Source organism: Polyodon spathula, chromosome 10 (assembly GCF_017654505.1).
Source record: "Polyodon spathula isolate WHYD16114869_AA chromosome 10, ASM1765450v1, whole genome shotgun sequence".
NCBI lineage: Eukaryota > Metazoa > Chordata > Actinopteri > Acipenseriformes > Polyodontidae > Polyodon > Polyodon spathula.
In genome coordinates this window covers 30099254-30387611 of record NC_054543.1, presented here as the reverse complement: position 1 = coordinate 30387611, position 288358 = coordinate 30099254, and the positions used below count along the sequence as shown (strand labels likewise).

The 288358-nt window shown below is 38.4% G+C and overlaps 5 protein-coding genes, 2 long non-coding RNA genes and 1 other non-coding gene across 12 annotated transcripts; 5 read left to right on the top strand and 3 right to left on the bottom strand.

Moving 5' to 3' along the window:
* Positions 1-12639: 12639 nt before the first annotated feature.
* LOC121321592 lies at positions 12640-17574 on the bottom strand. The gene is made up of 4 exons (XR_005950956.1): positions 17473-17574; positions 13906-14011; positions 13006-13110; positions 12640-12764 (listed from the first exon to the last, which is right to left on the bottom strand). It is a non-coding gene; the product is annotated as an uncharacterized LOC121321592 (long non-coding RNA).
* LOC121322523 lies at positions 17316-17430 on the bottom strand. The gene has a single exon (XR_005951041.1). It is a non-coding gene; the product is annotated as a U5 spliceosomal RNA (small nuclear RNA).
* A 955-nt stretch (positions 17575-18529) lies between the features above and the next one.
* On the bottom strand, positions 18530-21084 carry LOC121322078. Of its 3 annotated transcripts, none has more exons than XR_005951002.1 (4): positions 20344-21084; positions 19424-19569; positions 19162-19307; positions 18530-19062 (listed from the first exon to the last, which is right to left on the bottom strand). It is a non-coding gene; the product is annotated as an uncharacterized LOC121322078 (long non-coding RNA). The 3 variants fall into 3 exon arrangements; XR_005951001.1 differs by having other exon boundaries at positions 18555-19062; positions 19474-19569; positions 20290-20791; XR_005951000.1 differs by having other exon boundaries at positions 18557-19062; positions 19474-19569; positions 20344-20779.
* Positions 21085-21229: 145 nt separating this feature from the next.
* Positions 21230-40761, top strand: LOC121322077 (autophagy-related protein 9A-like). Of its 3 annotated transcripts, none has more exons than XM_041261580.1 (17): positions 21230-21382; positions 21856-21922; positions 22916-23037; positions 23243-23393; positions 23581-23624; positions 26467-26531; positions 27186-27347; positions 27533-27674; positions 28281-29029; positions 31832-31985; positions 32854-33033; positions 33721-33960; positions 34462-34697; positions 36844-36961; positions 37124-37337; positions 37904-38049; positions 38325-38475. In XM_041261580.1, the coding sequence occupies exons 4-17, from the start codon at positions 23291-23293 to the stop codon at positions 38394-38396; spliced, it is 2625 nt and encodes an 874-aa protein (XP_041117514.1). In that variant the 5' UTR covers positions 21230-21382; positions 21856-21922; positions 22916-23037; positions 23243-23290; the 3' UTR covers positions 38397-38475. The 3 variants fall into 3 exon arrangements, with proteins under 3 accessions (XP_041117514.1, XP_041117515.1, XP_041117516.1); XM_041261582.1 differs by lacking the exon at positions 38325-38475 and adding an exon at positions 38490-40761 and having other exon boundaries at positions 21231-21382; XM_041261581.1 differs by lacking the exon at positions 22916-23037.
* A 51172-nt stretch (positions 40762-91933) lies between these two features.
* Positions 91934-208963, top strand: LOC121322076 (unconventional myosin-X-like). Its single transcript, XM_041261579.1, has 41 exons — positions 91934-92346; positions 130334-130432; positions 152247-152405; positions 155427-155614; positions 156710-156844; positions 157062-157186; positions 159318-159331; positions 159571-159655; positions 160532-160635; positions 161048-161177; positions 161670-161788; positions 164808-164954; positions 165320-165420; positions 166291-166357; positions 166755-166847; positions 167409-167477; positions 168876-168958; positions 169634-169742; positions 170634-170714; positions 178697-178821; positions 179776-179890; positions 184982-185088; positions 187239-187676; positions 188417-188456; positions 189073-189846; positions 190235-190358; positions 191575-191818; positions 192405-192500; positions 194158-194251; positions 198473-198528; positions 198961-199103; positions 199287-199481; positions 200074-200231; positions 201865-201988; positions 202813-203110; positions 203299-203506; positions 204103-204239; positions 204728-204851; positions 205316-205774; positions 206127-206318; positions 206958-208963. The coding sequence occupies exons 1-41, from the start codon at positions 92326-92328 to the stop codon at positions 207060-207062; spliced, it is 6285 nt and encodes a 2094-aa protein (XP_041117513.1). The 5' UTR covers positions 91934-92325; the 3' UTR covers positions 207063-208963.
* A 4815-nt stretch (positions 208964-213778) lies between these two features.
* LOC121322182 (pituitary tumor-transforming gene 1 protein-interacting protein-like) lies at positions 213779-224034 on the top strand. Its single transcript, XM_041261769.1, has 7 exons — positions 213779-214134; positions 215518-215570; positions 216682-216790; positions 218063-218168; positions 218889-218954; positions 219381-219427; positions 222029-224034. The coding sequence occupies exons 1-7, from the start codon at positions 214050-214052 to the stop codon at positions 222070-222072; spliced, it is 510 nt and encodes a 169-aa protein (XP_041117703.1). The 5' UTR covers positions 213779-214049; the 3' UTR covers positions 222073-224034.
* Positions 224035-228182: 4148 nt separating this feature from the next.
* On the top strand, positions 228183-232577 carry LOC121322075 (small ubiquitin-related modifier 3). Its single transcript, XM_041261578.1, has 4 exons — positions 228183-228315; positions 230071-230199; positions 230785-230856; positions 231436-232577. Exons 1-4 carry the CDS (start codon positions 228295-228297, stop codon positions 231496-231498), a joined length of 285 nt encoding a protein of 94 aa, XP_041117512.1. The 5' UTR covers positions 228183-228294; the 3' UTR covers positions 231499-232577.
* Positions 232578-236107: 3530 nt separating this feature from the next.
* LOC121322074 (ubiquitin-conjugating enzyme E2 G2-like) lies at positions 236108-258263 on the top strand. The gene is made up of 6 exons (XM_041261577.1): positions 236108-236285; positions 240317-240352; positions 240825-240870; positions 252530-252648; positions 255979-256119; positions 256508-258263. The coding sequence occupies exons 1-6, from the start codon at positions 236243-236245 to the stop codon at positions 256618-256620; spliced, it is 498 nt and encodes a 165-aa protein (XP_041117511.1). The 5' UTR covers positions 236108-236242; the 3' UTR covers positions 256621-258263.
* Positions 258264-288358: the final 30095 nt, after the last annotated feature.

Below are 288358 nucleotides of genomic sequence, written 5' to 3'. Positions count from 1 at the left end.
TTTTCTCGCTGCTTAGCACCCTCACAGGTCGGGAGGGAGATTTACAACCAAGATTCATTGTATTTCTGTCACATACTGTAGGTAAGGAAAGCCCTGCACATAAAAAGGGGGCAGGGCAAGGCCCTGCGGTTTAAATGTATTGTTTATTTATTTTTAGAAGGGGGTCTCCCCCTCCGCCCCTGTGCTGTGTTATTTTGTATTTGTGTTTTGTGATTTATTAGGTGTAAATATGACGGTGTAGCTGTATTGTTTTTGTATTGTTTTGCAGCGTGGATGGGAAGCCCCATCCACATTAAAAACCCGTGCAGAAGGTGGCCATCTGCCGAATAAATTAAGTGATTAATTTATTGCTAATCAGGAGATGGTCACCTGTATAAAAACCCTGCAGTTTTCCTTGCTCAAGGTGAGTGTGTACAGAGGAGAGTATGGGAGAGTGAGAGCGAGAAACAAACAAACAAAAAAACAAAAAAACAAGGTACAGTGAAGGCACTTGCCCAGCCTGACCTTAGGTTTTGTTATTGTTTGTGTTCGTGATTATTGTGTTTAAATCTTTTATTTCGCTCTGTGAGCAAGTGTTTTGTTTAAATGTTTTATTTATTTTTGTTATTGAAAATAAATGCTGCACCCCGCGTCTTTTTGAACTGCAGTACTTGCCTGTGTGTTTTCAGTTCCTGCTTCTGGCCTGACGTCACTGCAACGCCAACCTGTCACACATACGCATATAGCTATCTCTCAATTTTAAAACTTCTCTATGATTAACAACATAACACAGTGCATTGATCCCAGTACTAGCAGTAATTGTAGTACAGTATTGCAATGTGTGAAATCTTTAACAATAAAGCTGAAATTAAAATGCTTAATTTTTTTTTCAAAATCATTTCAAACTGGTTAATAGACTAGCAAGCACTGGCAAAGTCGGCTCAGTTTTATACAGTGCTGAACCAATTTATTTTAATGTTTTGTTTTGTTTCTGGATTTTGCAATGCCTGCATGATGCCTACAGTAATACAGTCAGCACTCGTATATCCAAAACTTTGACTTTAGTGCCGGTTGAACAAGGGTGTGACATTTTTATTGCTGGCTTGACAGCAACAGCTCCCGGGTGTTTAGCCATCTAATAATTACAAAAAAACAGTTATAAACACAAACAAAATACAGCACTCACAGTTATCCTATCGCTGTACTCCTTTTACAAGGTCCATCCGTAACCATAACAAAGGAACAGACCGCTTGGCCACTCCCCTTGAAATACCCTTAGTCGCACCTCCTTCGGTGGCGAGTCCAATCACGTATCCTCCAAATGGTTACTGACACATCATCTACTGAGTTATGCCGATGACTTCTGGTATTGTAGCTCCGCCCCCTTTCTGGATGGCTGACTTCTAACTGACCCTGGAATGAACTGTCAAACCATCCAGGCCAGGGTGGGGAGGCAGATTGTTGACAAGGATTCATTCGCTCTTCGTTATATATGACTGCTGACTCTAGACATATCTACAACCTATCAACAATAACAATCAAACATTTTGTTACACAAACAATTTTGGCTGTTACTTAAGTAAACCATTAATTAATTAAAAGATAAAAAGATAAACAGTCCTACTACAGAGGAAAGCACTTTACAGTGCCTCTGGGTTTCTGATTGCATCAACAATTGCAGATTTGTTAAATCCATTGATTGAAATGTCTGGTCTACTTTTAATGTTTTCAAGTAAATTGGCTTCATCACTGCCATTCTCGTATCCATTTTGACATGTGACACATTATATCCCTTGTCTAGGACTTCTTTATCCTGTTCTGCATTGGGCGTGATCGCTACAAGCAATCTATGCAACCGTCTGATTGGTGCAAGTATTATTGGCGATCCAATCAAAACCGCCAATAAAGCCAAAATAAATTACCCACCCATTATACAGTATATCGTAGGTTAAGATATGAGAATACTGGGGTTAGGGGAGACCATACTTCTAGTGCCGTACTATGCTTTTCTGCTTTGCTCTATCTTTACCACAGTTGACAGCAGTGTCACCATACTTACCGGTACACTCAGAGCTGGGCTATTATTCTCTTCCCTTTGAGAGCTGTATCCTTTTACCTTCTTTTACTGCCTACTTTTCCAAGTTATGTCTCTGTCAACTTTCCTTAGTGTTATTATATTGAGCAGTGGCCTTCTCTGAAATGAACTTGTGCACTGAGGTAACAGTCATGCTCCTGGAGTCCTCAGGCACAGTAAAAACAGGTTGTTTAAAATGACATTTGTATTTTTGTACAAATCATTTATCAGGTTTTAAGGGTGATTGTGCCATACTGCCCAACGTTTAAGTACAGAGTTTCACCACGGAAATGCTTATGTCTGTATTTGAGTACATTTCCATAAAGTTTCTGATGGGATACAAGTTATACTTGTAAACAAATTTGGCCCATTTCCATAGTTCCTTATGCAAGCCTAAGGTCTCAGTGATTTATTGTCACATCTCTCCAATGCAGAACAGGTCTCAGGATGCTGCTTGCTGTACTTTACGGTATGTGTTGGCTGTGTTACTTTTGTTCAGGGATGAGTTTAAATGTTTAAGTGGCTAATGGTTCTGTTTTTAGGAACAATCATAATGCAAAATGAATGTGCTGCTGCACTGAGACCAGGAAAAAAATAGCATTTTGGATACAGACAAACTTAGTAGTTGACCATCTAAAAGCAGTCTTTAATTCAGGGCAGATTGTATTGGTATATTTTCAATTCTGGCACTTGGACATCATTGTTGGCTTTGGTAGAACAGCAAGTTACTATTCCAAGTGTTTTCCTCCATGGCTACAGAAATTGAATGCGATGAAGAAATAGGTGCTCTGCCTCTAGGTTAGTCTTCCTGCCACCTGTGGAAATCCAACCTCCACATCCACCAAATGCTATTTTATAGACAAAACTGCAGAGCAATACACTTCACACGTCACGCTTTAAGAGCCAGTTTTTTCAAAACTTAGTAAATTACTTTTCTCTATAATTGCTTTACTTGTATTTTTGCCATATACCATCATATGTTGCCCCCATAATAAAAAAAATAAGATAAATAACCAAAAACATTAAAAAAAAAAAAAAATCTGCATCTTTCTGCAAGACTTATCAAACAAAGATCCAGATCCAGGATATAGGTGGATTTAGTCTATATTTGAGCCATGTCCTCCAACAGAATCTGAAGCCTTTGTGTAAACCCAGGTTAAGATAGCTGAACAATATCAATAGCTGATCCTGTATACTGTGGCAGGGCAGAGGCATAAGGTATAGTTGCTGGTGGTTTATATTATAATTATGGTTTGCTGGTTTAAAAGTAAAATAATGTGTATTTTTTTATTTTAAAATACTGTTTGCTAGATATGGCAGTGCAAGGAGAATAAACATCCCTCTCTGCCTAATTGAAAAAAAAATGTGCAGCAGGTGACCAGGTGTCAATTGTTAATTGTTGATCGATTAGCAATGGTCACCTGCCTTTAAAAAGGATCTGGAAAGCCAAACCCTTTGTTCCGTGGTGTTCTTGTATTCTGGTGCTTTGGATGCACAGGCTAGAGGTGAAGCCGGAGACCCCTCATGACTGTGTGTGGAACCAGGGTGGGCTACAGCACGATCACTGAGTGTTTAACTGGGACCATGGACTTTATGGTAGGGATTATTTTAGGGGATTTTTAATACTACCAAAGTTTATGTAGGGAGAAGGTTCTGAAGTGGCACCTCCCTTTTAGTGGGAGTAACACCATTTGGCCACCTTTTTGTTTACTGGCTTTGTTTTTGTGTAATTGTGTTTGTGTGTGTGTGTTTGTTCTCCTTAACTAGGGATACCATTGCTGGTAGCCCAGTGGTGGCCATTAACAACTGCAACTGCCTATAATATTGGTGATGGTTAATGAAACCTGGACGCCTGTGTGGCGGTTGTCGTAAACTCTGTCTCTCTAATTGAATACCCGCACCATGATAGTACACCCTGTTACACTTGGTGTCAGAGTGGGAACCCGCGGAGTCTTGCCAAGGCAAGACCGCTCACCCGAGAGTACTGCATGTTAAAAAAAAATAAAAAATTATTGTTAACCCACCAAACCATATTTACATTATAAACCACCGCCAACTATACCTTATTTACAGGGGCAGGCCTCAGCCCTGTCACAAACACATCTTACTGTTAACTGAGAATGCAAATGTAGGACCCTTCGGATACAATTCTTTGCAGTGTTAAACTTGTAACTAAAATGATAACAAAACAGTTAATAATATTGATACATCTATTGAAGTTAGTTTCGTTGTGATGGGGACTATCACACGCCCTGAGACACAGGCTTCGCCACAGGCCTACAACTTTTGTTTAAAATCGGACCTGATAAAGGAGTTTCAGGAAACCGCCGACTTACCTGTATTCTAGTAACACATCTATCACTGTCCTCATCACTACTAGCTAGGGCTAGAGGGAAGTATACTACAATCTTCATACATTTTTTAGTTTGAAAGTTAGTTATTTTTCTCAATTTATATTTAGTTTTATTTATTTGTTCACTTCAAATATATTTGCAAAGTGGTTTGCTACATTGGAACATGGACATTGTTTCCTTTTTATAAATAAACTGCACTCTTGTTATTTAAAAAAAAAAAGTTTGACTTCGGATGGTTATTTAATCCCAGGGACTTGGATTACCGCTCGGCTGAAAGGGACTCTGTGACATTGATATTACAGTTCAAGCTTTAAATTGTGTGCCTGTACCATTAAATCTGCTAGTTAACTTTTCACCAGCGCAGTGTTGTGGAGGAGTGTTTTCCTATCTGGTCATATCTGTTATGATTTGTTCATTTTATAGCATATTGTATTTCCCATAAATGACACAGTAACTCGTACCATGGTATTCTCACAACACAAATTTCATAGTCTGTTCATCAGTTGCAGTCTTTTATGACTAAGTGTTCTGTCTTTTCAGTTTTCAGTTTGCTCCCTCTCGGCTCTGGGATGCAGAAGTACTATATGGTGGATACAGTGACAAACTGGGCTGGAGCGAGGCTGTACTGTCAACAGCACTACACAGACCTGGTCAACATTCAAAACAGTCAGGAGCTGAAGGATTTATTAGATTTTGTTGGTGATGATTTTTGGACAGGGCTGTATGTAGAGTCAGGTGTGTGGAACAGTTCGGATGGGAAACCAGTGAACTATGAAGGGGTACTGCCTTCAGGAAGTGGTTCCTGTGTCATGGCGTGAAATAACCACAAAGCTCTTCATGTGTATTCCTGCAGTAATCAATACAAACCATTGTGCTACCTTGGTAAGAATGTGTTCACTTTAATGTTAGGTATAAAACTGACTAAAACATGCTTTTAATAGATGCTTTGAGTTTATAACAGTGTGGCCATAGTCTTATTTCCTTAATCCAAATAAGTAATAATTACTGTATAGTTCAAAGAAGCTTTGCCCCAATTAAAAAAAAATTAAAAAATGCTTCTACGACAGGTTCCAACCACGTTCTTCATTTTTAGTTGAACCAGTTAAATCTCCAGCCAGGTCCTAAGCAGTTAATTATCTCATTTTGGGCCTCATTTATAAAAGGGCACTAAATGTAGCTGTAACGTGCACATTAAGTAGTGAACCTAACGTACACCATAAAACAACTAAATTTACTGTCCCAATTACTAGTTTACATGCACACTACATGTATTGAGTGATAATTTAACAAATTATCAATGCCAGTGCTCCTTTCACCTGTGACCTTTTTACACCACCTCAACAAGCTGCCAGTCCTTATACAAGCACAGTAAGGACGGTACAGGACTGCGGGAGAATGTAGTCTCAGTGTACAATGTGTTCCTTGTATCATCTGTAGCTAGACTGATGGATAGACATGCACACAAACATATGTGTGTGTGTATGTATGTGTGTGTACGTATATATATATATATATATATATATATATATATATATATATATATATATATAATAATATATATATATTAAAGTGGTAATATACGAAGTGTAATAAAGTAAAAAAATTTGGTTGTTTGAATGCATTTTAAAACAAACGAATACATTTAAAACACACACACACACTATATAAATTTGATGCAAAGCATTTTTAACTATTTGATTTCTGTGACAATTGATCTCATTTTACGCTATGGCATTGTTTTTATCAGAGCCAAGAACCACAATAACTGGAATCACATCAACTCCAGAACAGTCCACTGGAAACCCAGATACCCCGGGCATGTTATTATGTGGCTATTTTAATAGCAGTAAGAACAGTATTGAAAAATGTTTCATACTATAAATTACTGTACATGTTGGATGTTCCCATTTTCTCATCTTGAATTTAAAGTGACAGGAAATTTTTGTTTTCAATTTAACTTGCTGTTTGCGAATTTTATTGACTAGGCAATTTGACATATGAGACAGCTAGGATTCTGTTTAATTTAACAGTGTCTACTGTTTATCTTCACAGAGAAAAAGACACATTGTAAGAATTAGTATAGCAGCAGCAGCCTCGGTGGATGTGAATGACCCCCGTATGCATCAAGCCATTCTAGATAAAGTAGGCGGCATTACTCTATCTGCAACTTCAAACACCAAATCAAGATATTTATAGGTAGTGTGAGCAGGATATCTGACGGTGATGTCACACCAGGAAATGCAAGATACAGTATTGTGACTACATGCGCTAGTGTGCAGGTTTATTAAATAAACATAAAGGTTGAACAATAAAACACTCAAAATAAACGGCACCATGGCCAAGCGAAACAGGCAAACAAAACTCACGTACCAAACACCAAAACAAGTATCGTGCTGGTCCTCTAGCATGAGTAGCAATTGTTTTATATTTTATATTTGTTTCTCACGACTCTCTCCTGTTCTCCGCTATGAACTTACTAACCCTGAGTGAGAAATTTATGCTGCTTGTAAGCAGCTGTGCCAGGACTTGATTGCTAATCATTCAATCTGGCCACAGCACAGTCTGCACGTCAAGTAATTGCGACTTCCTTGTGCCCATGTACCAACATACATTTTATATCACCCGTGCTGCACAACCCACACTGTACAAATAAACTAAATACATCAGGGGCGGGGGTGATTGACAAAAAGTCTTGGCATATTCTGTTTTGCATATGATATCATATCCAGACAGACATTAATTTAAAAATAAAAAACTAATAATAATAATAATAATTGGAACATCTGTTGCAACTGAATAGCTACTGCTGCACACTTGTCAATTCTTAAAATCCTGTTCCATTTTTTCATTTGGTCCTTGATCAGCATTTCCAATGCAGCATATTCTGAACAAGTATGGACATGTTAATACTTAGGCAGCACTGCCCGGCATGGGGACTGATGATCGATCAATACAGAACCACAGTGGGTGGGGCCAACTGAAGGAACATGCTGTAGCACATATAATTAGATCACATGACTTCCTTGTTGTTTCAGGTCCAGGAGCTGTTCTCCAAGCAGATTCCAATGAGCGACTCCACACTTCGCTGGCTGGAAAAGGACGGGGTGATTTTCCACCCGCAGGAGGAAGAGCAGAACACGGGGAACACTTGTGAATAGTGACAAGCAGGGGGATGTTACAGTTTCATTTTACCATGGACGTACAAGCTCTTATTATATTGAATAATCACAGACACAGTTAGGTGATGACTCGATCATTCATACACTTTAACCAATTCAAACAAAACAGCAATATTTTAACCCCAGGTTACATTAGTATTTATAACATTAGCACATATTTTGTGACTTTCTCGTTTTGTTTTTAGCAATTGCAGTTAAATAAAGCAGCGGTTTTTTATGCTTGTTGTTGTTTTTAGTTGCTTGCAATGTAATTTACTTTTCAATTTAACCCTCATCAACACCCCCGGGGCCATAAAGAAGGTTTTGGTAACAGACTGAGAGGAGGAACGAAAAACAATGTTTTTCATGCAGAAAGATCCTCCATGAGACCAGCTCTTTATGAAAAGCAGCTCAGAGGCAGCTATAAATGACCTGCAAGGGTTTGGGTTTTGGGATTTTTTTTATTTTATGATTTTATCTGAATATAGTCTGTTGTTCCATCTTATACTGGAATTGTTCTCTGCTTTTATCTGTTTAAATATTCCTTTCTTGTCCACATTATATATTTTCTGAATGATATATAAACAGTACAGTTCTAAGTTATTAGATTTTATAGCAGTGGAAGACATTTTCAGAACTGACAGTGTTGTATAAACTGCTCAGTTCAACAGTGGAACTGGGAAGATTTCCAGTCACATGTTGGTATATCAAGTTTTATATTTGTTCACAAAATAATAAATAATATAAAATATATTCATATTTATATGTATTTCTATTCTATTTTGGAGGAGTGTAAAACAATTTAATATTGATAGGCTTTTTGTTGATCTGCAAAACTTAATAAAACTTCATTATGTCAATAAAAAGTTTTTTTTTTTTTTTTAATTCAATTCCTTTGTATGAAATCATTGATGTATATGTTTCTCCATGCTTCTCAGTACTTATAAAGCTGCTCTATTATTCTACCCTAGTCTCTTTTTGCGTTATCGTTTTACCTTGCTTTACTGCTTGCCTTTAATAGTCAGCCCTCCTGAAGAATAGTGCAGACTTCTATAGAACATTGGAAAAGCCAGCCTTGAATTGACCCTCCTGAGGAATAGTGCAGACTTCTAAAGAACATTGGAAAAGCCAGCCTTAAATTGACCCTTTTTGAAATAGTCAGTGCAAAGGGAGCATATTCAAATATATGGAAAGGACACACACATGTTTAATGTAAATGACATACTGTAGCTCGCATGAAGGAGAACAAACATATTCAATACAAATCAAATTGCTTTATTTGCCTAGTACTTTGTCATCAAACAGTATCCATGAAATGTGATGTCTCAGGATTTGCTGAGGTTTTGCTATTTCTATTCTGTTCAATAATTAGTAAAGATAACTACATGCAAATCAATTATTTCAGTACCACTTTACAATATTGTTTCATAATACTGGTGCTTGTAGTGTATATGTACAGTAAACAATGTACAGTGTATGTCACAGTATACATAAGAGCTTACACGCAGTGTTAGTGTCCATTAAAAAAGGGCTTTTTCAATTTAACCTGCTGCATCCCGTCACTACGGGGACAAGCTCCTGATAACATAACTTATCATACACTGCTTAATATCAATCAAATGTAAAACTGGTCTTCACCCAACTCAACGGAACTTTGGGAAACATCTGATTAGAAAGTTACAGTGCAGACTATAGAATACATTGCATGAATATTGTAAACAGTACAGGTTTAGACACCTTACATATGTCAGCGAGTTCACTGTCTTTCCCTGCAAGACAGAAGCACTGGGTTTTAACCTTGCTTGACATTTTTTGCAATCTTCAGATACATTCTCTACATGGGTCATGTGTTATGCAGTTGCTTTTTTGCATACACACAACACCTATCCTGGAACCTTTTTGTCCAACGGGTGTAGTTTACGTATCAGCCTCCCGTACATCTTAGTCTCAGTTCAGCTCCTCCTACATGGCACAAGGCAACCCCTGCTCAACGGAGGAAGCTGGTAGTCAACTAGGTGCAAAAGCAGAAGGAGAGGATGAGGTGTGTAAAGGCCGTGGGAGAGTGTGGAACAACGCAAGATCGGCTGGCAAGACCTATGGACAATGGAACAGAGCAGGATCAGTTTCCTGATCAGATCAACATATGATGTTCTCCCATCACCACAGAACCTAAATATCTGGGTGGGTGAGGATTCCTCATGTCCTTTGTGTTCACCACCAGCACATTAAGGCACATTTTGACAGGATGTAACGTGGGTCTTAGCCAAGGGCAGTTTACTTGGCACAATGACCAGGTGCTGTGATGTTTGGCCTTAGCATTGGATGACAAGTGTAACCTGACCAATACGTTGCCATCAGTTCCATTAAAAGCATTACACACAAAAGACAATATTCCTCTTTCCAGGAGAGCAACCACCAAGAAAAGGTGTTAAAAACAAAGCTCGTCCAAGACAACTGGAAGCTGCTAGAGACTGGAAAATGCTGGCAGATGTTGGTCAATGGCTTGTTTTTCCACCTGAGATTGCCACCACTAACCTTCGACCAGACATTGTGTTGTGGTCTGGATCAGCACACCTTGCTCATATGGTAGAGTTAACAGTGCCATGGGAGGATGCTGTGAATGAGGCGTATGACAGGAAGAAACTTCAGTATGCTCAACTAGCTGCTGAAGCAGAACAACAAGGATGGAGAGTCTGGTTTTACCCAGTGGAGGTGGGTTGTCGAGGATTTGTGGCACGCTCTACAATCCAGTTTCTCAGAGATGTTGGATTCAGTGGCCAAGAGTTACATCACTCAGTGAAGGACTTATCTGAAGCAGTAGAAAGTGGCAGCAACTGGCTGTGGTTGAGATGGAAAGATTCTGGCTGGGGATTCAAGCCCAATAGAAAGAAAGCAATGCTGATGTACGGGTAAGTAAGCGGGGCTGAGTTGAGTGGGGGACGGAGGAGGGTGATGCTGGGATGCCAGAATCACAGTCAAGCCCTCTTGAGGTGTTGTGGGCTAGTCGACGAAACACCGAGGATAAAAGATGCCCAGAGATGTACCCTACTTAGCTCCATCCAGACAGCTGTCATGCTGATGCGCTGGGGAGACCGCACTGTGGTTGATCCCTGGAGCCATCATCGCAGCCGTTGTGTGTGCTGATGCGCTGGGGAGGCAAAATAAGCTGATCCCTGGAGCCAGCATTACACTTCAGCCATCAACATCAGACAGAAGGATATCTACATCATCAGATGGAAAGCAACACAAATGGATGGAGATGCAGATGGATCACATTAGTTTACTGTAAAGTTTTGTCTTAGTTGGTGCTTATCTTGGTGAAAGCCGAGTTCAAATTAGCATGACGTTTTAACATCTACTCTCATGTAATGGAAATCATCTAGACAATGTGGGGAAGCTATAAAAAAGGCCAACAAAATGCTCGGCTATATAGTGAAAAGTGTTGAATTTAAATCAAGGGAAGTAATGTTAAAACTTTACAATACATTAGTAAGACCTCATCCAGGATATTGTGTTCAGTTCTGGTCACCTTGCTATAAAAAGGATATCGCTGCTTTAGAAAGAGTGCAAAGAAGAGTGACCAGAATTATTCCTGGTTTAAAAGGCATACCACGTGCATACAGGTAAAATAATTTAATCCATTCAGTCTTGAACAAAGAAGACTACAAGGCGATCTGATTCAAGCATTCAGAATTCTAAAAGGTATTGACAATTTCGACCCAGAGGACTTTTCCAACCTGAAAAAAAGAAATAAGCATCAGGAGTCACAAATGGAGATTTAGATAAAGGGGCATTCAGAACAGAAAATTTTTTCACAGAGAATTGTGGGAGTCTGGAACCAACTCCCCAGTAATGTTGTTGAAGCTGACACCCTGGGATCCTTCCTGCTTGATGAGATTCTGGAATCAATAAGCTACTAACAACCAAATGAGGAAGATGGGCCAAATGGCCTCCTCTCATTTGTAACCTTTCTTATGTTCGTATGTACACAGTATAATGTTACATTTATATTATAGCACCTTTTATTTCTGGAATGTCAAAGCACTCCAGGTAAGCTATTTATTATATTGTTGTATATGTTGTACACTGTGTGGTGAGGACCTTGGAAGGTGGCACGACAGGTGGGGAATGGCAGAGTGCGCAGGAACGGGTCACTCCTGTCCAGTAGAGCAGCCTTACCCCGATGAACATGGCATGGTTATAGCTGGCGACCTGCATGAAGATGGCGCTGGCTCCCTTCAGGTGCTCCGACCAGCTCTCCAGCAGGTCCTGAATACCCTGCGACACACATAGGGAGGAGTGCAGGACTGAATACCATGTCATAACAAACCCACCACTGTTTTAACACAAGGTCCACACTAGGGATGATCATTTCCATTTCATAAACTTTTAAACATTCAGCTTAAACGCTTTTATCAGGTTAATCTTTAACCTATTACAAATCTTTGTAACTAACTTGAGAAACTCTCTGTGAGAGTGCCGTTCCTTTATTTTACTGTGTGCTACAATATTAATGTGTGTTACTTTTCCCTGCTACTGTAGACTCGATAACTTGCCATCTATATTTAATTAACATATTTTTGATTGTGGTTAAACATTTAGGAAAAATTTTAAACGTTTAGCACTTAAACTTTTTTTTAAGATAAATTCAGGATTTATAAATATTGAAAATACAACACATTAGATAAACTGATGTATCCTGGTACCTTTGCTGTAGGTCAACTAGGTCTCAGCTTCTACAAAAGTACCAGGAAGAAACAGCAACTTTGAATCTACATTGACTACATGCAGTTACAATTTACTGCATTCACTTAACACACATGTCTATTAGTGCAATTAAAGCATCTGTATTTTAAAGTGTGTTTGCAACTTTTCATCTGTAAGATCATATTTGAAATACCTGCATAATCCAAACTGAAGTATAAAAGACAACCAAAGGAACAAAGAGTGACCAGTGAAAATATTTTTAATAAGAGGTAAGAAAATTGATTTTAAAACCTTGGTTAACACTCCTATAGGAAAGCTAAAACAAACAGTATGAAAGAGTTCCCACCTTAACCAGAGTAGCCTCGTACCTGCGCAGGGCAGCGGTGGTGGAATTGGGCACGTGGCTGCGGTTCTGCCCATCCAGGAGCCCCTGTGCTGTCACGCTTCGCTTGCACGATGTACCAGAAAGTCTTGTGCTGCAGAACTTCCCTCCTGCAAAAACAGAAAGGGAGCCATCAAGACCTCTTACACTGCAGAATTCAGCCTCCACATTAGTGTAGAGCTCCTTCGCTGGAATGCACCCCTTTAAAGCAAAGAAACATTTTAAAAGTGTCATGGCTGCAGTTTCATTCACCCTATAAAGCTAAAAAATGCTCCTCTTTTGAGACATTAAAAAGACAGTGATAATTCATTTTTTAAGGGGTCCTAGAAGACAAAACCCCCATCATCTTACCCTTGGAAAACTGCGCCAGCAAAGTGCCCTCCTCAGGTCATCAGGATGACCCACACAGCCTTGTTACTGAGATTCTGGAGAGAGGCTGCAAGTCTCGTTTTCCATCTGCAAGAGAGGGTAAAGTGTCTGAGTTCCTTCCTTCTGACTGACACTGACACACACACTGAAAGCTGACTGAGCACACCAAGTTCAACAGAAGAAAAGACTGGACAGAGATTGAAAATGCTTCAGAATGGTCTACCTTCCTATACAAGTCAAGTAAATACTGTAGCCAACTCAGTTCCCGCAGGCAGGCGCATCACACTTGTTACAATACTAACTACTCTTAATAAATAGATAGCCCCTATTTCTTTAAAAAATAACCTGTTAGTTTTATTAAAACAAAAAACATAAGCAATGCCAGGTGAGCAACAAGATTCCAATGTTATTGTCAGTGTTAACATGAAATATTGAAGGAATAAGGCATCTGTTGTGGGCCTCTGGAGGACTGTCTGTCCCAGCGGAGGTGCTATCACCATCACCGCGGTAACCCCAGTCACTGTCGCAAATATCGTCACCAGAGTCCGAACCAGAGATGCTGGATAGTTCACCTGGAAAGCTAAAACATGCATTTACTGTCATTATAGAGAAAAACCCATTTGTGGTGCTATTACAGCATATGGGGGACACATAATATTGAACCTGGAATACTGGCGAAGTAAGTTAGAATCATATTTTTGCATAAAAATAACCCCTTTTTTTTTTTAGTCAGGGTTAGCACTGGTACTAGTTGAAGGCTTCATAAGTTATCCACAGACATTAACAAAACTCTTGGCGCTTAACCAACTCTATCTGCCAGATATCACCACTAATAGAACTGTGTTGTGTCTGGTCCCAGTTTCTAGTTCTTACAGCTTATACCTGCGCCTGTCCTCGTCTCAAACTCCTCTGTGTCGTCAGCTGCCATCCACCCCAGAAGCCCCTGTCTCAGGATAAACTGGTGCCAATCCAGCTTGTAGTGTCCGATCTGAAGACACAAGAAAACCCTTTTCACTCTCAAAAGAGGAGACACCATCCAAACAGTTACTGCAAAATGAATTATTGCTATTAACCTGTGCTGCAGCTGGTTTACAACCTTGTTGATCATCTCATTTGTTTATATCCCTTAAACTTAAATCCCCCGAAGCCGCCGTGCTTTTATACCAGACAGACAAGCTCCAGTACTACCTGCAGCAGGGATGCATATTGAGTAAAAACAAACTGGAAGTCATTAAATCAAGTGGACAAAACATGACCTTGATGAAGAAAACAGCCATTTCTAGTTTCTAATAGTATTAAAGTTTGGATGATGGAAATAATCTATTTTATATGTGTGTGTGTCTGTGTATATATATATATATATATATATATATATATATATATATATATATATATATATATATATATATATATATATATATATATATATATATATATATATATATATATATATATATATATATATATATATATATATATATATATATATATATATATATATAAATGTGTTTTGGAAACTACACATTTAAACTGAATCTAAAAGTAAATGTGTTTTTGTATGATTGGACTGGCATTGAGTAAGAAATACTAAAGTTGAATATTGATTTTTTCCCCAGCCTCCTCACCTGTTCCTCTTGGCTATCGAAGGGACACTGTCAGGCTGAACAAAACATCCTGTCTTGTACCTCGGCTGTCAAAGCATCCCTCTTACCGCTATCAACCTCTGGGCCTTTGTCTGGTAAGACATACAGCTATACAGACTAACAACAAGAAGACACTTGAAGAGCAGGGTATTGTACCTTACATTGGTTTTCTTCCTGGAGACTCTAATCAGGAACTCAATGCCTCAGAAACATCCGTATCTCCCATCGTGAGAAACAAGCCACCATGATCTTAATTTAGAACAACATCTAATCTCAAATACCTATGCACAGGTTTCAGTAAAAACAGACAATTGGTTCCCAAGACAATTCTCTATCCAGTACCACAGGAAAGCAAGTCAGAGTGACAGTCTGAGTGACATCAGAGTGACATTTCCTCTTATAGCCCATCCAGTAAAGCTGGGTCTTGGGTGCCATCAAACACTGACTGGCAGTCAAGTACCAGCGACATCACTGGCAGTGCGTTTCACCTGCTTGAGACAGAGATACAACGATTACACTACAACATCTGACAAATAAATACATACTAGGCTACCATCCAAAATCACTATATTTTTCTACAGTATTTTGCAGGACCTAGTATAGTGTAATAAAATAAATGTGCTGTTTTGGACTGTATGGCAGTACTTTTTATATGGTACAAAGCATCCACATAACATTGAACTACAGTATTCAACTGCAAGTAATAAGTGGTATAGAAACAAGAGACTTATAAACAAGGTACGGTTATGACTTCTCCTTAACCAATGATATGTATTGCACATGTAATTACAGAAGCAGGTTGCCATGACCGCCAGTATATATTGCTCTACCAATCAGAGGCCAGAACCGATGCAAAAGTAGGTAACCATAATATTGCTGGTCATTCTGTACGCAAACAGATGTTGTGACTGTAGTTCAGACGGGGATTTTAGATCAAATTTGCAGAACCTCACAATTACGAACACCTTGGGCATTGAGCTTTCAGTGGCTTACAGTAGTGCCTATCTGGTTGCATGGCACGTAGTAATGGGACAGTAGTTGAGGTCTCACGGGTTCAAATTAATCAACCCATCCCGACCACGAACCGACAATTATTTACCCAACCCAATGTAAGATTCTTGTTACCCAGATCCGACCCGCCCAAAAAAAACAGGAACGCTTTTCCTTTCGCTAGCTTAGTATAGGCTATGCAATGACTATACACAGTATTAAAGCAGTGGGGTTTTTTCCAGTCAACCTGGAAATCTGGCATAACTACAATGTTTATTCTATCATGAATCTACACAGTGGACTTGAAAATTAAGTATATAATGTTTGTGTAAATAATACAAAGATAAATACATGATCTGAAAATCAAATGAACTGAAGTATGATCTCGTAATGAGTGATTTTATTACAAACTTAACACAAGTGACAACAAATGATTCCCACACTGCAGACTTGCATTTTTCTGTGAGCTTTTCATGGAATTGTTTTTTTCTCAAGTCCTTCATAAACAAATCCATCCTACTTTTAAGAATGCTCTAAAACACCTTTGATATGGGTCACGTAGCTTGCAGAGCACAGCAGCAGACATGTCATGTGCTATTGGGGGAAGCCAATCCACGCAACAGGAATTATAAACAATGATTTTCAGTACCAAAGAGGGTTGGTGTAAACCTGGCTTTATCCTTCACACCAGGACGAAACCAAAGCTTTTGAGCTGCTTCCAACTTGTGAATAACATGTACACAGAGAACTGCAATGTCAGTGTCTGAGACCACACCACTGCATAAGAGTATTCTTCTGAAGCATGTGCTACATGAAGTAAAGTAGATTATTTTCTTCTTCATGTGAGGAGAATAGGCCTTCTCGGACTGCAACCAGAGGAAACTGGTATTTTAAAAGAGGTGGCACAGTTGTGACCTGTGCAAGGGGAATGGAATCCTGAAGAGGCGGGACGCCAGTGTGGACGCGCCAATTTAACCCTTGACTAGAACTCCCTCTGAAGTGACCATGCAAGCAAAGAGGCTGTCCTTGAATCCACCTTCAATAACAATGTTCTGAACAGGGCCAAGTAAAGTTTCTGTCATATCACACTATGATTCTAACAATGTATAATTATACACATGTTAAAGGAGAGTCGTTATTTTGACTTTTTCAAGAAATTTGTGATGGCAATTTTACATGATTTAGAAAAGCATCCATATTTCTCAAAGTTATCACTGCATAATATCACATCCACCCTAAAATTACTCCTGGGGGTTCATCCCTTCATACAAATGTTAGACTTTTTCTGTGGGGGGGCTACAGCTACACTACATGTGCCACTGAGTGCGAGCATGAAACAAAATATCCTGCTTATCACACCATTTACTGAGTTGTGCAGATCTACCAAGAGATGGCAGTAAAGAGCATGAAGCGTTTCATCTGCTTTGGCTCAGTGAATTTTCTGAACAAAATGATTCAGAAGCTTTTCTTCCCTCCCACCATCACTAATTGCATGAATGGTGAAGCGATTTCTTAAAAACTGGGTACATGCACGGGTGTAACGTTGAGTTTCTTCTTGAGAAAGGTTACTGGACCCTATAATAAAAAAAAAATAATAATTAGCATGTCTATAACATATTAATACTACACAAGGAACTTTACTATTTCACAACTCAGGAAAACCCCGCTGAAACAGGGCATCAAAAAATTAGTTCAAACTCAAAAAAGTTCCCTTCCACGGAAATCTTTAGTAAAAGGCGAAAGATTTATACGATCTGCAAAGAAACTAGAGTATACCAAAGTTTTCCCGAAGTCAGAAACCAGACAATAATCTTACCTTACCAGGTGATGGTGTGTTACATTCACGTAGTAAAGCAAACGAGGCTGCAATTCAAAATGATTTCTATATGGATTTGGGATTGACTTTTACAACGGAATGCGAGTTTAAAAAGAAACAATAAAATATTATAAAGCTAATAACAGCAGTGCATCATGGGTATGCAAAATATCGATCCTGCCAGAATGCAACACAGAAACACCAGCTACCTCCATAGCCTTACTGTTCAAAAGCTTTAAGATCTTTGTGCATGCAGTTCAGATTTTACTGCTAAACCGTTTACTGATAACTTATAAGAATGTATACAAAAACAAAACAAAACAAAAAAATACAAGTGAAACATATTCACGTTGTATTTTCCTTAATTATTTACTTTTACAATGTCCTCAAACATATAGACCACAATCTGAAGTAAAAAAGATATGCATATAACATGAGTTTTGTAGCAGTGGTCTGGGGTCTAAATTTTCTATACATTTTTGGATACTCAATATTATGCCAGAGCTTGTGTCAAAAGTTCTACTTCAGATTCGTGCCCGTTTTTTTACGAGGTCAAAGTATGTATGGTAGGGTGAAAAAGTGCCTTTTTGGTGACTCCTGCTATGTTTGGTCTCACTAACTCACAAAGTTTTTGGTTCCCAGGGCTGAAATTTGGTGGAATGATAGACATGTGTACTGACTACAAATCCTGTAAGTATCAAGTCAATAGACCCACTAGACACTAATCTATAGAAACATGAAAAACGCAATTTTGCTAAAAACAATTATTTTTGTCATATTTTATAGTTACATAACTCCGCTAGTATTTAAGTTATTTGGCTAAAACTTGGTACATGGAAACTACATCAAATACTCTTATGTAGATGCAATTACTGTACCCATCAATTTCTTGCAGACTGAAGAGGTGGCCACTGAAACTGCCCCAGGAGCCAGTCAGGTCAAATTTTATTATCTTTCAGGGATGGCACCTCAGCCAGTAATTAGGAGTGTGTGAGTACATAATATGAATAAATCAAATACCTGATGTGGAATGGTGCAAGAAGTGGTCGACACGGAAGCTCATGTCGGTGCACAAAAATGTAAACTTTTATTTTTAACACTTAGTGCAAAGCAACAAAACATAAAAAAAAACCAAACAAAACAGGATGATAAACAAAATGAACATATACATATTTACACTGAACCTGAAAGGAAATTATCATCAGACTGATTTACAGACATCTGTACAAGACAAGCCACAAGACTGACACAAACACCTTCCTGTCTCATCTGCAACTGATGACCAGGATAACACTCTCTGGGCGGGTCCACTGTCAGCCAAACCACCCACAGGTCATTGTTGTCCATTTTCCAACCCTGACCAACAGGTGATGTTGCTTCAGTTTTTCGATGCAGAGGCAGGTGCATCTTCTTCAATGATCTCAGTTGTTACTTCCTCAGTCAATTAAGTAGAATACTCTAAATCTGCTGACTACTGTCCCTGTTGATAATGTCTCAGGAAATACAAGCTGGCTTATGTTTTTTTGTGGTGGTAGATGAAAACTTAGCCGTGGAAAATCTCTCTGCAGCCAATGCTTCAATAAAAAACTCCTGTAAAACATAAGAATGGGCAGCGTGTTAGCTCTAGGACCAAAACAGAGAAAGCTTATTTAGTTCACAAATGTGTTCATAATGTGAGGCTTCACTAACTTGTAATTTAAAAGTTCCACTCCTTCGTGTTTCTTCACAAACAGCTTAAAAAAGTGAATGAGTTTTGTAAGCCGGAATACCTCATGATCAGTCTCTTCCTTCTTATGTCCTCATACAATACCTTATGTGCCTTGGGGTAGGTATCTCTGAAATAATTAAAAAAAAAAAAAAAAAAGATGAATGAGTTTGTGTTGTATATACAACAAAAGCATATGTTTATAAATATAATGTGACCCCCAGGGGAATCAACAACATGCTGTACTTCTGAGGACTGGGGATGCCTTGGGCCCTTGTGAGGGGATTCACACATACTTCTTGTAGCATATTGCATGGCAACACAGTCCTTCTCCTTGAGATACACCAAGATGCTCTCATTGTTTTTCAGTTCAGCAGCCTGCACTAACTTCCCTGCAACAAAAGCAAAAACATAATCCCATGGTGTTCAAAATAAGCAGGCAGCCAGCGCATTTCATTGGTTACTTTGATGTTTTTTTTTTTTTACTCTCATTAAAATTTGTTATAATGTATTACTATTATTATTTAGATAAGTGGTGAAGATTTAATATAAAAAGCTGACATTTATAGAATAATATATAATATTGTATTCCACTAGTGCTTGTGTTTTTTATTCCAGTAATAAAAAGACATACAGCTCTTGTCTGTTAACTCAGCAACTCATTCATAAATAGGTTATTTTAAAAGCTGGTTGACATTAATTCAAATTTATAATGCTATATAATAATAATCCAAAATGAATATACCACAGAAAAATGAACACTGTAAAATTAACAAAATTAACAGATAGGTCATAAACTACAAGGCTAATTTTAAGCTTTAATTTAAAATTTAATATATATATATATATCTATATATTATATATATATATATATATATATATATATATATATATATATATTTTCGTGTATATAAAGAAAGGAATATAAAAGAAATACTTTCTTTTTTAAGTAATAATATAACAATACTTATTTTTATATAGCATTTTTCATAGTGGACCACCATCACAAAGCGCTGTTAACAAGATAACAATTATTGGTATTATGTGCACAAATGCAATACCGCAATACAATAATTTCCAAAAGAAATAGATTTTTTTTTTTTTTTTTTTACCGTTCACCGATTCATTTAGTTTTTCTTTTTTTTTTTTTTTACAATTATACACACTGCTGGAAGCGCTGGAGATAGGGGCCGACTCCGAAGGGTAGACCTCTGCACCGCAGTTTTTTCTTGGAGATCGTGATGTTGATGCATGTTTTTTTTCATCCTCAAGTAAACTCTGTGCTCGCCTGGCACACTTTTTTTGCTTAATTCTAACTGTCTCTCCTCAGTAAACCGACCTACATGGATATCACTCGTGTAGGATGCGGGAATGTCAGTGAAGTCCACGGACCAGAACTGTATATTAAACTTGACAATGTTGTGACATTCACCATCTAATCTAAGCCATTTTTAAAAAATAGTTTTTATAAGTTTCCACCCTGATGGCTGTAAAATACTGTTATCCTTCTTTTGAAACAGATCTGTTATGCATACAGCACTGCACCAGCACTGGTCAATGACAACAGACAGGACACTTTATTATTTACAGAATACTGCTCACGGATTGGTCTACACTACAGGCCTACGCAATCAGACCTAATTTGCACACATAAATCCCATCCGCATTGCGCGAGTCGAGTACAGAAGTTTTATCACGATAAAAAAAAAAATACTGGCAGATTATACGAGTAGAACTTTTAGTATAAGTATGAAAATACGTTTATCAATAGACTCCCATCGTTATTTTTAGACCCTCGACCGTTGCAAAGAGACTGAACGATACAGGGCTTGAGATTATGGCCTTGCACAGGACTCATCATAACATCTGTCTGGAAATAAACACGGCATGTGCTCTATTGCTCAAGTCCTTCGCTGCGCTCTGCTGTCTGCACTCGCTGTGCCTTTATACAAATCCAACCCTCTGTGAAATCTGATTGGCAACCTTTGTCAAGACTCGCACTCTGATTGGTATTTCGGGTTGCCTATCACAGCAGTGGCTGTCAAGGTCCTGAGGTATTATGAAATGGAACCAAAACTGACTGTCTGATTTTAAGAATAAAACAAAACAAAACAAAACAAAAAAATCAAAAGGATATTTAGCCTCGGTGGGATTACCACACACAACAGTTCTCGTAAATACTCATGAAGTAACGGGTTTGAAAACGTGAGTATTATCAAAAGGGCTTTTTAAAATCGCAATGTAATTTCATTGTTGTTTTATGCGTATTTTTGTTGAAAACAGTGCAGCCAGTATACAAGTACATACTCCTCGATGGACTCTTGTATTGTGTTGTTTTTTTAAGAAAGATAGACAATAATGGGGTATGCATAATATATTATTATAAGAACTGCGTTTAAAACCGATAATTGAGTATAAAGCAACCAATAATAGTACACTTTTTGTAGAAAGTTATAATAATATATATTATATATACATATATATATATTGATATATATATATATATATATATATATATATATATATATATATATATATATATATATATTATATCTGTAAACTAGACAGATACTAACATAATACTATAAGGTTGTTATGTTATTTATATGCGTGATTAACGTGCACTGAAAATTTGTACAATCATGTATTCTGGATACATGCTTGTTTTCCTTTTCCAGAAGCGTTTGGGAAAGAGAAAGAACACGGGCTGGGCGACATACTGTGTGCAAAGTGACAGGAATGGAGGTAAGGCGAGTCAAGCCAAGCCTGCCAAATTATCTATCGTTACATTACTGTAAGACTCGTCAGTGTGTTTAAATGGAAACACACTTCCATACAGAAACTGCAAATGCTTCGTAGTTATGCTCTATAAATACGAGGGCCTTGATGAGACCTTATGTCGATTTTGGCAGTCTGTATTGTTTTTCCTTGTCCTTAGTAACAGGTGTTGTTTCAATCCACAGATAAAAACAGACAACGAAATGTGCGTTGCATTTTATTCCACAACGTATGTTTTTTTTTTTTTTTTTTCAAACGCCTGTTCTTTACTACAGTATTACTGTGGGCGGTTTACAAATTGAGCCAATCGGAAGTTTAAGGGACTGAGTAACCGGGGCTTTGCAATGTTTACCATATTGTGTTATTAGTATTGCACTACTAGTGTTTGGGCAGTGAGAAGTAGTATACGTTGATATTGTTTGTGTACCACCGGGTCGGGTCCTGCGCGGTTGCATAGTGGTTTAAGATGTATAATTGATTCAGTACGTCAATAACTGGTTAATTCAAGCTTCTAATCCCGAACAGGAAGTGTTAATCTGTTATTATTATTCTTTATGACAGAGTTAGATACTAAACTAGAAAGTATTTATATCCTGTACAGTTTCAGTATTTTGCCACAGCGTAGCACTAGGTTGTGCTCAGCTGTTGTCAAATCAAATCAAGCTTTCCAAAGTTGTCGTAACGCAATTTGTGCCGTTGTCAACATTCGTAGCAGTCGAGATCTACAAAATAGTTATTTTGCTCTCATCTTCAGTTTTTTAAGATCGAGTTAGCAGTGATATTTTTCTTAGCCGTAGCTGTCATTTTTGCTTTACAGTCAAATAATTGACATGTAAACTGCAAGTACAAATTTAGTTATATTCCTGTTTATTGGAAAAACATGCTGGGCACAGTTCTCATGATAATTCACATTTTTGTTTGTTTGTTTTTCTGGGGATTGTTCACCTAATTACACTTTAGCGCCCCTGCTGGTCAGGTGCGGGACAAGACCATTCAGGGACTAGCTAAGGTGGACTTCACTTGTCCTACAAGGTTCAAACCGAGGGTGAAAGGACGCAAATGTCTTGACAGTAGGAGTCAAGGTGAGCTGATTGGAAAGTGGGTTGCATCAGTCAACATTTGAATTGGACATTTCATATTGAGTAGAAAAAAGGTGGGGGAAATAATTAATAAAATAGATCAAAACTTGGTTAGGAATTTTTTTTTTTTGGATAAACATTTTCTACTACCTGCTGCAGAATATGTACATTGCCCCCTTATGCCTGATTTATGTCTTTCCTATCACAGGTACCTGACGAGTGTTTTCTGACACCTGATGCAGAAGGATAGAGTAAAATGGCCCACTTTGACACTGAGTACCAGCGGCTGGAGGTGTCCTACAATGACTCTCCACCAGGGGGAGATGACATGCTGGTCCATGTCCCAGAAGGTGTCAAGTGTAAGAAGTGTCTTCTTTTAGTGTTAGTGCAGGGCCATGCTATGAAACAGAATGTTAACCTGGACTAGTCCTCAGTATCCCAATTGTTTTTGATGTTCAAACCCATCACAAAACTTTTCAAAGAGATATTGTATTGCTGTGGAAGGTTCTTGCTAATACTCTGTTTAAATTGTTTCTTTCCGTACAGCTCAATGGCATCACATAGAAAACCTGGACCTCTTCTTCCAAAGAATATCCTTTTGGTCTTCCTGTTGCAATGAGAAATGGATGATGTGGTGATTGAAAAAATGTTCTAACCCACTACTATGATCACAACCACCAAAATATAATATATATATATATATATATATATATATATATATATATATATATATATATATATATATATATATATATATATAATATAGATATATATATATATATATATATATATATCTATATATATATATATATATATATATATATATATATATATATATATATATATATATATATATATATATATATATATATATATATATACACACACACACACACACACACACACAGTACCAGTCAAAAGTTTGAGTACACTTGCTGGAAACTAGTTTTTTTTCATAATTGTCAATGTTAACGTTGTATACGTTTCTGTAAATACTTGAAAATGAAAACACGTTACAATATACAAAACAAAACATAAGGAGTATGAAAGCAATGTTCAAGAAAATTGAAAATTGTCTCTAAATCTTGGATTCCTCAAAATAGCCACCCTTTGCCTTAATAACAGCTTCACAAACACAAGGCATTCGGTTAACAAGTTTCAGCAGGAAATCACCCGACATGTCTTCCCAGCTCTTCTGCCGCAATTCCCAGAGATGTAGAGCACTTGTGGCTTTGCTTTGACTCTTCTGTCCAGTTCGTCCCAGACAAGTTCTATGGGATTGAGGTCTGGAGACTGGGCAGGCCAGGTCATTAGATTGAGTTGTCCTTCACTTTCCTTCTTCGCCAGATAGTTCTTGCAGAACTTTGAGGTGTGTTTCGGGTCATTATCTCGCTGAAGAATGAAGGACTACCCAACTAGCTGTAATCCTGATGGAATGGCATGCCTCTGAAGTATGCTATGATAGCCATGCTGGTTGAGGTTGCCATGGTCTTGGTAAAGATCACCAACTCTGTCACCAGCAAAGCAACCCCAGACCATGACACTGCCTCCTCCATGCTTGACAGTGGGAACCACACATGTAGAACTAATGCGCTCATTCTCTGCGTCTTACAAATACTCAGAGGTTGGACAAATATTTCAAATTTTGACTCATCGGTCCATAAGACCGACTTCCACTCCTCAAACGTCCAGTTTCTGTGTTTTTTGGTTCAAGCAAGTCTCTTCCTCTTATTCTGCACTCTTAACAATGGTTTCTTTGCAGCAATTCTTCCAGTTAGGCCAGCTTCACACAATCTCCTCTGAACAGTTGATGTTGAAACATCTGTACTTCTAGTAGCATTTAGCTGAGCTTGTATTTCAGGGGCAGTTAATCGTCGGTTTTGCAGACTTGTGATTTGAATAAACTTGTTCTCTGATTCTGAGGTCACCCTTGGCCTGCCTGACCTTGTTCGGTCCTCATGAGTGCCAGTTTCTTCAAATCTTTTGATGGTCTTTGCCACAGCAGTTACAGACACTTGCAAAGTTCTTGCGATTTGTCTTAAAGATTGCTCTTCATTAGTTAAAGTAATTACAGACTGTCTTTTTTCTTTGCTTAACTGAGCATATTTTGCCATTTTCTGCTCCCTTACATTCAGGAATGACAAACTTGTGCCTATGCTACCTATATTTATAGTAATCATGGACCCTCATCTGTTAACAATAATTGGTGACAAAAGGTTAATTAGGTAACATGCTAGTTAACTCAGAGACCATCTAACAAAGACACTTTTATACTTAGGCCAGTGTTCTAACACTGTGTTATACACATTTCAGACTTTTAACTGACTTGGGCTTCAGACTGAAGTCCCCTTGCTTTGGGTGACCATTTCATTGAAATTGATATATATATATATATATATATATATATATATATATATATATATATATATATATATATATATATATATATATATATATATGTGTGTGTATATATATATATATATATATATATATATATATATATATATATATAAATTTTTGTGTTGTGATCTTAATGAGGGGGATCAGGAAAACACAAAGGGTGAAATATCAAAGGGATTATTGTAGCGTTCAAGAGTGGCTGTATATATGTATGTTTGAATTGAGGAGGCTATTTTAAAAGCTAATTTGCTAAAAAGGGGGAAAAAAGACATTCACAGTTACAAAATTAGCAAGAAATAACTTGGGAATATAATTTAAGTTAGCTTTCAGTTTAAAGGTGCAGATGTAATTGAATTTGGATGTGCACCTTTGCTGTAGATTACCATTTTGTGAGATAAAATATTTTCTGAAAAGTAATGCATGTTTGTCTTAGGATCTTAGCAAGGATTAGTGCTGAAGGGACATAAATAGGGAGCACTTTCAATATGACGCTCACTGAATGTCAGCCTATGAGGGAAACTCTGGAGTGGTTTATTTTCTTTTTTACTGATATGTGTATAGAGAGTCAATCTCATGTTCAGTAGGTTCATTCATACAGTAATACTGATTTACATATTTTCGAAACCACTCTTGAGGAATGACCCAGTAACTCACATTTGGTGAATCACTGAAGGTACTTTTTAACTGGAAAACAGGCATATGTGAGGCATATGTAGGGAAATTCAGTCAGGGATTGGTCATTGCCCTTTTATATCTTGGCTGCTGAATATTGAGCATTATTTGTTGAGAGGCGACAGGATTTTAGGGTAGAATAGATGTCTTTAAGTACAGTTTGTGTGATAAAGCAGCCGATTGCCCACCAGAGGTTTTGCCCTTCTGGAATGTAGACATGGGAGTGGTGCTTCAATCCATCCTGTAAAACTGCCAAAAAACTAAAATTGCATTTGGGAAAAGAACATGGCACATAACTGGTAGCTACTGTGAATTTGCAGAATGTTTTGTTCTTATTTTTCGTTAACTGTTATTGCCTACGTTTATAACCTGCACCAGAAAAATGGCTTCACCTGCATGCTTCTGGGGGAGATCTTTGAGCTTGTGTGAGTATCATTTTATTGAATTGAGTCAAGTATTTTAGTAACACTTTTTTTTTCTCTGCAAGCTAAAATCATGCATTGAAATAGTCTTTGAAGTAAACTGTTTCTCTGAAGGCTGACCTAAGATTGGTTTAGAGAACGTACAGGAAATGAAAACAGTCCGAGGGAATATGATATGTGATTGTTAACCACCACTATGCAATAACTAAAAGCCTTTTTGCCAAGGCAGATCACACCAATGTACGCTAACAGACCTATTAAATAAGAGATTTGTTAATAGCCAGTGGCTGGTCTTTTGGGGTGTTTTGGAAAATGATTTGTATAAAAATCTGTAACTGTGCTTGTTTAGTACCCGGCCATTATGAAGCTAATAGCTGGTTTCACAGACCATGATCAGCACTAATCTTAAGACTACTTAATGTTACCTTGGGTAAGGTTGTCCAAAATTAGTGCTAATGGTGGGGGGTGTAAGTCTAGCTGAAAAAAACTCAAACTAATGTGGTTCACTGGGATTTATATTCTAAATACATAAAAAAAAAAGGTAAAATACTTGTGGAAATACATATATCATGTAACCAAATGTACCCCTTTTATTTGTATGCTTTGTTTAAAACTTAATTTTATTTACAAAAGCACATTTTCTTTCCATCTTTGTAGGCAATTGATATTTGTGGTAGCCTTTACTGTGTTCCTGACCAACTGCGTTGACTATGACATTCTTTTTGCCAACAAGTTCGTGAACCACACCCACAATGAACACGAAACAGTAAAAGTGACTCTTCCAGATGCATTCCTTCCAGCTAACGTCTGCAGTGCCAGGTAGCTTTCAACTGTGATGTTTAATCTGCGCTTGTTTAAGGAATGCATGAGATGTGTGATGTTTGAAATTAGACAATCCATTACAATTGTCTAAATGAAACTGTAGTGCTTTAGTGTTTCAAGACAATACAAACAATGTATTGAGAGCTTTATTTGACTTCAGCATGTTTTCATGTTTGTTCCAGAATCCGTGACAATGCCTTTGTCATTTTCATCATGATAATAGCTGGAGTGTTCTGGTTGCATCGCCTCATCAAATTCATCTATAACATTTGCTGCTATTGGGAGATCCGCTCCTTTTACATTAATGCACTGAGGATACCCATGGTAAGTGATGCGCACAAGTTTGTTCTAGTTTGCACTTTGACTGGATCTGAAATTATTCATATTTAATGCTAATGCATTGGTTAAAATATGGAGATCCACAACTAAGAGTAACAATTTAATAAACAGGAGTGCTCAAAACAGAAATTCCCTAGCTCCTCATGCCTTTTGTTTTTGGGGGTTTAGAATTTACAGCATTGACATGTATTTCATAGAAGCCCAGGACTGGATTTCAAGGGGTGTTCAGGTGGAGGTGTGAGCACAGAGCTGTGAGGGGAAGCTGTAGTGGTGCTTGCTCGAGTCACACCGACTTTTCCCAAAAGCTAAATAACAATAATTTAAAATCATGTTATTCAAATAAATCATATTTAAGCTGTTACATGTGACTGACTTTTTTGTAACAGAGATTTCACTCTTAATTTGCGGAGAGAAAAAAACAAATTTTAGTGTTCCGTACAGCATTTTCTCTTTACATCTTTGTTGAACGGGGGCCATCAAACTTTAGAACAACCTTGTAAAATTTAAAAAAAAAAAAAAAAAAGAAAAAGTATATATTTTTTTAAATGAAACATTGTAATGAAAGGCTGTTCTGTATGGTTCATGGTGCAGGCTGACCTGCCCTACTACACATGGCAAGAGGTGCAGACGAGGATCATCGAGATACAGAAGGAGCACCAGATGTGTATCCACAAGAAGGAGCTGAGCGAGCTGGACATCTACCACCGCATCTTGCGCTTCAAGAACTACATGGTGGCCATGGTCAACAAGTCCCTGCTGCCTATCCGTTACCACCACCCCCTGCTGGGCAATGTGGTCTTTTACACCCGGGGGCTGAAGTACAACTTTGAGCTGATCTTCTTCTGGGGGCCAGGCTCCCTCTTTGAGAACGAGTGGAGCTTGAAGCCTGAGTACAAGCGGGGCGGCAACCGGCTGGAGCTGGCGGGCAAGCTCAGCACTCGCATCCTGTGGATCGGGGTGGCCAACCTGCTGCTGTGCCCTATCATCCTGATCTGGCAGATCCTCTATGCCTTCTTCAGCTACACCGAGGTGATCAAGCGGGAGCCCGGTAGCCTGGGCGCGCGCTGTTGGTCCCTGTACGGACGCTGCTACCTGCGCCACTTCAACGAGCTGGACCACGAGCTCATGTCACGCCTCAGCAAGGGCTACAAGGCCTCCTCCAAGTACATGAATTGCTTCATGTCCCCACTGCTGACCGTGGTGGCCAAGAACGTGGCCTTCTTTGCGGGATCCATCCTGGCGGTGCTCATCTCCCTGACCATATACGACGAGGACGTGCTGGCTGTGGAGCACGTGCTGACCACCATCACCCTGCTGGGGGTCTGCGTCACCATCTGCAGGTGAGGCAGGGGGCACTGTCGAACAGGGTGCAATTTATTACAGAGGGAAATAGCCATAAGGCTTGGGAGGGGCTTAAGCCATTCCACTTCTTCCAATGCGCGGATTGTGTAGGTAACTGATGCGATCCAGGTGATACTCATATAATCAACTTGTTTTTGCCTAATCTGCATTGTCACTGCACACACCTTATTGTTTAGTTATAATTACAGGTTATTACAAGTATTTTTTTCTCTCTCTGGTAATTTGTAGCAATTGTAAATGTTCTAACGTCATCCAACGAGTAACCAACGAGAGAGCACTCCGAATTACACAACAGATGTCACTAATGCTCAGCCCTGGATAACCTAGGCTAATTCTCACCCCCTGTGAATTTTAGTGTAGGCTCACCCCATCATGGGAATTAGCCTAGGGGTGAGAATGAACCTGGGCTAAAATTCATCATACTGCCCCTTCCTATCTCCAATCCCTTGTGTATCCTTGTATTCCCTTGCGCCCTCTCTGTTCATCCTCTACTGGCCGACTTGTTCTCTTCCCTTGTCCTCCTGTGGTGGAACCAGCTACCGGTTAACCTCAGGACTGTTCAATCTTACTGCTTTCCGCCATCTTCTCAAAACCCACTTAATCACTCTATTTTTTAATTCCTATGTATTTTCCTTTATTTAAATTTGTTTTGTATATATATATGTTTGTTTTTGCATTTTTACTGCCTGTAATTTATATACTTTTATATTTTGTTTAATTTTCTGTAAGACGCTTTGGATAAAAGTGTCTGTTAAATAATAATAATTTTTTTTTTTTTTTTAAACTCAGCGCGCAGGCGTCCAGAGAGTGACGTCTTCGGAATGTAGATAAATAAATGAACCAGACACAACGGTCAGAATTCATATATATCAGTTTACTTTCATGAGTTTGCTTTTTATCTGATTCGTGTTCTGGTGCTTTTTACATATTAATTTACATTTTGTTTACATAAGTAGCTAATCAGATTTGTAACAAATATGTGTGTAATGCATTTCACCACTAGATAGCTGTTTAACAATATAGGCAGATCATGTAAAGCTGTTTCATGTTTTAACTATTTCAACACTGCAGACCTGTATATAGGTCTAGGAAAATAACATAGCAGTAAACTGATCTCATACACTAGGTGTATATCTGTGTCTGTTTTCATTTTTTCCAGTATAGATACTGTTTATTTAATTATCCTAGGGTAGTGTAACTCCTTAGTCCTGAAAGACTTACTGAAATTGTACGTAAGTTTTTGGCAATATTAGTGAACATTTACAGCAGAAGTGTTCTGAAAACTGATTAAGAATGGATGTGATGTGTAACAGTTTTACCAGAAGCTTATAAGTATGTTTTATTGTTCTACATAGCCTACACCCAATTGTTTTTTTTTTAATTAATCTTTATCACTTAACACTAAAATCAGGCATAAGGGAGTTTTTTTTGTTTGTTTGTTAACTGGAAAGTTGAACAAAAGTTCATATGCAATTTTGCACAGTGAAAAATCTTATACAAATTTTAAACACAACAGATGAACAGATATGTGGTAATATCATGCATTTACTTGTACAACAAATGCTGTCTTTTTATTTCTCGTTTTGTACCTTGTGTGTCATAACTTAGCATGTGTTGATTTAAAGTTATTTCTCATATAAAACACTCACAATGACACAGCACAATATGCAGGATCAGCTACATTAGCAATGTATGTATTTATATTTTTGGTCAGTCATGATAATGACTTCAGAGATCCCAACTGCTACAGAAGCAAAAATGAGGCTGCTCTGGGTTGTCGAGCTTATTAACCCCAAAATGTTCTCCTTGGCTCCACTCCCCAGAGGCTAAGCTCCTCCTAGGAATTATTTCTGGAGCCGACCCTGGAAATAGCACATCAAGAAATGATTCAGTAATTATGTTTTATTTGCGTAATTTTAATCAAATTGTTATCGTATTGTAAGATTTTTTTAACTAATTAATACAACTGAAAATAAATAATTTTAAATGTAGTGGTCGCCAATTATTTGTTATTGTTTTCTCCCCAATTTAGTAATGTCCAATTATTTTTAGGCTCAGCCCGCCATTACCACCCCTGCGCTGACTCAGGAGAGGCGAAGACAAACACACGCTATCCTCTGAAGTGTGTGCCATCAGCGTGCTCTCTCTTTACACACTGCAGACTCACCATGCAGCCACCCAGAGCTACAGTGTCGAAGGACAACGCAGCCCTGGGCAGCTTACAGGCAAGCCTGCAGGCGCCCGGCCAGCCCACAGGGGTCGCTGGTGCGCAGTGAGCCGAGGACACCCTGGCTGACCAAGCTTGCCCTTCCCCTGGGTGGCGCTCGGCCAATTGAAAGCCGCCCCCTGGGAGCTCCTAAAATAAGTTTTTTAAAGGTTTATAAGGTTTTGAATCCATGAAACACTTTTCATTTTCAGCCATTACTTTTAAAACACTTGAGTCATAAATTATTGTTAAAACTTGTATGAAACTAAATCAAGTAGACAAATGTCAGCACTCAAGTTAAATAATCTTGTTTTAAATAATTGTTAGAATAACTTTGTTATATTCAGTTATTAAAATGAGCAGTGGTTATTGGTAAATACATCAGTGTGGATTTTCCTCATTTCAAAAAAATAGAAGTTAATTAGACATGGAGTAAACACTTGGACAATATGGGTTTTCTTTTCCATTTCTGGACTAGCACTGGAACATTTGGTAGTAGACGTGTATGTTTTAAATAGGCATTTGGACAAGCCTTTTGCTGCTGAAGCCTATTCAATATGTTTGTCCATTGCAGGTCTTTTATCCCAGACAAGCATATGGTGTTTTGCCCAGAGCAGCTGCTGAAGGTGATCCTGGCCCATATCCACTACATGCCAGACCACTGGCAGGGGAACGCTCATCGCTACGAGACTCGGGATGAGTTCTCGCAGCTCTTCCAGTACAAAGCAGTGAGTGGAGCCCTAAAACCGTACATGCTTACTAAAGCTTTCCCTTTAGATGTACGTGGCGTCAAAAACTGTGCCTCATTTTATTTACAATATATAAAAAAATTTAATAGTCCCTTGTATTGAATAGTATTATCTGTGCAGAGAATTGGGTATTTAGCTTTGCATTAAACAAAAAAATCTGAATACTTTTTGGTGCCAATGACATTTGTGACCTTAGAAAACAATCAGTAGATTTGTGAATGTTCAAATCTTGTTGGGCTGGCCTATGAATCCCAGTTGTTTGTTGTTTTACCAGATTTAAACTTTGAGATGTCAACATTTATTTAAACACTTTTAATTACTTATTGATGTTAAAGGTATAGACTACCAAACAAATTTCACATGTGACCTGAGCCAGTTTTGAACCCAGGCTTCCTGGGATTAAAGATATAGAAAAAAACTAGAGAATTAGCCTGCCACACCACCTGCCCCAGAGAAAAGGTTTCTGTCAGAAGTTTCTGTCACAGTGGAAGCTGTTACCTGTGTCTTAAAGTAATAGCAATGTTAGATTTCTTTAATTTCCTAAACATTTAAACTTAAGTATGAAACCCATATAAATGTTTAAACTAAGACATTGGGATTTTTTGTAACCATTCAAAAAAGTCAACATGAGAAGTCCTGCATTAGATCACTTCTTTTTTATGATATTCTACCACGTACTGTGTGCAAGATTACATGTGTGCAACATTTATGTATTTCTGGAAATGATTATTGAAAAGTTATTGAATAAATAAACTTGCATCGTACACCTCCTACTTTATAAACTTAGCATCCCTACCATGTTCAGCCTGTAAACTGGTGTTGTCTGTGTCTGTTTGTTTGCTGGCAGGTGTTCATCCTGGAGGAGCTGCTGAGCCCAGTGATCACTCCCTTTATCCTCATCTTCTGTCTGCGCCACAAAGCCCTGGAGATCATCGACTTCTTCCGCAACTTCACTGTGGAGGTGGTGGGCGCTGGGGACACCTGCTCTTTCGCACAGATGGATGTCCGGCAGCATGGCCATCCCGCGGTGAGGGGGCAGCACGTGAACTACACACGGGTGCATTGTGTGCATTCACCTGATCGGCTATACTCCTTTTAAAGTGTTTCGCTATTCATTCAAAGACACAATATGAACAGTGAACAGTGCCGGACAGTGCCGATATGAACAGTGCCGAATAACACAGTCATTGAAATGAGCTTAAGGGACTCCCAGACATGATTTTCATAAACCTTTATGGACAATGTATTACTTTATATTAGATATCTGAAATGTGGCGGTATAAAGATACGCTGTTAAGTGACTACACCCCAAAATGAGATTAATCTGTCATTTATAACTATAATTTACAAACACACAGCAAACAGTGGCCTGTCTGATTGTGGTCCTATGTAAAATTGAGAAATTTCCACCTGGCCTGTCTTCAATTACCAGCTTCTAGCTTCAAAAGTCTCAAAACACCTTATAGGGAATAAGTAGCAAACTTAATAAGCTCAGTGACAGTTAGTTCTAGTTGAAACATCTGTAATTTAACTTATTAGGTTTATTTTAGTATTTAGTTTAACGTTTAATACCAGTAGTTATGGATAAATAAGTAATAAATCTCTTTTTTTTTTTTTTTTTTTAAACTGTGCTAAGGGTTAAAGCAGAAACTAAGTGGTGAACCATTACTGTGATTCCAGCGGATTCCCCTAATGTTGCTGCGTTTATTGACAGTGGATGTCGGCTGGGAAAACAGAGGCCTCGATTTACCAGCAGGCGGAGGATGGGAAGACAGAGCTGTCTCTGATGCACTTCGCTATCACCAACCCGCGCTGGCAGCCCCCCCGCGAGAGCACACACTTTATCAGCCAGCTCAAAGGAAAGGTGCAGCGCGAGGCCACCAGCGGACAGCAGGGGGCGCTGCTAGAGAACCACCTCTTCACATCCATCCAGTCTATCCAGTCGGAATCAGAGGTAACCAGGCTTACTGTGTGTCTGTCTGTCTGTCACCTGTCTCATTTCTTTCCAATTTGAGTTAATCAGACTCCTTGTCTGTCTAAAGGACAGCCACCAAAAAAGGAGAAAACCATCCTACCTGCCTGTCTCTCCTCCTGCTTTGCCAGTAGTTTAGTTTGTTGTAAGTATTATATTTGGCTTTACTTAAAGTAAACAAAGGATTTATTGACCTTGTAAACATCACTAAATACCAACAAAAAAATAGAAAGTTGTTTCTGAGATAGGATAGCTGTATTAATATCCACCATTGTTGTGATTAATAAGATAGACCCAACTATGGGTAAAAATGTAGTTTTATGTCTGACTGTGTCACTCAACTATTGAGTTTTAAACTCGCCTAATAAAGTGAAAATATAAAAAATGAAATCTAATAATTTAGTTGACTTGTATTTACAGTTTCTTAATAGACATTTGGATGAGATGTTTGACAAGAGAGGTGTCCTGTCCTGTGTTTTTCAGCCCCACAGTCTGATTGCTAACCTCCTGGTGGGGCCACCCTCGATAGGCTCGTTCCAGTTCGGTCGGGAGGGCCACACAGCTCCTCACATCTCCAGCGCCAGTGACGTGGCCTCAGCCCTGTGCTCCCTCTCCCCACTCAGCACCAGCCAGCACCTCCGCGGGAGCTACACCTCCACTCACCCGCCCCGCAGCGACGGTAGAGGGCTGACAGCGGCCAGGGGCATTGCGGGCTCGGGGTAAGAGAGCTATTGTATGTGTGTGTCTGTGTAGGGGAGCAGCCTGCTTAGACCAAGGGCATGTGGGAACTGTGTCGGCTAGGGGATGATGAATCCAGTAATAAGAAAACTAAACTCTGTCCGACATAAACAGACCTGCATTAACCTGAGTGAGTGGTTCGTGCATGGCCATGCTTTGTATTGATTTGTAATTACTGTTCAGTGAACAAAAAGAAAAAAGAACACTTGTATGTAACTCTATTAACACTTAAGAAACTGGCAAAAAGACAAGCATACTATAATTAAATACATTAGACCAGGACTGTTGTGTCAAGTGAAGTTATTTTTCCTAGACTGCCGTTTTGAGTAGAGTAGTTTTTTCTAGACCATTTCTAGGTCTGCAGTGTTGAAAGAGTTATTTAAATTAGGTAGGCTACATTACTGCAAATTGTTTCCAGCAAAGAACTCTCTGTGATACGCATCTGGACGATCATTTTTTGAAAGTATGGACGGCAGACCTTGTCAGCGTTTTCCCCTTTGGTGTTCTCAGAGTTTCAGTTTCGGTTGTGTTTTTGTCAGCACTTTCCTTCTCAATTACAGAAACCCCAACTTTTTTGAAGCAACGTTGCATTGTTTGCTGACCGAAAGAGTTCCAAGCATGCTTGAGCAAGCGCACAGCATCTAACAGAGAATTATATTTACATTGAGTTTTCATGCTGATGCTCATCGCTTTTCTCTTTCCTGCCCTGCTTGCTGTTGCAGTCAGTGCTTTTTTTTCAAACTGTAAACTCTACTCTGCATACAGGGATTAAATAGCCAAGGTACAGTACAGGTGTAATCACTCAGTAACGAGGTGCAAACAGCTGATTGATCGCTCTGTCAAGCTTTTACTACAGTAAAGTGCTGCATTTGTATTGAAATATATGTGAATGGCAAGGTAACAAGGTGAAAACAGCTGATTGGAGGACTGGTAAAAGCGATTACTACAGTAATAAGCAGTGCATTTGTTTTTTAAATCTATGTGAATGGCACATAACGAGATCCAAACAGCTGAGTTTGCCCAAAATATACGGCATGCTTAACATGGTATAAACAATGCCTTTGTTGTTGAAATCAATGGGAATGGCAAACGGCAAAAACTATTTGTCCGATATAAACAGCTGCCCGAAATAAGCCTGTGGATACTGTAATTAAAATAAATTCATATATGGTTGTAAGTTTGAACAAACTGGCCCAATGTATATTGATCTGGCTGTACTATGTGAATGGTTGGAGTGTTGGGGGTCTGTCTGTCTCTGGGGAGCTCCTGATAAGTCAAACAATATATTTGTCTCCATTATGTAGTCAAGTGCTTGGGCTTTGGATAAAGCTGGTATGTAGACTTGGGCAAAGTGGTAATTAGTTAAGCAGGTGTATAGCAGGTGCGGTGCTGGTGCAGTAATCCAAACAAACAGACAACAAAGTACAGGTGAAATGGTTTGTTTTTAATGGTTTTATAACTGATGACCAGTCAGTAAACAATAATGAGCTTGCAATACACAACATGTATTGCACAGTAGTGAAAAGGGTTGCAGTCCTGCAGATAATAAGCACAGTACTAACACACACAATTAGACACACACACACAATCACAGGTCCAAAGTAAGTGCGCTCAGTGCTTGTGGTGAAGTGCAATATCAATACGTGCTACAGTGGTGAACAAGTGGTGAAGTGTTGTCCTGGTTTATTGCTGACCTTTAGCGACAGCTCTGGAACGTGTTAGCCATCTATAAACACACAAGTAACAATTATAGACAAGGCAAACAAAACAAACACTTACGATTATTTATTTTGCGCACTGAATGGGTCCTTTCAGGTTAGGTTTTGTAACCAAAGTGAAGGAAAAGATTTATGATTCTCTGGCCCCTTTATGCTATCACACATGACCCCTTGGTAAGCGTTTGCTGCGGTCTCTATTGCTTACAGCTGCTACCTCGTTTACCTTCCGGGTAAATACATTCCTGCAACTGAGTCTCACCTTCTTCCAGGCTGACTGACTTCCCGACCCAGGAAATGAAATGTCAGGCCAGCTCGTCCAAAGACTTCCCCTTTCGCTAACTACTCAGTCTGCATTAGAAATCCAATCTGTTTTTGCCTTGCTTTTACATGTCCTTCTTTGTCGTTGCAGCACTGATGCTCGAACAGCCAGCTCTGGCAGCAGTGCATGGGAAGGGCAGCTGTCCAGCATGGTGCTATCGGAGTACGCCTCCACTGAGATGAGCATCCATGCACTCTACATGCACGAGGTACTGAGGCACCTGGGCTACCTAACACACATTATACACTGGAAAATAATAGCACACATTCTGATTGAACTACAGTTCATGATTCTTTTTCACAATGCTAACACCAGTCGCTAAAACAATCACCATGAGTTACCACATATGGCTGTATCTCTTTCTCTGCAGCTCCACAAGCAGCATTCCCAGACAGAGCCAGCCAGGCACACGTGGCACCGGCAGGAGAGCGACGATAGCAGCGAAAGTGTCCCCGAGGAAAGCGAGGTCCTTATTGGCCTGCCCCGCTCCTCCACCTTCCCCTCTGCCTCCGCAAGACAGCACCCCTACCAGGACCAGGCTTCACTACACAGCTCCGGGCACCGGCGACACGGGGGCACCACAGGTATAGGGATGGCAAGGGCTTCATACTTACATTTATGAACCATCTCACAGAACACCTTTAATGTGTCTGATTTAAATATTTAAACATATATTAATATTAAAACCTAACAGATAATATAAAAAGGAAGTAGTTTTAAATTAATGGGTTTGTATTTTGCATGTATTTATTTAGAATGCATTTTATACATGTCCTCGCGATCCACTTTGAATGAAAAACTAAAATGAAAGTACTACTGCATTTTGACAGTACTTCAGTGGCAATTAAAAGCATTGGGGTTTGGTTTTCTTTTAAAGACAATGATGTAGTAATACTGTAGGAGCAGTGTGGTTAGCAATCTCTTATCTGAACTCTTAAATGAAGAGTCTAGTAGTTTTGGACTACGGTGCTGGTTACAAAACCATAATGTAACTGACATCATAAACTAGAACTGCAGTTTTGATAATTGCATATTAGAAGTATTACAGTTTGCCTGCTACATTAATTGTTCCTTAGACTGCCCTTTCAGATGAGATGCTGTGTGAAAAGCCCCATGTAAACATGTCTGTTGTGTTCCTCCTTTTCTCCAGACGCAGTGAGCGGCGGTCCGCGGGCCGCTCACAGGTTCTCACGCCTACCCATGGGCGGCTGGGCAGAGGAGGTGCGGGCGGGGCGACACCACGAAACTGTGCCCGAGGAAGGCACTGAAGAGGAACTCCCCCCTCAGATCCACAAGGTACAGTGAGTACGGCACAGACACACACGTTTCTATTATTGTAATGCTCTTTACTATCATTTTTAATAGATTGAACTGGTACAAAGTGCACAAACCATAAAAAGCTGGTTTTGGCTTGGTTGTGTTGGTTGCTGATTAGATTTCACATTAGCCTATAACGTCCCTTTGCTAAATTATAAAGTTTTCCAAGGTCAAGGCCCAAGCTCCTTATGAGTGGATAGCCAGGAGGAGGAGTCTTGTTTCTATGTCTATTTATATTTGTATTTCTTTCTTAGGAACCACAGATCATGATGAAACTTGGTGTGGATATTCCTAAAAACATTTTAGTCTGCTTAAGTTGTGGCTGATTGGTAAATGGTGAAACTACAAATGAGATACGGATCGTGGCTACCAGCTTTTAACTGGCACCTAAATCTTTAATGATGTTTGTTTTTCTGCAGTTGATGTAATGGACATGGACAGCCTTTCTCCAAGGAAGCTGCTATTAGATATCAACACTCTTGATCTCCTGAATCATATAAAACATTTGCCCATCTTACAACTCACATAACCAAGGAACTGTATAGAGATTGGGGTAAATGCTCAGAAGCTCCAACTTGTGTCTTTTTTTTTTTTTTTTTTTTTTAATTAATTATTTGCTAAAAGGTGGATGAAAACTTATCCTTTTCCCCAAAACAAATCTCCTTAATATGTAATGAGATTAATCAAAAAGAATCGGTTTATTAAACTGATTTCCTGACACAATCTTTAAGAAAGATAGAAACTCTTCAAAAAGACTAGTAAAATATGTTACTTTTCTTTGTAAAATGTTTTTACAGTGAGTTTAAACTGACACAGATGAAATTGTGTCAGTGGTTAACATTAACTGAGGTTATTTTGGGAGGCATGTGAGTTTCTTCCGTTATGCAATTATTGTTGACTACATAATATATTGTTGATTTGAGATTAAGTTTTACATTTATTTATTTTCACAGACTATCTTACCTAAGGTAGCATAAGTAGTCCAAGATTAGTGCTAACCTAGTAAATATAACTGTAAAAAAACTTAAGCATACCTTACTGTGCCCAGTATCTTCACATGAGCACTGGCATAGTTTATTTTTCCTGTGGTTACTCCCAATTACGCTTTGGCTGGCTAGTTGTCATGTCCAGTGTGTGTACTAGGCATGTGAAACTATGACTAATGCTGTGGGCTCTTGTGAGCTCATCTCATCTGACTTAGAGATGCACTGGTGTAAACCATGTGTTTTGACTCTTTCTTTGTGTGTATGAAAGTTGTTAAACATGTACTGTATATTTCTGTATGCAAGAATTTGCATCATGTAGCATAAGCTTACAAATAAATGGCTGTATCTAGCAACCATATAACATATGTAAAGTGTGTATTATACATGTATAGCAATTGTTAATAAAAATGTTTAGCTTCCACAATTTAACAACAGATTGTGCTATGAAAATGTCAAAGAACAAAACTAGCTTTGTTGAGTGCAACTGGGCCCTCATTGATGATATATATATATATATATATATATATATATATATATATATATATATATATATATATATAAGCAAATGGCATCTTGTTTTTATAACAACAGCAACAAACTGATTCTGTTGGTAAACAGTGTAGAGCAGCTAATCTTATAGTGTGGACATGTTAGGCAACAATGTCAGCCAACAACCATTGTCTTACTAATGCACGTGGGGATGGAAATTAGTTCATAACATGGCAAATCATTTTAATAATAAGAGGATCAATTATTTTTTGAGTGAGATTTGTATTTTTGTATTCATTATAATTTTTTTTTATTTTTTTTTAATATTTTCCTAACCAAATCCATGTGATCATCTGGTCACACAAGGTTTGCAGCAGTTCAGTTTATTCTCAAAACTAAAGCTAGATTGCAAGGTGTTGGGCAAGCAGTTCACAACAGTTTAGCTATACCACCTTCACAAGAGTCAACCATGGTTTGGTTTTTGAAACAATCTGACAGCTGTGTCTATTGAGATAAACCTTAGCAGCTACTTTATGTCTGCTTCAACAGAAATCAGACAGATCTGATGAAATCGTGATAGCAGGCTGACTTGAGAGAAGAGGGGTTAGCCAGACTGCAAGGTCAGTGCACTGAAGTTGGTTACAATAAAGTTCTGTTAATAGGACATTCTTAGATCACATTCTTCTCCCTGTTTGCAATAGGAATTTGTGGTTTAATGTGGCTCACTTGTCAGTATAAAACACAACAAAATCCACAAAATAACCACCACCATGCTTTTTACATGTATTAGCTTTTCAGGGATGCAGTGTAGTCCAATGCTGAACTTATAGAAGGTCTTGTCATGTATAGTATGGTTCTGAATTATGTAGGGACATGACCTTCGTGATGCATGTTTCAACAGTAATCATTTCCAGAATTGAGTTCAAGCAGTGGAAACGTAGCTGAAGGGACAAGTGCTCCTAGAGGTCTGTGAGTCCTGAGCACCTTCGAAGCACCAGGAGGGAGAAGCCTTTTGCCCACAGAACTGCATGCCATCGCCGACTTCATAATTCTAGTGCATGAATATCAAATGTCCATGAACATGTTTTGTTCTTTGTAAAGATTCAAGTTCTGTAAATTGCACATTTTGTACAAAAACATATTTCATTATACTACTTACTGTATGTATGCAATGATTGTTATTCGTATAAAAAAATAAAAAGCGTGATTTGTTTTATTTATGTTAATGAGTTATTTCATTACAAAAGACATTTTAAAACCTATGTACAAATCCTATGTACTTACGTCAAGGTATTGTACGGTAAGAGAAAGATTGGCTGGGGTATATTTTCTTAATTACCTGACCAAACTTTGAAACTGCATGGACACACAGTGCCTATAGAAAGTCTACACCCCCCTTTCAACATTTTCATCTTTTGTTGCCTTATAGCCTGGAATTAAAATGCATTAAAATAGGTTCTTTTTTTCATTTATCTACACATCCTACCCCACAACTTCCAATGAAAAAAGCAGGAGACTGATCAGAGAAGCTACTATGAGGTCAATGGCAACTTTGCAAGAGCTACAGTCTTTTATGGCCAAGACTGGTCAAAGTGTGCTTGAGACAACAATATCCCAAGCACTCCACAAATCTGGCCTGTATGTTAGGGTGGCAAGAAGGAAGCCATTACTCAAGAAAGCTCACCTTAAATCCTGTTTGAAGTATGCAGAAAAACACAGGAGATTCTGTAGCCATGTGGCAAAAAGTTTTGTGGTCTGACAAAACTAAAATGGAACTTTTTGGCCTAAATGGAAAACGTTATGTTTGGCGCAAACCCAACACCGCGCATCACCCAAAGAACACCATCCCTACGTGAAGCATGGTGGTGGCAGGATCATATTATGGAGATGTTTCTCATCAGCAGGGACTGGGGCACTTGTCATGATAGAAGGGAAAATGAATGGAGCAAATTACAGAGAAATCATTGAGGAAAACCTGCTGCCCTCTGCAAGAAAGCTGAAACTGGGTCAGATGTTCACCTTTCAGCATGACAATGACCCAAAGCTACACTAGAGTGGCTAAGGAACAAAAAGGTAAATGTCCTTGAGTGGCCCAGTCAGAGCCCTGACCTAAATCCAATCGAAAATTTGTGGCATAACTTGAAGATTGCTGTCCTTCAGCGCTCCCCAAAGAGCTTGACAGAGCTTGAACAGTTTTGTAAAAGAAGAATGGTCAAATATTGCCAAATCTAGGTATGCAAAGTTGGTAGAGACATACCCCAATAGACTCACAGCTGTAATTGCTGCCAAAGGTGCTTCCACCAAGTATTAACTCGGGCGTGGAGACTTAACCAATTATGATCTTTCAGTTTTGTATTTTTAATATATAATCTTTTTCTCAATAAAAACTTTTTTCCCTTAACAGTGTGGAGTAAGGTGTGTAGATAAGTGGATTAAAATCCTCATTTAAATGAATGAAACTGAGGCACTGACAACAAAATGTGAAAAAAGGTCGAGGGAATGTATAGACACTGCTTATTGCAAAACGCATACTGTACATGTAGGTTATGGCGACAGCGGTTATGTTTTATTTTCTGTATACAAGTTCATAAAAAAATGTTTTTGCAACTTTTTCTGGCAATTAGTAAAGCAAGTTGGTTTTAAGAAGCAAGTCAAAACAGTTTTGACATTGTTGCTTTACCTTGTTTAAATAGTAGGAAAATGTTGGAGTTGAATGGAAGCTTCAAGAGACAGTGAAGTTCACAGCACAGAACCCAGGTACTGCAGAAAAGGTTTTTTCACTCCCAACCCTTATGGCTGCGCTTGTGACTTGTTAGATCCGACACCCAGTGGTTTGCTTGCCGCTTGCCTCAGCTCCTGCAGGATCCCCCGACGAACCACAGACTCATCCAGCAGCTGATCCTCCTTCTCCTGCAGTGACTGGCAGGAACTGGTCTTAGAGGTGGCCCTTTAACTGCAGCAGCTCCATCTCCACTGGAAACAAACTGAGGGGGAAAAAAAAGTTTGAAGTTTGTGTGTTTTCATTATTTCTTGACCTCACAACTTGAATAAATGAAAAATTAGGGTATTAAATGTTCTCTACTCCTGGTCATATGGCAAAACTGGAGAAACAATCCGTAAAATATCTGTACCAGTGAAAGCTTCATTGTTATAGGAATGCTCACTTAGGCAGCCAAATAAGGTCAGAGGTCAATGTCATGGTCTCCAACACATTTAGCATACAGTTTATTTAAAGCTGCAAATATGAAGTAAGTATCTCAAATGCTTTGAGGTTTTGGCAGTAATCTTTCTATGGAAGCTTTGTTAAACTACTGCCAGAAAACTTTTTCTAGCACAATACCGATTGAACTTGCAAGAGAAACAAACAATACAGTCATGTACCAAGTAAGTTCTTTCATTATCTGGACACATTCGTAAGACCATAATAATGCAGGTAGCAGGTGAAGTAAAGGGTACTCAATTTTTTTAAGGCTATTCCATGCATTTATAGCTGTGCAAAAAAGTGCTTTCTACCTTCCTTTCTAAAATTACTTTTGCTCTGCTTGCATTTATACTGCCCTTATTCTATTCTGTGCTAAATTTGAAGCAGTGTCTTGGATTAACTTTATGTATACCATCTATGACTTTATACCGTTCAATCAAGTCCCCTCTTTCAATTATTTTTTCTAGGCTGAAGAGATGTATTTATTTTAACCTTTACTTATAGTTCATGTCATTAAGTTCTGGGATTAGCTTAGTTGCTTGTCTCTAACTTTTTGAAGTCATTCTTCCCATAATAAAAGCATAGAAAGACTAGTTTAACAGACTGTTATAGTGATCTGTTATTGCAGTGTCAGTGTAGTTACAGTATATATGTCGTAAAAACTTTGCTATGGTTAGTAATTGTGCTATCACTGTATATGAATTTCTCTCCACAACCTGTACTATTACAGTGCATTCTGACTACAGTATGACAAACTGCATGAAATATAAAAACAAATATTCTAGAGTCCGTGTCCCGTGACAGACGAAGAGCTGGTCAGATTGACGCAGAGCTCTTGTCCTGTGCACGTAGGAGCTCAGTGCCCGCAGTGGGCAGAGGAAATTCAATCTCTCATCCTCCGTTGAAGCAAACGGAGGTGGGTGAAAAGACTTCAGTTCCACAGACTGGTTAATGTGGAAGGCTGTAATCACCTTGGGGAGGAAAGCGGGGTTGGTGCGCAACGACACCCTGCTGCCATCTTCCCAAATACGCATGCAGGAGCTGTGCTCAGACAGCTCCTACAGCTCACTGATCCGCTTAGCGGAGGTGATAGCCAAGAGGAAGGCTGTCTTCATAGACAGGTACTTCAGCTCTATGGAGTGTAAGGGCTCAAACGGGGCCTTGGTGAGAGCCAATATTAAGGCTCCATTCGGGGAGAACAGTCCTCCTAGGAGGGCATAATCGCCGTGCACCTTTAAGGAAATGGTTAGCCAAAAATTGCACACCCAGAGACATAGAATCTACGGGGCATGGGAAGCAGAGATAGCTTCTAAACACACCTTCAAGGTGGAAGATGACCTTCCAGCATTAAGCAGTTCTTGCAGAAACTACAAAATGACTGGCAAAGGGCAAGTAATGGGGTCATGGTTCCCAGCCAGACACCAAGCTTGAAAATACTTCCACTTACAGGTATACAATGACCTAGTGGAGTCTGCCCTAGTGCTCTGCATCATTCCCACAACCGCGTCTGGCAGCCCTAGGGCTAGCCAGCAGTCCCTTTCAGCAGCCAGACCCATAACTAGAACCTGCCCGGTTCCGGGTGCCAAAGAGAGCCTTTTGCCTGACTGAGGAGATCCAAATGAAGCTGGCACAGGGTCAAGAACCATATTCTCCTGGACCACTTGGGAGCCACTAGGAGAACTGATGCTTTCTCTAAAAGGACTTTCTCGAGAAAAGCCGTGAGCAGCGTTATAGGCAGGAAAGCATACAAAAGCATACATTCATGCTCTAGGGCATCTACGCCGAGTGTACTGCCTAAGCGGTGGAGGGAGTTCCACAGGGGGCAATGTGTCATCTCTGCAGAAGCGAAGAGATCGACCTGGATCTTCCCGAACCATTCCCAAATGCGCTCCACCATCTGAGAGTGGAGTCGCCTCTCAGACGGATACGAGTCTGAGGAGTCTGAGGTCTGATTTTGTCTTGTCACGGCTGCTTTGTGTGCTATTAATCATGAAAGTCAAGGGTTGGCTTTATGAGATAGCATGGATTTCTTGTATGGAAGTTAGTGACAACATTTAGCAGTATTTAATAATGAAATACATACAAAGCAGCCTTGACGTGAGGAAACATGTGCATGCAAACTGGAGCTCCTCAAATGGCCTCAATTTTTGTTTACCTTCTGGTTTGCCTTGCTGCTAATACTTGCTCAGTATCATTGCACAGTAAAGGTAGCTTGTATTTAATAATAGCTGCATTGGTATTTGCAAAATATGTTAATTTTTATTAAAGATTAAGAAAAGGTGTTTGCATTCTCAATTAATAGTAATATGTGTTCCTTTCACAGTTTACAGTATACAGGTGTAGTGCAATACACTGTACTGCTTTCTTTAACAGCATGCACATGGTCTTAATTGAAAATGTTAAGCTACAGTATGTATTTATATTTTGAAACATATTTTATTATTTAATACATAATATTTATATATATATACATATATATATATATATATATATATATATATATATATATATATATATATATATATATATATATATATATAGATTCCAATATATAAAAGCACAATATATTGTGTTTTTTTTCAGTTCTCATAATGCTCTGAACATTTGCATGTTTTATCTGATTTTTGTTTGTTTAAACACTGCATATTTCATAATTCCAGCATGGTACTTTTTTTCAAGTTGCTGTTGTGCAGTCAGCATTCTAATATACAAATTTAGAAATTCCATCTCGACTAACTAAAGGCATGCACACAATCAATCAAACTTGAAATAGTATTTTAGGTTGTTTGCAAATTAGTTATGTAAAATTAAATACACGCAACATATTTTTTGAATTTTTTTCTTAAGCAGAAAAATCCCTGCAACAGCCCTTGTAAAACTTGTACTTCTGACTGACAGAGTCTACTTGGAACACTGTACAGAATTCGATGCTGAATGAGCCGCTCCTGGGAAACGGGAAGGGAAATGGAAAGGGTTTCTGGAATGGAATTGTTTAAGAATGTCATAGTCCTTGGGCGGAACCTGGGGAATAATAATGCCCTGACCTGTTACAGAAAGGAGAGAAACACTCATCTGTACAGTATAATGTGTGTTACCTGTTTCAGACATAATTTATGCATGTTTCCTATTTTTAATATAGTCATCTTTAAATTCTGTTCAATGAACAAATATTATAATAGAATATTTTTCCAGTGATGACATAACAAGGCAAATAGGGTTTTGTCACAACTTATCTATAATGGAACGAGCCACAGAACAGTGCCACAGTGACATGCGACAGGTAACACAATGGTATGTTCCAGTTCGCACTGGTAATCTATTTAAGTACCATTTTGCGCACCACCACATCAGAACAGCTGGAAACTATGTTGTCTGCTCTTGACTCTTGCAAGGATTAAATGGCAGAATTTAATGGAATATTATAGACACATTCTGGCACTTGTAAATACATATAGTATTAGCCAACATCGATTACAGATGACAATTGATGTTACAACAAGTGCATAATAGGAATAGTGTCAGAAAAGCTGACTTTTATGTAGTGTTGCTAGAAAAAATAACTCACTGTAACCCCTGTACAACAAGAGGTCACACTATTTTAAGGGCTGTTTTTTTTGTTTATTAACTATTAACAAACAGCTAATAAACATGTTAATGTACATTATTTATTTTCTATTAACTGTTAGTCAATAATATATAATAGGCCGGCTAAAACTGCAAACACCAGAGCCCTATGGATGATCAAACACCAGAACCGTATGGCTGATCAATCAAACACCATAGCCCTATAGATGATCAATCAAACACCACTGCCCTATAGATGATCAATCAAACACCACTGCCCTATGGATGATCAATCAAACACCACTGCCCTATGGATGATCAATACCCAGTCAATCATTTGCTTGAAATCAGTTCAAATTGTTACTGTGGTAATGTTTAGCAAATTAAATCAGGTTTTTATTACCCATAACCCTAACCCTACTCCTAACCCTAAGCGTGACCCAACAAGAATACAACTTAACACAGAAATGTAATGAAGTTTAAGCACCATGGAACTTTGAACTTCTCTTGCGCCCAGGCAGCTTTGAGCTCATGAAAGCGAATGGGAGTCATCAAGAAATGTTATTGTGGATACCGGAACGTGTGGCGTGCTTGAAAATGAAGCAGAAGGGAAAAAAATGACTGTAATACAAACACGTTTGTAGCAAGCACAGATGCAGTACAAATGCAAACATACAGATAAGAAAGTATAGTTGTACAAGTCAAGTTGTATGAGTCATGCGTGTCTTATATTGCACAATTTAAAAATTTATTAAAATTGATGGAGTTATTATAATAATTTATTACAAGAAATATCCAATTTCCAAAAAAGCTACTCACTAGTATAAGGATAACATACAGACAGACAGACCAGGGTAGGAAACCATTATAGTGGGTAATACATTTAAAACAATTTAGTCAAAACACATGCACTTATATGTGTTATCCAGCAGAGGGCAACGGAATGTTATGAAGTAGTGTGCATTGCAGGGCTGTATGTGCACATTTTCCCCAAGATTGCAATGCCAGTTTTTTTTTGTTTCATGAGAACTAGCAGCATTCATTTTCACCAAAGAATGGCTGGTGCACTAGCTATGCAATGCAAGGTGTGGTATAATCTAAATAATCTATACAGTGCTTTCCTTATCTCAAATTCAGTAGACCAGCTCCAGATATTCCAAACCAGTAATTAAGTATCTTGTATTTTGCATTCTTAGCCTGTTTTAAAAATAACATTTTGGTTGCAATACCAGACAAGCCATTGAGAGGAAGGATAGTCTGTTTCTGAGAATACAATTTTTGCTGTGTCCTGAAGACCCAATTCCCTTTTCTGTATATAGGCATCAATGACTGGGGGTGGCTAATGTTTTAAGAGTTATATCAAAGTGTTACAGACTAGTTACCTTTGCTGTGTCCCAAGTTGTAAACATATTGCTTGAGAATTTATCATTTACCTGCAATAGGTCGCTCATTTCAATCAGAGCACCAGCTTTGTTGCAGGGGGAGCATGCTCTGAATACAAAGCAAGATTTAGAAGAAGAATATTTTTTCTCCTGGCAAACATTCCCAATAAAAGTTGCAAGAAATAAATCCCAGTGGATTCACTGTGTGAATAACAATATCAAAATTGGTTTGATGAAAAGTATATTGCTGCAATACAGACAACAGGTAAAGTAATGGGATTTCTGTAAACAATAAGTAGGTTTCATTTTCATTTTCATTGCATTGTTATGATGTTTATAATCATATATTGTGTTTTCTTAGGTGCCTTCACCTAAGTCTAGGAGCTACTCTTGAGTTCTGGTTACCTGCTATAGATATACAGTAAGTAACCTCGGCTAGATCAGCCAAACCTGTCTTTAAAGAAAGAAAAAAACACACAGCTCATCTTTATCTTATTTTTTTTTTTTCAAGTTGGTATCATTTAAGGAACTGTGATGCAAATCCCCTTAAAAATAGACAGTTCAGAACTGAGCAACAACTTCTTTCAAAGAAAGATAAGTTTTTTTTTTTTCTTGGGGGAGGGGGGGGGGGGGGGGGGGGGGGCTTCCTGGAAACAGTTGAACAAAACAGAGCTTTGTTTTATCAGCAGCTTATTGCATGCAATCTCATTTACTTGAATAGACGCTATATTGAACACTTTCTCTACGACTGTTGTAAAAGTTTCATACTAAAAATATAGAATGATTTTGATCCATTTCAAAAGGGCAAAGTATTTTTTAAAAAGAAGACATCCCTTTTGAATTTCTTTTCAATTTTAAAAAAGATGTATATATTTTTTTTCCTAAAAGCAATTTCCAAATAGGGTTTAAATGTATTTAAAAGACCTGCTGCATTGCTCTATAGTAATTAGTAGGTTTGGTTGTGATGTGGTCTTTCACGATCCCCTGAAAGCTTTCAACAACATCTCGAAAACATTTTCAACATCTGCCACAACATTTTGAAAAGAGCTTTGAAACAGACTTTAAAGTTGTAGTGTCAAAAGTTGTCAGGATATTCACAATGAAAAGAAAAATGACAGGTACATCATTTAAACAGTTATAGTAACACATGGGGATGTATAACGCTATATTTTTCAGACCTCGCTACTTTCTCTTTAAGGTGTGCTTTTTCATGGTGGTCAAAGAAATTTAGATTGATTTACTTATTCATTTATTTTTAAAGGGAGAGATGGTGTGGGTTACACATGGGTTAGCAAGTGTAGCACGTTTCTTATCACATCACGTTACACACATTCTGCAGGCTGGATACATCACTAGCCCTGTGAAGAGCTCAACTACATCTGCCTTTCCATGCTATTGAACTGAATAGCTACACAGTCAAGCAGATCACATGACAGGTCACGTGACCACATACATTTGCTTACATTCCAGACTAGAGGAATCTGGATGGAAGTTAAATATTTAGACAGAGATTTCAAACTTTTTAATATTTCCTCTGGGCGACCATTTTTTTCTTCCTGAGGTCAATCGCATCACCATTGTGAACTGTTCACTGTAATCTGGGGGTGGGGGGGGGGGGGGGTGGTGGGATTTTTTTTTTTTTTTTTATTTTTTTGGTAAAATAGTTTGAAAAACACTGTTAATAATTCTTTACTTCCACTGGGGTGATGCTCATTTATCCTGCCTCAACATTAGGAGGATGTGCCTGTTTCACTTTCTGTGCAGCAGATACAGTACTGTATTAGGACCCCACATGATACATTTCAGAAAACCAATTCAGAAACAACACTTGCATTCGTGGCGACTAATAATTAGGTGTGTCTATACGTGTCCCATAGAGACCTATGTGCAGCTGCCAGCATAGAAAGCGAGGGTAACACACAGGTGGGGTCCTAATACCTGCTGCACAGGAAGTGAACGGACAGGAAACAGACCTCTTCATACAACAGCAAAATAGGTTTCACTCTGAGTCAGTGTGAAAGTAATGTATAAGATTGACAGCAACATTAAAACAGATATTTTTTGTGGTAATGTGAAGTTAGAAACTGAACGAATATCCAGAAAAAAAATACATCCCTATAGATTTTATTTATCTTCACTGGCCACCATTCTCTCACACAACCATGGCATCCACGGTGAAGAAAACATGATTAAACATTCAGTTAAGCATTAAGTAACCTAAAATGACATGTTCCTTGTTGTTTTTTGACGGTCCCCTAGTGATTTTATGACATTAGTAGTTCTTACTGTAATTACCCCTACTGTATATTATGTTTTTAATTTTAAAATAATAAGTCGTTGAGATACTTTGACTATGAGTTTGTGAACCGCTTTTCAGTTCTAGTTGCTTGCAAAACAAAAGGAAACTTCATCCAAAGTGGCAGCTCACAAGGTAGCTTTGCCTTTCCCTCTATAAAGACACATACAGAGGCTGGTCTAGCTCATGTTATATACATCTATGCCAGAACTAGAATAGCAGAGCTGGTGAAAGCACCTCAACACAGACCTATTCAAGAATAAAAAAAAAACACACTGTACTTGAGCAACTGCAATAAAAACCTCTCATAAAAAGGAAAGGGGCAGTGAAATTTGAAGCTATGTTCTCTTTTATTATTCATTAACACTACCACAAAGAGTTGAATGTAGTTATTCCCCATTGTGACAGAATTCAGGGTCACAATGGAGTGCAGAACTGAAACATGACAAGCTGTTTTCATTCCGTCTTCTACAGTATACTAGACTCTGAGCTCTATGTGAATCTCTCACTTAGCTTGTTACGCATTTATTTTTAAATACAAGAACAAAGATGTCATTTGAACATTTGCTAAATATATAGCAGAACTATATATATATATATATATATATATTTTTTTTTACCCAGCAACACATTATTATTGTGAACATTTTTAAAAATACATTTAGAAATAAGAGTCAGGCTTTATGAAATGTATAAAAAGGCAGGTTTTGTAAGATAATTCATTAATAATACATTGTTTCCAGACTCAGACATGTCAAGTCTCATTCAAATCTCACTGCTCATTTTTTCAAATCTCACTTATTTGGATGTTCTGACCTTGGCATCTCTGCCGGCCGCTTCTATTAAACGCAGTTATCATATTTTAAATCAGCAATATTTGTTTCTAAAGAAAGTGAAAAGCTAGCAGCCAGTACAGACTGCTGCCGATTTATATGAATTTTAGAGGGACAGCAAGCAGTGTAGATTAAAATTGTAAAGGAAATGTTGGATGTAATCTTCAACTTCAAGCCCAGTATATATGACTGGTGTACTATTGTATTAGGTAATAGTCATTGACTAAGCCTGGTCTGAATACAGGATATTGCAACTGAACCCTTATTGGAAGGTTTTGGAAGCTACAACCATGAGTAAGGCCAGAGGAAACAGCTTCCTGTATCTTAATGAGCTGTGTTAATTCTTGAGTAAATATACACGAAACATAAATCATATTGGAAGATATTCTTATTATTAATATCCCATTCAGTCACTGTGTGCATAAGTATGTCATGTATCTATGTATCTATTTTATAATGCTTATATGTTTTTTCAAAGTTTTGGCAGGGCAACTTCTCAAACTTCACACAAACTGTTTTAAAAGTTCTAAAAATGAAAATACAAAACTGTGACTGAAGGGGATATAAACCAAGTAGGTGAGACTGGCAGAGCTAAAAGAACACATTGTCACATTGAAATATTTGTTTGGAGTTGATTCTCACTACTTTTGAAACAATGTTCAGAACTAGTAAGTCAAACCTTTTCGAAGAACACAGGTGAGATAATGACAGCTTTGGTTATGGCTGATGCAATACAGTTCACAAGGCAATACAAATAATCTATAATAGCCCTGCATGTCTAAATTAGCTCTCCCAGCATGACGGACACAGAGCAGCCCAAGCCAGGGGGTGCAGTGAAAGGTCACTGTGCTGTACACTGCCTGCCATTACCCCAGACACATAGCCTGGTTTGTCTGTGGGGCTATGCCACCGACCTGATGGCCATCAATTGAATGGGACATTATCAAGGAATAGCATAGTATGGGACAGTAGGGATCCCCTACTAACTATCAGGTTTCTATCATCCTTAGAGTGATTATAATCTTCTCAGCTCATTTTTAAAGCATCATTTTTAAAACATTGTTTCATTTACAAATGGCCTCTCTTTGTACTTAATAGTAAGGGAAGATGGAAGTGAGTTAGAGAGACATGAAGGTGTGAAGGCCCTTCTGTATCTCATGCTTGTATTTTTTACAATAATCCAGAGAACCGCTTTTCCAAATGCAATGCCACTTAGTTAGAACATTTTTTGTGGTTGGCATATAAACTGCCTGGCCAAAAGAAAGAGAACTGAGTTAATAAAATATAGAACCACGTTGGCAATGAAGCTACTGCGTAGAGGGACAAAAGGGTAGCACCCTCTCTCAAGCCTCTTTTGATGTCACTTAGATCCTTCTGCTTTCCCATATTCCTCAGTACAGGAGATGAGCACAACTCCCGCACAGCTTTTATAGGTCATGTGACCACATACATTTCCATACATTGCAGACTAGAGGTTTTTGTCTTGCTGGGACCCCCTTATACAGTACAAGAAGACATGGGGGTTCTATAAAACTGAAAAGCACAAATTCATGCAAAGCACTCCCCGTAGATGGGCTGTTTCTTCAGATGTCTTGATGGTTTCATGATGCCATCTCTATCTCCTTAATGAATCCCTCAGGTCTGACACACTGGAACCTTGTCAAATCCCTGAGCGGTGCAGAGAGCGCATCTTTCATTTCCTATAACACAGGCCAGAACTATCAGCACATTGCAGAGTGAGATTACCAGCTACTATTTCATAACGCTAAACCCATTAACTGAGCTTGAGCTCTTCTGCAAAAATGATTAGATTATTGTTTTGTAATCTTGCGTATGCGTGTCTTCAAAAATAGAGCTTTTTGCTCACGTGCATTAAAATGAGACTTTTATTATACCAAGCTAGGATGGGGCCTTATCATGATGGGCTACCGTTAGTCCTGATCACAGCATTGATATGATGTGGCAAAGACTCCACAAGGTTCCCGATGCTGTCTTGATGGTTGTTAATCTATTCATTCATTAATATTTCATGCAATTGGTACAGAGAAGTAGGTAGAGACTGTCTCTCTTGGCGACCACTGTCCCTTCATTTGCTCATACACCGCGATGACCTGAGCAGCCTGTGAGCATGACTGGTATACTGCTTCCAATTGTGCTGCTTCCACAGCTTTATAGTTGCTGAACATCATATGATCAACCTAATTTAGACCTCTAATTTACATCTCATGACATTGCCCTTGTACTACTTGCACAACCCCTTAGTACAGAACCATAACACAAGTGCCACTGCGATATACTGTACAGTACAGCAATGGCCAAATGTTTTGCATCAGCTAGAACTTTAGGACTGAGACATAATTTGAAAAGAAAAAAACTATATGAACATAATTTAGATCTTTTATTTAACATCATGTAATCAAAGTACATCATGTAAACTACAAAATTATGTCGCAAAAGTCTACCGGAAGCAATACTAGTAGGACGATATTTCATGTTAAATTTCAAAATGTCATATGTTAAGTATATGGATAACTACAAAGAGGTATGTAATTCAATATGTTAACATAACGTTATTCAGCAGGTTTCATTCGACTTTATGAAGCAAAATGAGTTAATTGTATAGGATGATGCAAAACTTTTGGAGTACAATCTTAGTAACATGAAGTTCAACTTCATCTTAAGTTTAAAAAGAAGGTCTTGATGACATGCTGTATTTTAAACAAATATTGTTGCCAAGGGACCCTCTGGCAGGTGTTCTTTTCTATAAACAGTCCCAGCTGCCTTTCACTTTGATGACAGATCTGCCTCATAGTAAATATTTAATGCTGCAGACAGATGACCAAAAAAAACAAAAAAAAAAAAAAAAAAAAAAACAACCATCTGATCTTTGTGGTGTGGACTTTGCCACACTGGCCATCTTTGCTGTTCCATCTGTCAGCAAAGTAGTGTGAGGTGCAGCCCAAGGACTCATTCTTACCAGAATGCTTTTACCCAACTCACTCACCAGCATTATGTATTCCGCTATATATATTATAAAAGCAAATAAAGAAACACAGATGAAACCTTCCTTAATGGCATGGTTTTCAAAAATATTAAGAAATTCTTTTTTTTTTTTTTGGGGTGGGGTGTAAGTGTACATGTGCTTTCTGTTAAACAAGAAAACAAAAACATCCATGGTTGCAGGTTTGTGCCTCTACCCTGTTAGACAGACATGTAGTAGAACTGAAGGATCGGAACTCAGTATTCATGATAACTAGTTTACCCAAACAACGTCACCTCACAAATGCGTGGTTATAAGATTCCACTGTTACATTTCTGTGCAAAATAATTGATCAATAAAACTGAAAAATGCCCATATAGATTCTGTCTCTTAGAATTCAAATAAAAAGTAGAAACCCATTCACAGATACAGATTTTCCTTTAATTAAACTAGCCTTTACTGAACACACTAGAGTCTGGTACTGTCACTTTCTGATATAATCATTATGCTTCCCTCAGCTGACTTACAAGCACTGGAGTATCACAAAAAGGGCTAACTACTGAAGATTTATGACCCGACTGCCATATCCGTGTATTAAATATAATTCAATTTGTCTGTCATCTGCTGCAGTCATTTTGAAAAGAAGGGGTTGATTACATTCAAATCTATCAAAGCACTCAAGGATGGAACTTGATTCTCGACACTCTGCTCTATTACATCACTAGCCCCATCTCTCATCTGGCTGTTAAGTCCTCTTAAACTATAGCGCTTTTGTTAATGATACGTAACTGGACACTCAAATAAATAAACGTATAAGATGTACAGTGCTCCTTTTTATTTAGGTACATGACTTACACATATGAATGTATTATTATAATCACTTTTTTGTTATATAATGAACTTATTAGTTTTCTTTAATTAAAACATATAAAAAAAAAACATATATATATATATATATATATATATATATATATATATATATATATATATATATATATATATATATAGTAAGGGATTGGTTGATTAAAAAATGGAAAAGACAATGTAAACTAACTGGAGGGCAAACCAAGTAATTACATCTTGTTTGGATGAGAATACTGGGGGGGGGGGGGGCATTATGACCCAATAGAGGTTACTGGAGTCATGACAAACTCCAGGTTTAGTCAATAGAGTAATTAGTGGATTCATTTTTTAGGTTTAAAAGGGTGTGAGTGTGTGTGCGTGTTTCGTGTGGGTGATGGTAGGAGGTTTTGTTTTGTTTATTTTGTTTTTATTAATTAATAATAAACACACGCTATGGTATTTCCTGGCATCCTGTGTCTAAAAGTGTTTATTTGAAGAAGAAAAACGTGTGACCAGAGGGCAATCCATCACATTGTGATACCAGAAGTGGGGCGTTGTGTGACAACAAATTCAGACTCGGACCTTGTGTTGTGCTGTTTGGAATGGAAGCAGCAATACAGGCACTGTTAAAGGTTAATGCTGCACAGCAGGAGGCCAACCGCCTACAATGAGAGTACCTGCGTGTACAGCAAGAGAGATGGGCACCGCTGTGTGGTGCAGACCCAGAGCTGTCCGCACCAAAACCTGAGTTGTCTGTGCCTGAACTGGAGTGGCCTGCGTTGGAAATGTTACCGCCTCCACCAGCAGAGGAAGAGTACCTGCTGGTTCTGCCTCCATGGGAGGACTGTTTGCTGCTCCCGCCTCCACCAGCAGAGGGAGAATGCTTGCTGGTTTCCCCACTAGAGCCAGAAGGGGAGGAGCCCCTGCTGCCTGTGCCTGAGTGGGAGAAGCCCCGCTGTCTCCAGAGCCTGAGGGAGAAGCCTCGCTGTCTCCAGTGCTTGAGGGAGAAGCAACAAAAAGAGGAGAGAAAAGGAAAAGCTTAAAGGATGGAAAAGATAAGGAGTCTGAAAGAAAGAAAAGTAAGAATGAGGAGGTGAAGAAGATACCTCCACCACAGCCCCAACCACTACCCCTGGCAATCAGTTCGGCGCCAGATGGTGCGGTCCCTTGCCCCAACGTTGTGGTTCCCCTACCGGAATGCCCAGACCTCCCTTCGCTGGTCCTAACTCCTAGGTCGCAGCATTGCCAGGCACAGTTGCTTGCCTGGTCCCCTACTCCGCTTCGCCTGGACTTGCAGATGTCACAATGTGTTCCCCCTGAAACTCCAGATGTCACTGCGCGGTTCTCCAGTCGCACACCTCTGCCTGTCACTGTTTGCTCCCGGTCGATGGTCTGTGCTCCAGTCGCCCTGGTCAAGCCATCCGGGTTCCCCCTTGTTGGTTTGTGGTCCCTTCCAGAGGACACCAGAGGGACCCACCCATTCCCAAGCCTGCCCGCAGGAAGGGGAGAAGGCTGGAATTTGTGGACTTGAGGGTGGGTGATTGGGTTTTAGAGGAGGGACAGGGTGGCCCTGTAATGGCCGTCTATGTAGCACACAAGCAGCAAGACATGAGAAAAGGTCAGGAAATGAGAAGATGTGTATTGTTGTATGTTTGACTTACCTTCTTGCTTTTTGTATACCCGAACCCATGGGATCGTGCAAAAGGGGGGGTAGTGTAAGGGATTGGTTGATTTAAAAATGGAAAAGACAATGTAAACTAACTGGATGGCAAACCAAGTAATTACATCTTGTTTGGATGAGACCATGGGGGGGGGGGGGGTGTTATTAGGATCCAGTAGAGGTTACTGGAGTCAGGACCAACTCCAGGTTTAGTCAATATATATATATATATATATATATATATATATATATATATATATATATATATATATATATATATAATGTCAGAGACGGCCGAAGTGGGTGGGTGAGATGATGATGGCGCTTGCTTGCGCCGGTTTATTGTAAATAAAAGGTTTAAACACGAAAACAGAAACATGGCACTCTATGCCAAAATAAAACAGACAAACAAAAACGTACTAGACTTAACAAAACGGTGCACGGACAGACGCACTGACAAACACGGTGAGTTTCTAAATAAACAAGTATAGTGCTGGTCCCACCAGCACGCAATAGCAATTGTTGTAAATAGTTTATCCTCCTCTCTCTCCCGTTCTCCACTCACCGAATACCCAACACTCAACACCGAGAATGAGTAAAACGTGCATCTATATACTGTTGTGAAGGGAATCAATTACTAATTAATTATTCACTTGAATCCCCACACGTGAATTAATCATTTGCAACCTCGAGCTCACATATTAACTACTTTAAATGTACCTGAAGTCATGTACAATCCCGTGCCTAAATACAAATACACATTCTAAACAGTCGTGTTACACAGACCCGTTTATATCCCGTGTACCAGTGACTATACACTAGCATTAAACACACAAGACGCAACACATAACAGATAATACACACAGGGGCGGGCACTTTGTCACAATATATAATACTTTTTTTGTTTTAAATAAAAAGCATTTACAGGGGCAGCTATAATATACATAATGTATGGGGTCTTCACACTTTATTCACTGTAACAATAATTGCTTATAAATGCACATAATATACAAATTAGGATTTTTATGAATTAGAGGCTAAACTGAACTCTGACTGACAGCTGAAATTCAAATTCACCAAAATTCCAGAACCTTCAATATTGGTAGCTAGACCATTTACTAGGTCAATTACATAAGAATATTACACCACAGCTTGAGTCTGTCTGACATTTACAGTCACTGGGATTCAAACCCTGTTGACCAACACAACATGGAACAGTTTGGATAAACAAACTTAAAAGAAACACATAAAGAAACCACTGGTCTATTTACACTTATGAGGCACTTAACTAACAGTAGACGTTACGAACACCAGACTTACAAACTGTTTGGTCAACCGAACACCCCACTTTTAGCCAGAAGTATGGAATACCTCAACCATGAGTACAATGCAACGAGATAGGCATTCCTATAAGCAGCATCCTGGTCATGAATAAGGCAACATTATTGTACAAGCAGATGTGTGCAGACAAAGGCGAGGCAGTATGGGCTATTTTGGTAGGTTTTTTTTTTTTTCTTTTTTATAAATTTAGTTGTCTCCAATTTTTTACCCCGGTTTTCTCCCCAATTTAGTGTGCCCATTTATTATCTGTATCCTTGGTTCACCGCTCGCAACCCCCCCTGCCGACTCGGGGAATGGAGGCTGGAGCACGCGTCCTCAGAAAATCCATCATTTTTCCACACTGTGGATCCACAGAGAGGCCACCAGACCTATAGTGCGGGAGGACAACATAGATCTGGCGGCTCCACTGCAGAACCACAGGTGCCCTATCGGCTACAGGGTCGCTGATGCACGGTGAGCCATAGATTCTCCTGCTGACCTAATCCCTCCCTTCCCGGGCTGTGCTCGGCCAATTGCGCGCCACTCCCTAGGAACTCCCAGTCACGGTTGGCTGTGACATAGCCTGGACTCGAACCTGCGCTTTTACTGGATGCGCCACGAGGGAGCCCTGAAGTGTTTTTTTCTAAGACAAAGGAGGACGTATGACTGAGCAAGCTTTGTGCATTCATTTTTTTTTAAATAAAATAAAAACAGGCACTACATTAACACCTGTTTACCTGGACGTTTAAATCTGTGTTTTTGCTATAGTTACAATTTCAATGGTAAGTTAAATGTAGCTATTTTCATGTATTTTATAGCCTTTCAAACCATAACAATGAGTATTGCATTACTGTGCTATATCCTTGTATTAGTCACCAATCTGAGGGTGCAGATAGCAGGTGTACACATTTATTAAAACCATTGAAATCTCATTTTCAGAGTTACAGGCATTTCAGACTTATGAACAACCTGCATTCCCAAGTTGTTCGTAATTCTGAGGTTCTACTGTAATAGATATTACTACAGTGCGAATCAGTACTCAGAAGAGATTTTGTCCTAACACACTTGATGCACCCTGTAGTTTAAGTATCAATAAAATATCTGTAACACATTATAGTTCAATCATTTTTTAGTATGATGAATTTAAAACAAGTTCACTTCAATACTGTAGTTTTAGGCGGGCATGTTTTCTTCTTATAAGTTTGTTTCCTGCCTGGTGGGAAATGTTGTCTTTCATTAAAATCTGTATGACGCAGATCACATCAGTGACATTCTTCTGCTACTTGCATCTGTAGGAGAATACAGTAAAAAAACTTAATAAAGATACAATTGAAAAGAAAAACACATTTATAATTCACAACCTTCTAATTATTTTTTAAATCCATACCTTTAAAAAGAAAGTTAATTAAATATTTCTTTATTGTCTATTGGGAAACTAATCTGGCTGGAAACTATAGAAACAGGGTCTAATTGAGTATTTAGTATCATTTAGATGGAATGTCCAACCGGAAAACTAAACCAAATTATGAAGGACTGTATATCCCTGTAGGGGTTCTTGATAATACAGGCCCTAGGGCATTCAGCAACATAAGGAGAATGATTTTACATTTCCATAATAAACCTGACATATAGCAGAAGGTAATACAATACAACAGGCCAATTACGCTCACAATTATGTGGTTTTAAAGACAATATTTGCAGATAATACATCTAAATCTAATAATGGTACATTACCATTGGCTACCATTGACCTCTGTCGTCTGGTTAGCAAGTGTAACAATGCCCAGCTGGTTGGGTGCTGGTCTGAGCTGGTTGTGTGGGGGTTCAGCTGGCTATGTTGGCTGAATATATGGCAATGCTAGCTGGCTCAGCAGTACACTGAAAGGCCCTTCACTATAAAATTCTTCTTGAAATAGATTAATCAATAATAATGCACAGGAAAATGAAAAAAGGAACCCAGTGCAATGACCACACGTCATCGTGATAAGAGAAGGCATAGTTTAGAAAAGTAAAAGATGACATACACACATAAAAGTCTAAATTATATAAAATCTGGCAGCTTGCTGGTTTTAAGATGGCCATTGCCGTTCAAGGGCTGGTCATGCTGGTCAAGGAAAAATTGTGTATTTGAAGTTTTCTGTAAAATTATAACATTATTATTTTTCTTTATCTTTACATTAATCTAATTGCTGTGCATATTTGCTATGGTTTTATGTACCAGCTGGATATTCAGAAAGAAACCAGTACACTTACAATTTCCAATTCTTTCTCTACCACCAGCAGTTAGCAGGAACAAACACCTTGGGAGGTTTCTTTCTAGTTCTGTAACAGCAGAAGTTTGTTTTTCCTTTTATAAACAACTGGTGCAAGCTTTGCACCTGAGTCAATTTGTTATGAACTGGGCCCATTGTAAAATATGTTCTTGCATTGAGTTTCTGACATGGTCGTTTATCTGTGTAGTCCTTTGAGATTACATGTTCATTTCCAGAGGATCTTGGTGTGGTTTCTTAGGTTACTTTGACTAGTGGCAACCAGAGATAAGAATTGTAGCGTGTTCCAGAAGCCTGTGCCATGGGGCGCTTGATGTCAGGCCAATGACTCATGCAAAGGAAGGAAGGTCTGAGCTGCCTAGTGGCTGTGCACAGTGCCAGGATGCTGGTGGATTGAGCTTGTTCTGTTATCTCTACAACGATGAATCTCTGACCTTGTAACCTTGAGGTTAAAACACTATCCATCCATCAATACGCTTTCAGGGAAGTGTAGAGAACAACTCTAAGTTAATATGTTGTGTGTAGTGTCTCTTATTGTAGCAGAGATGTCATGATGTAGATGGATGTTATAAGGCATCCTACTACACACAACATATTAACTTATTATAAATCACACAAACATAGGTCGTACTCAGCAAAAGTTAGTAAACATGAAAAAGTGTTGTGGAATTGTAGACTCCTGATGCATATTATTTTCAGCTTTTACCCATAACACTTTGCATGCAGTGGGCTTTGGTGTAAATTGAGTTCTCAGTATTACTGCTCTGAAAAAACTGGTGAGGGATGGTCAGGAAATATTGTTATGCCCTTGTAGCAGGGCAGGAGCCCTGCACATGAAGAGTGGGTTTTGTGCATATATTGTAAATAAGTGTGTAAACTGTTGTAATTAATTTAATGAGTACCTGATGCTCCTGGGATAGCCTGCCTGCTGTGTGCGATTGCCAGCTGTGGATAATCAGCAGGCTGGTGTGTTCCAGCACGACGTCAGGTGTAAAGAGGTCCTGTTTGTTCACCTCAGGGCTGCTGCAAAGCCACGGACAATGGACTAAAGATCATCCACGCTACTTGGACATGGAGACCTGGCTGCGTGATCCTGATCACTGTGAGAGTGACCCGGGATCAGAAGCGAAACCGCCGACGGCCCTGCTAGTAGTCGGAGTCAGGGTTTGGTTGTAATTGAACAGAGGGGATTAGTTCAGGGATTGTAAATCCCACCAATGTATGGTGAGCAAGGTGTATAGAGCGGGACCTCCACGTCTTAAGGAGTAGTGCACACCGTTCTTACGGCACCTTTATTTTGATAGTTTTTTGTTCTGTGTTTTGATTTTGCATTTTTGTACAGCTTGATGTATTAGTCCTCTGTGCGTTACCATCGTTGGTAACATCACATGTCCACCTTTATTTACTTTCTTTCTGTTTGTTGTGAATAAATCCTGCGTGTCTAATGGGCGTGTCAACTTCAACCCCTGTCTCAATCTTCTGCCTGTCACTCAGCAGCAAATGCACACGCCCACAAGCAAGACCCTGTTACAGCCATAAAATGGCCATTAATTCAACAACAAATTTTTAGATGACACTGGGGTAAGATTTAAAACTGGCAATACAACACAATAGATGACAGGATTCGATCACTGCTCCGCTGAAAAGGACCTGAAGCAATTAGATATATTTGAAAAAGGACTGGACATTTGATTTTGATTTCTGGTCTCTCAAACTGGGTGACTTCTGTAATTCCTCCAAGGAGTTATGAGCAACTGTGGAAAGGTCTATGAGCAGAATGACATCTGTACATGGGATAGGATGCATGGGAATTTGATTTGATTTCTTATCTGTGATTTTATAATTAAAAATATATTTTTAATAGACAGTACATAATACGCAGAAATTCTACGATTGAGAAATATAATTGGTATACCACAGCAGTACCCTAAAGCAATTGCAAAACAAAGGATTTGGAACACATATTGAAGTTTAATAACACATTTGATGCTGATATGGGTCTGTGGTACTGCAATGGATGGCAGGTGGGCTTTTCTAATGCCATTGTGATACCATTGATGTGTCATAATCAAAAGGCTTTACCATTGTGGTATCTTCTTATCAGCAACCCTTGTGCTACCTTTGCTCCTCAGTACAAACCCATTAAACTGAAGCACCACTGCATTGATAAGGTTAAGAACATTGAAAGCTTTATTGTGAAACTAGTTGCATTACTTATTAATAGACTAGCTCTCATCCCAGACTAAGGTATTCACTGTTTTGGGTGTTCTTCATTTTTGAAATCATTATCTCGACCTTCGTGGGAGTTAGAGGCTGAACATCATTAGGTTTTTAACCACATAGGATTTGGGAATCCCTTACATTTTTATGGAGTGTGGTCAAGTTGACTGTGATCCAGATTCCCACTGTCAAACTGCCATCCTGTATTTTTAATAAGGCTTTTAGTCACTGTTCCTGCTACACTTGAGGATTACCCTTTCCTCTCTGACAGCGCCATATAGTTGATCTCTGGGATTAGATTTGCAAGTGAAATCAGTTCTCCAGCTAGGGATACACTTATGCTGGGGAACTTAGGGTTTTATTTTTTTTACTAATGACTACTGGCAAAAGACACTGGAAAAGAATGTATAGTCAGAATGTTCATTTAATTTATTGTTATTATTTTAGTATTTTTAAATTTAGCACAATTGAGTATTTAATAATTACTGTATGGATGATAACGGCTAAAGGCATTAATAAAAGCAATGTTTGAAAAACGATACACCATTCTGCTTATTCAGAACACATACAAAAATGTTGATGGAGTAATGTAGAGTAGCTATTCCATGAAAGACATTGGCACTACACATTACTGAAATAACAGTCCATGAATGTTCAAAGAATATTCTGTTTATTTAACATGTTCCCCTTTCTTCCTTTTCCATACATTTATTAACCTTGGAGAGAGAATATAAAAAATAACAAAGGCACTGACCGATCATAAACCAAATAACAAAAGCACATACAGGGTCCGTGTCCTAGAGAAAGGAAAAGGGAATCATTTTAAAATCACGAATCTCTATCATAGTCTAGTTTCTGTACACAAGCTTGGGTTGGCTGCCGACAGAGCTAAAACCTAAATTGCTCTTGTTCGTTATTTTAACAGGCTTCTGTTTGGCTTTGTTGAGCTAAAATAAACCTAGCACATGGCGTTTATAGACTCTCCACTCCAGCAGTAGTAGCAGGAGGATGCCAGGATGTTTAGTTCTGAGATTAACCAGCAAGCCTCAAGGCGCTGAAACTAACTTACTGTAAACTGGTAATGGAGTGCAAAGAAGTCTAAACTATATTTAAATATGGTTACAGAAGGGAGGAAGTGAAGTTGTAGATTTTTTTTTTGTGGCTTAAGGGATCAATGGGTTATGAGAAAGAGCACTATGACTTATGTGAGAAGTATTCTGGTATGAGAAAGGTTGTGCCTCAGTAATAAAAATATGTGATTAGTGAGTATAATTGTGTGTGTGTGTAGGAGTAGGGCAGTAAGAATGAGTAACTTAATCAAAATGAGTGTGACCAGCATTGTGGGGCATTAGTATTAATTATCTGGTTGGACGAGTCAGAAAAGAAGTTTGTATGAAGCGATCAAGCCACGCTTACACCAAGGGAAGCTTGAGCTTGCATTTTCTATAACTACTAAGCTACAAACTTAAACCTACTACCCTGCACACCGAAGCCTAGTACTCTAACCACTGAGACCATATCAGATGAGACCACATAGTTATGGTTCATTTTTGATTTAGACTAATACACACACATTGGCCAGCAGTTAGCCTTAACTCCGTGACAGCTTCATGAATGGTCAATACAACCAGCCCTCAATAATATGAATGAACATAAAACAAGATGTCAGATTAGGTGGCTATCCAATTGGATATCATATCGGTACCAGACAGTCTCCTACCTCGTCACAACCACTGTGTGAACTTTGTTCCAAATCCGTTGTTTTGCTACTTGGTAATGCTGTGGTTTAATAAGGGTTCTGCAGCGTAGTACTCTAGCATTACAATGGAGGATCAAAATGGTATTCTTCAAACCCTTTCTGTAAGAAAACCTTTTACACTGTAGCCCATTAAAATGATCCCTACCCCCATTTGACTGCAGTTTCTGTGAGGCAGTTGCATTTAATATGTATTCCTGAGGTCTCACTGCAGAAGACAAATTCATGCAGTCAGGATATAAACTGAAACATCTTCAGCAAACACTTTGCCTTTGTTCAATTATTCATCATGTATGAAGGAGCGTTCATCATATTAATGCATCCATTGCATTATTACATTCATATGTTTTTTAAGCAGTCGCTGACTCCAGTTTTTTTTTTCATTTCTTCTCCCATCAAACCTCAGAAGAATCCAATCTGCTTTACATACCATATCTGATCCTCAGGAGACTCGTATAGGGGTAGACAAGTTAGCAGAATTGTGGCTTGTTAAATCCTAGCTATTCAAACTCATTTACTTGGGGGCAGTAAATAATTTTTCAGGGTTGCATGTGTATCAGTGATTTATTTAAGCTTTTAAAATGATTACCACTAGTTTATGATGAGATTTTGTCAAATCCAGATTCACTTACATATGGAATAAACAAGTAGCAGCGCCTGGTTACCAAGAATATGCACACGTGGCCAGAATCAGTAAACATGAACCAAGGATGTTTGTACAGTATTCAGGGTAGGGAGCAGTTTAAATGACCTACGCAGTGTGTAACAAGACAGCAGGATAAAGTTTGGAAGGATGTAGCAAATAGACACCAGTGAATGATGCTTAAGTGTAAAACTGAACAAGATTGAAGGACAATGGTACATTAAGACTCTATAAAGCACTTTATCCTTTTGTCTTCTAAAAATGTCAACCATTTCAACAGTGGCCATAAGACACATATTCACCAACCAGAGAGTAAGAAAAAAATCTGAATGAATACCTACAAAATCGGTAGGGTTGGGCATTCAGGTTCGTGCACACACTTCCAATTCCCATTGCTTTTATAGAAATATTTTGCAGTAGAACATCACTAGTAACAGTAGCATTGCTTTCCCTAATTGCAGGGAAACATTCTTGGACCTCAATTATAAACACATGCCAAAACTCCAGCTGTTGACACTTCCTGTACTGAGTGCTGATATCTGCATTCTATTTAATTCCTGCAGCATGCTGAGAGTGTCATTGCACGCAATTTCGAATCATTGTGTCAACCACAGAAAGCTGCAGTCTTAGGTTCACAGAGAAGGTAGCGCTATAAATTACCCACAACATAGACAGGATATGGGTCTGTTTTCAGGCTGCATCTGGGTGTAATGATGAAAGCTTCTGGTCTTGCCAAAAAAATATTGTGCTGATGTTAAGAATGTGGGTAAAGGTTTCAGAAGGGAATCAAAACATCTTGGCTGTAAAATGAAGTGTGAGTGGGAGAGTATTTGTTTTGAGCAGTCATGCTGCAGTGCAGATATATTTTTCAGATTAGGGAATAAACCTGACACTGCAACAATATCTCTTGTTTTGATAGCTTTTATAGTTAAATGGGCACAATTCATTTTAATCGTCTTCTAGCCATAAAATACCTAAAGAGTAATGTTCCAGAACCTCTAAATATACAAAATCAGTCTACATATCTAAGTTATTGCACTTTATGTACTTGAACTTTCTCTTGTCGTCTTATTCCTTCATCAGTATGAATTATTGCCGGGGGCAGTGTTGCATGGGACTGTTTAAACGTTACACCGCTGTACATGCTGAATTTAAAGAGAGCCCTTTATTTCATACCAATACCAAGTTGCTCTTGAACTTTCTTGTCCCATCCATTACAAGTAGTGGGGTGCTGGGTAACTGGAGCTGGGATTCAAAAAATAGAGAATCGGATAAAAAAAAAAAAAACACACGTTGATCCTTTTCACTGAGTGAGTTGTCGACTGTCACTTCGCCTGGCTGCCAGTTCTTTTTTACCCCGACTTAGCAGTGACTCTTAATCTGTGTTTCTATTTGAGCATCGACTCCCCCGTGACTGGAAGTCTAGGTTTGCATGGTGAGGTTTTGTCTGCGGTTGTTTACTCACCAGAGCTTCATATCACTGAGCCTGCGGAGCTGTGCACACTTGCACAATTCCCTTGGGATTCTGCTTTATGAAATATACTGGAAATATATTTGATTACATGAATCAAATACAGTTTGTAGGTAGAATAAATGTGTGTTTATAATACATTGCACGCAGCACATCCTGTGTAAATAAACTGTTGCGGCAACTACTGTACAGAGCCCAAAAAGCTGCAGTAAAATAAGGACTTGGACTTGAAAAACGTTACATGTATAAAATCACTGATATCTCAGTATATTAATCTGAAAAAAACAGGGAGGGGGGATATTGCTATGACATGAATTGGGCCTCAATTCAATAACAAAGGCTCTTGTATTTTCAGATGACACAAGGTTTAAAACTGGAGAACCACACATAGGAAAACAATAATAATAATCATTTCCACTTGATTTTGATTTCCAACTTCTTAAACTGACTAGTGTATACGTCATGGCCACTGCAAAGCATGTTGGGTAACTGTGAAAAAGATCCACATTTTGTGGGTAATAAGAGTCAGATAAAATTCCACTTTTTATTATTTTGTTCATTTTTAATCCCTTGCAAGACTCACAATCGAGTTGACAGATGTGTATGTAAGTGCATAACTTCATCATGTACTTCATATTGAAAAAAACTGTTCTATATTTATTTTCCATTATACACTGTAGATGACCTGCTAACTGCACAGAAAAGACACACGATGGGCAATCATACCTTTTCCTGGAGTGAGGGAAACAGTATTATTACTCCTGAATTTTATAGAAAACGATCATTAACTGATTTGTTGTTCTGATAGGATGTGGCACCTTTTCATAAAAACTAAAACTCTTACTGCAAAGGATGCTTGCACAATACCAAGTAATTTCACCAGACCAGAAAGTGCACTGAATCTGAAATTTCAGCCTATGTCTATTTTATTACATACCTGTTGTAAAAGTACCCAGAACCATCCTATGTTTAACTGTGTCATTGCTACTTTATTACTTTACATTATACAAATATGTGGTCTTGGATCTTTTAAATTAGAAATCACATTTTACATATTTGTCCCAATTCCAATATACTTTATCCTGGGTACAGCTGTCATCCCGTGCATTACAAAAAGCACCCTTTTATGTAGTTCCTGAGTAGAATCTTTGTTTCTTTGATTGATACTACATTAGTTATTACCTTGTGTGTTTAATGTCTCACGGTTTGGGTGAGAGGACCGTGTAGCAAAGCTCAGTCTTTTTTTTACGTTAATGATACAAAACTATTAAGAAACAGGTGGAGCTAGAAGCAAAAACATGAATATTAACAGTAATTACACAGTACAGTACATTGACCCCCTTCAACTTCATAGCCTTCCATCTTAGTATGTCTACAGTAAAGGTTATATTAAGAAACTATAGAAGCTATTTTAGTTTTGGGGTGGTGATTGAGAGGTTCAGCCTTTGAAAAAGGCCTTTTGTTTTCCAGGCATTTTAAAGAAGGAATAGATGCAAATGACAGGCCAGCCATGGGGTAAAAAATAACACAGCAAATAAAAATTCTCTGGAGGTTCCTCCCTCGTTAATCTTTGTAGATGACTCACTGGTTCTCAGGACAAATTCACTGTGGCATCGCTGTGCTGCATTGATCGATGGCCCCTGCATCTCAGCAGTTAATTAGGCTGCACAGTAACGCCATGCTACCCTGCTAATGATACTGGGTATTGTTATGGAATAACATTATGTGCCCTGACATCCTTAGGCGATCTGGCATCTTCTGAACTATGCATCTTCTGAAGCAGTAAAGAAGGCATGTGATTCACAAACAGAAACGTCCTTTCGGTCTCCTTACAGGAAATATAAAGCAAGTTCAATACTGTACATCCCCCGCCATGGTTCACACATTCTAACTCAGTGATTCACACATTCTAAAGCAGTCCTTTCAGTGGTCCATTGATCTAACATGGATTTCAGTCAGGACAATCTTGCGTTAAGTAACCACCTTTATTATAATACAAAATCTTAAAGATTTCCAAAAACATTGAACCCAAACAATGGGTGATTACAAATAAAAATAAAAATAGTTGGAGCACAGCCTCATCCCTTGGAGCATTCTGATGCCACCTACTAAAAAGCAAACAATAAAATAATAAATTTATGAGACGTGTTCATCCCTGTGAACAAAAATGATTAGGCAGAGGAGCATCGTATATTCCACCCGTCAGGACAAGGCTGGGAGTGAGGTGGTGGTGGTTGGGGAGGAGGTAGTAATTCGAAAGCAGGCAAGACTGTGTTTGTGAATATATAGAATATGACTTTTAAAACGCTGTGACTGTAGAAGCCGTTAGGCAACTTTCACGCGATTTGATTGGCTCTTGTAATGCTTTATTTGCATATCTCTCTAAAACCCCTATATATATATATATATATATATATATATATATATATATATATATATATATATATATATATATATATATATATACACACCTTATAGGTTAAGTGGAACTTGCTGGTAATAGGCTTGTAGATTAACCAATGAATTTGCTCTTGTACTATAGATTTCCTGCCTGAAACTTTGCAAGCTTTATATTACTAGATACCATTTCCTCCTAACAAATTTTTCACTTTCTCCTTTTCTTGGGAGAAACTTCTGGAAGCTACATCAGCATTCTTAAAGTACATATAATAATGCTAGCACAATGATAGCAGTACATCCTCCCCAATACAGTATATATTGACATCACTTCAGAGGTCCCGCTTGATTTTTTTAATTGTATTTTTTCCACAGTAATGTGATTAAAAAATCAAATACACCTTTATCATGATGCGCTCGTCTTTTGTGTAGGAAGATGTGAGACCTACGAAGGAACGACAATCTGTATTAGGCAAGAAGTTTAACTGAAATATTGTATTAGCTCTATGCCTTTAACATTATGCGGAAAAAACTGACTGAATGTATTGGGATGTCAAAATATGAAAAACTACCGCAACTATTATGGTAGCATTCTACCAAAGGCTTATATCTAGCTTGCTTCTATTATGCGTTTATTTTTCAGGGGATCACAAAATACCCAAATAAATCACTCCCCTTTGACTGGGGATCTTCATTGGCACACCACGAAACCTGTTAATTATATCTGTTTTGCCACATTCTGTTTAGCTGAGCTGACAACACGCAGTGATTGAGTGGAACGAAGATACTGTGGTTTCCAAAGCCAACAATAGGAAAGCTTCAGGCATGATTGACACACATTAAAAACAATATAGCATGGGGGCTCCCAAGGTGTGTATCCGGTAAACGCACTCCAAGTGGAGTGCAGGATGTGCCCTTTAGCCTGGACTGGCGCCTGCGGTCTTGCCTGTAAGCTGCCCGGAGCTATGTTGTCCTCTGTAGCTCTGAGGTGGTTACATGGTGAGTCTGCAGTGTGAAAAGAAGCGGTCAGCTGACTGTACACGTTTCAAAGGACAGTTATACCATCATGCCTGTTTTTAATGGCGGTGTCTCTGTAGCCCCTCCTTCCCAAGAAAAACCCCACACAGGGCTACAACCTTCCGCACTTAAACACTGGAATGTCCCCATCAGGCAATAACTATATACATTTATTGTTTCTTACAGAGGTGTTAGTCGCCAACCCTAAAGCTAATTATTACAATGTTGGCATTTGGCAAATTGGTTGCACAACACTGTTTTACAAGTAACTTCAGCTTTTGAGAATATCAAGCTAGAGCTGGTTTCTACTGTTATGCCCTTGTGTGAGATAGTAAAAGGCAGGTCCGAAGAGACAACGTAAGCCTGATTGTTGTGGAGTTCCTGGCAGGCTGTCTAAGGCATCATCTATGCAGGGTAATGTATACTGATCAGGGATGGTCTGTTTGTTAAGAGTCTGATAGTCAATACACATTCTTATGGAACTGTTTTTCTTCTGTGCAACTACTGTGGGAGAGGCATAAGGACTTTGTGACCCTGTGATAATTCCAGCAGACAGCAGCTCCTTCAGGTGTCTCTCGACATCATCAATATCTCCTGGTGCAAGGCGTCTGGACCTCTCGTGAAATGAATAGGGAGCGAATTCATGCACTGATAACACATTGGCACGCTCAGACATTTGCTGCCTCAAATGATTCTTCCATTCTTCAGGAATCGGCGACTTGGTGTCTATTTGTGGTGTTTTTCTCTCTGGCTAATTAGCAATGGAACAGTGTTAGTCTTACAGATATGAGCCAACACTCTCCCTGCAGGCAGGGTGACTTTTTGTTCAGACTCATTCTCCACCAACACAACAATGAGTTTTGCAGAAATGGATGAGGAAGGTAGGACACCTCTCTGTATCTGTAATTCACCTAATAAGGAAACTTCAGACAGGGTCTCCACCAATAGAAGATGACTTCCCAAATGGTCAGGGACATCTACGTCATAAGCAATGGCACGTTTGGTACCAGGAGGGAACATCAGAGGGCCACGGCCTTTTGGTCAGATGTCGCCCAGGAAGTCCTGTACTTCTCTTTCTCCGGTCTACTGCTTTCATTAAGCACACAGGGTGAAGGGGCAAAACGTCCACATATTTAGGTCCTGAAATTTCTTCACCTCTCCACGCCAGACGTCCAGACGTACTGGCATTTGTTCCAATAATGACAGCGGTATTATTATGTCTCTGGACAAATTAGTGCCATGACACTAGTACCAATCTTCAAAAATAATAGTGACCTGTGATCAACTATCTACTAATGCTTCATATAAGTATCCATCTATCTTCACCATGATCACTGAAGAGGCCCAATCAGTCCCTCTGAGATCTGCTAGATGGTATGAAGTCATCCTTTTCAGGTGCCTCTTCAAAACTAGAGGGAGCTGTGCTAGCAAACAGTAGCTTCCATGGACTAGCTCCCTCTTCTGGCAGCATTTTTTTTTCAAAGGGGAGAAGTAATCTTCTGGTCCCATCTTGCTTGTAATAGGGTATTGCTTTAAATGTAAAGTGTGCGATGCCGCTACCTAACAGTTGTGGGGTAACTGAATACAAATAAGGAAAACGTATATTTATATGTCAGTGACCTGTCTTCAGCAGCAAAATAATGCACTCAAATGCAGTGTTAAAGGAAAATATTTTTTTTACTGAGCTGTTTGTGTTTTTTTTTTTTATTTAAACAGAAAAAATAACACACACACATACACACAAACTATAACAACACAGAACAATCTACTTTAAATGCTAATAAAAATACACTTAGACTCAATATCAATACTAAGAATGAGGTACCGGTACTGCAAGTTAACAATATAATTTATGCACTGGTCAGTGATATTTATATAGTGCACAGGAAAAACACAATAAATATTGAAAATAAAGAACAAACAAAAAAAAAAAAAACATTACAGGCCTGAGGGAGGCATAGTGCATAGGCGAGTGCATAGTTGCAGCAAAAGCCCCTTCAGTATTTAATACAATTTAATATACACACACCATTATAAGCAAATTTTATTTCAGTGTGCACTCCTGACATAAAATCCAATATGATTACTTACAGCACCTGCAGTCGTAGTATTTTCCTTCGTTTTTGTTTTTACAGAGGTCCAGGTGTAGTGACACAGCAGGGGATAAAGGGCTCTCTGTAGCCTGTTTATCCTTCCTTTCAATGTTTTTTTTTTCATTAGTAATTATGAAAGAAACTTAGGGCTTGCCGGTCACTCTAAGTGCTATTTGACAATGTCAACAGCGCTAATGCTGTTATTGTTATTAACTTCTAATTTTATTTAGTTCCTTTCCTATTATGAGGAAACAATCTGTGAGAAAAGTTTTGGTTTCTCTTTCATAGCAGTTACAAATGGCGGGAAAGTTACAGTGAAGAAAGTAAAAATAACCGAGCTGGATATAGTTTAATTTGACAGAAATCAAGCCGAGGTAATACTTTTTTGTGAGGAAAAAAAAAAAAGCGTCGCCTCAACTATCTTGCACCCGCCATCTTCCCCAAATACAGCTCCTGATTCGCTGGTACAGTATTTCACCTCCCAACTACATATAATTGTACTTCTACCCTACTGGCTTCATTAATGTCCTATTTTAGCAACAACTGACCTAAAAAAACATAGAAAGTCAAAGCATAATATAGCTGAATACGTAATAATAGAATCTGCCTAAAAGAAGACTTATTACCCATTGTAAAAGTTTCCTCTAGTAAAAGCATAGTGTAATAAAGCACAAAGTAGCATGGTAAAACATAGGCAAACATTGTAAAGTGCAAAAATACCATTAAAAAATACAGTGGTACACTTTTATAAGACCCTCTGCTATTTGTACAAATTTATTTCCTCCTGTGAAGCTGCAAATATCTAATAAAATCATGTTTTCAAGAGGAAAGAAAAAACCGGTACACACTTTAATTGTCTTTGCATATAACCCATGTGAGATGAATCAGTAATAAATTATGAAAAAAAAAACAAATCGAGATTCAAAATGTACTATGCACATTCGGAGGATATACAATCTTTAAGCCAGTTATCTTCATTGCATTCTGTTTGCTGGTAAATTCCCTGTTGTGATCCACCAACATGAATTGGCCACTACTGCTCAATACAGACAGCCTTGATCGTTCGTTCTTACATTCCATTTCTCCCCAGGGAAGACCTCTTAATGAAAATCCTTTCAAACCAAACAAGCAGAGGGTCCTGTGCAAACAAACATGGTTAATTTAATATGCTTAGTCATTGTTATATTAACTTTTTTTCTAGAATGCACGCAGTACATAAGAACATAAGAACATAAGAAAGTTTACAAACGAGAGGAAGCCATTCGGCCCATCTTGCTCGTTTGGTTGTTAGTAGCTTATTGGTCCCAGAATCTCATCAAGCAGCTTCTTGAAGGATCCCAGGGTGTCAGCTTCAACAACATTACTGGGGAGTTGATTCCAGACCCTCACAATTCTCTGTGTAAAAAAGTGCCTCCTATTTTCTGTTCTGAATGCCCCTTTGTCTAATCTCCATTTGTGACCCCTGGTCCTTGTTTCTTTTTTCAGGTCAAAAAAGTCCCTTGGGTCGACATTGTCAATACCTTTTAGAATTTTGAATGCTTGAATTAGGTCGCCGCGTAGTCTTCTTTGTTCAAGACTGAACAGATTCAATTCTTTTAGCCTGTCTGCATATGACATGCCTTTTAAGCCCGGAATAATTCTGGTTGCTCTTCTTTGTACTCTTTCTAGAGCAGCAATATCTTTTTTATAGCGAGGTGACCAGAACTGAACACAATATTCAAGATGAGGTCTTACTAGTGCATTGTACAGTTTTAACATTACTTCCCTTGATTTAAATTCAACACTTTTCACAATGTATCCGAGCATCTTGTTAGCCTTTTTTATAGCTTCCCCACATTGTCTAGTTTGACATGCAGTACGTGAGTCAGAGATTGCTCTTGAAATCATGTATGTCAATAACATACAACCCCTGCCATGACTTTCAGATGATAAAGTTGATGCTCATGACCATTCTAGTGTGTACAGCTTTTGTAGTTTATTGGACTTTGAATGACCCTCGTTATATTGCCCCATACTTACTGGTACAATTAAGAAGGACTTATTATATATAGATATTTTTAAAATAAATACTAGCTTATAGCTGCTGCATTATTTATTGCTATCTTGGTATTCAAGCCAGCAAAATTGGGCCGTCAAACTTTGGGAGCACCATAAACATACAGTACATAGGATTACGTTTTCAAAGCATTTCCTCAGTCTTCAATAAACTTCTAATTTAATTATAAAAAAAGAGTACAAATAAAGAAATTAGATCTCAAGAGATCTTGAATTTTATTATTTTGCTGTTTTTTGTATCAAAAAGTAGCTTTGAAAATATGTCCCTATGTTAAGCAGACAACACTGCTGGTTAATGCTATCGTCAGGGTGCTGTAAAGCTACGTAAGTATGGATAACAATGCATAAGCAAGGTAAAAAATCTATTTTAAATCCATTAAGTTGTATATCACAAAATATAAATATAGTATAGAAATAAAAAATCACAGACAAGGCTGAAATTCCAGTTTTCTATGAACTACAATAATACAATACATATTGAAAAGTGTATACCAAAACAAGTATTTATTTTTGTTTGTATGCTTTTTTCTTTATTTTCCACTTTTCTTAGACTTTCATGCATTTCATAAGCACAGCAAAAGTGTCTGTGGGGGTGGGGGGATACAAAATCACTGTGCAGATGTACCACTTTTAAACAAGGCATTTTGTTAAAAAATAATGAAATATTCACTTTACTTTCTCAGTTGTATTACTTCCCCAGTTCAGGCCAGTGTGTCCTTTTAAAACTCTTGTTCTCATGGCAAGCCCTTTGAAAGGGCCTCCAATGAAGCCTCTACAAACAAACACTCTCCTCTTTGATTTCATGCATTCTCATGTCCCATAAAAGACCAGAGCTCAGCAGAGCAAACTCAGAGCAACACACAAACACACACGCTCATATGAAAATAATTATATTGAGGATATATGAATTATACAGTCAACACTGGCATATCCGACAATATAAAATTTTGAGTTCAGTGACGGTTAAACGCGTGTGACGCATATCTGATTATTTCATTTTGGTCCGTTCCAACCCTTGTCCGTTTTTCAGGAAACACAAAAAAATACAATACAAAAAGGACTGTGTTTTAAAATAAGTAGGCTTCCATTTAGATGTACTGTATTGGTTTTGTTGGTACAGTACTATATTTTCAACAGAATAAGTTTCAGTATTTTAATTCAGAACAATATTATTCTGAAAATATCACTTGCCTAAACTGAAGAGATGACACATTAACTGCAATACAGTGCATACTTTTATACTTTTAAGTATTGTAGCAGTATGAAAAATTTCCCATTAACGACCTAACAGCAAAATGAAATCTAAATGTTATCCATGCACAGAACTGCGTAAAACGTAAAAGGCAAAACCAAAAGATGAAAAAAACACAATACAACGTAACTATTATTCTGAAAATAGTAACTTGCCTAAATTTTTGTTGTTGTTCTAATGAAGAGATGACAAATTAACAAACAGTAAATTGACAACTATGTCATACTAAATCTAGTTCGAATGATGTCAAGGGGAACGTTTACTTCTCCTGTTTTTGCATTCTCAATACATCACAGTATCTAGAACTGTTTAATGATTAATTGTTCCATTACCATAGCTTGTCTCGTTCGCTTTGTTTTGGCTGCATTTTTGTCAGGTGAAACTGGAGCAAGCTTTGTGTAACTGCACAATATAAGACAGACTGATTTGTTTCAAATGTGGGCTGTGATGGATATTCAGATAAATTGTAACATTGACGAGATGGGCTTTGTGTCAGGAAATTAGTGACGGAATTGGAAATCGCGTGTGACAGGTAAGTGCATATATATATATATATATATAATATATATATATATATATATATATATATATATATATATATATATATATATATTATATATATATAATTTAATTACACTCTCTGATTTAAAATGTGATTGACTCACAACTGACATATAGTTTTACTGATTTATAATTATATACCAAAATGGTATTCTTATTAATATATGGTTGAATAATGAATAATTATGACTAAATAAAACCCATACCGGGTATTTTGTAACCATAAGGCCCATACATTGTAGGTTATGTCAGCAGTTTTGTTTGTGAGTCTTTTAAACAAATACAACAAAATGATACCATGTCCCTATAAATGCACACACACACACACACACACACACACACACACACACACACACACACACACACACACACACACACACACACACACACACAAATACAGAAGCGAGGCAGGTTAACCAACTCCATGTCACATTAACCTCAGGTCACAGTGTGGCACATTTTGTCATTTATTTTAGTTAGTCGCACTCAGTAAGACAGTCCTGTACTCTGTGGTTATAGATGGGGTGGGGTGATCAGGCCTGGCCTTCAAAGAGCTACGGCCTGGGGATATACTCTGGATCATCTTGACTATTTTACCTGCTGTGAGGGCAGTTAACTCAGTCGATGTAATGGATTGCAGTTACACTCAATTACAGACACAGCTTTCATAGACCTACAAGAGCCAACCAGCAGATCCCGCAAACGAGTGACATGATGGAGAAACTGCATGTTAAACTGTGATCATGTAACCGGCAGTGCAATGTGATGCACTGATGTTATGGATCCTGTCCCCTGTCGGTAAGATGAGATGAGTTTAAAAGCCTTAAAACCACAATTGCCTATGAGTGGTGTATGGGGTCCCCGGTTTGAGCCCAGTCTCCACCTTGTTACAATCACAATGATGAGGAAACTTTAAAACTACTGTTCTAACTTTGCTTTCAAATATGTATTAACAGTTTGCAAGAATGGCGCAGTACATAAGAAATGTCAATGTAATATACTATTGGTAATTGGTAAAATTTAAAGAATAATTAGCTTTCTGATCAATTAACTGTTACCTGTACAGTAAGATTAAGTTATTACCAGGAAAACATTGAGTGTTTCTGTATGATTCTGTATTTGTGTGTATATGCAGTATGTATACACAGAAGATCACAATCAAGCAGGACAGTCACTGCTGTGATTTACCCAGGCTAATTTACAGTTTGGTATCAAAGATTCGTTTTTTTTTTTATGAGAATGCATGTTTGCTATAACATGTGCATCATTTTAAACTGCACAAGGCTAAAATTAACACCACTTTGCCTTTTACCTGAAAAGTGTTTAATATAGGTAGTTACTAAATAAGAGTGTTTCACCTCCATTGTGTGTAAAACCAAACAGACGGTATAGAAATGCTGCTGGAAATAGAGAATGATATCTGAATGAGTATTTCTATTTTTTTTTCTTTTTTTAGTGACCAATTATTATTTTTATGTATTTTTTTCAACCCGATTTGGAGTGTCCAATTATGTTTTTCCTCCTCACTGCAGCAAGTCCCCAAGCAGGACAGATGCTCTGAGGGCATGTGAGTGTCCTCCGAAATTATCAGCCTAAAGCCAGAATTACTTTTACAGCAAGCAGAGGTGAGCAGCCTACCGATCCCAGAGAACAGAGATCAGCCCTGCTTTTTATCCACTCTGAATGTGCTCGGCGTCTGGCCAGTAGTGTTTGCTGTTGCGAGATGAGGAGAAGGAATCCCTGCCGGTCTCCCATCGCCAACTCCGGGAATGTCAGAGCCAATGAGACACCTCCTTCAGAGTCCCCAGCAAAGTTCAGCCTCTTTGCGCAGTCTGGACGCAAACTGGTGCAGTCCAAGCTATGTAATTCATCCTGTGTCCCCAGCGGCAGTGCTTTAACTGGATGAGCCAGTCGAAGATCCCATGTATTTCTAGATCTGAAACACCATGTGTATCATGTGTATGATGAAGACAGAGAGCAGGTTGACAGATTCAGAGAAAGATAGATATGTAGACATGCTACAATACCCTTTTAAAAGATAACCTGGGTGAATTTGCACAATGGTTTTGCAGTTTCTTATGATTTGTCTATTCTGTAATATGGGTTTGCTGCAAAATGGTTAACCTTGTCTTATATCAACCTGAGCAGTGATTTACCATGCCAGTGCTTTACCATGCTTTCACTATCATTTCAATGCTTTGCTACACTTTGCAAAGCTTTTCTCTTCTGGGCAATAAGTCAGACAGGACAGATGTGCCAAACAGATAGACTGTCCACACAGACAGACACAGTAAAAGCTGGCAGTAGGTTATAACTGATTACTCATTGAGCCTGGTAAAACCAGAATGAATGAAAAGTCCTTTACACTTAATTAACCTAATATCAGCAATGAGTTACCCTTAACCTTGAGTGTCTGTGTCCAATCAAACAGGAGGGGCCCTGGGGACTTATGTTCATGACCAATCAGCTGTAGGCAGAGCAGGTCAATGGGACGTGTCTCTAAAGACAGCTCCCAACCATCCCTGGGGTTGTAATCCCCCTCACCATCCCAAGACTGGAGCAGGTGCATGCTAATGGAACACTCAACCTGTCCCTCTAAAAGCCCTCCTCCCTCTCTCCCTCCCCCTTTTTCAGCTCTCCATATTGGAATTGGACTCATTTGATTAGTGCCGCTGCAAAGCTCTTACAGCACACAGGCCAAGACATTTGAACCCCTTTCATTATCAACTTTTATTTGCAATTATTGGTTACAGTGCCCAACAGGCAGATGGGGACAGCGGTGGTTTGACAATAAAAATAATTTGCAAATGAGAATGGTGTCTCCATGATTCTGTATATGTCATTTTCTTTAATGGTCTGGTGCCCCATAAAAACAGTTTTTAATATTTCAGTTACCTCATGCTTACACTGTCTACCATTCCCTATACAGGTCCCACATTCTGGGCCCTGAAACAACCCAAATCATGGAAAACATTTATTTTATTTTAAAACAAAATATAATTCTCTTAATATGATGGTATGTATGTTTCAATTACTTCCTGTTCGTGTTTTCTGGGGTCATTCAACTGCATCATCAATGTGCTCTGAGTTCAAACAAAATAGGGCACTCTAAATGGTGAGGGCCTGATTGCCATCCTGCCCTCTAACACCCTATCTCCTACCTACTAACCAACCAGCTGCTTCCTACAATGAGCAACGTCATCAGAAGCCTGTAGAGGTTCTGCTCACTGAGCTCAAGAAGCTTGTGTGAGCCAGTGCTATTGTCCCATACCCACAGCATTTCAATTAAACTCAACAGAAATACACAACTCCCTCACTATTTCTCTGTCTAATTTACATATAAAGCCAAGTTGATAAATATTTACTTCCGTGAATTAGTGAAGGTAAAAAAAAAAAAACTCATTAGTTTCCTGTACTTTCACCAGGTCATTAGTCAGGGTGTTTCAGTCTAAATAATGCATAGCTGGAGCACTCTGTCCCCATTAGGCTGTATAACCTTACATCTGTCAGCCCCATTAAGGAAGACGGACCCTGCTTCTGCTGGGGGCAGCCCTAGGGTCTTCCTCCAGGGTTGGCAGACTTCCCCAGGCTGCATCCTGCTTGTGCAGGAGGGTGCCTGTGACCGGAAACAGCTCTCGCTTGAATTCATTCTTTTAAAAGAGTGATAGAACCTAGGTTTCAAAATCTATGTTCTTCTAGTACCTTAGCACCATTAACACTCCTTGTGCTGAATATCTTTCTGTTATTCAATAGTTTTTTTTTAACTAGGTATGTGCAGATTTCAGGTACCTTTATATGCTGCTGGTCAAAATCACTTTGATGAAAAGGGTACCAGAAAGCAACTTTCTAAATCTATAGTGTACTCCTTGAAAATTCTGCTTATGCCAAATTAAAGGACACAAATGGTATTTCAATCATTTCCTAACCTCTGTTTTTTTAATCATTTTTCTCCATGGCTCAATTACCCATCTTGCTTCTATGGTAAGAAAATTATTCTTAATTAAAGTGATACACCCTACAATGGATACATTTTTATCACTGGGAAGATAAGGGGGGAAATGTGACACTTTGGCTCTAGTCCAGACAACCTTCTGATCACGTGATCCATTTTAATTCGCTCAATGAACACTTGGGTTTCTGTAGATATTTCTAGGGTACATGGCGAGCCCGCCAGGCAGTCTCTGCATTTCTGCCCTATATCATCGTAGATTTTAAACATGGAATAACTCCACGTTGTTCATTGCTAAGGCAGGTCTCTACATTGATTCGATGATGAATACTTTTTGCTGACACACAAACATGGGCATGAATGTTATAGTATTATAAGACTAGGTTTTTATAAAGCTAATAGGTAGTACATGTTCCTCTTCCATGCCACAGTGGTCAAGTTAAAAAATAAGCAGCATCTGGTCAACTATGCCAAAGGTCAGGACAGTGAACATTCCAGCCAGTATATTGTGTAAGTTTAATGGATCTAAATAGTTTCCTCTGTTCACTTTATTGGTGCCAGTTAATACCCCCCGAACCGCACATAGTTAGTTAATGACAGCAGGATAAATAATAGGCCTTACCTGAGTCAAAGTGAATATAAAAGCAAAAAAGTCTTAGAGATTTGTTGTTGGTATGTGAACGAGAGGTTGAGAAATTCTTTCAAGCCTTTGGTTATTATTTCTAAAACAGTTATTATTCTAGGGTGCAATTGGTAATTGCAGTGCGGAAACACTAAGCAAGCATGTATTGGTAGGAATAGTAAAGCCCAGATGCACATTCTGTAAATCATAAAAAGGGAATCTGGAAATGAACATGACTTGGCCCCTAAAATAGCCTAGAGGATTACCTGCACAATTTGGAGTGGCTGCAGGAGAGCTCATGAAGGAGAGGCTTTGAATACAATACCATAGAAAGCATTCAGGAGATTAATTAAGACATGAGCTCTTTATCTGGCATTGCCACCTCTTTGTTGGAGTCCAATGGGAAGAGAATGGAGCGTATCAGCTGAGTGAGCCGACAGACAAAGGAATTCTATTCATCTCAGCTGCAACAACCATCCAGGCAGCTACTGAGAGGAGTCCTTGGCTTCTCCAAGGGGAGAGAGGGGAAGTTCAGTGGGAAGGTTCCAGTCACAAAAGAAACTGTTGGCTTGGTGTCAGCAATTCAATGGAGCCTGAATGTGTCTAGAAGTAAAGAATCAAACACTTAGTGAGCATATGTTGAAATTCCCAATATGCACACTCCATAGCCAATAATCAGTCAGTCTATGTTTAACACCCCTATGTCTTTAACCCCATCCACACTACCTAAATAAAGATCAGCACACATTGAAACTTTAAAAAAAAAGTCTTATACCATGTTTCCATCTGCCATTGTGAGTGACTTGAAAGCATTTTTAAATCAGCCTTATGAATGTAACTTTATGAATGTTATACTTCAGTTATTAATAATAGGCTGCAAGAGTATCTCATGTTATGTTATTTTTATGGTTTTCTTGTTCTGTGTAGTTAACCAGAGTGAGATGCAAAAGCGACAGTAGTAAATGTGTAAGATTTGCAATGTAAAATGAGTGAGATGTAGGTCGGATTGTTAAACTGTGTCACATTTTTAACTTGGTATCTGTTGGGCATGATGAGATTGGGGTTTCATTAGCCTGTAATGTAACATACAACCTCTGTGGGTATGAATGAGGTGGAACACATTTGTTTTTTACAAGCCTTAATAAGAAAAGGGGAACAGGAACTGAAACATGTGGGGTGACGTCAGACCAGGAAGAAGTACAACAACAAAAAGATATTTATTCAAAAATAAAAGTAGGAAATAATAAACAAACACTTCAAATACAAAATAAACGGCACAAGGGCCAAAACAAAAAGTTTAAACAAAATACACAAATGCACACAAAAACTGCTGTCACGTTGGGCATTCGCCTTCACTGGACAGACCTTCAAACAAACAAACAAACAAACAAACAAACAAACAAACAAACAAACATCTACCCCCTTCTCCCAAAAAATGGCCTTTTCCTTCCTTACTGTATATGCCACATTCTCACATGTATTTTGGCAGGGAGGAATTTAGCCCCCCCACCCAAAACACAGGATAGCAAAATTAAAATAATAAAAGAAACAAATATATATTATATATATAAATTGAAATAAATCATAATAACAACAAAATGATACATACATTAATAAAAGGTTAGCACCCCATCACAAGCAACTAATGAACAAAGTTATTTGTAAACTGGCGGCCAGGCCAAAACCCAATAATAGACATAACTGACATTTACCCCCCTCCCTCAAATAACCAACAATACCTCAACACAACAGGTCCCCTCCCCCAAAGCATCTCCTCCTCATACTCTCCTCTTGTTACATTAGTAAACATGCTCGCTCTGTGCACAAAATCTTATAGGCTACAGTGTAATTACTGGAAACTACAAAATGTGTTGATCATTGCCATTTCAATCATTTTAAATCAAAAGATACAATGGCCTGGAACAAAGTGTCTTTACCAAATATGCAGTATTTACTAAAGTATAAGTTATATAATTTCCAATAGATACTTTTTACAAATGTATATTTACTGAACAAAACACTGACACAGTAATGTAAACGCACGTCTTAAAAGAATGTTTCTATATATGTTTTTAACTGGTTTGCTATTATACAAGTTAAAAAAAACAGAATACCTTAAAAAAGACACATACCCAATTCAGAAAGTTTCAAACTGACAGCTGTTGCAGTGAATGGTGAGGTTTTCAGTCTACTCCAGAAACATGCTTATTTTGATTGTCTAAAAATTGAATCCACTCTGGCTAACTTCACCAAACAAGAACATTATTATTATTATTATTATTATTATTATTATTATTATTATTATTATTATTATTATTATTAATAATAATAATAATAATAACCTGAGTTGCTCTCACCGTCTAGTATCCCCCCACTGCTCCAGATGAATCATTAAAAAACAGTCTCATCAATAATCCTATCTTGTTGAAGTGAAAGATCAGCAATTTGTATGTGGTTACACAGTCAACATCTTAAAAGTACATATACTTTTCTTATATTATGACTCTTAAAATATGTACATGATCTAGTAATACTAAGGACGAGTGGTCGAGGGGACGGACTGTTGGGGGGACGAAATGTCATGGGGACTAATGATCATGGGGACGATTTGTTGCAGAGGCGAATTGTCACGGGATGAATTGTCATGAACCCACCTGCGGCTTGCATTTTTGTGTCAGATTCACTGGTTAGTCTGGCTTGGCTTGTAGGGTGTCAATCAGACCATTAGAAGATTACTCACACATTCTATGAATGTATACATTTTAAACCTTAGGCTTAAAGTTATACTAATTCACAAATGTAGAATTTCTGTCATGCTTCTTGGTCATTAAATACTTGAAGATGCAGAGCATGGCCAACTGTCTTACAAAGCTTCCGTGGAATTTCGCTTTGCTATAATTATTGATTTTTTATACACAAACCATTTATGAAAACCACAACTCCACATTCAAACTTAAATATGCCATGTTAGCTACTGATAAGATATATCTGCTAAATTAAACCAAACAATTAATCAAGTAATTTTTTTTTAAAAGAACCACTTTACTGTAATACATTATTAACAAAAAAGTTCACTTTAAATACACATATACAAAACATTACAAGTGTGTTATTCTCTTTATGCCCAGGTGCATTAAATAAGTGAAAACCACTTTAAGCTTCATTTTCTTAGATTGCAGTATTATCATTGGTCCTGGCTGTTGTTTTTCTTTCTAAACCCTGACTTCTCCACTGTTGATACCACATTTCCATCTGCCATTGGGCCTGACTTGAAAGCAATCTGAAATCCAACTCGTTCAGCCCCAGCTAGGATTACAAGCTGTCAGAACTCGATCTTTCCAGTTCGCAATGATGGTGGAAGTTACCTAATGAGCATCCTTAGCAGAAGAGCTGTGAATATACTGTCAGGGAAATATTGGAAGCTGGTGAATTAATTTATAAATTATAAAAATTATACAAAAATGTGATACATCCAGGTGATCACTAATTATATGTAATATCACGTTGTAGTTGAAGACTGTATTGGAATCCTATTATATAGTTTTGGAAACAAAATATTCCTGTCAATATTATTAAAACAAAAAGTGTTTGTGTGTTGATTGAATTTATAAAATCACGGGTGTGTCTTTCTCTGTTTTTTAAAAAATCACAATTTTGTTCATGTCCCTGACATAGTCTCAGCTCAAGTTTAGGACTGGAGCACTGAGTTTTAGCTCATGTTCCTTTTATCTTGCTTTTTGTATACAGACATAAAACCATATAATGCACACCACATTTAAAATATAGAATTCAAACCACTAAAAAAATATAATCATTACCAACCACAAAATGAAAACTAATATAAATGCAAGATATCTGTTTTTCATTTGCTTACATTACACAGACATATAATTCTAGGGCTGTAAACACTTTGCATTCTGGAGTGAAAAAATATATATGCTGGTGCTACACAAAGCCTCAGACTTCCAAAGATACTTGCTCATATGACTTAATACATTGCTAAATATTGTAAAATACATGTATTTGGTTTGAGGTAATGCCATTTTTGTTTTTGTGAGGTATACACACTCCTCTATTTCAATGTTTAAATGCAGTTACATGTACTTAAGAAGAACATTTACCTCATCATAACATAAAAACCCATACAGTTATTAACAACAGAAATCAACAAGAAACACCATACAGGCTATAACAAGAATAACATGAAAACACACACACACTTCATCTAGAACTAATACATTGACAAAATATGTGATATGGTAAACTCCAGCACCCCATATAATATCTGTTCTTCTTTTCTGTACTTCACTCACTCAGAAATAAACAGTTCAAATCTCATACTCTCTCAGTGACGGATTTATTAATTCCAGTCGACAATACTGAAAGCCTACGAGAAGAAAATAGTCAAGGGAGGTAATTTAGTAGCGACCAGATCAGCATCATTTTTAATGCTGCAATTCTTCAGGATAAAAATGCAGAGCAAGGTGGACTTTTAAGGTACCAGTAATGACTTTAATATGTAAATCAGACTTGTAGTTGAGTCGTCTAACCCTGAGTCCGACTCCGAGTCTTGAGTCCAAGTCATCAGGGTCTGAGTCACTATTATCTGAGTCCGAGTGTGAGTCACAAGTCCTTAACATCGACTCCGAGTCCGAGTTCTTGAAACAAACGCAAATCAATTTTCATTCAACTAGTGGTAGTAGTGGGGGAACAGTTTAGCTAATGAACATTGTCCAATATCCCTCAGGAAAAATGCACAAATAATAAAAAATAAAAGGACAAAAAAATGATTTTCGATTTCTTTTTTTCTAGCTAGATTATTCTATTTGCATGCCTTTTTCAACTCGTTTGTCACTATCATCTTTTCTTTTGGAATTGGAATTGGAATACTGTTTGAATTTACCTGAAGTTTATAGATAAGCTTTAAGTTCAAGTTTGTGGACGTTGTTTTTCACTTTGATAGAAGTTGTGATCTGGACTATAGAGCCGATGTAGTGTTAAAAAGTGGTACATTGTAAGAATGTGGTATGCGTAACACAACTTGACTCATGTAATGACAGAAAGTGGTGCGACATCTGATTGCAAGTCATATTTTGGTACATGTGTAATCAATTGCGATCTGATGGGTGTTTTCATATTGTCTAAAGAGGTACATTTACCATTAATTATACATGTTTTTTTTTGCAAACTTAAACTGGCAACAGACAATTAATTTCTCTAAAAAGAAAAAAGAAAAAACAATTCATGAGAAGTCCACTGCAAAGTTGCAGAAGTAAAAAAAAAAAAAATGTACAAGACCAAGTGTATTGCATATGATAAATATTTGCATACTATTTTCTTAATGGTGGAAAAATACATTAAAACAACATAAAAGTCTGGAATATGTGATAAATTCAATTTAAAAAGATGTAAAAGATGTATGTATATATATATATATATATATATATATATATATATATATATATATATATATATATATATATATATATATATATATATATATATATATATATATATATATATATATATATATATATATATATATATATATATATATATATATATATGTTCTTAAATAGTGCATTTAGTATTATTTTGATTATTTGTTTTGCAAAACAGAAACGTTATTTCACTTTCATTGCATTTGCACTTTTATTAAGTCTGTAATACAATGATGCATTTACGAGATTGTGCTTCACTTCATTTGACTTCAGATCATGTATTTTTTTTTATCTTTTCTATTTTACACAAAAACATGATGTTTATGTATTTGATGGCAGCTGATGGCCAACATTTTTGGGTGTTACACCTCAGATGCAGGTGAGAGGGTGGGGTCCAGGGCGCCAACCTCAGTGACAGAAGCACTGTCCAGCCTGACTCAACTACACTGTGTAACACAATTTTTGTTCCTGGGTAGTAAGTGTTATTTCCTAATTGCTTATGCCTCAAAAGTATAGAAAATGGCTATTATTCCCCACAAACTTTGCTTTTGTGACCAGGACAGTGATATTTCAAAATATCACTATTTCCAATGGGAAAACGGGCAAACGTGTGTCTTTCCGTTCACATAAAGTCCGAAAAAACAACAAATGTATTTACAGTATAATCGTAAATCTCGAAAAACTACTCACATCTAAATCTTTTGTAGTCATTTTTGTATTACTTTAGTATAAATACATGTTAATTTGTATTCATATGTTGTTTTTTTCTGACTTTATGTGAACGAAAAGACACACATTTGCTCGTTCTCCCATTGGAAATGGTGATATTTTGAAATATCACTGTCCGGGTCACAAAAGCAAAGTTTGTGGGGAATAACAGCCATTTTCTATACTTTTGAGGCATAAGCAATTAGGAAATAACACTTACTACCCAGGAACAAAAATTGTGTTACATAGTGTAATTATTCACGAGCTTTCAAGACCTCAATAACTACTTTCACCTGAAGAAGAGACATTTGAGGTCTTGAAAGCTTGTGAATAATTATTATGTAGTTAGTCCAATAAAAGGTATCACATCTCCTTCTCTTTGTCTATCAATTCCAACAGTAATTCATAAACTTATTTGTTAATTCAACTAATAATTCATTAATTAATTTGTAAATTCATTAATATGAACTTCCCTGCAAACTTCCCAACAAACAAACTTTCAACTGCCCGTCTCGCCCTGTGCCGAAAACACTAAAATCTTTCTAGCCAATGGGAGCACACAATGAAAATCCAGCTTCACTCAAAATGCTTCAGCCAATAATACTGCATTTTATTAGAAAGGGCGTTTCAAAAGATATTCTGTTAACAGCTGTTCTTACAAAGGTAACACGAAAACCAGCACAAACCAGCAAAATTTCTTAATGAATTGACAAATTAATTAATGAATTATTAGATGAATTAACAAATAAGTTTATGAATTACTGTATGAATTGAGAAACAAACCACAGAATATTTAATCACGCCACAACTTTCTGATATAAATTAAGAAGCTCTAAAAGTATGATTATAACATATGATTATTATTTTTCATTTGTTTTAGTTTTCAGTAAACTCAAAATTAAATTACATTTTTCAAGAATGGAGTTTTAGAAATGTATTTCTACAGTGCTTAAAAAACTTAGAACATGGTTTAAAGTAGTAAAGAGAAATAAGTACTTGTTTACTATCCTGACAGCATTTATTCTTTATATAGAACTTAATGCAAAATGCCAGTGGGGGTGTGTGTAACCTACCTTGCTTCCAATTTCTTATTCTACTATGATTGGCTGCAAAGGCAACAAGGCTAACCAGTAATTGGATAATATTCTGTTGGTGGGTTTTTATTGTGCACAGGTTTCCTAGTTTTTACATATTATTTATGTAATAGAAAATAAAAAAAAAATACTTGTCATTAATATCTCAGAGTCACATAGTCCAAATGTTCGAGTCCAAGCACACAAGGTCGCTTCCGAGTCTTTTGTGGCCGTGACTCGAGTCTGAGTCACAAAAAATACCACTAGTCCGAGTCCCGGACTCGAGTCCCACATGTAAATGTAGTGCACCTAAATTCTGTTGATCCAAAGGGATTCATTTGATCAACCGATACCCTGCAGGGATAAATCAAAGCTGGATTTTTACAGTCCTGGAGAATCGTGTTAAATTGCATCAACCATCAATCCGTGGTTACCCTAGTATTACCCCTAAACATAAGTAGGTGGATTCACACATGCTAAACAATGTTATAAAGACGTGTGACATCCCAGTGGGGTCATCAAATCAGTCTCTACGTTCCACTACAGTCAATTTTGCTGATGAGTGTTCTCAGTGTTTCTGGTTTTACACACTCATGTGATCTGTGATGCCCAATGAAGAACAATGTTATGTTTTTATCCATTTTGATGGGAAAGAAGCTTATCCAGTAAGCTTACTAGAAGATAAAACAGCTGTGGTTATCCAAGCCTGGAGAAATATGACTGTTGATGATAGCAACCTGGAACACATATATCTCTTAATGCCATACTGGACAACTGCAGTAATATAAAACAAAAACCTGACAGGCAGCCTACAGCTTAAAGTGTCACTAGTCACACAATCCACAGTAAATTATCTTGCACTAAAACTTGATGGTTAAATATTGGGCCATAAGTCAGTTATCATGTACACCATACTGCAAAAAAATGCTTTTTCAGCAGGAATATGATTTAACAGGGGAGAGAAAACACCTGCAGGATGTTATGGAAATAAGCTGTTATAGTCTGTAATATCCAGGATAACTGTTGAATCTACCTGTTACAAGTCCGTTTCAGTCACAATGGGCAAGACAGAAAATCTGACAGATTTAGAAGACTCAGTGCAGTAGGTGCTTGGTTGGCAGATGTTTCTGTGTGCAAAACTGTTCTTATTACTGAGGATCCACAAGGAACAGTCTGTCTGTCGCACTCTATGTTTGAGCATGATAACTGCACCAGTTTTGCACCAGTGTTCAACAAACTTTTATTGTACACTCCTGGTTTCCTACTAGATATTTATAATCTGATGAACTCTGGGTCTTATACAACATTTTTTAATCTTTAAAAACTGTGCAATGATTGGGTGATTATAGGAGCCTCTGTACATGCATCCACTGGTTAGGGAATTGCAAAACAATCTAGTTGTACCTTATCCTGTGGGATATAGGTTGATCAAATAAATCTTCAGTTTATTATAGTTGGCTTCAGTGTTTCATGCATTTATTTGTAATACTGTTTGTATTCATTTTGGGATACCACAGAATGGACCCAGAAATTATATTTCTGAAGTCTGTAATGCAGCTGGCATAACATCAGAAAGAATGACCTCATAGAATCACATTGCAAGCAATCCAAGGTAAAATACCCATGGGTCTTGCTGTTTCAATCGATCACTGCTGTATCCTAGTGCACCAGTCTGCTTGATCTACATGCAGATTGTCAAGGTTTGCACTGTCTTTGTCCAAAACTGTGTTGAATTTTGTTTCTTTTATTTTTTAATGGGGTATTACATTTCAATTGCCTTTAAACCACTGTGCAGGTCGCAAGCACATTGGGAGTCTCATTCCAGGAATGGCATTGTTTTTTATTGCCCATCTAGGCAAGGTGACATCACTGCCGTCAAAGCTAGAAACAGGAGACACAGAAAGAGAGGGATGGGAGAGAGAAAAAGTCCAGGGGGGCTGCAGACTGCTTGGAATTAAAGAGGAGCAGTCACTGTTTTATTGGTTTGTCGTCTGACCTTGCTGAGGAAAACAAGAGAAAGTTCCCATTTATATCAGCATTTCTTGTGTCACAACTCTACAATGGTAATGCAGTGGTTATGTACTGCTGCCATTGTTAGAATAGTACCACAGTGGTAATAATTTCTTATTTTGACACAATGGTATGGACCAATTACACCCTTGTAAAATGGTACCATACTAGACAATGTGCTACCATGTTAGGGCCCCATATGCAATATTTGTTCCAGATCCAGTGCTGGTAATGATGCGGTGTGTTAACAGTTCTGCTAGGGGTTCTTCAGCATGATTCCCTTTATATAATGGTATCCCAATGGCCTGTTTCAATATTTTTTTACCTGGACGGAAGAAGCATTCAGCAGTGATCAACTTCACATAACAGCTGAGTAAATTACAAGTCATAATGCAATCAATGAGGTTTTCAGAAGGCGCTGCTGCCCAGGAGAGAAGAGCTAATGCAGGGTAGCAAGTCATTTGAAACCATGAGAACTTGCATTACATTTTACAGCTGTTTTTTTTATTTTTATTTATGCAATGTGACATCTTCCTTCACATGTGATAATCTTTTGTTTTTTAAGTTATAATATAAGCTGCATGTTATGCTACTGTAGAAGCCCTTTACATTGCATGGCATGAAGATGTATCTCTCTTGTATGTATTAAATGTTACATTTCATGACCAGTGAAGCAGTATGCATAGCTTACCAGCAGTTCTGGGATGCAGCACTCAAAACAGGTCCCTTCTTTTTTATTTTTAACCTTTTGCATGAGGTAGTTGGGGATAGGGAACAGAAATTAAATAAAATTTGAAATTAAGTAAATAAGCCCCTTTTGACTGCTGCACCCTGTCACTGTCAAGCTCTCCATATTAATCAGTAGTTTATTAGGTGGAAATTAAGGTTTAAAATATTTTTGAAGGAAACAAACATGGAGATATTGATTTCTATTAATAATTTCTAATTACTTCTGCAAAGGAATAGCCAGTAACTCGTGTGGGACCAATTCTTGGTGCTGCCACCTAGTGAGGGCCAAGGGAAGCACATTTTGGGACGTTGAAGTATTACATCAATTTTTGATGGCAACATTTTATATTTTAATCAGGTCAACAGAGCCTTGGCCCCCCTGCCACTCTCATCATCATGGTAACAACCCCTTTTCCCCCCTTAGTGATTACATAATACTTGAACATCACCTTCCTGACACCCTGATGCACAGGCACCAAAGGGGGGAAAAAATACAAAATGTAAACAATGTTCAGAGCCATTTTTTTTAAACTGTGTTAAAAATTTGCCAAATGTACTGTAACAAAAGTGATTTTAATGAGTGGTAGAAAAGATACTACAAAGGTAAGAACCTGTTAACTATTCACAAGGGATTGTGCCTTCCTTTACATGTAAAAAATGCATACAACTCACAGTTAATGTCTCTATTGTTAAAACCCTTTCTCGAATTCAGTCAACGGTCGGTCCTGGTTTGGTGTACAGATTGTATTACGGACAAATTTAGAGGTGAACTCTGGATCGCACTGCAACTTAAGTGTCTTGTAGGATTTTTAGGAAGTAAGAAAAACTGACTCTTCCTCACGGCAGCGAGCAAGACTGATTAGGGGCTGTACATGTTACGCAACCTGAAAATGTGTGGGGTGTACAGAGATAACCAGGGTAACTGATTTCAGGTAAGGTAAATATAATTTGAAGGAGACCTCCTCTTTAAATCTTTATAAAACTCTGCTGGTGACAATACTACATTCGAGATTGCTGACTGCGTGTTTCTAAACAGTTCACGACCACTTCAGGATAAGTTCCTCTGGGATGACTCTTTGTCAGTCACACTGACAGTAGTTAGAAAAATAACCTGCACACCTTTGAATGAATTAGAAAGGCTGAAGCGGTATTGGAATGTGCCTGTTACATGTAAAAATGTACTCAAACACACTTGGCTGAGTCTGTTAGTTGGATGAGGAGGCCGGCAGATTTATTTAAGAGACAACTACAGGCTGGGTGTACTCTTCTAAGTGTCTAAAATCCCCCAGTGCTAGTTTTCTATAGGTGTAACTGAAGCATTGCTTTTGTTTTTTGCTGATTGTGTGAATGATAAGTAGGTCAAAGCCCCTTCAGCACAAGCTGATCTGTGCAGCCCAGGATGTGTAATGCCCAGTCTGGTGCTTGCAGTCCCAGGCTCCTTCTGAACAGCAATTCCCCTGTCGCAGGGATTCAGAGTCTGGCTTCTACCGAGCTGGGACTGTCAGTATGGAGTGCAGCATTTCCCAGTTAAATATTTATTTATTTATTGTTAAATATTTATTTATTTATCTATTTAATGTAATGTTTTCTGTAAGGCTCAAAGTAACCTTCCTCTAAAGAAGTGATAACTACAGATTTAAAATCCATTTCTTGCTCACTAGCACCATCAACATTATCTATTTGTTTTGTAATTATTAATTTACATCAAGGTATATATATATATATATATATATATATATATATATATATACACACACTTTTTTTTTTTTTTTAAACACAACAGATAATTTTTTTTTTAAAATTATTCTGTTACCTAGACAGCATTAAGAAGTCTTTTCATAAAGTAATAATTATTTTAGTCCCACATTTTTAATTATAATAATAATATTTCTATAATATAATAATAATAATAATAACCAAGAAATTGAGGTTGTCCATTTTCCATAAAAGGGAAGAGGGCGTGACATTGGTATACATGCCCCGCCCTCCCAAATTAAATCCTACAGTCAGCTGGATTCATTCATTGCTGGCAGTTTACAGTGTTGCACTCTAGACAAGGGATACAGAGCCAGGAGGTTGCGACCGGCGTTTCACAGCATTAAATTGGTCAACTACCTCTGGAGGACCACAGAGGACTAAATAGTATCACATCTACAAACGCTGAACATTAGCAACGATACGAAGCGTCACAGACGGGTTGGCGGCCTGTGGAGGCGACACAAATTGTTGTTTTGCTTTGTTTCTTGAATCTCTTAATCGGGAAGAGACTGTGGATGGGACCTCATCTTCGCTTACAGAGGCTGTGAATGGGAAGCTCGCATGAACGGGGAAAGGCTCCCACTCCTGTTTGTATTGCATTTGTATTGAAAATTACTAATAACGAGCCTGCAAGACAGTTTTTTTGTTTTGTTTTTTTACCTCGGAGTTTGGGAAATGGATAACTTCTTTGCTGAGGTACGTGAGCACAAAATAATATGTGTTTGTGTCTAGTCCCGGTGGCGGGTTCTAAGTTTTTGAGGGTTAAACTGGACATAACGTTTTGGGTAATAGGTGGTCATGTCTCATCAGTTCAGGAGTGCGTTTAAGACTACGTGCATAGGCACATATCTTAAAATGCAGCTCACGACAAGACAACTACAGTTCAATGATATCATTAGAGTCTGACGCCTATTCAGAGAATTCCTAGTTTTAGAGGTTTTTTTTTTTATTATTATTTTACTGGTGACCTAAATTGTATTTGTTGTCAAGATTCTTTAGACATTGACCTATTTTTCCTGTTGACAATGTTAATAAAAAATATAATGTACTGTTCTTGAGTGTCATATTCAAAATGTGGTATTGGATCATTGAATACATGACGTGGGAATTTAAATCAAGTTACCACATTATCCAAACAGGAGATTTGCTTAATTAGACCTTTTTACTTGTTTTCAGCTCTTAAACAGTTGCAGTTCAAGTAACTTATCAAATGTTATAGCTAACCTGAAATATGCAACTTTGTTCAAGAGCTGAAAACAAGTAAAAAGGTCTAATTAAGCACATTATCAGTTCAATCAAGGGTATAGTTCAGTAATTGAGAGCTCTGTTGGAATGAAAACCAGCAGACACAGGGGGTCCCCAGGAACAAAGCTTGAGAAGCCCTGCTCTAGAGCAAGGGTGTCAAACTCCAGTCCTCGAGGGTCCGCAGGGTCTTCTGGTTTTCATTCCAACTTAAGCTCTAAATTAACATAATTGATCTAATTATTTGTTGAATTTGACATAGTTACTATTTTTCAAGGTCTTTTACAGTTGATGGTTTTAAAAATGCACTTGATTCAAGGTACACCTACCTGTGAAACACGTTGAGGCCTGAAGAGAAGTATTAAATGTGTCCAGCTAATCAAATAATTAGACCAATTGAGTAATTGAGAGCTCGGGTGGAACGAAAGCCAGAAGACACTGCAGCCCTCCAGGAACTGAGCTTTGCACCCCTGCTCTAGAGCAGGTCATTAAGTTGGGATGCAGACCCAAGGACTGTGAGACACACCTGCGGTGGTACTACACGCACAGAAAAAACGTGCATCCAGAAAAAAAACGTACAGTGACATGGTCCAGCAGCTCAGATACAGGATACAGCGGGCAGCCCGAATCGTGACCAGACCAATCCTATGGGAAGGGTGAAATAAGCCAGCGTTTTCTTCTTGGCACCTCTGTGATTGTGGTGTCCAAATTACTTAATTGTAGATCAAACAAATATACTGTAGTGGAGGCCCACAGAGAACTAATTCTTTCGTTAACTGGTTCACATGCCATTTATTTTTTAAAATTTTCTTTTATTAATAATGGCTGCAGATTAAAGCGTGTCAAAGACCAAACAATACCTGTAGAAACCCAGACCAAATATTGTAGTGTTATTATGAATTGCCATATTCAATGCTAAAATAAACCCTGCCTGATGACCCTTAGTTGTGGAACACTGGATAGTGAGCTGCGTTGCTTCAGATTATTGTCGTTCCAGCACAAAACTAGCTAGTGGGAAAGCTGGAGAAGGCATTTGGTGGCTTCAGACATGGTAGGTTAATTTTCAGATATGCTGTTGATAATATGTTTTTTAATCTAAAGTTTGTTTGTTTAGTTTCCGTGCAGTGTATTGACAGTGTATTGTGAACCATTTGGTGTGCTTTGAGTTGATTTCCTAAAACCTTGATTTGAAGTGATAATGTTAGGCAACAAATTAGAAATAATCTCTAAATGCAACTGGTCTGTTTGTTTGTAGTTTGTCAGAATTATAAAACATGAATAAATTGAAAATCAATACCTTGCCATTCTCAAGCCAGTATGACACTGTGCTAGCTATATTGAGAGTGGGCAATGCATTTTCTGTCCACCACTGTAGTAAGTAAGCAGACTGTATTTTGAAGGTGATGTTTATTGTAATTTTGCAATAGTCTTAAAGTTTGTATTGTTGGGTGAGTTGCGTCGAACTGGAGTTTAAGCATGTTTGTATCACTTTTTTTTTTTAAACTTTTTTATACACTCGCATTTATTGCCTTTTTTTGATTTGATCTTTTTGTACAATACATCACCAACCAAACAAGGTGCAAAACAATTGCTAATAATAATAATAATAATAATACATTTGATAGGTGTTTATTAAACAAGATATAGAACTGTACTGTACTTTGTTATTTTTATGAATTTGTAAACCATTTCACTATCACTCCTTTCATCTTTATCTACACTATAGGTTTTTCTCAAAACACCTGTTCTCTCTCTCTCCTTTATGAGAACAAGGGAAGGTAAACTGCTATTGTGGTTTGACAACATCTCAACTCCACCATAAAATGTAGCCTTTAGTCCCGTGTGCAGTAGTGTGTCATCTGTCAGATGAAAGCATGAAACTGTTCCCAGGGTTGCCTTCAAGGGGTACGTTTAAAGTTACTGGATGAGCTGCTAGCAGTGTTACTAGTCATTCATCTTTTCATGGCACAGAAATGTATCTTTCTCCTTTAACATCTTGTGTGCCTATGAAAGATAAGGGAATAAATAAATGCACTGCCTACAGATAGAAAATATACCAGGCTGGCCATGCAAGTGTTTACCAAAAGCGTTTTCACCGTCACTATCCGACCTAACCTAGGGAAGTTATTGCACCACATTGTGCTTTTGAAAAGTAGGCTGCTATTGACTAAACTTGAACATGAAAAAAAAAAAACATTTCTAACCTCTGATAACTCCCAAGTCCCTTTTCCTTCTTTTCTTTTAAAAAAAAAACAAACAAAAAACATCAAAAAACCAACAAAAAAAAAAACTTTATTTTCACTTTGGTAAACACTCCTGTCCCAGTGCACTTCCAGTGTAACACTTATTAGGGCCCCACCTGTGCCTGACACTCACTTCTTGTACTGCCTACAGAACAAAGTACTGAGACCCCTTGAAGAGAACTGAGACAAGAACTGTTTATCCTCAAACTGATATAACTGGTGTTTTAAAGATAAATGGGCTTCAGCTGAGTCAATGTGAGAATGGAACTGTGTAAAATAAAGCCTTCTAATGGTAGTGATAAATATTTTTACCCCCTTAGTATTCTTGCTTATTACCTCTAGTAACAATATCACTGTTCCCCCTTTGCCCAACTACAATTGGACAATGTGACTTGCAACACAGGAAATTGATCCATCTTATGCACTTGTAAAAATCAGACAGACAGACAGACAGTCAGCCTGGCTCCACTTACCTCCAGGTTGTGTTACTGTCAATAATGTGTGCTAAAGAACATTTGGCAGGTTTCTTCACTATTGAAAAAGTTATCTAGCTATATGCAAAACTCTAAAGTGTGACAGACATACATACTGACATCCACTTCCACTGTATCTCTGGGGAGAATAGGTGGTATGAAAAAGTCCTTTAAGATAAATTTGAACCCAAGCCTCCAGAGTAAGGGTATTTTTTTTTCTCTAAGCCACGTTGTGCCTGCTGAAATGTCTGAATTTAGATATATGTGCTGGATGACTGGTTGATTCCTTTTTCCCAGTTATATATATGCTTGGGGATAATTCCATCGGTAGATGTTTAAATAACTAGAAAGCAACAGAATCATCTCCTGCACTTGCATGTCAAGGGGAGGGGAAGGGGTGGGGAGGAATGGGTGTGTGTGCTCATATCCTGTGCTTCTGTGATTTTGTTTTTATCAGCGATGGGTGTTTGTTTTCTAATTCTGCTTAAGAATGTGATTACTGTGAAATCAATTGGGTCTAGAAATAAAATAAATCAACCTAAACTAGACAAGGTTTTAAAAACCTTTTTGAACTCCCACCCCTTGGTTTCTTTACTAGTGCGTAGAAAACCCTTTTGAATAAACTGGGTCTCAAGTCTAGTCTAGCAGCCTCAAATTATGGTGCCCTGGTATGAGAAGATGAAGAAACTAACAGGCACAGAGATGATCCGTAACTAGTGATCCTTGTTGCAGTGGAGAAACCAAGCAAATTCATTTCAATATCTGAAGCCAGATAGCATTTAAAAAGTCGTGTGAATTCAGCAGTACTGACACTGTAGCCAATACCTTGGGACAGCGCCTCAAATCAGAACGACAGGACCATGATTTAAATGTGATGTCCAGTATCAATGCTAGAGATAATCCTTCCTATAGGTCTGCAAGTCAAAGCCTTGGTGATGGTGCTTTGTAACTATGAAATAAAGGCACACTGCGAAAAAAAAATCATGGGAGTTAGCAGGTCATTCTGAATCATCCATCTGGAACTATTAGTCTATAGTCCTTAAATCAACCAATGGCAACTTGTTACAATAAGCAGCTGAGCCAAGATTTAACGTAGATAGCGCAAACCATCTCTCTTCCCGTAGTGTACGAAGTTAGCCCAAAAAATAGATACCCATGCCTTCCCTAGCACGCACTTTTTTAAAAATGCAAATATCATGTGTTCTGGAATACATAAATGCTGTATCTCCCTGTTGCAAGTTGTTTTCGTTCACGGTGAGCAGCTGATCCCATAGGTATTATAGTAGGTGCTTGATTGGCAGGTGGTTTCCAAGAACACACAAATTGCTGCTGTTTCACAAGAAACATTCTCCAAAGCAGTGAAAGCTCTGGGCTATTCTAAAGAACAGACTTCACTGCAGATTATGGCCCTCCCCTCCAATCTCTCAGAAGTAATTCAGGGTGGTAATTAAGGAACTGCCCTGTATCCTTCCAAAACAATTGAATATGCCTTGCAGACTCGTCACGTTTATACAGTGATGCCTGCACCCCGTTGACAGTATTATGGCAGGTGTCTTCTTTCTCAGTCCTCAGCTGCTTAAACTTTTGGAGTATGTTTACATCCACAGCTTAGATTTCAGATAAATCATAGAAATTGCACAATAACTCTTTGTTGACCTTTACAATTAGTATCTGGAATACAGTAATAGACAATGTGAACAGGCTGACTGGTGGTGATGTAAGGCCAGGAAATACAGGACAAAGAGTGGGGAGGGAAATTGCGCTGTTGTCCTTATTTAATAATAAATGAACAAATAAACAGGTTGAACCAAATAAACAGAACAGAACAGACAAACAAACCCCAAACAAGTATGTTTCACTCTCTCGTTCTCCACTGCGAACACACCAAATCTGAGTGAGTGAAACAGTGCTTCTTTTTATGCACGTGAACTAATTGTGCTCCCTGTGCTTCCATCCTAATACCCACTTCAATCTGCACGTGGAGAGACTGTGCATTTCCCTGTGCCTAAATTCCAAACGCTTCCAAGCAATCTCTGAGGTTACAATTCATGGGATATGTTCTATAAACTGCAGCATTTAACGGTTTTATTATCATGCTTACCTCAGACTGTAGCGAGGGTAGTCCATTCTCAGATGTCTGCTTTTCATTACGATTTCTGTCACATTGTATTTAGGCATGGGAAAATGAACAATCCATGCACCACTACAATAATGCATAACTACAATAATGCACAATCCATGCACCACTACAGTAATGCATAACAGACAACATAAATACGCTGCATACAACATAAAACACAAATACACACAGGGGCGGGGCAACCCGCCACAATACATACTACTAAATATATAGCGGATCACAAGCCATAATGTGCGCTCAAATATATTAAAGCTCAAACTTCCATAGTGGTGCTCTGATGACCCTTTGTAACAGAAATCGTAATGAAAAGCAGACATCTGAGAATGGACTGCCCTCGCTACAGTCTGAGGTAGGCATGATAATAAAACTGTTAAACGCTGCAGTTTATAGAACATATCCCATGAATTGTAACCTCAGAAGGCAGTTTGTTACTACTGGCATCCTACTCATTTTAACCAACCTTCTGCTCTTTGGTCTAGTACCAGTATGTGTCCTATTAAAAAAAGTAATTTTTAAACAAATTCCAGCTTTGGAATGTTGTATAACTTGGTAGCGTGCTTCAACTAGGGGGTGTATTTGTGTGTCATGCCATACCGGAAACTACAGCAGACTGACTTCTAACATCCACAGAGGTCACTGGGTGTAAAGACACTGGAGATTATTTGTAAAACCAGCAGACTGCCTCTCACTGCATTCCCTGTCCTCATCCTGTCTCCCCAGCTGACCTCTCCGAGTCAAAGCAGCAGACACACTCTGAATGGTTTAATGGGCAGAGACTCCCAGTGATTCAGTCGGCATTCCTTGAGGTTCTGGTGACTGCCTTGACTTACTAGAATACCAACACTTCACCAGGTTTAAATAACACTCCAATATCAGATGTCTAGGGCTTTATTTTCAAAGCATTTAGTCTTTTTTAAATTTTAAACTTTTTGAAAACGCGGAGGATCCTATTGTAATCATATCAAACTGACAGTGTTTAGATTCCAGAGAGATGCAATGTTTTAAATTAATTATTAATTTAACCAGTTTAGCAGTTTTCAACAGTTTAGAGAGGTTGATTCCTGTTTTTTTATTGTTAGCACACCAGAAAAAGAGTCCTTCAAAAAACATTCCTTAAAGCAGTCCCTAAAGTTTTGTGAATAGTCCTCAGTTTTTTTTGTAAGTTACTTGATTCAGAAACCCCTTTGATTTATATTGGTAGCACATTATATTGGAGCTGGATTGTTTGATCAAGTGCAAGCGGTTATTTTTTTTGTATCTTTTTTTTTTTTCCCTATTGTTGACAGACTATGGAACATTCGATGACTGATCATATAGGGCTTTGGGACAAAAAGGGAGATGTCTAGGGGGGTATTTATGGGATGATGGAGGTACAAAGTCACAGACTTTATTGTGAATTTGAAATGGTAAAATTGTTGATCAAGGATCGGTAGACTGGCGGACACTTGACCGAAGGGTATGGAAGATGGAAACCGAAGAATAAAATGCCAAAAAGAAAGCAAACAGGGGGAAATAGATCAAGTAGACAAGGGGTGCAAATATATAAAAATAGAGTCCAGTTGATATTTGATCGTGTGTGCAGTTCCTCCCCCAGTTAAGTTGTTTACTGTCAAAGCAGGTGTTTTTCTGAGAGAACTCTAATGGCCTGTAAGCAGGGGCTGATTCTTGATGGAATTACAGCATTTCATTTATCACACACTCGTGCCGTCAAATACACCTGCTATATACGGTAAGAACTACATTTGGAGCTGAAGGTTGTTCAAAGAAATATGAGACAGGATCTATTTTTATTCTTATTCCGTTTTTGACACACACCCCCCCCCCCCCCCCCCCCCCCCGCCCCCCTCAATGCTTCATGGTTCCAAACAGGTACTTTTGTTAAAAATAAATGTAATAGAATCATGATCTTTCTTATGTACGGCATTTGAAAAGCATCGGACCAAGTTCATAGCTATATATTGAGTTTGGAAAAAGATGATATACATTCTGTAAGACTGACAGCACAGCTCTGATGCCCAGAGTTCCCCATGCCGCATAAAATTGCCTCTTAGTGTCCCCCCCCCATATAAACACACTCACACCTACACAGAGATATGTGTAGTAGTGTACATGTTATCTTGTATATCTTGTATCATAAAGGATGATTATACTGCTCAAACCATATGCTAACCTTCACCCCTAGCTGAGTCACAGTTCAACTTGGGATCCTAACGTATGCAACTGTAATAATTCTGAGGTGTTACTTCAATTTTCAGATTTATTTATTGCCCCTATGGATGTCCCTTAACTTAACTTTCTAGATGTGGACTGCTCTACGATTACCCTGCCTTTAGTTATCTAATTCCAAAATGTCATGCATTTCAGTGCTATTTTAGACATGCTGTGTACAGGCAGGTAATGTTCATTCTTCTGAAATTTATTTACTGTTAGAATCAAAAGACACTAAACTGAAGTTGACTGCATATTGCTACATTCCTTCCTATGCATAAGTTTTGATATATAGTGATTGCTAGCTTCCCTTGTTATTGCTTTTTATAATAAGTGAAGATGTTTACACTTACTAGGGTTATAATAATTAAAGTAGACTCAACACTATAATATTTAAATTCACATTTGAAAGCAAATCTAGCTAAAGCTTATCGTAGAAAGTCCAACCAATCTGGAACATACAGTATGTGGATAAACAGTGTTTATCCATTCCAATAATCAAGAGGATGTTGCTGTTTAGAATAGAGATTTTTACTACCTTTTTAATAATCTGCGTTCACTTGTTTGTTTGTTTGCTTGTTTGTTTTTTCTCGGTGTTGCGTGATTAGAAAGAGATACAAAGTTATCTTTATACACTCAGTATTTTTTTCTGGAGCAGCTGACCTGTTTAGCTTGATTGACAGAACAGTCGCTGAATCCAGGACGCATTTTTTACATTTTGCAGAAGAGTATGGGCCCCACTCACTTGAGATTCCCATCTGTGTTCCTTCTGGAATTCTACAAAGAGCAGCACACTCTGAACTGTGAAATTCCTCTTCAATACCTATGTATAGGCATGCTACTATTTGCTAAAAAATTTTTTGCCAAATCGACGATTACCGTATTCCTTCAAATTTTATGATGCTCTTTTTTTTTTTTTAACCATTTTCTGCTTCTCAAAATTAGTCTTAAATTAGAGTACAATATAGTGATGCATATATTAAACGAAACAAAAGATGCAACTCCCAGAGTACACAAACAGCAACGTTACTGACTGCCAAGAAGACAGCAAAGGCGTCTGCCCGAATACACTACTGAATAAAAAATAAACCAGGCTTCCTGAGGAATACCAAGAGAAATGTTTACAATTTCAGCATTTCTAACAAACAGTACCAGCTTGGACAGATCAAAAATGCTGATCAGACCCCTGTACTTTTCGACATGCCAAGTAATGTTTAATGCTGCTATGGTTGCTGGGTTACATGTTGCCTGATGCCATGGAGTGTTGAGTCGTGCTTGCTGTTGCCAGGAGGCGTGATGGTGTAGTGTTTCATGTCAGTTTTGAAAAATACAACAGTATAATTGAGGTTGCATCTTGGTAAAAGCATATTTATTTGATGTTTAATTTTTTCTAAAAATTGAGGGTGGTAAATTTGAGCAGCGTCTTGCATTCAAAGCAATACGGTAATATCAATGTTTATTTTAGAAAATTTACCTTTTATGTTTTTTTCAATCTTAATTTTTCCATTTAAGCAGAGAATGGGTGAAATAAACCTTTGCTTTTAAAAAAAAAAAAAAAAAAAAAAAAAACACACTTTTTATGCCATTGAGAAACCCCTATCATATTCAACAAAACCTTGTTTACTCTATTGAAATAATGTTTGTAAAATGTAAAAACTGTCTCGAATAAACCATAGAAAACGCAGCATATAAGTGTGTTTCACAAACATTTCTAGCATATGAGTAAAAACAATATGTACAGAACAAAACATTAGATAGTTGAACAGAACTAACTTGTATTTATTATTCACACTGCGCTCCCCCGTCTCCTGCTTCAGCATAGCTGGAGTCAGTCAGTGGAAGGTAAGGCAGACATGTTCGCTTCGTCCTGCTGTGGAGACTTCAGCTGTCAGTCAGGGTATTGTGCACAGTATTCATTTAGTGTTTTCCTCTTGCAATCCGTTTTCAAGTCAAACTAGTAACTGTCACTGTATACCTATAGCAAAAGCTTAAGTACACCTTAACCTGCTAATTTCAAAGTAGGTGCTTTGAATGACAGGCGCTGTAGCTGGCAAATGAAAGTGAACAGTTGATGCAGGTCTTGATGATTGACACTCCTTTAAACAAATGAGAGCATTGAACAGTCAACAAGAAACAAATGAGAGCATTCTAGTAAACAGTGAAACTACAACTAAGAGACCATTGATTGACAGTGCTAGCTTCAGAGCAAACGAGATCTGACAAACAGCAAGTATAAAAACTACACAAACTAGGATTATTTATGGCAAGAAAATAAGAGTGGTTTTACCAACGTTTATCCTATATAAATTTATTTTGGTTGAACTCAAAGTAGCAAGCCTACCTATATACTTTTCCCATGCAGCACTCGCAAGATTCATATCCTTGACACTTCTCCCAGAGCTTCAGATTTTATCCAAAACCCTTTCCATATCCAGCAGAATTCCCAAACATTTGATCCATAGAAATAAGTCCTAATCCTCCAAATGCAACGAATCCTAGGTGCTGTCGTCAGCAATACACTGTAAAACAAAAGTAGGATTTATATTGCAAATCAATGGTAGACTACATTAGGTCTACCAAAATACTGCCCACTCCCCAGGTGCAACCAGCAAGCTTTGTACACCATTATTTTTAATTAAATCAAGTTTCGAGGTTTTTTTTTCTCTTTTAAAAATAAATCTTTAAATTCCTTTTAAAATAGTCCTTTTGTGAATGGAGCACTATGATCTATAAATCTGTCTTATGGGCATGGCATACATGTGTGTTTGTGTGTTTGTATGTGCATGACCTTTGACAGTCGTCTTAATGCATTTCCCCTCCTCTTCATAGGGTTCATTGCACAGTACATTGTAACAGCAATGTGTGAAAGAATACAAGGCAGCTTCCCACCAGCTTCCTCTGTTTATTATATGCTTTTCTTAATGTGATGATCATTGCTCTTCCATTGCGCTTCCTGTTAACATAGTCTTATAGAAACGGAAAACAATAACGTTAGAAGTGTTGTTCCTGTGACGCTTTCCACCTTCACCTAAAATAGACAATTGGGTAGAACATGAAATTGGCTCATGTGTTGAATTGAAGCATAATGCTTTGGCGTTTACCTGTGGCTGTTGTACTTTGTATTGTGAGAGAGAGAGAGAGAATTTTAAAGGATACGTGAGAGAGAGAGAGAGAGAGAGAGAGAGAGAGAGAGAGAGAGAATTTTAAAGGATACACTTATAGGGTTAATATTTTAATGTAACAACCTTTTTAAAACCATGTTGGCCATTAAACCCTTAAGTGTTTGGATTTTGTTAGAGAATGAAGCTGTTAAGTGGTAAGGGTGCATGCTGATTGTTACACTGTTTACATATTGTGCTCTTCAGACCAAATTAACTGGTAAAGCCAATCTTTGTTTGGTTATGCCAGCTGCTCAGTCATCTGTAATTGGAGAACAGAGTGAAATTCAATTGGGGAGTAGGGACAAACCTCATACTTACTAATTATGTGAATGGAGTTAATTAGGTTGAATATATACTCTTAGATATACGTAATGGATCTGGATAACCACAGTTTTGGTGCATTTAAGGAATAAATGACTGCATAATGTAAAAAGTAGTGGTCTGTAAAATTCCATTTAATGAATGAAAGCAGCTTCTACAGTTTCTGCTGGATACATTGAAGCTATTCTGTTATATAGAAACAGACCAGCCTTGCAACACAAACTTTTTGTAGCGCTAACTAAGAAGGGGTTATCTGTGACACACATGTGTTTTGCTAACATGTTATTTAGGATTTTAGACAACCTGTAACGGCCAAATGGTTTGAGTTACCATATATAACTACTGGCTGAAATGAGTGGTCACTCAAGTGTTTTAAAATTTAAATCTGTTAAATGTTAGCACTGCACTAGAAATTAGATCAGTTTGAAGACAAGCAGTTATATTGTACATCTTTGTGATTCAATTCAACCAGTCCGATTTGAATGGCTGAATGGCACTGTCAGTCAAAAACCTTAAATAGACTAGGCTAACTTAGAATTTCCATAGACTTTCCTAAAAGGGGAAAATGACTTTATTTCCAGAATGCAAACAGTTTTACATACTGGTGAGTTGTCATCGTTTGGGAGGATGGCAAAAAATTACTGAACTATACCATATTCAACTTGGTCCAGGCAGGTGTGTAAATATAAACATACAGCGGTTTGGGGGGGGGCTGTGTGTAGTGAAACAGGTAATGTCCAACATCATTTGTCGGAGCATGTCGGTTTGGGTGGGGGTGTAGGGCGTTTCTGGGTGGCTTTGTCTATCGGATGATCATGACAAAGTGGGCGACTCTAGTGACTTCACGTGACCGGACCGAAAGAAAGACACAAGGAAGGTGTCCTGATTTTGTTTGCTGCTTGCATTTCCACAGACTTTTGTTTTGCGTAAGGGTAAGACAAAACGAATGACTTTTTTTGTGATGTTAGAAATCTGGTGACTAATGACTGAATGCTACCCATGTTACGAATAAACGTAAGGTTGAAGGTCAAAACGACTGCCACTTAACTGTTAAATAACATCTCTCATTTTACGAAAAAAGTCTCCCATTTTTTAAAAACTTTTTCGGAAACTTCAGTACTCATTAGAAATCTGGATTTAATGACATGTTATAAATTTACCATTACCAGTCCGTAATTTTTCTGGAAGGTAACATTGACACCCATGAAACTGGATGTACATGTTTTTTGTGCTACACAACCGTGGCAATGTTACTTTGACCTACTGTACAACCACACATGTGTTCTACAAGGTTCTTTATTGGCTCCGCATGTTTGAGGTATCACGCAGTGGCTGTGTTTGTCCTATGGTGTCCCCATACAAAGCTCGATTCTTGGGCCCCTCTTCCATATTCTTGCCAGTACTGTGGTATTCCATGACTTATAAACAGTGCAACAATGACAATATGTTAGAAATTAACCTTTTGTGCTTTCTCAGTGGTAAAGTCTGCAAGTTATACCTCAGTAATCCAGTTTACAGCAAATGTGGTGCACATTGTTCTACGACATTGTAGAAAGTAAACAGTTTTTGATTAATTTCATGCTCGGGTATGAAAAGCTTCTTTTCCCTGACGTGACAGGCATTCAAAGGAGACGCAAGGCAATACTATGGTTAGGAGACAGGTCCAACAAATTTCTCTTGGATGTAGTTGAGTATAGCAAGAGGAAATGCATTTAAATGTGTTTCCAGGTTCAAACATGCAACTCTATGCCTGTGGGATGCCTATACATGTATTCCCCTCATGTTTGCAGCACTGATGGCACGTGCAGTTCGCACCCGTCCTCTGCCCTCCCCTGTGTGGTGCACCTGCCTGTGTTAACCAAGATCGCTACAATATATTGTAGTTTTCTGATCCAAAATAGTTTTTATTTAGTGACAGTTTGTTAGGGTTCTGTGATGCTAATTCTATAGATATTGAATTAAAACCTAAAAAGTCGATTGAAATGCATGTAATATTTAACATATCTTGAGCTATAAGTGCCATCGCTTGCAAAGATAGTCAATTACTTTTGTAAATGGTATTCCTTATGTGTTCAGACTTTAACATAAGTAAAGAAGGTGCAAAGTTGTCATTCCCAAGACTGCACACAGTCATGTCACTGGGAACAGTCTCAAACATGATGACTGTGTGGGTCCTACTGGAGAACAGACTTTGCAGCAAATTTGTACCCATTACTTCCAGGTACTCACCAGAGCAGTTTAAACACCTTGCAGGCTGGTCACATTGAAGCCAGAAGAGACTCGAACAGCAGAATGTGGTGTTTTGACCTAGTTTTAACCCCAGCCCCCAACCACCACCCCCCCCCCACCTGCATATCAAAAATTGGAGATGATGCAATTTTTGCATCTGTATTAAGTCTGCTCTAGCTATTGAGCTAGAGATTCAAGCCAATGGAAATGTGGGGACTGGGAAGCTGAGATTGGAGCTTTCATAATGAACACTAAATGAAAGGATCTTAGAAACTCCTCAACATATTTATTGTTTATTCTGTATATCATCTACATTTTACAATTATGACATTTCTTTCCTGTTTAATGTCCTTGTATGTATGCTTGGCATGATGGTCTATTGTTTCTGCTTTAGATCATTATTTTCCATGCTACCTATCTGTTCCATGTATAATGACTACAGAAAAGACTCCTTGAGGCTGATTTATATGGAAGTGAAGTGGGGAAGTTTTATCAGTGTTGCACAAGCTTTCTCTTATATGATCGTATTGGAGAAAGCTTGTGAAACACTTTATAATGATCTAAGCAGAAAGAACGACAGAGAACGATGCAGGACACATTGTGTAACAGGACATTAAAAAGCAACTTTCCTTAACTAATATGTTCTTCTGATTTAGATAACATGTCTGCTATAGCTGGTATACCAGAGTGTAACAAGTAACCTCTCCCACTACCACAGTTAGTGAGCAACTCAAAACAAATACCGCAGAGAATGCTTTATCAATGCATCGTGCTTTGTAAGTGGGTAAAATTACAAGAGGATGCATTCTGCCGCATCACTACACCACGAATCAAAGTTGGGCTGTAAGCCTCAGCCTTCCTTGATGAAAGGCATCACTTCAGCTCATGATTGTTATCTCTTGTACCTTCTAGGTGTGTTTTGGTCGACAGGAAGCATTAAGATTGGTCTCACAAACTCGCATTTTACCTCTACTGTAGGTGCGCTTTAATCTCCTATCTTATACTCTTGTCTGTAATCTTTTGGTCAGGAGAAAAAAGTGCTTTCAGCATAGTAGGTTACATTTCCAATCAACACTGGACGCCCCTTCTCTGTAAGGGGTTGCTAATTCCATTGAGGATGCAGTATTTACCATTGGTTTTACTGTACCACATCACTGCCAGGGGTCCAGTCTCTGTATGCAATAGCTAATCCCACTGATGTTTCAGTATTGCTAAAACTGTTCCAAAACACTAGGGGCCCTGTCTCTTATGGGGTTGGCTAATCTCATTGCCATGTGCTACCTTTCCATCTGCAAAGTGAATCTGAGCTGTTGTAATCTTCTCTTATTCCAATAACAGGGCTGCCATAGGTTTCATATCAAGTCTGAAACCTAATTCTTACAAAGGTCAAAGGTTATCTGTATGTGACACATAGTGCGGGTATCGGCGCATTACTGTGTTTTTAATGGTACATGTCTGATTGCTTTTTCAGATGGTTGTGGTGGTTTTTTTTTTTTTTTAATGGACTCTGGATTTTATATGCCTCCCTCTGAGTTGACATTTAGGTAGGGCTGGGTGGGGTGGTTCTGGTTCTCCCCTCAGGGTAGTACCAAGGATGAACAACTGACCGCTGCTGGCACTGGATTTTCTGTCATCGTCCTCCTGCTAAATCAGACTATAACTTTTAAAAACTATATTGGTCAGTGGCAATTAAATTTACTCTGAATTTGTGAATTAATGCTTCACAGATCGTATCTCAAAGTTTTTATTATCAATGTTGGTGTCTGGTTTTGATTCCTAATGTATTATTAGATTATCTCTGGTTCACTTGTGCCAACAGATATTTCTGTCAGCTGTAACTTGCTATTTAAATGTGTGTTTTTTGTTTATTTAGAAAATAGTTTGATATGAATGAGTATATTGTAGACTGTTTATGGCTTCGTTAATAACAGTGCAGTGTTATTTAGTAGTTTTTGTATTGCAATTTAGTGGTTTGATCAGTATGTACCTAGAATTTTTTAATTATTAAAAAAAAAAAAAAAAAAATCTTGAAATGCATTTCTCAGAAAAGGTTGCATATTTCAAGAACTTATATTGGGAAACAAGAAAATATTTGCCAAACCGGGATGCTGCAGAGGGGATATCCAAGAGCTGGATGGAGGCTGCTTTCATAATTTCCAGTTTCCCCCCAGCCTTGTCTGTGAAGTCTTGGAGCCCTTGTTGTGTTGCTGGTTTATCCCTCAGTTCTGTGCGACGCCTAGTCCAGCTGTGAGGAGAGCTGGGGTTCTCAGCCTCTGTGTCCTTAACTCTTAAAGCTTGTCAGAGTGGCTTCCTCAGGAATCATGCTTGGCAGAGCCGCCCCTACCATCCAGCTGCTCTCAGGATAGCAGTGCTCTGCTGGGGGAGTGAGTAGCTGACTTTGTAACTGGTGTAGTCAGCAGAGCTACGCAAGACATGCAGTATTGGTTCAGAGCTGTTTGACAGGAGAGAGGGAAATGGGCAACTTCCTACACTGACCTGAGGAACAAGGATAGGGTGTGTTGGATAGGATACAATAGTTTTTATATATTAAACAAAAAAACAACAAAAACTCTACCATTAGCATAACTACATTCTTTACTCCCCTGTCATTTTGCTGTGGATTTTTATAGTTTTTTACAGCATCAGTTGTAACACTTGGTATTATTTAGCATAAGTTATTAAGAGTAACAGATCGTGTAGGTATATGGTATCTGTCCATCTGCATGTCTCTCTTAAATTTGTATTCTATCTTGAACACAGTTATTCCACATGCTGCAAATAAGCCATTTACCATGTACACAATGTTAATATGTTAGTCATATAGTCTTATTGCTGAGAGGCTCTGATTTTGAATTTAGTCATGACTGGTGGGTGTGTGTAACTGACATGTTTTCTTTCTGAATAGAGATTTCTAACAGAAGTCTCATTTCAATAAGCAGTCCCACATCACAGCCAGGGTCCCAGTCCTGGTCCAATAGCTAGCTAATCTAAGTGTAACCCTATTGCTTTTACAGAATTTATATTGCCACATCAATGCTAAGGAGATCTGTCTGTCACCCCCCTGTGATTAGGCAGTGTCTGCTTTTTCCAGAGACCCTGCTCCTTGGGTTGTAGGGGTGCAGAGAGCAGAATGCTCCTAGACTGGGTATTTGGTTAGAATCCTTTATCAATGCTAATCTCTTTATGTGGAGAACAGGCTGGTCGCTTGCAATTGATTAGCAAGCTTTTGAGCCCTCAGAGCTTCTGTCTGCTTATGCTCTGGGGGCATGCTGGGAGAGGGAAGCAAAAGGGGAAATGTTGGCTCTGTCCTAGGCAAGGCCTAAGGATTGATACTGTAGCTCTTTAAAGGAGTGCTTAAAATGGGGTATAAAATCAACTTTCTTACATCACACATTCCTTATGTCAGATTGCTTTACTCTTAGTAGCTCTTTTTACACTATTACTGGTCTCCCTTGTATTGTGGTGAGAATCTTGATTATTCACTAGTTTTTTTTGTGGTTTATTTTGCATTAAAGATATTAAGATATTTCAAGTATAGCTGCATGCATACGCCTTAGCTATAAGTCACATGGTCTGATTGCAGCTAGACCGTTGGGGTGAGTTTTGACAACAATTATGTACCGTGACACAGCAGCAAATCTACAGCACATACATAAAATACAAGCAAAGAACTAAAAGATTTTCAACAGAAGAAAGGGGATGAGGGCAGTAATTTATATATATAGATATATAGATATAGAAAAATATATATATATATATATATATATATATATATATATATATATATATATATAATATATATATATATATATATATGAGTGAAAGATTGCGCCACTTTCAGAGTTCGTTGCCCCTTTAAGACCAGACCCAGGACACACACACAATGGATTTTTAATTTATATATATATATATATATATATATATATATATACACACACACACACACACACACACACACACACACACACACACACATATATATATATATATATATATATATATATATATATATATATATATATATATATATATATGTGTGTGTATTTTTATGAAATACAGTGAAAAACAATGCATAATACATTAAATACAAGACTAGGATATAAAAATAATTCTAAAACATTGTGGATGCAAGTCAAAGAAAGAAAGAAAAAGAAAAAAAAAAAAAGGTAGCAACAACACAACGGCTAATAGCAGATATCTTGAGAGTTGAGTTAAAGTGAGCAGCAGTGGAAGCATCATGCACCAAAGCTGGGAGAGAGTTCCAAAGAGTCGGAGCCATGAAGCTAAACGAGCATTTTCCAAGTGTGGTGCACTTTTGCTTGGGGATAACAAGCAGGCCAGAGTTGGAGGGTCTCTGCTTGCGGGCAGGGATATAGCGGGTCAGCAGGTTGAAGAGGTACTCTGGACCTGTGTGATGAAGGGCATTGAGAGTTTTGAAAGTAATCCTGAACTTTACAGGTAGCCAGTGCAGCTGGGCAAGACGGGGGTGATGTGTTCACGTTTTTTACATCTGGCAGCGATCCTAGCAGCAGCATTTTGAACCAGCTGCAATCGGGTTATGTCGCGTGACGGAAGACCACCATATAGAGAGTTGCAGTAGTCGAGAGGAGCCAAGTGCATCTCCAGATCTAGGAGGGAAAGGTAGAGATGAACTTTGGAGATGTTTCGAAGATGGTAGAAGGAAGATTTGACCACAGAGGCTTTGTACTGTGGAGGAAGGCAGCAACAGACAGTTTCCGAGGTTTAGTGCAGCTATATTGACATTCTTAAGTTGAGTTTTAAATCCTTCTTGAATTTTCATATTTGCTAGTGTTGAGCTGAAGAAAATTGGCAGACATTGATATCTTGAATGCAAGCTGAAAGCCGGACCATGGCAGAGGGGCTTCCCGGGTCGAGTTTTAAGTAGAGCTTATGGGCTGAGGCGGCACGCATATGGGAGTGGCTCCAACTGGATCCGAAGTACAGGGAATATAACTGATTCATCACTAGTCATTTACAATTTACATAAAGGAGACTCCTAGTCTTGCCGACTGTTCAAAATATACAAAAAAAAGCAGCAGTGACCGGAGGAAATGAATCTGGCTCTGATCTGGATATACTGCAGTGATTTTATAAGAGAAAATCCCTTTCTACTTACAAACATTCCTGAGTAAAATGTGAGAAATGTATTCCCCATGGTTATGTTTAAAAATATTTTGCCGGGATATGGATAGAGCAAAAGTTTCTTGTTAAAGCTGCAGGATGTTCTGTAACTCTTTTTTAAGGTACTGGCACTTCTAGTATTGTACTCTATTTAGCTCAATGTGTTCTCCACCCTAGTGAAGTGTTTTCCTGGCAACCAATCGCAACACGTGCACCGTGGCAATATATATAATATATATATATATATATATATATATATATATATATATATATATATATATATATATATATATATTTAGCTCAAAGAGCCAGCTGCCCAACGTTTCGATATGTTGTACATATCTTTCTCAAGGGAGCATGTCTATAATTAGTGACAGAGCGAAAGCTTGACTGTGTGTTTGCTGGTGATTCATGGTATGTCGTGCAGTTTTGTAGTGCACGGAAAGGTGTCATGGCTGTAGCCTTAAAAAAATGTAAAAAAAAATTAAATAAATAAAATCCATGTCCCAGAAGCCTCTAGGGCCAAATGGGAATCACTTGGGATCATTTAAGTGTTTGTAATTTAATATAATGTAGGTGTGCATAAAAGCTTGTCTTTGTCTGTATTGGTGGTGGGTTATGAACTAGTTAGGTCTGGGTAAAAGTCCTGGTCCCGTAGTAATTAGGTTTGGGTAAAAGTTTAGTTTACGCTCCTTGACAGAATTAGGTTTTGTTTTGTGTAAATAAGTGTGCGAAAGTGCAGTTCTGTGTCTGGGTCTGCTGTGATTTAAAGGGCAAACAAGAGTGACCAGAGGGGGGCTCCGTTATAATATATGTAATTACTAATGCATAGCTAATTCACTAACATTTGTTAATTACGCTTCTTGAATATTTGTGGAAAGAAAAGCTCAATTTGTTCTACTGAACAGTATCAAAGCACTAACATTTTACAATCAGCATTAATTCAGTTCTACAGAACTTTGATCAGTCAATAATCTTGATGGTGCAGATGCATTAGCGTGCTGTGATGGAGCTTGCAGCTTGTATTGATCTTCTCGTGCTTTCTTTCTCATCTTCCTCCTCTGGGGGATCTGTAACCCAATCATTTCTCATCCTTTGTCACAGGCACAGACTCCACTGGAAGCTCCAGCCAGCTCTCTGTCACAGGCACAGACTCCACTCAAACAGTTTAATTTTTAAGCTGCATTAAAACAGCTTAGAGTTTTTATTGTTGAGTTCTAGATTTGAGGAATAAACGACCTAGCTACTACTAGTGTGTAGCATATACAGTAAGAACCGATTGATGTTTTTCTATGTCTAAATAGCGTGAAGGATTTTACTTAATTTATGGTTTGTTTTGCCCCTTTTTAAATCGACCCAGACACAGAAATTGAAAGTTCAGCGCAGTTGCACACTTTTATTAGTTACAACCTCTTGCCTTCACACAGGCTGCCCTGAACAAACAATTTGTTAAATACCTGCCTGCTAATCCCTGGCAGGTCCCTCATTAATTATTAGAGCCAGGTGGGGGATGTAGTCCTTTAGCCCCTCTTTGGACTACATTTTTCTCTCCTCCTCCCCCTAGTCTGCCACAATAGATAGGAAAATATAGTAATCCTGCAGCAGATGTTTACAGTTGTGTGTGTGTGTGTGTGTTTTGTTTTTTTGTTCACGTTTCTTTTAGTTGGTGAAGAAGCAGTTCTAGTAGGGATTGTTTAACACTCTCCACTTTGCTTTTTTTGTGTATCACAGTTTTGGTGTTTCTGTGGAAACTTGACTTGAGACCAATCTCCTTTTATTAATGTTGATTTTAAAAGGCTTGTGTTGCAATACTGTTCACAAAAAAAATAAACAATACATCCAGATAGGCCTTCTGTGCCAGGCCCCTGGAAATGATGTTTCATTACACTGAACATGCTGGAGAGCAGTAAGTTGTCCTCTAGAGATTAGCTAGTCCTCCAGCTGTAGAACTGAACTGCTTGCTGGGATGATGTTGGGCTGCTGTAATGACCATATGTTCCTTTTTATAAGGCTGATTTAACCCTTTGATCTGTTTAACGTTCCTAGTGACCTGTGCCGACCCTGTCTCATTGTCCTGGTGTCACCTGTACACTTATATGAAGGATGTGCTTTTAAATGATTTAATGTATTTGGTTAGACAAGCAAACCATCCTCTGCAGTGTGTGCTTTTCATATTGAATTCAATTATATTGCTTGTATGAAGTAGAATCACAATGTTGCGTCTTAATGTATGGCTAGGTATAATAAATGAAATAAGTATGCAGACTGGCAATTTGGAGGGTAATTGAGTTATATACAATGTTCTTGTACCTTGTTTTTTGCAGACCTATATAGAGAAGTTTTCCTTTCCATTTGATTGTCACTACAGCTGATGAAATGTATTTCATTAGAAATACATTACAGAAAAGTTACCATTGGAATACAGTTAATATTGACACATTAACCCAAATAAACCTCAGCAGAAACATTACCAGGAAAAGCAATACAGAGGAGTTGGACACATGACTTGCAGTTGCATAACAGGTCTGGTATGGTATCGTTGTACTGCAGTAGATTAAAAGTGTGTTTCGTTCATATCGCATGAAAATGTTACTACTGGGTACCAGTCTAGCACTGGCTCATACCACTGTATCTGTCCTTGTGCCAATGCATTGTCATTGGAGATGGTTTTGGAAGGGAACAAATGGAATAGATTGAAACAGATTAGACCAAGTCCGGGCCAGTGTACAAAGTGATTGAAATCTGGACAGTGATTTGTGATTCCATTTTAGGACATTAACAATTACCCACTAGATGGGCACACAGTTGGTATTGCCGGTGAGCCTACCAGAGCATTGCTAACACTTAACCTCCCCTGTTGTGACGTGTTCAAATGTGCCCCTCTGGCTGTACCCTGTATAGTTTGGAGGGGTTTAGTCTGTCCCTGGGGTCTGTCCAATTTAGGGAGTTGTGTTTATACATTCTCTGCCCTCCTCGTCATTACTCTCAATCCAATCGGACAATCCCCTTACTTGTGGGCATGCAGACAGATTCCCCCCGGGCCCAACCTCCATTTGCTAATTCTGTTCATCAGCCTTTTCAGATGCTGAATGGCGGCTCATTGCCTTCAGATCTGTGTGTTACCAGATAAGAAAACCATTTCAATATGAGAAGGATGTCTTTGTACAGTAATGCAGTATGTGAAGGTTGCAGAACCTTTCCGAAAACCGCTTTTGAATTGATCACTTTCAAGTGTTTTTTAATAACTGCATCAATATACTGTACAACAATATCCAAAGGTCAAAGGATTTGGCTTACCCTGGGTTTAAACCAATGACTGAAGGGTCACCTTTTAATAACTGAGACCTCAAGGCCTACCAGATTTAGCCACAGTAACCAGTGCATTGCTCCTAAATCTTTGGCTGACCTAATAGACTGTTACCCTGTTCTACTTTTTTTTTTGTAGGCTCATCTAAGATTGACATTTGTGTATAGCTGATTTTAACATGCTAGGGGCATTCCGGTTTCACTACAGACAGGTTGACTTATGAGTTTGGTTAGGTAATTATTTATTTTTTAACAATTATTTTCCTTTTTTTTTTCTCCCATTTTTTGGAATGTCCAATTATTATTCAAACTGGCCCCCTGCTGCAACCCTCGAACTAACGCAGGAGAGACAAGCACTCAAGTCCTCGTACGTGTGCTGTCAGTCATCCTGCTTTTTTTTCGCTCTGCAAGCCTACCATGCAGCCATATCAGAACTTGGTGTTGGAGGACCACACAGTTCTGGATTGCGTACAGGCCGGCCTGCAGGTGCCCGGCCAGCCACAGGGGTCACTGGTGTGCAGCGAGCCAAGAACTCCCCAGCCAACCTAACCCCTACCCCGTCCGGGCAGTGCTTGGCCAATTGTGTGCCTGGGAACTCCCGTCCACGGTTGACAGTGGTAGAGCATGTTTTCAACATGGTGATCTCCATGCTATAGGACCCATCCTGCATAATGCCTTTACCGGATGTGCCACTCGGGAGCCCATGTTTGATAGGTCATTTTTGTGGGTTTCGCAGGATTTAGCAATTCCTTACAGTAATATGAGACTTCTGTCCTTCTGAGATGGTTCACTTGCACTTATGTAGTTGCCATTGAAGAGGCAATGCAGGCATTATACAAGCCTGTGGATCTAGATATTCATGCATAATTAACTGCTGGGGCAAAATCAAGGCCAGCTTTCTCAAATACAGCTGAGTTTCATAGTCATTTTGCATAGCTAGACTGCGGCGTGTTCAACCCCAGTGTTGCTGTAGCTCTTGGAAGAGATGTCTGTTAATCCTGGTGTGACAGGCTGGCGAGTGGATAGAGGCCCAGAAACAGACTGCAGTTCAAAAAAATAATACTTTTATTACTAAACACAAAATAAAAGTGCACAAGGGCGAAAACATAGATATTTAAACACCAAAAGCAAAACACAAAACAAAACTTACAAAGATAAAGGTTTCCAGGCTGGGCGATTCCTTCACTGGATCAAAAAAAAAAAAAAAAAACCCCACAAAAACAGCAAACACCAGCTTGCTTCCTCAGCTCCCTCTTCTCCCTAATGGGAAGTTGAGGCCTCCTTTTATGTCAGGTGGCTGAGTGCTGATTGATCGTTAATTACTCCAATCAACCCCAGCCACCTGAACACAATAAACCCAGACAGGTAGGGGAATTTAACCCCATCCCTGCCAATTTATAAAGGGCAGAGCTCTGCTCTGCCACACCTGGACAATTACCATTGCACAGCTTATGGTTAATGAAGTCTCTCTTGAGATGCCTGGGCTTCAATGAACCTGAAGTTATTGAAGCTAAGATGCTTTTAGCAGCTTTTTTTTGTATGCAAAAATAGTCGTAATGTCTGCAGCCCTAGAAACGTATAGGAACAGGAAATTGGAGTGGACAAAGACTGTGCTCCACCAGCTCTTGAAGGGTTAAGAGTGCTGTACAATTGGTATTCCAGGTCGGGAGTGGTGGGGGAAGGGGAACATACATACTGTAAAAAGCCGATCATTAATTATATCTGCCCTGGGGACTGAGCTGCTGAGACAGTATCTCTGGAGCATTGGAGTGGGCAACTCTGATAGACCACTCGCAGAGCGCTCTTAATGGGGGGAAAAAAAAAAAGGGGGGGGGGGGGGGGGGGGAGGTCTGTTGTGCCTGAACAACTGCTGGTTATGAAAAAAAAAAAAAGGGGGTCTGTTGCATATGGAATACCACAAAAAATGATAGTGCCTGTTGAAGAAACTGTGGTGTTGGTGACTGAAAACCACTGTGTTGGAATCCCACTGAATTGGTAAATTCAGACACTACTACCTACTACTGATATATAGGGTTGAGGCATTTTGTTGGCCAGATTATTATTTCAAGTTTAAGAGAATGGATAGTATGACTAGTTACAATTGTTTGTAGTGTGCTCACATGTGCCAAATTTGTTGCATTGCTGTCAAAATAGTATATGAATCTCCAAAAAAGAGTGGGTGATGTTGCTTCACAGTGGAATGTTTACACATACTAAAAGTTATCCCATTGGTAGTTGGGTATTTCACAGCAGTCCTATTAAGTTATTACATTATTTTTAGACCCTGGTTTAACAGGAAGTCAGTGAAATGTTTCTGGCCCCCTAATGTGAACGTCATTCAATGTAACAGTCCTCGCACGGATGAGCATGGTTCAGAACCAGGAATGTAACCTTTTAGGTCTCCCGGGCTTCCCACTGTTTACTATTCACATTTTTTGGTAAACTGTCTTTTGCTCTGCTCTGCCCTGCTCTCACCATCTGTCTCCAGCAGCAGACTGAAACGAGATGTCAGCTTCCAAGGAAGCTCAAAACAAATTAACTGGTAATGTTTTAATTTGTCAGAACTAATTAGCCGCTTGTTGTTGAGTGCGTTGTAATCGGCGTTTTATGTTTTACAAGATTTTTTCTCGCATGTCCACCAATTCAGTACCTGAGAAGGTGATGGTTTTCTTGTGTACAGCTATGACCAAAGGTTTTGCATCACCCAGTAGAATTAACTCATTTTGCTTCATAAAGTCGAATAAAACCTGCTGAATAATGTTACATTAACATATTGAATTACATACCGCTTTGTAGTTTACCATATACTTTACGTAAAACTTTTAAAAAAAAATTTAACATTTTTACAATGACTCGATCCAAAAATGTCGGGTGATGCAAAACTTTTTGTCATAGCTGTACCTATATAAATATTTAAATGTTGTCATTTATAAACCCTGTGTATACAGGAATAGGTGGCTAGGTTACTGATGATGTCATAAGGGAGATTTAATTACTGCACTTGAATTTGGTCCAACCCTCTGCCACAATTTTGTTATACTGTATTCATTTTGCAAGTACGTTTTATTAGAAACGTTTTGTTTGTTTTACCGTCAGTGTTTTGATGATAGTCTTGTAAACCTGTGTGAGGCCAAAAGATGCTAGTGGAACTTTTCAAGGCATCGTGCATGTACATCATGTACAAAAAGTCTAAACAAACGTGGTTATGTTTAAAATCATGAAGATGTGATCAACACTTGTTTCTAATTATTCAGTTAGTTAGTTCAGTAGTCTCCAAATAAGTACTTTTCGTAAACCAATATGCTAAAAGATTATATCATCAATGTCTCATAAATCCTGAAAACCTGACTAATAGATTAAAGGGCATAAAAAGACTACTCACTAATTTCTATAGCTACGTAGCAGAATTTAGGAAATGTTACTGTTTGGCCCATCAAGGATCCCTTGCTAGAATACAGTTGGCCTCATCTATAATGTAGAGCAGTATTTATGTTTAGTGCCAGTAATTGCTTAATTAACCAGTTTCCCAGTAGCCCTAAAGCCATCCAGCGCAAGCAAGTAATCTAATTATATTTAGCCAGAATGAATCATTGGCTATTCTACGCCAATTAGTAATTTTGATCGTACTAGATACCAAATAGTGGACAAAGATCAGTAAGACAGGAATGTACATTATGGACACTACCTTAGCCTTGTGCCTTTAGCTGACCTGTTACAATGTTTTGAGCAGTTGGGATGTTCGCTGACTTCTTCTCCCTGTAGGGCAGGGGGGGACAGGGACGGATGGACACTGGACTGCACTGTGTGTTTTTTTTTTTTTTTTTTTTTTTTGTTTGTTTTTTTTAAAACATTTTTTGGGGGGGGACTTGTCTTGATCTTCTCCAATCTTTTTCTGAACACCATCTGTTTCCAAATTCCACGTCTCAATCATTTATTTCCTGACACCCCTCCCTCGTTGCGCGGCATTTGAATATGTCACATATGGCCAAAACTTTGGCAATCCTGTGGAATGCTGGTCTTCATTCACTGCCAGTGCTTCTAAATCTCAGGCTGAAGTAATTCATTTTTAAGGACTGCCAAGTTGAGTTTTTAAAGCATTGCCAATATCTACATAGTATCTACCTTATTTACAGTGAAGGAATACAGCACCACTATTAAACAAGAGTGTGTAAACAATTTTCAATAAGTAGAAGTTAAAAATGATGTGGTAAGATTTTTATTCCATATTGAAATGTAGCTCTGAGGGAGTTTGCCTACCCAACCCTGCAGTGACTGAAATCCACTGCAGAGCTGACTCTGGGTCAGGTTAGAACACAACGAGGCGGTGTGTGTGTGTTTGATGTTGTGAGTAACAGGGAAACGTGCTGTATTCTGTCTTTTTCTGCCATCTCTTGCAAGTGTTAAACCTTTTTAGATGATTGGTCTTGACCCTGTTTGACATTTGCATTTATTATACAAGATCGAAGGAGTCAGCCGTCACCTGGATTTTGCTGTTTTGATTATCGAACGCATCATTGAAATACACACAGAACTTTCTTTTCCACAAAAGTGTCTCATCTACGGATGCTGGCATGTACATTTAATTTTAATTTTAATCCTGTTGGTCAGTTTTAATTTTCTGTAAATTCATAAAGTTGATGAGGCTGCCTGATTTCAGGCTTAGTGGACCAGACTGATCAAGATCAATTTGGAAAATAGAATTGGCACTAATCTTAGATTAGTTAAGGTAGTCCATGCTGTGGTAATCAGATTTGTTAAACTAGTTGCAAATAACAAAGGAAGCTAATAACCAGCTTAGTTACTGATGTTAACCTTGTTTATTGCCCTCTCATCCATTTTGGTCCTTGGGAATGTGTCTTCTCAATGCTCTGTGTGCTGGGCAGTGTGTCCCTTTTCAGGGTGTGAATTTCAAGCTCAGTTTCAGTTGAGCAAAATGGCAAAGCCTGTGTATCAACAGCAGTGCTAACTGGAAGTGAGCATGCAAGACTCCCATTTACTGATACAATTCAAATACTTGTCTTTTCCTATTCATCTGTAAATGTGTGTTTTCATGGAGAAAAGAGATCTAGGAGTTAGTTACAAGGTTTTGAATGTGTTTGCATGCAAGCTGCTGCTGAGCTGCTGTTTAATGATGTGCTTGAATCTGGCACAGCAGGGATGGATATTTATAACTAATTTGTATCTGCCTCTACTTTTAACAGGTGGTGTATGTGGAGAGTGAATAAAGGTGCCTCAAGATGTACCAATGTAGTTTATTCCCACTGTTACTATGACTACTATTACAACCATTCCACCAAAACGAGTGATTTAGTTTATTAAAGACGTGACAGATCTGTTTACATTAAAATGGGGGTCTGTACTTTTAAAGACAACAATGAAGTGTTGAGGGTGCTTAAGTTGTTTTTAAAACACACTGCTGTGTAGAGCAATTGATACACACGCGCATCCACAAATGAATAAGGTGTGTCATGTGCTTTTAAAAAAATGGTTGTTGCCTTTTAGGCCAGTGCTTAAAACATGCAGTACTGTTTGCTGTTCCTTGAAGACCTGTAATGAAGTGGTCCTTGATTGAGTGATATAGACACTCACTATCCTGACCCTTTCAATTAGTTGATTAGGTTGATTAACGATCAATCAGCGCCCAGCCACCTGATATAAAAGGAGGCCTCAGCTTCTCATTTGGGAGAAGGGAGCTGAGGAAGCAGGTTGGTGTTTGTTTTGTGGTTTTTTTGAATTTTCTAAATCCAGTGAAGGCATTGCCCAGCCTGGAAACCTTTATTTTTGTGAGTTTTGTTTTTGCTTTATTTGTGTTTGAGTATCTGTTATTTTGCCCTTGTGCACTTTATTTTTGTTTATTTATAATAAAATAGTTATTTTTTTGAACTGCAGTCTGTCTCTGGGCCTCTATCCACTCGCCAGCCTGCCACATTTGGTGTCAGAAGTGGGATAGCGCCACCTAGAGGCTCAGAGCAGTATTTATTTTTTTTTTTTTGAAAAAAAAAAAATGGGAAAGAAGAGCAGACAGTGGAAAAGGCAGGACAAGCAGCAGCTGAAGAAATGTAAGCTGCTGCAGCCACCGCTGGAGGACCCGGCCAGCCTCTTCCCCTGGTGTTCCTGGTGTGGGAAGGAGGACCATCGTTGGCGGTCCTGCCCAGACGTGCCACCGGCAAACTGGTGTGGCCGGTGTGAGGAGGACGGCCACAACTGGGCAGGATGCCCCTACAACCAGGCCCAGGAAGAGGTGCCGTGTTCACCCCGGGCATCAGGGGCCACCCCACTACCTCCAGCACCACCACCTTCACCACCGTCCCAGGAGATCTGGGACTGGTTGATGCACCCTGAGGCAGACCTCGTCCACGATCTCCCCATAGTTATCAACACGCTGTGGCGTCGAGATGGGGAGAGGTGGGAACAGTGGGAGGAACAGCACCACCCGGCCTCCTTCCCAGAGATTGCCCTCATGGTGGTTAATTACCTGGCGGTAGACATGGGAGATCCACCGGTCACTCCAATAAAGAGAGGTGAGCCGCCTTCCCGAGAGCCAGAGAGGGGTGAGCCGCCTTCCCGGGAGCCAGAGAGGGGCGAGGAGCTGCCGTCGTTCCCAGAGCCAGAGAGGGGTGAGGAGCTGCCGTCGCTCCCAGAGCCAGAGAGGGGTGAGGAGCTGCCGTCGCTCCCAGAGCCAGAGAGGGGTGAGGAGCTGCCGTCGCTCCCAGAGCCAGAGAGGGAGGAGGATCTGCCGTCGCTCCCAGAGCCAGAGAGGGAGGAGGATCTGCCGTCGCTCCCAGAGCCAGAGAGGGAGGAGGATCTGCTGTCGCTCCCAGAGCCAGAGAGGGAGGAGGATCTGCTGTCGCTCCCAGAGCCAGAGAGGGAGGAGGATCTGCTGTCGCTCCCAGAGCCAGAGAGGGAGGAGGATCTGCCGTCGCTCCCAGAGCCAGAGAGGGAGGAGGAGCTGCCGTCGCTCCCAGAGCCAGAGAGGGAGGAGGATCTGCTGTCGCTCCCAGAGCCAGAGAGGGAGGAGGATCTGCTGTCGCTCCCAGAGCCAGAGAGGGAGGAGGATCTGCTGTCGCTCCCAGAGCCAGAGAGGGAGGAGGATCTGCTGTCGCTCCCAGAGCCAGAGAGGGAGGAGGATCTGCTGTCGCTCCCAGAGCCAGAGAGGGAGGAGGATCTGCTGTCGCTCCCAGAGCCAGAGAGGGAGGAGGATCTGCTGTCGCTCCCAGAGCCAGAGAGGGAGGAGGATCTGCTGTCGCTCCCAGAGCCAGAGAGGGAGGAGGATCTGCCGTCGCTCCCAGAGCCAGAGAGGGAGGAGGATCTGCCGTCGCTCCCAGAGCCAGAGAGGGAGGAGGATCTGCCGTCGCTCCCAGAGCCAGAGAGGGAGGAGGATCTGCCGTCGCTCCCAGAGCCAGAGAGGGAGGAGGATCTGCCGTCGCTCCCAGAGCCAGAGAGGGAGGAGGATCTGCCGTCGCTCCCAGAGCCAGAGAGGGAGGAGGATCTGCCGTCGCTCCCAGAGCCAGAGAGGGAGGAGGATCTGCCGTCGCTCCCAGAGCCAGAGAGGGAGGAGGATCTGCCGTCGCTCCCAGAGCCAGAGAGGGAGGAGGATCTGCCGTCGCTCCCAGAGCCAGAGAGGGAGGAGGAGCCTGCCGTCGCTCCCAGAGCCAGAGAGGGAGGAGGAGCCTCCGTCGCTCCCAGAGCCAGAGAGGGGTGAGGAGCCGCCGTCGCTCCCAGAGCCAGAGAGGGGTGAGGAGCCGCCGTCGCTCCCAGAGCCAGAGAGGGAGGAGGAGCCTCCGTCGCTCCCAGAGCCAGAGAGGGAGGAGGATCTGCCGTCGCCTCAGAGCCCGAGAGGGAGCCGGGCCGCCGCCTCCGCCACCAGAGGGAGCCGGGCCGCCGCCGCCGCCTCCGCCACCAGAGGGAGCCGGGCCGCCGCCTCCGCCACCAGAGGGAGCCGGGCCGCCGCCTCCGCCACCAGAGGGAGCCGGGCCGCCGCCGCCTCCGCCACCAGAGGGAGCCGGGCCTCCGCCACCAGAGGGAGCCGGGCCGCCGCCGCCTCCGCCACCAGAGGGAGCCGGGCCGCCGCCGCCGCCACCAGAGGGAGCCGGGCCGCCGCCGCCGCCGCCGCCACCAGAGGGAGCCGGGCCGCCGCCGCCGCCGCCGCCACCAGAGGGAGCCGGGCCGCCGCCGCCGCCACCAGAGGGAGCCGGGCCGCCGCCGCCGCCTCCGCCACCAGAGGGAGCCGGGCCGCAGCCGCCTCCGCCACCAGAGGGAGCCGGGCCGCCGTCGCCATGCTACCTTGGACATTCGGGGCCCCCTCAACCAAAGAAGGCTTGGGGGCTCCGACATCAACCCCGCCCACCACCACCCACCATAACAGCCCACCCAAGGGACATAATTGGACTCTTGGGGGGAGGGGGGGTGGGGAGGGTGGGGGGAAGGGGGGAGTTGGCCGATTGCGGCCGGTGTACGTTGTACATGGGGGGAGGTGTGTGGCAGAGCAAAGCTCTGCCCTTTAAATTGGCAGGGATGGGGTTAACTTCCCCTGCCTGCCTGGGTTTATTATGTTCAGGTGGCTGGGGTTGATTAGTTGATTAGGTTGATTAACGATCAATCAGCGCCCAGCCACCTGATATAAAAGGAGGCCTCAGCTTCTCATTTGGGAGAAGGGAGCTGAGGAAGCAGGTTGGTGTTTGTTTTGTGGTTTTTTGAATTTTCTAAATCCAGTGAAGGCATTGCCCAGCCTGGAAACTTTATTTTTGTGAGTTTTGTTTTTGCTTTATTTGTGTTTGAGTATCTGTTATTTTGCCCTTGTGCACTTTATTTTTGTTTATTTATAATAAAATAGTTATTTTTTGAACTGCAGTCTGTCTCTGGGCCTCTATCCACTCGCCAGCCTGCCACACAGACACTCACTATCCTGACCCTTTCAAACTCTAGTATCTTTGTTTCTACCTCTCTGGTTACTGCATGGCAATGTTTGTCCATTGCATTTCTAAATTTAGCCCTGTTGAATGTCTGTCTTGGTATACAGAATGGAGACTGTGAACTTGGATATTCTCTGTCCAGTTTGTGACGCCAATTCAGCAACTTTTTACGTTTTTATTTATTTTTTTTTTTTTCGTCTTCTCTTAAGACCTCAGTGCATACAAGACAAGTCTGGTTTCTGCTTCCTGATAAAGTGGAAAACTAAGGGGAGCTTCACATGAAAGAACCCGGGTGAATTTAGTGCTCTGGCTGTGTGTTTAGATGATACTGATATTCTATTTTTTTCTCTTTCTCTGCTGCTGTTTTAAGAGATCCAGGATTAATGTCTGCAAACATTACAGACGCAGGTTTAGATGAAAGACTGCTCACTCATTATTTCCAGTGTTTACAGCACAAAGTTCACAAACCTACTGAATTAATTCCTGTTGCTATACAATGCATTGACTTGTACATACTTGTTTCTGTTTGTATCTGTCTGTAGACTTGCTGTGTTTAGATGTGGTCAGTTACCTGTTCTGTAACCCAGCTTCTTGCATTGAATTACTTGGGTCTACAGGTACTTTATTGATTACCGCAGCAGATCAAAATAACCCCTTTATTGACATTACTGAATAGATACAAAGAAGAGGAGTTCACAATGGATGGATGTTTTTTTGGTTTGGTCCTAATCCAAACACGCACCCTGTTTGAATTAATAAAGTAGTTTTTGCTAGTGACTGATTCCCATCTCCGTCTCCTGCTTTGAGCCTCAAGACCAGGGGTCATTACAATGTTTTATTCATGTATACCACCTTAACACTAGTCACGAAAGTCATTTTGACGGGTTGAGGTTTTCAAATTTAAATTACTCTGCGCATCCGAAAGTTATATGGTTGTCTGTTTTATGACTTTTCCTAAATAAATAGCCCAAGGGCGTATGAAAGGCAGGATCATGCAAATTAGGAAGTTATAAGCATGCTCACCTAGCAACAAAGCTGTCATTTCGACTGACTTTAATACTTGTTTTTATTTTGAATATAACCTAAAAAATGATTTATATATAGCAGCTCAACCTGGATTCTGTGCGGCACCAAATGACACATGTAAGAGCTAACACATGTTACTTTCATTTTAAATGAAACTACTTTTGTTTTTACAGTTGTATATATGTATACCTGTTTACACACTAGTTTCTTTTAAAATGTTTATTTTGTTTTATAGTTTTTTCATTTTTTGAAATAGGGCTTTATATGTGGGAAGTTAGAAAATAAACTCTTGTTTCGGCTGTGCAGATGTTTGATATGATGTGCTTGAATAAAACTTTTGAGTTGTATTGGATTTATTTATTTATTTTTTTAATATTGAAGTTGTTTAAAATGTACAGTCATAATGACTGCCATTGGTGGTTTTAGGTTGGAGTATAACCACAGCGGTTCTAGTGTTAGTGGTCATTTTTGTGGGGTATATATAGAATAATATTGTCTGGCATTCAGTTCAAGTACTCAAAATGTAACAGTAGAGTGCTTGCATTAAATTACTCAAAATTCCCACCCCTAGTTGTTAGGGTGGTTTGGGGTCACTCAGTCTCCACTATGTGGCCCACAAGCTTCTGCTGTGGGCACAGTAGAACCTCCTCTCACTCCAACCACCTGCCTGGGGGGGATCAATTGGTTTGCGGACCTCCTCTCGAGAGGGTGGTCCCCAGCGGTACAGAATGGAGGCTCCATCCCAAGGTCGTGAGCAAGTTTTACACAACCTGTTTGAAGGAAAATTCCCCTTACTTTTAAGGAGCTTATCTCCTGGCGGGGCAATTTTTGAAAGGCACCCGGCAGTTTAGGCCACCAGTGAAGGATATAGTTCCTCGCTGGAGGTCAAATGTAGTGTAATGTACTGATGAAACCTCCATTTGAGCCCATACACTCAGCTGAGCTCAAAACTGTCTTCATGGCAGCTTTCTTGACTGCAATCCGCTAAACGGGTGAGTGAAATGTAAGCATTTTCGGTATTTCCATCCCATCTTTTCCAATCTTGATAGGGAGCACCAGCTCCATATGCTTTGCCCAGTGCGGGCATTGCATATTATGTAGAGAGAACTAAAAACTAGAGGCAGTCAGAACAATTCTTTGTCTGTAACAGGGCTAAGTCCCAGGGACAGGCTCTGTCTAAATGGTTGACAGGCACAGTTAAGACTGCTTATGGACTGGCCAAGTATGCCTCTGCCAGAGAAGCTGACTGGCCAATCCACCAGGGGTCAGGTGACTTCATGGGCTTTTTTCCAGGGTGCATCTGTCCAGTACACATGCAGTGGAGTGGGCTTCCCCCCATACTTTTACTAGGTTCTACTGATTGGATGTTGTAGATCTGCATAACCCTGGTTTTGACACTAGAGTGCTGAGGGAGGCTTCCCAGTGCACCCTCACAACAGGACATTAGGCGAGTTTTCAATGCATATCTCTTCTAGCTATTGCTGGATGCTGATTACTAGCACAAGGCAGTTTCGGCTTGGCTTTGTAGCTCAGTTATGTACTACGATGTTCTTGATAGCTTGGGTATACTCGTCCATTTGTAATGGTTAATATTCCCGACTTGAAAAGAAATGTTAGGTTATTTATCATAACCCTGGTTCTCTGAAATAGGAATATTCGCCATTAATAAAATGACCCCCTGGTTTTGGAAGCAGTGCCAGGGGTTTTGGTCATTGTTGGAGTATTTTCTGTGTGCTTAGAGGCCTCCTGAATCCAGCATGCGGTCCCCGGACACCAGCTTGGAAACCCTTAAAATCGGCATGCTTCCTATTCCCTGTAGGCACTCCCAGTAATAGAAAATGTTTTTGAACGTGTATTGTGTCAGACTTGCCTTCAGAAGCTTTTAAATTGTGTGTTTTAAAATAGAATAAAGTCTGGTCTTCCTCAGTAACGTGATGTGAAATAGAAACCATTGAAGTGTTGTGCAGCCTTGGGTTTTAAATACATCTTTATCCCATTTCAGAATGTTGTTTATCAACTCTATAGATGTTTCCTGTAACATATAATCACTATAGCAAAAACCCTGTTTCATTTATGTGTTGTTTCCTGAGCCATATTGGTACTTGAATGTTATTTGTGTCCACCTTATATTCGCTTGGGCTTGACTGGAACACAAAGAAGGTTTCAAGAATGGAGGAGGCAATTGTAAATGAAGTCAAATACATTCTAAATTTTGGAGGGCGATTGGAATACGTTTGAATATCAAATTTAACCTGAAGCATAAATAACCTAAATAGAAAAAAGGTTAAAGTGTTATGCAAACAGAAAATCAATATTTCCCTACTGAATTCCATACAGTGTAATTATTCTTCTCAGTTAAATGCGAGTCTGGACGTTGTATTTTTATGATTTATTTTACTGTTTGTATATCAACCAGAGCAGTTTCTTTATTATTATTTATGCGTTTTTTTTTTTTTTTTAATATATTCTGACCTGTCAGGGAACCTTTTTTTTTTTTTTTTTTTTTTCTTGGATTTGCAGCAAATTTTATTTATCAGTATGCAAATTATTGTCGGAGACCTCTTACCCTTCTGCTCTCCCCTGTTTACTTGGGGTCAGTAAGGCTCCTTTTGAAATCCGATTCTCTGCAGTGTGGTGGTTACTCAAAGCTGTGCTCATTTTTTTTCTATATTGCTTTAGAGGGGGTAGTGTGAGATAGGGGGGCTACACTAGTGGCTTTGATGGGTGACATGTAAAATATCATCTGTTGCTTGTGAAAAATGGTTGTGTATGCCTTATTCTTCAGTGTATCACATCCTTAACTATATAACACTCAATAGTTTTGAATTCAGAAATACACATTTCATTGAACATTTTGACTATAAAGCTTTTTTTAATGTCTTCCACTATTGTTGTGTTTCAAATTAAAAGGACCAAAAATACATTTTATCCTATCTGTTTATATGTAGTTTATAAGTGTGTATGCCTGGGAAAATTAATCTTATTTCTGAAGATAGACTTACTGTAGTGTACAGCACAACATTTACACATACTGTACGTGTAGGCACTTAAACCATAGAGGCACTTCTGCTATAAGCCAGATGTATGGGGTTGTGCATGAAACCAAAGGATTAACTGCAGTTTTGTTACCCTGGTCAGTTTGCTACTCTAGCCCCCTTTTGTTGTTTTATTTTTAAAGTTTTGTAAAGTATTTGAGCATAATGTCTTTTCAATCAAGATACTGCAAAGGGAAATGGGATTATTACAATGAGAACTGGTGTAGCATGTCCTTTAAAGGACTTCATCCTGTCCCTGTACTTGCAGCTGTTTTCGTCTCCTTATTTTTATATCCCGGTACTTCTATGTCTAAAGCTTCACAGCAGGTACATGAGAAATGGAGGCTAAATGTGGGGCAGTCTTGCAGTAGGACAAGTGTTCCTCGTCCAGAGAGCGGCATGTAAATTGTTAATGAGGACGGATATCTTTGAGCTCTCTCCTGTATTGGATTTCTGCAAGGCCCTGTGCCTATTGATCAGACTGTTCTCATGTCCCTGCTGGACAAGCAATGCATCCAAATTGCTGTCATCTCATTTGCGATTTATGCCCTGTAACGGGGATTATCAGATGTATCTGCAATCTATTTTTAAAGAACAAGAACACTGTGCTCAACATGCATTTTCCTTATAAAGATGTTTCTAATGAGGCAGGGATCAATGGTGCAAGGAATTGCAACTGCAGTGCTGTACACCAGTGGTGTAGCCAGGATTTTGTTTTGGGGGTGGATGGAGGTTTTTTTGCTTAACTGGTATACCGTGGATTTTGTTCCGGGGTGGAGGGTGGATCGCCAGGATTCCATTCCAGGGTGTGGTTGAATAATTAATTTCAGAGTGGGGGAGACGGACCCTTAAACTCCTAAACCGTTAAAACCACCCCCTAACTACGCCACATCAATACCAGCAGTCCAGCCTGTATAGCAAGGGATAGAAAATGTGGTTGTTGTTACAGTATTACTACTGTATTACAGTACTGTACCTCACACTGCCAGGGGCCCTGTTTCTTGCATCCTTGACCAAATTATTTGTATTGTGTGTGTTGTGTCCCAAAGTTATACCATATAGGGATTGGGGAACCAGCTACATTTTTATGCCAGGTCTGAGGGAAATATGCCTACTCATATTTAATAGCTGAACAACACTGATTTTAAGACTGGACACAATGTAACACCTCTGTTCTCCTGAAATAGTGCCATTAGATCTTTTAATGTCCACTAAGTGCTAGAGCACTGCTGGCCTGGCCTAGTGTTTTCCTTGGAAGAGAGTGCTCCCTGTTGAGTCACCAACATCACTTACTTGTACTGCGGCACAGCTGGAGATCATATGAGGTCTCCCATATGAGGATTCACAGTAGATCCAGAGGCCTGACTGTGTTGTAATTCAGAATGGTATAGTTGCAGGTCATAATTAAAGAAAAAGAGAATGGGGGATGGAAACAAACATCCAACCACCCCTCAAACATCCAAATACCCCTCAAAAGATATTCAGTAGTACAGTACCTAAAGAAGTGAAGTTAGTGTCACAGAACACTTTTCAGTGTTACAAGAAATATGTTTAATGTTTGCTCTACTGCATGTTTCCGTATGTCTGGTGTTATTTTAATTTAATCCCCATTGTTTTGTATTTTTATTCACACATCGTGGTCACACATTAGCTGGAAATACTTCTGTCAACTTTAACTCATGTTTGCCAGGATAAAGAGAGTTATGAGAATCATGTTGTGTTCAGTTTGTTTTCCTCCTGCACCAATCCTGGTGCTCCGGTTTGAAATTAATGATTTGTGTGGGAACAGAAAGCGACAAGTTGTGCTGCAGGAGCGACTGTAATCTAGATACACTACGATGCTTCTCCTGGCCAACGCTCGAGAATAAGCTGAGGAATGCATTTCCCAAGTGATATATGTGAATATGAATAAAACAATTAGGATTATGTTAAAATATTTTACTGCCATACAGCATTACTGCATTTTTGTAAACACTGCAGGATGTTCTGTAACACTTAAGCATGATTTAAAAATATATAAAACATTAACAGTACTGATTTGAAACAAATGTCTGAGGAATGATTGTGTATCAGTATTTTGACATTTTATAATTCAGTCCGAATGTCCTATTTACTTAATTTTTTTTTTTTTAAATGTATTTTTTTGACAACTTTAGATAGTCCCCGTTGTCAAGTAGTTTAATTGACAGCATTGTGGTGATTTTACCCTCTTGGTGCACAAGGTTATAATATTCCAGACTAAATTAAACAGAAAGTGGGAATTGAATTGGAAAGCCACGTTGCATGGATGGCTCAAAGCAACTAAAGAGAAGAAAAATGATGCAAACAGTAATTGGATAAAAAAGGAGGGTTTATAGAAAGGTTTAAACATGTTTTTTATGTTTAAAAAGGAGTCACAATCTATTTATCTACAAATTAATTCTCTTCTGTTGAAACGCATGAACTCCCCAGAGCGCTCTCCTAATAGAACCCTGAAAACAAGCTCTTGTGGGGGGAAAACTGAAGTGCAGACAGGCAACTGAGTGTGTCAGCACCACACCCTGGGGCTGTGCCATTCACTGCTTCAGTCTCAGGGTGTGTCAGCACCACACCCTGGGGCTGTGCCATTCACTGCTTCAGTCTCAGGCCTGTAAACACGCAGCGATGCCAACTTGTTTGTTGATACTAGAGTTTAGAGTTGTAACAAAACCAGCACATTTTAACAAGTCGAATATTTGGAAAGCCTTAACTCTTAGCAGGACACTATTTTTAGTATCTGTTTCATTCCTCCACCATTCATTTTGTTGTAAGTTATATTTCAATGGTTCTCAAAAGGTTTGGTGGTTGTACTCCTGTTGTGGAACAACATGTGTTACTGTTTTCACTGCATCCCTGTGAGGGCAGCCTGTATGAGTTTGCAAACCCACAGTCGCTATACCTACTACTGCTAATATCTTTAGCTCGCAACTTCAGATTTTCTGTTTAGTAAGCTCACCGGGCAAAAATCTAGCAGCACTTCTGGTCATATGGGGTCTTTTATAGATTGTCTAATGAAGCTCAGTGAACGAACTGTGAAATTCACTCCAATCAAAGTAAACAGTACAAATTGAGTTTCTTTATCCATTTTGAGTGTCTCTCTGCAGCAATTTGTTGTATAATAGACCCCTTTTAAAAATGACATTGCAGATCTGAAAGGAGTAATCCTTGAGTGCAAAATTGAATAAATGAGCGCTGGTGTGCTGACTCCCATTCTTTTTGTGTTGTAGGGCACTCGGGTATGGCTGAGAGAGAAGGACCAGCTCTACCCCTGTACTGTCAGCTCCTGCACCGCTGGCTCTCTGGTGCTCACTGCCGACTATGGAGAGGTAAGCCACACACTTTGTTTTGTGAAAATGTAAACCACACCCTGTGAACTAAATGTCAGTTTTATAACGATCGTGTCACGCTAAATTTAAAAAAAAAATAAAAAAATAAAAAAAAATAAAGCGTAACATTAAGGTATTTCATTTTTCTAAACCCTGATTAACACTAATCTTAGACTGTTTAGCTGGGGTAACATTAGAGTAATTGGGATCAGTGAAACCTTAGGTTTGTTACCTTTTAAATACTAGTGATCCATACCAAGTAGTAAGCACTGCACACTTTCTGAGATTTATAAAAAGTAATGTTTACAGTTTACAGCACTCAAATGAGCATGCGGCTCATTTTAAATCACCAGCTGCCACCCCAATATTAATCATGCTAGTCAAATGACGCCAACCATTTGATATTCTGGGAATGTATAAGATGGAGTCATTTTTTAAAAGCTAGAGTCAATAACTATTTAACAACAAAGTCAATACATCACCCTGCCGCCCTCCTTTTGAGAAACGCAGTGGATGTGCAGTTTAACTGGTTCTGCTAACTTAATGAATCATTTCTATTTATTTCAGCCTTTCTCATTTCTCTGGTGGTATACCAGCGCTGCATTATAGATAAGGGGAAACGGGGGTTTCTTGGAAGAGGTTGTTTAAATTGGGCACTGGAAACTTAGGATATGCTGTTTTTATATAGCTAAAAGTTCCAGAAACGCTACGATGCAATGCTAAACACTTCATGATACCATAAAGTTGTTATTGCAGAGAGACATAATTGGCATTTTATGTTTTAGTCCCGTTATATAGATAGTTGTTGTTATATCAGCCTCTTGTCAGAGAACCTTCCAATAATGGTGTAGGCTATAGACTGAGAGTGGATCCTGGGAAATACCTCTTATGGTGCTTTCTGTTATCACAATACAGCGATCATCTTAAAGAGCAACTTGGTAGGATATGATGTATCACAGTTATCTTAACTAATGTATTTATGTTGTTGTTTAAATTCAGTTTGTGTAATTGTTTTATAACAGAGTGAATCTGAATAGGAAGTGTACAGTAGGTAAGATCACTCTATTTCTTGCCCGTATAAAGTTGCTATTTAACATGAATACACTTTTAAAGTGTGTTATTAGTGTGGATTTTTATACAAGATAGAAATGTACACAGCTGGTGGCAATATCAATTGCTGATATTTCTATTTATATAGAAATTGCGTGATGTTGAGTTTCAGTATAATAATGACATTGCTATAGTATCTAAATATGAGTGAACTGTTAGGAATATTGCAGCTGTAGTACTGCACTGTATAAGAGAAATCGAGAATACAATTCTTAACTTGAACTGAAACTTAAAAAAAAAAAAAAAAAAAAAAATCCAGTATGAGGTATGGGTCCAAAATGACCCAACACACAAAGAAAATGTGCTTCTCATCTGGCTTTCACTTTTCTGAGGTCCTTGTTTTCTGATCTGAGATCTTTTCTCAAACGTTCCAGATATACAGATATACTTCAAACAAGACATTTCTGTAAGCTGTATGATGAATGAATTTGTGTAGCACATTTGATGTATTAAGTTCAGATGTCGTTCTACCATGTTTCATGTTGTTGAAATGTAGGGCACCATGAGAAAAAAAGGCTTCGGTTTGCATTGAAATAACTGGCTACTTTTGCACTTTGACCTCAGTACATAGTAGAAAATGTTATCGCTTTACATTACCGTAGTGGTTCAATATTTATTGCCTCAACTGTAAACAGAAGTCTCACTGTGAATTGAAATAATTAATTTGATATCAATTACAATATTCTGAAAACAGGAGTGCTTCTGAACCCGAAGATGGCCTCATCATTGGCTGTGCACCCTGTGGTGTGGAGATACTATAGACAGGCTGATTTTATTCAATTTGCTTGTGTTGTTGTAATCAGCTCTACCCTCTAATTCCTATTGAACCAGCCATCAAGTGTATTTGACAGTAATGTTATAGTAATCCTTTCTCTTGTTACTGACCTATAACCTTGGAAAGCATCCATTATTCAGCTGGGCTTGCACTGAGGCCATACCTCGGCAACATGCGATTACGAAAGCCTGGCCAGCAATGACCCGCCAACTAAGAACGCTGAGCACCATTTCAGAGGCAAGTCAGTGCTGCACTGTTACCTTTTTTCATGACTTTGTTATTTTATTATGAACACTAACCCATAGTTCACCTGGGTAACCACTTCACACAGGTCTGTTTCATAATGTAGTTTTAAAAGAATACATACACTGTCTGGTCACTTTATTAAGACCCAGCAAGAGGCAGCTAACCCCATTGATATTGCAGTGTTACCAGTGAAGTACTATGCAACATCAGTGCCAGGGGCCCAGTCTCTAGTACTGAAAAGGCTTCACTTTTTTTGTCTGAGACTTCACTTCTTCATTCACTTCTCAAATATTCACTTCAATAGTGTCAGCTCGGAATTGGAGACCTGGGCAAGGGTTGGTTACTTCACATCCAGCTGTGTTTGATTTGAGTAATTCAGTACAAGTGGAGGGCGGTGATGTAATGGCTTGGTTTAATGACTTGGGCAGGATTGTATGTGTGGGCACACTTGCCTTCCCCGAGAAAGAGTTTTCTCTCTCTTCCTTCAGTACCCTCTGATTCATGGTGTCTCATTGAGTAACACTGGGCAATGAGGACAGAGCCTCTGGGATGAATAGTAGGAATTGTGGTCAGTTCGCGCCAAGCCTGGCTGTCCACTCTTATCTCCCTGGCAGTATGGGAGACCTTTGTGTCTGGAGAAAATCCTGTCGGAGAGAGAGAATGAGACTAACATTAGATCTGAAGATTAAGATTGAAACCAAAAACGCTTTTAAGAAGGCAATGCAAATCTTATTTCTATGAGAACTGAATGTGGGAACTAGACCAGGGCACCACCAAACAACTCTTCTTTTTTCCCAGATAAAAATGTTAATTTTGTGAGACTGCCTCCGTAAATGTGGCGTCACTAGTATTTTGTGGTATATGATGCCAAGAGCCTTCGGATGCCAAGTGCTTTGGTTTCTGTGCATTAACAGCTGCCACAGGTTTTTTTCTCTGGGTCTGCCTTAGAATCATGGTGGGTACATATTGAACAATAGAAACCCCTCCCTACCTGTTTGTTCCACCTTGAAACCAAAACCTGGTCCTATTAAATACAACTGTTGCCAGATACACAACGGCTGGCAGCATAATCTGCTTGTCATGGCAGTGACTGGAGAAACCAGATGCCTTCTGTCTTCTCCAGCCGGTGGACTGAACTCCTAACACTAGCTCAGGTTTTTATTTGAGTTTGTGTTTCTATTGTTATACCGCTTGTGTTTCTTGATTGTTTGCTAGCTAAAAATTGTGTCAATTAAACAGAATGAGACCACAAAAGTTATTTATTATTACCTGACATCCCCCTCCCCTTTCTCCACGTCACAGCAGGTTTCACTTCCAGGAGTGTTGTCCATTGGGAGCTCCCTGGCTGCCTCCATTTTATTCTGTAGTTGGCTGCGTGGAAGGTTCAAACAGGCAAGATCAATGGGCCAACTTATGCAGCAATAACATTCTTGTACTGTAACAGAAAATCTATAAAATCTTGTTATTCTTAATTTTTGTTTCCTGGCTGAAAACCTATATAATAAATGATATACAATTTTTTTCATAACAATTGTCATTCTACGTAGTTGAATAAAAAAATAGGTCACCTGTCCTGCTGCTCAAATCTGTTTTTCTTTTGGTACCAGGGTTAACATCTGTTAAATATTAGACTGTTTTTCTCTTGGGGAAAATAGTTGGCATTTCTTAAAGGAGGTTTTGAACTGAAAGAAGAGATAGCAGGTAAGGTGGTTTTCCTCCTTGCATGGTTTCCTTGTGGATGAATTATCTTGCAACCCAGTCTCTTTTACATTCCCTGCCCCCCCGTTGTAGCTTATCTGAGCTAAGGGTGCCTAATTAGGTTCAAATTAGTGCCAATCCTCCAGGCGTTTCTCTATATGGAATCTGAAAGCCTTGGCAAATGGAGCTGACTTTTGCTTGAGCATTTAAACCTGAGTCAGGATTTGAATCTAGACCCCAGACAGACAAAATGGTATTGAATGTGACCCAACAAAAATAACTACAGTTACTTTAAAAAGTATTTGTATATGGTACTACCATTTATAACTTGCTCTATAATGCCCTATTAATATATTTTTCATATAGAATATATACAGTATTTTCTACAGTAGTCTCTTGCTAAACCAGACATGAGACAGGTAATAATTGCACACAGATTTTGTAGTGCTTGGTTTATTTTAAATGTCTACATCACTGCACTGAGATAACATTAATGTGCTTTTTGTACATATTACTTCCTGTAAAAAATATACATACAGTAACTTCATTATAACGAACACCCTGGGACCTGTAAAAATGTTCCTTATATCAGGTTGTTCACTATAATAGGGTTTGGCAATTTGCTGTATCAGAATGATAAAGAAACACCCAAATTGAATTGAACATCTTTGTACAGTACAGTAGTTTTTTCAAGACAACTTCTCATTGATCAATATTTAAACTGAATATTTAAAAGAAATTAAAAATTAAAATGTACACTTACATGTTAAATAAATCATCCAGCGTAGATTGCTTCATTTTTTTGTGCTTTTCTCAATGCACGCTGTTTCAACCTTGTTACATCCTCATGCCTGTTGCCATGGTTGCAGTTTGTGTGAAGATGGTAATGGTTCCCATGATTCGCACTACAATAGGTTATCTATGAATCAGCCTTATCTTTGAATTAGCCTACCATGGTCTTTGTTTTCACTGAGAGAATAACACATTCACACTGGAGAAAGTTCAGTGTCAGTCACTACCAAGATCGTTTTATCTGGGTATAGTTTGTAAAAGTCATCCTTCTAATAAGGCTAATTTCCATTGAAAAAAACGGTTCTTGCTGCCTGGATATTTAAAGGGGGTTTGTTAAAGTGAAATTAGACTGTATGCACAGTAGGTCTATACATGCAGTATACCTAATTACACTCTGGGTTTATTTTAGTTTCTTCATGCGTTTTGGTTTTATCACGTGAACATATACACACACATGCTGGCACATATGCATGCGCACACGGCACAGGGACTTCTCCCCCATGCCAGGCCTGGCAAGCTTTACTGCTGTGAGACCGCCCTGCAGTATACTTCCCTCTGCACCACGACACTGCTGGCATCTTTACCCGAAGCCCAGTCTTCCTGGAGGCTGGAAAGTCCCTCCTGCTGTTGGATGGCATTCTGGCAGTCCAGGAAACTGTGCACTTAAATTTAGTTGACATTTTTCTTTAAATGGTAACTTAGCTGCTGTATTAAATCTTTAATGCAAAGCATAGGGGCTGTCTTAAACCATGGCAGAGCGCTGAATGGCTGCGCTCTCTATCGGAGATGGCATGTTTTGTTCATGATTTCCTGTGAATTATTTAGTTTGCTTGATGCGGATGGGGGAATTGTCTTGCAGTGACCCAGCAGCCAGCTGGAATTTCATGTTGTGCTGGGACTTCAGCATCAGATTCCCAGGAAATGTAAATGACTCTGCAAGCATCCTGGTGAGCCGTGGAGAATACTCGATTTTTAAAGCAAGGTTCTCTCATCGCTGGCTGTAAAAACAGTAAGGCTGTAACTGCCTTTGTGCATTTCTTATGTGATCTCTTTTATGATATTCCATTTTGCATTAATATGCTTCAGTGACCACCCTGTAACTGGTCCCTTGCTTGAAGTACAATGGCAGTCCAGTAACACCTTACAAAGTTTTGCAAAAATCATGTATATTTATTTGTGTGTATATAAACAGGGCTATGCTGGATTGTCAATTGTGCATGCATACTGCGTATGCATCTAAACAGCAAAATGCGATGTTCTGGCATTGTTACCCTTTATGGAAAATGGTCCTCTGGAAAACAACTGAGGTGGTACAAAAGCTGTAAATGTACAAGAGATGCTAAATTAGGAAATCTCTTCTTGCTTAAACTAGGCCAGCTGCAAAGCAGCAGCGCCGCTCTTCAGCACAATGGGAATACCGTACAAAGTGTGGAGAGGTGGTTTGTGTGTGTGGGTGCACTTTAGACCTCTGGGCAAGACTGTCCATTCTGTAGCCTTTTCTGTTCAGGTGAAATGTCGTCTTGGTGATTTGGAGTCGGTGATTTCTAAAGGGAATGGGGGAGCCAATTGAATGACTGGTCTGGAGTTACAACAAGCTGCTTTCTTCAGGACATTAGCTTTTAATAGTATACCACCTTGTCCCATAATGTTGTTAAGATTTATGCCAAAAGCGATTTCTTGCAGACTGTTTCCTGCAGTCTTCTATCCATTATCTGGTACCAGACCTTCTTGGCTTTCCAATTTAAGAGTACTAAAAAGTTTCTGTTTATCTTATTTATTTGGTAGTTGGGTGCATTTCTCCTTTTCTGGGGTGAAAAAAATATGTTAATGACTCTTTTGGAGTAAATAGCTTTATTTGGCCCATGATGCGCAAAATGTAATTTACCATTTTAGTTCTAGAACTTAGCTTCTAGAATTACTCAATAGGAGTTACCTGTCTTTAAAAATAAGTAACCCCAAAGTGAGAAAACGTGTAAATAGAGTACTGTAGGGTCCATGTTACCACTAAACTAGACAGCGCTCCAGAGCTGATTGATACAACAGATTCAGTTTGTACCAAAATGAAATGGTACAGAGCCCCAAGGGCTGTTTCAACTCCAGTCAAGTGCACTTCCGTGCTCTTTTGAAGTTGCCTTGTCAGTTTGTGACCAGGGAGCAGCAGGAGGTTATCTTCAAGATCACCAGTATCTTTGGGGATATTAAACAATAATATAAACTAATTTTAAAAAGGCATCAAGTCCCTCTACGTCAGGGATAGTAATAGTGAACACTTGATTTTTAGAATCAGTAGTTAATTGAATTGACTGTGTCCTGTAATCCAAAAATGCCATTTACAAAACCTACCACTTGATGTGATCAAAAGGAACACATTAGGAGATTTTTACTGTATTTACAAATAGTTTGTCATCCATATTTACTCCTACCTAAACACAAAAACAGATCTTATCTTGTGTCGACATTGTCTCTAAGCAATACACACTGTCTATTAAATCCAGGGAGCTGCAGACAGGGCTGATGAGCTTCTCTGTTAGGTCCAGGTTTCTCGTGTGTGTGTTCACCTTCACACTTGAGAAACCGTCTTAATGAACTAGTTTATTTGCTCATTGACACATTGAATGTGATTTAAATTTCTCTAAAGTAGGGCGTGTGTTTGTGGGCAGAGACAGACCGGGTCAGCAGGTTGAAGAGCTATTCGGGACCTCTGTGATAGAGGGCATTGTAAGTGAACAGGACTGAACTTTACAGTCAGCTGGGCAAGCCGGGGGGTGATGTGATCTATTTTTTTTACATCTGGTAAGGATCCTGGCGGTGGCATTCTGAACTAGCAGCTGTCTGTTTTATGGCGCATGCCGGGAGACCACCATAGAGAGAGTTGCAGTAGTTGAGTTGAGAGGAGACAAATGCATGACGGAGTATCTCTGCATCCGGGAGGGAAAGGTATGGATGGACTTCAAGATGTTTTGAAGGTGGTTGAAGGAAGATTTTACCCCACAGTAGATGGGTGCATCAAAGGAGAGGTTGCTGTCCAGAAGTACACCAAGGCTTTGTACTGCAGCAGCAGACAGTTTCGGAGGTTCAGGGCAGCTATATTGAGATTCTTAAGTTGAGTTTTAACTCCTTCTAGAAGTAGTTAATATTTGCTGAAGAAAATTGGCAAGACAGCCAGGCCTCAATGTCTTGGATGCAAGCTGAGAGCCGGACCATGGCAGAGGGACAGCCACAGTCTAGTTTTGGGTAGAGCTGGGTGTCATCAGAATAGGAGTGAAACATGAGGCTATGTTGGTGGATGAGGTGACCCAAGGGAAGCATGTATATGTTGAAGAGAAGAGGCTCAAGAACAGACCCTTGAGGGACACCACAGGTGAGTGGGTTTGTGATGCCTCTACATCCAGCATAGAAAACAGACCACATGTGTCCAGATAGGTAAGAGCACATCCAGGAGAGATAGGTTCCAGAGATCCCAGCATACTTCTGAAGGCGGTCAAGAAGAATGCTATCTATGGTGTCAAAAGCAACTGGTGGGTCAGGGACTCCTTTTTTGTAATTCTAATGATGTCTCACTAACCATGTTTAATCTAACACAATGTTATCAATAAAAATACTTTACAGTCCAGTTTGTTTACATTCTCTTGTCCCTTTTTTATTCTCTGAGGCAAATAGCTGTGCTCCTGACCCTTTTTTTTGCAGCAGTAGATTGTTATAAAAGAAAGCCTGTTTGTTTTGTTTTGTCACAGCTTTCTTTGTACCTTTTTAACCAAAGTACTTTTAAGAAGCTGTTTAAGAAATAGCTTTGAGAATTAAGCCCATGATGCACAAAATGTCTTTTGCCAGTTTAGGTCCATGTTACCACTAAACTAGACACAGCCGCTTCAGAGCCAGTTCATACAACAAAATCTCCAAGCTGGGGCGCAGGTTCTCAAGATTAGATAACCACCGCTGCTTGTTATTGTACAAAGTCACCTGTGGGCTCAAACAGATTAATATGGGTGTCATGAATGGGTGTCAACCTCAGACACTGTCACAAACCACAAACCCTCAGCAGCTAGCAATTTTCTTCCAGATTTTTTGCTACCATGATTTGCCTGGCTAGTTGAAATTTGAGATGCATGACTTTGCAACAAATTCTACTTCTCTTGTATTATAATTTTGTGTTTTTATTTATTAGTTAGAAGTTCTGATTTAATATTCTCTGCTCCAGGGCAAACCTGGTTTCTTTTTGGGGGCAGTGCTCAGAAATCCTGTTCAAATCACTGTGCTACTGCCTACAATGGTGCAGCCAAGCATAAGACAAGCTTAAAAGCAGTTATTTAAAACGGACCATATAATTGCAGAGATAGTCATGCTATAAAATGGAAACTGCAAATATACTGGCACAATTGCAATACTGCTAGTGCTAATAAGAGACAGAAAATGGATTTTGAAACCTTCAGCACTCATGCGGCTCCTCATATATGCTCTTTAAGTAATAACTGATAACAAACACGGTGAATTCCAGTATATGTACAGTAGCAATACAAAAAGAATCGTCGTTCATACTTCTAGTTGAAATGTTTTGTCAAATCGTTTTAATATTACTACATATTCTAGCATTGATGCAGCAGCATGCATTCTGCTCCTGCGCCCTATGATTCTGCTGTCTGCAGTGCCGTAGTCTTGACAGAGCTCCCTCAGCCCTGCAGCTCTCACTCTGTCAGGGAGCAGTACATCACCTGCGTATTTGTCTCCCTGTCTTGCTCAGTCTGTCTGCTTGGTTTAGCACTGCTACGGACCTCCATCTGTCCAGACAGCAGCAGCTTGGCGGAAAAAAAAAGGCTTTGTCCAAATTACTGCAAATAACATAAGGGAATATCCTGCAGGGCCATCCACTCAAAGAGCAAGAAGCGCGAACAACACATTGACAGCTTTTAACGTGGCCTCTTCCCGTTTTGTCATTTTCTGGTGGTGTGTGTGTGTTTTTTTTTTTTCTCCCTAGAATTTATTTGTTTCTTTGTTTTTATCAGTGGCTTTACAAAAGTTTGTATGGAACACCACAGGGTCCTATTTTATTATGATAGAAACACAGCAAAAGACAACCATTTTTAGAATTTTACTTCACGTGCAAATGTACTGTATGTAGAAATATGTATTTTATATTATTATTATTGTTATTTATTATTAATAAATCTTTTTTTTGTTAGAGGTGAAACATTATATTTTAGTTTCTACAACCTTATTCAACTTCTACTTTTATACTGCAGCTGTTTTAAATCATTGAACAGTACCTGTGCTGCATACATTGGTGAACTTTTATGCAGGAAATTAGACTCCTGTTTACAAAATCATGCAAAATAATCACTTTTTTTTATTTTACAGATATGCTTCTGTGAAATTTGAGAACAAAGGGTTCTCTGAACAATAATGCTCCTATCTAAAATAAATAAATAAATAAATACCTTTTGTTAGTGAGGAAAGAGGTTAATCAGAAGACATTCTGAAAGACTTCTAGTTGAAATGTTTATCATCAAATGTTTGTTTTGTTAGTATAACTTGATCAAATACCCAACCAAAAAAGAATTAAGCTTGATTTTAAAGTCAATTGATCAGCATCTTTGTTCTCGGCCTAAATTGTAATTTTTTATATTGTATCTGTTAAAAATAAATAAATTGATTAATATAAGGGGGCAGAATTTTGAAATGTGCAAATAATCTGAGAACCAGCTTGGTTGCAAGGAGTAGCAGTTCAGTTATTGCCGTGAGTAGTTTCTTGCTGGCTTTGTACTGTGCCAGGGCTTTTAAACCAGGGCTCAGAGTGTAGGGAATGTTTGAGGTTGAGAGAGAGGAGTTGTGTGTGTATAGGTATATGTGTGGGCAGGTTTGTAGTGCTTGCTGTGTCAAAGACTCCACAAGGAAGGAAAGTCTGACAAGTCTTTCTAGTATTTAAACAGATATTAAACAGTCATTGTTTTTTAAAACAAACTAGAAGTGCCCAAATATTTTGTTTGTTGTTGACTTTCACCCTGTGTGGAGTTTTGTTTGACTGGAGTTAGGAACAGTAGTGAAAAATATAGTGAGAGTCAATACAAAGTCCTCATAAACAATGTAAACAAATGTGTGTGTGTGTGCATGCAAGGGGATATAAAAAAGGCAAGTGTATTGGCATTAGTCAAGTCCTGTCAGCTCTGTCAGTCAGGGTGATGAATTCACAAATTTTCATCATCTCGGTTTCCTGAAAGGGAGCACTTCTGTGACTAGGAGGCCCCACAGACTGCAGCACAGTCACAGCAGCAGATGGTACTCTATAATCACTGGAGAGTCGTGTTTGTTTAGTCCGTACCACTCCTGGAGTTGCAAAGACACCATGGCCATTGATCACTGCAAGACTTTGTGTGTGTGTAGGTGGGTGGGTGTGGTTAATTACCTCAGCCATGCACATTCATTTACATAAGTTTAGAGTTGAATTGAGGGTCAGGTTAAGAGGTCTTCTTTCCTCATTAGTTTCTTATCACCACTGCTGTCCCCTTGTAATGAATTCTGTCTGTCTCCTTTTGGAGCCAATTGGGGTGTTGGATAAAGTCTTCTGCTTTAGGTTTTTTTGTGGCAAATCCCTTTTGTGGTAATTCTCTTTCTTTTATTTTGAAATTTTTAGTTTAGTATCTGTGTGTGTGAGATCCAGAAGCAAAATAGACTACTACTGTATAAGCGGTGTGTTTTGAAATTGAAATCTATATGCATGCAAGGTAAGGAGGTGCTAACTGCGTCTGATCAATCTAGGGTTGCTATACTGCTGCATTTGTCTGTCTATTAAAGTAAAGCGTTCCTGCATTATGCAGGTAGTTGTTTAGTATCTGCTGGCTCGGTCTATGTAACGTACTGACGGTGTGCTGTAGTCTTGATTTTGTTGTGGGAGTTATTCTTTCAGCACCAAGAAAGCGTGCTTTGGGAAAGTGATTAGTTTTGTTTCAATCCGAAATCACGATCATGACTGCAGCTTCCCTGTTTATTTTTTAGACCTATATTAAAACTAGTGATGCTGCTATCACAGTCCTTCTTTTGAATATAATCATTATATAGATGTGGAAGGAACCTTGTATGATTGCTGTAGTAGCTCAGAAAGTGGCTGCATTTCACTTCAGTGGTTGAGTGAGTGCTGGAGTGATCTGCGTGGAGTTAAGGCTTGCTTTTTAAAAGTGTTATTTTGTGCCTCGCAAAACTGGTTTTGTGCTTGGCGCATAATTTTGAACATGACAGGATTTCGCAAATTGTCGGCCATTTCCACCAAATTGCGCTATGCAGACATATTTGTGCACAGCGCAAAACAGATTGTGTCATGCAAAAAGAACCTTAGAATATAGCACATTTTAGGTGTTCGCGCATAACCTTTTAAATATCTGGGTCCCAGTCTTTGGCTCTGGGGCTGTTTTTATATAATAAATGAAATAAATAGAAAGCTTTTGTGTCCTGCTTTCATTTCTTTTTTTCTTTGTTATGCACGTGCGATGATAATAAAAAATAACGGTTTGAAATACAACAACTGAATGATGTTGACGTGGTTGATTTTCATTTGGTTAATTTGCCTTGCTATGGTGTGTGCAGCACTACTGTTGGATGACAATGAAGGTGAGGGCAATCGGAGCCCGATCTGCTTTATACAGCCACACCTCATGATCCGGCTCCAGTGAAACCAAACTCTGTGCTACTGATCTTAGTCTGAAGTGCTTTGACCAAGCTTTTTCAAATCAGTTTGCGCAAAAATGATGTAGCGTGCATTTATCATTTTAAGTATAAAATGTTTAAAATTTCCAGAAGAAAATTATTGTAAATTGTCCTTGACCCTGTACCACAATTTGGAGACCATGACGGATGCAATTTTTTTTCCAGGCTATTCCCAGATGGGATCTGAACCCTTTAAGTTTTGACCTGGAGATGAACATGCTCTCCACAGAGCCAGTGACACTTGAGTTGCAGCTTGGGCACTTGGATTTAGAGATAGGCATGTTCCAACTGGAGCCTGGATGGAAGACCTAGTGTCTGGTGCAATTAACACAGGTTTTTTTTAACAGACAGACTTTAGACTCACGCTGTGTGGTTTATTTTAATTTTTTTTTTTTTAATTGCACACATCCAAAATACCCCCCTTTTAACACGCTCCCCTGGTGAGAGTGGGGATGTTGCTTAGCAACCACAAATAATTATACTTTACCAAAGAGTTGTTAGTGTCAAATGGTATAGCGCTTGTTTGTTCAACATTCGTATTGCTTCATTACTTATTTTTAGGGCATCTTAGCTAACCGTCAATAATTGTGTGTGTGTATATATATACTATATATACATATACACACACACACAAACACATGTCTTTTTGGGGAAGTCTCTACCAACTTTGCACACTGGCTTGGTGCAATTTGTGCCCATTGTTCTTGGCAGATTTGCTCAAGCTCTCTCAAGTTGCTTGGGGATCGCTTATGGACAGCAGTTTAAGTCTTTCCACAGTCTCAATAGGATTCAAGCCAAGACTTTGACTTGGGCCATTCAAGAACATTCACTTTCTTATTCTTAAGCCACTCCAATGTAGCTTTGGCCTTGTGCATTGGATCATTGTCCTGCTGAAAGGTGAATATTTGACACAGTTTTTAAGTCTTTAGCAGACAAACAGGTTTTCCTCTAGTATTTGCCTGTACTTTGCTTCATCCATTTTTCCCTCAATCCTAACAAGCCTTCCAGCTCCTGTTGAGGAGAAGCATCCCCATAGCATGATGCTGCCACCACCATGCTTGACTCTAGGGATAGTGTTGACTAGGAGATGTGCTGTGTTGGGTCTGCGCCAAACATAACGCTTGGCATTTAGACCAAAAAGTTCCTATTTGGTCTCGTCTGACCGCAACATCTTTTGCCACATTTTTGCAGGATCACTCAGGTGCTTTGTTGCAAACTCCATGAGGGCTTTGAGATGGCATATTTTTAGTAATGGCTTCCTTCTTGCCACCCTGCCATACAGACCACTTTTATTCTGGATATTGTTGACTAATGCACATTTTCTCCCATCTCAGCCACTGAACTATGTAGTTCTTTCAAAGTTGTCATTGGCCTCACAGTGGCATCCCTCACCAGTTTTCTGCTTGCCCGGCTGCTCGGTTTAGAGGGACGGCCTGATCTAGGCAGTGTCTGGGGGGTACAATGCACCTTACATTTCTTGATGATTGAGTAGACTGTGCTCACAGGGATATTCAGAGACTTCGATATTTTTACCTACCCTGATCTGTGCTTTTCAATGACTTTATCACTGACTTGCTTTGAATGCTCCTTGGTCTTCATGATTGAGTGTTTGCTTGAAATTCACTACCTGACCAAGGAACCTCAGAGACAGGTGTTTTTATAATGAAATCATGAGAACCACTAATATTGCACACAGACAGAGGCCATTCAACTAATTGTGTGGCTCGTTAAGGTCATTTTGTGCACCTGAATTAATTTAGGTTTGGCACAGCAAAGGGTTTGAATACTTATGCAATCCATGACTTTTCCATTTTTGTTTCACATTAATTATCTATTTACTTCTTTATTTTTGTTTTTGCTTTGAATGTGTGGAGTAGGTTGTGTATATAACACTAATTCCTACTTCAAAGTGTCATGACTGCAACCTTTAAAGCAACAAAATGTGAAAACTGTGAGAGGGTCTTAATACTTTTGCAAGGCTATGTGTGTGTGTGTGTGTATTTAAGGATTCAGTGGCTTCATGTGTTTATTGGATAAATCTCATGTTTTGCAGCAGTTTAGTCTGAAGAGAGTAAATCACAAGCAGATTTGCCTTAATTTAGTCATAGATATTTTTTCAGGTTTTAGATATAATAATGATAAAAGAAATCGCTAAAATAGTACATTGGGGAAATTGTTGTACCACTTTGTTTAATTGAATTATGCAAATATATATGATTTTGTAGTGGTACGTTTTATTTATTTCATTACTTGATGGAAGAATCTCCAACTTTTTTAGGTTTTCAGAGGGTTTTTTTTCCTTTTAAACTTTAGGGAGAATGAACACACAAGTTTTTATTAAAAGTGAAACACATAATAGATGCAAACGTGGTGGTAGTAGTGTTCAATCAAGTGGTTATTTTGAACATTTGAAATGAATATTTTTTCTTGAAATCTGAAGTATATTGTAACTGAAAGTACCCTAGAAACCAATAATAAAAATAAACCGGTCAACTCCCTTCAATTCGAATAAAATCCCATGTAAACACCACTTATTTTTATGACCACGTGAAAAGGGTGGAAAAGCACCGAAAAAACAGAAGTCCTAATCATAACTGCGATATTAGGCGTCTGTCCGCTGTCGCACGCTCCCCTAAGGCAGTGTTAGCATCGTCCCCTGAAACCTGCTTGTTATTCTAGCAACTGAATAATTGCAGGCCTGTACTACTGCTGCAGCAGTGGAAGGTCCTTTGCAATCTTTTTGTTGCAAAAAAAGAATTGCCTTTTGCCCAATAGTGTGATATGATATGTGTTTTATGTTGGGTTCCAGTCAGAGCTGTGCCCAAGCTTTGTAATACTACACTATGTAAAATCAGAAATAATAAAACCTATATAATTTATTTTGAAATGGCAGTAGTAACCCATGGGATCCTGCATGAGGAAACAATGAGATCATTGTATTAAAATAAAAAAATAACTCTTATGGCTTTTTCTTGTAAATTTTCTGAGGACTCAAGGGTTTCCCTTTTATAAAGCTAAACAAGAACATATCTGCAGTATATTTATAGTGACACACGCACCCACACAAGCACTCTAGCACAAAGGCATCATTTAAAATATTTATCCAGTTTATTCCCTGGAGGTGAAGTCTACAATCTGCAGTAAGCTGAAAGCTTGATATACTGTCTTTTTTTTAAATCACTGTTGTAGCGTGCTCGGGGGAAGGCAGCAGCAGACATAAGCATGAAGACATAAGCCCGATATACTCTGCTTGCAGTGGAGTCTGCTCTTTTGTACAGCGGTATCGGCGCTATGCTTTAGTGCCAGAGGTCCCGGTTTCGCGCCGTCTCTCCACCTGCGTGTGGATTGCCTCTCTCTGTGTGATGTGTCTGCCTGCGTTAACCGACATCACTACAGTATACAAGGGGAATACAGTGTTACTGTTGTGAGCTTTTTTAAAGTGATAACTCAGCATGTTTTTAAAATGTGAAACATTGGCCCTTGCTGATTTGAAAACTGTCTGAAGCTGTTGCACCACGACCCGAGAGAAAATAGACATGTTACGACTCCAGTATAGCATTCGTTTTGATTTTGATTAATTTTTGTGTTTTAAACTAGATTACAAATTGCTGTCAAGGGGCTGAAAATGCACCTATAGGATTATGAAATATTCATATTACCTTAAATGAATGTCTTACGAATGCAAACTTCAGCTAACTGAAAACTAATACCAAAAATCTACTCTCTCTGCATATTTTAATGACTACTTCTTACAAAACATTATTTTGTGATTCTCAGTTAAATTAAAAATTACTTGTCAAGAATCCATGCACAAAAATAAATAAAAAAAGCATTATGAATGGCATGATCGTTTAGGCCTGTTTTTGTGTTTTAAAAACAGAAATGGTTTTGAAGGGCGATTGTTGCATATATTCCTGTCTACCTAGTGTTTCACAGTTTTGCCCAAGCTACGATATCACACTGGAGTAAGCAAGCAAGATGGGGCTAGCCTGCTGGGCGATTATTGGATGGATAGTAAAGAATGTGTTTGGAACACAGTGTTCCTTGTTTGTCAGGCAGGGCCAGCAGATGGGATTAGTTAAGTGGAACAAAGAGTCAGGTAAGATGATCCTGGGATTGGACACATGTCACACACCAGGGTAACAGAGTTGGACCAGGGAGAGATTACCAGGCAGGGAAGGTGTGTAAGAAACGGGCCCAGGCATTGGATTTTCCAGATCCAGCTAGTTTAAGCCTGCCTGACTGCATTGAAAAGTTTCCTTTAGTTCTGTTCTCTGTGAAATATCTTTTAGAACGAACAGATGTGTACACTGGAACGCCCTTGTTGTGTTTTTTAAACAGTTGTATTCTCCTATATTGGAACGCAAAATTGATTACTGACTTTATAACATGCCGGAAGCTCTGTTGTTGCAGAGCCTCAGTTGGTGCCTGCAATAAAGTGGCTCATAAGCAGTGCACCATAGGGAAAAGTATTATTATAGAACACGTCAGACATAATGTTTCCAGTCTGTTGGATCGGTCCCAGAAGCCCTCTCCAGTGACCTGTCCATTCTGGACTTGACACCCTTCAGTAACTTCATGAGTTGTCTAAAGTCGGTATGCGCTGAAAGAAACAGGCCAAATTACAGGACAAAACTGGGGCAGAATGTGCAAACATGTTAGCTACCTGGAATCAAAGAATGACCATGTGTCAGGTCAATGGCAGGGCACAGTTCAATCCCTGTATAAACAATAATCCCAGGCTGTTCTTTAATGGAAAGTCATGTTGGTCATCAGGATCCCAGGTTTCTCTGTCACGCTTAACTGACTGCCATTTCAAGGTTTCATATTGTAGCAAATCAAAGTGATGCTATGCTTTCGTTTGTTATGCTGTGAACATCTCCAGCTGACACTTTTCTCCACTTTTTTGTGCTACCTGAAGCTGAAATAAGGAAATGTGTCTTTTCAGCAGTTATATCCTTTTCTGTGCCTGCCCTAAATACCCTTAAATACCGTGTCTACTTTTTGGTTTTCTGTTTCTACCCATTTTTAACAAAGTTCATATTAAAACGGCCCATTGCTGTAGATGGATCGCACACCTTGGATGATATTAGGTTTAATTTTCACACACTAACAAGACCACCAGTATTCAATACCGTTGCATTCTGTATTGGTATACAAACCAGATTATCCCAAAAATGCTAAAGAAATAACAATAACTTTGCACACGGCAAGGATTAACATTTCCATTGTCTAAGGCAAAGTAATTCTGAGAGCAGTCTGCTGGCGCGTGTAAATGCTGCGAAGCAGGAACCAAGGGTCTGTGTCTTCATAAGAGCCTTCAGTTAGCTGACTTGCCTACATTAGATCACCTGCTTTTAAGTGGAGCTGCTTTTTAATCATTCTGCAAGGTTAGCGTTGTTTCTTATGCTTATTTTAATTACCTGTTTGGGTTGATTTTTTTTAAATTTTAAAAACAGAATTATTGTTGGTCAAAGCAGTGGTACAAAATTATAAACTGTATATTCATAGTATTATAAATCACATACCAATCTGTTAAGGATCTGTCAAAATTGTAATGTACAGATCCTGTGAATAGAACATACGATACAATATTTTGTTTTTGTAATTCATAATAGTTATCACGTTGCGTGTATGATGTCTGAAATGCACAGGTCAAAGGGAGGGGGGTACGGGACACATATATACAGTGCCTTGCAAAAGTATTCAGACCCCTGACCAATTCTCTCATATTACTGAATTGCAAATGGTACATTGAAATTTCGTTCTGTTTGATTTTTTTTTTTTTTTTTTTTTTAAAACGCTTAAACTCAAAATCAATTATTGTAAGGTGACATTGGTTTTACGTTGGGGAAATATTTTTAAGAAAAGTAAAAAACTGAAATATCTTGCTTGCATAAGTATCCCACCCCCACACATTAATATTTGGTAGAGCCACCTTTCGCTGCAATAACAGCTTTAAATATTTTGGGGTATGTATGTACCAGCTTTGCACACAGTATCGAAGTGATTTTGGCCCATTCTTCTAGGCAGATTTGCTCCAGGTTGTTCAGGTTGGTTGGACAACGCTTGTGGACCGCAATTTTCAAATAGTGCCACAGATTCTCAATGGGATTGAGATCAGGACTTTGACTGGGCCACTGTAGGACATTCACTTTTTATTCTTGAGCCACTCCAATGTTGCTTTGGCCTTGTGGTAGGGATCATTGTCCTGCTGAAAGGTGAATTTCCTCCCAAGCTTCAGTTTTTTTTTAGCAGACTGACGCAGATTCTCTTGCAGTATTTTCCTGTATTTTGCTCCATCCATTCTTCCTTCAATTGTAACAAGATGCCCAGTCCCTGCTGATGAGAAGCATCCCCACAGCATGATGCTGCCACCACCATACTTCACTGTAGGGATGGTGTGTCTTGAGGCATGGACAGTGTTAGGTTTGCGCCACACAGTGCTTTGAGTTTTGATCAAAAAGCTCTATCTCATCTGACCACAAAACCTTTTCCCACATCGCAGCTGGGTCACTCTCATGCTTTCTGGTAAACTCCAGACGTGCTTTCAGATGGTATTTTTTGAGTAACGGCTTCTTTCTTGCCACCCTCCCATACAGGACAGTGTTTTGCAGAGCTCTTGATATGGTTGACTGGTGCACCATTACTCCACTCCCAGCCGCTGAACTCTGTAGCTCCTTCAAAGTAATTGTTGGCCTCTCTGTGGCTTCTCTCACAAGTCTCCTTGTTTGAGCGCTGAGTTTTGAGGGATGGCCTTTTCTTGGCAGTGCCTGGGTGGTGTGATGCAGCTTCCACTTCCTGATTTATTGATCCAACTGTGCTCACTGGGATATCCACACACTTGGATATTATTTTGTACCCTTTCCCTAATCTATGCATTTGTATTACTTTATCTTTAACTTCTGTAGAATGCTCTTTGGTCTTCATTTTCCTTCAGATTCACAGCCTTACCAATGATCCTTCAGCGGTGTGGTTTTTATCCATAAAATGTGACAGCAACTTTAATGGTTCACAGGTGGAGGCCAATGGTAAGGTAATTGTGTCCTCGTTAGGGCAATTTCTTTCATCGGTGCAAACTGGGAGCTTCCACAGCACAGGGGTTGAATACTTATGCAAGCAAGATATTTCAGTTTTTTATTTTTCTTACAAATATTTCCTAACATAAAACCAATGTCAACTTACAACAACTGATTCCGAGTTTCAGTGTTTAAAAATAAAATATCAAACAGAACGAAATTTCAATGTACCATTTGTAATTTGGTAATATGAGAGAATTGGTCAGGGGTCTGAATACTTTTGCAAGGCACTGTGTGTGTGTGTGTGTATGTATGTGTGTGTGTCTATATATATATATATATATATATATATATATATATATATATATATATATATATATATATATATATATATATATATATAAACGATCCTCGCACTCACGGAGTTCGTTGCCCCTTTAAGATAGACCCAGGACACAAAAATTGATCTTTTACGGCGCTGACGCGCACTTTTTAATAAACACAGAAATGAAAACAAAACAAAAACCTAGCTCCCTCTTGGAGCTCTGACTAAACATAGACTGGTTCCTCACTAAACCACAGGACGGCTAAGCCGTTTACCTGACAAACACCAAAACGGGCTTCTCTCAGCACTCTCTTCAATACGACTGGACACACACGCAGTCGGGCTCTTCACTCAGCAGCCCCGATCAGTCTGGCTGCCTCTTTTAAATACCCTGCACCTGTCTCTAATTTATAATTACGATCAGGTGCCGAGGATTAACTAAATCATTAAAACAATTACAATTAAACCCCATAACACCCAAATGTGCATTCTCACAAGGTTTTTAGCAGGGAAGGATTTTAACCCCCTCCCTGGTACCTTACAATATATATATATATATATATATATATATATATATATATATATATATATATATATATATATATATATATATGTATATATATATATATATATATATATATATATATATATATATATATATATATAAATAAAATACCAAGTCATATTTAACGGAGTTTATCTTTATGTAACAGATGAATCACTATTATATATATAGTCATACTATTATGATACAGCCAAAATAATGATAAACTGTATTTTCAAAAGTAGAATTGCTCTGATACTATCAGTTAAACTCCAAGTCTGGTCCTCTGCGCCTCGACTCTTTCTGATCATGCAGAACTTTGTTTCCCATGAGATGAATTTTAGAGCACGATTTTCACAGCCAGCAATAACCAAAGCCTTTAACAAATACTTGTGTCTGTTTTAAAAGCATATTAAAATGAATCGTTCTGATCTCCTCTTAATGGAGCTGCTTCCTTTTGTCAGAGCAAAGCGACTCTGCCTGGATAATCAATTTTAAATGACCTTTCCCCCAAACTCTGCCTTCCCATTAAATGCTGTTATCGGAGGTTCTGGCCAGCCAGCGTGTGCTGAAGCAGCAATTCAAAGCAAAACTCCATTTATCGTGAAACCGAACTCTACTCCAATAACTAGCCTGGAGAAAGGAGGGGGAGGCTAGTCACTGATCACCTCACAGCTGGATCTTCAATTCTTTCTGTTCCACTGTTCTGCTTGGTTTGTGTTCACATCATGGATGTAATGCATGTGTCAAAGTAGATGCTTTAAAATAGGGTTGGTCTACTCTGGTCTTGGTAGACTATTCCAGTTTAAAAGGTATCATATAATTGATAACTTGTATTGGTTGGAACAAAGGTTGAAACCATCTTAATATAGGAGCAATAGACTGCTGAACCATTTATTAAAATCAGGGAAGGAGAAACAAACTAGTTATATGCTGTTTATATCTATACACTTTTAAAAATGACCCTCATGCAATAACACTGTTTTATTACATTTTTGGTTATTTCTCAAACAGTATTCAAGAAAATAGTAAAATGCAGTATACATTTTATATGGACATGCATTGCCATGTCCTTCCCACAGTGGGTGCAGAACTTAAGCAGACCCCCCCCCCCCAACTACAGCCTGAGAAGTAAAGAATTTCTGTCTCCAGTTCTGTCGATTCCACCAGCCTTTCAAAACAATTGTCTGTTTAAGAAATCTTGATGGGGGAATCCATTATGTGCTTTTTGTTAGTTGCCGTAGAAACACCAGCTGGAGATCAAAGGCTTGCAAATGTGATTAATGAAAACAAGAGGTTATTCTTCTCCAGTTTATTGGATTGTAACTTATCCACATACGTACTGAAATATGTATGCCCCCCCACCCCCCACAAGAATGAGAATATGCAAGACACTACTTTTAAAATAAACATAAGGTATGCAGAGTGCATACAACCAAATGCAAGTGACTATCTCATTTTGTAATGTTTGTGAAAAGCCAAACTCTGCCTTGTGACTCACTATTGGCTTCAGTTGATTGTCAGATGTATTGCTGTTAATTGGTTGTTACAATAAACCCTTAATGTTGACTATTTGTTTTGTTTTATCCGGTGTGCTCTTGGTCCTCTTGCAGGTACACTCCTTGGAGCTGTCGTCTGTGTCCAGGGAGGTGGTGTTCCCCATGCACCAGACTAGCGTGGAGGGAGTGGAGGACATGTCTACCCTGACAGAGCTCCACGAAGCAGCCATCATGCACAACCTGCACCTGCGCTACCAACAGGACAAGATCTATGTGAGGAGCGACACTGAATCACAGGAAACAGCCCTGCAGTGTTACAACAAACAGATGACTTTGCCTTTGCCTTAACCCACGTTGTTGGTTTGATCTTTGTATTCGCACAGCATGGGTCATTTTTTAAATACATTTCTCAACTGCTGCTTGCTTACTGGGAGAAATAATGTCTCTTCTAAACATTGCAGTGCACCCAGATCATGCTCCGTCGTGCAACAATGCTGGTGCTCTGATTGAAATAAGTGGTGTCTTAAGAACAGAAAACAAGCGTGGTTGCTGGAGGGAGAATAATTTGGACACACTGAAATGTTTATAAGAGAAATTGTCTCTCTCCTGTCAAACTCTCCCAGAGTATGATGTGTGAATAAAAATATCAAAACATGATTGTTGAAAAATATATTGTTTTAACACAGGACACATCAAAGGCAATGTGTTTCTTGTGAACAGTGCTCAGTGCTTTTCATTCAGCAAAGCTGTATAATAGCCCTGCATACAGACACCCAGCTTAAAATGAAGCTTCATTTTGCTCATCTACAATATTAAATTTTTTATTTTGATAGTACTTTTTAGCACTTTCTCTGCTATAAATATATAAATAAATAAATAGAATGTAAAAAAAAAAAAAAAAAAAAAAAAAACGAGCTATTAAACACTCAGTAGTATTTAAAAATACTGACAAACGTTTTGTGACAAGCATGGTGTTCTGAAGAAATTAAAAAAAGATTTCTTGTCAAAACGTTTCATTAAATTTATTTAGTTTCTAAAATGGTAACAACCAAAATACAACACGAAAAAGTATCACTCATTAGCATATTAACATTCTCACAAGTACCTGCTGAATTCTTTTTTTTCTTTCTGTGAAGCCTATTTACCCTGTCCTAGCTCTATAAGCTAACTGTCTATGTTATAAGCAATTGGACCTTTCCTAACCCCACACGGTTTGCTTTTGGCAGCAGATAGGATCCTATTACCTGTAACAAGAATTAACTGCTAGCCTTGCCTTTGTCTGAGTCAAAGCCTAAATGAAGTCTGCAAAACAGAAGGATCTTCAGTCCTAATGATAGATACGTAAAAGCAGCAATGTTTCAGTTGGGCATCTTAAATTTTGATGAAAGAAATGTGATTAATAGTTTTCTTTTAAGCCTGTCAGAACTAACCTTAAACTATATGTATGCATTCATTCATATCCAGTGACAGAATAACCTGGCAAATCGCACTGCTCAACATGAAGCTGTGTGTGTGTGTATATATATGTATGTGTGTATATATATAGTATGTGTGATATATATATATATATATATATATATATATATATATATATATATATATATATATATATATATATATATATATACATACATACATACATACATACACACACACACACACACACACACACACACACACACACACACAGAGTGCTCTGGAAGCAGCATCCTAAAAGTACGAGTTAACCCAGAGTCCCATCTGCTGTGCTCATGACAATGGAGATCCTATGATCTCATGGCGCTTGTAAGCAAACAGTACTACCTGACCCTGACTAAACTGCTCATTTTAAAGGCTTTTTTTCCACGAAATGGATGCGCATAAAGCCACCTGCTCCCAGAGGCGGTCTGGTACATACTGTGTCTTTGTCGCCACATCAGTACAGTGACACAGACTCACTGTGGCCCACTGTTGTTATACTGCCACCTTCTGGTTTGAATGAAGAATGGTGCTGTTGCGCAATTGGCCGTGCACTGAATTAATTTCTGTATTAAAGTACCCTTAATACAGAAATATGCCACACTGCCTCGCTTTTGCTTCTACACTACACTAAGAACTGCAGAATCTTTCTTGGCCCTATATCTTACAGACTTATCTCGTCTAACTCATGCTGCCTGTGGTGGCCCTACCCTACTTTTCATCCAACCTATGTAGAGTTCATTGCAGTAGGAATACAGCTTAAGATAAAGCAATACATAAATAATCCGCAAAACCGTAAACCCTCCAGGTTATGTCCTATTTTAAGATGTAGAAACCAAACCGGATGCTAATCCTTAATCTTCATCAGCACTTGTAGGAACGGTAGATGATGCTGGAATCAAATACAAATTAAACTAGAGCAACTGATCGTCAGCAGTATTGCACAGTGATGGGCGTGCAAGGACTTCACACAGAGATGGTTATTGCTAGACTGCATTTTGAAATGTATTAAATTTAAATACATGAATGAAATGCACAATAAAATATAAAGATGTCTGTTGTGAGGTTATTTGGTGGGGGAAATGCACTGCTGCCCCATGGTGTTTCACAACTGTCAGAGAAGGATTGAACCAATATTACTAAAATAATGCACCTCAATACAGATTGTAATAGTTGTAATTGGGAAGACTTTCTATAAAACTGCTACTGCAGTGCTCTGTAGCTGTTGTGTGCAGTAAAGTCAGCTTGTGATGTGGTCGCTTCAAGACCCCCTAAAACATTCACTCCGAGAACCCCTAATTTAGGAACTCAAAATTTTGTAAAAAAAAAAAAAATCCTTTCCAGATAGTTTTAAACTTTAGAAAAAAAAAAAAAAAAACTTAATTGTCAAGAACAGTATACAGGTGCAGCCATTTCCAGAGGTAATAATACAAATATAATAATAAAATAACAAATTAAAGAAGTTTGTTTTATTCCTGCACACAAATCTACATAGATAAATGCCACGAGTCACAATGACCTGAAACATCTTATTTGTATACATGACCTTTTCTAAAAAAAAAAAAACAAAAAAAAAAAAAAAAACTCAAAGATTCTGTTTTCTGTGTATAAGTTCAACTCATAAAATATTACATAGAAAATGAAAAGAAAAATAGCATTTAAGCTAATTGGAAACTAGAGTCGGGACAAATAGACCCAAAACCTAATAGGAGGGTTAAAATACTAAAGAATAAATAGAAGTTTAATGTGTGTCTTTCCAGTGGTTCGTGCTTTTAAAAGGTTTGCCAGCCTGTTTCGGATGAAGGGTGATCATGTTCTTGCGCTCTCCTCTCTCAGACAAACATTGGCTCAATCCTGACTGCTGTCAACCCATACAAGCAGATCTGCAGGCTGTATGATTCCTCCGCTGTCGAACTTTACAGCCAACACCACATGGGGGAGCTCCCGCCGCACATCTTCGCAGTCGCTAACGAGTGTTACAGCTGTCTCTGGAAGAGACACGACAGCCAGTGTGTCCTCATCAGGTATTACAGTAACCCCAGGGCCTGGATTAAGTCAAAACGTATGGTGCCACCATAGCTATACTTGATAATGGTTAATGCACTGCCGTAACTTTGATTTAATTTAGGCCTAGTACACTCTAAACATGTTTTCCAGTGATTGTTTTCTGTGTTTGCTTTGCTGTAATACTAAGAAATGTTAGTAAATTATTCTGAAATGCAAAATATAGAAAATAGCCATTTTATTTTGTAACACAGAGATGAGAAAGTGAATCGTTCTGTTATGCAGTACTCCCATGAAGACAGACTAATACAGTAATAGATGGTATTTAGGTTTTAGGAACGTGCTGTGTTTAGCACTAGCATTTAGCAAAGGGTTAATTCATCCCTATTCTACAGTACATGACCCTGGAGAGATAAATGACAGGGATTAATGGATGTGTGTAAGGAGTTGTGAATATAGGCAGGCTGGAGCCCTGAGCCTGTGGCGTGTCTGCCTGCCTGCCTGCCTGTCCGGCTGCCTCATGTTTATTGACTCAAAGGATCCTGGGCATCTCTCATTAATGCTGCTACAGCTTGTTCTTCCCTGAACGAACATGCTCCCATTGATTATTGACTAGAGATCATGTCAGCCCTGTCATTAAGAGAAGTGAGCCTGCCAGTGCAGCGTCCTGTTTGAAGGCATTTGAATGGCCTTCCCACAGCAGACACCAGTGGTTTCTCAATGCTTTTGGGATCTATATCTGTAATGCCAGCAGCCTTGGAAACATTGGGTTCAGTGTCTGAGTGTGATACAGTACTGCCTGTGTCTTTTGTGTATTCAGTGCTTATGAAAAGGTGAGAGACAATGCCACCCAGGACCGGGCCAACAGGCAGCATAAGAGCTTCACCTGAAAGCTCTGCATGCTAGTGTAATTCAATCCTTATCACAGTTTGGTGGAAAATTGGGCCTATTGTCTCCAACGTTTCACAACTGCTTAAATCACAAACCTTTTCAAAGTACACCTTTTTGTACGATAACATATTGGATTCAGTCGGTTTTAACCGGCTGTCCAACTGCCTAAACCTGCTCCTTTCTTGGTATTGTGATTCATTTCGTTGCTCTTTGTTTTCGATCAGTGGAGAGAGTGGTGCTGGGAAGACTGAAAGCACGAAGCTGCTGCTGAAGTTTCTGTCGGTAATGAGCCAGAACTCTACAGGAATACCTGCATCGGAGAAGAGCACCCATGTGGAACAGGCCATTGTAGAGAGCAGGTATGAGTTGTGAGGAGCTGGGCAGGCATGCTTTCCCTACTATTGCAGTCCACTGTAAACCTCACAACGATGGGAGATTTAACACAAATCCTGTGTAATAAAGTATTTCCAATTTATTAAGTATGCAGGTAGGAGCTGTTGCATAAATCTAGATACCAAAGAAATGGGAGCACCATTCTAATAAACCAAACTACAAAGTCACTTATTTCCTCTCTAGTCCCATAATGGAGGCTTTCGGGAACGCCAAAACTGTGTACAACAACAACTCGAGCCGCTTCGGAAAGTTCATCCAGCTGCACTTCTCTCAGAACGGAAACATCCAAGGAGGCTGCATCTTCGACTGTATCCTTTCCATCGTTACCAGCTCCGAGTGTTTGTATTGATTATCAGGGCTCCTGAAAGGTGATGGACAATGGCACTGGTTGCAGTTTGTTTTGCCAGTTTCAACATGAGTATACCTCAAACCCAGCCACTCAGGCCTGTCCCAAGCCAGTAATGCTGAATTATGTGTGCTGGTTTAATAATGTGTGCTAATGTTAAGTAGGAGTCTTTTTCTGGGTTTCATAGACCCAAGCCACACTAGACCCATTGTTCACTCACTGTGACTCATAGAAAAGCTGGATAAAGTCTGATTTACAGTGCTGTGAAAAAGTATTTGCCCCCTGTCTGATTTTCTGCATTTTTGCACATTCTTCTCATTGAATTTGGTCAGATCTTTTTGTAGGCTGTAGTAGTATATAGAGGGAATCTGAGAAGAAATGACACTAAAGTTTGGTGCTTCTTTCATTTGTTTGGTGTGCAAGGTAATCAAACATGCAATCTTCAGGTGTGAAAAAGTTATTGCCCCCCTACTTAACTCAACCCAATTAAAGGGATAATTAGGGTCAGCTGTTTGGATATGTTGGCTAACAGTCAGGCCTGATTTGGGCCAGTCCTGCCTAATATAAATGTGACCCTAACTTTGGCCCTTACCATCAGAGTGAAGTTGTCAGCACACAGGTTCTAGAGGCACATCATGCCACAATCAAAAGGAATTCCTGAAGACCTCAGGAAAAAAGTTATTGATGCCTGTCAGTCTGCAAAGAGTTACAAAGCCATTTCTAAGGCTCTGGGGCTCTACCAAACCACAGTCAGAGCCATATTGTCCAAATGGAGAAAGTTTGGTACAGTAGTGAATCTTCCCAGGAGTGGCCATCCTGCCAAAATCTCTCCAAGCGCAAGGTGTAAAATCATCCAAGAAGTCACAAAGAACCCTAGAACAACATCCAGGAATCTGCAGGCCTGTCTCGTCTAGGCTAAGTCAGTGTTCATTACTCCACCATCAGAAAGACACTGGGCCAAAATTGGATTCATGGCAGAGTAGCAAGGCAGAAACCACAGCTCACTAAGAAGAACATGAATGCTCCTCTCAAGTTTGCCAAAAAGCACCTGGATGATCCTCAAGTATTCTGGAACAATGTTCTATGGACAGAAGTCAAAAGTGGAACTTTTTGGCCAACATGGGCCCTGTTATGTCTGGCGAAAACCAAACATTGCATTCCACAGTAAGAACCTCATACCAACGGTCAAGCATGGTGGTGGTAGTGTCATGATTTGGGGATGCTTTGCTTCATCAGAACCTGGATGACTTGCCATCATTGAAGAAACCATGAATTCTGCTCTGTATCAGAGAATTCTACAGGAGAATGTCAGGCCATCTGTCCGTGAGCTGAAGCTGAAGCGTATCTGGGTCATGCAGCTGGACATCCAACATGCATGCAAGTCTACATCAGAATGGTTGTAGAACAAGAAATTTAAAGTTTTGGAATGATCTAGTCAAAGTCCAGACCTAACCCCATTGATGTTGTGGCAGGACCTGAAACAAGCTGTTTATGCTCGAAAACCCACAAACGTCACTGAGCTGAAGCAGTTCTGCATGAAGGAGTGGGCCAAAATTCCTCCATGGTGCTGTGAGAGACTGATCAATAACTACAGGAAGCGTTTGGTTGCAGTTATTGCTGCTAAAGGTGGAGTAACCAGTTATTGAATCTAAGGGGGTGATTACTTTTTCACACGGGGGCATTGGGTGTTGCATAACTTTCTTTAATAAATAAATGAAATAAGTATCCCTGTTATCTAATATTAGATTTTGGTTGAACATCTAATAACATTGTGTCAAAAATATGCAATAAATGCAGAAAATCAGACAGGGGGCAAATACTTTTTCATGGTACTGTATCTATGTTCTAGGCAACATTTTATATGTTACTACTATATCCATGCAAGATCTTGCTTATTCTTCCTACAAGCCCCTCTATTAGTTTGCAGAATGTGGTCCATTAATGTTCTGCTGTTCTTTGTGTAAGAAAACATTTATTCAATACTTATAGGGATTTTGCTAATGTGTGTTTTCTGTATCATTCTGCATTGTTTCTGCATAGATCTTTATTTACCAGGATTACTATTTTAATTGCTCCTTAACCTTTTATTACAGATTTACTTGAAAAGGTAAACTTGCTTCTCCTTATCCATACTCCATTTGGCTGAACAGCAGATATTCCCTTGCATATTCAGTAAACAAATGTTTCAGTTTTCGCACGGTGGGTATGTTCTATGCATGCAAAATTGACAATGGACACTGTCCTGTAAAAAAAACAAACAAAAAAAAAACAAACCGAATTGAAAGAAGTCCTAACACTGAATATATGCAATGCAAAGTGCTGCTAACCACTTGGTTTGAATTTCAGAACCGGGTGGTGCGACAGAATCCTGGTGAACGGAACTATCACATCTTCTATGCAGTGCTGGCCGGGTCCAGCCAGGAACAGAAAGGTGAGCGACACAGCTGCATGCTACAGAGCTGGGATACTGCTAGGAACTGGGGAGGAGACTAGCCAAGGTTTTCTTACCTTATATTAGCACCTGCAGTGTGATCACTGGCTCATCTTTTCTTCTTTTGAATATTGTTTGATTCTTTGCTTGTATTTTATACTTCAATTTGGAACATATTATACATTTTAAACACAGCATTACAGATGAAGTGTTACCTGGTACCTAATGGCTTCATGTGTTGTAGTTCAAACTCACTCCAGTGGTCTAGCTGTAAACAGACCATGCGACCTACAGCAAAAGTACCAGGATGCAGCAGTTGCTCTGTAGTGTTGTATTTGAAATACATGAATGTAAAAAAAAAAAACAAGTGAATATTCGCAGCGTAATGAAAGGGAGGGGTCAGTGATAATTCTAACTAAGCCTTTAAGAAGTAAGAAAATGTCATGGATTGTAAATGCATTAGTTAGCACTCCTTTTAAAATGATGCCTAGGTGATTTGACCCTATTGAATTGTCAGTGGTATAGGATAAAATGCACAGAACAGCTGATGTTTTCTTTATTATATTTTACAACACTTTGGGTACTGTGTAAGGTGTATGTTTTAGGGTGTTTTTTTATTTTATTTTACACATATGTGATACACAATCCCAGTAACCTTTTACCAGCCCAAATCACAGTAACTTTTTACTAACCCAAATCACAGTGTGCTCTGTAATGCTCTAACCGGGTACAAAATTACAGGAAAGGTGAAAAAAATAGAGTCCTTGGTAAGTTATTTCTTAGTATTGAAAAGACATTACAGTAGTTCTCATAGCTATCATGATTTGAAGTCGCCGATGCAATCCCCTTTTCATTTGACCCCTCTTCCCTTTCCAGAGTCGTATTTCCTGTCTGATCCAGAATCTTACTACTACTTGAGGCAGTCGGGGTGTGTGAAGGACAAGAGCTTGGATGACACACAGCTATTCAATAATGTAATGGTGAGCCTGCCCTTCACCTTCCTTTGTACAGCAGCAAGAAGCGTTTCCCCAGCCAGGACCCCACTTCTCTACATTCTCCAAGTGCATGCTGTTCTGTTGTAGCCTTCGTTATCTTCATGCAGTGATCATGACCAAGACTCGCAAGAAGCAATCAGCAGCATATTTAAAATTGCTGTCTGTTGCAAAGGCAATCTATTTGGAACAGTTCATTGTGTTAACACATTTATTGTATATGTGCATGCACAATGCTAGTTTACTGGTCTGCTGTTATATAGTGTATAGTTTTATAAGTTGAATACATCATTTTTAGGAAGTGGCAATCATTCATTTTAATGCACAGAGGAATCTGTCGGGTGTGTGGTGTTGTTGTCTAATAGCTGTCTTTCACTCTGCTCTGTGGTTTCTCTGGCAGGCTGCACTGAAGGTGATGGAGTTCAGCGAGGAGGAGATTCGAGATGTCTTCAAGCTACTCTCGGGTGTCCTACAGATGGGCAACATCGAGTTCATGATGGCCGGAGGGGCGCAGATCACCACCAAAGCAGGCAAGGAGGCTTGGTCTGATCTTACTGTCTGCAAATACGAGCACCTGTATTTTACCAGGTTCACACTTTTTAGTTATTTCAAAGAGCGCTCAACAGTGTAAATGTGTTTAATTCTCACACATCATAAAATAATAAAGCAGTAACTATAAAAATGTATACAGTTGGAGTCATACCATTTCTATGAAGTAATGAAGTAAGCTATTCTCTATTTGTGTCTTTGACTTGAACACATATACTGACAAAGTTTATGAACAGAACTTCAAAGGTGTATGTTAGAGGTCGTCTGACCCTTTATTGGCTCTCAGGAAGGCGTTGTAAGCAAGATGGCATCCTCTCAAAGGGGTAATCCTGGCAAAACTATTTAAACAAATGGCTTTCTAAAAAAATGGCACATCACATTGTCAGCATTCCGGCTGCACCAACTCACCCATTGTCCTACCAGTTGGAGGTTATCATCTCTCTCTCTCTCTCTCTCTCTCTCTCTATATGCAGTGCTGAGCAATGTGAGTGAGCTGCTGGGGCTGGACTCTTTCCAGTTGTCGGAGGTGCTGACTCAGAGATCCATGATTCTGCGTGGGGAGGTGATCTGCTCCCCCCTCACCATTGAGCAGGTAATGGGAGATTACCCACTGAAATAAACCTGGGGGTCTCAACCTAGCATCCACTTGACATTATTCCACATCGTTTGCCACAGTGGCCCCTTTCTGTTTGAGAGAACCCCGGGACTGAATGGCAGAGGGAGTTGAGGTCAGGACTGGGATGCAATCACAGAGCTGTGAAGGGCACTGTGCCTGACTACATTGTAGCGCCAGGGTACTATATATGTGAATAATTAAACAATTTTAAAATACCTTTTTGTGTTATAGCATTTTTACTGCTGCCCCCTTTATCATTATTTAGTTTTTTAATAAGTGTTATTACTCTTTTGAGATCTCAGCTGAGGTACAACACTGCAGAGTTACCTTCGATCTGTTATAAATGTTCCTGTTTTCACACCATCTTGGTAGAGCTTTTTGGCAAAGTTTTAAACAATGTATATTAATTCAGCATTCTACTTACAGTTTGTGCTACATAGACATTTAAGAATTGATTTTTTCGTAGGTCAGATATTCCAGTTGTCACCACTAGAGGGTGTAGTGTGCTACCCTTATCCATGAAGGAACCATCAGGTTTTGACTTTGTTTGCTTCATTCATCAGATTTTTAAATGTTGAACATTTCTTGTAAGAAGAAATTTTATTACCCAGAAGGTTCTACACCAGTGAAGTAGCTACATCTGTGGTCCAGTGGTTAAAGAAACAGGCTTGTAACCAGTAGGTCCCGATTCAAATCCCAGCTCAGCCACTGATGCATTGTGTGACCCTGAGCCGGTCACTTAACCTCCTTGTGATCCATCTTTTGGGTGAGATGTTGTTATAAGTAACTCCACAACTGATGAGTGGCATCTTGTAATGCACTTTGTGATGGCGGCCCTCTATGAAAGGTGCTATATAAAAATAAAGTTTAAAAAAAAAGAAGTTAATTTGCCATAAATGCTAACATTTGGTCTTTTTGGTTCAAAATCAGAACAGAAGGGCTTTTTTAAACTAAAGAGCAAGAAACAGTATACTGTTGGTGTAGTCATTTTTGTTTTATTGGTTAAATGAATACATTGGCCCAACTGTCTTAATTTTTTGTACCAATTGCAGCAATTTAGAGCTAAATGGGAGTTAGACATCATAAGCTTTCAAACAAAGTACAATGTGTATATATGAGACCAGCATGTTAGGTCAATACATTTGCGGTCCTGAAATGCTTTCACCCCAGTCTATGTTCCTGTGTAAGAGAAAGACTAAACTCAAAGTATCGTGACCACCCACTCTTTCTGTAATTAATAGTAGACTACAGTGTGTCATTAACACAGGCCTTGCATCATGTATTCTTGACTGAGTCAGAATGACTTCATAATTTGCTTGCTGCTCTGCAGTGTTGAGGCTGTGACTAACGGGCATTCTTTCAGTTCTTGGTGGACACGCCACCACCAGCAGCCATTACGCAAAACGAGAAAAGTTGACAAGTTACTATATTTTAAAAAGAAACACATTTAATAGTCGTCAGTTGTATTTATCATTTTCTCTGCAATTTGGAGTAGCCAATAATTTTTAGGCTCAGCTCAACGCTACCGCCCCCGCTCTGACTCAGGAGCAGCGAAGACAAACACACATTGTCCTCTGAAGCGTGTGAAGTCAGCCGACTGTTTGTTTACACACTGCAAATTCACCATGTAGCCATCTCAGAGCTACAGCTTCAGAGGACAATGCAGCTCTGGGCAGCCTAAAGGCAAGCCCGCAGGCACCCGGCCAGACTACAGGGGTCTCTGGTGCACGGTGAGCCAAGCGCACCCTGGCCGACCTAGCACCCCCCCGGCGCTCGGCCATTTGTGCCTCGACCCTTGGGAACTCCCCGTCCGCGGTCGGCAGTGGAATATCCTGGACTCGAACCTACAACATTCAGGCTATAGGGCGCGTCCCGCACATCACGCAGAACGCCTTTACCGCATGCGCCACTCGGGAGCCCAAAAAATTGACAAATTACTGAGGGCCTTTTTCAGGATTTGAGACGCAAATGATTTCTTCACAACAATAAAAGGCTATTTGAAATGCAAACCTGCCAGCATTCATTCATTCTTTCTTGCTTTTATTCTTGAGAAAGCTGCTTTTGTTTGCCCAGGGATTGTTTAAATTCACAAGCGCTGAAGGCTTTTTCTTTTCATTTTCTTTTATTGTTGCTGGGCTGCAGTGTCTGGGGTGTACAGTAACGATACACAATGTAGAGACTGGGAGGCTGTCCCAGACCATGTGAATAGCTCTGCCGAGTACACTGTGTAAACAGGTGATTGGATTGGGAGGGGCTGGCTATCCAGGCTCATCTGTGGTTTGCAGGGTCCCCTGCGGCAGTAGACAGCGTAGTGAGAAGTCACTCCCACGGTGGAACATTACAGTATTGCTGTGCCCTGATGCAACTATTGTCATATTTTATTTATTTTTTTATTGATAATTTTAAACCTAATGGAACGTTGCCTATTGCCTCATGAGTCAGTGTGTCATGTCAACTGTGAAAATATTAGAATTAAACCTTATGCAACAGCTTCCAAAATCTGTTCCATAAGGCTGGTGTTTAATTTTTAAACTGTTTTAGTAAGGTGTTGTCAATATAGCCAGTTGAATTGCTTTTCTTATGCTGGTTCCAGAGACCCCGATTTGCACTAGTCATAATCGGGGGCAGTGAAATCAGCCATATATGTTTAAGTGAAAGAAAAATAAGCCTATTGTGTTGTTTTAACCTTTTATATAGAAAGTGAAAATTACTCAATTCCCCTCTTTTTACTGTTCTTTGTAAGCTGATGTGTCATGTGCATTTGTTTTAAAAGTGACAATTCCCCAATGTGTGACCTCTTTTCAAAACAAACAAGTAAAATAAATAAATCTCTCTCTCTCTCAAAGTAGTACTCCAGTCTTTTAAAATTGCTACTTTTAAAGAGGACATGTGAAATTGCTAGAGTATTCAATAATGAACATTATAAAGTGTTTTATAGAAGAGCATGTAGTTTGAAAGGTTTCGGGGCTTAGCAGAGTTGGACTCTCTCTTGTAGGCGGTTGACTCGCGGGACTCTATGGCTATGGCGCTGTACTCCCAGTGTTTCTCCTGGATCATCATGAAGATCAACACCAAGATCAAAGGCAAGGACAACTTCAAATCAGTGGGGATCCTCGACATCTTCGGCTTTGAGAACTTCCAGGTAACTGACATGTCTGTTCCTCCTAGCTTGTTCTCTTCTAAGCAAAGTCATGCTACAGTCTATTAAAGACGTGAGGTACAACCTAGTGCTCAAAGCAAGCTCAGGTGGTTTAATTGCAAGGGAAGGGAAGGGAAGTTAAAAAAAAAAAAAAAAAAAAAAAAAAAAATGACATCTGAAGCTACATCCTCTCTGTTTCCAAAGAGATTTAAAGTTTATGCTCGCTCTATAAAACTTCCACAGACAATTCTGGCTCAGAACTAACTATCTTTGCATTTTGTGGGCAACTGAGATTGTGCACCATCATAATACCGTCAGTGAATTTGAAGTGTCTGTTTCTCATACATAGAATATGTTTGTCTTCCCAGGTGAATCGCTTTGAGCAATTCAACATCAACTATGCCAATGAGAAGCTGCAGGAGTATTTCAACAAACACATATTTTCTCTGGAGCAGCTAGAGTATAACAGGTAATTGCTAGTATAAGTAGGTATACTAAATACTGGCTTGTGTATGTAGTGATGTATGTACATTTTCATACAGGTTGATATAATAATATAATATTTTCATTGGTTCAGTACCCATTGTCGGATTACACCAAAAAGCAAATTTTACAGAGTTGGGTCAATTTGTGAGTCTAAATTCAGATACAAACAAACTTGCAAGTGTACTGTAATTTGTGGTTCAATTAAAATCAAGTCAAGAAGTTAACTAATGCCTCAGTCAACTTAATATTTTTACTTCAGTTATTAAGTAATTTTTTTATCTGCCCAAAGTATATTTTCAGTTTACTAGAGAGAGATGTTTTGACATTTTATTTGAAGACAGCGTTTTTTTTTGTTTTTATTGTGTGATCGCTCAAGGGTTTTTTGTTTGGACACAGCCCATTTAATCACATGAACAGTTAAACAATACCAGCATTGTGGCTTTCCCCCTGTGCGTTTACCCACTGTATCAGAGCCGTGGTGAGAAAAGAGAGTCAGTCAGGGAGTGTGAGGAAGCTGGTCCCCATGCCCACAAAAAGGGGTTCCCAGTTGTATTAAACACTAGAGCTGAGGAGACACCTTGTACTTGTGGCACCCAGGCACAGTTTTGTCAGCTTACTGAAGGTAGCAAGAATTTGCTTAACCTAAACACATCAACCCACCATCTGTCTGTGTAATTCTCCATTTTGTTCAGATACCGATTTTACCATCTATGATTTTATATTTAAATGTAGCGAAGTCTCAATTTATATTTCTGCATCTGTTTTTAAATGTGGTCTATATGGACTCCTGTGTGCCGCTGGTATCTTGTCTATTAATTGTCTTTGTGAATACCTTGATCTCAATCCATTGCAGGGAAGGAATCCATTGGGAAGCCATTGACTGGATGGATAATGCAGAATGCCTGGATCTCATTGAAAAGGTACGACGAAGCATCTACTTTACACTACAATAAACTCTTTACACTGCACTATAGGAAAAAAGGACTTTGATATCATGTTGTTCCCAGGCTTTTAGAAAGGTCTCAGCCCTGACATTCTGTCCAATGTCTGAGCTTACTGGAATCAATGAATTACCAGACTGTGCCAGACCACTGACAGAGCTCAGCTCAAACAATAGTCCTGTATAATTAAGTGTCTCTTTCCTTTTATTTCTGTTGGCTTAAAATACTTACACCTGAATTTGGATGTCTCAATGTGGCTAGTGATTTATTTCTAATGGGAATTCACCTCAGGGGTGAAGAAAAGGAAAGAGTCTTTCTTTGTGATCACTCTGCTGCAGACAGTTTAGCTGACCTCTCCATCTCTCTCTCTCTATAGAAATTAGGCTTGCTGGCCCTGATAAATGAAGAAAGCAGATTCCCAAAGGGGACAGACCACACCTTGCTAGAGAAACTCCACAACCAGCATGCCGTGAGTATCCCTGTCCCCCAGCACAGCTCTTGGGTAGTAAGGGGGAAGGGACTTGGTCAATCCCAGCCCTTCCAACTCACCAAAGCAGACACTTTGAACTGGGACATCTATGATTTACTGTCTAATGGGGTAGTGTAACAGGATTTTCTTTGAAGTGGACCCAAAAGTCACAGCTTCACAGGTTACTGGGCATGTGGCCACCTTACTACATTGCCCCCTCATTAACACAAGCATACTAAAGCAGATCACAAAGAGCCGCATAACTACCGCTACAGTGTTTTAAAGGGGTAAATAACTTTTTTTATAGGGTTACTTAAATTAAGTTACTAGGCTGATTAGGGGTGTGAATTAGTCATGTTTACCAGTGTTATAAAACATCAGTCTGAATTAGTCTATGGTACTTGGCTTTTAAAGCACATGCAAGTCCAGTCTTTTAATGTATTTAGATAAGTTGAACAGACCTCATAATCGTGAAATCTAGGCTGATATAGAGTATAGCCTTACATTAAAAGAATCCTTATTGCATATCTTGGGAATCTAACTGCCTTTTTGATTCTGCAGACCAACCATTATTATGTGAAGCCCAGAGTGGTGGATCACCAGTTTGGGATCAAGCACTATGCTGGAGAGGTAACTTTTTACCATTTAGTTACTAAGTTTATTAAAACCCCTTCCTTGTATTACCTTCAGTAGCATATTTACTGCTTTCATACATTTCCTTAAAGGCAGTGAAGATCAGTCACACTACAGAGCAGTCGTTCATGTTGGACGCCACCTGTTCTGTCATACCCTTTTTTTCTGATTAACTGTTAATTAATTTGCCTATTAAAAAGAAGATCAAGAAAGGTGGTGTCAAGTGTATTTTTTTTGGCAACCCAGTATTTCTTGCAACAGATACTGCACAAATAAAACAGGGTGAGTTGAGTTCAAGATAGTTTTACAGGAAATAATGTTGCTGTGGTTTATTTCTCTTTTGGCTCACACAGCCAAAAGAAATACATTAATTAAAACCACACCTTTTTAATGCAAGCAGGCATAGACTTCTGAGGCCAGCTTTCACAATTACTGATATCAAGCAGCGCAGCCGGCTTCAGTGTGTAGTTGGGGTCCTGACAGCACAGCGTAAACGGTAAGCTTACATAGCTGGGATCCAAGCCAACTTCCAGACTGTGCACAATTTTGTCGCATTGCTGGCCAGTGATACTGGCGTCTGTTGCACAATGAGAGGCAGGAAAGAATCTCTCAGAAAGGTCACAGTGTTGGGCAGTGTTGAAGTAAGAACTGAACCTGCACATTTCATTGTGCAAAATATCCACTTTGTGAGGGTGCCCTTCATGTGCTGCTAGCATAGTGTCCCATTAGTCGATTGAGGGTTGATTCAGCTTACTTACAATGATTTTCTTGCAAAAAGATTCTGAATATCCACAATTTTAACCATCATATTCTTAATACAGTGCGAGTATGTAATATAAAACTAATCTGAGTAATTCCAGCTCAAATGGAGAAACGCTGGTTACTCGACCTTGAGTCCATTCATTATTTGTCTTTTGGAAAGCCCTTGGAACAAGTTTCAAAATTATCAGAATGTTTTTGTCTTGGTCATCCGGCACTTAGAAAAAAATAGGTCACAGGCCATTCTCACCATGTGGAGCATGATGGAGTTACAAAGCTCTTCTTTTGCATGCACGTGACACCTGGTTTCATCAGCCACAAACAAAGACGTTTGGGCCACTTGAGCAGGAATGGCTCATGTGACCAGTTCCAGTAACGTTTTGCCGCAGTAGGCTGATAAAGGATGTGAAAAAAAAAGACTTTTGGCCGGTCATTTGCTTGAAAAATACACATTTTGAAAAACTTGATCAATTGGTAATTGACAATACACCCTTGATCAAAAATAATTCACCCAGTATCATCACATTATAATTGTTGCAATATTTTTTAAATGGGTAAAACTCTGGGAGTGAAAGAGTGCAGTCTGTAACCTGATAACTGTTGTTAATTAGTGTGCATTCATTATCTTCTTGCCAGGTTCTCTATGATGTCAGAGGCATTTTGGAAAAGAACAGGGACACGTTTAGAGATGATATCTTAAACATGGTGAAAGACAGCAGGTGAGGATTATTAGGACAACATTGTTTTTATGTTGTGATATCTGATGCAGCATGCATTAACAGCTAGATAGCAGAGGTAGTCAAGTGTTCCAGTCTCCAGAGAGGGCATTAACAAAATACAAGGCTATTAGCAACCAAAAAAAAAAGTTTTTTAGAGTACATAAAACTACTGCAGCTTCTTGTCAGTAGCCATCTTGTTTTGTTATTTCCAGTGCCTCATCAAGAGGTCACATGCTTTAAAGTGGGGTTATGATTGGCTGATGCTTGTTAGTTGCCAGTAATGATGAACCAGCATTGTAGTGACAATTATTAGTTCTGTTCTCTCATCATGCTATGCCATAGGAGAAACTGTTTGGCTAATGCACTTAGTGTGGTTGATAATAAATACTAAAGAATGTTATTGTTCTAAAAACAATTATACATGTCGGGTTATAAGATGTTTTGATCCAGCCCAAATGCATTTTAGTTGCAGTTTTACAGACTCTACAAATACAGAAAGACTTGCTTGAATAGGGGTGTTTTGGGGGCCAAAATAACTTTTGAAAAAGATGCAGTGTGGTGTCTTAAACATGTGATGAACATCAGAGAGGTGGACTTGTGTATATTTGCAGAGGACTAAGGCTATGTAAAAGGGTACTTATTAAAATATCATCAACCTTTTCTTTTGTTTTCTAGGTTGGACTTTATCTATGACCTGTTTGAGCGAGTGGCCAGCAGGAACAATGAGGAGACCCTGAAGATGGGCACAGCCAGACGCAAACCCACTGTCAGCTCTCAATTCAGGGTGAGGCGTGAAGATCCACAGTGACCTGATATTATTATTATTATTATTATTATTATTATTATTATTATTATTATTATTATTATTTATTATTATCTTTATATAACGCCTTTCATAGTGGACCACCATCACAAAGCGCTTTACAAGATATGAGACTAGGGTGTGTGAACTATGCATCAGCTGCAGAGTCACTTAATATAGCCTGGCTTTCCTTAAGGAGAGCTTTGCTTTTGGTACAGCTCCAGTTCACCAGACCCCACACGGAGAATTTCTTTCAGATGTCAGCACAGAGTGAGAATAAGGGCTATGTGGCTGAAATCCATTACTAGTTTTTTTTTTTTTTTTTTTTTTTAATCAGAATCCCACATTTCTGTTTACAACTCTGGTTGCAGTTAAGAAGGAATCCTCCTTTCCAAATTCCTCCAGTAGTTATGACCTGGACTGTGGCATAGCACTCCTGTACAAATAAGTTTTTATTGTGAAAATGAAATAAAACTATGAATGTTTCAAAACTGCTATTGTGAAAGCACCTAAAAACCCACAAGATCCCCTTAGCCTGACTTCTTCAGAGGATGTAGTTGAGCCTCTGTACATTGTAAAAGACAAAACATGCTTACATATACCAGGTCCTGGATAGTTAGTGTGTGACATGGGAGCCCTATTCACAAAGCTGATTAATTATTGAAAGATGTTTTTCTCTGGCTTGATTAATTTAATACAGTTCAGTAACCATGGCGCTGGCGTGTTTAGGAGTAGACTTGAAAAGTTTCATGTATTCCAAATGAATGCTTTGTGAACAGGGCCGTGTGTCCTGAAAGAACACTGTGTATGATTGTTGATGTCAGAGAGTCTGCACTGATGCACTTTGTTTTTTGTTTGTTGTTTTTTATTCAGGATTCGCTGCATTCTCTCATGGCCACCCTGAGCACCTCCAACCCTTTCTTTGTACGCTGCATCAAACCCAACATGCAGAAGGTAGGGAACTAAAAGTGCAAGGTAGTGTCTGAAGTGTTTATAAGGTTAGACTCCATGGGTGTGATGTGTCAGACCAACCTCTCATATATATATATATATATATATATATATATATATATATATATATATATATATATATATATATATATATATATAGAAAAAAAAAACTAAAAAAAACTACAATGATGTGAGTGCAACAATGTATTGTGTGAAGCGTTCCATTTCATATTAAACGTATTTTAGACTGTATTGGAAACATATGTTTGCAATTCATTTATTGTTATTTTATAAATACAATAAGCTCCTATCATATAAATGTATTAGGCAGACATTTACCACCAGAACTCTTCTCCTGGTGTACAGTTTAAACAGTGTCTATGGAAGAACTCCCTGTTTGGATAACATAGTGCATTTACATTAAAGGAATCCAAGTACCTTTTGGGAATAATGTTCGGGGACCAGTATTTTAACTTGTTCCCGTCCATTGCTGATTGCAATTGGCTGGAGGAACAGGCTGCCTGCCGGCAGCCTCAAGCACTTGAGTGTTTTTATATCAACACTGACTCACTTATGCAGTTTTGATAAGCAGGAGCCTAGTCAAATCAGTTTAGGACAGATTTTTTAACCAGTAAAAAAAACAAAAAAATTGAAGGCATACATCATTGAATCAGCAACATGGACACTTTACAAAACTTCTGATCACAAATGCATTAGACTACCAAATTCAATGTCCATTTAAACTGGATGCAAAGCAATATACAATACAAATACTTTTGCTTCTCAAAAGAGATGAAATGATGGTGGAATTCATGTATGGATTGGTCACATACCACTCTAGAACGATTTACCTTGCAGGCACATCTTGCTGAAACAATGCATGTGATTTCCCTACATCCTATTGACAGTGTTCTTGCAGGTGTAGATTTTTATTTTTATTTTTATTTTTTTAATCCAAACCCTGTCTGTAAAGGGAATACACTTTTAAGAAACAGTCTTTGTCCCACTGCCAAACATCCCAATTATATGTTAAACATCCCTGTCTTTTTATGAGAACTAGTGCCATTCTAAGAAGTACAGTGTGTTCCAGGCACTGCCATGTCCGTGAAAGGAGTCCCTTTGTAATTTCCCAACACAGCACAGTAGAGATGGCCACCAGCACATTCCTCCAATGAAAGCAGCTACAAAAGGGTAAAAGGTCGCAGCTTAGACACGGCCGCCCAGCCCAGCTCGGCTTTGACCCCTAACAACCCAATGGGTTTGTGGTCCACAGGGCATCAAAAGAAAAAGAAATGGCTTATGATTTAAAGAAACAAGGTTAATTTTACAGCTTTGCCAGTTTTTATTAAAAATAACTACAACCAAAGCGATATGATCAGGTGCTTGTGTCTATTAACACCCACTATATTCTGGGGAATTGCAATGTGCTGATAACAAACAGAAAGAGATATTAACAGAAGTGATGTTATGCAGGTTTAACCGTACTTTGTGTGTATGTGTGTGTGTGTGTGTGTATATATATATATATATATATATATATATATATATATATATATATATATATATATATATATATATATATATATATACACACACATGTTAAAAATGGTTGGTTTTAAGGAAGTTTAGTTTAAAGTGTGTTTTTTCGTTGCGGAGATGAGTTTTGTTTGTAACGACATCTTAGTTCTAAGAGACAATTTTCGAATACACTTGTCACACAACTTCGGGGTGTGAATCTGGTGTGCATAGTGGAGCGACTCGTTCATCGAAGGTTACATAAAGTATACCGTCAAAAAAAAAATTTAATAGGAGAATATCAACGCCTACTCTTTAGTTTCTGATGTTTGAAATCATTAAGTAATTCTGGGTTCAGTTGCTCCAATATTGAGTTCTCATCTTTCTCTAAATCTGCCTGTACCTGGCTTTGACTTGTCTGGAGAATCCTAAATGCCTGGACCAAAACAATACTTGTGATTCTCCAGGCTATGTCAAAGTAAGTTCAAAGGCAGATTCATAATAATAATAATAATAATAATAATAATAATAATGATAATAACAACTTAGAATTGGAACAACATAAACCTGAACCAGCTGGAATCATTGTATACACATAACAGTAAGGAAATGTTTAAAACAACTTACCTTTTCACCTTTTGAGGTTAATGGCATTTGTCACAGGCCAGGCTTTTAGAAGTTGATTATTTATCTTAGTTTCCTTAGGTCATGTGCTTGATCATTCTTTGATCCCTCAGACAGCTATAAACTGCCACTTGGATACCTTGTGTGCAGTACAGTAACCCCCACTTGGATACCTTGTGTGCATGCACCACTGACTGAATGTGGACAAGTGCCTTCTGAGCTACTTAAAATAACACAAGAGGGGATATTTCTTAGGAAAATCGCAGTAGAGACAAGCTTGCAGCACAAATGCAAAACAAGGCTTTGTAGCGAGATTAAGGAATCTTTGTAGCGAGGATCAAAAGAGAAGTATCTGGGGGAATAAGCATTTGTGTTTTATAGAGACTGTATACTGTTTTGTGCCAGGGATTACTGAAATATTTCCACACACATTAGATGTTTACTAGGATGAGGCAGCACATTGTAGAAACCCTTTCCTTCATCAATGAAAAAAATACACTGAGGTATTACCAGAGATTGGGGAGGCTTACTGCAGAGTGGGTTCATTTGTCAGTTTTGTCAGAACAAGGAAATGTGGCTTCAAAGCTGTTTGGAAGAGTTGCTGGAAGACATCACCGCGAGGGACGTTACAACGCCGACCATTACAGCGACTGCACATAACAGCGCTACGACATCACCGCGCTGAACTACAATTCAATTCTCAGAAGACTCTGCAAAGTTCACAAGTGCATCACTTACCAGGAACTACCCCTGCTCCCCTCAGTTTGCAGGTTTTAATATGACTTAGCAGTGTCAGTGAGACTCCTATTGCACAATTGTAAAGCAGTTGCATACCAGGTTTGATGAAGATCTCTTGCAGATTGAAACGTTGATCTTGGGTATAATAAAAAAAAAATATAAACACTTTGGAGCATAATGTGTATGCAGGTACTATGTTTGTTTAATTTTAAAATCTTTCTATCCTACACCTTGAAATACTGTTCTCTTTGTTTACTAGCAGCCCCCTATCCTATTTCTCAGAACGTCCATTTCTTAAGGAAGAAATAAACAGTGGTTGTTCTTTCCGCTATTTTGGCCCCAAAACTCCCTTTTCTGGGTTTGTTTTGTCTGCCGCCACCACAATACTTAGAAACGTTTGTTTGCCCGTTTGGCAGGGCACCTAAAAATGTAATCCTGTAAGCTGCTAGAGAATAGATTTATACCATTTTCCAAAATAAAAAAGTAGTTCAGCTTGTTAGTTACCTACTGCTTTGTTTGTGTTGCTCTCTTTTAGCCCTGAATAAATATATCTTCAAAGAAACAAGAAATCACCATTTAATGTGTGCAACAGAAGCATACATTGGGTATCTTTGACAATGGATATTGGCCAATTGCAGTATATGCTGAGACTAATAATAATAATAATAATAATAAAAGCTTTTGCTCAGAACTCAGATACAGGGGAATGGGGAAAAGCTGCAAGTCTCATGCTGTCACTGGAAGAGTTTGATCAAGCTTACGCCTTTGACAATTAAAAAATATTAGCGATATAAATATCTCTATTTGTAAGGGTCTTTTTAATAGACCCTTTTATTAGAAATGGTGTGCAGACTCTGATTAGCAGTACTATAATAATAATAATAATAATAATAATAATAATAATAATAATAATAATAATAATAATAATAAAATCTATGTGCCAAACAAGTACATAAAGGGGAATTATCCTACTACAACATTTTAATTTCAAACAACAAAAGCGAACTCACTCTGGATAAAAGCGTCATGCTAGAAAGAAAACAGTGGGTTCAGTATGGATACAACAGGGCAGAGAAGCAAGGACAACAACCTAAAGTTAAACTTTATTTAAAAAAAACAAATCTGTACAAAATATAAATAAAAAAAAAAAAAAAAAAAAAAAACATTATCTGTTCCCAATCCCGGATGTATTGTGGTGGAGTAATCATATATCTATCAAGTTATGTCGGGTGAATGAAATCCAGCTACAGGAAGCAAACCACAGTTCTCAGGATATTAGCACCCCTGTCATAGACGTGAGGAGGACTTACATGGATACAACCTGTGATGAACCTAATGATCCTTGCGAACACGGTCAGACAAACCAGCATAAGAGAAAAGAACCTCAACGGGCACAAGCCTGGAGTTAAATGGCCAAGAGCTTGTGAGAACTGCGTGGGACACTAAACGTGGATCTCTGTTTTGCGTTGGAAAGGTTAAGTGGAACAGTTGAGAAGAAGCTGGATAAATTTGGAGACATCATCTATGCATATGGAAGCGAGAGGTTTGGAGTTGAAAAAAAGGAAGGAAAAAGTATAAACTATTCCTGGAAAGTGTAGATGGCAGCAGGAGATTGAACACTTAGAGAAAGGAGATAGCTGAGGAAGAAATGGAGAAGAGCAGAACAAAGTCAGGAGGAGGGACTCTGTCTGTTACATAGGGTCATAAAAGATAAGCTTACAACATTGCTCAGAGCTGGGCGTCTACAGAAATGCTACAAACAGGAGCATGCGAGAACTAACTTTTATAAAGATCCATTCAAATTTGTAAAGAAGTTATTCACCAGTGAGAAAAATGGCACTCTAAAATCATCTAAGTTTGAGCTGGAGAGATATTTGGAGGAAACACATACAGTTTAAAAAAAGCAGGAGCCTATGTCAATTCCTTCAGACACCCCACCTATCAATGCACCCGAATACCAAACGGAGGACTGTGCACCTAAGTGGAAAGAAGTAGAACAAGCTGTGAAAAAAGTAAGGGCATCATCATCTCCAGGGCCTAATGGAGTTCCGTACAGAGTATACAAGAGTGCTTCTGGAGTTCTACAAATCCTGTGGAAATTGATGATAGTGGCATGGGAAAAACAGGTTGTACCAAGAGCATGGCGCCGAGCAGGTGGAGTCTTTATACCAAAAGAAAAAGATTTGACAAGCATCAGTCAGTTTCGCCCTATTTCCCTATTAAACATATTAGGCAAGATTTTCTTCAGCATTATTGCTCAAATTGTCAACTTATTAAAGAACTGCTTCATTGACACTTCAGTACATAATTAGTATTCAAGGTTTCCCAGGATGCTTAGAACACATCAGCGTAATCTGGCAATAAATACAATCAGCTAAAAAAGGAGCGGAAGGAGCTCCATGTGACATTCCTGTATTTGGCTAGTGCATATGGTTCAGTGCCAAACTTTTTTTGGCAGCATTTGATTTTTTTTCAGCATACCAATGACAATAACAAATTTAGTGAAAGCCTACTTTGGAGATTTGCAATTTAGTTTTTCAACTTCAGAATTTAGCACTACATGGTAATGCTTAGTTGGAATAATGGCAGGATGCACCATTTCTCCACTGGCTTTTACCATAGCAATGGAAGTAATTATTAGGGCATCAAAATGGTTAGTGGGAGGAGAGTGCATGACCACAACATACATGGATGACGTGACAACCATGACCACAACAGTAGCCTGCGGAAGTCGGTTATTGGGCAAATTAACCAATAACATCAAATGGGCACGAATGCAATTCAAGCCCACTAAATCAAGGAGCATCTCTATAATTAAAGGTAAAATAGTAGATAAAATATTCTACATTTTAATGGTGAGTCAATACCAACAGTGTCCAAAAAGCCAGTGAAAAGTCTTGGGAAATGGTACGATGGGGATCTAAAGGACACAGTTCATGTGGGAGAAGTTAGACAACAAGCAGTGGAAGGGTTGAAGAGCATAGACAGTAGCGCTTTACTGGGCAAACTGAAACTCTGGTGCTTTCAGTTTGGTCTACTGCCAAGACTGCTGTGACCATTGACTGTGTAAAAGGTTTCCTTGACAACAGTTGAGAAGCTGGAAGCTTTAGTCAGTTCACACGTCAGGAAATGGTTGGGAGTTCCACGCTGCCTCAGCAGAGTGGGACTTTATGGTAAAGGAATACTGTAGCTACCATCCTCTGCTGTAACTGAGGAGTTTAAGTGTGCCAAGGTCTGACGGGAAATGACATTAGTAGATTCATGTGACATGCGTAAGGGAGGCAGCACCTGTGATGAAAACTGGAAGAAAGTGTGGGTGGCAAAGAAAGCAGTGGAAGATGCTAAGGCTGCCTTTTGAATCGGTGATATTATGGGGCAAGTTCAGCATGGAAGAGTGGGCGTCTTGGTCTCAGTTCAGCTCCTCCTACATGGCACAGGGCAACCCCATCTCAATGGAGGAAGCTGGTAGCCGACGAGATGCAAAAGCAGGAGGAGAGGATCAGATGTGTAAAGGCCATTCCCAGGCAAAGCGGGGAGAATGGATGAGATGGGAGAGTGTGGAACAACGCATGATTGGCTGTCAAGACCTATGGACAATGGAACAAGGCAGGATCAGTTTCCTCGTCACCACAGAACCTGAACCTCTGGGTGGGTGTGGATCCCTCATGTCATTTGTGTTCATCACCTGCAACGTTAAGGCACGTTTTGACAGGATGTAAGGTTTGTCTTAGCCAAAAAAGATTTGCTTGGCGCCATGACCAGGTGCTGCGATGTTTGGCCTTAGCATTGGCAGACAAGCGTAACCTGACCAATAAGTTGCCACTAGTTCCATCAAAGCATAACATACAAAAGACAATATTCCTCCATCCAGGAGAGCAACCACCAAAAAAGGTGTTAAAACCAAAGCACACTCTGTGGCACACTCTCCAACTCAGTTTCTCAGAGATGTTGGGTTCAGTGGCCAAGAGTTGTGTCACTCAGTGAAGAACTTATCTGAAGAAACTGACGGTGGTTGAGATGGAAAGATTCTGAGTGGGGATCTTGAAATAAAGCAACACTGATGTACGGATAAGTAAGCTGGGCTGAGTTGAGTGTGGGACGGACGGGGGTGATGATGGGACACCAGAATCACTGTTTAGCCCTTTTGAGGTGTCGTGGGCTAGTGGTGAAACACAGAGGATGGAAGATGCCCACTTGAAGACCCCAGAGATGTACCCTACTTGGCTCAGTCCAGATGGTTGTCATGCTGATGTGCTGGGGATACCACACTGGGTTGATCCCTGGAGCCAGCATCGCAGGCGTTGTGTGTGCTGATACGCCTGGGAGTTAAAGTAAGCTGATCCCTGGAGCTAGCGTTACACTTCAGCCATCAACACCAGGTAGAAGGATATCAGCATCATCAGATAGAAAGAAACACAAATGGATGGAGATGCAGATGGATCACATTAGTTTACTGTAAAGCTAAGTCGTAGTTGGTGCTTATCTTGGTGAGAGCAGAGTTCAAATTAGCATGAAGTTTTAACACCTACTCTCATGTAATGCGAATCTGTCTATATCTATATCTCTATATCAAAACACGTCCTGAATATCATTCTGTAACGAGCAAAAAACTAAATTCTAGTGGAAACATGCTTTTATTGCATGTACTTATTGTATTTAGCAGTCTAGTTATGATAGAGCTGTGTGGGAGTCTTCTGATAGTCGTGAGAATGTATGGTCAGCAGCGAGTGATTTATTGACAAACTGGCTGTTGACCACGCATATGAGAATCCCTGTGCCGAATGTAGTTATAGGATAAATTAGGTAATTGATAGCCAGTTAATCCCTCGGCCACAAAATAAAAACAAGCAGCTTTGGCTGAACGGGGTTCGGTTGTCCAGAGTAGGAAAGAGAGAAGCAAGAACAGATACTGAAAGTAAACAATTGCTAATCGTGCTGGCTTTGTCTTTTTTTTTTTTTTTTTTTTTGGCCATCACGCTGTTTTTAAACTTATGTAAAACCGGTATTTAGGCTTGAAAAATGCTCGCAGGATGTGGCTACCATCTAGCAGTCTTGGAATATGTTGTAAACTTATATATATATAAAATGTGTGTTTTGTTTGTTTACAGACTCCTAATAAATTTGACCCGGAAGTGGTTCTAAATCAACTGAGATACTCTGGGATGCTGGAAACGGTGAAAATTCGACGTGCTGGGTTTCCTGTTCGGAGACAATTCCAAGACTTTTCCACAAGGTAAACAAAGAGAGGCTTTAGCAAACCGTGATGTTTAAGAAGTAAACATATGAAGTGTCACACAGTTTTAATAAGAACACAAACACATGTAGGTGGAAGGTCCTCCGTTATAATTGCACTTCAGCTTCGGTAATTAATCTGCTGTGATGGTGCATATAATAAAAATCACAAACAGTCTCAAACTGATTTTTAAGATCACTTCACAATGAGACCTTTTTGATACAAATTCAGTTATTGTTAAATTAAATTTGGATGTTGTCATCAAGTCTTCTTGTTGTTTTGCCCCCAATGTATAATGAAAAATTGTTGACCTCTTGTGCTATCTGGAGCAGTACTGCACTGAACGTGAGAATGAGGTATCACTTATAATGCCAAGATCATATAATAATAATGCCATTTCATTTTACACTGACAGAGTCATAAAACAAACATTTATATCATAATTAAACCATATTCTTACATTTTAGATACTTTTTTTTCTGCAAACCTTTTTCTTTTTTGCCAAATTTGACCAATTTGTATTTTTAAAGTTTAAATAATTGAAACAGTTTAGTTACAGAAAAATAAATGCAAAGGTTGCAAGGAAATGTTGTAGTAGTACTATATGAAGTCCCATCTCTCTTACCAATATAGAGGTTTACAGTTTTCACAGAATTATCACTCGTTTGGTTTCTCTTGTATTGGTGACTACTGCTATAACCACACACGGTGCAGTCTTGTTTTCTTACTTGATTGTGTGGTATTGTTAGTATAAAATGTATTTAAACCTTACTACGTGTTCAGCTTGCAACAGTGCAATGCTTGCTCATTTTGTCCATCACTGCTACGTTTGTTTTTTATTTTTGTTTTGTTTTTTGCTTAAGTTGGCCCACAGTCTTACTCATCATGGCTAAATACACAATTCGTGGAAATAAAGTGCCAAACTGTGTTGAAGCAGTCTTTTGTTTCTGTCAGGTATAAGACGTTACTGAAGGAGAAAGGCACTCCAGGGGACGACAAGGGAAAATGCACTGTATTGCTGAAATCCTACAACTGCGCCAAAACAGAGTGGCAGCTTGGGAAGACAAAGGTACCAGCTTTCTTACTGCCCTGCTCTCTGCACTGTTACCCAAGTACTTCAGAGCTTTACAAAGGTACCAGCTTTCTTACTGCCCTGCTCTCTGCACTGTTACCCAAGTACTTCAGAGCTTTACAAAGGTACCAGCTCTCTTACTGCCCTGCTCTCTGCACTGTTACCCAAGTACTTCAGAGCTTTACAAAGGTACCAGCTTTCTTACTGCCCTGCTCTCTGCACTGTTACCCAAGTACTTCAGAGCTTTACAAAGGTACCAGCTCTCTTACTGCCCTGCTCTCTGCACTGCTGCCCAAGTAGTTAATTACGTTACGTTTTTTTTTTTTTTTTTGTATGTGTTGTAATCTGATTAGAATCTGTTTTTTAAGTTAAACGTTCACAGGACAGCATCAGTATACTGTTATTCAGAACATATTACTTTTGAGACCTATGCTTAAAGACTGCAGTACAAACAATCTGATTGTGTAACTGACTTCAGTTGTTTTAAAAGTAGTTTTTGTTTACTACCCCTCCTTCCATTTAAAAAAAGTTGTAATTAACCAAACGTTGCCAATAAGCGAAAAGCACCTGTTTTTCAAGTGTATTAATATGGAACAACAATATATACTGTAGTTCTACGAACATGGCAGTGAAATACATGTGTTTTAAATGTTAGTGTTAAAAAATTAACATGAGAAACAGAAAATACCCAAACATAGAGCTGTGTGTAAAACAAACAAACACAAAAGACAATGCTTAAATGGTACCACATAACAATGAACTACAATTGTCCTTACAATGAGTAAAGTAAACATAAAAAATGTGTTGTACTTACAATTAATTCTAAAGAACACACTTTTAAAATGAGAAACTGTCCAACGTTGTTTGCTTTTTACTATGTACTGCTGTAAATTCTTCTCAATTTTGCATGCAGCTTCGTAGTCCGTTTCAAAGCCACGATTCTGCCTTAGTGTGTGTGTATATATATATATGTCTATATACAGTATGTTCAACCAACGGACACACACTCACACACACTTACAACATGCATTCACTCCGCAAACCCTCCCCCCAAAACCGTGTCACCAAAGGAGGAAAAGATTTTTGATTTCTCTAAAGGGCAGTAGAAGCTGTGGGGGGGGAGTATTGAACTTTATCAGCAAGCAAGTTGTAGCTAAGGCTGTTATCTTTACATCCAGAAAATTTAAAACTTAAGCCTGCAGCGGTCATTGAAGCCAGTGGGTTGAAGAATTTGTTTAATTTGCAACAGATAACAGCAGGAGGGAAGGAGTTAAGTTTGTTGTGCTGGGTGCTGTGCTAAAATGCACTAAAAGGCCAGGTAATTCTTTTAAAGGCCTGTATCAAGCGTAGAGTTTCATTTCTCTCTCTCTCTCATACGCACACACACACACACACACACACACACACACACACACACACACACACGCTGTTAGGGCTTTCTGACTTGGACATGCCTCACTGATTGTTCTGCAGTAAAAGAGCTCCATTGTTCTGTAGCGAGGTCAGGGGCTGGCCTGCCTCCATGTGCTGCTCCCAGTTGTTTTCAGTGTGTCGCTCCTGTTAATGCACCCAAGGTCTCTTGCACGTCCTTAACCCTTTCAGTATCTCTTGGCACATTCAGTTGGGCTTCAAGCTGGGTTCAAGGGGTTGTAGTGTGACAAAGTAATTCCCTGAAACCTACCTGTCCTGCTCTGTAGGTCTAAAATGTGCATATTTAAAAGAAACACCAGTTTTAGATTTTAAAAAATATATTGGGTGTTTTATGGGAGTTTTTTGTTTGCTTGCATTATTTTCTGGAAGTCTGTTTCACTTCCTGGGTAATTTTACCTCAAGGGTCAGTAGCTGAAGCATGTTGCTGGCTGCACATCTTGACGTTCATCACTGGGGAAAGAGGCTGGTTGGTTAGCGACATGAAAGAAGGCATTGAAAGCAAATAACCAAGGATGTGTAAAAACACCTGAAAGGCTTGCAAACAGAGATTTCCTTTACAGAGTGTAGTACCAGACATGTTTTAAAATTAAAATATATTTGCTATAATAGATGTCTTATTTAAAACTGCAAATCTGAGACCTATAAAGCCATTGGAATTGCAGGACGGGAACAAATTATGGAAGCATTTTGTGAGATACAACCACCTTTTAATGCTTCTATCTTTAGTTGTGAGATTAACACTTAATCTCTTGCTTTGAAGAGAAAATCCTATTGGGACACCATTGAATACGAATGTATTATCCAGACAATTCCTGGCTGAAGTGCTCTTTGTCCCTAATAACAAGCGGTTTTGCCAGTAATTCAGTAAATAATATAAACTGGTGTAATTCAGCGGTAAACACCCTTCTAAAATGACTGCCAGACAGTGTGAAAAGGCCAAAGTATATTCTTACAGTTTACAGTTAAAGACGTTGTATAAAAGTTCAAAGAGAATGGAGTAAGCCTTGATGAAGCAGATGCTGATAAACTCATTCGAACCTCAGCTGAACTCCCATCCCCTGAACTAGTCTTGTACTGTAATCCTACGTTGCTAAGCAGTGCCTGAAATCAATAGAATCCTATGAGGTAGAATTCACGATTTCATGCTTAATTTCTGGGTTACAGCATGGAAATTGCCTTAAAATTTGACTGTCCATTTATAGATTGAAGCTTCAGAAAGGATTTAGTGGCTGTGTATGGACAGATGCAGTTCTAGAATTGTACTATTGCAGTACTGTATCGCTACCAGGGGCCCAGTCGCTATGAGAAATGTTGTCGTATACCTCTGCTGTACCTATATCAACTTTCTTCCAAACAGCTGTCAGACTCAGAAGATGGCACATTTTATTCATTAAAAAATTTGGTGTCCATTTATTTTCTCCTGTTTTTTCTACATTTTGTGAAATGCCCAAGTGGTTTATTATGTTACCATAACCCCTTGAAGGAATTAGTTTTAATGTGTACCGTTGTGTGCATATTATTATACAACAAGCATTGAGATATCTAGCATGGAGTAACATTTTCATAATCAGTGGTAATTGGTAGATATTTTTATTGCTGGCTCTCATTTTGGAATCTGTTTCATTCATTCAAATCCAACAACAGAATGACCAGGGCAACTCCCACTGTTCCAACACTGCATAGGGTTAGACATACTTTCTTTTGCATAATTATCCTTGTTATATGAACAGAATACATCATGAACATTCATAGAGTACCAAAAACACTCAATCCCCTCAGGCTATCCTCCTTCGTGGAATAACTACAGTATATGATCCTTCATGGTGTATCCTCTATTTAACCTCCACTGGAGAGGCATATAGTGTTATTGAGAGTCTGTATGGGAGCTTTTAAGATGTCTCTGTCTGTATTTACGTGTCACAAGCACATTAATGGTGTGTGTAGAAATGAGCATTTCTTTTTCATGATACCGATAGATGTATTACACAGTGTAACACTTTTTTTAAATTTTATTTTTTTTTTTTGTTGTTCCTGGGTAGTAAGTGTTATTTCCTAATTGCTTATGCCTCAAAAGTATAGAAAATGGCTATTATTCCCCACAAACTTTGCTTTTGTGACCAGGACAGTAATATTTCAAAATATCACTATTTCCAGTGAGAAAACTGGCAAATGTGTGTCTTTTCATTTTACTGCAAATACAGTATAATCGTAAATCTTGAAAAACTACTCACTTCTAAATCTTTTGTAGTCATTTTTGTATTACTTTAGTATAAATGTTAATTTGGATTCATATGTTTTTTTCTGACTTTATGTGAACGAAAAGACACAAATTTGCCCGTTTTCTCATTGGAAATAGGTAAATTTCAAAATATCACTGTCCTGGTCACAAAAGCAAAGTTTGTGGGGAATAATAGCTGTTTTCTATACTTCTGAGGCATAAGCAATTAGGAAATAACACTTACTATCCAGGAACAAAAATTGTGTTACATAGTGTTATTATTACTGTTGTTGTTATAGTAATACATTCTGACTGTCACAGAAAACTGTAAGTATTTCCTGTAAGTGACTCGCACTGACGTGGTTGCATTATTGTTAGTTTTCTGCCCCTGTGAGCATTGTGGGGGGTTGGGGATTTGTTTCCTTTTGTTGAAACAATCTGTGTATAATTATATCTGCTGATTTGTGTTGAAGAAATGTGTTCCCAGAATTAGTATTCAGGATTGTGTGGGACGTGGGAAGGATGTGGATGCGAAATTTCTTAAGAATCATTTTATTTTGGCTGCGGTGCAGCTGGGTCCAGTAATTGCAGTAACATCTGCTGGAGCCCACTGGCCAAAAGCCAGTCCGTAATGGCAGAGGGACCAGCTCTCTGAATACAACACCAATTGAGCAGGTCTCTTTTCCATGTGTGCTTATCGGACACCTGCATGGCTTTTATTCCCTTGTTAGAACTCCAATTTCAAGGTCTGAATGAGTTAACATTCTGCTGAAGGAGGTCTGCTTGACAATGTTGTAGTGTAGGGGTACAGTCAGGTGCCCCAGGGTCAGAAAGAGCTAACCCTATTACTGTTATTGCACTTGAATTGTAGTTTCGAAACGTCGATGCCAGGGGCCCAGTCAGGGATAGCAAACCCATAGCTTTTACATTGTCAGAAGTACTGTACAACATCACTGCCATGATCTCTGTAAGGGACAGAACATTATATTATTGCTGACTAGGAAAGGGTTAAGTTCTGTAGAAAAGTGTGTCACCAACTCCTCTCTCTCTCTCTCTCTCTCTCTCTCTCTCTCTCTCTCTCTCTCTCTCTCTCTCTCTCTCTCCCCCCCCCTGCCAAGAGGCGTGGTCTGACAGGACAAATCCTGGTAAGCCACTTGCAACTCCCCCCCCCCCCCCCCCCCCCCCCCAGTCTCTTTCTCATTCTCCCTTCCCCATGAGTGTCAGCACAGCAGAGAGAGCAGCAGCAGCACTGAGCAGGAATCTGTCCACACAGCCCCAGTGAAGCACAATGCAAAGCAGTAGCAGCTGTAGTGAAAGCAGGGCATTCTTACTCCACAGTTTGGTGGAATAGCGCCTTACCCTTTCAGAAACAGTTCAAACTCTTACCTTTTTCCAGTTCTATCCTGGAGTGTAACACGCCAGTGTCGCCCCATTTGCAGGTGTTCCTGAAGGAAGCTCTGGAGCAGAGACTGGAGAAGGATCGCGAGGAAGTGCAGAGGAAGGCTGGCATGGTGATCCGAGCCCATGTCCTGAGATATGTGGCGAGGTCAGTGTCTGTATATCGGTGGGAATAATGGGACAAACAGCTTAGAGGGAAGCTGTCACCCTGCTGCTGCTGCTCTGCAGCGACTCAGGCATATGCCTTTTTATTTGCTCTCCACTGGTTTTCTCAATCAGTACCATGGGTTAAGCTTTCAAATCCATTCAAACCACCTTTTAGATATAGTATCTCTTTCAATGTCTACCAGACTAAGTAAGGTGTTGAATTTTATAATGTAATTGTTTCGGTTTGATGGGTGTAACAGCATGTATCAGTGGTCTGCATAGACAGGCGATTGAACATGGGAAGTGTATATAATAGGGTGCATCAGCGTGATCTCTCTTTACAGTATGTGTGGTATTAGTAAAGGTTTGACTATTTATTAAATAAGGTCAGGGTTTAATATTATGTTTTTACTTTAGATAGTCAGAGTGTGGGGGAATAGTGTATTAATATGAATATTGTGTTCCCTGCAGCTAAAATTTACTATGTGCGGTGGAGGATTAAAACAAAATGGAAACAAAGTCTGCTCTTCTGAAAAACTGACTAATCAAGTTGTAATAAAAAAGCAGCATTATTATCAAATAAACTGCAGCTTTAATTCATTATTACCTTGAAGGTTTAATTTTGAAGTTAATGCGTGTCAATTAATAACAGTGCTTTTACATTAATTTAAAAAGATTATTGCGCATGTTATCTGTCAATTGTTTGTTAATCAGTTTTAATGGGCTCTGCCCAAGTAAAAATTACATACAATAAAGTTAAAACTAAATGCAAAAAATCTACTGGCACTTAATTCACACCCAAGTAAATTTAAAAAGCATGAATCCATTTACTTTTAAGTACCCAGTTTTTTTTTTTTTTTTGCTTTTTTTTTTTTTACTTGTTATAATATAATAGTTTTTAATGTACTGAATGCTTTGTGGGTCGTTTTAAAATGCCTAATTATATGTGAATACAGCAAGTGTTTACTAAACGTGAACTGTGCCATAAATTGATTGTTTCACATGATTTTAATTGGATTTCAGTAATTGCATGTATACTACACCCCTGGTTCTAGCATGATGCTGCATAAGAAATTGCAGGTAGAACAGTTGGGGAAGATGCTGTGGCACAGTGGACTAGCATTTTACCATAGGAGGAAAAATCAGAGAGGAAAAGAGGAATGCCGTTGCATAGCAGTTTGATCCATTCCTGATTTGTCTGTTTTTTAGTAAGACACACCAGTGCCTGTAACATACACACTGGTTTGTCAAGCTTTTCTTAAAACCTGGAATGGGTAAAACTTCTATGCAATAGGAGTCTTAATTTCATCCCTGAAAATGAATATGATGGTCTTGAAGTTGCCAGGGCATGGAAATGTAATCTCAAATACTAGAAATACAGGAGATTGTAACCCTTCTAATTAAAGACACAGACAGGTGAGGTTGGCTCACCTTGTCAGTTAGCACTTTGTGTTTTGCAACATACTGGTACAGATAACCCAGTGTGTGGAACTGCTACACTGTAAGACCTGATTGTACCTATCAAATGGAGATATCGGCCTCTGAAGCACACTGTTTATTTAAGAGGTACAATAAGCAAATTACTAAAGCCTTTAATCCTGAGTTAGCTGGTGATGATAAAAACGCCATCCTATAGTCACGTGAAATGATTGTCAATGGAGTATTATCTTCAAATGCAATTCAGCGTAGCTATAAAGTGGCAACGTCTCCCTTGATAGTTACTTTATTTATCTAAGGAGAGGTTTAAGCACTAATATACGTTTGCCTGCTTTCTTCGTAGGCAAAGCAATAATAGTGTTTTAATCAAGGCTTTAAACATTTTCTTACCTCCTGAATAGCGTAACATTGCGGTGTTCTTTTTGCCTTCCAGACTTCATTTTCACCTCCCTGTTTTTACAGTTAATAGAACCTCATCTGAACTTTATACTTGAGCTCAATGATACACATAAGAAAGTGTGAGAGGTCAGATGGGGTCCTATTGCCTATATGACGCATGAAGTAAGTTCCTTCCATCAAACTTGCTACGTTGTAGCGAGGTAAATGCACTTCACCAGAGTCATAATGAAAATTGACAGGAATACAAAAAGATTAAGAAACATGATGGGACTTGCAAGAATGTTAGCTAGCTAATCAGTGTGGTTATCCTAACAGGAAACACTACCAGAAAGTCCTGGCCAGCATTCTGACCATCCAGAAGAACTACCGTGCCCATTTCTGGAGGCGACTGTTCCTGCAGGAACGCTCCGCCGTCGTGGTGTTACAGAAGCACCGTCGCGGCCAGCTGGCCCGGAACCTGTACCGGCACCTCCGTGAGGAAAAGCACAAGAGAGAGGAAGAGGAGAGGAAGAGGAAAGCAGAAGAGGAGGAGCGAAGGCACAAAGAGGAGGAAGCGGCAGCAGAGAGGAGGAGACAGGAGGAGGAGCTAAAGAGAAAGCAGGAAGAGGAGGCACTCCGGATCAGAGAAGCAGAGGAGGAGCTGAAGAGAAAGCAGGAAGAGGAGGCGCTCAGGGCACAAATGGAAGATGAGGAGCTGAAGAGAAAGCAGGAAGAGGGAGCAAGGGTGCAGCAGGAGGAGAAAGGAGAGGAAAGGTAAATAGATTTTGAAGTTTGATACTCATAATCACCATGTCAGTTCAGGCAGACTTCTCTCAAGCGTAATCAAGGTCATTTAAAAATCCCTTTACTGATTGAAACTTTTCAAAATAGTCATTTCCAGGTTAGGGATAAAGTGTAACTAAATGGTTCTGATAACTTGGCCCAAAAAATATTAGAAGTGGAGTTGAACTGTAGTAACCTGCAGCTCTTTAAAACAGGTTTAACTTGTCTAAACTGCAGCCATTTTCAAGATTGATGGAGCAATATTGAAAGTCGGTATGTCATTAATTTTATTCAACCTGGTAAAGCTGTTATGTTTAAACAAGAATGTAATATTTTAGCTGGCAACAGATCAAGGACACAAGTTGCTGGCAAAACTGGTAAAGTATTGTGACTGTGTCCTGCGTAGCATAATGTACATTACACTCATTTGAAGCAAGTAATAAAGCCCAACAAACATATTTGTTGCTCACTTAAAAAAAGAAAAAAAGAACACCCATGACATTTTTTAAACTTTGATTGTAGCCATTTGTATTATGTTTTCTGCATTAAAAAAATTATCGCCTGAAATTACATTGTATGACATGGAAATAAAACGGAAACTCTGGTGGGCTCTGGCTGCAAGATTCATGTCCATTCACTGTAAAGAGTCCATCCAGTGTTTAAGTATAGGGAGGAGATTGTATGATTATGAACCCACAGTTAAATTGTGTTTTTCTGTCTTTTCTTTTCAGGGAGATGGAACAACTGGGGACAGAGCTCCTTTCTCAAAAGGTAATCTCTCCCTTCTGCTACAGTATATGAAGAACAATTCCACCATAAATGTTGGCTTGTTCACATATCCATTCAGCAAGATGACCTGTTCTTTATGTAAATCCACCTGCCCAGTCCTGTTGTTTTTCCAACTGTCTTGTTCCTAAAACAAAGGCAGTAGCACTATGGAAGTCAGGCTCCTGCTTAATTAGCCCAAACTTATTACAGTTGTCCAATCAGAAATACATCTTGTCTGGTCAGACTGTAGATTCTGTAGATATCTAAGGGATTAATTTAAGTTTAGAACATGAGAACATAATACATTTGGGAACAAGACAAGGAGATGATGTTCAGCTGAATACCCAGCACGTGTATAAAAAAATGTTTCCACCAATTTGATTATTTTAGGAGAGAAGACAACAATTAATTGACTTTAGAATCTCACTGATAAGGAACTTATTGATTTTACATGGTTGTATCACCATGACTGAAAAGCAGCAAAAAGCTTGGATCAGGATAGTCATTGCTAGATTTTCCCACAGGAATGGGCCTAATTTGCGCAGTTCTTTAATAATGTGGCTCTAAATTGAATTTGTTCAGGTGTGTCAATCTGCAATTTTCTCCTCCTTCCTCTTAGACCCCTCACATCCCTCACCCCAGGCTGGTGGAGGAGGAGAGCCGACAGATGGAGGAGATCCTGCGGTTGGAGCGGGAGATTGACCGTCTGCAGCGAGAGAAAGACGACGGGGTCTCCCTGCTGTGCGACAGCTCCAAGACCGATCTGGAGCGGCACAGGACGGCCGAGATCCACAGGCTGGAGAAAGAGGCCTCACGGGTGGCACAGGAGTTTCTAGATCTGCTGGACTTTGGTGGGCTAGAGCGGTCCCTCTCCAGTGAGGAGAACTTTAATGACTCCTCGGACCTGACGGCCCCGCTGGCCGAGGAAGAGGTGGATGAAGGCTTCCACGCAGAGGAAGATACCAACCCACTACCTGACTTCCCTCACACCACTGTGGAGTATCAGCATATCGACGAAGACATCTATGCCAACCTCCCTCCACCACCACCTCCACCTCCTCTCACTTTCCTGGAAGACCTCAATGAAGCTCTGCAAGTCCCTGCAGAGTTTCCAGAACCTTACTTTGCCCCAGAGGCACAGGAGGATGAAGAAGCAGAATACCAAAGCATCGGCCACGTCGTTTCTGACAGCTTGGCTGATTTAGAAGACCCCATCTATAGCCTTCCTCCAGATCTGGAATCTGATTATGACCATGATGAGTTTGAGGAGGCACTTGCTAGTTCAGGGGATGCAGGAAGCACTACGGATGGACATTTGACCGATGAGGAGATCCTGCGGAAATCCACTTGCACTTACAACAGCCTAGACTCCTGCCGTGGCAGCTCTGACTCGGTAAGCAATACTGTGAAGAGCAGGGTGAGGAAGTGGATGTGGTCAGTAGAGCATATAATCTAGAGCAGAAGATTGCAGCTTGTCTCTCTCTGGCTCAGTTTGTTTAATTGTATTTACAATTTTTGCTTCTATATTCTAACCTGGTGGATACCTTTTAATTTTATCTGGGTAAAAACGTGCCTTTTTTAGGTAATCAAAGTATTATTTTCTTTATCTTCTGTTTCTGTTATCTGAAATGTGTTATCTGGACAATACTGTTCATTTTAATTATTTGAATTTCTTTTATCCTTTGAGTTCACACTGTTTAGTGTGTGATTAGTCTAGTCTACCCTGCTTTGTAACTCTTTTTTCCCTGTGACCTCTCTGATTCCTGTGTTTTTTCTATCAGTTGATAGACAGCGATGATGAGAATGATGTATATATCGACACAGACGAGGAGTTCTCCAATGGCAGGGTGACTATGTTCAATGGAAGTGGACCACCATACTTCCACAGTTACCTCTACATGAAGGGTGGGCTTCATGCTTACAGAATCTCACTAAATTTTTTTGTATTGGGAGGGCAAGGAACAACTGGTGGTGGGCTTAGTACCAAATCAATTTTTCTTTGACAAAATCATAACAGAAGTTCGATGCATTACATTTAGACTTAACTTTTGTGGTTAACAAAATTAGAGTAAGTTATCATAGCAATATAGTTGGATAACATTAGAATAACAGGTGAATATGCTCCAAAAAATTACAAAGTGGCTTGTCCTCAAATGAGGACAATGGCACTGAATGGGTTAAAGGGCAGTGGTGTTAGCTATTGTCCATAGTTTAGTGTGTGTTTTTTTTTTTTTTTTTTTTAATAAAACTAGGGTTTGTATAGCCATGGCACCACTGACAACAATACTGCAATACTTCTAGTACATAAAGCAACCTGGGACTTGCTAGAAAGTCATACACGACCAATGTCCAGAATCCTGCATAAAAGCAGTTGAGTATTGAATAGTATATTAATATGTTTTAATTGTGTTTTAAGTAATACAAAAAATTTTGTAGAATGTCTTTCTTTTGTAGAATCACTGTCACATTTCATCTGAGGCATGAAATTTGGTTTTATTTCAGATAGTTAAATTACTTGTTTAAACCTGTTAAAACAGTAGGTGTCAATAGTATAAAAGTCTATTTATTTGATGAACACAATTTGGGTTGTCCAATAAAGTTTTTTTCGCGTGACGTTTAATATATTATATATATATATATATATATATATATATATATATATATATATATATATATATATAGAACTAGCCTGGTTAACAATAAAAAAAAAAAAAAAAAAGATTATGGTCAGTCACTTCCCAAATTTACATTTTATTTAAAGGCAATATTGTAATTAAAATATGAAAACCCTATTGTTGCTGTGTAGTTCTGACTTCCCCATGGAGGATGATTATTATTATTATACTTTAAGGACCCCTCAAGTGAAATGTGGGGTTTTAAAAACAGGCCGTTTAATATGGGAAATAAATACATCAGTTGGTCACAAAAGACTACTGCAATTGTCTTTACAAATTATTCATAGACAATAATCTAATACTACTATTTATGGATAATACCTATATTTGATACAGTAGAAGAGTTAATTTGCCATCAATATGGCTTCAACTAGCAGTACAACATAAAAATGCAGGTGTTAATACTGCTGTGATGATACCTAGCCACTCTCTGTCGCCCCCTGCAGGTGGTCTGATGCTCCCGTGGCGGAGGCGCTGGTGTGTGCTCAAAGACGAGACCTTCATGTGGTTCCGGGCCAAGCAGGAGTCTCTCAAATCGGGCTGGCTGTACAAGAAGGGCGGGGGCTTATCCACACTGTCACGACGCAACTGGAAAATGCGCTGGTTTGTACTGCGGGGAGCCAAGCTCATGTACTTCGAGAACGACAGCGAGGAGAGGCTGAAGGGCACCATTGACATCCGTTCTGCCAAGTAAGGACGCACCGTCCATTAAGTATTGTACAGGGGGAAGAAAAATTCAGTCTACTCCGATCTGTGATGAACTTGAGAAGGGAGGATAAACACCTTGGAAAACTAGAACCAACATAGTAAACAGTGATTTAAAATGATCTATCAGCACTAATACACATGTGTTACAGAACATCATGCAGTGTTTACAAGAAATGCATTGCTTTACATTTATAGTATCCCATCATCCTTCCTGCATTGCTCATTGTCTGTTCTCACCAAAGCCTTTTCAAAGGTGAATGTGTGCAGAATTTAAAACATGTAATTTAAACTATTTAAATATACCGAACAGCAGTAATTGAGAAACAGTATGATTCCCAGCAGATACAAATCGGCCACACTTGTAACTCTTGGATAGATCAGGAATCGCATGGTAACCATTGGTCTTGTAGCAGTTTGTGCTGTAGAGGAAAACAATTAACAAAACGGCTGTTGAGTCGACCGGACCAGGCAGGTTTTTCTTAGTTTTATTTTTTGGTTCCAAAAGACAGGTGAATGCCAATGCTAGGGTTTTAACTAAGCATGGTATTAAGCATGTTCTTGTTTGCAGAGAGATTGTTGACAACCACGAGAAGGAGAATGCCTTGAATGTTGTGACTGAGGAAAGGACTTATCACATTGTCGCTGAATCGCCAGAGGATGCCAGGTATTTGCCCTACTGCTGTTTTTGTCCTGACCTGGTTGCTGTTTCAAAGCATCACAGGGTGGGCAATTGTGTCAACGACAAGTACCCAATGACAACATTAGAGAGTGTCAGCTTGTACCTTTGCTGTAACCACTGAGGTTTAAGCAGGTTTTTTTTATCAATTGGTCATCGGTTTTGAGAAGGCGTTTATCCTGTTGTGTACTCTTAAGGTCTCCACGCACCAGATGCGATGCAATTTTTAAATTGGTGATGAGACAGTTTCGTAGCGACATGACCATACACACCAGAAGTGACAAAGAGGCTGTGCGACAGGTTTGAAAACTGCCAGATCTATAAAACTGTTCAAAATTGCTTCTGACAAAACAATGATCAAGACTGTTACATATTCGTCAACATGATGTGGAAATTGAGAGTCATCTTCTGACAGTATTTCAACATATATGGCAATAAATCATACACACCAGGCTTATCCAGTTCCTTTGAAATGGACTCTCGTATATTATCTTTGAAATCTGGATCTTTAGAATTGTGATGCCCTTTGTAAAAAAAACTCTGGGTATTTTTTCAATGAGAAGTATTATTGTTTCCTCCATCATTTTGGATATTGCTACACTCTGGACTATGTCCATTGAAACTGTTCTCTGATTGCTCAGTGCCCTAGTTGGTGTGATCAAATCGCAAAAATATAAGATTCAGTCCTATTTATTTTACGTCGCTCCAGTGCGGCCCCTGCGTTGACTGTCGCATCGCCTGTGGTGTGAAAGAGACTTAATAAAGTATAGGGTCTGTTCATTTTGATGCATTGCTGCACACTTCCGTTTGCCGCATTGTGTCTGGTGGGTAGCAGCCTTTCCACTGTAATGTAGTAAAACGAGAAAACTTTTAAAGTTAAAAAGGATTAAGGTCTACTGACCTCAAAACAGTCTTGGTGTTAAATCCTGCTTCCAGGAACTGGTGTGTATTTATTTATTTATTTATTTATTTATTTTTAATAGCAGCTGTAACTAATTAAATAAACACGGAGCGGTCACACTCTGCTGCATGGCAGCTTTAACTTCAAGCATCAAATCTGTCACCATGTTGCGAATTAGTAAATTGTAATGGTGTTAGTCATTTCCTGTATATATGATAACTGCATTCCAATAAAGAAGCTGAGAATGCTGTGTTGTGCTCATTATTCAAGAACACAGGTTGACAGTGTTGAGCAGCTGAGAATGCTGTGTTGAAAGCTCTAAAACTGTTCATACTCATTATTGTTAAAATAGCTGGGACAGATGTTAAGGCGTCAAAATCTTTGTCTACTTTTTAATGGGTTTCTAACTTGCAAGATTATTATATTAAAGGAAGTAGTCCAAGTAAAAGTAAGAAATTAAACTTGAAAATCTTGCTTGCTTGACCACAAAGTTAAAAATATCAAGAATATAAGAAACAAACGATTCTTCATAAGAAGCCTGCCCTCAAGGCTTGTCTCCATCACACATCATTCACACCCGCTAAGCCCCTAATAGGACAAAATTGAATTGTTTTTAGTGAACTTTTGAGGATACTGTAGAAATGTCTGTTAATCATTTTCCTTAATTGATAATAAGCTAGTGTACTATCCCCAGTCCCCTGCTGCTTTTGAACACTTTTCTTTCTCTCGCCACTCTGGTTCCAGTGGCTGGTTCAATGTACTCAGCCGGGTCCACAGTGCCACAGTGCAGCAGCTGTGCGAGATGCAGGACGAGCAGGCCAACCCCAAGAATGCCGTGGTCAGTATTACGTTCCAGCTTATACACTTTCATTTCATATTTCCAATGACTACAGATAATATCAGGTAAACCAACTGTTCTGCTGATGCTGCTAGTGGGTTTTTATGGCTGTCTGTTACTGAATTTTGCTACCAAAGACTAATTAGTAACGTGGAGGCAGTCATACGGACATTAAACTTTTGCAGTTAGTTTTGCTTATATCTAGAGAACAGCTTCTCCTTTTCGTCTGGTAGAAGTGTTTAAATGTATCATAACTCGAGGTATATGAAGGCTATTTGGTTGGCAAAATGACTGTCTTTCTATATGTCCCTTAAAAAGGGATCTTGCTGCTTTGTTTAACCTAAAAACAGTAACTAAAACTGAGAATCAGAACCCCTACTGTAAAGTATTCATTATTTCACAGTGTTTTATTGTGAAACAATGAACCTACCAAGGGTGTATGTATAGTGTTGCACGTTTTTGGTTTTTATCTTTTAAAAAAAAAAAAAAAAAAAAAAATTCCAGGGATAGGGATGGAATCGGGTAATCTCTGTGCTGACATAAATAGTGTAAACAGAAGGCATGACAACAGCACAAAACAAGCCAGGTTTATTTGCCTTGAAATAATAAAAAGAAAAGAAAATTGACAGAACTGAGCAGGACAAGCTGTCGGGAGACGGGTCAAAAATCAAACTGGACATTTCCATCAATGCATTCCATATAAGTTACCAACTAAAGCATCACCATTTTCTGTCAAATATTTATGATTAAGATTGTCGGCGTTATGCAGTGTTTTAGCTGATGGACAGTACTGTTGTGCAAAGTCACCAATACATACATACCTCTGCAATAAACGGTGGCTGTCCAGCAAAGCACAGCACTCTGATAATCTCATTAACACAGTCATTCTGCGCTCTCTTTTTATTAAAGCGTGTGTATTGTCAGCGAGAATATGTAGCTCACTGCAGCAGTATTTGCAGCGCTATACATCCTCGCCTCACCTGACCCACTTCTGCTATTTTTGCTTTTTGTATAGTTAGAAACATTTGTTTTCTTTTGAATATTGATGAACTGATTTACAATTTATCCCCATTCCTCATCCATTAAAAATATTATATTTTTCTGCAAGTATTTCAGTTTAGTTTTTGATCAAGCTAGTAGTTACTGTGCCCAGCATTTGCCACAAAAATCACTCTTTGATTGGCCAACATAATCGGGTGATAATGTGTTTGAAGTGACAGACAACCACGTTTTGAACATTATTTGATCCTCTGACATTTAAGTGTCTGCTGTATCCTAGGATACAGTGTAGGGCTTATTACAATGTTGGCGTCAAAATAAAACAGCATTTTAATCAAAATATATTGTATTTCCTAGAAAATAGTACCGGGAAAATATTGCATAGACAAAAATCAGGTATAAATCAGTAAAAATGGATGTCCAGTTAAAAAAAAATCCATTTTTAATTTTTTAGTAAAATTCGGAATAAACACAAACGCGGAACACAGGTATATAATATAATATCTGTTACTGTCTATTTTCCTGTGAGTCATATCCTGCGGGGTACACAATTTTCTCTTTTGGCTTCATTTTCAATCCCTCCCATTTTTTCAGTCTCAATTTGGTGTCAATTACAGCAAATGGGTTTGACATATTTGTAAATGGGTGTATTTTAGACATTTACCCAAAAGGTAATGTTAATAACAATGTATAATTTTACACAGTAAAGCGTAGTTCAATTCTGGATTTGCTCTAATCCTGAAACCATTTTACTACCACTTGTCTACCACTTTGTCTATTACTAATACACAGTGTGCAATTTGTCAAATTTCCAGTGGGGGTGATAAATAGACAAACAACAAAACATAATGCCAAGCCTTGATACATCTGTAGTACACACTTTAAACAGTTAAGAGAATCAAGAACTTATTTATATCAAATCAGCTGCTATAAAAGCTTTAGGAATCGCACATTTACAATCTGCCATCATGCATGATAAATGCAGTTGTTATTTTTGTGGATACAGTATCAAAAGACAATAACAAAACTACCTCCGCTTACAGCTACTGAAACTTGCGTTGTTGCACATAACCTCACTGATAACACCATGTAACAATTTTATTTATTTTTTTGGTTCCTGGGTAGTAAATGTTATTTCCTAATTGCTTATGCCTCAAAAGTATAGAAAATGGCTATTATTCCCCACAAACTTTGCTTTTGTGACCAGGACAGTGATATTTTGAAATTTACCTATTTTCCAGAACATTCCCGATAGATTCAGTGCTGAGTAAACTTGGAGTAACTTCTAGAACTTTCCAGTAATATAAATAGTAGTATAAATACAGGGGCCTTGAGCCCATCAGTTCAGTTTAGTTCCAGCTGCCTAAGTGGATACATATCTGCATTTTTCTGAGATGGCATCAAGAGGCTGCAATGGTGGCATTCCTGATGGGTCTCCAAGGCAGTTTTACCAAGTTTCTCTGCTATCTTTGCCTTTGGGACAGCAGGGACACCAAGGCGCACTACCACAGGCGGGACTGGCCACAGCGGACCGAGTTCTCTGTGGGGAGGAACAACGTCAAGTGGGAGCCACTGGTGGACCCCCGGAAGGTGCTGATGCCACCACTGCACATCAAATTGGGCCTTATGAAACAATTTGTCAGAGCTCTAGATAAGGAGTCGGCAGCCTTCAAGTACCTTCAAGACTTCTTCCCTAAGCTGTCTGAGGCAAAGGGCAAAGCCAGTGTCTTCGTCGGACCACAGATAAAGAAGATCCTGGAGTGCAATGAATTCCCCAAGAAGCTCACTAGTAAGGAGAAAGCGGCTTGGAACAGCTTTGTTGCTGTAGTTCGGGGCTTCCTGGGCAATCACAAGGCCGAAAACTATGTGGAGCTGGTTGAGACTCTGGTGAAGAACTACGGCACAATGGGCTGTAGGATGTCCCTCAAAGTCCATATCCTTGATGCTCATCTTGATAAATTCAAGGAGAACATGGGAGCGTACTCGGAGGAGCAAGGCGAGCGCTTCCGCCAGGATATACTGGACTTTGAACGCCGCTACCAAGGACAGTATAACGAGAACGTGATGGGAGACTACATTTGGGGGCTGATTCGTGAAAGTGATTTACAGTATTATCGTAAATCGCGAAAAACTACTCACTTCTAAATCTTTTGTAGTCATTTTTGTATTACTTTAGTATATATACATGTTAATTTGGATTCATATGTTTTTTTCTGACTTTATGTGAACGAAAAGACACAAATTTGCCCGTTTTCTCATTGGAAATAGGTAAATTTCAAAATATCACTGTCCTGGTCACAAAAGCAAAGTTTGTGGGGAATAATAGCCATTTTCTATACTTTTGAGGCATAAGCAATTAGCAAATAACACTTACTACCCAGGAACAAAAATAGTGTTACATAGTGTAACTAATCTCTTCATTTCTTTTTTCTTTTAATATAGTATGCACTTCCGATGATGATAAAAAATAATGGTTTGCATCTGAATGACGTTCACATTAGTTGATTTTCATTGGTTAATTTCTTTCTACGGTGTGTACAGCATGACAATGAAGGGTGAATGGAATGCGAGCCTGATCCACTTCTTTATTCAGCCGAACTTCATAATATGGCTCCAATGAAATCAGACTCCATTCCTTTATTTTTTTTAAATCATTTATACAGTGTGCTACTGACCTGGGGACCTTAAATGCTTAGACCGAGCTTTTTGAAGTCAGTGTGTGCATAAGTGATGCAGCATACATTTTGCAATTTTAAATATCGGATGTTTTAAAATGTCCCGAAGAAAGCTATTTTGAATTAAAAATCCCCCCCCCCCCCCCCCCCCCCCCCCCCCCCCCCCCCCCATCAAATCGCACCCTGCTAATACAGCCCCAAAAGGTTATTCCATTTAATTGACAATTTGTCCTTTACAAATGTTGGTTTGCCATCTAAACTGTATGAATGTTTATTTTATTTTATTTTATTTAGCTTCAATTAGTAATTAAAGCTGAGTTGTCTTTACTGGAAATGTTCGATACCACTTCATAGATCCAGTATACAATTCTAAATAAAACCCTTCTCCCAGTAAAACACAGTGAATACTATATAATATTAGCATCACCAGTCTGAGGGACTGTAATTCTGGTATAGTTACCAGAACTGTAATGTCCCGTCATTACTATAGCTAGTGTTAAAGTGTAGGTATGCATGTAAAGTATACAGTATTTGTTCTTTATTACAGGGGACTTTGGACGTTGGCCTGATTGACTCGGTATGTGCCTCCGACAATCCTGACAGGTACATCCATGCCTCTGTACATTTTCTACCGCACTGCACTCTAGTGGTCAAACACGGGGATGGTTCAGTGTTGGGCTGCTGTGCATGTGAAGTTTAACTAATGCAAATGGTTAGATAAAGTTAACCCTGAGTAATCATTTTTAATGTTTTTTCACCGTTTCGGGGACAAAAAAACTATACTAACTTAAATAAAATATGTCCTATTTTTAATAAAATATATATTTATAAATATAATTTAATTTACTCGGTTAAAAGTTTGAATGTGATGGTACAACATTTTTTTACCCATTATTTAATACTAGGAGGAGAGTACTTGTAACAATAAAAATGCTTTGACTTCAATGGAAGCGGTGTTTGTGATGTAGCTGAATGAAAACCCTGCAGACCGAACGGTTCACTAATACAGCTTCTGCTGCATTTCTCCTTCTTCAGGCAGAACTCCTTTGTGATCATCACGGCCAATCGTGTGATCCACTGCAACACAGACACAGCGGAGGAGATGCACCACTGGATCAGCCTGCTGCAGAAACCAAAGGGAGACTCCAAGGTCGACGGGCAGGAGTTCCTCGTGAGAGGTGAGTATGGAGGACCTTCAAATTACCCATGATGCTCAGCTATTATTCACTACACTGGGCAGAACCATTTGCTCTGGTTGGCCAGCATGCTAACTAAGTCAGCTAGGCTGTCATAGTGAGGTTCTGTTTTGAAAGTGCTGCTGGAGTCTCCCTGCTAAAACCCTGCCACCCCCTGTATTCCAGGCTGGCTCCACAAGGAGGTGAAGTCTGGAGGTAAGAGCACCTCGCTTAAGCTGAAGAAGCGGTGGTTCGTCCTCACCAGCAACGCGCTGGATTACTACAAGTCCTCCGAGCGCAACGCCTCCAAACTCGGCACGCTTGTCCTCAACAGTCTCTGCTCTGTGGTGCAGCCTGATGAGAAAATCTTCAAAGAAACAGGTACGTCATTCCACTCGTTGATTTCTTGCATATTTATTTTAGTGCTTGTCATTTGATTTGATGGAACTGTAAACTACTCTCTCCGTAGAGAAGGGGAGGCTGTGCATGCTGCCAGGCCAGTGCGCTTCAGCCCTGCCCTAGAGGGGCTGCCCTGTGGGGGTCAGAGGGTGGTTCTTTCAGGGTGCCCACTAGTGCTGATTTTAAGGAATGATTTCTGTATTGTTTCTGCTTAGATCATTATTAGCCAATTGATTTTCAAAATACTGTCAGGATAGCATATTAGCATTTTCTGTTCACTGAAGCCCATAAGTGAAACCTCACAAACTGAAGCAGGTGCAATATGCTTCCCCAATGCACTTCCCCACAAATTAGATTTTTCAGAAGCACTCTTTTTTTTTTGAGAAATGTGAGTTCCTTATGAATTCTGATTTGTAATAATAAAAAGGTTAATGCTCAAACTGGGCTCTGTGCACTCTAAGTACTGTGTTACTTACAAGACTTCATGTTGATAACTGAAGATGACATTTACTTGTATTGAAGATCCCTGTTTACGGAACATGCATTATACAATAATTCTTGTGTAATTGCTCAGGCTACTGGAACATCATAGTCCATGGCCGCAAGCACTCTTACAGGCTGTACACCAAGCTGCTGAATGAGGCGATGAGGTGGGCGACGGCCATACAGGGCGTCATTGACGGCAAGGTGCCCATAGAGACGCCAACACAGCAGCTCATCCGGGACATCAAAGTAAGCGCAGTCAGCTAGGGCTTGAATGAAGCATTGTAGGGTTTTGGTGTTTTGTGGCAGCACAGTGTTGTTCTTTTAGTTTCCATCATAGTGTTTTACAATGCTGTAATGTTCTTTGTGAAGGTCAGAGTGTCACTGGAGGAGATACTCAAGTGGGATGAGATTGTGATGGTCCCATTGAAATATGAGATAAGGCTGTTTTAAAGTAACAATAGATTTACCTGTCATGCACTAATGTTGGCTAGGTCTCAAATATAACCTTTTGAAAGAAACATGTGTTTTTAATTTTTAAATATCTGGTACTACACAAGGTTAAAGAACCCTGTTTGCACACCTTACTTTCTGGTGTTCTTATACTTCCTAGGACATTTTCCCCAGCCTTTCAACATCTTCTTTCCTGTCATATTTTCCTGTCAGCTTCATATGTTCACTGACATGCTTTACAGTGACATATATAACACATTTTTCTATCAAAACAGCACATTTGAGACCACAGTATATGGCAGTATACAAGTCAAGGTTTTTGTTAGGTCTAGTCTATATAGGGAGATATGTAAAAATAGGTGACTGGAAAGGAGTAAGTATAAAGACTGGTTATAAACCATTGAAAATGTTTATTTAAATGTTAAGATTTTTTCTATGTTAAACCTGTTTTTATTTCAGTCCTTTTAAGTGTACCCTTCCACCTCCTGTCTTTGTAACAAGGGATGCTCTTTTAAACCAAAAAGGTATTCTGTAGCCTCATCTAAATAAGGCTACCAAGACTCCATTCTGTGGTGGCCATGAACCTTGCATTTGCCAGTAATTCTGAACATATTTGTTTCCTCAAAATATCTGCTTAAATAAGCTTGAATTGTTATAGAAATACCTGGTAAAAACCTCACAGAGACTCTAATATGGGTATGGCATCATGAACTGAATAATATCTAGCAATGCCTGTATTGAATCCATGTCAAGACAGTCAGTGCCATGTAGTGATTGATACAAGAAGACCCACCAATAATACAAGTTGAAGCAGTCAGTGATGTTTTTTCAAACAAGTCTGTTGTCCACTGAAAATCCATTTAGTACCGTATGAGTATTTTCTTAGGTAAAGTATGTGCTGAAAAGTGTAATGCAATGCAATGCAATATTCATGGCAACCATTCTAGGGACTGTGTGTGTTTTGCAAAAGAAAATACATTCTTTAAGTCTGTTTATTTCAGCTCCCTCAGTGAAAGGTACCATTAAAGGTTAGTTTAACAGACCTTGATTAGCACAAATGTTAGACTATAGTACCTTACCTAAACATTAGGGTCTGTGAAACTAGCTATAATTGTGTTCCTAAATTTTAATTGTACCAAATTTTGTACAGTACCCCCACCTGTGTGAGGCTTTGTTTGTGTGCATGAAGTTTTTTTGTAGTGGATCTGTTAAGAAGCTATTTGACAGGGCTGTTTCTGTGAGTGTCTTTTTGCTGTCTAATTGGCAATATGGAGACCTTTATCAAGATAATACGGTCACACAGGAGCTGTAATATTTGGATGAGTGTGATAGAGATATTAAAATAGCCATAATAACGGTTGAAAATGAAATGTTTTTGTTCGGGTACGTTGGAAACAGCAGCTCATCCGTGCTGGTTCTGTCTTGACAGGAGAACAGTTTGAACTCTGAGGCTGTGGAGCAGACGTACAGGAGGAACCCCATCCTGAGATACACCCAGCACCCGCTGCACTCCCCGCTTCTGCCCCTTCCTTATGGAGACATCAACATGAACCGTAAGAGTTTTGATTTAATGATGCTGTATTGACAGCACTGAAGGCAAAAGGCCTAGCACAAGATGTGGCAATACCAGCTTCCCCACATTGCCTGTAGAGGGAGGTGAGATTAGAAACCTTCACAGAAACGTCTGCTTGAAATAGTTTCTCATACTTTACAGTTGAGTGCATGTTTAATGTTGTGAATGGAATGCCATGTGTTCTAAGGGTTAAGGGACCAGTTCAGTTAAAACCCACTTGAACTATAGTACCCTGTGGTCTAATAAATTGATCTGAACAATGTCAGATTTAAACAATTATATGCTGGATGTATTTAGATATTGTGAAATGTAGATTTAATTTAAATAGGCCTTTTTTGTTCAGAGTTTGACTGACCTGACTTATTTTTGCTCATTCATGTTTGCAAAGCATACCATATTTGCATCCCCCCCTTTTTTTTTTTTAAAGGAAAACAATCGGAGAAACAATTAAAGAGAATCGTATAACTTACACTTGTAATTAATTTTAATTATAGCTCTACTTATAGCAGCATTTTCAGTATCAAATATCAAAACATGTCATAACTGTGAATTTATTAATTGTGAACACAGCATAACATGCCCAATACCGTCCGTTATCTTTATCACAGTTGCTGTTGCTTTATTTGGTCATCAAATAAGCACCGTAAGAAAAGCGTTGCCATAATTAAAAATTAAATCCTGAGGTTAATTGTTTAATTAGACTAATTTTATTTATTATAACCACTGGAAAGCATATATGTAAAACAACTAATCTCTCTGTCCTTTGTCCTTTGTCCTTTGTCCCTTTTCCTATCTGTTTGCCAGTTCAAAGAGAGAAGGGTTATGCCAGTATGCAGGATGAGGCGGTGAAGATGTTCAACTCCCTGCAGGAGATGGAGACTGTGTCGGACCCGGTGCCCATAATCCAGGGCATCCTACAGACCTGCCAGGACCTGCGGACACTCCGAGACGAGGTCTACTGCCAGCTCATCAAGCAGACCAACCACGTGCCCCAGCCCAACAGCCCCGCCAACTGTGCACACTGGCACCTCCTGACCTGCATGAGCTGCACATTCCTGCCCAGCCGAGCCATCCTCCGCTATCTTAAGTTCCACCTGAAGAGGTCAGCACTGCTCCTCACACCTTGCAGGCCAGCTTCTCAATGTGCTTTACTCCAGATTATTGTTGGCACAATTCTTGTTTTTAGTTGTTTTTCTTTTTTTTTTTTTTTTTTTTTTTTTTCCTGAAACTGAAAACGGCGATTTTATAAATGTAAAATGAAAATTGAAAGGTGCATTTGTCTCTCACCAGGATTAGAGATCAGTTCCTGGGGACGGAGATTGAGAAGTACGCCCACTTTATTGGCGAGTCTCTGAAGAAGACCAAGTCGCGGGAGTTTGTCCCATCGCAGGAGGAGATTGCGGCTCTGCTCACCCGGCAGGAGATGACCACCACTGTCTACTGCCATGGAGGAGGCTCCTGCAAGATCTCCATTAACTCCCACACCACTGCCGGAGAGGTAAGCATCGCCCTGAATTGTTACACACACATACTTACACTCACATAGAATGTATGCAATGGAAGCGGAACCATGCAGATTCTAAAGAGTGGCACGTGTGCAGTTTTTAGGATACTTAGTGGTCCAGTGGTTAAAGAAAATGGCTTGATACCAGGAGGTTCCCAGTTCAAATCCCGGCTCAGCCACTGTGTGACCCTGAGCAAGTCAATTAACCTCCTTGTGCTCCGTCCTTCGGATGGGACGTAAAACTGGGGTCCTCTATTGTAAGTGACTCTGCAGCAGCAGTTGTTGATGCATAATTCATCCCCAATCTCTAAGTCGCTTTGGATAAAAGTATCTGCTAAATGATTAGTTGTTGTTGTTATTCTGCATCCATAATTTATACTGACATGCACTAAAATATACTAACATACTTTGATTTCTGATATAAACACAGTAGCACCATTAATCTTGATTTACCAAGACACCCTCATAAAACTGGGAGCAAGGCAGATGACACTCGTATCCCCTGGGGATGTACATATTGAATCTGGTCCTGCTGGCTGTTACCAACCCCTCTCTCCCTCTCCCTCTCCCTCTCTCTCTTCCATTCGAAGGTAGTAGAGAAGCTGATTCGAGGCCTGGCTATGGAGGACAGCCGCAACATGTTTGCCCTCTTCGAGCACAACCAGGCAATAGACAGAGCTGTGGAGAGCAGAGTCATAGTGTCCGACGTGCTGGCCAAATTTGAGAGGTGGGGTTGCTTCTGTGTTTTCTTTATTGCAAATTTTTTTTCAGGCAAACCCTCTTTTTAAGATACAAAAATCTCAAATGTTCCTTTTGCTGATGAAATATGATTTTTTTTTTCCCCAACATTGTCATATACTCGTCATTCACAAAAAAGTGCCAGTGTTGCAGATGAATAAACATCACAGTAGAAAACATCAAAGTAAAAAGTATATAAAAATCCCCTGCCATTCATGCCCCCATTCCTAACACCTACATCAACCCACTTTTGGGCTTGTCGAACAGATAATTTTGCATGTATGTAACATTTTAAAGCATCATCTTTTTAAATAATTGTGAAGCAAATCATGTATAAAACCACTTTGGATTTTAATGGAACACCACATGCATTAAGATTTCTTTGTCAAATGAAATAGAAACTTGTACATAAGCCTCTGCCCATCAGTAAGTGAAGGACCAACTTTACTGATCAGCAGTGACACTATTCTATTGCAGGTTGGCAGGTACTGTGGAAGAGGAGGAAGAAGGCCAGTGGCGGCTCTACTTCAAACTCTACTGTTTCCTGGATGTGGAGAGCGTGCCCCAGGAGGGGGTGGAGTTTGCCTTCATGTTTGAGCAGGTGAGCCTCTTCAGTAAACCCACAACCACAGTCCTGCCCATATTCTGCAAATGTGAACAATTCAGAATCCATAAATTGGTCAATTTATGCAAGAATGCCTGCTATAGAATATTCAACCGAGGCTTGTGAAAGCTATGTTTACATGACCGAGAACTCCTATTGTGTTACAGTGCTTTTTCTATTGTATTCCACCTACAATTGCAGTGTTCCCCATGAGTTGTTTGGAATACAGTCCAATGTTACAGGATTTTAAAATAAGCCCTATAGTTGTGTGAAATTGACTGGGTTTCTATAGGGAAAAGAACAAAGTAGTATCTATTAATTGAGTCATAGCCTTGATACAGAAAAAGGAGTTAAGTACCTCAGCAAGACTAACACTCTCTATCTATCTATCTATCTATCTATCTATCTATCTATCTATCTATCTATCTATCTATCTATCCTCTTGCGTCTTTTCCTCACAGGCCCACGAAACCCTGATCAGTGGGCACTTGCCTGCCCCAGAGGAAACTCTTCAGCACCTGGCTGCCCTACGTCTGCAGTACCTGCATGGGGACATAGGCCGGGCAGGCTGGAGTCTGGACAGCGTCTACCCAGTGGGGCGTCTGCGCAGCCGCATCCTACAGTCCACCAAGAGTGGCGCCGGCAGCAGCAGCATGGGCCACACCCTGGAGCGACGGCGCACCAGCTTCCTGGAGGGAACCCTGCGGCGCAGCTTCAAGACTGGCACCATGAAGAAGCAACGCATGGAGGAAGAGCAGATGCTGGAGATGTGGGTGAAGGAGGAGCTGTCAGCTGCCCGCACCAGCGTGCTGGAGAAGTGGACACGGCTGCAGGGCCTGCCCCAGCACCAGGCTATGGTCAAGTACATGTCTATTATCAAGGAGTGGCCAGGGTACGGCTCCACGCTCTTTGACGTTGAGGTAAGGACCGCTTTTGTCTAGGACATAGAGGTCAAGTTTACTTAATTGTCTGCAGCAGTCCTCCCTGATACAGGCCAATGGGTGCCTACCTTTTATTAGGTAAAAGCACACTTATGCTCCTGCTCCGGTAAACTACTGTTATGTCTAATCTGATTTCAGAAGGTCGATTCAGTGATTTTTGTAAGTGGAAAAGAATGACCCTGTGGCCCAGACAAGGCTCACAAATGATGGTTTATTATACATTTAATGAAAATGAGATTATACAGGGTGCAGCCCTACCTTACAGTATGCTATAAAAAAATCAAATAATGCTGTAGTGTAATGAGGCTGATTGTCTGATGTTTCCTTGCAGTGTAAGGAAGGCGGGTTCCCCCATGATCTGTGGCTGGGAGTGAGTGCGGACAACATATCTGTGTACAAGCGGGGAGAACCCAAGCCCCTGGAAACCTTCCCCTACGAGCACGTCGTCTTCTTCGGAGCGCCCCTGGCTAGCACTTACAAAATCACTGTGGATGAACGGGAGATGTACTTTGAAACACCACAGGTAAGCGCTTACCGATAAGCAAGAACGATCAAGAATAGACTCCCTTTGAAGGGAGCATGCTAAATGTGTGACCTTGACTATATGGCTGCCACATTGAGGTCATGTGAGGTCTGCTGTATAGAGACATAACTTTCACATCTGATCTAATACGACACTCACATTAAATTATACCCCCTGGGATTTTTGTTTTAGTTCACAAAAACACCCATTTCTAGTTTAGGTATGTTTTTGGTTTCTTTCTCAAAGACTGGGCAACATCAAATCGTATTATATTTTGTATTTGCTCCTATTAGGACTGAAGTCATTGTATGTTGTATCTTGCTCTTAATTGTACTGTAATTCTTTATGTATTTTTTGTATACAATTGTAAGTCACCCTAGGTAAGGGGGTCTACTATTGTAATAATAATAATATATCTATAAGTGTTTCCCCAGTCTTAAGTTAGCAGTATGCTTTTGTAAAAGGGAAAGGAAACCTGATAAAGTTAAAAACTAATGAATAGGAGCTTATAAATTGACAAATGCTTTGTGAACATGGCCTTGTGTGGTCTATTCAATTGATCTAAACACAGGCAGATTCAAGTAATGTGGCAGAACATCAAGAAACTCAAGGAAAGTCAAGTTATTGTTGTTCTTTCAGGTTGGGGAGATCACCAAGATCATGAAAGCCTACATCAACATGATCGTGAAGAAGCGCTGCAGCGTGAAATCTATCTCTGGACGGGGCAGCACCTGGATCAGGTGATCGGTGCAGTCCAATCACAGCAGGGCTCCATCCACACAACAGGAAGTGATGCGTTTGGTAACAGGAAGTCCATGACCACACCAATAGAAAACTTAGAATTGCTGATTTAGTAGATTTAAAAATGAAGTCTTGCAGGACAGGAGGACTTGAAAATGACTGCACTAATCACGTATGCAGAAGACTAACAAACTTCTTATCTCCTGTAAATATTTTTTTTACTGTTAACACGAAGACTTAATGTCACTGAATGGAGAGAGGACCCTGCTGTGTAGTTTAAAAGCACAGTGACTTTGTTCGCTGGTTCTCTTTGTGTTTACCGCTACACCTCAGAGTCAAAAAAACAAATGTTGCTTTCTTGCATTCTTTCTTTCTTGTGGTCTACTAGCATAAATCTATATCATGTATTGATGTTTATTAAACCAGGGATGGAAATGCCACTGGAAGTGCCCCATACACCAGAACTGTGCCAAGTTTTAATTGAGGCTGATTTTTAGGATCCAGGCTTGTTCTGGACTGGGTTGAGATTCAATCCCTTTTTCCCCAAAATCATCCATACCCAGGTACTACTGCAACAGGGTTGTGGCCCAGTGTGAGAAAGCTCACATTGACACTTAATAAATACGGTTCTGCAAGTAGCCAGCGATGTCTTCCAAACACAAATTTACTGTCATGTTTACAAAAGTAATGACTCTCTTTCTTAAAACAAATAATTAGGTAATTAGCTTAGGATTCACGGCTTTGAGTCGCAGCCCACAGAAATATCACTCCCACTTGCTCCCACTAGAGGTCACCTACCCTTTCTTTTCCTTTAGTTTGGTTAAATACCTTGTAACTGTATAAACCATAACCAACCAAATGCACAACCAATACTGAACCATTTCTCAATCTCACTTTAACTTATATGAATCTTTTCCTTATCAAGCAAATGGCTAGCTTGATTTTTAAAACTGTAGGAATCCACTTTGTTTCAGAATCATCTGTAAAAACCTAACGCAGGTCCCACCAAAACCAGCACTTGCTTCTAAAGCTTTTAGTTTGCTGTTCTGTGTGCAACTGATACCCCTAGTTTCCATGTTTGGTATGGGGCCTAACACTTCAGATAGGATTTGAAACAGGGCAGAACTATTTCCATCCCTAGGTTTGTATGCCTTAATGAGACTTGCTGCTCCAATTCCCCAAAAAATGCCTTCCAAATTGAGCTGTAGGACTTACTGCTGATAGATGTGGGGGAAATCTTGTTTGTTTGGGCAGTAGCAATACCTTCCCACTTGAATAAACTCCCTCACAGACTTGCACAACGTTAGCCAATATTATTTTACCTTCACCGGCCATTGCTAATTACTGGTGACTAGTTTCCCACTTTCCTCAGTTTCTAGCTGGGGGAGGAGAGTAGCAATAGTTGCCTGAAGCTCACTGATTTTACTATATTTTACCAAAAAGTTTTACTCCACTGCTTTTAAAGGTGGGCGGGGGGGATATGAAGGCTCCTTCCAAGGTGGAATAAAGAAAATGTTTTCAGTTTATGAAGACAGGTACTTCTGGTTTGGGAATGATGGTATTGTGTACTTCGAAGGGGAGGGAGGGGATATTTATTAATCTGTTTACGCTACTACTGTTGAAAAATAAAAGGATGATGGGGTGACCCGAGAACTGCATATGTTAAGTGGGCTAACGGGAGACTCCTCACACACATGTTGTCATGACGACATACTGTACACTCTACCCAAGCCCTTCCACCTTTTACTTCTGTTATGCAGTGGCCTCTGGGATAGCTGCTGGCAGCCACATCAGAGTAAGAGTGTACTGTTTATTATAAAATTGTGCTTATTGTTTTTTTTTTTTTTTTTTTTTGGTTTATTTTTTTGTAACTGGCTTTACAAGTGCTTTAATAAATTATTGGATTATGTCTTGTCCTTTTTTAAAGTCTCTTGCTTGATGTTTTCTCTCCTAAAATTAGAACGCATTCCAATTAAAATTGTTTCTGATTTAAATGTTTTAAAGCACAAGAACTATGTGGGGGAAAATGGGAACTCCGTCTTTCAGTCTCTCTTTCAAGCAACAGTAGCCATAGCCAATAGACAAGAATCAGTTTGTTTGCTTTTCATGAATCCAGAATAGCTACTGCCTAACAATGTTTGGATTCTTGTAATGCCATTGTATTCTACATTTTATTCAGTGTTGCAGTTAATATATTGATAACACTATGTAACACAATTTTTGTTCCTGGGTAGTAAGTGTTATTTCCTAATTGCTTATGCCTCAAAAGTACAGAAAATGGCTATTATTCCCCACAAACTTTGCTTTTGTGACCAGGACAGTGATATTTCAAAATATCACTATTTCCAATGGGAAAACGGGCAAATGTGTGTCTTTCCGTTCACATAAAGTCAGAAGAAAACAACATATGAATCCAAATTAACATGTATTTATACTAAAGTAATACAAAAATGACTACAAAAGATTTAGAAGTGAGTAGTTTTTCGAGATTTACGATTATACTGTAAATACAGGAACAAAAAAAAAAAAAAAAAAAAAAAAAAAAAAAAAAAAAAAAAAAAAAAAAATTGTTACACGGTGTAATTTGTCCTAAAGGGCATAAAAAAAAAAAAAAAAAAAAAAACAAAAAAAAAAAAACTAGGGGTATACAGTATTTGTCAGGATGTCATTCCTGCTTTTCACTTTAAAGACAATTACGTCACATGTTTGACACAATCTAGACCAGAGCAGACCCAATGTGTCCTTTTTCTTAGAGTCAGATGGCCATCTAAAAAAAGTAACCACCACTGAAATCCATTAACTGTTGCATAAAAAATTGCTTTGATGGACATTCTGTTCTTCTGGTAATGGAATGATACGCTGAATCATGATGTAACAGTTGCAAAAATCTATAAAGTATCTTTCAAGTATAAAAGAGTTACTGTAATAAACAGAATCAACTATTCAAATCCTCCACTATTGTCCTGATTAATTTTTCGGATTTACAATTGGGGTCCTATTGTAAGTGACTCTGCAGCAGCATTTGTGATGGATAGTTTACCCACATGTCTCTGTAAGCCGCTTTGGATAAAAGCATCTGCTAGATAACAATAAATACTATTTTCACATGATTTTATGTGGCTTTCCCATTATTCAAACAGATTGTGAATCAAAACTATGATCTTTCACTCTACCTCATAATAAATAAATACAAATGGTTTTTTAAGTAGTGTGGTTCTTTTTTGACCAGATATTTCAGACTAGTATAGCATGTAGCACATATTTTCAATGTAAAATTCACTGGATTCATTGACCTGATTTTTAGTACTATGGGGTTTAGCAATGTGAGTCCAAATTCTTTGAAACTGTTCAAAAAACAGTTTGTGCCAAAGGTTTCAATTGATGGACGGACCGCATCAAAGGTGCACCTTGTGGGTTTAAAAATAAATCTGACATATTAAAGAAGGTTGACTCACAAGCCCATATTGAAAATATTAGCAATGTTTCTTGTAAAAATGTTACTGCTATACAAAAGCACCAAATGTTATGTCAACTGAACAGAGGTTCAAAAAATATGTATTTTGGGTATTTTGTCAGCTGTGTGGCAACCACACCATCCTGTTGTATCCTGCTGCTACATTACCTGGAAAGTTGTATTGCTGTAGAGCAGGGAGTCTGAACTGCCCAAGAGACCTTTTGAAATGCGCTGTGTAATGTTTACTATTGGGGAAAATGGGACTTGGACTGTTTGATAAATACGATGCTCAAAATAATATGTTGACACTGATTCTGATTCTAACTCCTTGGAATTTTTGAGGCTACTGGATTCTTTAGACTATATCCTGCATGTCAAGGTATCTACAAAGACTGTGGACCTTACATTTAAATCCTGGGTAATTAATTCTTCAACTGCTATTAATCTTTCTAATGTATTGAGCTTATTGCCACTCTTGAGTCCTTATCCATAGATGAACTGGTTAATACCTACACCACCACCTTGACTGGTATCTTAGATACTGTAGCGCCTATCAAAACAACTTTTAAAAAAAGCTCACCGTGGCATAATGATACAACTCGTAAGATGAAATATGAGGGTCGGAAACTAGACCAGGAGATTACATTTAATTTAACACATTACATCGCATGGAAGAGCCACAAGGTTAAATATAGAAAGGCTCTGACGTGAGCTAGATCATCATATTATTCTAATTTAATTTAAACAAATAAAAAAATCCTAGATTTATTTTTGCTTCCCTAATAAATGAATTAATCCTTACCCTAATAGTTCTACTCTTGACATCAGCTCCTCTCACAGCTGCAATGACTTCTTACATTTCTTTAAAAATAAAATGCTAGATATAAGAAATGAGATTCCACAGACAACTTCTATTAAGGAGGACTCCAGCACAATTTTACCAACTACACCTATTAAGGCTACTATAGGGGCTTTTTCTTTGATTACCTTACAGAAACGGGCAGAGCTAGTTTAACTTCATCCTATTCTACAAAACTATTAAAAGATCTTGGTGTTATTAATATCCACATTTTAACAATTATAAATGGTTCACTTTCCTCTGGTATAGCTACCTTGGCACTTAAGGTAGCTGTGGTAAAGCCTGTGCTTAAGAAATACAATTTGAACCCTAAAGTCCTCAATAACTATAGGCCAATCTCCAACCTACCATGCATAGATAAGGTTCTAGAGATTCAATTACAAATATTTCTAACTCTTAATGGTACATTCGAGAAGTTTCAGTCTGGTTTTTGTGTCGATAAGCTCTGACTCGGGCTTTCCATCAGTTTAATTCTTCTAGATCCAAATGCTGCCTTTGATACTGTAGATAAGGGGTGTCAAACTCCAGTCCGTGAGGGTCACAGAGTCTTCTGGCTTTCATTCCAACTTAAGCTCTCAATTAACTTAATTGATTTAATTATTTGTTCAATTGGAAATATTTAATATTTTTCATGGTCTTTTACAGTTGATGTTTTACAAAATGCACTTTTATCAAGATACACTACACTGAAACATTTTGAAGCCCGGAGAGAAGTGTTAAATTTGTCCAATTTATCATATAATTGACTAATTAAGTAATTGAGAGCTCGGGTGGAACGAAAGCCAGAAGACATTGCGGCCCTCGGAACCGAGTTTGACACCCCTGCTAGACCATTCCATCCTACTGAATCGTCTCGAGTGCACAGTCAGACTGTATGGCCTGGTTCAAATCTTATCTTTCTGATAGGTTTCAGTTCATCTCTATTGGAGAGATAAAATCGGCATTATCGGAAGTTGTCTGTGGTGTTCCACAGGGCTCCATTCTAGGTCCCTTGCTGTTTTCATTATGTATGCTACTGTTAAGTGACATTATCTGCAGACACGGATTTAACTTCCATTTCTATGCTGATGATACCCAGCTATAGTTATCCCTAAAGTCAGGAACAACTACTTGTCTTAAAAACATCAAGCATTGGATGTCACAGAATTTTGTAATGTTGAATTCAGATAAAGCAGAAGTTATGCTAGCTTGACCCTTGCAGTCTCTCGTCAAAACTTAAAGTAGAAATTAAGAGTTTGTGGGTAATCTTTGATCATGATCTCTCATTTGAGACTCAATTAGGGAAGTTACTAAAGTATCTTTTTACCATTTGAGAAATTTAGCCAAAATTAGACCAATTATTTCTGTATCTGATGCCGAGAGACGAATGCATGTCTTTGTTCCATCTAGAATTGATTATTGTAATCGACTTTTTTCTGGAGTCCCAAAATGTGTGGTATCCTGCTTGCAACTTGTTCAGAATACTGCCGCTAGAATTTTGACTAAAACCAGATAAAGTGAACATATTACCCCTGTTTTGGCCTCTTTATACTGGCTCCCTGTGTAGTATAGATTTAATTTTAAGATTTTGCTGTTAACTCACAAGGCCCTGAATGGATTAGCACCTCGTTATTTGCAGAAGTTACTGAGCTCATATCGTCCAAACTGCACTCTGAGATTACAGGATGCAGAGCTGCTGGTTATTCCTAGGGTCAACAAAAGCAACACGGGAGGTAAGACTTTTTCTTATAAAGCTCCTAAATTTTGGAATGCTCTGCCTTTGTCAGGGAAGCTGGGACCATTACAGTTTTCAAGTCAGGCTAAAAACACACTTTTATAAAATGTCTTTCTTATCGTTTGCATTATGTGTATACTGTTATTTAAGTGGTCTTATGTGGCAGTTGTATGTACGACATGCTATACAAATGTGTTGTGGTTTGTTATTTTTTCTGCTATGTACTGTAAGGTGCTTTGCGATACTTTCGTATAAAAGGCGCTATATAAATGCAATAAATAATTAAATGTTTGCAGCAGAGGGAAAAAAAAAAAAAAAAAAAAAAAAAGCCTTTAAGATAAATCGACAGCAAACTAACATAGATGACCCATCATGTGACAGCTGCGGCAAGTGCACAGGCAATTTGTTTCAGAAATGAGTTTAATGGTATAAAACTAGGAAGAAATTCAAAGTAACTGCAATGAGTTGTTTTTTACTAGCCTTATACTGTTACCTATTTTATTTAATTAGCTTGATTTCTCACGAAAAAGGTGGGGCTTTTCCTCCAAATCTGGCAAATCTGGTCAGCTGATGTTGCCAACAGACGGCGCTCAGTATTTCCCTCTGGGCAAATCAAAACAACCAGGGAACAAGATTTTCGCCTGTCATCTGTGAAACTGACAAATCCAACGCGCCCTTAATCTAGTCACGTGATATGAACCAACCCTTTAACTTTCTCACACTGGTTGAAGCTAAGGTGGAGTGCTTAGGGCTGCAGAGGAAAGTATAGTATAGTGAGTTTTACAAGTGTTTGTTCAGACAGTCAGGTAACGGAAGGCAAAAAAGAACTTGCCCATAATAGCTGAACAAAACTTTATCATTTATTGCCCCCCACCAAAACACAGCGGACATCCGTGCGTGTCAATAGCAGAATTACTTGTTAAGCGTGTGATCCTAATATAAGGCCGAGGATAGTTTTAAAAAATGGAGTTACAGATTTTGGTGCCCTTAGTGTTGGTTGTTTTTAATCTAGGTTTAATCGTGGGACAGACTGCCTCGCCAGGTTTAGGTAAGTTATTTTAGTTTTCTCTTCATTTTCTTGCACTGGTGGCACTGTGTAAGGACCTGTAATTTTCTTTCAATATGCTGGACCGGTAATTTAGCCACAAATTGAATTTCAACTTCTCTGAACCTGTTTAGTTATACAGAGGAACAGTAGTTTCAGTATGTTTTCATAGTCGCCGGTCTTATGAAAACAGTTCCAAAAGTTTTGTTGTTTAATTACAACAACGCTATCGTAACAGATCAAGTTGTAGATTGGATGTAAAAACATTATTCTTTTGTATATAGCGATTTACAGGGTTCATTTTTAACTAGAAAACCATCAGTACTGAGGGGAATTGCAGGGTGGGCTATTGTTCAGAATTCTAAGTGTGTGTGTGTGTGTGTGTATATATATATATATATATATATATATATATATATATATATATATATATATATATATATATATATATATATATATATACACACACACACACACACACACACACACACAATTATGGTCGTATATTTAAAAAGATTGCACATTCTCACAGTTTTAGTAAGCAGACATGCCAGTTAATTTGTCCTATTTGTATTCATCTATTTTAGAACTTCGTGGCCTCAATTTTAGAAACTCACATCTAAAGAAAGGAATTGACAATGCATTTAATAGGACATTCACAAATCTCATTCCTAGCATTGTTAACTTCAACACTGCTGACCTGAATAGTTCTTAAGGGAAGGTCATTCAAAAAGCAGACCAGTAAACTAATTTCTATTTAGTTTCATTAAATTCTGTGCAAGACCATGACACTAATTAATTAGGTATTCTATAATGGCCAGTTATGTAAAGCTTCTAAGTGTTTATTTGTTGTTGAAATTCATGTGATCTTATTAGCCCCATTCTTTGGTGGTCACGTGATTGTGTGGGAAGTTCTTCAAGAAATACTGGAGTGTAGAGATTTGATAACAATCCACTGTTACAGCTTTTTTTTTTTTTTTTTTTTTTACTGCCAGTGCAACCCTTGATACAAAACAGAATTTATACCTCTCCAGTGCAATATAAAAGCAACTTAGCTAAAATAGTTTTAAACAACCAGCATTCCTACAGTTTTAAAACACTTAAGGGGCAATATAACCTAATTCGTTTTGTACATTCTTTGCAAGTTATGCTAACATTTAACCTTCTCCTCATGTAAGTGTTCAGTTTAACCACTAAAGCTCTGAATAAAAAAAGTTTGAAAAACTGCATAGATTATTTGTAATTCAACAAAATGTGACATTATTGGTAGAGGGTGAATACTTCTGCAAACCACTATATATACCCCAAAGGTAGTTGATGTACCAGCTTGTACAGATTGGCATGTATGGTCCTAACATGCCTTGTTTATTGTCTTGTTTATCACAGCTTGTTCAGTTTACAGTAACACCAGTTGTGAAATGTGCCTGAAGAATGTTTCGGTGAGTGTGACATGTATCTATTTATTGCATTCATGAGATCGTCAACTTGATATTGTTTAGGGTGTGCCAGTAAATGACATTCTCATGCTTCTTTTGACCTAGTAATTTTCAATGTAAACGTTGCCTGTAAGCTGCCCAGAGCTACATTGGGCCTGCAGAGTGACAATTGGTCAGCTGACGGCACTTACTTGGGAGGACAGTGTGTGTTCGTCTTCGCCGCTACTGAGTCAGTGCAGCAGTGGTAGAGAATTGGGAGAAAATTCACAGAAGTTACACCCAAAACCATAACGACCCCCCCCCCCCCCCCCCCCCCCCCCCCCCCCCCCCCCCCCCCCCCCACCCCACCCCATCTCCCTTCTCGGCTCTTTCAAAGAGAAACACATTTAAATTACTTCACTCTGCTCCCCCATGTCTCTCCTTCTTTATCCTCACTGTCTACTTTACGAGCCGAGTGTCACACAATTCAGTCAGCCATCTACCCCCTTTTGCACACACAACCCAATTGTATGACCTGTGATGCATTCCAGGGCATGTGCTGAATTAATGCTGGTTAGAACTAACTGTATACAAGCCCTTGTATGAGAGTTTAATTAACTTTTAATTCAAAGCTTACAGTAAGGTCTTTTTTACTTTGTTTATTTATTTTTATTTATTATTGAGTTATGACCCTTCCCCCTTAACTTGCAGATTCAACGGCCAGGGGGTGTTTCGAGTGAAACCAGTCAATGGGGTTGAACCAATAGACTTATTTTAATTGGTTGACTTTTTACTATAAAAGTGCCACTCTGTTTACCAGGAGTTGGCAAAATTGTGTGTTTGTTTTTTTTTTAATTAATATAAATGTGCATTGTTGTTGTTGTTAATTGCAAAGTAAGGAGAGAGTGAGGTACTCAATATTCCTTTTTTAGTGTCCATGTCTGATATTTGATTATATTTGAATTTGTCTAACCTATGAATCTCATGGGTCTGTTTAATACTTTGAGTATTGCTATAGCTGATCTATACTTGACCTCACCATTGTAAATGGCTGTTTAGTGACATTGACAGCTGATAGTACATTAATGTGCTTTTACGTAGCTAACTGTTACACTGTTTGTTTCTTTTGTTGTAGTGTTTGTGGTGCAACTCGGACAAGAAGTGTAACGATTACCCAGTGAGGACGATCCTTCCTCCCAGGTCTCTGTGTGAGCTGCCCTCTGCCAGATGGGGAGTCTGCTGGGGTAAGGCATTGTCTCACTATCTGATGAGTAATTGTATGGAACATTTTTAATTCCAGTTAAACTGACATAACTGGTCCTACAACTTTGCCAAAAGCTTGCTTGTGGTACTTTTTTGTTTTGTTTCAGATGAAACACAAAAGGGACACATTAAACTGTTTGGTATCGGAATGGTGGAAAACTACCAAGAAACTTACAGGATTATTGTTCTAAAGTTTTTTTTCTGTTCCTTAATTTACCTTTGCAAAAACAATTTTAATTAAAAAAAAAAAAAAAAAAAAAAAAAAAAAAAAAAAAAAAAAATGATGACAAAAATAATAACTTAACTTACTTAATTAAGAATTGAACTGCATGGGTGCTGCGTTTCTTTTGCTAAAAATATCTGCGGCGCTTATTCAAGGGCGGCGGTAATTAGAAGTACTGTGGTTTTCGAAAGGCGCAATTTTTTATTGCGGTATTTGAGGGAGTCGTGACAGGGAGCGGTATCCGAGGGAGTCGTGACAGGGAGCGGTATCCGAGGGAGTCGTGACAGGGAGCGGTATCCGAGGGAGTCGTGACAGGGAGCGGTATCCGAGGGAGTCGTGACGTGTCAAAAAAAAATGCATTGTAGGGTTTTAACATTACTTCTATTTAAATTCAGCACTTTTCACTATATATCTGAGCATTTTTTTGGCATTTTTTATAGCTTCCCCACAGGTCAACATAAACTCCTAGGTCTTTTTCATGTATTCCTCCTTCAAGTTCAGTGTCTCCCATGTGGTATTTTATAATGCACATTTTTATTGCCTGCATGCAGTACCTTACACTTCTCTATTAAATGTCATTTGTCATGTATCTGCCCAGTTCTGAATGCTGTCTAGATCATTTGGAATGACCTTTGCTATTGCAATGGTGTTTGCTACTCCTCCTATTTTTGTCATTTGCAAATGTAACAAGTTTGCTTACTATACCAGAATCTAAGTTATTCATGTAGATTAAGAATATTAGAGGACCTAATAATGATCACTGTGGTACTCCACTGGTTACCTTGGTCCATTTTGAGGTTCTATAATATGTTTGTTTCCCATCACTGGTTACTTTATAAAACTAATACTGTAGGGATCTACTGATGCTGAAGCTACTGCATCATGACCGAAATGCCAAAAGGTAAAACCGAGGCTTTTTTGTTGGTAAGGAAACCTTGGTTTACATTAGACCTTTTATATTGAATATTTGATTTGTTTGTTTGTTTTTGGCTGAACGTTAACTGAATTAGTTTTTTGTTTTTATTTGCAGTGGATTTCCAGGCTCTGATCATCGCCATGTCTGTGGTATTAGGAGCTCTTCTGCTTGCTGTTCTCATTTGCTGCTGTTGCTGCTGCAGGAAAAAGAAGGTTAGAGGGTGAGTGTCTCAAATTTACCTCGAAAGGATGGGGATTTCGCCTGCAAGCTTCCGTCAAATGTAATATTTACGATGGAAGTTGTTTCACCTAATGGAACTTCCATGTGGTATATTTGCAGAAATGACTTTCTATTTTGTAGCATTTGTGAGGGACACCTTTTTTAACACTTTTTTTTTTTTTTTTTTTTTTAATACTTCTCATCGTTTTAAAGTTGGAATGGTTTTTTTTCTTTTGTTTTTAGTAGTTTGTTACTGGAACTGCTTGGTACGCGTGAGCTGAATTTATTTCTCGGCACTGGTGGAACCACCTGTTTTGGGGGTAATCCTCGGATAGCCACGGATCCTAGTTGATGCTATCTGGGGGTGATTCCCCAGTGCTGTAGAAATGTCTCATAATATTCAAGAGTGTTGCTTACCAAATTGAGCTCTGTTCTACATTTTAGAGTTTTAAACTCCTAATGCTTGTTGGTTTTAACATTTACCTGTGTTGGTTCCTAGTATTCTTGTTTGTGGAGTGTGTTCAGTAAATACTGGTACATGTTTATGGTTTAAGTTTCAAATTCCCGTTTTCATAATGAGGATTACATGCAAGTGTGTACCAGCTGCATCTGCTTTACTTTCAAAAAACATTGTGTGTGCTGCAACTAAATTGTGAGTCATTGTAAAGAAATGATGTTGCTCATGTTCTTTCAAACCTAACATGTTTTTGGTTTGTTTCAGACCTGATAAAACTGAAGAAAAAATCAACCGTCAGAACGAACAAAGGAAGATCCGCCAGGAGGAAAGGTAAGCAAGCAAGAAGGTCCTGTACAGTAAGAACCCGTCACTGTCTGTCACAGTTCGTTATAAAATTAAAGGAATTGTAATACTGCTGCATCTTGAACATGCTCAAATATGAACATTAAAAGAAACACCGGCTGGATTAATAAAGTTTTTAAGAGATGTGGTATTATTTATTTGAGGGCAGATTCTATTTAGTGTTCCGCATATATGTGGAGAACCTCTTTTCAATTGTGATGAAACTTGCTAAGGACATTATTTAGCTATCATTTGGAGTATTGGAACATTATATGGAGGCATCTGTTTTGTGTCAGATATGGCAGCAAGATGTGTGCAATGTAAACATTCTGAAAGTAAGATTTTGTCTTTTTGATTTGCAATCAGTCCATGAATTATACCCTGAAAGACCATTTTTTGATTGTGCCATTGCAGGAAAACTGAAATGAAGGTCAGACATGATGAAATCAGAAACAAGTATGGTGAGTATCCCAACAGGTGTGGCAGTTTGTTTTACAAAACATTTATCGACTCTATCAAAATGTGGTTTACAATTAAGTGATTGAGAAACTAGTTATGCGGAAATGTGCTTGTAAATAATCCACTTCTGTTTCAAAGTAAAATAACCCAGCTTACTTGAGAAATGCATATTTTAAGAACAATCTCTTTTCACTGTTGGTTTAAGGAAAGTAGGATGTTTTATGTTTCCATCTTTTTATAAAAATATGGGAATAATACATTCCTTCCCCTATTGCCACTCATGGTGTACAGTATCAGATTGTGGTTTGTGAACTGGTTTGCAAAAAATGGGTTAATTCTTCAGGGTTAGAAACTAGTACTAGTACCTTCTTGAAACTTGCTAGTCTTGATTTGAAGTTAAGTTGGAATCAACAACAGTTGGGGTCTCTAAAAATAGGCTTAGATTTTATTTTAAAATCTAAAAAATAAACAGTTTCATAAATTGATTTACATTTTTTAAACCAAGCGCCTTCGTAAACGCTCATACAGATTGATCAGTCACCTGTTTGCACCTTGTTACTGAAACACTGACAGCACCAGACAGGATGACTGAGGAAAAAATTCTCTTGGCTGTGTAACCTTGCCTACCATGAAGGTCTTCCTGAAATTGACAACGATGACACACAAAATGTTTATTTTATTGTAGTTTAAATGCTGGCTGGCTATGAATTACTATTTACAATAAATAATACTACTCGCGTACACATGTAGTGTTCACTAAAGTCCCAATTTAAAGTAACCCTGTATAAATCAACACACTTTTGTAAAATGACTTTACACTTACTTCAAAAGGGCAACGAGTTTCAGTAAATCCAAATGATAAACTTTGCATCCCTCGCAGAGAGAACACAAACGTAAAACGTCATTAAATGGGGTTGGCATTGCAGGGGAGATGGAGGGAAGTTTCAGTTCCGAGTGACCTGTTTTCTAAGCATTATTTGTGAATGCTTATTCACCACTGCTACACCGCATTAGAAAATGGACTTCCATGGACAAGACTGAATGTAAGAGTATATGTGTACAGAGGACTACTAAGACAGACATCAGATTTAATTCGCCACGGGTGATCGTAAATTTCTAATCCTGGGTCTTGATCTAATTGGGTCATGTAACTGAGGAACAAGTTTTTAGCACAGATCCTTGGAATCACTGTTCTCCTCCTTTTCAGGCAATACCAAAAATAACTAGTCAAGAATAATCTCAAAGTTAATTCAGCAGGGGTCTCCAAGTTGCTGACCTGGTGAACGCACGGCCACATGGTATCGGGCGAGTCATGCAGTCAGGGGAGCGCATGTTCGACGCCTGGCTGTGCGAAGTCGCCAGTCTTCGCTTGGGATTCTGGAGGGAGCGTCACGTTGGCACTGGCGCTTCAGTGAAGGGGCATAATTGGACATTCTAAATTGGGGAGAAAATCAGGGATAAAATAATTGAATTCAGCAATAGAAAAACAATCTTACCTAGATCAAAAAAATATGATCTTCTTCTAGTTTTAAGAATTACATTTTTAGAGCTGGGTAACAATGGTCTGGTTTCATTTATTTATTTATTTTTTGAGGGTGCAATTTTAGAAATGTAATATTTTACATCAAAATATGGATATGAACAATCTAAAAGCAAACACTTCAGTGCTGTGAAGTCAGAAACGTTTCTAGATCTCATTGGCCCTGAAAAGGTTAAATATTGTGGGTTTTAACCAAACAGATCAAACTACTACAAATAGTAGTCCGATCCCCTAACTCGGGGCTTCTCAAACTCGGTCCTGGGGACCCCCTGCGGCTGCTGGTTTTCATTCCAACCGAGCTCTCAATTACTTAACTAGACCTTTTAATTGAATTGATAATTTGCTAATTAGACCTTTTTACTTGTTTTCTGCTTTTAAACAGTTGCGTATTTCAAGTTAGCTGTAACATTTGAGAAGTAACTTGAACTTCAACTGTTTAAGAGCTGAAAACAAGTAAACATGTCTAAGCACATTATCAGTTCAATTAAGGGTCTAATTAAGTAATTGAGAGCTCGGTTGGGATAAAAACCAGCAGCCACAGGGGGTACCCAGAACGGAGTTTGAGAAGCCCTGCCCTAACTGTTTCATGTGCCCTCTGCTGGTGTCAAAGGAAATAATGTTCTCTTTGGCATCAGCTGAAAACTGTGTGTATGCCGTGTTTATTTGAACTTTTCTCCTGCCAAGCTAAATAGAACTCTTAATCTATGTTTAAACATTTACAACCAGTAAATTCTTGACAATCTCAGATCTTGGCATATTAGATAAGTGCTTATTCTATTGTAATGCTGTTCAACTCAAGTAGACAAACATAAGTGCACTGGAACTATCCAAAATGTCTGTTCTGTTTAATTCTTTTTTTTTTTAAAGATTGACGTTTTAGTTTTTTTAAGCGAGTGTCTTTTAAAGTTATGAATGTCTGTGTCAGGCAAATGAGAATTGGCTGTGTATTGTGACCTTGCCCTGGATTTCAAAGGTTCCCCACAGTGCTTGAAAGTCCCTTAGTTTACCTTTTTTGTGTGTAAGCAGTTAATTATTTCCTCTCTCTCTTTTTTTTTTTTTTTAGGGTTGACCAAGCAGAACCCTTACACCAAGTTTGAGAACAATTAACTCCACTTAGTCAACAGTCTGAAAACTTCATAATCCTTTCCAAAAGTCAACAGAACATTGAACCAAACCAGTGACTTTAAGCTATTTCTCCCACAAACCAGAAATTGTCATGTAGGTATTGCTAGATCTAAATTTCCACTTCAAGCAAACAAAGAAGCAGGCATAGTCAAGGTGGGTTGTACGATGGAAACTAATTTCCAGCATGAAATATTTCACTCTGTTCATCTGTGCACAAGTTCACCAGTTTTATACTAGATGGCTTCTCTGGTGCAGTGGATTTTAATATGTGTGTATTAGAACAAAAATAAGGTTGTTTTTCGATGATGGCTTGTCACAAGTGCCAGCTGTTAGAATTAAATAGGTTTTTGCTGCTTTGTGCTAAGAAGCAAGTTAGCGACATTGTAGCTTACATGTGTTTTTAAATGTTCTTGGTTGAGATTTAAAGCATGTAATATAACCAGAAAAGCATTTGGAACAGTTTACAAATCGTTAATTCTATATAAAACTACGAAAGAGTGGGAGAGATCAAAGAAAATAAAAAAATCCATTTAAAAGCAAATAGGAGCATGCACTGAAGCAGGACACCAGGGTGACTATGTAGCACCAAAGGAGCAGTGCTGTGTATATATAAAGTGTAAGCCTACATTAGGTTTCTAATATACTATTGACAAGATAATGTGGACCTGTTGATATAAAATTTCTGTTTTTAAAGAAAGAAATAGCTAAAGTCACTGTCTGGGTTTTTTTCATACTTACCAAGATTATAATATCAAAATCCATGCTGAATCTTTTTTTTTTTTTTTGAAATTTTTTTCCATATGAATAAGGTAAAAAGTGCTAATGCTAATATAGAAAAAAATATATAAATAAATTACATCTTTAAGTTGGTTTGAGAATAATGCAACACAGTAAGTAAACTGATGCATCCTGGTACCATTGCTGTTGGTCACATGGTCTGATTACAGCTCGACCATTGAAGCGAGTTTCAGCTAAAGACATGACGTGATTATGTAACCGAACAATAACTTTTCTATTGTGTACTTTTTTTAAATATTTGCATATTTCAAATGAAAATGTAAAATACAAAGAAAAGGGGAAACCAGAGGCATTACTTTTGCTAAAGTGTTTTTTTACAAACCATAATTAGCACTCCTTTATGGTGTTGATATATTGTAGCTTTCATTTCTCTCTGTAAAATTAAACGGGGGGGGGGGGGATATTAAGAATGTGCATTTTGGCTGGTGTGCAGCTGGGTTTCATTTGCTGCTGTACCGCTTACAGTAAAGTGATTTGTTTGATAGTGGCAAAAGCAGTCGTCACTGAGTTCATAGACAAAACAAAGATGTAATGTAACAACCTAGGCCATATTGTACAAGATGTCCAAACTATGAATAGGAAACAGTGTTCATTTAAAATGTGTCATTATCATTGTGTTTGATAAACTTACTGTTATTTCCTTTTGATTTAGTTGTAAAGTGACACTAATTGCGTGGATTGTTTAAGTTGTGCAGCAGTAAGCCAGAAAGATATTGTGGTAACACATTTAAAATAGTCATGTGAAACATCATCAGAACAGCTGCTATTTCTAAAGTGGGGCTGTTGAATTCATTAGGAATCTGTGAATGTACAATTCTTATTTATCTTCATGGAAAGAAGGCATTCTGTTGAAATGCATTTGTTACAAGAATCTGTTTCACTCAAGGAACAGTAGCCAAGCATGTATTATTGCTCAACTGTTGGAACCTTTTTTTAAGCATTTTCAAGGAGTGATAACCAAAGCTTTAACATATTTTGTTCCTGCCTCCCATTTGCACTAGCAAGTGCAACAATAGCCATTTTCTTGTGCTAATTTATGAAGATTTTAGAAAAACTAAAGCAGTGCCATAGATCAGGGCTTCTCAAAGTCAGTCCTGGGGACCCCCTGTGGCTGCTGCTTTTCATTCCAACAGAGCTCTCAATTACTTAACTAGACCCATAATTGAACTGATAATTTGCTTAATGGGCATTTTTTTTACTTGTTTTCAGCTCTTGAACAGTTGCATATTTCAAGTTATCTGTAACATTTTATAAGTAACTTGAACTGCAACTGTTTAAGAGCTGAAAACAGCTTAAGGTATAATTAAGCAAATTTAATTAAGGGTCTAGTTAAGTAATTGATAGCTCGGTTGGAATGAAAACCAGCAGATACATGGGGTCCCCAGGACTGAGTTTGAGAAGCCCTGCTATAGATTAAGAGACCTAATTACTACCTGGGCAGCACAGGAGACGTTGGCTTAAACCTGGGTAATCTTCTAATTTATTATTTAGCAGACACTTTTATCCAAAGGGACTTGCAGAAACAACTGCTGCTGCAGAGTCAGTTTAGAATAGGACCCTGGTTTTACGTCTCCTCCAAAGGATGGAGCACCAGGAGGTTAAATCACTTGCTGTAGGCCACACTCAGCGAGTCAGTGGCTGAGCTGGGCTTGAACCTGGACCACCAAGCCTCCTTGCAGTCAGTATACTTAAAAAAAAAATCTGTATATGCCTAATTTTAAAGTTAAATAATGTTATCCCCATTAAAACAGGACACTGATTTCAGTGTTCCTTGGGACCTTGGTTATCACTCCTTTAATCAGAGCCACGTCTTTCCCATCCCACATTTTTCCATGTTGGACCTCACTAGGGTAGAGAGGAGGCAAGCACTCCTTTGTCTGTGATAGAATGTTTACATTGGGGGGGGGGGGGGGGGGGGGGGTGGGGGTGAATTTAAATTTGTTTTAAATTCTGTGTGCACAGAAGTGTGCATAAACAAAACACATTTTATTGCCCCTTTTTTCTTTTTGAGCCAACTAGAATTCCTTGTTCATATTTGTTGCTTTTTGCACATAATCTGGAACTAATATGATAATTGATAACTGGCTTCATGGTTAATATTCCATCCAAAATGTAGTATTTGTGAAGTAACTTACATGTTGTGTCACTTTTTTTTTTAAAGGCACCTAGCTGCCTTGAAAGCAATCAATTGCACCTTACTGGGGAGTAGGAAACTTTTTGATGGGAGTGCATCTTTTGAACAGGTGTATGCATTGGGATACTGATATGTTTAGGACTGGGGGGGGGGGGGGGGGGGGGGTTGTTTCTTTTTTTTTTTTTTAAATACCAGCTTCCGCTGAGCTAATTAGAATCCTGACTGGGACAGTTTGTGGCAATGGTAACCTTTCTGGCTTGGAAACTGACTAAGGTAGACTGGAACAACTTGAAATTGCATTTTTTTTAATGTAGAATGCTTCTCTTAAAGATGGTTGGAGCGTAATATTTTTTTGCAGGTGAACTAAGGGGGAATAAAGCAGTTATTGGTAGATATACACTCCAAAATAAATACAGCTACATCAAAGGTAGTTTGGTTTAAAGACACATCTGCCCTCTGACCCACCACTTGTATATCTCTAGATTTTTGCATTGTGTAAAGCAAATCTTGTGTTTTTTGTATTTGAATGTAATATAATGCACCTCTGAATAAGCAATCCTCTTTTTTTTTTTTTTTTGCTGTTTAACCAATACAGAAAACCATGCTCGGCTCAGGCTTTACAGCCAAGATTTAAAATGTTGTGAAGAGGCATGTCAAGGGGTTACAGCTTGGTCTTTTATGCAGTGAAAGAATAACCTGTTGGTTTATTCTTCATCGGTATAAGAAAAGGTAACTGATGAATATTGAAGTAATGTGAAGCAAATTTATTTCACCAACGTACTGCATGGACTGTGTATTTGGTTCACCATACCCTCTACTTCCTAACCATTTTTTTAACCAGACACATTATTAGAAGATCCATAAAATGCCAATTTTGCTTTTGTAAAACATCCTTCGTTTTCATTTTAGTGGGTAGTGCTTAACCATACAAAATGTACAGTTAAGGGGGCAACATTTTATGGAAAGAAGAACAAGTACACTTTTCCTCAAGTTCATAATGTTTTTGCCAATGTAAGATTTGGCTAAATTCAGGCTACAAAGACTCGATACCGAACATGCTTGTAATTGAATATGTATGTCAAGATAAGGAATTGTATTTGTTTTTATGCCTGGAGAGCTTGTATTATGTAGAAGAAATATGTTAAATTTCTGTATGCTTTCAAACTTGCTCATTAAGTTAGCTGTTCATAATGTGTTAACCACACAGTACTGCTTATATAGTGATTTGTAAATGTTAGCTTTAATATACCCATAGTTAGGAATTTAATCTTAACACTTTTTTGACTTGCTGTGGTAGACCTGACATTTGTGTAACTTCATATTTTAATTAATAATCCACTGTTAAAATGAAATTGTTCTTGATGTGTTTTGGTTGGTTTTTATTTAGATTTTGTAATGCTTAGGGGATGAATGTAATGAATAAATATGATTTAATCCCTGGACACAACATTTGTGAATATTTGGAGTTTTCTAAACACTACAAATACAAAAATATTAAAGGAAATGGTAAAGTCAGCTAAAGTCAAAACATTTGTCATTGAGTGTACATTTCTTACAATATTTCTAAACTGTAAACACATAAGAAACCACCACAGAACTGGCAGGTACTGCTTTGAAACACCTTTATAAAATGTAGTTTTGTGTTCGGAAGCAAATGCAAAAAGTGTATTGATTGGAGTAGCACCCCCTGAAACTGTACCTTCCTCTGTATTTGGTTATTTGCTTCTCATTTGCTGGAGACGCTTCCTCAACTACCCCCTGGCACTACTGCATGTCTTATGTGTGGACTTGGCAAAGTGTGATTGGCTGAGGGTGAAAATATATTAATATGATCTAGGCCAGAGGGTTATTGTACTGGTGAAGTGGATTCACAAGAGCTTATACTGTACAAGAACACTTGGTAAGTGGAATTCTAGAAGGCTGTACAATGTGATCCCTTTTATACCGGAGGTGTGCTCTTGTCATGGTAACATGATAGCAGAAAATTTTTTGGCATGCACACATAGTGGAAAAATGTACGGTTTTATACATTCTAAAAAATACCCTGTGTGGATTTATTAAATTGAATATAAAAATATAGTGGAAGATTTAAGGTTTTAAAATCCACTGTAATTTATATTTGACTTTCATTTTAAAATCTAAATGTCCCACCTTGTTGGAAAAATAAATAAAAAAATCTGCAGATAATCCTTTTTAATCCTCTACTCTGGAATGACTAGCTATCACAGCCTGCTGTCTCGTTCCATTTCCCCATATACATTACAGAATGCAATTTGCATAACAAATTAATCAGTCATGTCAAACAAGTTAACAATTTACACTAAAGTTCTAATTTAAGTTATTTCCAAATGTTGTCCAGCCTCTAAGTACTGGGTTGCGTTCAATAGGCAGAGCGTTATGTGTCGCTTTGTATTGAATGACCGGCACGCCCAGAGCGCTACATAACAGCAGCGAGTCCAGCTCAAATCTGCCTCACTGGAGGTTCAAAATGGCCGACCTGCATTATCAGTGCGGTGGCAGCAATGGATTTGTTTGACTAACACGTGTGACAATGATGAGTAATTTTTTTATATATTTTTTATTGTAATGTTAGATTTTTGAAACTGGATTTTTTTTTAAAGTGCTGATTGAATTATAAAAGGAAACATGCACTATTTACAATTTGACAAATCTGCCTCGAGCATCAAGATTTTAATATACAGATATACAATAATGTTGATTAATAGAACGTTGTAGTTTATATATATATATATATATATATATATATATATATATATATATATATATATATATATATATTTACACGTGCACAATTTGGTGTTCTTTATAATGTACCTGGGTAAAACCCAAAATAAAGATCATACATGGATGTGGTAATTATTTAATAAAACCCTAAAACCTTATATACAGGTGTATAATAGTTTTACATATTTACTATATAAAGAAATAGCACGTCCCTTCTTGTGAACCATACGTTTGAATACAAGTTGTGTCTAATACCTGAAAAAGGGGCCATTACCCCTGGGAACAGCCAAAGATAGTTGTGGCTGTATGACGTGTTTCCGCGCGTCCCCGTGAACATGAATGGATGCGCATCCACAGCAGTCACGCTCCCGGAGAACAAAAATGTCACGTGACAAATGACCCTCCAATCAATGAGCTGGCCTCCAGCGACAAGGCGCGTTCCCGAAAGCGGCGAAGACAAGCAGTGGAGGTGATTCAAAAGCAGTTCCTTATAAAATTAATATAGTAACTTGTAAGTCAGAGTGAACATGTCTGAAGAGAAGCCAAAGGTGAGATGCAGTATATTGTCATTATTGTTTTTTCTTCTTTAACATTATTAGCATTATGATTAATATGTACAATTTTCAGCGTTTCATTGGCGCATGGGTTGCCGCATTTTTTTGGGGGGTAGAAAAAAAAAAAAAAAAAGGTCTGCAAAATTAAAATATGTCCGACTCTTTCTTGATTTTTTTTCTCATTGTATAAGTATGAGGGTTTATTTTTATTTTGTGACCGGTAGATTTATACCATGGAGGGCGGTAGTTTCCATTGAAACTGCGCCATTGTTTATTCGTACCGCGCAATTCATTTTCTAATTAAGTCCTACGCGATTTCATTTATGAAAGCACAATGGAGTCGGGGTAAACTAAGCCGTAAATACTAGCGGGCAGTACAAGTATAACGAAACTACATTCTCGAGCATCCAATACTATGTATACGTTGCCGTAAGCAACGAAGATTAATAACTCATATATTGTGTGTGTGTGTGTGTAGATATATAATGTTAAGTATTCACATTGAAGTATATGGACGTATTTTGTTTTTTTCATCCGTTTCATTTTCAGGTGTTTGCTAACAGGCCTATTCAGTCACAAGAAACGATTTACTGGTACATTTTAAAATGATGATTAAATTGTACTGCAGATAATTGAATCCAAGCTTGTCAACGTTAAGCGGTGATCGTGATTTCAACCTAGTAACCTAAGGCCCTGTCCACACTATGCCTTTAAACTGTATTCAGCCCTGTCCAAACTGCATTTTAAAACGTATTAGCTGCCTTTAAACCGGCTTAAAGTGTTAAATACGGTTTGCGTCCACACTACGCAGCGTTTAGTACCGTACTCGAGAACCGGACCAGTTCTGATTAGATCGCATCAGGTACTCTGGTTTATCAGAAGTGTGGACGCTATAATACCGCACTACATTTTTGTGTATCCTCCAGTATCCCAAAATGCTTTGTGGTATGTATGTTAGGCGAAATACTGGCGCCTGAAGGACTTGCTGTCTGTGTAAACTTTGCAATAGGTGTTCATTTTTATGCTTAAAAAAAAAAAAAAAAAAAAAAAAAAAAAGCTGTCAGGACATTGGTGAAAATAGTGGGGAAACTAACAGAACCACAACGTTAAATCAGGCGACTGCAAAAATGAAATGTGAGTTAAAAGTAGGATCAGAGATGAACAATGCACTTAATTTGTCAGCTCTGTTTGAAGTAATGTTAAGGGACTAGAAATAGTCAGGTAAGATGAAGGTAAAAGCAACGATTGTTTTGTAATTAACATCTATTTTTTCTGAGTAATTATGAAAACAGAATCAGCTCAGGACTCAATGACATTAAGGCACCCAGACCCCCACCTAATATCCTATGAACTGTGAAACTTTGTTCTCCTTGCAATCCTCCACTCCTCCTGTTGTATAAACAGTAGGCTATACTTTAGAGCGGGCATTTTTATGCTTTTCAACAAAAGGCAATGTTCATATACATAAATCACTCTCTTTAATTTGCACAGGTCAGTTAACATTTGTTAAATATAAAATACAAATCTAGTGAATACAACGGTTGTACACGGACAAGAATTTACTTATCGGCTAATTTTAAAGGTGTCTAGCTTCTCCGATTTATACAGTAACATATCTTAAGGTCTCGTAATAATCAGGTTTTTCTGTACAAGTCTGCCTTGAAAATTACCACGCAACAGTGTACCTCTTGTTTAGACATTCTTTGGTTGGTAGTGACTTTTTTTTTGTTTGTGTGTTGTTTGTTTTAGGATCCTGTTAAAACCGAGAATGACCACATTAACTTGAAGGTGGCTGGACAGGATGGCTCTGTTGTCCAGTTTAAAATTAAAAGGCACACTCCCCTCAGCAAACTAATGAAAGCATACTGTGAAAGACAGGTAAGAAAAAACAGCCGCTTTGAATGTCCCTGTCGAATCATGTTTTCTCAAATGTATGCTGATATCAGCTGCAGAAACCGTACTTCTTATTACTGTAATTCAACTGTACAACATTTTACAGCAGAGTTTCTTGTTGTTCATAGGGCTTTTATTGAATTGATGAAATGTAAAAGGTACTGAAACAATTGAGCTCCAGTTCGTTTGTCGGGATTTATTCAGTGGTTTGGTTATGTGCTGTAAGCAAAATGACAGGATGAATGCAAAGTAAAGCCAGTAATGAGATTTATTTTTTTCCTGAAGTGTTGACGCATGAACTTGGACCAAATGATTTGCATAATTGAGTGCCTTTATCATGACTTCGGCCCCAAATTAAAATGCGTCCTTTGCGGTAGACCAAATATTTCTGATATGTATATGTTTTTGCAGGATGTCATTCTTTTGTAGGTCTGCAATCTGCATTATTCAACTAATGTGCATTTAAACTGTAAAATACCAGTGCAGTGTTAATGTATGGAAACATTTAGTCTTGTATAAGGAGCAGTTAGATAAGATTGTATTTAACTTTTGTTTGTTCATTTTTTTCAGGGTTTGTCAATGAGGCAAATTAGATTCAGGTTTGACGGTCAACCAATCAATGAAACCGATACACCTGCACAGGTAAGAATAATCCCTTTTATAAAAACAAATGCATAGAGTCCTGACATAGGGCATGTAACATATTGGTTAAGTTGTCAAACTACTGGCAAGACTTTCAACAAACTTCTTTGGATAAAGATAAACCTATCTCATCTACAAATGTGGCTTGCCACTGGTCTGCTATTGATGACTAGTGAGGCCTTATTGACAATACAGTCAACAAACGAACAAATCACGTTTATTTTTTTCGGTAATCATTCCGTTGATAGCTGGGTGTACAGTTAATTGGAACTTTAGGGTATATTGACTGTTATACGCAATGTCTGGAATTTAGGTTTTGTGCCACAATCTTTCACTCTGTCACCCAGGTCAAAAAATAAATTAAAGAACTGTCTACTTGACAAGCGTCTGATGAGCGTTGAAAAAGATACTAATGTTAAAACAACTCTCCATACTTCGATTTTATATGGTTTGTTTTGCAGGCCCCTGATTTTAGCACTTACTGGACTAAGTTAATTCTGTTAAACAAAAAAAACTAAGCAGTAATCTTTCTGATAACATTGCAAGCAATGCTCAAAAAAAGGTCTGGTTGTTTTTCAGCTTGAGATGGAAGATGAAGACACTATTGATGTATTTCAGCAGCAGACCGGTGGCACGTGTTAAAGCTACATCTCCCTTCCAGGGGACTGCGGACCTTGATCAGACCCACTTTCCTAAGCTCTCTGAAATATTTTTCTGAAATTTCAATTTCAGAAAAATATCTGAAAAGGGCATTTGCAGTTATTGTTTTTAATCCCTGGGTGATCATGGATACCTGATTTGGGTCTGGTTTGGCCATGATTTGCTAGCAGATAAAAAAAAAAAAAAAACTTTGTATAAGAGGAGGGAGGGGGGACACTTAGAATTTACATTTTAAAATGGGAACCAAGACCGGGGGAAGGGGGGTACAATTGATGATTTAAATTGCTATCGTGATGCATTTACAAGGTACAGACTTCCCCTTAAGCCCTATACTTTTGTAAGGGTTGACGCCAAAACAGGTTATTGTTCCAGCAACGTTCTAAAATGTGGTTTTTGAAAGCCCACGTAGAAGGCAGTGTTTTAGATTGTGGGTAGTCTGTAATAATTTCAGGGTGCAGTACTTTTTAAAACTTCCGGTGTTTCTGTAGTGCTTCACTGGAACAATAACCATATACAGAAAGATGAAGTGTATAGCGGCATTAGGGATGCCGGAACAACACATAGTCTAATGTTGCTTTTCCTCATGACGAGCTTGCTAAAAAAGAATAAGAGAATTCGTGTTTAATGTTCTCTTTTAAAAAAAAAAAAATAAATAAATAAATAATTTAAAAAAGGGGTCTGCATTTTGATATCAAACCTGATCAAGAGATTTTTTTTTTGTGTGTGTGAGGAGGGTGACATGTATAAAGCAAAACAATAAAAAGCCCCATGTTTTAGACTGAGATGGATGTGTTTTTTTTCTCCTTATTCCTTACCTGTATTGTGGCAAATAAGTGGGTATTTACTCTGCTTTGGCTGCATAAGGGCACCTCTATATTAACACGACTGTCCTGGTTCAAAAGAAAGCTTTACCAGTAGCTTGCAATCTTGTTAACTTGTTCCTGCATTTTCTTTTTCATCAGGGTAAAAAATTCCACTGATTCTGTAATGTTTCTCTACTGATTTGTACATTTATTTGTTGTTCTTTACTACTGTAAACAATAAATATAGTTTGGTACTCACATTGCCTGTTGTGTCAATTTAAGAAAAAACAAACTAATGCTAATATAGCTGATACTAATTTGAGCGGAGGCTTAAGTTGAGTTGAAAAAAAATCACCAGTGGGGAAACTTCGCTATTTGAGTATTACGCACTGTTTCACATCCAACTACATGTACAAACTACTGTATCTGTTTTACCTTTACAGAAAAAATGTTTGTTTTTTCTTTGAGCAATGTTTTTACTGTAAAAATAAATCTGTTACATTGGCAATGTTTTATTTATATTTAGTATACATAATTGTACTTGACCAACCTCCACAGAATGAATTTTGAAAACCTGACTCAGCAAGCATACATATTGAAGTGCAATGGCAGTACTTGCACCCTTTCTCCAGTAGATGTTGCTGTTTTCTCAGATGCTGTTTTATTATTGCACAGCTGATATTATAGGGCCCTGTTGATCTCTGGTTTTAAATAAACAGTTGTTGTGTTGGTTTTGTATGCTTGCTAAAACACTATTCAAAAGATTATCAAAACTTTCAACACAAACAATAGTTCCAAAATTCTGAACTTGAAACACATTTTCACATGTTTCTTAATTCTTAATCACCCACTCAGTACTTTAAGTGCTATTACCGCTCTTAAAGACATATTTGAAATGCTAATATATATTGCAAAATACTTAATTGTGTTTTTATTTACTAATGATTAGAAACTTAATTCACAATTACTACATCACTACATAAAAAGGCTGTGAGGAAAGCAGTTTGTGACAACGTGGAGCTGCAGAAGTTGCTGGTCGTGGTCGACCAAGACGTGCTGTTGTCTCCAATGAAATCAGAGCATCCACAGTTGACCATGTAGTGAACAAAGGCTTGTCATTGAGAGCAGCTGGACTGGTCGTCCAACCCCATCTGAAGAGGTCAACTGTAGCCTCAATAATCTGAATGCTGCGTACTGAGAACTAGTAAGTCAAATGTATGCACGTGCAGTATTACAGTAACTGCTGAAATAGTATGTTTACAATAGTGGTGCTGTGAAATCCTTTACATATGCTTTACTGTATGTTTTCAGAATTGAAGGGAAAGGCAGCAGTGGCAGACGTCACCGTATCCTCACTGCTGAGCAGGAGATGACCGTAACAGAAATGGTCCAAGCCAAGAATGACATTAGCCTCGGAAATCCAAAGGAACATTGTTGCTGACAACAACATGTTTCGAGGGATTGATTCAATAAGCACAGTCAGAATTGACCGTATTTTGGAAAGGCACCAAATCCCAATGAAGCAGATGTATTTGATCCCTTTTCAAAGAAATGAGGAAAGGGTGAAGGCATTGCGACATCAATATGTTCAAGTAAGTGTAGTTATTTTAGCAATACTACAGTAATGGTGTGAACAGTAAGCTGCATTATACTACTGTAGGTATGTGAGCTGTGTTCTATGCACAGTAGGAGGGTGGTGACCATAGTTCTGTGAATTGTGAAACTTAACATCTTTTTTTTCACAGAGAAGGATGGAGTTTGATGCCAGTGTTGACCGACATGAATTCCTTTATGTAGATGAAGCTGACTTCAGTCTGGCTAAACATTAATGACTTGGTCGTAACCTCATCGGCCAGCGTGCCACAATTGATGTGCCAGGGCAGCGTGGTGGGAATATCACTATGTGCCGCCATTTCGAGAATAGTGTTGTGGCATGATGCCCGTTACTAGGGGCTTACAATTCAGTACATCTGCTGAATTTCCTGGATGTGCTGCACAATCACCTCATACAGCCAAATGCAGTAATCACATTTGTCATGGTGTGGGACAATGTACATTTCCATCATGCAGTGGTAGTGCGAGAGTGGTTTGCACCACAATTCATAAGGATGTTCCTTAACTCTATCGAGGAGTTCTTTTCGGCCTGGAGGTGGAAGGTGTATGATTGCCACTCACATGAGCAAGCCACCCTTCTCCAGACAAAGGATGAAGCTTGTGATGACATTATAGCAGAGCAATACCAGGGATGGAGACATCATTCAAGAAGGTTTTTTCCACGCTGCCTTGCAAATGAAGACATTAGATGTGATATCGATGAAAATCTGTGGCCACAAGCACAAGAGAGGCTTGATACTCAGAGATAACTAATCTATGCATTTGCATAGTATTGTATTAGACCTTATTTTGTATATTTACTAGAATTTATTTATGTTCTTTTGTTCACTATAATTTTTTAACCTTTTTCTAGTTGCCACATGATTTTAAATGAAGCTTTTCACAGCTCACTTCCAATCAGGTATGACTCACTGAGTTTCTTTTACTTTTATTTAGTGTTAGGTAACAATATCTGACAAGATTCATTTATGTTGTTTTGCTTGGATGATTAAACTCAAAATTTCTATTTAATTGGTGTTTTTCGTGCAATACATGCTTTTTTCAAGTGGTCTATATAAAGACCGCTTGTATACTGTGGGAACTGTATTTCAATGAACTACGTTTATTTTTGTGCTACATAATCCAACCTGAAGGATACTTCTAACATTACCACAGGTATAAAAAGGTAGAAAATATTCTTTAACAAGTAGTATACCTAGAATTGTGTAGACCTTCATATATATATGTGAAATATATATATATATATATATATATATATATATATATATATATATATATATATATATATATATATATAAAAATATATATAGCCAGCAATATGTAAGTATGATGATAATATTGTACAATGTTATACATTCGCAGCTTTACAAAAAAAAAAAAAAAAAAAAAAAAAAAAAAAAATTGTTACAAAAATCTCAACCTTCAAAAACCCATTTGCAAAAAAAGGGTTTAAGCCAAATAAATTACATTTCTTGTTAATTTTATGCACAGAAGTGTGTTTCAAAGACGTTATTGGGGACCAGATTTCATAAAAGACTTCTGTTCAAAACAGCTGTTGGAAACAGCTTCCAGTCATCAAGAAGGGTGAGCATCTGTGACACGTTTTAAGCAGTGGAACTAGTTTATGTATTTTCCAAATGGTGTGGTCTGACCATCTAATACCAAACTATGTTTTTCTTTTGGTGAAATGAATATATAGATAATTAGGTGTATTACATGTTTAAGTAGTGCTGTATTTCTAATACTTTATATATCATGTTAAAAGGTTTCTGAGTTGGCAGACAGTGATATGAATTTCCTTGAGATACACCATTGATACATAGGTTTAGACATAAAACTGACATTACATGCAAACTATCGATCAAATATTTAGTGAATATATCAATTGTAGTATTTTGATCTGTATTTTTTTTATTTAATTATCAACCCGTATACATTATTTTAAGGTAATTCGTTCAGAATGCCTGAAGTTATACCACTTTTAAAGAATCACACAGAACTGGCTGTTTTTTTGGATTTGTGTCACAGTATTGATTCAACCTAAAAGGTGAAACTGCTGCTTGCAATCGATGACGTACAGCAGGTGCATCATCCCAGTCAAGACCTGAACGTCAGCACTCCGTCCAGAGGCGGCACTGTGGTTCTCATAAAGCAACAGAGGCCTTCTTGGAATCTCACCTTTTCTCGTTATCACAATAACCCGGAAAATAATATGTGCGATTTGTGCTGGTGTTATTATTGTTTATAAACCGATATTGAAATTATTTTCTTTCGTTCTTCAACATTGTTGGTATATAAAGTTTCTTATCATGGCGGGGACAGCGCTGAAACGACTCATGGCGGAATATAAACGTGAGTTAACACTTTTTGTTGAAAGTTGAAATCCTGGCACTAAGTAAACAATATTTTTTTACAATATTTTGTTCCGTGTCGTTGTCAGCTTTTGCCATTTGCCAGTGATGTTAATTGCTTCTCCAATGTTAAAGTATTATTAAAAATCTTAGCAGACCCAGGTGTGTAGTCCTGCCTTTTTCCTACAGGGTCCAGGAAACTGTACACGCAGGGCTACACAACTTGAACTTACTGTGGGCCATTTCAAAATCTGGCAGAATAGCTGGAGGCCTCAATATCTGTATATACCGTTTTTATTATGTATATATAGTTGTATCCCAATTGCATATATTACGTTTGGTATACTTGCAATACTGTTCGATGAAAAATAGGATAAAGCATTGCTGTTTTAGAAAGGTCATGTGAGATGTTTAGGAGTGCGGATTGACAACAACACATAATCACAGTAATCTAAGTGAAAGTACTGGCATCGGTGGTTTCATGTCAGAGTCGAGAGGTAAACTAAATCGACGATATTGTAAGCAGGTACTCCACATATGGTTGGTCACGCAATGTTGTCGACTGCTGTGTATTGCAGTGTTTAACATTTGTGAAATCATTCTCAAGAAGCTACACACAGTTTCTGAATTTGAATTCAGAAACCTCGCTAAGTGAAGTAGGTAGGGTTTTGCCCTTTCCTTGTAGCATGAGGTTAGGTGTATTCATATGATGGGTGATGTAGGTAAGAAGTGCCACTTGACTTTACCGTTAAATCATTCAGTGATGGCAGTAGATCAAATCGGCTCTTCTCTAACAACAACTCTTTGATGGCAGGAAGCAGATTAAAGAAACAAGCTAACATCTGACCACGTCTAAGCCATATTATTAATAATATATAATTTCTTTATTTTTTATATAGTTCCTTTCATTGTGGACCACCATCACAAAGCGCTTTGCAGAGGCAGGCTGTGAACTTTGCGTTATATGCAGAGTCACTTACAATAGGACATTGATTTAACATCTCATCCACAGTGAGTCAGTCAGTGGCAGAGGTTGAATTTGAACTGGTGACCTTCTGGTTACAAGCCCAGGACTTTAACCATTGGACCACACTGCCTATGACTTCTACATGCACCACCAAATGGCTAAATGAGTTCCCTACTTGTGGACTAAAGGTTTGAACCTTGTTTGAAAAGGTGAACCTTGGACTTGCGCAAGTGTGCAACGATACAGTTCACTGTTTTAACAACGCCATCCATTGTGGTTTTCAGAAATAATTTCCTTAACTTGCAGCACAGTTTTTCCTGGTGTATAATGCAGCAATAGGAAAATAAGTATGGAATCTCACCGTTGGCTTTAAGCAGGGCAATTGATTCTTTTTCTTTTCCAACCTTGGATGGTGTGCCGTCAGTAGTTACAGAAACAAGCTTCTTTAAGTCAATGTTTTTACCTGTTCCTTCCACAAATATCATCAGTTCTTGCGCTCTCTCCGCGTCTGGCCTGAAAGGGCAGTAATGTAAGCAGTTCCTCCACGCATTTTTCACCATTGTAAAAACTTACCCAAACAATTACCTGCGCATGTCGGAACGATCTGTGGACTCGTCTAGTGCTTGGCTGAAATGTTCAGCATTTTCACGACCACTGTACAGCTGATTAAACAGGTCTTCAGATATGGTTTACACTTGTCTTGCATCTCTTGACACTTGTAATCTGACACTTGTAACATGGCGATGTGTTTAATAATGTTTTTATTTTTAAAATCTGTAAGCAGGAAACACTGCTTCATTAGTTCTCCATATGTACTTTTTTTAAAAACCTTTTGCTAGTTACCACAGAATTTTAATGAAGCTTTTCACAGCCCACTTCCAATCAGGTATGACTCACTAAAGCTGAGGTGACAGGTTTCATAATGGGGTTGCAAGTGAGCCTTCTTTAACACAGCAATAGTCTTCTCGCACAGCAGACACATTGGTTTTCTATTAACCTCACTATAACAAATTCAGATTCCCAGTTAGGATTGAATAGTGTGTGTTCATCCAGAGTTTTGCTTTTTTAGTTGCCATTTCTTTTCTCCTTTACATCAGTTTTATGAATGATAGACTTAATGCTTTGAGATATTGCCTTCATGTTTGATACACAGGTGTATTCTTTGATTCTCTAAATCGTATGTAAGGTTAAAAAAAAAGTGTAAACACTACATGCATGGGGATCTTGCCATTGACCTCTGACCTAATATGAGGTTGTGTGATGTTTTAGGTTTCTTTTGTATAGACACAGTTCAGCTTTGACAGGTCTTTTTCACACGTTTTGCCTCGTGTACAAACAGTTTAGTTCACAAAACCTCACATTTCTAGTCAAATTGTTGTTTAAATTGAAGATAGAATATACAGTGTACAATAGGCTATATAATATATTTGTGGTCTCAGACTCTGCGGTCAAACTGTAGTTCCACAAAAAAAAAAAAAACAATGCTTTGCCATTGCCTTGCAGCACGGTTCCATTGTGCAACCAATTCTTGGATGGTTTCTCTGTTTAAAATATTTCCGTCAGTTTGATAGGGTGGAACTGATGTACAGTCAGTTGTGTAACAGTTATAAAATCATATTGATGTTCAAAATGTAAAGGATGAGTAAATCATTTTGACAAAGTTCATTTCTGTACTGTACATCTTCTCTCTTGTAGGTGGTGCAATTGCACGGCACTTTATTAAAATCCTGATGCATTTTACCCACAGCACTTAAGCACTGAACAAAAAAAAAACAAACAACAAACACACCCACAGTAAGTAAAAAATGGGAAAGCTTGATACCGCCCAGTCAGAAATGCTTGAACTTTTGAGTCCTGTCTATTTGTTTGGCAGACACCTTTATCCAAGGTCCTTACAAGTGTTACAGGGTTACAGTGCAAGCTTAATATTTAAATACAATATAGTTTACAGTAAGTGCAAATAATACTAGGAAGCAACAAGTTAGGATTACAAGTTATATCTACTATGACATGTTAGTAGTACACAAATAGTGCACATAAAAATAAAATGTGACTCATACTAGTTTTACTTTTTAAACTGTTACATTAGCTTTATCTGCACACCAGTCTTATTTTTTAAAAGTAAATTTGTCTAGATAGTATTCAACTGTAATGCAATTATTTCTCTATTTAATAGATTGAATGTAAAAAAAAATATATATAATAAAAGGAAATCTAATCGGAACTGAAAAGTCTTTTATAGTTTAAGACAGCAGAGCTTGCGGTGTAATTTTCCTTCCTATTCTATTCATCTTAACACACTGCAGACATCTCTGTCTACTGGGTTGTGTTCCCTGTGGCTGTGCATTCGGTCTGGTTTTTCATTGCTTCCTTCTGTGGGGCCATCTGCGATTTATTTTTCTTCAATTCTCAGGCATAATGTAGATTTATTGATTTTAAAAAAAACACAAAATGTAGTATTTTGGTGTCCTAAGCATTTACCATCTACACAATCCAATAAATTGGCAAACATTGCTTTTTCCTTCAAAAACGACCAACCTTCGTGTAAGATTCCATTTAAAAAAAAAAAAAAAAAAAAAAAAAGTATTTTATTTTTTAATCAGGAAAATGTAAAAAATATGTAACCTGTGACGTGTCCAACGCGAAATAGAGGCCAAAGGGTTTGTATCCTAGCAATATGTTGACATTAGCTACATACTGTAATATAAGCGTATAACTTCGTAATCAGTGTTTTAATGCAAACTGGCAATGGAAGACTTCAAACTTTACTCCTAATTTGATGCATTGATTCACCAATATGTAGTCTAAGCTCTGGAAGTTTAAGGACGGATGATCAATAATTGATGCATCTGTTAATTGAGATGTTGCTCTTTTACTACCAACGTCTCAAAGAAGAACTCGGTACATAACTAAACAGTGATAATGCTATTAGACTGTATTTGACACTGCATTGCTCAGTCGCTTTGTATTTCTCTTGGTAATACACTCAGCTTTTAAATAGTCCATAGTCAGACCTAAACTTGTGTGTTTTTTTTTTTTTTTTTTTTTTTTTCTTCCCTCAACAGAATTGACATTGAATCCACCAGAGGGGATTGTGGCAGGTAAGATTCATCACAAATATATCTGCCATTCATTTTCCTCTACTGTAGTTCATACCTTAGTTTTTCATTTTTCTCTGTTAGCATTTAACTAATAACTTATTCTTAATGCAAAATTAACCATCCAGGTCTATTTCATGAGGTCTATTTCAATGAACTAGTTAGTGTCAGCCCTAAAATGAAACCTCCTTTTACTGTATTTTAATTTTAATTCCAGGAAGAACCAGCTGTTCTAGAAATTAAAATAGGTAAATATAGTTCTGGATATTGGAATCCTGGTACCTGCAACAATATGGTTATATGCTTTATGTAGATATTGCTACTTTTAATGCCAAGTTTGAGTTTAGCCATGGTGGAGAATGAATGTGACTAACCTGTACTTGGAGTGACATAATAGAGCATGCACACAGGAGAAGCTGGAGATTGCAGATTCCTGTAGCTGTATTTGAAATAGGTTTTCTCTTTCACTTGACAGGCCCTGTCAGTGAAGAGAATTTCTTTGAATGGGAGGCTTTGATCATGTAAGTATGGTTTTTGATTTGATATGTGATGTATTGGGTTTGTGTATTGTACTGTTTGAAAATTTGGGCTTGAAAATTTGATCTTGGTTCTTACCTCCTATCAAAATAGCTGTAGTTATTGATCACTTATTAAATAAATCACACAGGAATTCCCCATGTCTTTCTGAAGGGGTTGACTGGTATTCCACTTTGGTTTTCATAGGGTTTAACCCTTAACAATTTCTCAGAAGTGTTTAATATTAAAGCCACTCTTATTTCAGTCGGCTTGCATTTTTGTAAGTAATGCTGTTGAGTGATCAGTAATTATTTCATCCAAACCGTGGCCAGAGGCCAACTTTATTTTGTTAAAGGTGCGTTTTTATTCACTCGGGCAAAGTGAGGTTCCATCACAGATTTAAAGTAATTGCTTTGATATTTATTAAAACTCAAAAGCAACAAGGTCCTAAGCACTATCAAAACAGAGTTTAAAAGAGGCTTAACCTTGTTGCTGTACAGCACATTACAAAACACCAATGTGCCATAAGTCTTATGTCTCCAAGCACACTCAAGATTGTCAAGATTATAGTGCGCTGCCAGTGTCCGTAAGGGACAACATTGGCTACAACTGTGTTTTTTAGGGCGGTGTCAGTTTTTTAAGGTCACATATTAGTTTACTGTGGAATTGTAGGGAACAAGAGAAAAATGTTTACCAGAGTAAAGCACTTTGAAAGAATATTTACTTACAATCTTACATACATTGTGTTGCAGTACATTGACTTTCTATACGTAACTGCTCTGGAGAGGTGAACTACTGTTGATCTATGCAGAATCCAACATCAGTGAATTTGTTCTGTGGTTCATGACTCGCTGTGAGCAAGCTCTAGCCAAGGGAATAACCCTAAAGCACAGGGCTTGTGTAAACAGCTACCCCTTTTTCCCCGCAACACAGTAACAAGCAAGTACTGAATGACTGAATAAGATATTTGATCTTCCCATAGAAATGTCACATTGTTCAGAGTTATGCTTAATTTTATACTTGCATATATGTACAAATATGAATGTTTTACAATGCATTTAATGTAGCACTGTGTGATGATTCAAGTACAGTGGCTCTCAAAAGTATTCACCCCCCCTTGGACTTTTCCACATTTTATTGTGTTACAACATGGAATCAAAATGGATTTAATTAGGATTTTTTGCTACTGATCAACACAAAAAAAGTCCATAATGTCAAAGTGAAAAATAAAATCTACAAATTGTTCAAATTTATTACAAATATAAAACAGAAAATAATTGATTGCGTAAGTATTCACCCCCTTTGCTATGACACACCTAAATAAGCTCTGGTGCAACCAATTGTATTCAGAAGTCACATAATTAGTTGAATGGAGTCCACCTGTGTGCAATTAAGGTGTTTCACATGATTTCAGGTTAAATACACCAGTTGGTTAGTACATTTCCTAACAAAAACGACAAAGGAACATTCAAAGCAAATCCGGAATAAGGTTCTTCAAAAGCACTAATCAAGGGTAGGATACAAGAACATTTCCAAGGCATCGAATATCTCCCGGAGCACAGTAAAGTCCATTATTAAGAAATGGAGAGAATATAGCACAACTGTGAATCTGTCTAGAACAGGCTGCCCTCAAAAACTGAGTAGCAGGACGAGAAGGGCACTAGTCAGGGAGGCCACCAAGAGGCCTATGGCAACTCTAAAGGAGTTGGTCTTCCACGGCTGAGCTGGGAGACACTGTCAACAATAGCCTGGGTGCTTCACAAAACTGGCCTTTAATGGAGAGTGGCAAAAAGAAAGCCATTGTTGAAAAAAGCTCACAACAAATCTCGGCTAGAGTTTGCCAGAAGGCATGTGGGAGACTCTGAGACCAAGTGGAAGAAGCTTCTATGGTCTGACGAGACCAAAATAGAGCTTTTTAGCCTCAACGCTAAGCGCTATGTTTGGTGCAAGCCTAACACCGCACATCATCCTGAGAACATCATCCATACCGTGAACCATGTAGCAGCATCATGCTATGGGGATGCTTCTCTGCATCAGGGCCTGAAAAGCTTGTGAACATAGAGGGAAAAATGGATGCAGCAAAGTACAGAGAAATCCTGGAGGAAAACCTGCTGAAGTCTGCAAGAGACCTGGGACTTGGAAGAAGATTAATCTTCCAGCAGGACAATGACTCCAAACATACAGCCAAAGCCACACTGGAGTGGCTTAAAAACAAAAAGGTCAATGACCTGGAGTGGCCCAGTCAAAGCCCGGACCTCAATCCAATATGTGGAAAGAGTTGTAGATTGATGTTCACCAAAGGTCCCCATCCAACTTGAAGGAGCTTGAGCAATTTTGCAAAGAAGAATGGGCAAAAATTGCAGTGTCCAGATGTGCCAAGCTGGTAGAGACTTACCCAAATAGACTCATGGTTGTAATTGCTACCTCTACCAAATATTGACTCAAGGGGGTGAATACTTATGCAATCAGTTATTTTCTGTTTTGCATTTGTAATTAATTTAGAACAATTTGTAGATTTTATTTTTCACTTTGACATTATGGACATTTTTGTGTTGATCAGTGGCAAAAACTCCTAATTAAATCCAATTTGATTCCATGTTGAAACACAAAAAAATGTGGAGAAGTCCAAGGGGGGTGAATACTTTTGAGAGCCACTGTATGTTTTGTTTACCCATTAAAATTCCTGTTTTAAAAGATAAAAATAACCCCTAAAAAACCCTTTTGTAGACTTGCAGGCATCAGAATGCCTTGAAATGCCCTGCAGTTAAGTGGAGTTGTTTAGCACCTACAGTACACACCCTATTTTATAAAGAACAAGTTGACCTCAATAGTACTTTCAAGTTGAAGCTTACATTTCCTTTTGCCTTTTTATACCAGGTTAGAAAAGACAAAGTACTGAGGCAGCTTTCATTGCATTCCTTGTTCAGTGCTTCATACAGTAATTTCATTTTAAATAGTCGGGTCCCCTTTTTTGTGCTGACAATCATTTGGTTCTTCCGTTCATTATGTTATTTCCGGATATGCAGAAAGACCACTGAAGTGAGTTTGAGCTACGACACATGAAATTAGTTGGTGCCAACAGCAGGAGCAGCAACTTTACAAATGCAGCGTTGTCTTCTAAATGTTTGAGTACATTCTCAAGTTGAGTTGGAGTATACAAAATAAAATAATGATTTTAGTACTTTTGATAAATGTTTGCTTTAAAAAAAAAAAGTTACTTAGCAGCAATTTTGCCTGTTTACTGGACTAGCATTCAAGTACAATAAATAAAACAAATTCTCACCCTTTCAACAGAAGAAAAAGGACCAGAAACAATATTGTCAATACCATTTTTTTTTGAAAACTTTTGTTACTCTTTTGAAATGGAATTATAATAAAATGATAAAAATAGAGCTGTATTTCACCTACACACACAGCATACCCTTACTGATACAATTACTTTTCATGTCCTCAGTTGGTCAATAAGTTGTGTCAAATGGACCAAGCTTTTCAAACACTGGGATAGAAATAGTTGTCCTCAATCAATCAGTGTTTTATATATTTTTTTTATATTTTATATAGCGCCTTTCATAGTGGACTGCCATCACCAAGCCCTTTACAAGCTGCAGTAACAAGAAAATCCATAATACTTTAAATACAGAGAAATGCATAATACATGATTTACAGAAAAAAAAAAAAACATTGCTTAATACATGAAATACAGTAAAAAAAAGCATAACTTTAAATACAGTGAAAAATGTCTAATACATCATAGTAGCATAATACATGAAATAGTAGTAACAACACAGCAGCTAGTAGCAGATATCAGGCTTAAAGAGCATGGAAAACAAGAGAGAAAAAGTGGGTCTTGAGAGTTGATCTAAAGTGAGTGACGGTGGGAGCATCACGCACCAAAGCTGGGAGATGGTTCCAAAGTCGGAGCCATGAAGCTAAACGAGGATACTCCAAGTGTGGTGCACTTTTGTTTGGGGATAACAAGCAGGCCAGAGTTGGAGGACCTCAGCTTCCGGGCAGAGATATAGCGGGTCAGAAGGTTGAGGAGGTACTGGGAGACCCCCATAAACAGAGTTGCAGTAGTAGATAGGAGAGAAATGCATGACACAGTATCTCCGCATCCGGGAAGGAAAGGTAGGAATGGACTTTGGAGACGTTTCGAAGATGGTAGAAGGAAGATTTGACCACGGAGGATATGTGGGTATCAACTGAGAGGTTGTTGTTAAGAAGTACTCCAAGGCTTCGTACAGTGGGGGAAGGTCCCAGGCAAAAAGACGTTCAGTTGTTAGGATGGCAATCGTGGCAATAAAACTAGCACTGGAAATTTTGAAGAAAGCCGGCAAACGAACACGGCAAGGAGTCCATTAAATGGCAGGCAGCGCTGTGAACTAACTATTGTTGGCCATGTTTCCTCCTTTCAACTAAATAAGGCAAGGTTACAATTTTTTGTTTTTTTAATGGACGTAAAACTGTCCATTTCGTGCCATGCCATGACAAGTTGCCTTGTTCGTTTTGAATTAATGATTTTGTGTTGATGGGGGTATATTTTATGACTGTAGTCTATTATGAGTGCATTAAATGCTCTCAGTGGAGGTACAGTATATTTGAAATCAGCTGAAAAAAGTACATGGACTTTTAGCCATTGTGCCTCATCTGTCAAGTCACCGAGCATCCACTGGTGGAGCATGGATTGACAAAGAGGGGCCGCGACTGCTGTATGTTACGGAGTGTTCTAAACAAAAGTTTGAAGTCAGCTAATCTTTGCCGCCACTTAGAAATGAAACAGTGACCCCGATTCCAAAAACGAGTCGATTAGAAATCCATTCATGAACGTTGACAGTGAAATGCACACAAACTCGACATCAAAGGAATAAGAGTCTAACAGAGCTTTCATGTGACAGCTCTTTAAAAGTTAGTCTTCACGCAACGAAATCTGACTGACTTCTGGTTGCAGCACCAGTCATCTCATTAGGTAAGTTAATCAATTTCCCTTATGGCATCGTTATCAATTGCCTCACTATACTGGAAAGCAAATTAATAGAATGTCTTTGTATTGCGGTCATGTGTCATTATGATAGTAGTACATGGTGGTCCATTTTGGGTAGCAAAAGTAAATCTGGGATTATTTTTATTTGTTTAAATTAGATTAGAATAATATGATCTAGTCAGCGCCAGAGCCTTCCTATATTTAACCAGATGGCCCTTCCATGCAATGTAATGAACATGCAATTTAGATTCCTGCTATCTCCATTCAATTTTATGACCCTCATATTTTCATCTTACGAGTTGTGTCATTGAACCACAGTGCATTTTTGGTCCAGTAGAAAGTGTACCGTGCTTGCCTCTGGGTCAGAAAGTCCCAAATTCAAATACTGTGGTGTGTGAGAGTGCTAATAATCAGACACTGAAATGCTGTCATGTCTGCTGCAATGATTAAAAAGAAGAAAAACCCACATAGTTCTGAAAGTGCATCAGCTATTTAACAATATACAGTACTTTAACTGGCCACTTCATTAGGACCTCCCACCTCCTATTGTGTTCGCCCACAAGATGTTTGTGGGTCATTCTTCCAGGATTGCAAATGAGGTAGGCAGAGGACTGTGGCCACCTATGTGACATTCAAGTTCAACCTGTGTGTGTTCAGTTGGATTGAGATCTGGAAATTGTGCTGGCCAAGGGAGGTGACAACACTGTCCCATTGCCTGAAAGCCTTCAATTGCAGCATGGCGAATGGTTTTATTTATTTAATCAGACAATTTACCTGTTGAGACTGAGGCTTCGTTACAAGGGGGTCCTATCGTCTTAAAAAGTACCCAGTCTATCAGGGTAGACATTCAGTATTATGGGATGGTCTTGATCATCTGCTATTTTCAGGTCCACACATGTCATGACATAAATATCCTCAAATATATACCAAAAATAAATAATCAGCTCAGTTGTACATGACCACCCAATAGTTTTCCCAGACATAATCACATTCCTGAGTCGTCTGTAATTGTGAGTCCGTATAATGCAGTAAAATAAAGAAGATGATGGACTTTTCTACATTAATGGACAGATTTCAGAAAATGGCATTAAAGCTGAGAGAGTAAAATTGAAAAAAAGAAATACAGTAGCCTCCAGCTAAGAGAAGATCCCTCGGGAAACAAGCAAAGTGTTTTTATAGCCGTTATAGTGTTCTCTAAGATGGAGTTGTGTGTCTGTGTAAGTCAGCTGTGTGTAGCAGTGATTTTTCAATACACCAGTTGAGAAAGCTTTGTGTTTTACTCTTTTTGTGGTGCAATGTGTTTATATGATGGAGCGCACAATTGCAGATATTGACAGCATGTTGTTGTAGCTTTTAAATGCATTTAAATTAAGCAAAGCAAGCTTCATAATCGCAATGCTTACCAGCTGTTTGTTTAAAATAGCCGAAGCAATATTCGAACCAAGCTGCTTATCGGCTCTTCCAATATCAAGAAAGAGCGCAAAGTACCGTGACAGAGATTTTAAGAAAGCAGAACCAGGGAGGCAGGGGCTTCTAGAGTTAAGAAAGAAGTCATCTGTTGCAGGTTACTGTACCTTTACTGTTTTTTTTTTTTTTTTTTAAAGCTTTGCTTGGAGATGGATTAGCAACACGGTGTATTGTAGCTTAATTAATTTGTTTACGTTTGCTTACTTTTAAAGCAAAGAATTTATCAGTGTTTAAAGCAGTTTGAGTGTTTTTGTTCCCTAACCTTTTTATGCATTTGTAAATGTCATTTTCGATAGATGTTTGCAAGTCCAACTTTTTCACATGTCCGCCTATACCCCATTCCACAGGGGGTCGGATATGTGATATTCTACTCTACAAAATAATTCAATGATATGACGGCAGATCCGGAAAGATTTGATAAACCAATTAGTATCCCTCAAGACACTCTCGTGATAAGTCGTTTTTTTTGCAAAACAGTACTATATCCATTGTGAAGGAATCGCTGTCTGTGCCAAGGTATTCTTTTAAGCAAGGTTCCTGTTCTTTTAGCCGGAGCAATGGGAAAATCTGTAGCACCACAAGGATGTTTCCTTAGCCCAAGTGTTCTCTTAAGAGGTGTTCCTATATGCAGAGACTACTGTAATCTTAAAAAAAAAATAATAATAATTTAAGAGCTCTCCCCTTTTTAAGGAGGTCATTTATACTGTTGAACTAGTTCTAATTATTGTGGCTATCATTTGCCCCATAATGGTCTGCCATTTACACTTTCAATGTCATGTTAAGGCGGAACCCAAATATCACAGTCTTGTATCTATGACTCCTGATTAGGGTTATAAAGAGGGAGCAGTTATTTCTTTGGGCCAACCAGTTGTTCAAAGGGGAATGAAATCTAATGAACAGAAACCTTTTGAGTTGTGTAAGCATACAGTCCAAAAGTCAAATGCTACACTGTGTAAAACTTAATTGACATTGTGTTAACTGCTCAAAACACCCAATTGTTAATCTGTTTGGATATTTTTTTTTTGTAAAGGAAGGATTGCCAACCAAAACATAGTAATTAATTTGTGGCTTCCTGTATTAACATTCTGGTTTTGTTTCTTTAGGAAATGTGATAATCCAACAAATAGGCATAACCGTTATGTTAGTGGTTCATGTTAAGTATGACACGATAACTGAGCTGCTTATAGAATGTGCTGGGGACTTGGTTTGTCTGTTGAAATGTTCACAAAGGAGCAATTCATGAAATGCATTTTGGCAACTTCACCTTTTAATGAAAAGACTATAATAGTGTTCTGGTTGCTTTCAGTTGGTGAGGCTAACTGTGTAACACAGGGTGAAGGATTTTAAAGCTTCCTGTTCAACCTTGCTTTATAAATGTACAGTGATAGTTCCTTTGTGCCTGTCTGCTACAATCTTATCGTTTATAGCTTTCTGTGAGCTTTACTTGACATAGGTTTTTTCTTTTAAAACTTCAAACTCTGTCTGTCAATATGGCTGGTAGCAGGTTGGTTAATGACAGGAAAAAAAGGTATTGAATAAATGGTGACAATTGTCTTACCACTGAAAATACATGTTTGCTGTATGTTTCTTTCCAAACTGTATATTTGAGACCAATATAGCAAAAACAATGTACGACAGGTTGGATTTGTGAAATTATTTTTGCTAGCTACAACTGCTTCCCCTATTAAATGACATGGTTTGCAGCCACTAACCTAGAAGTAACTACTGAGGTGATACAACTTTGAAACATGTGCCATAGACTGTCTGTCTGTCCGTACACCCATCCATCTGTATAGCAGTCTTGCATCTTAGTGTATATATACCAACACATTCTGCAGATAGAGGGGTGTCTGGCTGTCCTTTCATCCGTTAATCACATGACTGCTTAAGTATGTGAACTTGCCTCACGCACTGAATGTACCGTACTCCCTTCGGTCCTAAACCCTGCTGTGTACAAACAGGGATTACAGTAATCGCACACCCGCCATGAATTTTGTAGACATTAAAGCTTTACTGACAAGGTGGTTTAACAGTAGAATACGGGAGAAAATCTGTCAAGGAACATGTCTGGGAGAAGGGTCCAAAGTACAGTAGACTCACAGTGAATACAGGAGAGTTGACATGTCTGCAGTGTGTGTTTGGTCTCATTCATTTAGTTAAACATTTAAATTATTTATAAAGACAAACATGGAAAAACCTCCTTTGGTTATTGTGAAGTGATTTGTGTTATACTATCATTATTGTTAGTCATTTTTGAGTGGGTGTTTATCCCTGCATTTTAAAACAAAGCTTTTCTTAATCCCCCCAAAACAAACAAAAAAACAACTGATGAGCAATGTTTAAACCAGTACGTTCATGCCTAATTCTTACCATATCGAATAGATTGTTAAATGTTCTTAATCTTGATGATTTCATTCATGTGTAAAACTGTCTTTGAAATGTAATTGTTCGACCTGTATAGAGAGTGCAGGGTCCTGAAGGTTGAGGTATTATCCTATGTCTGTGCTGAGTTCCCCTGTGAAGGGGATACAACGGAGGCCATGGTACATCACACTTCAGTCTTCTCCATAGATTTCGAAAACGCTTATCTGGTTTGTCATGAAACGTGGTATTCTCATTCTGGGGATATACTATAGAGCGGTGTCTGTTTGTCTGTCCGTACACCCGTCCATCTGTATATCAATCTGACATCTTAGTATATATCTGGAGAGCTGCGTATCCAATTGTCATGGGATTTAGTACTAACACTATTTAGCAGTTATGGAGAGTATCACAGAGGGGTGTCTGTCTGTCTGTTCATCCATTAATCTGTAGAATGAGTCTGGAGACTAAAACATAATAGAACGTAATTAACAATAATAAAAAGAGACAATTGGAAGGCATACAGAGAAAAAAAAAAACACTGGTAAGAAAATAGATTTTGGGCATTTTTTTCTTCCTTTAAAAAAAAAAAAAAGTCTGTTTTAAAATTACAACTCCTCTAGAGACACATTGTTTTCATATTTATGTTTTTGTCACACTTACTTTAGTATAATTACGTTTTACATTGGAAACTCTACATTGATCACTGATTTTAAAGATGTAAAAAGCGGTTTATATCTGCTCTGAATTACCTATTTGGTTTATTCCCCCCACCCTTTGGAGATTTGTTTTAACTAAAAGGCTGCTGGTTTCACAGGGACTGACCTAAATTACTAAGACTAATTCTCATCGGGGTGAAGAATCATCCATCATCTTACAGCTCTATCAGTGTGATACCTGTCTTTTTAAAATATCAAAATGAGGAGTCTTTTCAGTTCACTTATGTCTGTACTGGCCTGCAGAGTTGAAGGAGTTAATTAAACCTTCTGCCACTCGGAACACTTCAACTGTGATGAAACTTGGTACAGGTATTCTCTGTATTTGATTAAACTTCATGGGTATTTGGTACTGTACATGCTGTGAATGTTAACAACCTTTTCACAGTACTGACACCTGTTGAAGTCTTTTAAGGCTATATCTCAGGAACTGGCACCAACAACTAAATGTGCTGGTTTATATCCATGACAGAGGATATGCATGCCACCAACAACTTGCACTTTGTTTTCAAGCAGTGCACACAAACACATGTTTCTATTGGTTCACTTCCACTCAAGGTTCCTGAGTGGCTCACTTCATAGGTGTGGTGTGTAAGGTTACTCACACAGTCAGGGTTTGCATCCTGGCTGTGCCAATCTGTCTATCTTGGCTGGGGGATCCTGCTTTGTATTGGCCCTGATGCTCCCAAGGGTTGGGAAGGTAAAATCGTCAAGGACTGAGTCACTTTACCATGGTACAGTGTCCCTTACTGGCCAGGCATCTGGTGAGTTCAAGAAGACAAGCAGGGCTTGTCAAGCTCCAGGGTGTAAACAGATGATTGACTTGGCTTGCCAATGAGATTGGAGGATATTTACTGACCTTCAGTTCTCCTGAGCTATTTTGGGGAGCTGCTCTGAGGGAGCATCATTTGAAAATTTTAAATTGGGTAGAACATCATGGCTAATAAAATATGCTTAGAAACAAAATGTATCTTCTCTATTCCCATATAATGGGGGTGATTTAAAAGAACGACTAACTATAGATCCATCTTTTTCTTAATGTTGTGTTGTGTTTTTTTTTTTTAATTGTTCACCTCTTAATACATCTCTCCACACTCGTATTCTGGCAGCGCTTTTCTTACCTTTGGCATTTTAGTTATGCAAACACTGTGTTGCTGTCAGGTTTAAAATTCCCAAAAGTGGAAACATGGAGTATCCCTGCTTGCCCACAAATAGGATGACAAGCACCGGCATTTCAGATGATGCATTTTCTGACTTTTGGGAATTCAGTAGCACCTAGAAGCAAAATAAAGTACAGTGTATTGGTTTGGCAGGATTGTGAAATACTGTTAAGCTTTTAAATACTGTTGTGTGTTTGTGCATTGTCTTCCTCAGTCAAAAGGGTTTACGGCCACCAGTGGGTGCCAGGACTGAACTGAATGGACATGGCCGCTTTTCATGGTGTTTGAATTGTTCGGGAGCACTGTGTCACTACTTCTCTAATTCCTTCAGGAAATCTCCTGAAATGCCCTCTAGAGTTATCCCTTTTTAATCTATTTCTCATGTAACATCAGTTATTTCTATCAGATTTCTTCCAAATGTCATATCTGCTGTCTCTGGTTGTTCAACCCTTTGTCAATATATTGAATCATAATATTTTTTATTGTAGAGCCTTCAAAATAAATGTGTGTGTATGTGTATATATATATATCTATATAATATATATATATGTATATATATATATATATAATGTGTGTGTGTGTATATATATATATATATATATATATATATATATATATATATATATATATATATATATATATATATATACACACACACATACACACACACACACTAATGTTATTTATCTAGGTAATCTCCCTATGCGTAAAGAGGTCATTTTATGGATATTTTAGAGAAACATTAGACAGTCTCACCATGTTGAGCGTGAGTTACGCACATACCACCTACCCTGAGGCCCTTTTCTTCATGTGGTTTATGTATTGTCAAGCACAAATGGAGGAAACGCTCATGTCCAATTTAAGCAGACATGACAAAATTATAATTTATATAATAACTGATATACAGTAGTCAGGTTCCTGCTTGGAAATAAGATTCCAGACAACAGTACTTCACATGTGTTCTGTCTTCTATTTGCAGGGGCCCGGAAGATACCTGTTTTGAAGGAGGTGTTTTTCCAACAATCCTGAGTTTTCCTTCGGACTACCCTCTGAGCCCTCCGAAGATGAGGTTTACCTGTGAAATGTTCCACCCGAACAGTAAGCTATTCATTTGACTCTTACTCAGAAAGCAGAATCCCATTCACCATGTCCTTGTAGGTATTAAATGTGTCCCTCCACAGATTCTTAGTGAGGGACAGAATTGCTAAATCAAGGCTGCCAGTTGGTGTAGACCAATACTTGTTGCCATTTTGTACCATATTCATTTTATTCCAATATTCATTGTACAAAATTTGACACTCGTATATATAGTATATATATATATATATATATATATTGATTTTCTAACATACATTTCCAGGTCTAACCCTTGTTCTCCCACTGTGTGATCGAGAGGAACAGTAGTTCCTCGCGCCAAGTTGCAGCAAAGAGCGAGGACTACCTGAGACTGCCTATACAGCACGAATAGTTAACGTGTTTTTTAGGTATTGGCACAGCAAAATTAAATCATCCAAAAGCACCTAAACATTTAATTTGTGGTTCCCAACAATCTTAGGTGAAATGTGGAAAATGTAGTATATACCTGTCATACAGTACTGAACAACTCTCATTTTTAACTGTAATATGTTCTTTTAGCAATAATAATTGTTTTTGTGTAACTATTTTATAACATGTATTTCTAATTCAGATGCTTCAATATAGCAATATCTATTATAAATTGTAATTTTATTTTACTTCATTGATATACACAGAAGGGAAGAGGTTAATTTCTTAATTAGGCACCTGCTTAGCAGCAAATGCAGCCTTGAATATTAAACCTTAGGACTGCTATACTTTGACATAACCCCAAATCTATTCTAGTTAAATTGTTCCTGGCATATTAACTGTGCTCCATAGATTTTTCCCATTCTGATTAAAATGTTTGAGGCTGTGAGTCTAATTTAAAGATGCTTTTGCCTGATAAGGGAGGTTTGGAACTTTCAGCAGGTCGGCCTGACCTTTACACATTCACTACTGTTTCTACTGTTATACTAGAATAAACAGGAATATGGAATCCTACAGTATTCTCTGACTTTTTAATTTGTTTAATGTTTCTGCTTACTTTATGTTCTTTTAAATACATTGCAGTCATTAAAAGATTTGTTGCAGTTTCACAAATGTTCAAACACCCTAGAACAAAACAGATGGCATCATTGGAAAGGTCTACTCAATACCTTTCTGCTGATATATTGGGTTTTAATTTGTGATTTTGTGGTTATTAAACTACAGGTGCTAAAATAGAAAGCTGTTGGATACATGAACAATGTTTAATCATTCCTAGTAGGCAGTATAGATTTAAAAACAAGGAATATATATATATATATATATATATATATATATATATATATATATATATATATATATATATATATATATATATATATATAAAAATGTTTTGTTTCATCTAGATAATTGACCTGGCCAGGGTAGTAATCTTAGTAAGAATGCCCTGTTTCCAAAAACTAATGCTTCATTAAAAACTGTTTAGAGGCAGTGTTGGGAACCCTTGCTAAAACCAAAGATAATATGAGCTTCTAGAGGATTGGGATTAAAACCTGGTTTAAGATGAGTCACTGAAACAAAATCTAAACCTGACTATTGTCGAGGGCCACATTTCCTCCAAACCTTTCTGATTATTGACATGAAAAAGGTTATAGTCTCTGTTTGGTTCATGTGTACGTGACAGAACAGAACTAGTAAACTTTTTTTTTCTTTTGGTGGTGTCTGTACACTAACATATGTATATCACAACCACATTTTGAGATTTGCTTGTTATAAAAATTTAGGATGGCTATTTAGCAGTACAAGTTTGTTCTTTTTCAATTTTTTTATTAACACACGTTCTTGATGAGATCAGAATATAATTCTTTGTGTGTGTTTTTATGTATGTATTTATTACACCGTGTAACAATTTTTAATTTTTTTTTTGGTTCCTGGGTAGTAAGTGTTATTTCCTAATTGCTTATGCCTCAAAAGTATAGAAAATGGCTATTATTCCCCACAAACTTTGCTTTTGTGACCAGGACAGTGACATTTTGAAATTTACCTATTTCCAATGAGACTTGAAATGAAACTTGGTAAAACTGCCTTGGAGACCCATCAGGAATGCCACCATTGCAACCTCTTGATGCCATCTCAGAAAAATGCAGATATATATCCACTTAGGCAGCTGGAACTAAACTGAACTGGTGGGCTTAAGGCCGCTGTATTTATACTACTATTTATATTACTGGAAAGTTCTAGAAGTTACTCCAAGTTTACTCAGCACTGAATCTATCGGGAATGTTCTGGAAAATAGGTAAATTTCAAAATATCACTGTCCTGGTCACAAAAGCAAAGTTTGTGGGGAATAATAGCCATTTTCTATACTTTTGAGGCATAAGCAATTAGGAAATAACACTTACTACCCAGGAACAAAAATTGTGTTACATAGTGTTATTATTGAAGTTAGAAAACCAAAAGCACAGATCCATGTTTCTGCATTCTAAAGATCAAGCCCTGGCAGGTCACTGATCTAGAATAGCGGTAGATTCCTTAAATAGGCAGTTACTTTAATTAAACTCACAGTATTCCTTTCACTCCAATATTAGATATAATAAAACATTTGTGTTGGAAAATGGGTTGCGTGAACAACTGGTTGTATTTGAACAAACACAAACTATTTGTAGAGCATCTCCAAGACCTCTTTATCAAGGTACTCAGTAAAAGGGAAACATGTTTTTGGATGGTTTCACAGAAGCAGTGTCACTGTGTTAAAATAGTATGATATTACCTTCACTCATTTTCGTTTAGTGCAATTAATTGCAAATCTGTTCCAGTCATTTCAACAAATTCCCATTCTGAAGAGGGCAGAAAAAAACTGCAGTTCCTAGATTTTATATTTCAGACAGTTTGTGAATAGTTAAGAAATCTAAACCTGCAAACAGATTTAACCGGACCAGGCTGTGCATGCAAGAGGCACAGTGCCAGGCACCCCCATGCTGCAGTGCCCACTGTGTACTGGAGAGAGAAGGTACTGGTACTTCAGTCGTCTTGTTTATTCAAACAAGAAGCGTCTAACTGAAAGTGTGCGCTGTAAAGTGTATATATAACATGTATATAGATGTATATAAATAGCAGGGTACCCCTAGTGGCCAAAAGTTTTTCATCACCCTATAGAATGAACTAATTTTGCTTCATAAAGTCAAATGAAGCCTGCTGAATATTGTTACATTTAACATATTGAATTATGTACAGCTTCATAATTTTCCATAAACCCGACACCAATTGAAAAATGTTACATTTTGAAACGAAACATGAAATATTGTACTACTGACTTCCGATAGACCAAGTTGTGAAGAACCCTCTGATTCTGGTGACTAATTCATGGATCTGTCTCTTTGTGTTCAGTCTACCCAGACGGTCGAGTGTGTATCTCCATTCTTCATGCCCCAGGCGATGACCCGATGGGATATGAGAGCAGTGCTGAGAGATGGAGTCCCGTTCAGAGTGTTGAGAAGATCCTTCTGTCAGTCGTCAGCATGTTGGCTGGTGAGAGAATCCCCTTCTGTTAAAAGAACTTGCACAGTACAGCACCACGTTCACTGCCGTACTGTCCCTCTTCATACATTTACACTGGGGACACTGCATACCAGCATGGCACAGAGGGCTGCTTGCTGTACCATGAGTTATTTTAAAAGTTAAGAAGAAATCACAAAAAGAAGGTTGATAATTAAAGCATGTTGCTGTTAATGAATATAGTGTTGGAAAGCTAAAGATTTAATTTCTACAACATCACTAAGAACAATGCTCTAGACCTGTAGACTCTACATTTTATAATTTAAACTCGCCCCCTACAAACCTATAGTGGCTAGAGATCCTAAACTACACACTTCTCTTTTAATTGTCTTAATAAAACCTGTTGCTTTTTTAATCATAGAGCCAAACGATGAGAGTGGTGCCAACGTGGACGCGTCAAAGATGTGGCGTGAAGAAAGAGACCAGTTTTTCAAAATAGCTGAACAGATTGTAAAGAAATCCCTGGGACTTTAATACTGCCTCTGGCATCTTAACCTCATAATGGACCTCTCCTTTTCTGTGTAAAGAGAAGAGTTTGGAGACTCGAAATACATAGCTGAGAACAGACTCTCTTTTTCACACTCTAGCAATATCACACCACTATTTCTTTTAAGTCTAGGAACTTTGCTCTGGTTACTACCAATACAGGGTGAGAGTACATGCACACAGTGTTAATCCTCTGTAGAATCAGGAATCATTAGTTAATAAAACTTTTTTATTTTTTTCTTACTGGCTATTTCTTTTAACAGATATATGGATACCAAGATTCCAAAGTTAATCACCCCTATTGTGATAACTGTTGAGATATATATTTGTCTTAATTTTAGGTCAGTTACTGTGTGGGTATCCATATTGTGTTGTTTTCTCTACTGAAGACTCCAATTTTTGTAGTGAAGGCACACACAGCATAATTGGAGCCTGGATGTGACAAACTGCATCTGCAGTGGAAATGGTATTTTATCATGTAAAACAAGTACATGTAGCCCATTTTGTAGTACAAAACCCCTCTTAGTATTGCCTACAGTATATCTGACTGAAATTGCCTATGTTTCTATTACAGTGAGCTGTGTGTAAGTTTAATGACGCAATGGTGGATCCTTACTGTAAAAATTATATATAGTCCTCAAACTACTGTTGTATAAAGCATTACAGGATAAGAGACTAATGAGGTTTTTGTTTTATATACATATATAACTTTCAATTTAGAAAGTGTTTCTGTTAATTGTGAAGTGCAATCAGCCTTTTTGTTTATTTACATAAAGGGTATTGTTTTTTATTTTTTTTTTGGGGGGGGGGGGGTTGCATCAGACTAAAAGAACGACCTTCCAGATAGTTAAAAATGATTTGTTTAAATAGAATAATACTAAATATATTGTAGTTTTACTTTACAACATAAGTATATCTTTCCGGATTTCTGAAAGTTTTGGGGATAAAATTGAATAAGAACTAAGTTTATCTCCTTGATCCAGTTATTACTATTGTATGACACTGCTAACAGGAGACCATAGCCCAAATAACGTGTGGCAGTCCATATTTGAGGTCAGCTTTGTATTACCACAAAAATTGTGTGTTTGTGTGGTGTGGAACCTTTGATATTAATGTTATGACCAAAGTAATGGTTGCTGTTAATTCTAATTTCTATTGAAGATTTGTGTGCTTGTCTGGCTCTTAACTGGTCTTTGGAGTGGCAGCCAAAATGTTGAATCTTACATCTGTAGCTGGGGTGGAACAGCAAATTTATTTCTGAGATGATTTTATGAATATCCTTTTGGAGGTCATTGGTTTCTTCCCTTGTTGGGGTTATCTCAGTGTTTACTTCAGTGTAAATTTCAAACTATTGTGGCTGGCCTCCTGGTTTGGGGGTTGATAGACTGTATTCTGGAAGCAAAAGTTTAGGGCAACTAGTAACTAGTGTGAGAGAAGATGGGCACTGCCAGCAGATACTGTATGCCAAAAGAAATAAACGTCGCATTAATTGCAGTTTTGCTTTGCTTTAGAGAACAACACTGAACCCAAACCCAATGGCAGTGCCCTGCATACATGCATGTCTTATTAGTATGATTTGGATTATTTAGTTTTATTTAGAATTACAAAATATACTTTTCATATTTCTCTGGGCAATATTGTTGTGCTTTTTCTTAACATTTCAGTGTCACTTGCTTACAAATAAGTGGTTGTTTTTGATGGTGTTTAATCAATGCATGCGTTTTAGCTCTGTAGAAATATTCTAGTAAATTTGTGAACATAAAAATAAATCAAAATGAGGTTTTCTGTCATTTTATGGCAATGATTTCATTTAGTAATCCAAAAGATTTGTGCAGTATTGAAGAAAATACCAGGTGGATGGAAACCAAGGTGACTTAATAGCTTACTATACCGACCATGTAAAGGGTCATCATGGGGCTTTGGTTTAATAAAGCATTAAGTAGTATAACAAATACTCTATTTTTAAAGTTAATGGTGCTGGTTCACCAATTTTCAGCCAGTTTCTTTAAACTGTAGCCCACATAATTCATCTATTAAATTGCTACCATGTTAGGCAAATTGTTGATTGTTAATCCATCACCTATTGCAGAAACATTTTAGAATCAGAATTTAAAGTAGGAAACGGTACACACTTACCAGCATGTTGATGCCCCAACTTCTCAGGTGTTGTTTTAGTCCTCTCGTTTCTCAGTACTGTCATCTCCTGATCGCAAACTCATTCCAGTTCAGTATGTAGCTTAGACTGCTCTACCATTATTTCTCATACTAAGATTGGTGTTGCTGATGACATCGGTACTTCAGGCTAGTCGAGTGGTTTAACAGCTAGTAGGTAGAGTATTTACACATACGCTTCATTTTCTCAGTCGTGGAGCGGGGGCTGATTTCATTTAGACTGAAAGCAAATGTTGTTCTGTAGGCTATTGTTTGCAACCGAACCGAGACCACCTCCAGGAGTGGAGTTGGTTCAATGTGAATTCAGTTAGTTAGGATATTTCATGTATTCACATACAGCTATACAAGTTTTTAAAACAAATAATTGATTAATGCCATTGTCCGTTATCCTGGACAGCTTAGATTAATAACCATTATCTTTACTGATTTGGGGGTTTTGAGTAATTATGGGTATTGTTTTTCTAAACATAATTAAAAACTCTTCTGTTTGGTCCAGCTGTCCTTGTAAATGAGATGCTACATGGCTAAACAGATAACACATGGACATAACTATTCTACCATCCTCAATGATTTTGTAGGATCAAATTAATTAAAAAAGCTAAAACATATGGGCACTCTGCCTCAGGTTAGCCACTGCGACAAATTATTTTTAGTACAACTATAAAGAGTATGTATTTAAAGAAGCTATGCAATAAAGTGGTTATAAAAAAAAAAAAAACACTCTCAGCACTCTGCTTCCATGGCTTTCTACAATTATATTTGCCTCAAAAGGTTTTAACATATTTGCTTCTTTTAAGTGAATGCTTATGCATCTGTGTTGCTACTTTTACATTGATGTATGCCGCAGATTGTATCGGAACAAAATATATAACCTACTCTATAAAAGTAAAGCAATAAAAGAATAAAATAAAAAAAAGATTTGAATTTGTTTTTATTTAACCCCAGAAGCTAATATTTGGTGTTTTGAACTCAATGACTGGGAGGTCTTGCCCAGACAGATTGTTAAAGATTTAACATGCACAGATAATGGTACATATCCAGCATAGCTCTAAAATGGGAATACCACTAATGGACTCAAATAAAGATTGACCTGAGGAAATTTGAATACTGATATTAATATGAAAATCATTGCCCCTGTGTGTTCAACCAGACTGTTCAAAGCCATTTCCATTTACAAAATGTCACATTTGAACAGTGGTTATGAAACTGAAGTTATTGACAATCAGAATCTCAGTATATAAGAAGATTTGACAGTCCATTTCTCTGTATGTTTGTCAAATCTTTAAATATGTTATACAGCATGCTATAAACCATATTAAAGTTTACTAACAACAGGCTACAGAACCACAATGAACATGTAACATTTATAAGACACATAATCACGGTTGTCCCCCAGTGGCTCACCTGGTAAAAACACATGCACGTGAGTCATATAGCCTGGGAAGCTCAGCTTAACATCCTGTGGTGCTCCCACGGGTTAGCTGGGCAAAACAAGAGATTGTTTCTCATCATTGTACTACAGCAGACCTAGGCTGTTCTCGAGTTCCAGGCTGTAAAGAGACAATGGCTTGTTCGTAGAAGCCGTGAAGGAACAACATTGGGGAGAAAAATGAGGGTAAAATAATTGGGCACTCAAAACTTTCTACAATATGACACTATGTATAACTGCTTTGTGTAACTGTGCTACTGTAAGTGCTGTTGTGATCATTTTAAAGTTCATCTATGTGACTCATATTTTCTAGTAGTCTATATTTAGAATGTTTTTGTTCTCCTTCTATGACTTCTCCTGGAAGAACTACCTGCAATGTGGATATTTCTATTCAGCAGGACTAATGCAGACAAGCACAAACATTTTTGACCATCACAGAAATCATGTTGCACAATATAACTGAACTACAGTCCACATTTGTATAGATTACATTGGGCCATTCCATGTCGAGCAATATACCATGTAGGTTGAAAACAATTCTCAGTGGTGGGATCCTCTCTACCTTTAGGTTTAATACCCTAAAACAGATGGAAAACTAGAAAGGAGGAGAAATAATCTGTGTGCACTTTTATCGAAAACAAAGGAAGACCAAAGCCAATTTGTGAGACACAGATTGCATACCCTGCAGCACAGTTAGAAACATCTGCCGAAGACCCTTCTTCCTCCTCAATTCCTAGGAGGAGGAAACTCCAGGAAACCTGGTTGTGGCATATTCTTTAACCTTTTCTGAGCCAAGCCATTATTATTAAAATGTATTTTATTGAGGAAATCACAAGGTGTTTGTTTCAAATTTCCTTTTAACAATCTTCATCAAAAGAAAAACCTTTTGAATTTTTATCAATGCTTCCATTCATTTTATTATTGTTATTAGGCTTCCAAGCCAAAGGCTGGGAAAGCCTATTGTTATTGTTTTTTTTGTTTTTTTTCTTCCCAAAACTTCTGCTTCGAAGCTGCGTGACTGATCAGGTTCTGACTTGACGGGTAACAAGCTGGATACATTGGCTGTCAGATGCTGAAAAAATGCTGCTGCATCACTACAATTAGCGCCGTGACGCATTTTTTGATAAAACCTTGCAAAATCATCTTGGGAAACGGTGAAGTGATTGATCTGACACTTGGCATCTATCATCAGCATCCAAACCTGCATCAAGATTGCGAAGCAGAAGTTTCTGCAATAAATTTTAATGTCGAAATGGCTGCCACAAACTTTAATGAAATGTGCCTTTAACAGCAAACGGCTGCTATTTGAACACTGTTTGACCAACAAACTCCAAACTTGGTAGTTATTGTCCCAGTAACAATGAAATACAAGTATGTCAAAATGGTTATGTTTTATAAAAAAAGATGGCCGCTAGGTGTAAGTTTACGTCTGAAATTTAAAACTGCCTCAGTTGACAAACGGTTTACCTGACTAACTTGAAACTTCACAAGCATCATCCTTGACACTGTAGCAATAGAACTGACTTTTAAGAAACTGGTGTTAAAATGAAATGGCCATGTGACGCATGGAAACCTCCCGAAATGTTCTCCTTCGGCACAATTTAAATGATTGATCTGACACTTGGCAGACATTATCAGCATCCAAACCTGCTTGCAAAGCAGAAGTTGCTGTGATACAGTTCAATAGTGAAATGGCTGCCTCAAATTTCACCGAAACTCAACCTTAACAGCAGACTGCTTTTATTTGAAAACCGTCTGACCAACAGACTCCAAACTTGGTAGTCATCGTTCTGGTGACAATGGAATACAAATATGTTAAAATGGTTATGTTTCGTGAAACAATATGGCTGACACTCCTACATTTTCTTCTTATATTTAAAACTGCTTCAGTTTAAAAATGGTTCACTTGAGACACTCCAAACTTGAAAACCATCGTGCCTGTGTCGGTAAAATTTGCATTTTCAAAACTGGCATTTGTGTGTTAAACAAGATGGTCGCCTGATGCATTTTTGGAAAAAAAACCTTTCAAAATCATCTGGGGAACTGTTGAAGTTGCTGATTTTAAACTTGGCACATTGAGAACTAAACACGCTTAGACGGGTACTGATACTGGGGCCTGGGAGCCGTAAAACTGCCTGGCAGTTCTAGTCACTGTCATTATTATTATTATTATTATTATTATTATTATTATTATTATTATTATTATTATTATTATTATTTGGACTAGCTAATTACAAAAAAAGTGTTTAGTTGTCAAGACTGAAGCAATGTTGTTAAACCTCAATTGAAATTACATTATTTATTTTTTTATTATTCTTTTGCCAGCTAAAACAATTGCCTTACTTTTTTTTTAGAAATACTCAAAGAAACGTAATATTCAATGAGAAACGTTTTAAACTGTGTTCAAATTAACAATTATTTTGCTACTATGGTAAAAATTTCTATTACAATTCCATTCTCTAATTTGAGCAAAATGCACTGTAGTTATTTTTCTGAGAAGAGTATGTGTTTTTATGGGTTATTTAGAAATTTTAACGTGTAATTTGTATTGTGTCTTATGAACTTATAAAATCATGGAAATGTAATTTAAATTTTATCAGTTTGTATGGTTGTCTTAGCCAGTTCACACCTGAAAATGAGATCTACAATCTCAGTGGGGTTTTTTTTTGTTAACATTAAACAAAGAAGAATTATATTCCTCTCACTGGTTCCAATGAAAATAAAATAAAACATGAAAATCGGATTACCCAAATTCTGAAAGGAAAGTAATGCACAGGCATACCAAATATGGTAAAGTACAATATGCATAAGTAGAATATTGAAAATGTCGTTTTTAACACTAAACTGTTAAAATCCCTTGATATAACAAACAATACTGGGCAAAAAATAAATACATTTGAAAATGCAAATGAAAGAAACAATCTGCTCTCCAGGTGTCTGTAATTAAAAGTGCTTCTCTGCCATCATAATTTCCATAAACGAAATGAAAAGAACCTGATGAAAGAGATTTGAGCAGATTAGCGCATGTGAGAAATCTCCCTTAGCCTTCACGCTCCCATAATACCGGTATAGCTAACCGTTAACCGTGAAGTGAGAAGACGAGCATGCATGAGTTCCCTCAAAATCAAAATCTGCAAGGCCCCAGACACTATGATATCTGATCCTAGACTGATGCTTAGAAAAAAATATATGACTGCTGTGCTCATAACTTGAATACATAACTGTCAATTATAATGGATTATATGACAAGTGGAACCTCTCTGCCATTTACTTTCATTGGGATTCCAAATACTGTTATCCTGCAATAAAATACTGCACAGTTTGAATCAACAAACTTCATAAAGGACCCACGGGAGGCACAGCAACAGCAGCCTTTCACCGATCCAAATGATATAGTTGAAGTCAAACTCAGAGCGGATGCATCCCTTTCAAAGGAAAAAAAAATCTGATCCTTAAAACAAGGAAAGACCAAAAGCACAACAAACTATATTTTAATGTATCCATTATGAAACAAGGAATCAGTTCCCTATGAAGGAAATAGAAACAATACACTATCATCTGTTTTTTTTTGTTTTATTTCAGAACAGTTCATTAAAGTAATTTTTAGTGTATAACTAACACTATTAGCACATGTATACATGCTATTTAACTTGCACTTTTATTTATGATGTGCAGATTATATATACTATACCATTGTGTTTTTCCTAGGGTAGTATGCAAGATGAGCATGTTATACAAGAGATGTATTACACACTGTAACGAAGGAAGCTGGTAGTCAACGAGGTGCAAAAGCAGGAGAGGATGCAGTGCATAAAGGCTGTTTCCCAGGCCAAGCAGGGAAAATGGATGAGATGGGAGTGTGGAGCAACACAAGATTGGCTGACAAGACCTATGGACAATGGAACAGAGCAGGATCAATTTCCTCATCATGCCAACATGTGATGTTCTCCTATCACCACAGAACCTAAACCTCGGGGTAGGAGAGGATCCCTCATGTCATTTGTGTTCATCACCTGCAACATTAAGGCACATTTTGACAGGATGTAAAGTGGGTTTTAGCCACGGGTAGTTTACTTTGTGCCATGACCAAATTTGCGGCGATGTTTGGCCTTAGCATTGGAAGACAAGTGTAACATTACCAATAAGTTGCCACCAGTTCAATCAAAGCATTATGCACAAAAGACAACATTCATTGGCCCAGGAGAGCAACCACCAAACAAAGGTGTTATAACCAAGCCTCGCCAGGACAACTGGAAGCTGCTAGAGACTGGAAAATGCTGGCAGATGTTGGTCAACGGCTTATTTTTCCACCTGAGATTGGTCTTGATCAGCATGCCTTGTTCACCTGGTAGAGTTAACAGTGCAATTGGAGGATGTGTATGAGAGGAATAAACTTTGGTATACTTGACTAGCTGCTGAAGTGTAACAGCGAGGATGGAGAGTCCAGGTTTACCAGGTGGAGATGGGTTGTAGAGGATTTGTGGCACATTCTACAACCCCGTTTCTCAGAGACGTCGGATTCAGTGGCCAAGAGTTGTGTCACACAGTGAAGAACTTATCTGAAGCAGCAGAGAGGAGCAGCAACTGGCTTGTGGTTGAGGAAAGATTCTGGCTGGGGATCTCAAGCACAATAGAAAAAAAAGAAATGCTGATGTAAGGGTAAGTAAGCTGGGTTGAGTTGAGTGGGGGACGGAGGGGGGTGATGCTGGGATGCCAGAAGCACTGTTGAGCCCTCTTGAGGTGTCCTGGGCTAGTCGACGAAACACAGAGGATGGAAGGTTGAAGACCCGAGATATACCCTACTTAGCTCAATTCAGACGATTGTCATGCTGATGCGCTGGGGAGATTACACTGTGGTTGATCCATGGAGCCAGCTTCGCAGCTGTTGTGTGTGTTGATGCGCAGGGGAGGCAAAATAAGCTGATCCCTGGAGCCAGCATTATACTTCAGCCATCAACACCAGGCAGAGGGATATCTACATCATCGTCATGTGAAAGGAAAAGTAAATGGATGGAGACACAGATGGAACACATTAGTTTACTGTAAAGCTACGTCTTAGTTGGTGCTTATTTTGGCAAGAGCTGAGTTCAAATCAATATTTTTAACATCTACAGTACTCTCATGTAATGCAAATAATAAATCATTGTGCCCAATGTCTTTGAAACATTTAATCTATGATCTAGGATCATTATATGAGGTTATATAACCTACTTCAAAATCATCAGGGTCATTTCAATACATTCCAACAATATCAATAACAAACAAGGACTGTGTGCAGCTCTGGCAAAAATGTTTTGTTTCACCCTACAGAATTAACCAATTTTGCTTCATAAAGTTGAATGAAACCTATTGAATATTGTTACTGATGTCACGGAAATTAAGTCACCTAGAAAATAAATTGCCTCTTGCCTTTTTGCACATGCACAAAATTCTAAATTAAATGGGGAGGCAAGTCTCTGTGAAGCTTGCAGGACACCATTGTTTTTAAAGAAACGAGAGGTAAGGTCCTGCAAACATTGTTTATTGTTTAAAAACTGTGATATTTGTCATTTTAAATATTGAAGTGTTTGAAATATAAAAATGTAATGTTTATCGATCGCTATATTTTTATATGCAATATGTGTACTTAAAATCACCCCTTGACAAACGTTTACTTCCTGTCATACATAAGTCTTTTTTATTACTATATTATTTATTTGGTTAGTGGGCGCCCTTGTCAAATACAACTTCAGAGGTTGCAAAACATATTTAAGTGTTATTTGAGTTCTTTTCTTCATATACAGAACACTGTTTTTGTCATTTTTAATCAAGTCTACATGTGGGAAAGTGAGCTACAGCTGTAAACTTTTAATTTATAGAGAATGCACAATAGAAGAATGCAGAGAATGACTGGCTTACTGCACATTATGTGCTTTTAGAGCAATTAAATTATTTATTATGGGCATCTGTACCAGTTAACATGGTGGTTGCGTTATATGATAGATATGGGATGCCATTTGTGTCATGCATCATTTTGTCGACAAAAGGACCTTTAGTGCACAAACTATAAAAAAAAAAATAAAAAAAACCCTAAACATTATTTTCTTTATGTCCACAAAAGGCAAAAATGCTTTTACTTTATGTGGACAAAATGATTTTACCAATTTACATTTACGAAATACATAATTTTGTGGACGAAATGTACAATTTGTGGATGAAATGCCAATTTCGTGACATCACTGGTGACACACTATCACATGATATATGTGTCAGCCAGTACTTTGAGACTGGTGCTTGACAGTGCGTACCCATCTTTTTTTACTGGGCTTGTTCCCTGTTGGAAATATTTTCCCTATGTAGAGTGAGATTACTTTCGCTTCGCAGGTAGCTTATTCAATGATTGTGCAAAGCACTACGCAGTCTTATTTGTCCCAGATCGAACCATATCATAAAATATTGGGACCGCTGCAAGATATTTAATGGCCAGCAGCTAGCAACTTTGCAAACATTATAACTGTGCATCATTCTATATTGCTACTCATTGCCAAGGCAACTATCCACTCTGTTGAAGTCCGTCTTTTAATTAATTTCAGCTTTTGTGTTTTCCCTATAACTTGAATCTTACTATGATTCTGCTTCATTGATAACAGGACCTTCTTTTTAATTCATATCAAACACAAGTGAGTGAACTAGTTAAATTAACTTTTTTCAGATTTAAAATCATAATTTCTTATTGAAAAAAGTCTATAACCCATTTTGCTAATAATTTCTCTTAACTGTTATTTCATTATAGCAATTTTACTTCACTTGCTTTTTGTGTGTGGTTTGAATTAATAAGGAGTTGTCCTTTTTGTACTTTCTTCAGTAAAATATATTGATACACAATAAAAACGCAATAGTTTTACATCAATACCTCATTGGGCACATACGCAATGTTATTTACATTTTAAATAGTGAGCAGATTGGTTTGCTGATTGTTTGAGTAGTATTGTTCCTTGGGATAACAAAATACTGAGCTCAAGTCATGTGATTTCGTAAAAACGGCAGGTGCTCAGCTAACTCTGTAGCTCATTCAAAGTGATTGTTGGCCTCTCTGAGGCTTCTCTCACAAGTCTCCTTCTTGTTTGAGCGTTGAGTTTTGAGGGACGGCCATTTCTTGGCCTGGCCTGGGTGGTGTGATGCAGCTTCCACTTCTTGATTATTGATCCAACTGTGCTCACTGGGATATCCACACACTTGGATATTATTTTGTACCTTTTCCCTAATCTATGCATTTGTATTACTTTATCTCTAACTTCTGTAGAATGCTCTTTGGTCTTCATTTTCCTTCAGATTCACAGCCTTACCAATGATCCTTCAACAGTGGAGTTTTTATCCAGATAATGTGACTGCAACTTTAATGGTTCACAGGTGGAGACCAATGGTAAGGTAATCGTGTCCTCGTTAGGGCAATTTCTTTCATCGGTGCAAACTGGGAGCTTCCACAGCACAGAGGTTGAATACTTATGCAAGCAAGATATTTCAGTTTTTTATTTTTCTTAAAAATATTTCCCAACATAAAACCAATGTCACAATAACTGATTCAGAGTTTCAGTGTTTCAAACTAAAATATCGAGCAGAATGAAATTTCAATGTACCATTTGTAATTCGGTAATATGAGAGAATTGGTCAGGCGTCTGAATACTTTTGCAAGCCACTGTGTGTGTGTGTGTGTGTGTGTGTGTGTCTATATATATATATATATATATATATATATATATAATAATGTACCCTTTAATTTGATTGTTCTGTTTTGGTTCTTGTTGCAATTACTAAATTGGGGTGTTTTAATTGTTTTTGTAATGTGGTTAAGGGGCTCAGTTTATAAACTGTTCTTCAGTTCTAGTTGCCTGCCATAGACATATGTGATGTTGGCTAGAACAGCCAAATTGTATTTATATTAGTAAGCGCTAGCACTGCTGTATGTTGCCAAAAACAAACAAACAAACAAAAAAACACCCACTAAATTAAACCTGATCTAAAATTGACCACAAGATGGCGTTAGCTCTGCCTTCTACAAAGACACTGTTAGGCAAATGAAGAGCTTCCCTGAACGGGAAGCTTCTTAAACTCACAGTATATGAGTAATTGTAGTAAACACTAAAAATGATTGAGGAGACAACAGCAACAACTAAGAAAATGAAATGTGAAGCTACTTACTCTTTAATATAATGATCACATACCCTTTCATACCCTGACAGACATATAAAAAATACTATTGGAGAACAACCCTTATAACACCAGTGTGTTAGCTTTGAGACTCTAAAAAATATGGTGAAGAGTAATTTCAGTGGCTTATTTTGTGCTGTAGCCAAATTAAATTACTGTCTTTAAGCAATGTTACAATAACCTAATATATAACATGCATTCTGTATACAAGAGAAACACATACTCCTATTTTTTTAAGTGCATGTTATACTCCTAGAATGATGGTAAACATAATGTAATGTCTGCATTCTGATTTACAGCACAATATTCTACCTTGCAACTGCTTTTGAAGCTTTAGTGACAATAAATGAACATTCAGTATCACGTTTCACTGAAATACAATATCAAGCCTCGTTCTGTCATTTCTTGCCTGATTATGTCCTACCTAACCCAGGAATTGTCAATTACTCAAGAAGGTTGGGATGTGATGTATGGAAAGTGTGGTGTATAATTGGCAGGAGTACAGTAAGCCATTGCTTTGTTTTATTGCTAAAGGAAGGCTTTATGGCAGATTTTAGAGCAGGTTGACTGTTAACCCCATTTAGACTTCATGCTTTCTAAATACTGGCTCGTTGGTATCTCTCAGACTTGTAATCGAGTCCTTACACCTCAAGTCTGAGTCTGTGTCCGAGTCCCGAGTCCCAAGTCCGCGTCATCAGGGTCTGAGTCACTATTATTCGAGACCAAGTCCAAGTCCTTGAAACAAACTCAAATCCATTTTCATTCAACTAGTGGTAGTAGTTGGGGAACAGTTTACCCTAATGAGCACTGTCTGATATCCCTCAGAAGAAAGGCACAAATAATAAAAAATTAAAATACAAAAAATGTATTTATTTTTTCTAGCTAGATTATTCTATTTGCATGCCTTTTTCAACTTGTCTTCTTTTTTTTTGGAATTAAAATACTGTTTGAATGTACCTGAAGTTTATAGATAAGCGTTAAGTTAAAGTTTGTGGATGTTGTTTTTCACTTTGATAGAAGCCGTGATCTGGACTATAGAGCCGGTGTAGTGTTAGAAAGTGGTATATCGTCAGAATGTGGTATGCGTATCACAACTTAACTCATGTAATGGCCGAAAGTGGTATGATGTCTTATTTTGGTACATGTGCAATCAATTGCAATCTTATGGGTGTTTAACTATTGTCTAAGAGGTACCTTTACCATTAATTACACCGTGTAACAATTTTTTTTTTTTTTTTTGGTTCCTGGGTAGTAAGTGTTATTTCCTAATTGCTTATGCCTCAAAAGTATAGAAAATGGCTATTATTCCCCACAAACTTTGCTTTTGTGACCAGGACAGTGATATTTCAAAAAAACTGGCAAATGTGTGTCTTTTCGTTCACATAAAGTCAGAAAAAAACAACATATGAATACAAATTAACATGTATTTATATGAAAGTAATACAAAAATGACCACAAAAGATTTTTGTATTACGTTAATATAAATACATGTTAATTTGGATTCATATGTTGTTTTTTTCTGACTTTATGTGAACGAAAAGACACACATTTGCCAGTTTTCCCATTGGAAATAGTGATATTTTGAAATATCACTGTCCTGGTCACAAAAGCAAAGTTTGTGGGGAATAATAGCCATTTTCTATACTTTTGAGGCATAAGCAATTAGGAAATAACACTTACTATACAGGAACAAAAATTGTGTTTCATAGCGTTATCCGTTTTTTTTTTTTTTGCAAACTTAGACTGGCAACAGACAATTAATTTCTCTAAAAAGAAAAAAACAATTCATGAGAAGTCCACCTCAAAGTTGCACAAGTAAAAAAAAAATGTACAAGACCCAATGTATTGCATATGATAAATATTCACAGAGTAATTTCTTAATGGTGGAAAAATACATAAAAAATGACGTAAAATACTGGAAAATATGATAAATTCTATTTAAAAAGATGTGAACGACAGAAAACAGCATAACGTACCATATTTGAATGGACACCTCCCTGCTTTCTTAGAAGAAGTTGTTTAGGCATGCACGAGCAAGCGCGGTGTGCTGAGTACTACTTTTTACATTAAGTAACACTACACAGGTAAGAAATTGCAATTACTTTCACCTTTGACTATAGCATCTAATGCTGGAACCTGGAGAGGTGAGAGTGGCTCATTACCTAAAGGGTGTCAGTCCCTGAGGTTCACTAGCTTTATCTGGGCCCTCAACAGGCATCTCCCTCATTCCACATAACAACAGGTAGTTCAAGAATAACAGAGCGACTCACTTTGAGATCCCTTAATGGGACTGGTTTCACTAAAAACCACTGGGATAGAAATCACTGAATCAGAGTTGTCCAGCCTTTCAGCATTCTCTTAAATTCTCTTCACACTTGTAGCGAAAGGATAGTGGTAAAATTAGTTTTTCGCCACCAGAAAGACCGATACTGTTGAGACATACCTGGCCACATTTAAGCTTATTTATATTGACACACTTACATCAAAGATATTCTGTATATGCCAAGATATTCTGCTCCACTGATTCTCCATGGGGATCCTCCGTCATGCTGCACGCAGATGGTTGTGAGATATAGAGCTCGGGAGAACATGTTCCATTGTATGTCAATGGAGCGGTTTTGGATTGAGCCTTTGAGCTTATTTTATTGATGTTTAAAAATATTAAAAACAGTTAAGTCTATTTTAGTCTTGCCCAGGGTATCTTGATGGAAAACATAACTTGTTGTAATGATGACATACCATAATTTATATGAAAAAAAAAAATCACTTTTCTGAACGCAGTACCAGAGATAAGATTTATAAATGATAAAATTTGGATTTATTGGTATTAGCGTTCATGTTTATGTTTCTAGTTTTGAACCATTGATTCAAATTTCATTACTACTGATCATTGCTACTGCAATTTATCTGTAAATATATAAATTTAATTTATTTGGTAAATTAAGTAGTATTAAGTTACTCTGTCATTCTTTTTTTTGCTATCAACCAGTCCTTCTGTCCTATCAGTCTGATATATCTGCCTGTTTGACGGTAGGTTTACAGCCAGTTGGATTTGAGTGGGAGAGGGGGTGTGTGTACGCTGCAACCTACCTCGTTTCCAATTTCTTATTCTTGCTATGATGGGCTGCAAAGACACCAGGGGGCTAACCAGTGACTGGATAATGTTTTGTTGGGTTGGTTTTTATTGTGCACAGGTTTCCTGGTAACTGTAATATTATTTCTGTAAATGAATCTCCTAGTCACGGAGCCCAAATATTCGAGTTCAAGTCACACAAGGTTGAGTCTGAGTTTGAGTCCTGGAGTCAAGTCTTACAAGTCTGGTATCTCTGAACAAATAACCATCCCCTCTTCAAAATATTTGCAATTGAAGAAGCCGCCTCAATAGTGCAGGGTTACCTTATCTGTGACAGGGTGGTCAGTTTTATTCTTCATTTTATCTCAAGACTGATGCACCATTCAATGCTTAGATTTTTTGTGATGTTCTGTTATCATCTCTTACTGAAATTATATTAAAAGGGTTTGGATGTATTACCCTCCCTTATACTTTTCTTTAGCAGGTATTTTATTGAGATATGATGGAACTATTACAAGTTTTACTTTCCAAGTAACTATTTACAGAAGTGCAATAAGAAATTGATATAATGCCCTGAGGGAAAATAAAATAAAATAAAAAAGCAGATTTCTAAAGAAAATTAACAGGTATCAAAAGATGGTAGGGTAGCCAAAACCCACACAGGTAATCAAGGATGTCATAAATGTAGACTTTACTGTTTTAGAGCACAGTTATTGCTTGTCCACAGGAAACAATCAAAATAGGCTGCGATCGTCAAGCCTCAAGGAGACGCACAGCTTCCCAGTTACAGAAACAGACAGATCTCTACAGCAGAGCTTATGTATTATTGCTTTACCACACAGCCTTTTATAATCCTGTCTAGTAATACTTATGTCAGTACTTGAACAGGTTACTTCACAAACTGTTTCCAGTCCCCCTTACATGTCAGAGCAGTTATTTATTTGACAGGTTTCTTCCAATGTCCACAAGCCTACGCAGAATCACGATACTGGAAACTTTACAAAAGAAAATAATTAAAATATTTCAACAGCTATTTATGGAGAGCCAGCTTTTATTTCTCAGGGATTAGTGGGTAGTAATAGTGATGTGGAAAACACTCACCCTGTCGCAAATAACTACAGCACACAAGGTTTCCAAAAAAGAAGAACAAACTCCAGGGGACTTAGATTGGTCTAATGCATCATGAACTAAATACAGATAATACTCAAGCCCATATCGCCTCCATGCCAAGACAGGCAGTGCCATGCAATGACCAAGGAAAGGCTCCACCAAGGAAAGAAACAATTTTCCCTGAAAATGTAACATGTTTGGAAACTTACCAAGTAGTCTTCGATGGAAATTAACTGGAATAGAAATGAACAAGGGCAGGTATAATGGTTCCAAGTTATTGGTAGTGCCAAAGTGGTAACTTGTTCATATTTTGCTAAATCAATTGTGTCACAATGGCATTACCCAATACGTCTTAACAATTGTTGCAGTGCCATGCTATCAGTGTGCTACCATATGAGAAATTTTCAATGTTCAAAATCCACTGAGTGTGTCAGTGTTAGAACATATTCTGATGCATCCATTGCATTTTGGACTGGATCATCAATTGCTGTAAATTAGTGTAAAAAGAGGTGGTGTAAGAGGTGTGTTCTAAGAAAGTATATAATAAAGGTACTGTATCTTCTTTTCAGCCTCAAATTGTGTTTATAATGTGGTAAGTCACTCTTGAAACTGCATGAGCTCACAAGCACATGCTCCCCAGCAAACCTGTCCCTTCCTGTATTGCTCTAGTGCAGGTAAATTGGACTTGGCAGGGCATGAAAGCGAAGTGTTGATGGTGAAGGGCCTGGAGCGGGGGGGTTGGAACCTGGAGAGGTGAGAGTGGCTCATTACCTAAAGGGTGTCAGTCCCTGAGGTTCACTAGCTTTATCTGGACCCTCAACAGGCATCTCCCTCATTCCACATAACAACAGATAGTTCAAGAATAACAGAGAGACTCACTTTGAGATCCCTTAATGGGACTGGCTTCAATAAAAACCACAGGGATAGAAATCACTTAATCAGAGTTGTCCAGCCTTTCAGCATTCTTTTAAATTCTCTTCACACTTGTAGCGAAAGGATAGTGGTAAAATTAGTTTTTCGCCACCAGAAAGACCGATACTGTTGAGATATACCTGGCCACATTTAAGCTTATTTATATTGACACACTTACATCAAAGATATTCTGTATATGCCAAAATATTCTGCTCCACTGATTCTCTATGGGGATCCTCCGTCATGCTGCACGCAGATGGTTGTGAGATATAGAGCTCGGGAGAACATGTTCCATTGACTGTCAATGGAGCGGTTTTGGATTGAGCCTTTGAGCTTATTTTATTGATGTTTAAAAATATTAAAAACAGTTAAGTCTATTTTAGTCTTGCCCAGGGTATCTTGATGGAAAACATAACTTGTGGTAATGATGATATACCATAATTTATATGAAAAAAAAATCACTTTTCTGAATGCAGTACCAGAGATAAGATTTATAAATGATAAAATTTGGATTTATTGGTATTAGCGTTCATGTTTATGTTTTTAGTTTTGAACCATTGATTCAAATTTCATTACTACCGATCATTGCTACTGCAATTTATCTGTAAATATTTAAAAGATCAATACATTAATCAAAACAAGCAGGACGGAAGGAAAGGCGGAGTTAAGAATCTTGGTAATATATTTTGTGTGTCAGTATGCTAGGACTCATACCAGTCCACCTGTCCACACTGTTCTGAGTCATATCGCAACCGTACTGGTACGAAACTTGCTCTTTTCTAGGTTTTGTATCAGTACAGTTACACCGGTACGACACCGGTAACAGCTCCACTGGAAACAAACGTTGCAATACTGTTTTGCAACAATACAGGTATAAAAATGCAAGCGTGAAGAGGGCTTTATTTGTTTCAGATTTCTAAATTAGCTTTGTTTTCATTCATAAAAAAAATGCTGATTTGGAGTAAATGGCTTTGAGAATCTGGCCCTGTAATCATAAATAGGTGGAGTTTACTAAAAGTAAAAAGCTGACTAAATAGTAGCAAAGAAATTCAATATTTTGTTTGCTGGCTGTTTCCAAACTTGCAGTATTATTAACTAAACTAAATAAAAGCACAACAAATCCTTGTTTGTGCTGGGGTTCAACACAAAATAATAAAACAAAACTAATTCCCTCACTCTCACGGTTGTGGTCTCACTCTCCCTCACTTGCTCTCTCTGTTGTTCTTGCTTCTTTCACTCACTCTCACCACTCTTCTAGCCACTCTCACACTCTTTCTTCTTCAGTGCACACTCCAGACTTTCTTTGGGGTTCTTCTTATTGCTTCACAGAGCAGGCCCTCACTTTCAGCCCCCATCCCCCCCACTTATAGCCTCAGGGGAGGGTTCCACCAATCATTCACACACACACACACACACATACACTAACTATCCTAACATCGTGCCCCATACCAGTACAATACACATAACACTAAACAAGAAATGACAAACAAACAAGAAGACAAACATAGAATCCAGCATGATGCCATTGTCTGGGTCGTTACAATAGTTTTGTGTGTTTTTACATTTTTTTTCCACAAAGGCAACCAGTATCCCCTGTATTTCATTTGAAGTCCTTAACAGCCATAAATACTCCACTTCTAAATCAACAGGACTCTATTTTGTAACTCAATGAGCCATTAATTGGATTTTAGGACAGTGAAATGAATGATTCCTGCTGCTTCTGCACATGTTTTTTTCAACACGTGTTTTGCATCTATCACAGCCTAATTAAAGTACATATTAACATTATGGGTGGTACTTGAAATTAGGGCTTGATCCACAACTTTAAAAAACCTGATCAACCTATTATAAAAATGAAACTTTCAAGTAACAGTTTCAGCAAGTGCCTTCGTCAATGTGAAACCTTTTTGTCCACTTGATTTTGTTTCTTACATTAGTGTTTGCCAGTTCCACCATTTCCATAAACAATGCTGATGAAGACAGATGCAAAAATATATCTAATATTAGGCAAATCATATTGATTCCCCTCGCCACCCTTCTCTTAAAAATGAGTGAACTTCTTGTGAGTTTAAGAATGAGAGGCACATCTGGTAGAGGTGCTCTGTGTGGAGTGCAGGATGCGCCCTATAGCTTGGATGTCGCTGGTTCAGCCTATTCCATTTTCGACGGTGGAAGGGAGCTCCCAGGGGGCAGCGCACAACTGGTTGAGTGCCACCCAGGGGGCGAGGGTTTAGGTCAGCCAGGGTGTCCTCGGCTCACCGCGCACCAGCGATCCTTGTAGTCTGGCCGGGCGTCTGCGGGCTTGCGTGTAAGCTGGGTTGTCCTCCGAGCCTTGCTGTCTTGCAGATGTAAATATTTGATATGGAGTAACAAGCATCCCACAGGAAGGCATGTGTTTGCTCCTATTGCCCCACAATAATCAAACTTATCTCTTTGCTGAACAATTACCTACTGTTGATAAAGGGCAGAATTTATTTAATTTATCTAACCAGGAACGTCCCATTGAGATTAAAACCTCAGCAAGACTGTGGCAAAACAAATCAAATTACTTCCACATAACAAAAATAAATAAATAAATAAATAAACACACACACACACACACACACACACACACACACACACACACACACACACACACACACACACACACACACACCAGCTGATTTAAACAGTGGAGAATCTAATTACCACCGTCAGTTAAATCATTCTCTTTTTTTTTTTCTTCACAAAACAAGACTAACATTCACTGTTTTATCTCATTTAAACAGTGGCAGTACTTAATATACATGTCCAGCTAAATAAATGCCTTTTTTTACTTTATTTTTTAAAATAAAATTATTAAGAATAAAATGTAAAGTTTAATGAGGAACTATTACACTTAAAAAATCAGAGATCTAAAGTTATGGGCACTACTAGAGGTAATTGAGTTTATTAAGATATTATGGAGGTGTACACAAGATAGCCTTGTATAATTATATACCAATGTTTTGTAATATACTGTAACTATATGAGTAGGAGAAGTGTGACACACTGTCTTACAGACCTTGTATGTGAAATGAGGTTCAAAGCTTTATAACCACAATTATACAATGGCAATTATTGTCCCCTTATTAATTTCAATGGGGTATGTAATGTTATAGCCACGGTTCTTTTTAATCCTAGTTTTGTTAGTTGTTTTTAATTTCAAACTCTCTCCTAGCCATTGTATAATTACAATATGACTATTAGCCAAGTGGACCTATAACACCAGGTACCTTAAATCTCAACAAGTAGTTTACCAGTCATGTTAAACTATTTTTTAAAATCTTGTTATTTTCAAAGAAATACATTGGTAACAGGTTTGGGGACACATTTAAAATGTCAGATTATAAGTCAAGAGCCAGTTGAAGTCATGTCATTAACTATAACTTTGTTGACAAGTAAATGTGTTTCAATGGATTTGTAAGCACCAGTCTTCTTCAAATAGACACACATCAGCTCACAAATATACCTGGAAACTGATATTCTGAAAACACAAATAGCCACAGGATATTTTGAAGAAGTTTCCTTTCAAATTCCAGCAGGCCCCTCCATGGAAAAAAAGCTTTCAGGCAGCTCTAATCCGTCAGAAACTAATATTCTCCTTTGACATTCAGTAGTCAAATGGGTCCAATTCTAAAAGAAGCACCCAATTAACAGTTCAGTTAAAACTGAACCTGAGTATTATGCTTCAAGGTTAAAACAAACAATAGTCCAGTGGTAATGGATGAAACTATCCAAATTGTCTTCAGAAATGCCAAGAATCTGTTTCATCTGGATTAAAGCGTAAAGACAGCTAATTTTGTTAGAATTAGCGGATGGAGATAACTATTGTATAAAAGGCTATTTCCCACCATTATTACTGACAGCTACGATGGAGTTAACTCACACATGGTACTGTGAACTCCCAGCACCAATAAGGAAGCCAAACAGAAACTTGTAAAACTGGTTTATTACTGGATAAGCAATTGAATTAAAATTGAACTTCATTAAACCAATGCACTAAAGTGCCTATGTCTAAACAAGTATCAAGTTTTTATTTTGATACCATGTGATATTTTTTTATTTTATTTTTGATACCATGCAATTTTTTTTTTTTTTAATATTCTGGTTATCATGAAGGCTCTCCTGGGCACATTCATTTCTTAAAAACAAACCACAGCATCAGTAACTTGTTGATAGCCATATCTGTTTTGAGTTTATGTTTCCACCCCCAACTGACGTGAAGTTCCCACCTTGTTTTAGAATCACTAGCTCTTAAAACATACCTGACCAAACATTTAACTCAGCAAGAACCAGAGTTAGTTATCAATTTGTCACAAGTGACCCTAAAACAAGTCTTCCCTTATACAAGGTGCAAATAACTTTTTTGAGTGAAAGGTGTATGCAGCAGAGATGGATAGCTCTTTGATAGAAACAGCTTAATTTTTCTGAAGTTTTCCCACTAATGATGGGAATGAAAATGTAAAGATGGGAGATCAGGCTTTTGAAGACTGTCACCCACACCTGTGGTGGCTTTGACAGACAGAAAGTGACCAAGACTGTCACCGCTACTGCAAGCAGGCTGATCTTTGGGATACAAATTAAACATTTGTGAAACTGTATGTGTAAAGTGAAACTATTTAATACAAAGCTATAACCTAGTGTAGTGACTTTGCTAATGGGCGCATCAATTGCTCCCTTTCATTTGATTAACAGTACCTGCTCCTAATAACTGTTAATGGACTGTGGGGTGTAGATAAAAAGTGACTGACAATGGTTAAGGGCGGAGCAGGATGGGTGCTGCATATGTGCTACAGCTGTAGTGAAAGAAGAAGTTTATGAAAGCCTGGAATATTGCGTTTGAAGTGAACTGTGAAGTTGTGTGATTGTAGCGCAAGGAAGTCTAGAAAGAGAAATTGCGGAATGCCGACTCTGATTTGTTGAACTCTATTGCTGCTAAGCTGAAAGCTCATTGAAACGCTTTATCTTCTATACACCAGATTGGTAACATTGAACTTCCTTATCACTCTACCTGCAGTGTACTTAAACAACTGTTTTGCAATATTTAGTATACTGTATCCTGTCCTATATTATTGTATGCTTTCTAATTGGGGGGAGGGGCTGGTTTTAGTTATATATTGTGGGAGGATCACCTATACTCTGTAGGGAGAGGTAACTTGTACAACAGTGTGACCAGTGGGAGGCTTTATGCTTTATTATTTGATTGTTGATTTGTCCCGTTTGATATTTGCCTTTATTGATTTAATTGAGTTTTGTTTGTGTTATTTCTTTGAGTTTTGTTGTCACATATATTTTCTTTTATGCACTAGTCACTTAATCACCCCAATGAAAACATCTACTCTAGGGAAATCTGGCTGAGCTCGAGTGCCCATCCCCTCCACTGACTGTAATTGTGATAATATTTCTTGATGGATTTTAACCTGTGGTATTTTTGCTTATTTATTGGGTTTTTAACAATGCATTGTAATTTAATAAAACCTTTGGATTATTACTTTTGTTCCCAGACTGCTGTTAATTTTAGCCATAGGAAAATCTATCTACCTATTGTTAATAGTTGCACAAGCGCACCTAATTCTATTCCGGACCTTACCGGATAACAAGGGTGGTGGCAGCGATCATGCTACTCGGACCACAACATGGAATTCACACTGACTTAGATGGGTTTGTTACAGTAGTTTACTAACTTGGGCTAACATTATGTTATAAAATTAAAGAGAGCTTGGTAGTTGCTTGAAATTGAGATGTGGATCTCTTATCTGTAGAGATATCGGTCAGAGCCACCTCTTGAATCTGGCCAAAAGATGACTTCATGCGGTGAATTTGGAAAAGTGCTTACAGCGGAGTTTCACCTTATATATCTGGCATATATATATATTATATATATATATATATAATATATATATATATATATATATATTCATATAAACACTAAGATATGGCAAATCTTTAACCGTCCTACCCCAATTGGCAGGGGATGGACGGTTTAATAATACAACCTCCCTGGACCACAACGAATTTTGATTAGTTGATTAGGTTAATTAACGATCAATCAGCGCCCAGCCACCTGACATAAAAGGAGGCCTCTGCTTCTCATTTAGGAGGAGGGAGCTGAGGAAGCATGTTTGTGTTTGTGTTTGTGTTTGTGTTTGTGTTTGTGTTTGTGTTTGTGTTTGTGTTTGTGTGTGATTTTTTGAATTTTGTTAAAACCAGTGAAGGCATTGCCCAGCCTGGAAACCTTTATTTTTGTGAGTTTTGTTTTTGCTTTATTTGTGTTTGAGTATCTTTTTGAAACTGTAGACTGTCTCCGGGCCTCTATTCACTTGCCAGCCTGCCACAAAGGTATTCAATAGTTCTCCCCATATCCTAAAGATTAAATCTTTACGGTCAAGATCTCTAACAAGGATTTTAAGTACCACATGGGTTTAAACTGCTTTTTTTTTACCCCCAGAAAGCTGTAGGATGAGAAAAGGTTGCGTCAGGCTTACGTACATCATATACCATTACAAGCACACATACAGCAAGCTGTATCAGCATGTTTATAGTGTTATATCTCACTGTATAGTATAGGGATTCATTTTTTCTTAAGTAACACTGCCTTTACTTTTAAATGATTTATTAACTGCCTGAGGCCGTGTTTATATTAGTTAATGTGATTTCAGAGATGCGCGTTTTACAAATACCTTAGTTACTGCTTATTTTCAAACATAGAGGTAGTCTAAAATAAACTCATAATAAAACCTGGAATGTCTCAAGCTGCTATGCAATGGAGTTTTAGTTGAGCCCTTCACAGCTGCTTGACTGCTGAACTAGTTAAATGGAACTTTTTTGCTATTTAATAATTTTTTGTAGGCTTCAATTTAATGCACCCTCCCCTTTATAATATTGAATCTTTTTTGTAATTTGACATTTTCATACCTCACTTTAATCAATGAATTTAAACTAGCCATAATGGTAATGTTGGTTACAGCCTGCCTGTGTATACAATATAAATCTATGTGCAAGCAAGTCTGAATTCGGCAATACACGGACAATTAAACACCAAACAATTAGCAAAACTGGTATTAAAGATTTAATGTTGGGGGCACCTGTACTAATATTAAAAAAAAGAGATGCCAAAGACTAAATAGCAACTAAACCGTTCCCTCATCCTCTTACGCAGCGGCTTGACCTGTTGACATATTCGTGGTTTATACAAGAGAGGCACTTGATGTTCTTTATAGCCTGGCAGTGAAATGGTTAATGCTCTTTAAAGACATTTTAAGTAGCATTAACCAATTTATTTGTATTTAAAAATTAAATGTATAGTCAGAGCCAAAAATAGTATGGCTTCAGCCTACTAAAGCACATGAGTGTGTTAATTTTTTATTCAACTCCTAAAAAAGCATCATATTATGTTGGTTTTTTTGTATTTAAAGTTGCTTTTTTGGAACTAATGAAGGGTGATAGAGGTATGATATCTTCCACTCACAGCTCCTGCTGTGGTTGTGAGCTCAGGATTACAGATTAGACTCCACTGTGCCACCTATCTAATCTGTACATGCATTTGTATCTATATATTTCAATGACTTCCAATGTGTTTTAAAGCTCTAAAGAGGTGGACTTTAATACCAATTCTTTTCAACTCCATATGAATCCGGGAGTAGTTTATTAACATTACTTTCATAAAAGTCAAATACAGCTAATGAGGTTTAAGGAAAAAATCAGATTTATGATTTTTCTAAAGGCGGTGTTCAGATATGACATTATGAGATCATTAAAATGGACAGCACAGTGTCTACACCAATATTTACTGTAGTTTGCTGGCACCACAAGATAACCTCAGACCAAAAAGTGTTTTAAACTCAATTTACTTTCTCAGATGACATCACCACATTTCTTTCCCACTGGCATGTCATTGTAAATACCCCTTTAAATCCTGTAACTGGTGTTTTAATCTTGCATCGTAGTCAATAGATCATATCCTGTTTGAGTTTAGCTTAAGCGAACAATAATTTAACTGAATTCTAGAAAATGAAGTGCTGGGACAGCACCTTATTCCTTTGTTCACTCAAAAGGACGTGTTCAAACTGCTGCCAAAGATTGATGGCTTAATTTGTTTAATTATTTTAGTTATTGTCAGCCAGGGCAACTGTTGCAATAATACAACATATCTATACCAATGATGTGTTATTTTTAATACTGAGAGACTTGCGTGGTGATTTCTCAGATGGCTTTTGAATAGGGTTACTGTTACTGTTGCCTAACAGTTTTCTTTGTTCTGTTCTCTGACTACATACCACAGTATATTTTCCAATTTTTCTGTAATTCTTAGTGACAGCGATGACATTTTTACCTACAGAAACACTGTTTAGATAATTGTTACTATTAAGGCGTAGTACTATTAATAGATCAGGTAAGTAAGTTGGTCTATGATGTCATAGCCATGAGGTAAGACAGTTATTACCACATGGTCATGTGATCTTGTTCCGCCAATCACAGCACTTAATTTATCCAAACCATTTTATAAGATGTTTTGTTGGCAGTTGTCACTCGTCCCACAGCTGGGATTGTAGGCAGTCAGAACCCAGTCTCTCCAACTCGCAATGGTGGTGAAAGTCACCTTGGGAGCGTCCAACATAAGGAGCACAAGAGGTGTGTTTAAATCTTTCACTGCAGAACTGAGGGATGTGAATATTCTATACAATCAGGTTTAGGAGCTTGGTGAATTCATTTTTAATAGCAATTTTATAAAAACATTATACATACAGTACAGGTGATATTTTTCTATTTCATGGTGCAGATAGAAATTTGGCAAATGAGTCAGAAAGCAATATAGAGAAGTGCGCTATAGAGAAGAAAAAATATATATTACAGAAACATATTCCTGTATTGTGTCCTCTGTTGTGTGAATCAGGAATAGCCATCTCTGGAACTCCCTTCTAAGGTCTATTAGGAACTCAAAGTCTGGGTCTTTGTTTAAATCGTGGTGCAAGACTCATTTTTATACATTGGCTTACTGCACTGCATAGTTTTTATTGTACTGTTTTATGTCTATTTATGTGTTTTTTTATGTAAAGCGCTTTGGGATTTCTTTTAATGAAAGGTGTTATACCAAATAAATATTGTATTATATGTTTTTTTTTAACATAATTATTTAGCCAGAAGAAAGATAATTTCTGTAATTTCACTTAGTGTTTCTTGAGGGTAAGGGTGTTCCTGCAACCAGCTTTCATTTCATTTAATAACTTACACAAGGGAGAATTTATCCTTAAGTGCTTTACTTATTTATTTTTTTCTTGACAAACCTTAAAACTATGTAGGCAACACCCTGTATTGCCTGAACAGATTACTATGAAGACAACAAAGTTACCTGTAGAGCATTTAGGAAGGTCCTCTACAGTTCATTGTTAATACATAACAATATCTACAGACTCCACACAGGTTGAAGATGGTTAAGTGTTAAATTGATTACAGAACAAAGCAAGACTTTGTGTGTTGATGGTGTTTTTACTGTGGTAGAACTTAAAAGAAACAAGTATTAAAGTTTCAGCTCAAAAAACCTGATGAAATAATTTATGGAAACACGTATACATTGAACCTCTGTTTGAGGTTTTGGAGTTCTGGGTGTTTTACTGTGCAATAGGAGCATGAAGAAAGTATGATAGTAAAGGTATATTCAGTGTTTTTATTAACTAACAAACTGACTCATCATTATAGTGGAAAATAATTTTGAACATCTTATAATTAACCTCAAAGAAATTTGCAGTACATTTTCTTTATGCTAAATTACAGTGGAACTGTAACATATTTCTGTTAATATTTAATTTTTATTTGTAATTTTTTTCTAGTAATTGGAACACAAGACTAACCTGCAATATTTGTTTTGTGTTTTAGTGCAAGTACCTGTTTGTGTTTATTTTATATTAAATATTGGCATCATATACAGGTTTGCTACTGGTTTGCTACTGGCACATTTTCATTTGAAGGTATTACAAAGAGATACACAAAAAATAAACAATCTCATGAAAAAAAAAAGTTTTGTAGTTTGCAAATGTCTATCTGTAAACAAGACTTCAAGACTGCTACAACACCCGATCTGACTGAGATCAGTCCATTGAATAGGACGTTATCAAGCAAAAATGATCCCATAGGAATGGGCCAGTAGGAACCTAATAGCCTCCCAACAGGTAGAGCAGGTCCAGATCAAGCTCTTTAATGGACGTTGGATGTAGTAACCGCTAGAGGGTGCTAAAAAATTACTTTAATAGTAAAACAGTTAGGTTTAGGGGTTGAGATTAGGTTTAGGGGTTGAGATTAGGTTTAGGGGTTGAGATTAAGGTTAGGGTTTGAGATTAGGTTTAGGGGTTGAGATTAGGTTGGTTGTAGACATTGTTTTTAGAGGTACAGGGTAGATTTAGGGGTTGGGAGGCTAGTAGGTACCTACTGGCCCATTCCTATGGGATGATTTTTGCTTGATAACATCCCATTCAATCGACTGATCTCAATCCGATCAGCTGGCTACAAGGTTAAAGATTTATTATTGTTGTTGTTGTTGTTGTTGTTGTTATTCAACTCAATTTAAAAATAATATTATATTTTTAATAATGTTTGGTATTCAGAGTGTTAAATATGCCAACAACATTCTAGCAGTTTTATTATTATACAACTGTTTCATTATTGAAAACAGAAAAACTGTAAATATGTCAAGGGTTAAAGCTTTGTGATCACTTGTCACTGGTTCCTTTAAGTTTGTGCTGAATTTCTTTATGATCTTTGCCTTATTTACTTGGGCGGAAGGAAGATTTTTTACGTGCTTAAGGTAAGGTTATGGGATTTTATTTCCTCATATTGTTTTCGCATTATTATCATAGCTTTTTAAATATCCATACAATTCAGCCCTATAACAATTTTTTTTTTTAATCATAAAAAGGAAAGTTCAAAACTCTAAAGTGACAGATGTGTCTATGTCTGTTCCATTTATCCCCCAGCTTAGAATAATAAGAGGTTGTAATATGAGATTAGCCTTTCACAATGGTAATATTTAGTGACGCTCAAGTCAAAGTTGACCGTATACTGATAACCAGTTTGATTGGCTGGTCCACTCCAGGGTATATTTTCAGAGGGGATCCATGTAAGGGAATTACATTGCTTGCAAAAACAGGATATGCCTTCACTTTCTTTCTGAGCAACCCCCGTGTCAGATGTGGCTGAAAATGTGTAAACCCTGGATAATCCGCTCCCAGATCAGGTGACAGCTAAACCTTCTGACCTGAAGAGATGTCAAGAGCGAGCAGCTAAAACCCTAATCACACTGGCCTCGGGCCACCTTTTCTCATATGTGAACACTCCAAAAAAGAAAGGCAGCCCAGGGCCGACCTGGATTTAGGCCGCTGTTTCAATGTGGCCCAGGGCCTGCAATCCGAGACCAGGACCAGCCTTTAGATATGTATGAACGCAAAGCAGACTTAGGCCTTCTTTTCGTATCACATTACCAATTTAATTTTCTATGATAAAAGGAAAAACATAGATTTTCTATGATGTCAGAGATTTTTCTGGTTTGAGGAGGGGCAAAAAACATGCAATGCTTTTTGTTTCTTTGATAATAACCAAATCAATACACGTACCATATACAAACATTAACACAGGCAACTTTGATTTAAATTTATGTAAACATACCTGTCTAATAAAACTGTTTCCGGTATTCAAGTTCAGTTTGAATGAGGCTTCAGTTTACTTCAGTCAGTATCCAGGGCTGTTCAAAGATGTCGGAAACAATAAGTCACCCCTAAAGATCAGATCAATGGTAATGTGCTGTTTTGTACTTCGTGCAGCAAGGCTGTAGATTACACTCATAGACTACCAATTGTATTACACATGGGAAGCGCTAAACCTAAATTTCAATGAAAGGAAAAGTGAACAGCAAACTTTTCTTTTCTGTGCTCAATGCCAACGTCTCACGACAATCTGGCTGGAGAATGCTGCAGCTCTATGTTACAATAGCCATCTGGATGACAAAGACTAATTTTTTTTAAAATTTGTAATATTTTAAGTAATTTTTTTTTTTTTTTAAGTTTTTTGATAAATGGCACTGGTAAGCTTGTAACTTGCTAGAAATAGAAAGTGTTGTATTTTTACTGTAATATTTCAATGCCTGTTGTGATTATTATTATTATTATTATTATTATTATTATTATTATTATTATTATTATTATTATTATTATTATTATGATGATGATGATGGCGACAGAGCAGTAGTTATGTATCGTGCATGTTGTTGAGCAAAGTGTATTTTTGATATGTGATGGTGAATTACTCTATTTAGATTAAGGCCTTAATCAAGGTGAAGTTGCATAGCTACATGTGGTGTACAAGGGTTTTCATATAGCCATATGTTCAGCAAACTTCCAAGAGAAGGTTGGAATGGAATGCTAATGTTCAGCCTTTACTTGTAATGGTTAGGGACTAGAGAATAATAATGACAAGGATAATGATAACGAGTAAACAATAGAATAGTTTAACGATCATTTTTCTAAACAAAGACAGTATTCATGCAGGTTAAACAAGTACGTATAACTGAGAAGAAGCGGTCTTGGGTGAGCTGAAGCTACCCCATAGTTTACCTTAGCCGCCCCTGCAACGCCTCCACCGAAACATTAAAAAGGGATATCTCAATTTTCTGAATTATAGACGTGACTTAAAGTTGTGTAAGACTTTTCGGAGACTTCATGTGGGTTTCAACGAAAACCATTCCAGGTATCGTCTGCAACAATGCGACTTTAATCGGCGACCAACAACACAGTACAGGCATGTAAGAAATAACCCACGACAGGGTGTGCTGTAAGAATTGTCTTGCCCAGCACCCTGGAGTGGGTTATTTCGCTTATAAAAGGGCTACATTTAAAAAAAAAATAATTACACAAACTAGCTTTTTTAAGGAAGAAAATAAGAAATATATTATGTATCCTTACTGAGAAAAAATAGCCCCTGAAGACTGATTGTAACATATATTTTGTCCTTTTTTTATTTGCCATAAACATTACATTGAACATTGTCATTTTATAGTAATTTTTTTTCAAGATGAAATGACATTTGTGAATTGGAAGCAGACTGATTTCCCACATCTGAGGGAGCATTCATGGAACATCCAAACACTGCACTGCACTGGCACTCGAGGGAGGGGTTTCTGAGTGGTTGTTTTTTTTTTGTAAGAAATGATCCTATTCAGGCTTTGTGGTCTTCAAGAGAACTTGACCAATAATTTCTGAGACTGACACATAATTTCCCTAGATTGATGTAAACCAGCATTAGCTGATGTGTGGACTAAATGACTTCAGTGTCAGTTTCCACAATGCTGCAGTCCTTCCCGTCCGCTCAGATGACTTTTGAATACTGCTTGCCTCAGTTTTCTTTGTGCTGTTCTCTGGCTAAATTATTACCACAGCATATTTAATAATTTTTCTGTAATTCTTAGTGACAGAAATTAAAAAAAAAAAATTACAATTATTACCGCACGGTCATGTGATCTTGTTCAGCCAATCACAGCACTTAATTTATCCAAGCTATTTTATAATGTTATTTAAAATTATTTCAACTTCTACCCCTTGCTTAAACATTTATATATAACCTATAAATGTTACAGTTGTTTGTCTACTTGTTTGTCTACTTTGTCTGCTTATTTTATTACAGTGTAAAGGGCAGAGTTGTGTGGCGCTGCCATTTCAGATCCTGTCTTGTGTCGGTGTGATAAGATGACATTAAAAGCTCTAATACCATAACTGCAAACGAGCCCTGCTCTTTTGCATTGTGGTTTACCCTCCATTCACACGGGGCCTCAAATGCCCAATTGATTTTCACATTGCATTGTATTTTTCGATATGTGTAGATAATGGCGAATGACAATAAAGTTTGGAGATTTTTTTATTATGTCTATGTCATTTGTGTTTAAGGTTTTATTTCAACATTTTATCACTGTTTGACATAAGTGGGCAATAAAAGTGATACTACAGAGACAGTTCAAAAGGCGACAAGCTTTTCAATACAGGAGAAAAAAGATGCTCCCCTGTATAGTTTCCCCTGTGCAGTGAAATGTCAAGGCTTGTAAACTAGCTGCTACCACAAATTTAACAAAACATTCTTTAGATGTATTCTCCCATAACTAAAACATTGAATCAAATATAAATAGGAAATTAATGTTTCTGCTAGTTCCCTTTCAAAGAAATTGGCCGGTTTTGTTACTTTGTCTGTAGGATTGATCTTCTTTGCAACGCGTTTATATAATTGCATAACATAGTTAATTGCGACTTTGAATAAAACTGTGTACCAAAATAGACTTAAACAAACAGCATACATGTATTCATTTTATAATCTGCTTGCTCTGCTTTCAAATCTGTATGCTTAAAAACCAAATTCAAAATAATAATAAAAAATATTAGATGAAGGACTGGGACTACTGTTAGCATCAAACTTATTACCAAATGACTCAGTAGAATAGATCTGATTTCCACAGCTAGCAGAAACTTCAAAATGTATGAAGACTAAAGTGTTTAAATAAATATGATCTTACATGCTGCGTGAGCCCTGGGCTGGTGTGATTACAAATGATCCGCCCCCAGACAGGTTAGCATTCACACAGGGCAAAAAGAATAGATCTGAACCAGACAGGTTAGCATTCACACAGGGCAACAAGAATAGATCCGCACCAGGGTCGATTGCCCAAATGAGCCAAGACCACCTATTTTTCCGAACTCAGATCGGATCATTTTAAGCGAGTCGAGACCATTTGAGACACATTCATATGGGTTTCCAATCGAATTATCCAGGGGGTGGATAATTTTTCTCTAAGG

Excerpts from the sequence above, each read along its gene's own strand:
- LOC121322077 (XM_041261581.1), top strand. The coding sequence starts at position 23,291 with ATGGCCCACTTTGACACTGAGTACCAGCGGCTGGAGGTGTCCTACAAT. Across the intron at positions 26,532-27,185 it reads GGGGAGATCTTTGAGCTTGT|GCAATTGATATTTGTGGTAG; the intron begins GTGAGTATCATT and ends CCATCTTTGTAG. Across the intron at positions 37,338-37,903 it reads GCGACACGGGGGCACCACAG|ACGCAGTGAGCGGCGGTCCG; the intron begins GTATAGGGATGG and ends CCTTTTCTCCAG.
- LOC121322076 (XM_041261579.1), top strand. The coding sequence starts at position 92,326 with ATGGATAACTTCTTTGCTGAG. Across the intron at positions 130,433-152,246 it reads TCACTGCCGACTATGGAGAG|GTACACTCCTTGGAGCTGTC; the intron begins GTAAGCCACACA and ends GTCCTCTTGCAG. Across the intron at positions 205,775-206,126 it reads CCACGCTCTTTGACGTTGAG|TGTAAGGAAGGCGGGTTCCC; the intron begins GTAAGGACCGCT and ends GTTTCCTTGCAG.
- LOC121322182 (XM_041261769.1), top strand. The coding sequence starts at position 214,050 with ATGGAGTTACAGATTTTGGTGCCCTTAGTGTTGGTTGTTTTTAATCTA. Across the intron at positions 218,169-218,888 it reads AGGAAAAAGAAGGTTAGAGG|ACCTGATAAAACTGAAGAAA; the intron begins GTGAGTGTCTCA and ends GGTTTGTTTCAG. Across the intron at positions 219,428-222,028 it reads TGAAATCAGAAACAAGTATG|GGTTGACCAAGCAGAACCCT; the intron begins GTGAGTATCCCA and ends TTTTTTTTTTAG.
- LOC121322075 (XM_041261578.1), top strand. The coding sequence starts at position 228,295 with ATGTCTGAAGAGAAGCCAAAG. Across the intron at positions 228,316-230,070 it reads TGTCTGAAGAGAAGCCAAAG|GATCCTGTTAAAACCGAGAA; the intron begins GTGAGATGCAGT and ends TGTTTGTTTTAG. Across the intron at positions 230,200-230,784 it reads AAGCATACTGTGAAAGACAG|GGTTTGTCAATGAGGCAAAT; the intron begins GTAAGAAAAAAC and ends CATTTTTTTCAG.
- LOC121322074 (XM_041261577.1), top strand. The coding sequence starts at position 236,243 with ATGGCGGGGACAGCGCTGAAACGACTCATGGCGGAATATAAAC. Across the intron at positions 236,286-240,316 it reads ACTCATGGCGGAATATAAAC|AATTGACATTGAATCCACCA; the intron begins GTGAGTTAACAC and ends TTCCCTCAACAG. Across the intron at positions 240,353-240,824 it reads ACCAGAGGGGATTGTGGCAG|GCCCTGTCAGTGAAGAGAAT; the intron begins GTAAGATTCATC and ends TTCACTTGACAG.